Source organism: Cupressus sempervirens, chromosome 3 (genome assembly GCF_028749045.1).
Source record: "Cupressus sempervirens isolate cs-2001-9-10 chromosome 3, ASM2874904v1, whole genome shotgun sequence".
Taxonomy (NCBI): Eukaryota; Viridiplantae; Streptophyta; class Pinopsida; order Cupressales; family Cupressaceae; genus Cupressus; species Cupressus sempervirens.
This window is the reverse complement of record NC_143120.1, coordinates 990,964,848-991,253,205: the sequence shown is the minus strand read 5'-3', so window position 1 is coordinate 991,253,205 and position 288,358 is coordinate 990,964,848. Positions and strand designations below refer to the sequence as shown.

The following is a 288,358-nucleotide window of genomic DNA, read 5'->3' as shown; positions in this document are numbered from 1 at the left end:
TTTGTTTAGTGGATCATTTTGTGAGTACCATCTTCACCACACCCTTCATTAAATTTAAATATAAACTATATTAATGGTTTTTATACGAAATCAAGTCATACCAAAAATGGAGAGTACATTATGATAAGACAATTTCTTACATTTTTTCTGACTCTCTAATACTAGAGAAGCTTATCTCTATTGAATGTCAGATTAACAAAAGACCCTACTAGTTTTGAGAAAATAACCAAAACTACTTCCTATAGAGTAACAGAAAACCATACCATTTATTGATAACATTCAAAATAAAAATATTAGATATTTTGGTGCTTGAATATAATAATATCCTTGTTTGAATCAGATTCAATTGAAGAGATTCCATCACCTCCTACAAGTGCTATAATTTTTACTTTCTTGGTTCTTGTGTCTCTATGTAGATATGGGAGGCTTATTTCAAGTGTATTATGATCCTTGCAATCCAAAATTAGAGGCACACTCATGTCTAATTCTTTGAAGAAAACCTCAAGCCAATTACTAGAATCCTCTACAATATCATACCATTTCAAAAGAATGTAAAGATACTAATCCATCTATGACCAAGCACACTCAAATGTATCATTTTCCTTGATGTATAAAATTAGTGACTTAGGGACATTGGTGTGTTTCAAGATACCTATAGACATGTCATATAGTATTTTGGATGAGGAAATTCAAGTCAACTATTAATATCAAATACTACATTATGAAAGCCATTCATCCAAGTGTGATAAAAAATTGCATCACAAATTTGTCTGATAGCCCAAGGTTTGATTTTAACATGAAAGGAGTAAGCTATGAAGTTTGCTACTATGTTGCTATTTGTTCTCTAGGAATGACTATAATTGATATGTTTCTCCCTAATTTTCTTTTTAATTGCTAGCCAGGTGATGTTGGTAATAAGCTAAGTAAGATAAGTTGGTATATTATTGGAGTTGTCATTTATGTAAATATATACCTTGTGTAAAGAAGACACTATTTCCTAATGAAGATCTCATTGTTAGACATAAAAATTGTCTAACTATCACATAATTATCCAGCAGATTAGGGACAATTTTGATATGTAGGGATGATAGAGTAATTATTGGAACATGTATGGTCAAGGATAGATAGTAAAATATGTGAGGATAAGGTATGTAAGTGTGCAAGTTAGTACATAACAAGTGATGGAATAAACACTAGTAAAAGTAGTGTATAGAACATAACAAAGCATATTAATAATTGGGTAATTATAGGTTAAAGAATTATTTTGTTTACAACTAATTATTTAAATAATTAGGGATGACATGAGTTAACCCTAAGAGAGAAAGAGTTAGTTTTTATTTTTCCAAGCATGTGAAAGCTTGAAGGTTGACCAGGCAATTTTGATAAAATGTAAAGATATGAGGAAAGATTGTATTATGTGAATTGAATGTGTATGTTGTATGATACATGAAAACTTATATGAGAATTTTATTGATGTGAATTTTGATGTATGATTAGAGTTATGCAAAGAGTAGAAAAGGAAAGATCAGATATTGAAGATATCAGTAGTAAAGATGTTTTTGTATCTATCTCTTTTGTATAAAGGAATTGTATTATATAATTGCATGTTTCGGTAGTGAGATCATCTTTCATACATTTGTAATTGTATATAAAAACTCCTAATAGGATTGAAGAAACTCATAATAGAGTTGAGGATTTTAACAAGGCCTAGTCCTCTGACAAGGATTAAGGCACTCTATGTATGTCATAGACTCCTAACAAGGTCAACATCCTTAACAAGATACTTTTGTTTAGTGGATAATTTTGTGGGTATCGTCCCCACCAGAATTTTCCATAGTTAATAAAAATGGTGTTATGAGTTCTCTTATTGCATGGATATGTTTACTATTCAACATTGTTAGTTTACTTTCATATGCATGTTATAAATTAATTAACAATATTCAATTTTGGGTAAAAGTTTGTAGAATATTGATTTACCCCTTCCACCTCTTAGTGTTTCCTATTTCTAACAATTGGTATCACATCCTAGTTACTCTAAAGAGGCTTAACAACTTGAGTAAGATCCCTATAAATATGGAATAGTTATATAGGAATCTTGAAGAAGCCCTTGAGAAGATGGATCTTCTTACTGAAGAAAAAGATAATTTTAAAGAAAGACATGAATATGCAAAAGACTACATTGGGAAAGTGAAAGGTAAGATTGATCACCTCAAATGTAGAAAGGAACCTAGAGAGAAGACTAAAGAAAGTGATGAGGTATGAAAATTAAATAAAGAAAATGAGATTCTAAAAAATGAGTTGAATATTTTTGAACTAAAGCTAATTTTTAAGATAGATGATAAAAAGATTGAGTTAGATTTGAAATTTAAAAATGTAGATCTAAGATCCTATCTTACTAAAGTGACATTTGAACTTGAATCTATCAAGATAGAGCATGTAGAAGCATTCAGTAGTGTAAGGAAAATCCTATATCACCCAAAAATATGTTTAGTTCTAGTTTATAGTTAATGTGTTTTTATTTATGGATTCCCATTTGGGTCAAATAAAGATTCCAACTTCATAGTTCCACTATTGGTTTTCTGGGTTAGTGTTTTTGAGCACCTTGGCAAATGTGCCACTATAGAAAATAGGTTATTTTTAATTGAGCCTCAATTATGATGATTTGGAGGGATGATTATAATTTTAATTTAAAGCACTCCAAAAAAAAAATTAGGTCAAAAGGCTCTATGGTTTGAAAGTTATTGTAGTTTTAAGTTTCTTGGAGACCCCCTAAGAGCACTTCAAACTCAGATTTGAGGCACTAAATGGACTTGTATAGGACCAAAAAATGAGTCATGAGAAAATCTAGTCCATAGGACAATAGAGAACTTGGAGAGCTTTACAAAAATATAAATAGTTTGTTAATCAGAGTCCCATATCAAAAGTTATGCCTCCTAGAAGTTGGACTACCATTTCTAGATTCTTCTAATTTTGCACTAAATTCTGACATGTTTTCTAGAACCTTCTATTTTGGTGGTAGATTCAAAATGGAATATTCTAAGGTGTATTCCTAACCCTAAACCTAATTTGGGTTACTTAAGGTCATTTTTAGCATTGTAAACACAGTTTTTGGTAGAGTTTGGGATAAGGTATTGTGAGAAGTGTTTTTCTCTAAAATCTGATAACATTATAAGCCCATAGGGCATGTCATTGAGTCTATGGTTGTTTTAATAAATTTAATATTATATCACTTTTGATAATAATATTTCCCTTTTCTTGTTGTGTTCATTTTGTCTTGGGTTTTGCTCTCAAATAAGTGGTATCAGAGCGAGAGTTCTTGAGTGTGTAGATAGAGTGTCGAATGTGAGGTAGTTTGCACCAGGGCTGTGTGGTTGTGGGTTTTGATATAGCGAGAAGATGCCTCCATGAAGGAAGCATGGCAGAAGGAAAAAAGTTATTCCTCCTAAGGTTAGAGCCCTATAGAGAGAAGTTCAAGCATTGCAAGAGGAGATCCATAGAGGGATGCATATTGACATAGGTGATGAAAGTGAGAAGTAAAATGAAGAAGGAAATATTGTACAGGAAGGGGAAGGAGACAAAGAAGTCCTAAACTAGGTAGAGTAGAAGCTTTTTAGGGCCATTTTCAACCTAGGAAGAAGACCTAAAATTAACTTCGGCATGTTTTTAGGAAATCTAAAGCTAGATGAGTTTATTGACTCAATCAATGAGCTAGAGGAATATTTTGAGTATGGGTATATTGGGGACCCTAATAAGGTCAATTTTGTGAAGGCTAAAATGAAAGGCCATGAAAAAATCTTGTGGAAAGAGGTTTAGTTGGAAATAAATAGAAGAGGAAAGTAGAAAATTACAAGATGGGATCGCATGGTGGACAAACTAAAGAAGTAGTTCATTGCTGTTGATTATGAGCTTGATTTGTTTAAGAAGATGCAAGGGTTAAAGCACATGGGAAAATATATCTAGGAATACAAAAATGAGTTTTACTAAGTCCTTATTAGGATGGGGCATGTGAAAGTAAACAAGGAGAAGGTTGCCCATTAACTTAAATGGTTAAAATCTAGCATTTAGGAGGAGTTAAGTCTGGTTAGAATGACTGGCATTGAAGAGGCATATCAATTTTCCTTGCAATTTGAGGAGAAGTTAAATAGAAAGCTTGATGAAAGGTAAAGAGGGCATAGTCAAGGATGAAGGGGTGGTGGTAGGTTATTTGGAGGTCTAAATGAGAACCAAAAGAAAAATGAACATATGGGTACCAGCCAAAACCAAAGGAACAAGGGTTTCAACTGCTCTCATGATCAAAACTTTGCAGATTAGAGAGGAATAAGTAGAGGAAATGGAAAAGGTTTAGGAAGAGGAGGCTTCTATGGTACCTATTTTCATTGAAATGAAGAAGGTTATCATGCCAACAAATGCCCTCAATTCCAAGGAAGGGAAGATAAGAGAGTTGATGGTCAAGCAAGGGTTGCTCATGTGGATGATGACGCATAGTCATCACATTTAGAGGATGTAGAAAGAGAAAAGGTTTTGGTTAATGAAAGGGTCTTAATGAGAGGTAAGAATGAACCTGGACAAAGGAGGAATTTTTTTTGTACTAGGTGCAAGTGTGAGGGTAAATGTTGTGATGTGATTGTTGATTGTGGGAGCATTGACAACTTGGTGCTAGAAGAAATGGTCTCAAAGCTAAAGCTCAAGAGGGAGAAACATCCCCATCCCTCTTAAATTGCTTGGGTGTAGGATGATCATAAGCTCCTGGTTAGTGAGCAATTTTTGGTAAAGTTTAAGATTGGGAGTCACCATGACAAGGCTCTCTATGACATTATCCGAATGGATGTCTTCCATTTATTATTGGGAAGAGTGTAGTAGTTTGATAGGCATGCTATACATGATGGTCATGCAAATACACACTCCATGAAAAAGGATGGAGTTCACCACAAATTGAATCCCTTGATAGAGGAGGGTGAAAAGGTATGTAGTAGTGTTAGGGTATGTCTTGTTGATGGAAGAAAATTTCTGGATGGCATGAAACATCAACATATGTGTTATGCTTTAATTCCTAGAAAGGATTAGGAAAGTAGCAGTGAAGTTCCATTTGAAGTTTCAAGTCTATTAAGTGAGTATGGAGATGTCATCTCTGATAATGTTCCAAAAATGTTACCACCAATAAGGAAAATCAATCATCAAATAGATTTAGTCCCTAGAGCTAGTTTGCCAAATAAGGCTACTCATAGGATGAATCCTATTGAGATTAAGGAGCTAAAAAGACAAGTTCAAGAGCTATTGAGGAAAGGTTTGATTCAAGAGAGACTAAGTCCATGTGCAGTACCTATAATGCTGCAAAAAAAGAAGGATGGAGAGTGGAGAATGTGTATAGACTCTTGAGCTATAAATAAAATAACCTTCAAGTACTAATTTCCTTGGGCAAGGATGAGTGATCTTATGGAATTCTTGAGTGGAGCTCAGTACTTCACAAAGATAGATCTCAAGAGTGGCTATCACTAGATACAGATACAAGATGAAGATGAGTGGAAGATTGCATTCAAGACCAAGGAGAGTCTATATGAGTGGTTAGTCATGCCTTTTGGATTGACCAATGTGCCAAGCACCTTCATGTGGCTTATGAATGAGGTACTATTTTTTTTTTTGGGAAAATTTTTTATTGTGTAGCTGGATGATATTTTGATTTTTAGTAAGTCTTTGGATGAACATTTATTACATATTCCTAGTGTCCTTGAAAGGTTGAGGGAATATAAATTGTTGATAAATTTTAAGAAGTGTAGCTTTGTCAAAAGGGAGTTAGTCTATCTAGGGTATGTTGTATAAGTTGAAGGTCTCAAAATGCACCCAGAGAAGGTGAAGGTCATCTTGGAATGGCCTACTCCAAGATCTTCCCCTAAGGTGAGGTTATTTCATGGTCTAGCTAGTTTTTATAGGAAGTTCATTAGGAATTTGAGTAGTATATGTGCACACCTAACTAAAACAATGAGGGAGGATAGAAAAGGGTTCAAGTGGACTATAAGAGCTGCATAGAGTTTTGAATTTCTAAAGAAGAAGGTGAAAGAGAAACCTATGTTGGCACTTCCTAATTTCAACAAAGTGTTCTAGGTGGATTGTGTTGTTCTCAGAATGGTTTGGACAATTGAGCTTCAACACACTTAATGAATTTTCTTAGTTGATGCTGAGTATAATACAAATGCTAAGTTACAACAGATGCCAAGAAGATAGACAATGCTAAGTCACTATAGGTGTCGAGCAAGACAAAGTCACTATAGGTGTTGAGCAAGATAAAGCTATTATAGGTGCTAAGCAAGACAAAATTCCTATATGTGCCAAGCATCAATAATCAGTAATTATCAAGTAACATAGAATTAGCATAAGATTTTGTGCCCTCACAAACTCAGATGTAAATCATTTTTGAGTTGAGATATGAAGAATCTCAAAGGATTAAAAAGGTAAGATTGAATCTTTTTAATTCTCTGTGAAATCAACATGCAACCAATTAGAAAAATGGAAAGATTTGAGCAAGAAAGATGGATGAATCTCAATCGTAGATTCATACCTAACCCTAAGTCTCAAAACCTTTACAAGGAGGTTGAAACCCCATAATTCACGAGTGTGTGGAAGAGTATGGGAATGCATGAGAGAATGCTAGCAAATTTTGAAGTAAGTGAAATGGTGTAAAGACTTAGAAGAAGGTCAGTATTGCATAATCAAGTTATTAGAAACAAGTATTAGAACTTCAACCAGAGTCATATTAGATCAAAGAAGGATCAGATTAGATTGGAAAAAATAAGGATTTTCTAGCCATTATATTAAGAGAATGAAAATCATATGATGATAGGTTGGTTTAACAACCATATTGTAAATCCTTTAATAGGGTGACATTCCAAGTGAATGTTTGTTAATCCTTTAGATAGGTCACTTTTAATAGGATGTTAGAGCCTTTAATAGGGTAGACCATTGATGATGGTCAAACTTTGTAACCTTAACAAGTTACATATTGCTACGATAATAAGTTGTGGGTGTCATCCCCACCCAAGTTTTACCTTCTCATTTTGGAGGGTTTCTGGGTGATCAATTATTGTGTTATCTATTTTCATGCATGCCTTTACTTTCATATTAATTAGAAGTGTTAGATGCATGTATTGATTTTAGTTAAAAAAATTATTAGCTTAAAGTTTTGTACTTTTGATTCACCCCCCCTCAGAAGTATTCTTCTCACTTGTAAATTCCAATAGTTGGTATCAGAACCAAATTCTTACAAGGAGAAGCCTTAAAACTTGAAGAAAATATCTAGATATAGAGGTCTACATGCTTGGGAAGATTATAGAGAATCAAGAGATCGACATAGATCTCTTTCTCTCTAGAAGAAGCTAGGGAAGAATTGAGAAAATCCCTAAAGAGAAGAAAAGAAATCACCATACCTAAAATGATACACAGTACAAGGAGATTGACACCTCAAAAGCATTTTCCAATGGATATTCTAAGGATTTTGATGCAAAAATTGTAGACTTGATGGAGAAAAATAGAGCTAAAGCAAAAGAGATCAGAACTCTCAAGATTGAATAAGAATCACAAGCCATAATGCTTTGTGAAGTGACTGAATAGAAGAAGAGAGCTATGGAAGATAAAGCTATGATAGACGAAGATAAGAGAATCTTTGCCAATAGATTAGAAGAGAAGTCAATTGAGCTTGCAAGAATTTCCAACATGCAGTTAAACACCCTAAGCCAAATGATGAGTGCCCATCATGAGTTGAATGTCAAGGACATTGAGATCTCCACACTGAAGATGCAAAATGAACAACTGCAAAATGACTTGAGAAGAGAGAAGGAAATATTAGATAGCTTCAACAAACCTAATGTAGCTATTAAGTACTTTGAATAGCTACTAAAATCACCAAGATCTAAATGATGCTTCAGGACTAGCATACATTAGCATTGAAAAAGGAGAGTCATCAAAAACTATAGAAGAAAGAAGTGACAAAGATAACACAAAACCCACTTGTCATTTTGTGGTAAAAAGAGACACACCTCTAATGTATGTAGGAGAAAGAATTCCTTCTAGCATGAAAAATCTAAAAACATGGGTCATTGTCACAAGTGCAACAAGCAAGGACATCTAACACATAACTATAGGACTAGAACCACTAGGACACCAAGATTTGAAGGTCACTTCTACAATTGCAAGAAATATGGACATAGTGATTTTGAATGCAAATCAAAGCCTATGTGGACACCAAACCAACCAAAAAATTCGAATAGTCATGGACATCACTACAATTAGGACTACAATACTTGGAAAAAGTATCACTACTGTCAAGAGTATGGACACATCCCTAAATATTGCGTAAGAACACATTTTAGTGGAAGCTGCAGTAGGTGGTTGAGCCAAACTACATGCTTTAGTTGTTTGAAAACTGGACACATTAGTAGAAATTTCCCAACAAGGTCAAAGGTACCCAACTTAGAGTTCAAAAAAGGAAAAGAGAAGGTAGATGTTGAGCATGTTAGAGGAGAAATGAATAGAAAATGGAAAAGAAAAGATGGAAGCAACACATCTAATGGAGGGATCACTTCACCTAAAAATTCAATTGGTCACAATACATCCAATTGAGTAAAAGAAGGTATGTGGGAGTGATATTTAAATGTTTTATCATACAACAGTTCCAAGACAAGTTTGTACTTAAAAGGATAGATCAACATGAATAAAGATGCAAAGTTAAAACTTCAAAATTTTTACATTATTGTTGAGTAAGGAAAGTTGCCTTTAGATGTCGAGTTGTCTGCTAAAGTTAGTAGAAGCCAAGTTAGTAGTGGAAGTTGAGTAAGGGAAACTTTAGTGTATGCCAAGTGATTTGAAAATCAAATGGAAGCCAAGTGAAATATAATTGCATAAGGAGTTGAGTGGACAACTGTATATGCACTAAGCATTAAATGCTATGAAATGAAGGGTATAAGGTCATGTTTTCAATCATTTTTCATTATCATGAACATATATCAAGAGAAAGAAGAGTGCAAAAATAGTTTCCAAGTAGAGATTGAAGCTTTCATGAAGATTTCAAGCCAAGATTTAGCATCTTTTCATCAATTTAAGGTATTCAAACTAGTGCCGAGCTATGTAGTTAAGCCATTTTTATGTTTTGAAACCCTAGTTTGAAAAAATGGCATCTAACTATAGGAGATACCAAGAAAAGGAGTCATTTGAGGTTCAATTGGTTAGTAATTAAGTTAGACAACTAGACTTTAGATCAATTCTTGAAGTTGCTTATAAGAATGACCTTGTCGCAACTTTATTCGTGATTCCACCCAAAGTTGTAATGGTACAAGATGTTAAGAGATGTTATAACTATAAAATAGCTACTATTGAAGATATGAAGATTATGGAAGCATACAATAAACTGTGTGAGAATGGAGTTTTGAAGGAAGAATTTCAAATTGTTGAAAGGAAGGGCTTAACCTGTGCCCTAGATGTCCTTACTATATTCGAGATTGAATGGGTAAGAATTATTCTAAGCATAATCCATAATGGATGCCTATGGTTAGAAGATGGACCCATTAAATTGTTGAAAAGAATTATACATAAACTAACTGGGTAACCAACTCTGGAATGACCAAAAACCCTAAGGAGTGATTCTAAAGAGGTCATAGAGAAGAACACTAGTGCAAAATGGAACAAGAGAGGGATGACTATTGATACCATCAAAGATCCTCTTGTAGAATTTTCTATTAGATTCATATCTCATGAATTTTACCAGTATAGCTGACTCAATAGTGTACCTTTTATAGCAGTTGATGTGGGATACAAAATTGTCAAGAAAGATCATCCTTATGATCTAGCTGAACTGCAATCACAATAGATCATGGAAAATTTGGGAGCTATAAGAAGAACAAAGGGAGCCCAATGCAAATTTGGAGCAATTTTGATATGTATATTCTTCTATGTGCAGAATAAATTCCCCTCTTTTGGAAAAGTTAGCTGGAAAACAAATAGGTCAATAGTAGTATAGGTGAATGAATACATAGAATAGATGGGGGCAAATTTTGAGACTATAATGACCAACTACTTCGAAGACTTCAAAAAATCAATGAAATAGAGACTAAGGATACCTATCTCTCTAGTTGAGTAGCACATAAATGACATATGTTTCTTAGGTGACATTGATTTCATATACATCCAAGCAGTAGTACCAAGGGTGAGATGGCCAAGGCCACTTGGTTATGAGATCAATATTGATGAGGCATCTGCAAAAATTACAACATTGCTAGCAAAAGACATTGACAAAATTTCTCAACCCTTTACCACTTTTGATGTTGTAAGATCCAAGGTGGATATGGAATTGAAAACTACTTCAACACTAAAGAAAAAGGAAAAATTGGTGAAGAAGCTTAAGGCAAGATTTGGTGAAGGCACTACAAAAGGTGAGGATGATGATGAAGAGGTAGATGAAGATGTAGAAGAGCAAGAAGGTGTCAAGGAGGAAGAGGAAACCAAGGAAGAATAGCTAGAGGCAAAGAAAAGAAAAGACAATTCCAAACTAATTTCCATGCCAAAGAAAGTTGCAAAGCCTAGCCCAGTAAAGCCTACTACAAGGGCTAGCATAAGAGCCACATCAAAGAAGGCTACTAAATAGGGAGGTCCAGCCTAGAAGAAGCTAAGAAGAAAATATGTTGTAGCCCCTAAATTAGGTAAAGAAAGAAAGAAATTTGAAGGTAACGGACAATTTAGAGTGGTAAGTCACACCATTAAATCTGATTTAGAAAATATTTGTGATAACATTAGAGATAATGTAGATTTTTAAGGATTAAAAGGCATTGATTTTAATAAGTTGAATAGAGAGAAACAAGACATGGTTGAAGAGTCAATCTACACCATGATGGCAATGTTCAAGGACACTCCACTTGAACTTGACAATACAATGCCTATGGAGTTATATTCCATTATAGAAAATAAATGGCATTACTACTCAATATGGAAAAATAAATAAGAGAGTCAAAATTGGCTCGAGTAATGCCTGAAATTACTAAAGGGAAAATAAGCAAAGCAAATAAGAAGCATGGGAGAAAATTTGTACCCAAGTATAGAGCCTTTAGTATACTGCAAAATAAAATTGAGGATGTTGTCAAAAAGTCCACACAAATGTGGAAATTGATTTATGGGTTGACAACTATGAAAGAAGGAGAAGAAAACCCCTTTGAGGGTAGAAACAATGAAGAGGAAAATGACAAGGAGGAAGAAGGAGAAAAAGAAAAGGTAGATGTTACAGTGGAAAAGGAGACACAAAAAGATGAAATGGCAACTGCTGAGGAGTAGCAATAGGAATAGAGTGTGCAAGACACACAAATGCCACCACAAAGTCCTCCACATGTAACTCCCACACATGTAGATATAGTAGCTATTCAAGATGTTCCTGACAACTCTAGTCAAAATATCAATTCACTAACTATAGATGATCTTAAAAACATTTTTCACTAGACTACCCTGCAAGCATAGCTATGTACAAATGCAATCTTGGTGAGTGTGGAAGAATTGTAAAAGCCTGTAGCTAATATCACAAGGGATAAGGTGAATCCACAAGAACCACCCTCTCATATCCCAACAGCTACAATTGGACAACCCCAAGAACAAATTGCACAAGACACATCAGTTAAGGTTAATTTCATAGTTCAAGTCTTGATGATTGAACAAAAGACACAAGGGAAAGAGGAGATTGAGTGTAACGCCCTGCCAAGGGATCTAAAGAATTAACCTAAAGCTTCACTAAGTTTGGTAGCATTTTTTCTTTATTTTAAACATGAAAGTAAAACCATTCATAACATAGTAGCAAATGCAATAACAATTTTCATCTGAAAGTAAAAATAACATAAGATAATAGGTTACATTCTTCAAGGATCCCTTAACATTGAATCACATCTAATTTATCTATTCATATAACATCACATCCTTATGAAATAATAATGAAAAGTCCAATGTTCTTAAATTACATTTGTGATTGCTCGATCATCCACTGCACATGCCACAGGGTATGAAAAGCTTAAAAGAATATACATATGTGAAATAAAGTACATCATCCTATTCTAATCCATGATGCAATAAAGTAAATGTAATCACATGTCATACATGATACATCATCATAAAAGATATAAACATCCACCATACAAATATAATTAACTAAGTGCATGGTTCCTCCCAACCATAAATAGAATCATTAGACCATCATGGATCCTAGCCATCCCTCTGTGCATAACATTCCAAATCATCGAAGAGATCATCGATATTAACATAGTATGAATGTCACACCTAAATCATACTACATCATATATAGAAAGTAATCTAACATGCAAAGTAAATCATAAGATAACATCATCTAATATATGCAACTCATCAATGTGAGGATACATGTCCACCATCATAATCCATGAAGATAGATGCCAACAAAGAATGCATCAGCCACAGTGTCTCAGACGAATCTCAAATGGTAAGAGTGAAAAAGCACTACCACCCAATCGCGTGGAACCTAAATGCTCCACTCCCACCATGCTGAGGAGATAGTCTCAAGTCCCAAATAGGTTATCAAATCACATAGCACAAAAACTTTCTAAGTCCAAGAATCCTAAAAGTATACTAACTGAAAGGTTCCAATCACAAAATGACATCTAATCCTAGAGACACAACAAAGACATGTAGGAAACCTACTATGCAAGCGGGAACATGTCATTGCACGGATCACACTAGAGTTAACCTAGCAGTCTCTCAATAGACCTTGGCCCCCTAGTGATCCCTGTGCGGCCACTAGTATCCTCTCATATAGATGAGGCATACTACAGAATGCAAGGTCACAACCAAGCATTCTATCTAATCCCATCCTAGTCTGTACTAGCACTCAAGGCATGGGCGAGAACATAAAATTATCTTATTAGGTTCATTTAATCTCCATTTAGTGTCAATGTTTTCACTTATTAAAACAACTTACAATGAGTTACCTTGGCAGCCACTTAGGGCCCCAACCACCATTGCAAGCCACTTCCTGACACTAAAAGTAGATAACCTACCCTAAGCTCATGGAATCATAAATCACAAAATACCAAAAGATAATCCACAATATAATCATAAAATCTCCATGAGTCAACTGAAAAGCATCCATAGATAATCATGACCACAAGAGTTCTCTATTGGCAACTTAAGGTATCATTGATAATCAAAAGTATCCATTAGTTCTCAAAAACCAAAATATATCTCAAAATCATACTGATTGAAGACTCCAAAGTGGTTGAGTCAAACATGTCACAACATGACATCATCAAGAAATAAATCAACATTTTAGTCCCATCATGGTGACTGGAGAGTAATCCAAAGATAACTGATTGATGACTCAAAAATGGTTAAGTCAAGTGTCTCAGATACATATAACTCAGCTTCATCAAGAAGACTGATGAGCAATAACAATCAGTAAATACAAACATCTCATAGAGCATACCATCACATTACCATGGTTGGGTTTATAAAGAATTGAGATCAAAATATCATCATGACATCACATTCGCATAACTCCCAAGCCTTTGGTAGATGTCCTAACTGGTCAACACTTTAGGACCACCCAAAACTCAAAACAAGAAGCATAGAGAAAACACAATGCAAGCACATGTTTTGGTTTGCTAAATTTACATAGTTAAGTGTGGGGTTTTCTGTTTTCCGTTTGCAAGTATACTTCAAGTATATAATATTAATCATTTGACCTAGAAGTCAACCTATTTGTTCCCTCGATAACATTATCCTTCCATTATTTAAAATAATATTCTAAGAATTAATTGAAGGATAAATAGTTACTCATTAAACTAATCTTCATTGTCCCTTACTAAAATCATTCGCTTTATTTTGCTAAGATCAAGGTTACTAATTGAATAACTCTCCCTTATCATTAATTTACAATAATCTTCATCTATTTCTATTGATCTCATTAATTACATTTAATAATAATTCAATCTATTGACGTTCAAATTAACAATTTAATAGTAACTCGTTAATCACGAATAACAAATTATGTTAAAGGTGAATCTATAATACCCGTCTCACCATTATTTTAATGAGTACTAATATTTCCCCTTAACTTAATAATAATTATCAATTATTATTAAGTTAATAATTCCATATTCAACATTGAAAATATAATAATAATAACATCTTAATTAAAACCTAATTATATATAAATTGGGTCATTTAAGCCCCATAACCCGTCTTGACCTAAATCAATTCTCTAAAGTAAACTAGAGGCAAGCTACTTATTAAATCTTATTCACTCAAATAAGTACTTCCCATCTAATCAAATTACAATATTACGATAAACCGACAATTTCTCCAAAAATAATCAAAGGAAAAATTAACCATCTATCAAATAAACTACCCTTATATATGTTGGATCAACTTTCCCAGAATATACCAAAGAAATAACATTTAATAATTTTAAGGCTTCAATTAAGCCACTTCTCATATTAATTAATCTTAATTAATTCATACTAGTAATGAACATAGGTATGACTCTTTATCACTCTATTACATAACTTAATTATTAATTAAATTTAATTAATTCTAATTAATTAATTAAATTAATAATTACATATCCATATCAATGACCCAATTAATAACTAGCCATAATTTATAAGTTAAAGGTCAACCATAATCCAATTTTCTAATATTAATAGTTCAATAATGACTTGCTAATATTTAATAACAAGTTATATTATGAATCCTATTAATAAGTCTATAATAACCACATCCATCATTCTTTTCAATGAATACTAACATTTCCTTAACAAATTTGTATTATCGATAATCATTTCAATTAAGATTCTATTGCATAACTTAATTAATATCATAACTATATTAACAATTCAATAAATATTAGTTGATTAAAATATCAACTATACTCCAAATCCATTAATATTTAAATTAATAATTTAATAATAACTTGTTAGTCATAACAAGTTATATTAAAAATCTAATTAATAAATCGACTATACCAGATTCATCACTACGAATACTAACGTCTCATAATAATTAATGAATTATTATAATTGATAATCCATATTTAACATTATTGTGATTATAATATTAGCCAATGTAACATATTGACCATAACATTTAATATTTGTAACTTTTCAATTATTAATGTTAAGTCATGACATAATAACATATATTACCATCGATAGCTATATATATATATATATATATATATATATATATATATATATATATATATATATATATATATATATATATATATATATATATATATATATATATATATATATTCTAAAATAACAATATAGAACTTTATCACCAAATGTTATTAATAAAATGATAATTTAAAACTCTATTTATTTAAAATCTTGAATATTAAAATTTCATTAATATATATATATATATATAATAATAATTAATATAAAACAATTATTAATATATATATACACACACACACACATATATATATATACATATGTATTTTTATATATAATAACTACATATAACAATTTTACTACTTATAACATAACATATACTCAACAAAGAAAGTGAATTAAATTCATTGTCAGCCTTTAATAAATGAGGTCTGCTGATTGCAGGTACCCTGTGATGATGCAGGTAGTCTACGATCACGCAGACCCAACGCTCATTGTCGCCAGAGATAAAGGAAATGGGGGTGTGGTGGGTATTAACCCTGCCCACCCCAAATGTTATATATATATATATATATATGTTTTTTTCAAAACGATTCCAAAGCGCTGTGAATTTAATAATGTTTGTTTTATTATAATGTTTTTATAAAATGTTTTTAACATACGCATTTCAAATTTTTAAATATATATAAATCTGAATATCATAAACAACATTTGATCAATATACATATATATGTATATATGTATATATATGTATGTGTGTGTGTGTGTGTGTGTGTGTGTGTGTATATATATATATATGCAAAACAAATATGCTTAAAGAAAAATATTTAGAATAATACTTGCAAGCATAAACATAGTTTTTAAACAAATAGAGCTTTTTAATTTTATAAATTAGGAATTCTCTCCATAATGATCATTCTTTAGATTTTCCTAAATGATCCTTCTAATAGGTTTGTCCATAAGCATCCAAAAACCCTAGCCCCATAATTTTCTCAAATCTACACATATGAAAATTTCTCATATAAAATGACAAAATGCATATAACCAACATACGAAAATTCTCATAAAACACTTTGAAGACACGAAGAAGACAGGAAGTACAAGAAGCAGAAATAACATAGGCAAAATCACAAGTGTCTACTTGGACACTAATGCTAATTCACTTCTCCTAAAAAATCGTAGAGCAAGCTCCTTCCTTCTCCCATGTTCTTGGGTTCTCCAAACACGCTCCAAATGTTCTCTCTACACTTCGAGGAGTGCCTCATTATAAAGAACTCTCAGGAAGCACCTAGAATGTCTCTAGAAACAACTAAAAGGTGTTGACAACTAAGCACGAGTTGTTCCAACCTTCTAGATGAGTCATAAGGTTGTAGACACCATTTTCTTAATTTGTACACTAACTCTTGTGTTGTTGACAACACGTGCATAATTAGAGTGCAAACTCTTGTGTTGTCTACATGACAACTCCTGAGAATTCGCAAACTCCTATATGAATGAATATTAAAATAATGCACATTAATTAATTTAATATTCACTTTACTCTTTTCAATTTAATTTTTAAATTTTTTAAATTTTAAGCACTCACTTTAATAATTCCACATGTTTTATCTTAATATATTTATATTTTAATCACATGCACACATCATGCAACCTATAATCTTTTAATAATTTCAATATCTTTTCCACTTTTAAATTCATTTTCGAAACTTAATTGATAAAATATTTATTAACTTAAATAAATATTATCACATTCCAACTTTAAAATTATAACTTTTATCTTCAAATTTAATTATTTTATTTAATTAATTTCCCAATTAATTAAATAAAATTAATATTAAAATACCATATTAATTTTCCATTAAATTAAAGCATTAATTAAATTTTTTAATTAGGCTTAATTAGTAGAAAATACACTAAAGGCTCATAAAGTAAAATACGAAAAGCCCATCATAGCAAAACACATACAAAACCAAACCAAAAGGGTTAATATCATGAATTACATCATCTGACGTATTCAAAGGGTACTCAACTCAGATACTTATCCTAATTTCTAATCAGGACAAATGGCTTAAAGGGTTCAAATTTGGACTTGAGAGTTTATCTCCCCTCTCTTACCATTGAGATAATGTGATAGGGTACGCTCATCTTGGCAATTCAGGGAAGTCGATACCTAGTACTTGCAACCTACATAAAAACCATGCATGTACATACAATATATGTGTGTGTGTGTGTGTGAGTGTGTGCGCGCACGTGAAAAGCTAAATAGGCAATGGCAGGAAGTGGTGTATCGTGTAGATCTCGACTAGTAGGTGACTATGACTCCCTTCCTTAACCACATTAGAAACACCATCCAAGAAAAAACACACACACACCATACACATGCAAGTATGGGGTAAGTATCCATAAGAAAACACATGTGATAATAAACCATCTAACTAATCAATAACTAAAAATAATGTAATAATCATCATGCATACATGAAATGTAGAGTACCAAGTAATCTCATTTGAATCTAAAACAATATCTGATAATCTCAAAATAATGTTACTAATAATCATCAACAAAAAAGCTAGTCTAACAGAGTTCAACCATGATAGAAAAATGCAAACTAGGGCAGACACTACATTGAGCCTACAAGGGAGCCAACAGATCCAAATATCAACAAAAGTACAAGATGTAGATCCAAATATCATAGTGATTGATCAAGGAAGAACAGAGGAGAAGACCCCAAAGGAGAAGGAGCAATAGGAAATAGAAACATTGATAAACTTTCCTACAAAAAGGACTCCTAAAAGAACATCTTAGAAGTTGAGCATTGAGGAAAGGGTACTTCACTATGGAGACCTTGCACTAGATGACAACATAGTCAGTCCCAAGTGTGACAATGAAAATATGAATAATGATCAAATAAATGAAGTGCAAGAGGCACTTGAGAGGAAGAAGAAGCAAGAGATACTAAAAAATGAGTATAAAAAAAGGCAAGCTTTGATTGAAATAAAGGACATCTTTTTAGATGCATTCAACTTGTAGGTACCTAATGAAACCAACCCTATTATGGAACAAGTATCCAGTATTGGACTAGGTATAGAATGAAGACCTTGATACTAATGCAAAATTGTTAGAATGGTCTGAAAAGAAGTTTCAAATGAAGTTGAATGAAATAATATTAGGTGAAATAGCACTACCTCAGGTGGAGCTAGGAAAGAAGATTGAAAAAGTGAAGGAAGTGCTTGGGAACATTTTCTCATTGTACACAAAGCTTTGTAATCCTTCTATATTCACTTAGGAAACCAACTAGAGGATAATGAGCTTGGAGAGAAACCTTAAAATATCAAGCATGCAATTACCTAAGGATCCAACTCAAAGTGAGAAGCATTTTCAAACTATGCTTCAAACTCAAAAGGAACTAGTTGTACTAACATTAGATGAGGCAAATACCAAGGCCAAGCTAATACAGATTCAATCTACCATCACCCCACACATTGAAATTTTGTAGAAAGAACTAGCCTATACTAAAAATGTTATTAAGAAATACCCCAATATTTCTACACTGGAAGGCCTAGTTCACGTTGTAATAGAGACATTCATCTAGCTTAAATCACTAGAAATTGCACTAGACAATTGTAATGCTACTCTGAGGATAGTTATGGAGGTAAATAAATCCTTTTTGGCTAAGTATTCAGTTAATGTATAGAATCCTTTGACATAAGTATCAAAAAAGGGGGAGCTAAAACTAAAGGGGGAGATAAGGAGATAAATTTTGAGAAAGAAATAGTTAAGCCAAAAGGAAACTAAAACTGCAAGGGAAGATGTGTAAAAGGGGGAGTTAGAAAAGGGGGAGTTAGAATAGAGTAGATAGATCAGAATACACATGAGACAAATCCAGCATGAGAAGTTTTGGTTACAAAAAAGGTACATCAACTCAGGGGGAGTTACAAATTTTGAGGTATACAAAATTTTGAACAATTTTTTTGAAGTTTTGTATATATTCTAAACAGTTGTATATTATACTTAAAAAGAGATTAGATTTATCATGTATAGTTAAGTGTTTTTGACACTCATGTCAATGGGGGAGATTGTTGGTCTTAGATTGATTTTAACAATTGAGTGTCAACACACTTAAGAAATTTTCTTAGTTGATGTTGAGTTACAATAGATGCCAAGTAGATAGACAATGCTGAGTCACTATAGGTGCTGAGAAAAATAGAGTCACTATAGGTGTCGAGCAAGGTATAGCTACTATGGGTGTCGAGTAAGACATAATTTTTATATGTGTTCAGCATCAGTAATCAATAAGTTCTGAGTAACACAAAATTAGCATAAGATTTTGTGTCCTCACAAACTTAGATGTAAATCATTTTTGAGTTGACATATGAAGAATCTCGAAGGATTAAAAAGATAAGATTGAATATTTTTAATTCCCTATGAAATCAACATGCAACCAATCTAGAAAAATGGAAAGATTTGAGCGAGAAAGATTGATGAATCTTAATCATAGATTCATACCTAACCATAAGTCTCAAAACCTTTTTAAGGAGGTTAGAACCCCATAATTCACAAGTGTGTGGAAGAGTACAGGAATGCATGAGAGAATGCTAGAAAAATTTAAAGGAAGTGAAATGGTGTAAAGACTTAGAAGAAGGTCAGTATTGTAGAATCAAGTTATTAGAATAGAGTATTAGCACTTTGAATAGAATCATATTAGATCAAAGAAGGATAAGATTAGATTGTATGGCACAAGGATATGGAATCAGCAATTGAGGATTATAAGTTATTAGGTCATCACATTCTACTATACTTTCTAGCCATTGTATTAAGAGAATGAAAATCCTATGATGATAGGTTGGTTTAACAGCCATCTAGCAAATCCTTTAGTAGATTGACATTCCAAGTGAATGTATGTAAATCTTTTAGACAGGTTAGTTTTAACAGGGTGTTAGAGCCTTTAATAGGGCAGGCCTTTCATAGGACAGGCCAATGATGATGGTCAAACTTCGTAACCTTAACAAGTTACATATTGCTATAGTGATAAGTTGTGAGTGTCATCCCCACCCTAGTTTTACCTTCTCATTTTGGAGGGTTTCTGGGTGATCAACTATTGTGTTATCTATTTTCATGCATGCCTTTACTTTCATGTTAATTAGAAGTATTAGATGCATGTATTGATTTTAGTTAAAAGTTTTATTAGCTTAAAGTTTGGTACTTCTAATTCACCCCCCTCCTCTCAGAAGTATTCTTCCCAATTGTAATTTCCAATAGATTGTGATGCTAGTGGCAATGCTATTGGGGCTATTTTGAGCCAAGAAGGTAAACCTATTGCCTATTTAGGGAAAAATTGAATGATGAAAAGAAGAAGTGTTCTGTTTATGATCAAGAGTTCTATGCAATAGTTTAGACCTTAAATAAATGGAAACATTATTTGTTGCCAAAAGAATTTATCTTGTATATTGATGATCAACCATTACAATACATAAATAGCCAACGTAAATTGAATTAAAGACTTTTGAAATGGGTAGAGTTCATGCAAAGCTATAAATTTGTATTGAAACATAGAAGTGGAGGATCTAATAGGGTTGTAGATGCATTAAGTAGGAGAAAATTGTTACTAACAAAAATATAGGTTGAAGTTGTTGGGTTTGATGAACTCAAGAATCTATACCTTGAGGATCTTGACTTTGCAGAGGCTTGGAAGTATTGTAAAGAACCTACTACTCTAGATCAGACTAGGTGGCTAGATAACATGATTCAATATGGTATGTTGTTCAAGGGTAGTTAATTGTGTATTCCAAGAAGTTCCATGAGGGATAACTTGATCAAAGAGAAACATAGTTGAGGGATGGTAGGACACTTTGGTTGAGATAAGAACAATGTGATTATTAGTGAACATTATTTTTGACCTCAATTGTCATAGGATGTGAAGAAGTTTATGCAAATTTGTTGATTATGTCAAATAGCCAGAGGATTTAGTCAAAGTACTAGACTCTATCAGTCATTTCCTATTCCAACAAAGCCTTGGGAGGACATAAGTATGAATTTTTATCTTGGATTTTTGAGGACACAAAGGGGTAATGACTCAATATTTGTGGTGGTTGATAGGTTCTCGAAGATGGCACATTTCATTCCATGCCACAAGACTCATGATGCAGTGAATATTATAGATTTATTTTTTAGAGAGGTGACGAGGCTACATGGTCTCCCAAAAAGTATTGTTTTTGATAGAGATACTAAATTTGTTTGGTATTTCTAGAGGAATTTGTGGAAGAAGTTAAAAATAGAATTGATGTCCAGTTCTGCACATCATCCATAGACTGATGAAAAACAGAAGTAGTGAATAGAAGTCTAGGCAATTTGTTTAGGCTCTTAGTAGGAGATAAGTCCAAGGGATGGGATTTGATTCTACCACAAGAAAAAAAAATCTTACAACAATTCTGTGAATAGGAGTAATGGTAGATCACTATCCCAAATTATGTATGGGAGTAATCCAAGGACTGCACCAGAGCTAAGGAAGATGGAGCAAGGAGAGAGGAAAAGTGTTGAGGCAAAAGACTTTTTTGAACATGTCAAGAACCTACATGATGAGGTAGATGCACATATTGGAAAGATGAATATGTAGCATAAGGCTAGAGAAGAACAAAAGAGGAGAAATAAGGAATTCCAAGTTGGGGATTTGGTTATGGTATAATTGAGGAAGGAATGATTTTCGATGGGTACCTACAACAAGCTAAAGATGAAGAAATTTGGTCCCTATAAAATTTTCAAGAAACATTATTCAAGTAATGCATATGAGATGGAGTTGCCAGATGGGATTCACATTTCTCCTATTTTCAATATTGCAGACTTAACAGAGTATCATGATGATGGTGCAGAGAAGGAGTTGATGTTGGAGTCATGTCCAATTCCTACTTCTAAGAAGGAAGAGATTGAAGAAATTTCGGATAGTCATATGGGTCAGAGTACTAGAAATAGGTAGTATGAAGAATACTTGGTGAAGTGGAAAGGATGAGTAGTGGAGGATTCAACTTGGATATTCATAGTAGAGATTACCCATTTGGGTTTTCCTCTACCAGCTATAAAGTGACAGGTTCAGTTCTTAATTTACCTTGGGTGACTAATGCAAGAGCATCTTGTGGTGTAAAGGCAATCATATATCACCCAAAAAATATTCTTAGTGTTAGTTTTTGTTTGATGTGTTTTTATTTTTGGATACCCATTTGGGTCAAATAGAGATTCCAACTCTCATAGTTCCACTATTGTTTTTCTAGGATAGTGTTTTCTAGCACCTTGGGATATGTGCCAATTTAGAAAATAGGTTATTCTGTAATTGAGCCATAATTATTATTAGTTAGAGGGTTTAATTTTGAGTGATGATTATACTTGTAATTTAAAGCACTCTAGAAAATGAATTAGGTCAAAAGGCTTTACGGTTTGAAAGTTATTGCAATTTTTAACTTGCCTAGAGACCCCCTAAGAGCACTTCAAAGTCATATTTGAGGTAGTAAATAGCCGTGTACGGGCCTAAAAAATGGGTGATGAGAAAATTTGTCCATAGGGATATAGAGTTCTTGTAGAGCTTTCCAAAAACGTTTATGGTTTGTCAATCGAAGTCCTAGATCAAAAGTTATGCCTCCTAGATGTTGGACTACCATTTCTGGATTGTTCTAATTTTGCACCAAATTCTTACATGTTTTCTAGAACCTTCTATTTTGGTGGTGGATTCCAAATGGTATATTCTAAAATATATTCCTAACCCTAAACCTAATTCAAGTTACTTAAGGTCATTTCTAGCATTGTAAATGCAATTTTTGGTGGAGTTTGGGAGAAGGTACTATAAGAAGGGTTTTTCTCTAGTATCTGATAACATTGTAAGCCGATATGGCATGTTTTGGAGTCTATGCTTATTTTAGTGAATGTAATAGCATATCACTTTTGATAATAATATTCCCCTTTTCCTTTTGTGTTCATTTTGTCTTGGGTTGTGCCATCATCAAGAACTTGAGAGGTACAATACTATTGTGAAATGATAGTTAACCCAATATAAGAAATGATTAGAAATATTATATTCTAGTAGTGAAAAAATTGATAGGCAACTATATTATAAGAGATCTTCCTATGATAACATTGGTCTTGGATATTTCTTTGAAGAAAAATTAATAAAGAAATCTAAAGCAAGAAATGAAATAGATCCAATTATTGAATCCCCTAAACCTAAGAAGAAAGATCTAGATAAGATTGAATCCAGCAAATTGATATATGTACCTAAATAAGTTGAATATGCAAGCCAACCTAAGAAAATAAAGAAAGTTGAATTGCCTAAAGAGGTAAGGTATGAATTCAAAGGTAGATGTTTTCTATGTAATGAAGTTGGTCATATAAAGAGAGACTGTACAAGTATGTCATTCAAAGCTCTTACTATTTTTTATTGTTCTAATTTTCATGGTTTTGGTCATAAAGCAGGTCATTGTAAGAAACCTAGATTTGATAATAATAATAGGAATAGTAGAATGTTTAGAGATACTAACCCTATAGGCAATGAAAGAAGAAGATCCTCTAGTAGATATAATGAAGGAGAAAGAACTAATGGAGCAAGGAGTAACATTGTGTGTTACAAGTGGAACAACTTTGGACACATTATTAGAAAATGCAGAGCACTAGTTAATTAGAGTGGAACTAATCAGAGAAGATGTAGACTAGTATATCATCTATGCAAAAACTTTGGTCATATAGATAATTTTTCATAATAGATATGATAATAATCAACATGAATCCAAATTTTAGAAGAAATAATAATAGGAAGAACAAAAGGAATGATAGCAACAACAATAATGAGAAAGATGAGTTGAAAGAACATGTAGAAGAATTCAAAGAGGTATTTGTCAAAGAAGAAGTTCCATCAAGTTTACATGTAATATTAGAAGAGAAGTATTTTAATGAACTTGATGAAAGAATGAAGTCAACTATTATATGTGTCTCATCTTATTTTAATTAAGAAACTTTAATTGAAGATTGAGTATTAGAAACAGAAAATTGAGGTTAGAGATTGAGTTAAGAGTTTTGAAGTTAATATGAGGTAGAATATGATGTGTAGAAGCTAAAGTTAAGTGTGCAAATTATTTGGGGATTGCATGAAGTTATATGAACAAAAATAAGTTGAATGATATATAGAAATGGCTTTTTACGGATTGAGCAATTGCACAATTACTACAAAGTTGGTTTTGACAAGATATAAGCCATTCAAGAAATATTGTGTGTATCATTCAACTGTGTAAAGAGTTCAGGAGAAATTGAGAGTGATTTAACAAAAAATTGAAGGAGAATAGAAGTCATTTTGAGTACAAAATTAAAGTATCCCTAGTTATGTGGAATTAAGGTATTTTCCAAATTTACACTTAAGTATCAAAGTATTGGTTCTATTAAAATGGAGAAACCTATTGTATGTGATGTTAGTGAAAGGCCAAGGTATAAAATCAAGAATCATCCTTATGTGTAAATGGAAGATGATCCCTTAGGAGAATTTCCACAAGGCTCATACAATGTATTACATGTAGAAGACATCAAGATGTACATATGTTGCAAATTTGAAAGTATTAGGGATGATGACACCCATAAAGACCTAGAACTAGTATGTAATGGCGATTTATCATTAAAGAAAGAGTTTTCTCACTTGAAAGATTTGAACATTGCCAAGCATATGTTGTTTAGTATAATTCATGAAGGAATGTTATGGGTAGGATACATCACTATGATGATTGATAACCATATGATTCATAAGTTCACTACTTTGAGAAATGAAGGTAACAATCTAGTTAATGAAAAGAATGTCAAGAATTTAGCTAAAACTAGCCTAAAGAAAAAATTAGATGTTTAGGGTTATCAGTAAGATCATTGGGTACAAAATGAATCACAGTTCTAGAGTTAACTTAGTACCCATTGGGTTTATCCATGCAACATATTTGATGAAAATGAAGGAACATAGAGTAAATATGTGTGAAATTGTGAAGCAACAGTTGTTGGACAATATTGAGAACCTCAAAAGGACAAAGAATGGGGTGTTTAGGTTTAAATCCCTCTTAACACTCCTATACTTCCAAGTGATTAGACAATTCCTTGGTATGCTAGACTAGAAATGGGATGGTGATCAGGGTACTATGAGACTGATAACTCATTACTATAGGAAACAATCAGAGGAGAAGATAACATTAGAAATATCTAACATGATTAAGAGTTTCCAATCTTCAATGAAGAAAAGATTCATAATTTTACCTACACTACTGGAGAAATATAAGGATGACCTATTCTTTATGGTTGAAATAGATATCACATGTATGGAGGCAGTAGATCTTAGAGTGAAGCGCATGGACCCCATGGGGTATGAAATGAGTGAAGAGATAGTAGAAGGCTATGAATTTTTTTATCTTGGGGAGACATATGATGAAAAAGATAAGGAAGTTCATAATGAACTCTACAACAAAGATATCAAAAAGAAAGTTGAGAAGAAGATTGAAACTATTCTCAAGGAGATTGGTATGGCAAGGGAACAATATAAAGAGGCAATGGGAATTTCTATGGAAATGAGAGCAAGTGGGAAAATAGTATTCTTGGTAGTTATACCACTAGAAGTAGTAGGAGCAATAGAAGGAGTCACTATAGTAGGACCCTCCACACAAATACAAAGTGAATTGTATACTATAGTAGCATAGGTACAACCTATCATTATACAACTAGTTCAAAAGAAGGATGAAGAGGAGATAAAGATAATTAGTGAACACTAAATCACTCCTCCAAAAAAAGGAAATTGGAGGGACTCACCAAGGTAAAACAAGAGGTTGAGTCACCTTCCAAGAATTGGACAAAGAAACTATCAAGTAGACTAGGTAAGAGAATGAAAAGTCTATAGATGATTGACTATAATGAAGATTTAGAAGAATCATAGGACAAGCCTATTGACAAGGTTGTGACTAAATATAATATAAACTTAGATAAGAAACCTTGGAAACAAAAGGTAGAGAACCTAAATGTTAAGAATATTGATAATAAGAGCTTTGATTAGTTGAAAAAGTATTATCATTTGTATAATAACATGGATGAAATGAAATTAGAGAATTTAGTTATTAGATACATGATTTTGGAAAACAAAATATTTGAGGATATTCATAAAGACATTCCATAGAACTTGTATAATAGCTCAATTAATAGAAAAAGAAGAGTAGTAGAAGAGGATAGAAGAATAAGAGAAAAGAACATAAGAAAAATCTATGAAGTTAATAATCATGAAGATATGAAAAGGATAATGAAGGGTATTGAGCCCTTGTTGAGAAATAAGAGAAGAATAATTTTGTTCATGGGTGGCAATTATGAGAAATTAGATGAGGAAAACACAAAGAAAGAAGAAGAAGAAAATAAAAAGAAGGAAGATGAAGAGAAAAAGAAGAAAGAAAAAGAAGGAAGAAGAAGAGAAAATAAGGACGAAGAAGAGAAGAATAGAAAAAGAACAATGAGGAAGAAGAGAAGAAGAAGAAAGAGACAAAATAATAGAATAGAAGAGATGATAAAGAGAAGAAAAGAAGATAGGAGGAAGAAAAGGAGGAGGAGGAAGAGGATAAGAAGACAAGTGCACCTAGAACTCTCTTACCCTTGCATCTCTAACATGCTTAGATGATGATGATTAGACAAAGATGATATCATCTTTGAACAAGATAATCAACAAGAACATATAGGTGAAGATTTTGTAGAAAACTCTTATGGATGTAACTGAAAGATTATAGAGGACACTTACAGTGAGATTATCAGATCCTAATCTAGAGGATAGAGCTAAGATAGTGATTCAAGCATTTGATGTTGAATTTACTAACCTATCAGATGTGACATCAGTTCAAGCCCAACAAAAGCATGATGCTCAAATGTTTGACTCGATGTTTCAGAACATTAGGAATGATCTAGGAGCTCTTGATGCTTATATCAAGGATCTAAGGAGATACAAGCTATAAGGAAAGGCATTGTATGCCAAATGTGCTATGCCTTTAAAATTTACAAAAGGATAGTGATGATGAGTTGCAAAAGAAGTGAGATGAAGTCAAGGCTTTAGAAAATCATCTTCAACAGTCGAGCATTATAATTGAAGACATTGAAAGGGAGATAAGAAAGACTTGTGATGAGATAAGTGTTGTAGAATTGAATAGGGAAAGGATTGCAAAGATGGTGATGTAGGTAGAGTTGAGATAACTAGGGCCAAAGGCACACCCACTTATCCAAGCTACCTACAAGATTAAACACAAATAATAGCGACTAGAGGAGATAGAAGAGTCAAAATTCTTTATAGATTCATCAAATCATTAATATACATGCCCAGTTGTAAGGCCTTTTGGGTTATCACCAACATTACAATCAGACTTTAATCCTTAATGATAAATCTTGCATTCCCACTTTCCTTTTGCTCTTCCTATGCTACATCCATTGCCCTAAGACTCTACCAAAGAGCCCATTAAATGCATGCATAACCACAACTCTTCCTATTACAAATACTAACTAATTAAACCATTATATTAAATGCCAAAACAAGCCACAAGTCATCTCATAGGAAAAACCTATCACAAAATTAAATGCAAATGTTGGATCCAACTAGAAACTACACACAAACAACTCAATTAATGAAGGACCAAACAAAATGTTGTAACTTAGAGTACTTGGCAACCAAATGAAATCAGCAACAACTATGAACTTGAAAAACATAGAGAACTTGGCAATGTAAGACATTGCAACTTGACGACAACTAAGAAACTTGAAAAACAGAGAGAACATGATAATGCAAGCCATTGCAACTCAATAGCAACTAAGAAACTCAACAAATATGCAGGATAGAAATGCAACCTAGGATGTGTCTACATCAAACAACTAGGATTGAAAGAAATGCTTCTCCTAAATCATTGAGATGTCATAACTTGAGTTGAATCCAACTTAGATTGGGAAATCCATGTAGCATCTTCAATTGGTTTGTTCTTCCACTTTACCAAATACTCCTAGTAATCTTTTCCTCTTCTTTTCTTACCAACTTTCTGATCCAATATCTGTTCAACCTCTTCAATTTGCTTCTTAAGATAATTATCTAAGATGACAACTTCATCATTTGGCTTATGATATTCATATAGAACAACAAGATTGAATATAGGAAATAAATCCATGTCATTAGGTAACTCAACTTAATAAGCATTACCATTGTTAAAATTCTTCAAGATCTTACAAGGTTGAAACTTCTTCATCTTCAACTTACTGTATGTTCCAATAAGAAATCTTCCTTTCTTCAAATGAACCATCACCTCATCACCAACTCAAAAAACATGATGTCTTCTAGACTTATTAGCATTCTCCTTTGTACTTTAGATTACTTTGTTCCAATCTTTACTTTACTTCCTCATGCAAAGACTTCATAAAATCAAAAAACTCTTCTCCTACAACACTTCTCTTCTCTTCACTAGTAATATCCCTTAAATATGATATCCCTTTAGGCTTCATTCTAGTAACAACCACAAAAGGTTTTTTTCCCTATACTCCCATTCACATAACTATTATATACAAACTCAGTTTGTGCTAATACCAGCTCCCAATTACTTGGCTTATCTCCAATTAAAAATCTTAGCAAATTACCCAAGCTTCTATTCATGACCTTTTTCTATCACTCTGTTTGTGGATGGAAAGTAGAACTAAACTTCAACTCAGTACTCATCTTCTTCCAAAATTAACCAACAAACTTACTATCTTTGTTAGAAGTAATACTTCTTGGTAATCCATGCAATCTAAAATATCTTTGAATAAAATCTTAGCAACATGATCAAAATCTTCTATCTTTTTACAAGGTATGAAATGAAGCATCTTAGGAAATCTATTCAAAACAAAAATATAGAATTATACCCCTTAACTATCTTTGACAATCCAAGAACAAAATCCATACTAATGTCACTTCAAGGTTTCTCAGGAACAAAGATAGGTGTATACAAACAAGTATTTTAATTAACTCCTTTTGCAACTTGAAAAACTTCACAACTCTTTACAAACTTCTAAACATCCTTGTACATTTGTGGTCAATAATACTTATCCTTCAACAAACCTAGTGTCTTATCAATTCCAAAATGTCTAGCAAATCCACCACTATATATTTCCTTAATCAAATTCAATCTCATAGAACTCTTAGGAATACACAAATGAATAACCATAAACAACATACCTTATTGAATAAAATCCTCATAAAACTTACTTTGTTGTTTTGTAAAACTAGGTACTTTGCACTCTCGCCACATCTCAAAAAAGATTAGGATCAGTATCGTACAACTCCTTCATCTCATCAAAACCAAGAACTTCAACCTTCATCTTGGTCAGAAAAGAACATCTTCTACTCAATGCATTTTCAACTCGGTTAGTGACTCCACTCTTATGTTTAATCACAAATGTGAAACTCTACAAGTACTCAACCCACTTCATATGTCTTTGATTCAACTTATGTTGACTTCCCAAATACTGTAAGGCTATATGATTAGTATACAACACAAAATCCGTAGGAATAAAATAATATCTCCACTTCTTCAAGGCTTGAACAATAGAAAAAAACTCTTGATCATACATAGAATACTTCCTTTTAACATCATTCAAATTCTCACTAAAGAAAGCAATAGGTTTAAATTCTTGACTTAATACATCTCCTATTGCACTAAAACTTACAACACATTCAACATGAAATACCTTATTGAAATTAGGCAAAGCCATTATAGGTAACTCAATAACCTTTTGTTTCAAAGTCTCAAAATTGTTATCAGCTCCATGTGTCCACTTGAATTCCATTTTATCTCCTCTTATTGTCTCAATCATAGCATTAAAAATAGAACTGAGATTCCTTTTAACTTCCTATAAAAACTAGCCAAACCATGAAATGGTCTTACATCACCCACATTCTTAGGTGTAAGGCACTCCAAAATTGCTTTAACCTTCTTAGGGTCCATCTTCAAACCATCAATTGAAAACACAAATTCCAAATACACAATCTCCTATTGCATAAAAGAACACTTCTTCAGATTAATCATCAATTTTACTTCTTTTAATCTTTGCAATATGTGTCTAACATGCTCAAGATGTTCTTCCTTAGTCTTACTAAATATCAAAATATCATCCAAATTAAAAATCACAAACTTACCCAAGAATGTTATGAGAACCTCATTCATCAAGCTCATGAAATGATGCAACCTTGGCAATCCAAGAACAAAATCCATACTTATGTCTTCCTAAGGCTTTGGTGAAATAGGAAATGGCTGATAGAGTCCACTATTTTAACTAAATCCTTTGGTTGTTTGAAATACTTGACAACTCTACACAAACTTCTTCACATCCTATGACAATTGAGGCCAAAAATAATGTTCTCTAATAATGCAATGGTCTTATCTTGACCAAAGTGTCTTGACATCCCTTCACTATGCTTCTCCTTGATCAATTTCTCCCTAATGGAACTCCTTGGAATACAAAATCAACTTCCCTTGAACAACAAACCATCTTGAATCATGTAATCTAGCCGCCTAGTCCTATCTAGATTAACAGGTTCTTTACAAGCCTTCCAAGCCTCTACAAAGTCAGGATCCTCAGGGCACAGATTCTTGAGTTCATCAAACCCAACCACTTCAACCTACATTAATATTAGCAATAAATATATACTACTAAATGCATCTACAACCCTATTACACCTTCTACTTCTATGTTTCAACACATGTATAGCTTTGCATGAACCTCTCTGATTCAATTTACCTTGGCAATTTAGGTACTACAATGCTTGGTGATCAGTATACAAAACAAATTCCTTTGGAAAAAAGTAATGCCTCCATTTCTTTAAGGCCTGAACTATTGCATAGAACTCCTAATCATAAAAAGAATACTTCTTCTTTGCATCATTCATTTTTTCACTAAAATAGGCAATAGGCTTACCTGCTTGGCTTAACACAACCCCTATAGCACTGCCACTGGCATCACAATGCACCTGGAATACTTTTTTGAAATTAGGAAGTGCCAACACAGGTTGATCTATCACCTTCTTCTTCAACAATTCAAAACTCTTTCCAGCTCTGATGCAGAGATATCAAAAATAACAAATTTCTTTGTAAAACCCTTGGTTTTCAAGCAAATTCAGACCTTCTGTCAAAGATTTTATCATATCTCACACATCCTAGAATCTCAAGACTTAAAATCTAATTCATTTTAAATATATTCCAACCTGCTAAACATTTTTGAAGGATTCAAACCCTTATCCTTCCACACAAACACATGAAAAAGCTAGAAACAAGGGGAAAACTGAAAAACAATACCCATAATTTTAACTATTGTTCAATAAATTTAGTTTTCTCCCTCATACGGAAGAGTTAGAACCTCCAACTAGATTTTTTGGAAAGATAATTTGAATATATATCCAACCATATAAATTTCATACCTTAACCAAGTTGCATATACAAATGGCAACCAAATAACAACAAACATTTTTTCAAGAATCAAAAAATCTCTCTCGTTTCTATATCCAAACTTGTCAAAAAAAACCTTTTTCATTGTTCATAAATTTTCCCTATGATATAATTCACCAAAAAAGCATATATAAATGTGACTCTTTCCTTTTGAGTTATTATGTATTCAAAAGACTCTTATACTTCTAAAATTTCTAGAATTTCCTTGTTTTAAAAGTGCAACTTTGTATTATGCAAGCAATATTAAACTACCATGCATTTTTATTTGTGTGAATCCTATGAAACACCTAGATGATCCTAATATTGAATTAAATGAACTAACTACATTCTTATAAGCTTGTTGAAAACTTGAACATGATGGCTTATAGGTGTTCCAAATCATGTAAGTGCCTTAAATAATAAGCCTTTATTATAACTAAATGCAATTAAAAGACTACATGACATGAACATAACCTATCAAACATGAATAACATGATCCATCATAATGCATGATGGACATATGTACATGTGGAAATTAAATTAAAAAACTCTTTATGTAGGTGCTCATGCACCATACACCATGGGAAAAATTTATCTCAAGCCCAAGTGGTACCCTTCTTCTTTATATCTTCCTCTATCATCCACACAACATCTACATCAAAATAGCCTCTTATTTTTACCAAGTACTACTTCTACTCCTTTCCTCTTGTCTTCTTCACTACTTTGGTGTCAAATATCTTCTCTAGCTTTGGTGTCTCCTTCAATGGTAGATCTTTAATATCTTCTACATAAGCAATCTACCATGTATCAACTCCTTCATTGGCTGCTTTGAATGGTGTGAAGTTTGCCATGTTGAAGATGGAAAAGATCCCAATCTTAGGTGGCAATTGAATCTCATAAACATTGGCTCCAAACTTCTTCACTATTTGGAAAGAACCTAGTTTTCTCAACATGAGCTTGGTATGTTTACCTTTTGGTAGCCTCTCCTTCTTGAGATTAGCCCACACTAAGTCTCCAACTTCAAATTCTAAATATCTTTTTTTTCTGATCTGCATACTTCTTATACTTTTTAGAGACTTGTTGGAGTTGTGATTTGACTTCATCATGTATCTCTTTTATGGTTGTAGAAAACTCATCTCCTTGTGCACTAACTTGTTCTTGTGAACTCATATCTCTTAACTCCAAGATGCCTCTAGGATGAATTCCATACACCACTTGAAATGGTGACTTTTCTATACTCCTATTGATGGAGTCATTATATGAAAATTCAGCTTGGGGTATGATTGCATCCCACTTTTCTCCATGTTTCCTTGTGAGTGATCTCAACAAATTTCCCAATGTTCTATTAACTACCTTTTTTTTCCCATCAGTTTGAGGGTGATAGGTTGATGAGAATGATAAATTGGTTCTAGTTTTTCTCCATAAAGTCCTCCAAAAGTGTCCCACAAACTTCACATCCCTGTCTAAAACTATGTTGAGAGGTAGCCCATGAATCCTTATGACTTCTTTGAAAAGTAGATCTACTATATAGGAAGCCTCATTGGTTGATTTACATGGTAAGAAGTGAGCCATCTTGCTGAACCTATCCACTACAACAAACACACTATCATTCCCTCTTTGTGTTCTTGTCATCCCCATTACAAAATCCATTGTTATGCTTTCCCATGGCCTAGATGGTATTGGCAAAGGTTGATAGAGCCCTGCATTTTTAGTCCTCTCTTTGGCTCTTTGAAAAATCATACATGTTTCAACAAACTTTCTAACATTAGTCTGAAGTTTAGGCCAATAGTAATACCTCCTAACTGATTCTAAGGTTTTATCCAAACCAAAGTGTCCACCCATTGTTCCACTATGCTTCTCTTTTAAAATATTTGACCTCATAGAGCACCTAGGTACACATAGTTTCCCTCCTTTGAAAAGAACTTTTTCTTGTATCAAAAAATTAGAAAAATCAAGATGGTATCTATCAGAAAACTCCATACATACCTTATAGATTTCACCAAAATTTGGATCTGCTACATACATGTCCTTTAGTGCTTCAATTTCCATGCTTTATAGCTAAATTTGGGAGACAATCATGTTCTTTCTAGTAAGAGCATCAAAAACCTCATTTTCTATACCCTTCTTATGCTTGATGGTGAAGGTATAGGACTACAAAGACTCCACCCATTTCATATGCCTATGACTTAGCTTGTCTTAGCTATTCAGAAAACTAAGTGCTTGGTTATCCATATATACAACAAACTCCTTTGGCAACAAGTAATGTCTCCACCTTTTGATGGCTTAAACCAAAGAATACATTTCTAAGTCATATGAAGATTATTTCTTCTTGGCTTCATTTAGCTTTTCACTTGAGAAAGCCACTGGTTTTCCTTCTTGATTAATCAACCCTTATAGCAACCTTGCTAGCATCACATTCTACTTGGAAAACTTTGTTAAAATCATGTAAAGAAGGAATTGGCTACTCACTAATCTTTTTCTTAAGAAATTCAAAATCTTCATTTCTGATTGAGTCCATCCAAATTTACACTTCCTTCCACCTTTAATAGTTTCTAACATAGGAGCACATATATGATTGAAATTTCTTATGAAATTACTATAAAATGTAGCAACACGATGAAATCTTCTAACATCACTAACTATTTTAGGAGGTGGCCAAGATAATATAGCACTTACCATATCTTTATCCATCTTCAAGCTACCTTGGGAGATCACAAAACCAAGATATGTCAGCTCCTCTTGCATGAAAAAACACTTTTCAAAGTTTATCACCAATTCCTCCTCATGAATTCATCTCAAAACCATGTCAATGTGCTTTAGGTGTTCTTCCTTTGTCTTTCTGAAAATTAATATGTCAACCAAATATACTATGATGAACTTACCATTAAAGCCTTTGAGAACTTCATTCATAAGTCTCATGAAGGTACTAGGAGTATTAGAGATTCCAAATAGCATTACCTTCCACTCATGCAATCCATCATTGGTTTTGAATGTTTTCTTCCACTAATCTCCAACCCTTATCCTTATTTGATGGTACCCACTCTTTAAGTCAATCTTGGAGAAATACTTTGCAGCTCCCAAGAAATCAAGAAAATATTCAATTCTTGGCATTGGAAACCTATATTTGATTGTAATCTTATTAATGGCTCTTGAATTAGTGCACAACATCCATTTTCCCTCCTTCTTGGGTGCCAAAATACTAGGTACAATGCATGGACTTAAACTTTTTGCAATTAAACTAGAATTTAGCAACTCCTTCACTTGTCTAGTGATCTCCTCATTTTGTTAAGGTGTCATATTGTATGCAACCTTATTTGGTATGGTAGCTCTAGGAATGAAAGAAATACAATGATGAATGTCTCTTATAGGTGGTAAAGACTTTGGCATACCTTCTAAAATCAAAACTTCATACTTATCCAAAAGTGCTTTCACTTCACTAGGAATTGCCTTCTTTGTTTTAGCCTTCTTCTTGTCATTTTCAATTGATCCTTGTGTTTGTGGTTTAGCTATCAAAAGAAAAAAAGGCTTAGGGGCATCCTTCATGTCTTGTAAGAACTCCTTCTTATCAACCATCATAATTTTTGCTCCCCTCTTATTATTCTCTTCCACTTCTTCATGATTAGAAAATGGAATCAATCTAATCACCTTTCCATCCTTCTTGATGGTGTATACATTATGTTTTCCATTGTGTTGTACCTAAAAATCATATTGCCAAGATCTACCAAATAATAGGTGGCATGTATCCATGTCAACTATATCAAACAAAATTCTATCCTTATACTTTCCAATTTGAAAATCAATCCATGCTTGCTCATTTACAAGAGTTTTTTGACCATTTGTTAGCCATGAAACCCTATAAGGAAAAGGATGAGGTACTCTCCTAATTTTTATCTTCTAAACCATCTCAAGAGAAACTAAATTTTCAATAGATCTTGAGTCAATAACAACTTTACATACCTTACCTCTTGATTTGTGAGAAGTTTTAAAGATGATCTTCCTTTGTGGTGGCTCCATGGTAGTAGGCACCTTCAAAAGTGTTCTTCTCATCATTAAATTTTCTCCTCTTTTAGGTACACTATCTAAATCAGCCATCTCCTCTTGATATTCATCAGCTTGTAACAAATGTGTTCTTCTTTCACCTTGTGAACTTGAACTAGCTCTATCTAGGAACCTAGATGCATAATGTCCCTCCTTATTACAATTGAAGCAAGCTATTGGAGTTTCCCTTCTACCACCAAACCTCCTTTTGAATTGCCTCTTCTACCTCTGAAATTTCCTTTACTTTGACTAGTTTCTTTCTTTATAGTTTCATCTTCCTCTTTGGTTTCTTCCTCTTCCTCTACTATTTTGCTCTTGTCTTCTCTTCAATTTGGCTTCTAGCTTCAACGTTAATTGATAACATTTCTAAACTATATTAGGACACAATAGATTAAGTTCTTCTTGAATGTTCAACCTCAATCCATTGAGGTATCTATGATGCAGGAGCATCCAGAGGTATAAGGGCAATCCTGTGTCACCCAAAAAATATACTTAGAGTTAGTTTTTGTTTCATGTCTTTACATTTTTGGATACCCATTTGGCTCAAATAGTTCAACTATCAGTGCATTTGAAAATCCCAAAAAAATAGGAGCATGTATTTGGGCCATCATTTCAGTAAACTAGAAGGTGTGAATTGGCCAGATGAATGTAATCATGCTTTAGAGCATTCTAGAAAAAGAATTAGGTCAATAGGCTCCATGGTTTGAAAGTTATTGCAGTTTTTTGGGTTTTGGAGACCTCCTAAGAATGCTTCAAAGTTATTTTGGGGAATTAAATGACCTTGAAAAGGGTCAAAAAATTGGGGACAATAAAATATGGTCCATAGGGCTATAGAGCACTTCGAGAGCTTTCCAAAAATTTAAATGGTTCATCAATCGGAGCTACGGTTCAAAAGTTATGCCTCCCAGAAGTTCGGTTACCATTTATGGATTCTTCTAGATTTGCGCTGACTTCTAACGCAACTTCTGGAGCCTTCTATTTGGTCAGTGGATGCCTACTAGCACCTTCTAGAATGTATTCCTAGTCCTTAACCCTCTAGGGTCTATTTAAGGAGATTTTTGGCATTTTAAAAGGCAGTTCAGAGTGGAGTTTGAGAGGAGGTACTGAAAGGAGAAATTATCTCCACATTTATGCCATTGTAAGCCCTTAGGGCATGTTTTGAAGTTTATTTTCTCTGTACTTAATGTACTAGCTTATTTTTTAGTTAATAGAATTTCCCTTTTCTATTGTGTCCATTCTGTTCTTGGGTTGTGTCCCCATCAAGTGGTATCAGAGCAGGTTTTCCTGAGTGTGTAGACAGAGCGCCGACTGTGAGGCAGTTTGCACTAGGACTATGTGGTTGTGGGTTTGAGTTAAGAAGATGCATCCATGAAGAGAGCATGGCGGAAGGGCTAGAGCTATTAATCCTGAGGAGGTTAGAGCCCTCCAAAGTCAAGTACAAGCATTGCAGGAGGAGCTCTATAGAGGAGCAACTATGGTCGTAGGTGATGAAAGTGAAGATGACAACGAAGAGGAAGTAATGGGACCAGAAGAGGAAGTTGACGGGGAAGTTCTGAAGCTGACTTCTAACGCAACTTTTGAAACCTTCTATTTCATCAATGGATGCCTACAAGCACTTTCTAGAATGTACTCCTAGTCCTTAACCCTCCCGGGTCTATTTAAGGAGATTTCTGGCATTGTAAAAGGCAGTTCGGAGTGGAGTTTGAGAGGAGGTGCTAAAAGGAGAAATATTCTCCAAATTTATGCTATTGTAAGCCCTTAGGGCATGTTCTAAAGTTTATTTTCTCTATACTATTTGTACTAGCTTATTTTCTTAGTTAATATAATTTTTCCTTTCTGTTGGTTCCATTCTGTTCTTGGGTTGTGTCTCCATCAAGTGGTATCAGAGCGAGTTTTCCTGAGTGTGTAGACAGAGCACCGACTGTGAGGCAGTTTGCACTAGGACTGTGTGGTTGTGGGTTTGAGTTAGAAGATGTCTCCACGAAGAGAGCGTGGTGGAAGGGCCAAAGCTATTGATCCTAAGGAGGTTAGAGCCCTCCAGAGGTAGGCACAAGCATTGCAAGAGGAGCTTCATAGAGGAGCAAATGTTGCCGCAGGTGACAATAGTGAGGATGAAAATGAAGAGGAAGTAATGGGATCAGAAGAGGAAGTTGACGGGGAAGTTCTGAATCCTGTAGAGGAAAGGCTTTTTAGGGCCATTACTAAGTTTGGGAAAAGACCTACAATTGAAGTGGGTATATTTTCAGGAAATCTAAAACTAGATGAGTTGATCGATTAGATCAATGAACTGGAAGAATACTTTGAGTATGAGGATATAAGGGACCCAGATAGGGTTAAGTTTACAAAGGCCAAACTGAAAGGCCATGCCAAAATCTGGTGGCAAGAGGTTCAACTGGAAAGACTTAGAAGAGGAAAGGAGCAGATCACAAGATGGGATCGCATGGTGGAAAAATTGAAGAAGCAGTTCATTCCTGTGGACTACGAGCTTGATCTGTTTAAGAAGATGCATGGGTTAAAGCAAGCAGGAAGATCAGTCCAAGAATATACAGAGGAGTTTTACTGACTCTTGATTAGAGCGGGGCATGCAAAAGCAAATAAGGAGAAGGTTTCTCATTATATCAGTGGGTTGTGACCTAGCATCCAGGAGGAATTAAGTCTGGTAAGAATGACTAGCGTTGAAGAGGCATACCAGTTTGCCCTACGAGTTGAAGAGAAGCTGAATAAAAGGTTTGAAGGAAGACAAAGAGGGCGTGGTCAAGGAGGAAGGGGAAGTGGTAGATCATCTGGAGGCCGCAATGAAACCCAAAAGAAAAATGAAGATGTGGGTACTAGAAGAAACTAGAGGAATGAGGGTTTCAACTGCTCCCATGATCAAGACTTTGGAAATCAAAGAGGAAGAGGTAGAGGATGTGGACAAGGAAGAGGAGGCTTCCATGGTACTTGTTTCCATTGCAATGAAGAAGGTCATCGTGCCTTTGAATGCCCTCAATGACAAGGAAGGATAGATAGGAGAGCTGAGGGCCAAGCTAGGATTGCTCATGTGGATGTGGATGCACAATCATCACATTCAAAGGATGCAAAAAGAGGAGAGACCTTGGTAAATGAAAGAGTCCTACTAAGTGGTGAAAATGAACTAGGATAGCAGAGGAGTTTGTTCCATACCAGATGCAAGTGTGAGGATAAATGTTGTGATGTGATCATTGATGGTGGTAGCACTGATAACTTGGTATCAGAAGAGATGGTCTCTAAGCTAAAGCTCAAGAGGGAGAAACATCCCCAACCCTATCAGATTTCTTGGGTAAAAGATCATCATAAGGTCCTAGTAAGTGAACAATGTTTAGTAAAATTCAAAATTGGGAGTTACCATGATGAAGTTCTCTGTGATGTTATTTTGATGGATGTTTGCCATCTATTGTTGGGTAGACCATGGCAGTTTGATAGACATGCAATACATAATGGACATGCAAACACATACTCTCTGACAAAGGATGGAGTTTGCCACAAATTGAAGCCCATGAAAAAGGAAGGTGAAAAGGTATGTAGCAGTGCTAGGATTTGTCTTGTTGATGGAAGGAAGTTTTTAGATGGCATGAAACATTAGCATATGTGCTATGCTTTGATTCCTAGGAAAGATAAAGAAGGTGGTAGTGAAATACCATTTGAAATTTTATATTTACTAGGGGAGTTTGGAGATATTATCTCTGATAATGTTCCAGATGGATTGCCACCAGTAAGGCAAGTCAGTCATCAGATAGATCTAATTTTGAGAGCTAGTTTTTCGAACAAGGCTGCTCACAAGATGACTCCTACTAAAATAGAGGAGCTAAATAGACAGGTTCAGGAGATGTTGAGGAAGTGCTTGATTCAAGAGAGCCTGAGTCCATGTGCAGTACCTGCAGTACTCGCACCAAAGAAGGATGGAGAATGGAGGATGTGTACAAATTCTCGAGCTATAAATAGAATCACCATCAAGTACCAGTTTCCTTTGCCAAGGATGCATGATATTATGGACTGCTTGAGTGGATCTCAGTACTTCACAAAGATAGATCTGAAGAGTGGTTATCATCGGATATGGATTCGAGAAGGAGATGAGTGGAAAACAGCCTTCAAGACCAAGGAGGGTCTTTATGAGTGGTTAGTCATGCCCTTTGGATTGACGAACACCCCAAGCACCTTCATGCGGCTCATGAATGAGGTACTTAAGAAGTTCTTGGGAAAATTTGTTATTGTCTATTTGGATGATATTTTAATTTTCAGCAAGACTTTGGAAGAACATTTACTGCATATTCATAGTGTCCTTGAAAGGCTAAGGGAAGAGAAACTATTAATTAATCTAAAGAAGTGAGTCTTTGCAAAAAGGGAGTTAGTCTATTTGGGATTTTTTATATCACCTGAAGGTCTCAAAATGGATCCAGAGAAGGTAAAAGCCATCTTGGAATGGCCTACTCCAAGGTCTGCTATTGAGGTAAGATCATTTCATGGTCTGGTTAGTTTTTATAGGAAGTTTATTAAGAATTTCAATGGAATATGTGCACCCCTAACTAATACAATAAGAGGGGATAGAAAAGAGTTCAAATGGACTGCAGAAGCTGCGAGAAGTTTTGAATTGCTGAAGAAGAAGGTGACTGAACAACCTGTGTTGGCACTTCCAGACTTTAGAAAAGTATTCCAGGTAGATTGTGATGCTAGTGGTAGCACTATTGGGGCTGTATTAAGCCAAGAAGGTAAGCCTATTGCATATTTTAGTGAAAAATTGAATGATGCAAAGAAGAAGTATTCTGTTTATGATCAAGAGTTCTATGCAATAGTTCAGGCCTTAAAGAAATGGAGGCATTATTTATTGCCAAAGGAATTTTTTTTGTATACTGATCATCAGGCATTATAGTACCTAAATAGCCAAGGTAAATTGAATCAGAGGCATATGAAGTGGGTAGAATTCTTTCAGAGTTATACATTTGTGTTCAAGCATAGAAGTGGAAAATCTAACAGGGTTGCAAATGCAATAAGTAGGAGATAGTTGTTGCTTACAACAATGCAGGTTGAAGTAGTTGGGTTTGATGAACTCAAGAATTTGTACCCCAAGGATCCTAATTTTTATGAAGCATGGAAATCTTGCAAATAACCTATTGCTGTAGATAGAACCAAGTGGTTAGACTATTTGATTCAAGATGGCATGTTGTTAAAAGGTAGTCAATTGTCCATTCCAAGGAGTTCCATGAGGGAAAATCTGATTAAGGAGAAACACAGTGGAGGGTTGGCAGGACATTTTGGTCGGGATAAGACCATTGCCATTCTTAGAGAACATTATTTTTGGCCTCAAATTACATAGGATGTGAAGAAGTTTGTAGAGAGTTGCCAGGTTTGTCAAGTTGCCAAGGGGTTTAGTCAAAATACTGGCCTGTATCAGCCATTGTCTGTTCCATCAAGGCCATGGGAGGACATAAGTATGGATTTTGTTCTTGGATTTCCAAGGGCACAAAGGGGTAATGACTCAGTATTCGTGGTGGTTGATAGCTTCTCCAAAATGGCACATTTCATTCCATGCCACAAAACTCATGATGTTGTCCATATTGCAGACTTATTTTTCAAAGAGGTGGTAAGACTACATGGTCTTCCAAGGAGTATAGTTTCTGAAAGAGATACTAAATTTCTGGGGTATTTCTGGAGGACATTGTGGAAGAAGTTGAGAACAGACTTGAAATTCAGTTCCACGCATCACCCACAGACTGATGGCCAAACAGAAGTGGTAAATAGAAGTCTGGGCAATTTGCTGAGATGTTTAGTTGGAGATAAGCCCAAGGGATGGGATTTGATTCTACCACAGGCAGAGTTTGCTTATAATAACTCTGTAAATAGGAGTACTGGAAAATCACCATTTCAAATTGTATATGGGAATAGCCCAAGGACTGCACCAGAATTGAGGAAGATAGAACAAGGGGAGAGGACAAGTGCTAAAGCTGAGGAATTTGCTGAACACATCAAGCATCTACATGAGGAGGTTCAAGCACACATTATCAAGATGAATCAAGAGTATAAAGCTAGGTCTGATCAAAGGAGAAGACATAAGGAATTCCAAGTAGGGGATCTAGTCATGGTGCACTTACGAAAAGAAATATTTCCAGTTGGTACTTACAACAAGCTGAAAATGAAGAAATTTTGCCCCTGCAAAGTTTTGAAGAAACATAACTCAGGAAATGCATATGAGGTGGAGCTTCCAGATGGTATTCACATTTCTCCCATTTTCAACATTGCAGATTTAACAGAGTATCATGATGATGGTGCAAATGAGGAGCTAGTTTTAGAGCCATGTCCAATTCCTGCTTCTAAGGAGGAGATAGAAGACATTCTAGATCATCATGTGGGTAGGAGTACCAGAAACAGGTAGTATGAAGAGTATTTGGTCAAATGGAAAGGATGGCCAATCAAGGACTCAACTTGGATTTCAGCAGCTGAGGTTTCCCATTTGGGATTTCCTCTACCATCCATAAAGTGACAGGGTCACTTTTCAATCTACCCTGGGTGTCTGATGCAGGAGCATCTAGAGGTATAAGGGCAATCCTGTGTCACCCAAAAAATTTACTTAGACTTAGTTTATGTTTCATGTCTTTACATTTTTGGATACCCATTTGGCTCAAATAGTTCAACTATCAGTGCATCTAAAAATCTTGAAAAAATAGGATCATGTATTTGGGCCATCATTTCGGTAAACTAGAAGGTGTGAATTGGCCAAATGAATGTAATCATGATTTAGAGCATTCCAGAAAAAGAATCAGGTCAATAGGCCCCATGGTTTGAAAGTTATTGCAATTTTTTGGGTTTTGGAGACCTCCTAAGAATGCTTCAAAGTTAGGTTTGGGGCATTAAATGACCTCAAAAAGGATCAAAAAATGGGGGAAAAGCGAAGCTGGTCCATAGGGCTATAGAGCGCTTTGAGAGCTTTCTGAAAATGTAAACGGTTCGTCAATCGGAGCTACGGTTCAAAAGTTATGCCTCCCGAAAGTTCGGTTACCGTTTCTGGATTCTTCTAGATTTGCACCGACTTCTAACGCAGCTTTTGGAACCTTCTATTTCGTCGGTGGATGCCTACTAGCACTTTCTAGAATGTACTCCTAGTCCTTAACCCTTCAGGGTCTCTTTAAGGAGATTTTTGGCATTGTAAAAGGTAGTTCGGAGTGGAGTTTGAGAGGAGGTGCTAAAAGGAGAAATATTCTCCAGATTTATGCTATTGTAAGCCCTTAGGGCATGTTCTGAAGTTTATTTTCTCTGTGCTATTTGTACTAGCTTATTTTCTTAGTTAATATAATTTTCCCTTTCTGTTGGTTCCATTTTGTTCTTGGGTTGTGTCCCCATCAATCTAGCAACTTTTACACTTTCACATTCACTCTGTTTTTCCCTTAGGCTCAATTTTTGAAATTCTTTAGTATAGGTTATGACATCTAGCTCCTCTTGTCTTAAAATTTTTCTTCTTCTATTTAATTGGATTTCATAATCCTCAGATAGGTAAATTTCTCTTTCCTTGGCACTCATCTTGCGCCATGAATTTATCATGTTCTTACCTTCTTTGACCCTTTCTCCTTGGGTGAAATTCCACTAAGTGATAGTTGCTCCCTTCAACTACATTTTTACATTCAAAGTGGTTGTTCAAGGATTCTATCCAATCCACAACAACATCAACATCCATCTTTCATAAAAAGATGGGTAGGTCACCTTTTGCATCCTTCTTGCCAACTCTTTCAAGGCATTCTATGAAGTCTCTTTGGTCTGTAGGAAAGTTAACCACCTCCTGCTTAGGGGAATTTTCTTCTTCCCCTTCTTACTCTTGCTCTAAGGAAACCATTAATATTTTCTCCATCTAGCCCTTGAACTTCTCAAGTTCATCTAATAACCACTTATTGGTTTTCTTATGTTCTTGCATCTTCTTTGCCAATTTAACATTGGTGACCATGTTTGATGTTTTAGCTTTAGAATCTAATTTATACATAAAACCCAATTATTTTAGGAGATTTTCCCAAGATTTGATACCAATAATGATCTAGAGATATCAAAAAAAACAATTTTTTTTGTAAAACCCTTGGTTTTTAAGCAAGTTCAGACCTTTTGTCAAAGATTTTATCATATCTCACACATCCTAGCATCTCAAGACTTCAAATCTAATTCATTTGAAAGATATTCCAACCCCCTAAAAATTTATGAAGGATTCAAATCCTTATCCTTAGATACAACATGGACAAAGCTGGAAACAAGAAAAAAAAAGTGAAGAACAATACCCAAAATTTTAACCACTGTTCAGTAAATTTTAGTTTTCTCTCTCATATGAAAGAATTAGAACCTCCAACTAGATTTTTTGGAAATATAATTCAAATATATATCCAATAATATAAGTTTTAGACCTTAACTATGTCACATATACAAATGGGAACTAGATAGTGAAAAATATTTTATCAAAAATTAGAAAATCTCTCTTGTTTTTATATCCAAACTTGTCAAAAAAAACCCTTTTTTGTTGTTCATACATTTTCCCTATGATATAATTTGACAAACAAAGTGGACATAAATGTGACTCTTGGCCTTTTGAGTTCTTTTGTATTTAAAATACTCTTATACTTCTAAAATTTCTAGAATTTCCTAGTTTGAAAAGTGCAACTTTGTATTATGCAAGCAATATTAAACTACCATGCATTTCTATTTGTGTGACCCCTATAAAACACTTAAATGATCCTAATATTGAATTAAATGAACTAATTACATGTGCCTGGACAAAGAAAGGGATCAAAATACTACAACAATGGACTACTGAATTCTAGATTGGACATCTCGAGTGTTTCTAACCCAACTCATTTTGACTCATTTAATTTATCAACCAAGGACGTAAACTTGAAATCGTGTCTACAAAGTATATGCTTCAAACTTCTCTCAACTTAAGAATTATTCTATGGAAATTCAAATGATTATGCTATAGGAAATATATGCTAAAGCTGAGAATCAAATCTATTTTAACAAAGCATAAAAATATAGCTGAGAACTACTTCAACTGCCTATGTTGCAAGAATAGTCCACTAATTCTGCTATCAGTGGTTGCAAGAACAATAGAGTCTACTCTAGTTCTATGAACTAAAGCTAAATCCTATGCTAATTAATTAGTTCACCCCCTGTGTGGGCCCCCACAAAGAAGTGAAGTAGAACTACTCAAAGATGGAAACCTAAAATGATCTTTTTATTCATAACAACAATAAACGTACATACTGATAAACAACAAGATTACATTCAGTACTCAAAAACTCAAAAAAATTCTTCCTTCTACTAAAACCCACTAATTAATTCCTTTTTCTAGAACACAAACTTCTAGTTATTTAAGCATAAACTTACTAAAAAAATTCCTACATTTTAGACTTCATCAACTACTGAAACAATGGATGGCATTGAATATTACAAGAGATGTATTAAACTTGGCACCAAATGGAACATGAATTTGGGAGCTCACAACACCTGGATTTCTCACTTTGACTCCTGCTTTCTTGAAAATAGGTACTAGGTATTATGGATGAAATGGTTAGTGATGTGGAAAGTCATTAGTGAAATTTACCACCATTTTCTCAGGTTGCTGACTCTACTTAGCTAAGTTGACTTCACCTTTGAATCTGCAAAATATTAGTGCCTCCAAATTAATAACATACATCAAGACTAATTCAAAATATGTCATCTAAATTAGTTTACCCTATGTTGCATTGCTGTAGGAGAACTACCCAACCTAGCTAAGGAAGAAAAATAACATTCTCACTATTTTTTTTATCAAATGACATAACATTCGTAGCATATTCATTTTAGGCCTGGAAAGTACTTACGCACACATTTGTTTAAAATTATCATAAACACCATGTTTTTAAACATCAAAGTTTTTAGAAAGTTTGCAAATTCAATTGAAAATGAAATGATAAAATAGACCATATTCTGGTCTCTCAACATGCTTATAGGCTAGTTGACAACTTGAACATGATGGCTTATAAGTGTGCCAAATGATGTAAGTGACTTACACAATAAGCCTTTACTATAACTAAATACAATTAAAAGACTAGATGACATGAACACAACCTATCAAACATGAATAACATGATCTATCCTAATGCATGATGGACATATGTACATGTAGAAATGAAACTAAATTTTTTTATGTAGGTGCTCCTGCACCAAGCTCCTATAGTCCACTTAAACTCTTTTCTATCCCCCTCATTGTTTTAGTTAGGGGTGAACATATACTATTGAAATTCCTAAAAAAAATTCTATAAAAACTAGCTAGACCATAGAATGACCTCACCTTAGTGTTAGACCTTGGAGTAGTCCATTCCAAGATGACCTTCACCTTCTTTGGGTCCATTTTGAGACCCTTAGCTAATACAAAAAACCCCAAATAGAATAATCTCTTTTGACAAAGCTACACTTCTTCAAATTAATCAACAATTTCTCTTCCCTCAACCTTTCAAGCACACTATGAATGTACAATAAATGTTCATCCAAATACTTACAAAAAATCAAAATATCATCTAGATAGACAGTAAAAAATTTTCCCAAAAATTTATTTAGTACCTCATTCATAAGCCACATGAAGGTTCTTAGTGCGTTGGTTAGTCTAAAGGGTATGAGTAACCACTCATATAGACCCTCCTTGGACTTGAATGGAGTCTTCAACTCATCTCCTTCTTGTATTTATATCTAGTGATAGCCACTCTTGAGATCTATCTTTTTGAAGTACTGAGCTCCACTCAAGAAATCCATAAGATCATCCATCCTTGGCAAAGGAAATCAGTAGTTGATGGTTATTATATTTATAGGCCAAGAGTCTGTATAGATTCTCCACTCTTCATCCTTCTTTGGTGCTAGCACTGTAGGTACTACACATAGACTCAGGCTCTCTTGAATTAAACATTTCCTCAATATTTCCTGAACTTGTCTATCTAGCTCCTTGGTCTCAATAGGATTCATCCTATGAGTAGCCTTGTTAGGAAAACTAGATCCAAAGACTAAATCTATTTGATGACTGATTTTCTTTGTTGGCAACAACCCTTCTGAAATATTATTAGAGATGACACATCCATATTCACTTAATAGACCTAGGACTTCAAGTGGAACTTCATTACTACCTTCCTTACCCTTTCTAGGAATTAAAGCATAACACATATGTTGATGCTTCATACTATCTAGAAATTTTCTTCCATCATCAAGACATACCCTAGCACTACTACATACCCTTTCACCATCCTTTATCAAGGGCTTCAATTTGTGGTGAACTCCATTCTTTCTTAGGAGTGTGTATTTGCATGACAGTCATGTATAGTGTGCCTATCAAATTTCCATGGCCTTCCCAACAATAAATCATAGGCATCCATTGGGATGATGTCACAGAGAGCCTCATCATGGTAACTCCCAATCTTGAACTTTATCAAATATTGCTCACTAACTAGGACCTTATGATCATCCTGAACCCAAGAAATCTAATAGGGTTGGGGTGTTTCTCCCTCTTGAGCTTTAGCTTTAAGACTCTAACACCAAGTTGTTAGTGCTTCCACCATCAACAATTACATCACAAAATTTATCCTCACACTTATACCTAGTATGAAAAAAATCCTCCTTTGTTGTGGTTTAGTCTCATCGCTCAGTAAGACCCTTTCATTAACAAGAATCTATCCACTTTATATCCACTTTTTTCATCCTTAGAATGTGATGATTGTGCATCATCATCCACATGAGCAACCCTTGATTTACCACCAGTTCCCCTATCTATCCTTCCTTGGTGTTGAGGGCATTTGTAGGCACAATGACCTTCTTTATTGCAATGAAAATAGGTACCATGTTGTTGGAAATATAAATGGAGTAATTGAGAGGGGGGGTGAATTAGTTACTATAAAAACAAATCCATAGATCCCTTATATGTCTTATAAACTTAGTTTCTGTTGTCACTCGGTAGCCACACAGAATAATGCTATAACTTGGTAGAAGTATGTTAACTTGTTATTGATCTTTAAGAATTCACAAAGATTTAACATGCATGCATAAAACAAATAACATGAACACAAGAGACATTGGATTTAACATAGAAACCCAATATGGAAAAAACCACCAAGTAACTAGTTACTGATTTTCACTCTCTTGAAGTGAGCCCTGTTAGGAGCCAACCCTATTAAAGGTTACAAAACACACTCTGAGGTGTGACCTTGTTAAAGGATTTAATCACCCTACTAGGAGTGTTCTTGCTAGAGGATTTTAGAACAATTCAATAGAACTATCACCTTGTTAGAGGATTTACAAAAATGGTTTTTAGACCAATTTTGAAATTCACTTTGCTAACCAACTGATCTTAGTAGACTCTATAATTTTCTTTGCTGACCAACTGAGCTTGGTAGAATCTGACTAATAACTAGTATGAAATTTATGTAACATCAAAGACAACACACAATTGAATAATTGTATCCAACAATCTCCCTCGTTAGCATTGATGGAAACACAACATGTCATTGCAGGGTGAAATTTGAAAACAAGTATTTTTTTGATAGAGTATTTCTCCATCTTATATTTTAAGCCACAAACTTCTCAAATATAGTAATCTCCCTCTATGAAGGAGCTACATAGCTTCTTTTCAAACAAAAAACTCTTCATAAACAAATTCAAATTTTAGAAAGATATTATAGTATACTCTCCCTCTTTGACAACACATGCCAAAGAAAACACATACCAAATGAGTAGCAATTTACCTGAAGTACTGATTCATATGCAATGTTTCCATGACTATGCTACATCAATTAAAAAGATTTTCAACTTGGTTCCTATTGATGTGTCATTAAAAATTCATTTTAGTAAGCTTCAACTAGGGGAACAACCCCTAGCTTACCTCTTAGATACAAGAATGCATCCTTAGGTAATGCCTTGGTGAATATGTCAACAATTTGTTCTTTTGAATGGACATATTCCAATTTGATCTCCTTATCCTACACCAATTCTATGACAAAGTGATACTTTATTACAATGTGCTTGGTTTTTGAATGCATTATTGGATTCTTAGATGTGTTGATTGCACTTGCATTGTCACATAACATAACAACTAGTTCTTTGATTTCCACCTTCATGCCTTCCAATAATTGTTTGAACCAAACAATATTAGAATAGTTTACTACTACTGCAACATACTCTACTTCTGCTATAGATTGAGATGTGCAATTTTTCTTTTTTCTTGTCGAAGAAACCAACCTCTTTCCAAGAAAGAATGCTCCTCCACTTGTACTCTTTTTGTCATCAATGTTTCCCGCCCGATCAACATCAGTAAACACTTTCAAATTCAAATTACCTCCAAATTTATACCATAATCCATAATCTTCAGTGCCTTTCAAGTATCTAATGATCCTTTTGATTGCCATCATGTGATTTTCTCTTGGTTTTGCTAAAAATCTTGTAACTATACCAACTACAAGAGCAATATCAGGCCTTGTATGAACTACATATTGCAAGTTTCCAATCATTGATCTATATAATGTCTGATCTACCTCCTTTGATTCATCATCCTTGGTAAGCTTTAGTCTAGTGCACATAGGAGTTCCAATTGGTTTACAATCTTCCATCCCAAAGCTTTTGAGTATCTCCTTGATGTATTTAGATTGAGTGATGTAGATACCATTCTTACTCTCCTGAATTTGAAGACCGACAAAGAATTTAATCTCACCAAACTTTGAAATCTCAAATTCCTTGTTCATTTGTTTTGAAAATTCTTTGCATAGATCATCATTTCCTATAAACAAAGTGTCATCCACAAATATTTATGCCAAAACAATCTTGTTATCTGATCCTTTCTTGATATACAAGCTATTATTATCATTAGTTCTTTGAATACCAATTTGAATAAGATAGTTATGCAACCTTTCATACCATGCTCTAGGGGCTTGTTTCATACCATACAATGCTTTGTGTAATTTGTAGACCATGTCCTTCTTTTTTGGATCACTAAAAACTTTAGAATGTTCAATGTATACTTCTTCATCCAAAATACCATTGAGAAATATAGATTTGAGATCCATTTGATATACCTTAAATCTTTCGTATGCAGCATATGCAAGTAAGGTCCTAACACCTTCCAATCTTGAAATAGGAGCAAAAGTCTCTCCATAGTCTATTCCTTCTTCTTGAGAGTAGCCTTTACATACCAGTCTAGCTTTGTTCCTTGACACCTTACCATCTTCATTCACATTTTAATCTTTAGGCCTAGGTACAAGAGTCCATGTTTTATTCTTCTTTATTTACTCTATCTCTTCATTCATAGCCTCAATCTAACTTTCATTTTCTAATGTGTCTTTGACATTTCTAAGTTCAAAATCAGTAGGTAAACAAGTACCTTTTAGCTTACTTCTTTTCATAGTACCTTTAGATTTGTCTCCAATGATATGATCTAGTGCATGGTGTCTCTTGACATTCTTGGCTAATACAGGTTCCTTACCTTTTGACTAAGTTCCACTGTTTTCATTTTGAGTTTCAACTTCTAGCTTTGGCTGCTCTGTTTGCTGCTCGGGTCCTTTAGACTTGGTAGGTATAAGCTCAGTAGCATCTAAATGTGACTTAGGTTCTTGTAGCTCAGTTTGAACTCCTTACAACTCAATGACTGAAGACTTGGGAGTAGAAGTTTTTTGATTAATAGATGTATCTGGCATTGTATCAGGTTCAATGAAAACAAATCTCCTATAATCTTCTAGTTCCTTTTTTCTTTCTTCTTCATTCCTTTCTACAAACTCATCAACATTCACATGTGTACTTTCTATGACTTTGTGAGTAGACAAATTCAAACATCTATATGCTTTATTCTTGCAAGAATATCCCAAAAATATTCCTTCATCACCTTTCACATCAAATTTACCTTTTCTAGATTCTTTCAAAATATAACATTTACTTCCAAATACTTTTAGGTAACTTACATTGGGTTTATAGCGATAGCATAACTCATAGGGGGTTTTGAATGAGTCCTTCTTCAACTATACTTAGTTCAAGGTATGAACTGCAGTGCTAATAGCTTCCTTCCACTATTTGATAGCAATGTTCTTTTCAATCATTAGAGTTCTTGGATAGTCTATGATAGATCTATTCCTCCTTTTAGCTATTCCATTTTTCTCAAGAGTTTCAAGTGTTGATACATGTCTTTTGATTCCCCTTTCAATGCAAAATTTATTGAACTCATGGGAGTTGAATTCACCACCTCTGTCTAACCTCAAGCATTTTAGTCTTTTCCTTATTTCCTTCTCTACTCTAGACAAATACCATTTGAACTTCTCAAATGTTTCTAGTTTCTCTCTCAGATACATGACAATCATCATTCTAGAGTAATCATCAACAAAAAGAATGAAGAACTTTTCTCCAGTATAACTCTCAATTTCAATAGGTCCACACAAATTAGTATGCACAATTCTCAAAATTTCTTAAGACTAATAGTTCTTACTTTTAAAGCTAGTCTTTCCCATCTTACCAATCTGACAATTCTTACATAGACCAACCTCAAATTTCTTTATACTAGGAATGCCTCTTACTTTTCTAAATTTTCTTATTTTCACTAGATTATCAAAGTTCACATAACATAACCTTCTATGCCATAACCAACTTTCTTCAACTTGAGCAATAAAGCATGAACATTCACCAAGTTCAAGATAGAACAAGTTACCTTTTGCTTCTATGCCTGATCCAATCAGATTTCCTTTGTCATCCAATAGTCTTTCTTTTCCATGCATGAATTCCACTTTGAATCCAATATTGAGTAACTTTTTCACACTCAAAAAATTGTGTTTTAAACCTTCAACCCAATAGGCATTATCACATACAAGCTCTTTGGTTAGTGAGATTCTTCCTCTTCCTTTTATGCAGTAAGGTTTATTATTACCAACTCTCACACTACCACCATCATAGTCTTCAAAAGATTCAAACTTTGTTTTGTCACCAATCATATGATGAGAGCAACCACTATCTATGATCCATGTATCATTTTTTCTCACATGAGAGATAAATGCCATTTTATCTTCCTCATCATTATCAGATTCATCTTTCACAACAATGTAAACAATTTAATCTTCACTATCATCATAATCATTAGAATCCTTAGCCATGAAACATGTTTTCTTACCTTTGTCCTTAAATGATTTGAAATATTTCTTGCCATTGCACTTGTGGCCTTTCTTCTCATCCTTATTTTTCTTGTTTGGGCACCTAGCAGCAATATGTTCAATTTTCTCACATGAAAAATTAGATTAGAGGAACCTTACTGATGACATGAAGAAATAGAAGTTTTATTAGCCCTTTTTGTGAACATTTTTCTATAACATACTGAACCTTATCATCCTTTAGTGTAAATTTTTTGAACTTTTGATGTATAAAGTATGGACATAGGGCATAAAATGATAATCAAAATTATACTTAAAAAGGGGTTCATTTTGTGGTAAAAAATTTTCTTCATGAATGTTTGATATGGGTAGATCTTCCTGCAAGTGAAGAGATTGCAAAAATTGTTAGTTGAATAATTAATTCCTTTTCTTTATAAACTAATAAATGAAAATAAATGTTTTCGGGAAGTCTTGTGTGTATTAAATGTTGATCGCAGGATACAAGCTGAGCAGGAGTTAAACAAACTACGAAGGAATAGCCCTAAGGCATTAATAACATTAAGAAGAAGCATTATGACACTATTGTAGCTAGAAGACTTAGCAGCAAAGTCAGAAGGGACCTGTTTTAATGAATAACAAAATGGGACCAGATAAAATGACTGAGCAAGGAAGCAAGCATCAAGGCAATCAGTTAAACATGCAATGCACGATACCTGGATTCCTGGAAAGTTGTTTGAAGAAAGATAAAAGAGAAAATCTAGCATTTTCTATGATCTATATTTGTGGGGAATTTAAGGGATAATTAATGTCTTTCAGATTGCATGTTTGCAGTATTAAGTTGTAATTGACTTTCCTTCATGAGGAAGTCGTAGTTTTAGGATTTTTTTGTTCTTCCCTATAAATAAGACCTCGTTTGTATCTATGATATAGATAGTGAATAGACAGAAAGAGTTGATAGATGTCTTATCATTTTTCCAAGTTATTGTAATACTACATATTGAATGAATACATGTCTTTGCTGAGTTTCTACATTTTTATCTAAGTTTGTCTTTCCTTCATTCTTCTATGGGGGCCCATGTGGAAGGTGGAGTTTTCTTTAGTAAGTAGAAGTTAGACTTAGTTTTCTAAGTTAGAGTTAGAACTGATGTTCCTGCAACCACTAGAAATAGAACCAGTCACTGTTCCTAAAGTAGTAGGTGCATAGATGTATGGCTAAATACTTATAATTTCCTTCCAAGTATTTGATAGTTGTCTTTCCCTTGGATAAAATAGATTTCCTCAATGGTTATTGCATTCAAAGTAGTAGTGACTTTTAGTGAAAACTAGAGCATATACTTTGTAGACATCATCTCAAGTTCACGCTCTCGGATTGACATTTAATGAAAATCAGTATAGTACTTTGGTGGTAAGGGATGTCCAATTCTACAACTAAAAGGGTGTTATATTGGTTAGACATATTTTTGGTGCCATTGCCAGGAATGGTGTCAGTCTAGCATTTACTATTGATTCATTTAGCTTCATTTTCAGCATTCTTGCATGCATAGAAGAAGAGATCACCTTGGAAGATTTCTTCCCAACTTCAATCAGGAAGATCCTTTTTATCTTGACTCTGAAGAAAGAGAAGAGAGAGAAGAAGAACTGTTTGAGAACATATTTGCAGAAGTACCAGAACAAGTACAATCACTAACCACATCTAAAGAATCTTTTCATTTGAATAATCTTTTTGCTGAGCCAAAATATCAAGATAATCCATTAGCTCTAGTCATTTATCAGCCACCACTAGGACATCTACAAATGGCAGCAGCTCAGCCTACCTTTCCTTTTCCAATTCCTCCTTAGTAGGTTAATCAAAATTTGAAAAATATACCCTCAGTTTCCCTGCCTAAATTCTATGGCCTTATTACTGAAGATCCAGAAACTTTTCTCTTTGAGTTCGACATCCTTTGTTGAAGTTATGACTACACAATTGATGCCCATAAGCTGAAGTTGTTTCCATCAACTCTAAAAGAAGTTTCTTTGAGATGGTTCATGAGTTTAGGTGTCAATGCTATGACAAATTGGCCAACTATGAGTAATCTGTTCCTTAATAAATATAAGGAATATTGCAGAGGCTGATTTTAAAGGAGATGACATTTTTAAAATGTCACAAAAGGAGGATGAGACTTTGGAGGACTATGTTGCTTGGTTCATGTTTAACCTATAGCACAACACACAACATCAGCTAAATGAGGAGTCTCAAAAACATCTCTTTATGAAAGGAGTACATGACAAGAGTATGGAAGCTTTAGACTTAATGGCTGGAGGTGACATTACATAGAAGACATGGGCTGAAATCCAGAATAGTTTTTTGAACTATTCCAGAGCAACAACAAAAAAAGGATGAGGTTTGAGGGATTTACTCCAAAAGACTCCTAGGGCAGGATTATCTAAGATAGAATTGTCAAACCTCTTGGTTGATTTCAAGCAAGACATCATTAATGATGTTGCTACATAATTGGATACCATGCAAGCACACAGGAAAAAAGAAGATGCTGATAGTATGTTGGTAGAATATTGCCCCTATTGTAGAGAAAAGAAATGCAACTGTCGATGTAAGCCTTTTGCTAGCTTGAAATCACAGCATGTACCTACTGAGTTCAAGGCAATTGATGAAAACGGGGAAGTCTTTTGTGTTGCTCAACGAAGGCCATGGGCTCACAGATCAGGTATTCCTCAAGACCCACTCCATAATTATGGTAGTAATAGTTAATGGAAACAACAACATGGTAATTATAATCATTGGTAGCAACCTTACCAAGGTTGGCAGCAGCCTAACCTAGGGTGGCAGCAGCCTAACCAAGGTTAGCCACAGACCAACCAAGGGTGGCAACAACCCAACCAAGGATGACAATAGCCTAACCAAGGTTAGCACCAACCTTAGTAGGGTTGGCAGCAGCACCAGCAGTAGCCGGCTTTGACTCAACCTCCTCAACAGCAAGCCTTAATGCCTCCTACAGCCAATATAGCCCCTCCAAAATAGCCACAGTTACCTGCACAACCTACACCTAACCCTAATAGTGCAAAACCTTTAGCCCAGCAACAAAGTTATTCCATCACCCTGAATGATATCCATCTAAGATTTGGAACAATGCTTGCCTCACCTTAGTAGCCCATTATAACAAAAATAGATGATACAAATGCTGAGTTAGTTTAAGACCCTGCCACCACTATTTCTCCTATAGCCAAAACACCACCATTTCCTAGTAGGTTAACAGAGAAAATACTGCCATGTGAAAATCAAGCTGCACTAGATTTGCTTGAGCAACTTAAGAAAATAACAATAAAATTTCCCTTACTTGGTGCAATCAAGGAAGTACCTATATATTCAAAAACCATCAAAGAAGCCTATGTTGAAAAACTAGGAAGGAAAAAGAAAGACCCAAAGACTATCCATGTTCTTGGACAGCTTTTTGATCTTATGCTTGATAACTACAAAATGCCTAAGTATGCAAACCATGGCAGCCCAGTAGTAACCCTCGCCATTCAAGGGGTACAGGTACAGAATGTCTTAATAGACCTAGGAGCGTCCATCAATGTAATAACCAAGGAAGTACTGTCCAAATTAAGCATCATTGGTCTTAGGCAGACCTCAACAATCTTGTAACTAGAAAATAGTTCTACCATCATTCTTGATGGTATGCTAGAAGATGTCACTATCATATTACATTCATGGGAGTATCCAGTTGAATTTCTTGTACTCTCTCAAAAAAAAAGTATTGGGGGCTACCCTATCATTTTAGGAAAACCATGGTTAGCAACAATAGATGCTTATATTGCATGCCGATTAGGGAAAATGACTATTTCAGATGGAACAAACACTAAAAATTTGACCTTGTATTCTCCTTCTCAGCCTTTGCTATAGGATGATCAAGTTGTCTAGCCAAATATGGATGACTTTGATATGGACATAGATTCTATTCAATAATTGATGATGATCTCATGAGACTCATTTGTAAACATTAAAGAAGAAGATGATGTCATTTCTTCTATCATAACTAATGAGTATGGAACACAATCTGTGACATCTTCTACACAAGAGTATGTCTTAGAAAGCATTCTGCCTTTATCTAATGAACTGCATTATTCCAAGTCTGCATAGCTTATGCATTCACTCCTGCCACATGAGATAGATTCACAACCAATTGTGCAAATTTCAATGGCTAAAAAAGTAGTCAAAACAACAATCATTCCAAGAAGAGAATTAAATATAAGCAAGTCCTTATCTCAAGCACAACATCATGATACCCTGCAGCTGTTACAAAAGCATTAGGATGCTTTTGCTTGGGAGTATACAGATATGAAAGGTTTGGATCCTGCACTCTATACCCATAGAATTTATATCAGTCCAAATTATAAACCTGTGCGACAACCTTAGCATAGGATAAACCAAGCATTGAGGGATATTGTCAAAAATGAATTGCAAAAGTTACTCAATGTTGGCTTCATATATCCTAGTTTCGATAGCCAATGGGTGTCACCATTTTTGTTCCCAAAAAGGGGGGAAAATGGCAATTCTACATAGATTTTAGAGAACTTAACTCGGCTACCAAAAAGGATCATTTTTCATTGCCCTTTGTCGATCAAGTCCTTGATAATCTTGCAAGAAAAAAATAATTTTCATTCTTAGATGGGTTCAGTGGTTACAATCAAATCCAGATAGCACCATAAGATCAGGACAAGACAACATTCACATGTCCATGGGGAACATTTTCTTATTCTGTCCTACCATTTGGTTTGTGCAATGCACCTGCAACTTTCCAAAGAGCTGTTATTAGCATTTTTTCTGACATATCTGCAGATTGTTTGAAAGTATATATGGATAACTTCACCACATATGGGAAAAAATTTGAAGAACCCAAGGAAAACTTGGACAAGGTTTTACAAAGATGAAAAGACTAAAATTTGTCTTTAAACAGTGAAAAGTGCTTTATGATGATGCAAGAAGGAGTGGTCTTTGGACACTTTATTTCTCCTAAAGGAATTGAAGTAGATCCAGCAAAAATAGAAGTCATACATACATTAGCTATACCAGCAAAATTGAAAGAAGTTAGGATTTTTTTAGGACATGTGGGATATTATCGACATTTTATCAAAGATTTCAATCAAATTGCAGCACCCTTATACAAATTGCTTCGAAAAGATGTAGAGTTTGTATGAGATTCAATGTGTACAAAATCTTTCCTGGAGCTTAAGGAAGTCCTCTTAATAGCACCAGTGCTTCGAGGACCAAATTGGGAGTTACCTTTTAGAATACACACAGACACTTCAGATCATGCCATTGGAGCGGTACTTGGCCAAAAGATAGATTCAGTAGAACATGCAATTTACTATATCAGAAAAAATATTCAAGGAGCCGAGTATAATTACACAGTGACAGAGAAAGGACTGCTTGTTGTAATTTATTCTCTGAATAAATTCAGACATTACATTACAAGATACCAAATATTTGTACATACAGATCACTCTACTATCAAATATATGATGAACAAACCAGCAATTTCTGGACGATTGGCTCGATGGTTGTTATTAATGCAAGAATTTGACATCACCATTATTGAAAAACTAGGTAAAGAAAATGTTGTAGCTGATTTCTTGTCTCATCTTTAAACACCTAATGATCCTGCAACTATAGAAGATAGCTTTCCTGATGAACATCTCTTCCTTTTGTCAACACAAAACCCTTGGTATGCTGACATTGCCAACTATCTAACTACTGGCAAAACTCCTTTACATTTTTCTTCAAAAGAAAAATGATTGCTAGCAGAAAAGACTTTTAATCTCTCACGGATCTCAAGATTCATGTTTTATATTGGACCAGATCATGTAACACGATGATGTCTCAGAGAAGATGAAACGTATGATGTTCTTCGTGCTTGTCATGATGAGCCCTGTGGTGGACACTTTTCTAACAAATGGATTGCATTAAAGATTTTGAATATGGGTTATTATTGGCCTACACTTCACAAAGATGTGGCTTAGTATACAAAAAAATGTGATAAATGTCAAAGAATGGGTAGTCTGAAAAAAATAGGTGAAATGCCCCTGCAGCCACAGATAGTAGTAAAACCATTTGATAAATGGGGAATTGATTTTGTTGGCCCTATTGAACCACCATCAGGAGGGAAAAGTTACATATTGGTTTGCACTGATTATTTTACTAAGTGGGCTGAAGCAAAACCCATGAAGTGTCCCCATGACAATAATGTTGCAAAGTTTCTATACGAATGTATCTTTACCAGATTTGGTGTTCCAAGAGAATTAAAATCAGATCAAGGGCCTCAGTTCACATCTAACCTGATAGCAACACTCATGGAGGAATATAAAATTTGGCATGGAAAATTATCTTTGTATCATCCACAAGCCAATGGACAGGTAGAAGCAACAAATAGAGAGCTGGAACATATTCTCACTAAAATAGTGTCTTTGCATCGTAGAGATTGGGTAGCTAAACTTCTTGAAGCCTTATGGGCATACAGAACAACATAGAAATCCACTATTGGGTTTATGCCTTTCTAACTCCTATATGGGAAGACAGTTGTTATGCCTATTGAATTTGAACATAAAACTCTTCGGACAGCTTTGGAAATTGATATTACCCTTCCTGCAACACAACAGGATCACATTCTGCATCTCAATGAGTTGGGTGAATGAAAAAAATCAGCTCTTCATAACACATAATTAATTCAAAGTCAAAGAAAGAAATGGCATGACAAATTCATTAAAGATAGAGAATTCTCTATTGGTGATTGGGCACTCCTATATGATTCACGATATTAGCATCACCAAGGCAAATTTCAAACTCGATGGCTTGATCCCTATGAAATCATTACAATTTTTAACAATGGAGAAGTTCAACTGTCAACAATTGATCCAGTTAAATTCAAACTCCTGGTTAATGGGCATCACCTGAAGTTATATCATAAACCAGCAACTAGGGAAGAATTTCTTCAACAGTTCACCACAACATAAACATCTCTTCCTGTAGCCACTTCGTCTGAGGCTCGCACTCAGATGCTTACAGCCCCTTGAATTTATTTTCAAGGCCTTCATAATAAAAAAAATTCACACTCATGCAAAAATTCATTCTTTTCCACCTCATTCCATCCCATCTTCTTGTCTTTCCATCATCATTCCATCTCACGTTATTTCTCTAATAAGGCACTTCTCGGTTCATCCTTCCTATCGCACCTCAAGTCAGTCACACTTGACCCCCTTTGCATTTATTTACTTTATTATTTATTTAGGAAAGCATGATATTTCCATTTTTTAGAATTTGCAATCTTTATGATCTAATGGGACCCAATCTCTGCTAGGTTGGGGGGAGGGGAAATCGAAATCATGAATGCATACTCAAGGAAATCTTAAGTTACCATATAGGATGTATGAGGAAGGCTCATTTTAGTAATGAGTTGGCAACCCTTTGTACTTTCAAAATGTGTGAAATAATATTAAATCATGATTTTGCATAACTCCTCATCTATATGGCGTATGTTTTTTAGCATGATCTTTATTCCCATTATGGTTTGGTGATTAAAATGCCGTCATGAAGTACTGAAGGATGTGATGTTTGGAAAGTATTGAAGTATTGCAATTTCCCTCTGTAGAAACCCCTGTACCTATCACTGCCCATACTCTCAAAATTATTTTCAATAAATTTTCTTGTACTGGCATTTTTTTTCTCAAAAATATGGGTGGAGAACCTCAACGGCATGAACTAGCAGATCACAGAGTCTTACTGGTAGACCCAGCAACATGTAGTTTGTTTCAGCAATGAGGATGGCTAGCTTATTGTCTTAGTTTGAAGTAGTTTGAGCAAGAAACTGTGCTCCAATTTCATAATACATTGAGGGATGGATATGTAGTTGTTAAGGGCATTCGAGTAGAATTCACCAAAGAAATGGTGGCAGAAGTTTCTAGTTTACCCACAAATGGAGAACGATGGACAAAGGATATGGATGCATCACAAGAAAAAGAGCAATTCTCAGTACCAAGAGATCCTCGGCTAGAGGAAAACAAAAAGCAAGGTACATTACAATTATCTCTCCCTCTACAATTCATCCACCCTACCGAATTTATCATAAGATATTTTACCTGTGAAGGAAGATATTCCTATTTGCATGTTGTTCATTTCAAAATTCTGAGTAGTTTGTGACATGAGGATTGTCTTGTAGATCTTCCAAGTTTCCTTTATAATATCATCAAAAGGAAAGCTACCTATGTAAGGCAAGGAAAAACCCAGTCGGTATCCCACCATTGCTTGATTGGGGCTATAATTGAAAAGGAGTTGACTAGGCAGCACTTGGGAACATGGGATGATTTTGTAAAGCTAAGGTTAGAGGGACCTAAAAGGGGTGGACCTAAAGGGAAAGGAGTCAAGAAAGTAGTATATAGAATGGCTCAAGGAGCTTCAGCTTCAGCTTCTATGTCTAAAACTACAAAGAGAAAAATTTTGACCGTAGAAGCCTCAACTTCTAGGAAGAGAAAATCATGCACAGTTACTATAAAAAAAGGTTCAAAAAAAGTATCTCTAGTATCACAAGAAGTTGCACTTAACTCAAATAAAGGGAAATCTATTGATAAGGGTAAGAAACCAATTTCTACTCCACGGTGAGTCACCAGAATGTCTAGGGTAAATTTAAGAACTAAACCTCCTGCACTACCTGTTGTGCCTCCTATACCACCTATTGATATTGAAACTCTAGTACCTAAACCTGCACAGTCACCAGAGCACATAGCACCTACTCTTGAACATAAAAAATAATCCTAAGGAAATTCTCACAAAATCAAATAGTCCTATTAATGTTGATAGTGACACAGAGTCCTCACAGGAAATAGTGTCAAGATTTGAACAACCAACGGGGGAAACTGATAATCTACCATTAGAAGAATATCCATCTATTGCACAAGAAATGGTTCAAGAAATTATTGAAACATTTCAAGATAAAATGACTATTGCACCTTATCTTGCAACCATTGCCCCTTTAGATAAAGTTGATAACATTGTTGCCTGTCAAAATAAAAGCTTTGTTAAATGTCAAAATTCTCAGGATGATAGTGCTGCTGACCACCATCATCCTGAGCACCGCCTTGAAGATTATAGACCTATTGTCCATCTTCATACACCACTAGACATTTCCACTCTATTAACAGCCAACTTTAGTTTGTACCAATAATTTCAGTGAGAAAAAGAAAATTGGGATTTAGAGAAGAAGCAAATGCTCAGAACTATCAAGGAACAAGAACAACAAATTGAAGAAAAGGGTAATGAAATTAAGATCCTGCAGGAACATGTCACAAAGATCATAGAGCTCATTCCAGAGCTTATAAATTGCAGGTCCCCATCTCCAGTTTACACACTATTCCTAAAGGAGCAAATGATTAATTTTCAGTTGTCTCAAATTACTCAAAGGTTGAACCCTTCCTTACATACTCCTTAAGAATTTTATACAACATTCAATTCAGTTCCAATGACTCTACAGAATCTCCTCTATGAATTATATGTTCATAATCTTGTTGTACCAGATGATAAAGATTGGAATTCATTGTTATATGTGGGAGATGTATAGTTTACGGCCGTTATGTCATGGATGCAGAATGAGATCAGTCGAGAGAACCAGGCTACTCCCTATAGGGAGAAAGAAATGTTTGAACCATTATACATTCAACCAAAAATACAAAATACTTGTAGAGTATTCTTTGATTGGCTTTCCATTAACAATAATCGAAGTGCTGCTGCCGAAATCCACCCTGTCTGCGAACAAGTATTTCTAGATTGGGAGAAGCATTGTTTTGAAAATGCCCCTAATGCTATACAAGATTCTCTTCAAAGATGGATTCGATTTCCAGAAGACCTGAAAACTAGGGAGTTGCACTCTTCCCAAAATCTAGAATTAGCCATCAGCAGGATGCCTAGGTATTTGACGTTGGGAAGAAATCAAAAAAATTATTGGGTACCTCTTCATTTCCAACCGCCAATACTTTTGCATCCTATGCTTAGAAAATATGATTTGTTTGCTAAATATAACATGACTGCTTTAGAATATAAATTGGAAAGGTTGAAACAAAATCATGGATATTTTAATTACAAAGCTCATGAATTAGGGGAGAAAATTGCTATTGACCTTAGACTGTAGATGAGGATCAAAAACCTATAGATGCTAAAGGGACCAGCCTTAGGACAATTGGGGGGAAAAATGATGACATGAAGAAATAGAAGTTTTATTAGCCCTTTTTGTGAACATTTGTCTATAACATACTAAACTTTATCATCCTTTAGTGTAAATTTTTTGAAATTTTGATGTATAAAGTATGGACATAGGGCATAAAATAATAATCAAAATTATACGTAAAAAGGGGTTCATTTTGTGGTAAAAATATTTCTTCATGAATGTTCGATATGGGTAGATCTCCCTACAGCTGAAGAGATTGCAAAAACTGTTAGTTGAGTAATTAATTCCTTTTCTTTATAAACTAATAAATGAAAATAAATGTTTGTGAGAAGTCTTGTGTGTATTAAATGTTGATCGCAAGATACAAGTTGAGTGGGAGTTAAACAAACTATAAAGGAATAGCACTAAGGCATTAATGACATTAAGAAGAAGCGTTATGACACCGTTGCAACTAGAAGACTTGGTGACAAAGTTAGAAGCGACCTATTTTAATGAATAACAAAGCGAGACCTGATAAAATGATAGAGAAAGGAAGCAAGCATCAAGGCAATCAATTAAACATGCAATGCACGATACCTGGATTCTTGGAAAGCTATTTGAAAAAAGATAAAAGAGCAAATCTAGCATTTGCTATGATCTATATTTGTGGGGAATTTAAGGGATAATTAATGTCTTTTAGATTGCATGTTTGTAATCTTAAGTTGTAACTAACTTTCCTTCATGAGGAAGTTGTAGTTTTAGGAGTTTTTTGTTCTTCCCTATAAATAAGACCCCGTCTATATCTATGATATAGATAGTGAATAGATAGACATAGTTGATAGACATCTTATCATTTTTCTAAGTTATTGTAATACTGCATATTCAATGAATACATGCCTTTGTTGAGTTTCTACATTTTTATCTGAGTTTTTCTTTCCTTCATTCTTTTGTGGGAGCCCATGTGGAAGGTGGAGTTTTCTTTAGTAAGTAGAAGTTAGACTCAATTTTCTAAGTTAGAGTTAGAACTACTGTTCCTACAACCACTGGAAACAAAACTAGTCACTGTTCCTGCAATAGTAGGTCATAGATGTATGGCTAAATACTTCGAATTTCCTTCCAAGTATTTGATAGTTGTCTTTCCCTTGGATAAAATAGATTTCCTCAATGGTTATTGCATTCAAATTAGTAGTGACTTTTAGTGAAAACTAGAGCATATACTTTGTAGACATCATCTCGAGTTCACGCTCCTAAATTGACATTTAATGAAAATCAATATAGTACTTTGGTGGTAAGGGATGTCCAATCCTACAACTAAAAGGGTTTTATATTGGTTAGACACTTACCTTTGTAATTTTCCTTTGCCTCTAGAAAATTTTCTTGCTAGTAGGGCTTCAACTACCTCAAGATCACTGTCAGAACTATGTTCTGATTCTTCTTCACTTTTTGACTAAGAATCCTTTATCTTCTTGACCTTTTCTTTGAGTGAAATCTTGGCTTCAAATGCTAATTCAATGTTCTTGGAACTTGGAACATAGTTTTCATAGTTATCTAGCTCAAATGCAGTCAATCTTCCTACTATGGCTTCTAAATTTATCTTATAATTTGCTTCACATCTTCTTTCTTAAATTGCAAAAACTCTAACTGCATAAATGGGAAGTAATGTTCTGAGAACTTTACTTACAACTAGTTCCTCCTCAATGTCTCCTCCATAAGCCTTAATTGCACTGATGACTACTTTGACTCTTTCAATATATTTGGCAATATTTTCATCCTCTATCATCCTTATCTAATCAAATTGTCCTCTTAGACTTTCTTCTTTGGCTCTTCTCACATTTTCATCACCTCCATAGATATCTTTTAGCTTGTTCCACATTTCAAAGGTAGTTTTTTAGTCTTTGACATCATCAAATTCTTCATAGCTTAGGGTAGATGCAATGTCTATCATCATGGTGTTATGAGTCTTTTTCTTAGCAATGTCATTAACAAATAGTGTACTGGAAAGAGTCACATATTCTTGGTCAAGATATTTCAATCCTATATCTCTAATGGAAGCTAGGGGGAGTCTCATGAGACCTTTCCATGCTAAAAATTTATCCCTGTTAAGCCTTGGAATTTCTCTTTTGTAAGACATCCTAATCTTTAGCTTAGATCCTTGATATCCTTCCTACAAGCACCAAAATCTCTGATACCAATTATTGGAAATATAGATGGATTAACTGAGAGGGGGGGGGAGGTGAATCAGTTACAAAAATATATCCACAGATCCCTTAGATGTCTTATAAACTTAGTTTCTATTGTCACTTGGTAGCCACACAGAATAATGTTGTAACTCGGTAGAAGTATGTTAACTTATTATTGATCTTTAAGCATTCATAAATATTTAACATGCATGCATACAACAAATAACATGAACACAAGAGAAACCAAATTTAACATGGAAACCCAATATGGGAAAAACCACCAAGTAACTAGCTACTAATTTTTACTCTTCTCAAGTGAGCCCTGTTAGGAACCAACCCTATTAAAGGTTACAAAACACATTGTGAGGTGTGACCTTGTTAAAGGATTTAATCACCATATTAGGAGTGGCCTTGCTAGAGGACTTTAGAACAATTCAATAGAACTATCACCTTGTTAGAGGATTTACAAAAATTGCTTCTAGACCAACTCTATTAAGAGATTTAGAAATCACTACTACAATGATGAAAAAGTAATAATGAAGTGACTTGAATGAGATGCAACTAAATTTTTCTATTACAGATCTATGTTCTACTTCACTAGATCCTCTCTGATCGAATACACCTTTTTTTTCCTTAAGGATATCTAATCCTTCTTCAAAATTTGCTCACACTTTCCTCTTCACATAATTAACTCACTTACGTGCTCTCTCATTCATCCATCCATACTTTAGAATTCACAACTTCACCTTTTATTTATACCTTACAAATTATGTAGTTGGCTCATTTACAAGTTACAATTACCAATAATCATTACATCGATCAGCTACATTCATTATATGAAACAATTATACTTTATTTCCAAAAATAATGAAATCCTTCATTGGCTGACCCTGCTTGATAAACACTGCTTCAGAATGATTTCTAGTGTTAACCAACTAAAGTTTGGTAAACACTGCGAATTCTGCAAAATCTTTTGGAGATAGAGTGAACTCGGTAAACACTATCTTCCCTTCAATGCTTGAGTGAGCTCAATAGAAACTATTTCCATAGAGTATATTCATGAATTCTTGGTAAACTCTATAATTCACTTCGCTAACCAACTGAGCTTCGTAGACTCTATAATTTGTTTTGTTGACCAACTGAGCTTGGTAGACTCTGTCTAATAACTAATATGACATTTGTGTAACATCAAAGAAAACACACAATTGAACAATTATATCCAACACATGGAAGCATCCTCTTCCTGAATCTTTTCCATGTCCTCTACCTCTTCCTCTTTGATCTCCAAAGTTTTGATTATAGGAGCAGTTGAAACTCTCATTCTTTTGGTTTTGTCTAGTACCCACATCTTCATTTTTCTTCTGATTCTTGTTTAAGCCTCCAAATGACCTACCACTACCCCTTCCTCCTTGACTGTGCCCTCTTTGTCTTACATCAAACTTTTTTTTTACCTTCTCGTCAACTAGAAAGGTAAACTAGTAAGCCTCTTCAATGCTAGTCATTCTAACTAGACTTAATTCCTAAATGCTAGGTCTTAACCCATTAAGGTAATGGGCAACCTTCTCCTTTTTTGCTTCTACATGTCCTGCCCTAATAAGGACTTAATAAAATTCCTCTTTGTTTCCTAGAAATTTTTTCCTACTTGCTTTAACCTTTGCATCTTCTTGAACAAATCAAGCTTGTAATTAATAGGAATGAACTACTTCTTTAGTTTGTCCACCATCCGATACCATCTTGTGATTTTATCCTTTCCTCTTCTATTTCTTTCCAACTAAGTCTCTTTCCACAAAATTTTATCATGGTCTTCACAAAATTAGCTCTATCAAGTTCCCTGCTATCCTCATACTTAAAATATTCCTCTAGCTCATTAATCCAGTCGATCAACTCATCCAGGTTTAGATTTCCCAAAAACATTCTAATGTCAATTTTAGGTCTTTTTCCAAGCTTGTAAATGGCCCTAAAAATATTATCCTTTTCCTAGTACAGGACTTCTTTTTCTCCTTCTCATTCCTACACAATATTTTCTTCTTCTTCATTTTCCTCCTCACTTTCATTGCCTATGGCAAGATTCATCCTTCTACAAATCTCCTCTTGCAATGCCTGCTCTTGTCTCTTGAGGGCTCTAACCTCAAGAGGAATAAATTTGGCCCTTCCACCATCCTCTCTTCATGGAGGCATCTTCTCACTATATCAAAACCCACAACCACACATTCTTGGCACAAACCACCTCATAATCAACACTTTGTCTACACACTCACGAAAACCCACTCTAAAACTATTTGAGTTAGTCTATTTGGGGTTTGTTATATTAGTTGATGGTCTCAAAATGGACCCAAATAAGGTGAAGGTCACCTTGGAATGGTCTACTCAAAAAAATTTCACTAAGGTGAGGTCATTCAATGGTCTGGCTAGTTTTTATAGGAAGTCCATTAGGAATTTTAGTAGTATATGTGCACCCCTACTTAAAACAATGAGGGGGGATAGAAAAGGGTTCAAGTGGAATACAGGAGTTTCAAGGAGTTTTGAACTGTTGAAGAAGAAGGTTATAGAGCAACCTATGTTGGCACTTTCTAATTTCAACAAAGTATTCTAGGTGGATTGTGATGCTAGTGGTAGTTCTATTGTGGTTGTGTTGAGCCAAGAAGGTAAGCCTATTACCTATTTTAGTGAAAAAATGAATGATACAAAGAAGAAGTATTATGTTTATGATAAAGAGTTCTATGAAATAGTTCAAGACTTAAAGAAATGGAGGGATTATTTTTTGTCAAAAAAATTTATTTTGGATACTGATCACTAGGCATTGTAGTACCTAAATAGCCAAGGTAAATTGAATTAGAGACATTTGAAATGGGTAGAGTTCATGCAAAGTTATACATTTGTGTTGAAACATAGAAGCATAAGGTCTAATAGGGTTGTAGGTGCATTAAGTAGGAGACAATTGTTGTTGACAATAATGCAGGTTGAAGTGGTTGGGTTTGATGAACTCAAGAATCTATACCTTGAGGATCCTGACTTTGCATAGGCTTGGAAGGCTTTCAAAGAACCTGTTACTCTAGATAGGACCAAGTGGCTAGATTACATGATTAAGGATGGTATGTTGTTCAAGGGAAGTCAATTGTATATTCCAAGGAATTCCATGAGAGAGAACTTGATCAAGGAGAAGCATAGTGGAGGGATGACATGACATTTTGATCAAGATAAGACCATTGCCATTATTAGAGAACATTATGTTTGGCTTCAATTGTCACAGGATGTGAAGAAGTTTGTGCAAAGTTGTCAAGTATGTCAAATAGCCAAAGGATTTAGTCACAATACTCAACTTTATCAGTCATTTCCTGTTCCATCAAAGCCTTAGGAGGACATAAGTATGGATTTTGTTCATGGTTTGCCAAGGACACAAAGGGGTAATGACTCAGTATTATTTTGTGGTTGATAGGTTCTCCAAGATGGTACATTTCATTCCATGCCACAAGAGTTATGATGCAGTGCATATCGCAAATTTTTTTTCCAAAGAAGTGGTGAGGTTACTTGGTCTCCCAAAAAGTATTATTTCTAATAGAGATACTAAATTTTTTGGGTATTTCTGGAGGACTTTGTGGAAGAAGTTGAAGAAAAAATTGAAGTTCAATTTTGCACATCATCTATAGACTGATGGATAAACAAAGGTAGTAAATAGAAGCCTGGGCAATTTGTTTAGGTGTTTAGTACGAGATAAGCCCAAGGGATGGGATTTGCTTCTTCCACAAGCATAATTTTCTTATAATTATTATTTGAATAAGAGTACTAGTAGATCACTATTGCAAATTGTGTCTGGGAGTAGTCCAAGGACTACACCATAGTTGAGGAAGATGGAGCAATGGGAGAGAATGAGTGTTGAGGCAGAAGACTTTGTTGAACATGTCAAGAACCTACATGAGGTACATGCACACATTACCAATATGAATCTACAGTATAAGGCTAGAGTAGATCGAAAGAGGAGACAAAAGAGGTTTGAAGTTGGGGATCTAGTTATGGTATACTTGAGGAAGGAATGATTTCTAGTGGGTACCTACAACAAGTTGAAGATGAATAAATTTGGCTCCTATAGGATTTTGAAGAAAGATGACTTAGGAAATGCATATGAGGTAGAGCTGCCAGATGAGATTTACATTTCTCCTATTTTCAATATTATAGACTTAACAGAATATCATGATGATGGTGTAGATGAGGATTTGATTTTGGAGCCATGTCCAATTCCTACTTCTGAGAAGGAAGAGATTGAAGAAATTCTAGATAGTTGTGTGGGCTAGACTACTAGAAATAGGTAGTATGAAGAATACCTAGTGAAGTGGAAAGGATCACTGGTAGAAGATTCAACTTGGATATCCATAGTGGAGGTTGCCCATTTGGGTTTTCCTTTTCAGGGTCACCTTTCAATCTACCCTAGGTGTCTGAGGCAGAAGCATCCAGTGGTGTAAGGGCAATCCTGTGTCACCCAAAAATATACTTAGGTGTAAGGGCAATCCTGTGTCACCCAAAAATATACTTAGTTTTAGTTTTTGTTTAGTGTACTTTTATTTTTGGATACCCATTTGGGTCAAATAGAGATTCCAACTCTCATAGTTCTACTATTGGTTTTCTAGGTTAGAGTTTATGAGCACCTTGGAATATGTGCCAATGTAAAAAATAGGTTATTTTGTAATAGAACCATAATTATGATGATTTAAAGGGTTTAAGTTGGAGGTATTATTATGATTATAATTTAAAGTACTCCAGAGAAAGAATGAGGTCAAAAGGTTTTATAGTTTGAAAGTTATTGCAGTTTTAAGTTGCTGAGAGACCCCTAAGAGCACTTCAAAGTTAGATTTGAGGCACTAAATGACCTTGTATAGGCCCAAAAAATGGGGGATTAGTTAAGCTTTTATATAGGGCTATAGAGCACTTGGAGAGCTTTCTAGAAATGTAAACAATTCATCAATCAGAGTCTTGGATCAAAAGTTATGCCTCCTAAAAGTTGGACTACGTTTCTAGAATTTTCTAATTTTACACTGACTTCTGACATGTTTTCTAGAACCTTCTATTTTGGTAGTGGATTCAAAATGGCATATTCTTAAATGTATTCCTAACCCTAAACCTAATTTGGGTTAGTTAAGGACATTTTTGTAAATGCAATTTGTTTTAGTGGAGTTTGGGAGAAGGTACAAGAGGAGGGGTTTCTCCAAAGTCAGACAACATTGTAAGCCCCTATGGCATGCCATTAGGTCATTGGGTCCATTTTGAAGGATATTGATGATGGTTTATATGAGGATCTTGTTAGTAATGTGTGGTATGCAAAGGAAGATTTGTATAGTGTTGTTGAGTTTATTACAAATTTATTGAATCCTATAAGATTGGAGGAGGATGAGAGTTATACTTGGATAGAGTTCATTGCAAAGGAGTATTTTTAGTAGTAGAAAATTGTTCCAGCTATGTGTTGGAAGAAGGAAAAAAAATTTCAGTAGTGGCTACTTCATTTTGTGAATTAATATCCATAAATTTTTCCCTACTATGGGTGTCTGATGCAGGAGCATCTTGCATCACAAAAAAGGGGGTATGATCAAAATTATTAAAAATAAAATAAAAGGAAAGGAAAGGAAGAAATAGAAAAGAGGAATTTCTATTCTCAAGGTGCATAGGTGGTGGAAATAGAAAAATAAGAAAATAGTTGTCATTTCATTTATCGAGGTGTGTAGGTGGCATCTTAGAAGTTTTTGGAAGGTTCCTTAAATCATTCATTTAATATTTGTTGTGATCCATAAAAGAAAGGTAATTTTCTAATTGGGCCACATAGTGGTTCTTAGTTGTATTTGGGTGAGAATTAAATATTTTTTTAAAGGTAGTTTTATTTACCTTTTATCCCACATTGGTTGTGTTTATAACATCTTGGAAGGTAAGTTCCTATTTAAGAAATATGAGAATTTGTAATCAAGCTCTTCAAGTGAAGCTCTTTAAGGATAATCCCTTTAAGTACAAGATCTTCAAGTGTAAGATCTTGTAGTGAAGCTCCAAGGTGTGATCTCTTCTTGTAGAAGCTCTTAGTGTGGAAGCTCTCTTATATTGTAAGTATTTGGAGTTCTCTCATTTGGAGAATATTGTAATGAATTTAAAGTACTAATGAATGCTTTATGAAACATTTTGTCATGTCTTTGTCTCCATATTATTGTGATTTTTGTTATGAGTTGGTAAGGGTGGTGTGGCCTTTCATTAGTGGTATTAGAGCATACCTTCATCAGTGGTATCAGGGTGTACCTTCATCATGAAAGTACTTGGTGCATTAGTCAAACCAAAAGGCATTAATAACCATTCGTACAAACCATATTTTTTCTTGAAAGTAGTCTTCCATTCATCAACTTCTTTGATTCTGATATGATGATAGCCACTATTTAAATCAATCTTGGTAAAATACTTTGCTTCACTCAAACAATCTATTATGTCATCCGTCCTCATTATAGGAAACCTATATTTCATTGTGATTTTTTTATTAGCTCTAGAATCAGTAAACATTCTCCATTCTTTATTCTTCTTAGGTACTAATACAGTGTTAGAATACTTTAGAATAACTGAGTGGGGGGGTGAATTAGTTATCCAAGGTAGCTTAGTGAACCCATAAACATTTAACATCACGTATGAATCCATTAGATTATGCAATCACTTAAGAACTTGTAGGTTACTATCAAATCAACTTGTAGAAATGTAAACATGAAACATAATAGATTCATCAACACACTTAACACAATAATTTACATGGAAACCCAATTTGGGAAAAAACCACTAGTAACATGCTACTCTTTTTCACTCTTCTAAAGTGATGCTTTGTGAAAGGCCAACCCTGTTAAAGGTTACAATACACATTGTTAAATGTGACCCTATTAAAGGATTTCAATCACCCTGTTAGGAGTGAGCCTTGTTAGAGGACTTTAGAACATTCACTTGGAAGGTCACCCAGTTATAGGATTTACAAATGACTGCTAGGTCAACCTTAATTGAAAGAATTTACCCTAGAATGATACAATTATTAGAGAGTAATAGTAAGGTTTGATATGATAACAACTTACAACTCTATTTGTAGATTATAGATCTCTATTCTAGTCCTCCATTCTACTTGGCCTTCATGCATTTCAACTCTAATAGCTTATTCACCCTTCAAGAATTCATAGCCTTAAGCCTTTTGTCTTAACATTCTATTGTAAAATCTTCTCTTAGGTTACTTGATGAAGAAAAACCCTTGACTCCTTGTCTTCCTTAGGTTCTCACACATGAAAAGCCTTGCTTTTGACCAAGCATTCTTATAAATAGGAAATTAAAATCTTTTCCACTCATTCTTCATCATCCAATTTAGGGTTAGGATAGATTAGGTAGGATACAATGAATCTACCCCATATTTCATATCTCATCTAGAGACCTCTCCTTCAATTCTCTTTGAATTTTCCTCAAAAATGGTTTACCTTGAATTCTATGCCACCAACTCATCAATTTTATCTTTTACTTGGTTCACACAATCCAAGAAAATAAACTTGTCGGCTCAAATCCATTGAATTCACAATCTTTCAAATAATGCAACAACTTGGCAATAACTTGCTTTTGATGCTCGACACATGCTGTGTTGCTTGACATCCTCTGTAAAATCACTCAGCATGAACTAAAGTAACTAGTGCTCAACATCAACTAAACTTCACTTGGCATCCACTATTTTCTTAGCGTACACTAGAATAGACTTTTACTTAGCCCAAACTAATTTTTTGCTTGGCTTGCACTAACCTTTCTCGGCACCTACTATCCACTTGGTCAAGCTTGGTAGACAAACATTTTTGAACTTGTTATTCTAAACTTTGCTAGTATAACTAGCTTTTGTAACCTTAAGTAGATTATCAATACATCATGTTATCACTATCTTAATTAATTCTTGTACTCCTTTACATAATCATAACTCAACCTTTCCTCTAGGTGTTATTGTTACATCTTTTGATCAAATCCTCTTTATCAATCAAATAAGTCATACTACCTAAATCATATAAGTAGTTATCTTACCAGAAAATAGTAGGTTTGATATCAGTGAAAAAATAATTATTGAAACATATTTATCATACTTCTTCAACAATATTCTTCAATCTATTCTCAACATATAGTAGGTACAACACATGGACTCATACTTTCTCTAATCAAACCTTTCAGAAATAACTCATGCTCTTGTATGTTAGGCTCTTCATTTTTAGTAGGTGTCAATATATATGATGCTTTATTCATAAAGCTAACTCGAGGAATCAAATCCATGCAATGACTTATACTTCTCATTGAAGGTAAACCATTAGGTATATCCTCTAGAACAATATCCTTGTACTTGTTCAATAATTTTTTAATTTCCACTAGCACTCGGTCAATACTACAAGTTTATGTTGTCAGTTGATTACCACTACTTTCTATAACTTGGTCGCTACTAACTGGTACTCAGCTAATACTATTTTTTGATACTCGATTACTACTAGCATAGCTCAATCTCCTAGGGATTATGGAAAAATAGATTTGTTTCTCCTTCTTTCCATTTTCAAATTACTTTCCACTAACCATGCAAATTTGTACAGTAGTATAATTAACCCCATCTAGAGTTAATAAAAGTTAGCAATATTTTCTTTTCCCTACTCACCCAAAAAGTATATTGATTCAATCATCCATTATGTATCACATATCTATCATATTTCCAAGGTCTACCCAATAGAATATGATAACAATCCATAGGCATAATATCACTAAAAACTTCATCAAAATAATGTCCAATCTTGAACTTCACAAGGCATTGTTCACTTACCAATATCTTATGCACATTCTTGATCCATGAAACATGATAAGGTTTAAGATTCTCCAACCTCTTCAACTATTAATTTGTAACCAACTCTTCTGATGCCAAATTTTTAGAACTTCCACTGTCAATGATCACCTTGCAACATTTTCCAATCATCTTACATCAAGTTTTGAAAAGGCTTCTCCTTAGGACATGTTCTTCTTACCATCTGATTTTCTCCATCCTCAGGTCCACTTGGTGAACCCTTAGTGTCTCCTTCAACCACATCATTTCTATTACCTTACCCACTTTCAAAGAATATACACTTTATATATTTTCCTTTTCCATTAAAAGATATGATCAAATATTGATATGAATGAATGAAGATGCAATATATAACCCTTCTTCTATCTCTAATAAACTTCTGTAGTGAAAATAAAATCACAAATATGAAAATAGAAACATAAAGCATTACCCTCTTCTTAAGTATTAAAAATATACTTATAAAATGTTCAGTCTACAAGGAATTCCATACAAATCCTACAACTTCTATCAAAACCACCTTTTGGATGTTTTGAGGAGAACAAAAGAACAACCTACATTATGTTTTCAACAAGTAGTTGAAACTAGTTATTCATGATTTGTGTTGTAACAAAGATGATCCTCTAATTTTATATCTCATTTATTCATTTTGAAAGTTGGTGCTTCTTGTATTCGTGAAGTTGTTGCTTCAGGTGTAAGGGATTGGTGTTCCTTGAAATCAGTGTTTCTAATATAGGTTGTTGGTTCTTTCCAGATTTGTAGCTCTAAAAGATTTTTCCAAGAGGTCAATAAAGTTATAGATTCAAAGTAGTTTCTTACCCTAACAGGTTTTTCACATTAAAATATTGTGTCACTTTATTATTCATTAACAATCTTGCTTATGTGTTAAATTTTATAACTTGTAATTGTTTTAAGTTTTGAAAAGTATTTTAAAACACTAATTCATGCGCCCCCCCCCCCCCCCCTTTCTTAGTGGTGTTTGAATTCTAAAATACCCTTCTTTACCAGATCTAAAAAAATTACCACAAAAACCACCTCTAGAATAAGAATTACCTCTTCCTTGGTAATAATCACCATCTTTCCACTCCTTCTTGCCTTTATCATCATTCTTCGATTCAAATTTTTGCTTACCTTGCATAGAATTGTTAGATCTACCACCTTCTCCGTAAGGTCTACCTCTACCTCTCTAGAATTTACCACCTCTACCTCTTTATCTTTGTTCGTGCTTCTTTGTCAAGATCTCCTCATCTTTCAAGGCATATTGATATGCTTCTTCCACACTTTCTAATTTTACAAAACTTATCTCATCTTGAATCTCACATCTCAATCCATTTATGCACATTGCAATTTTCTCAACATCGTCATCTACATATCTAGATCTAATATCCCATCTATAGAATTCCTCAATCTACTCCTTTATAGTCATGTCTCTTTGTCTCAAATTTTTCATCTTTCTCAATAAGCTAACTTGGTAATCAGTAGGAAGGAACTTGTTCTTTACCTTATTCACCATCTTCAGCCAAGTCCTAATCTTCTCCTTTCCTCTCCTTTTTCTATTAGTTTGCAAATGCTCCCACCACAGTAAGGCGTGTCCTTTTAATCTAGTAACTATATTCTTCACCATTTTATTATCAAGAGTGTTTTCATACTCAAAGAACTTCTCCATTTTAGAGATCCAATCCAACACAACATTGGTATCCAATTTTCCATCATAAGGAACAACTTTTACAATAGGTTTTAAATTCTCCCTAGACAATACTCTCAATAATTTTTCCTTATCTTGATCTTCTTTAGGTTCTAGGTTAGGGTTTAGTGTTGTTACTTCATCATCACTCACATCATCAAGATGCACTCCTCTCCTTTGGGCTATCTATACTACATCTAATTTGGATTTAATTTTTCTCAATGTATCCAATATTTCATTATCAACATTTCCTCTAACTTGAACCATATTTACAATTAGCTTCTTACAAGATCATAACCCTCTACATGTTATAGGTCAAATCCATAGATCTACAACCCTACAAACAATTCACTTAGGGTTTTACGTGATCCAATCTCCACAAGGATGAACCTCAATCTCTAATAGCACCTGACACATGGATAGTTGAGATAACTAGGGCCAAAGGCACACCCAACTATCCAAGCCACCTGCAAGAGTAAAACCAATGAAAAACAACACAAATAGCAACAACTAGAAGAGATAGAAGAGCCAAAATGCTTTATAGATTCATCAAATCATCAATATACATGCCTATCTATAAGGGCTTTTGGGTTATGACCAATATTATAATCAGATTTCAATCCTTCATGGTGAAACTTGCATTCCCACTTTGTTTCCCAAGACCTTATTAGATACATGCACAACCAAAAATTGGTCTATTACACATACTAACTAATAAAACCTTTACATTAAATTCTAAAACAATCCAAAATTTAGCTCTTAGCAAATACCTATCGCAAAGTTAAATGAAAAGGTCAGCTCTAACTAGAAACTGTACATAAACAACTCAATTAACAAAAAACCAAGCAAAATGTTGTAACTTGGTGAACTTAGAAACCAAAGGAACTTGGCAAACATAGAGAGCTTAACAATGTAAGGCATTGCAACTCAGTAGCAACTAGGAAACTTGATAAACATGTAGGATAGCAATGCAACCCAGGAAGCTCTTGCATCAAAGGCTCTCACTTTTGAGGGAATAGCTAGCATTAAGGATCAACACACTTGAACAACAAGTGGAGGAGTGCTTGAAAATAAAGACATCCTTTGATAAGTTTGTATGCATAGACTTGAATGTAGTAGAAATTGCATCTTATGGATTGTGTGATTTCCTTAACATATCAAAGGGAGTGAAGGATAGATGGAAGAAAATTTTGAAAAGTTTGAAAGAAAGTTTTGATGACTACATTACATGCTTATCCACCTAAGTGTAGAGGTAACAATTTTTGACATGTACATAGTTTTTGACACATTTTTCATTAATGTCAAAGCAGGAGAAGTATATCAAAAAAATTGTATATGGTATATGATGTATGTACTAAGGGGCAGTAGTACTTATATGCAAAGTGTTGTAATAGGATTTATAAGGATAGATGGTTATAAATGTAATGATCCACACATTTTTGAATTTTTGAAGTTTTATAAATTTTTGTAAAGGCCAAATTTTGAAGAAAGTTTTTGTACAACATTTTGAGACTTAGCCAATTTTCCCATATTTTTCCATCAATACCAAAGAGGGAGATTGTTGGTAATATGGATAAGTAAGATAAGTTGGTATATTATTGGAGTTTCCATTAATGGAAACATATACCTTGTGTAAAGAAGGCACTATGTCCTGATGAAGATCCATAGTTAGGAATAAAAATTGTCCAAGTATTAGACTATAATCCAACAAAATAGGGACAATTTTGATATGTACATATGATAGAGTAATTATTGTCATGTGCACAATCAATGACATATAGTATAGTATTTCAAGATTGTTGAAATTCTTTATAATAATTAAGAGATGGGGTGAATTAGTTATCCAAGGTCATATGTACAAATAAACTTTTCAATGCTTAGTAGACCCATATCCATAAAACCTTATCATTCATGTATCCATTAGATCATACAAAACTTAAACTTTGTAGGTTACTATCCTAGGTCAAAACAACTTTGCAGAAATGTAAACATTAAACACCATAAGAACATTCACATAATTTGACAAAATAATTTTATGTAGAAACCCAATTTGGGAAAATCACCAATAACATGCTTCTAATTCTCACTCTTCTAAAATGATGCCCCATAAAAGGCCAACCTTGTTAAAGGTTACAATACACATTGTTAAATGTGACTTAGTTAAAGTATTTCTATCACCCTATTAGGAGTGATCCTTGTTAGAGGACTTTAGACAATTACATTAGGATGTCACTTTGTTAAAATATTTACAAATCACTATTAGGTCAACCTTGATACAAAGGATTTACTCTAGATTGATACAATTATTAGAAAGCAACAACAAGGATTGGTTTGATAATAAATTACAACTCACTTGTAGATTATAGATCTTTGTTTCAATCCTCCATTCTTCTTCGCATTCATACACTTCAGCTCTAATATCTTGTTCACCCTTAAAGCATTCATACTCTTAAACCTTCTTTCTTTTCATGCCAATTATAGTCATGTTTGTTCAGCTACTAAATGAAGCAATACTCTATACTCCTTGTCTTCCTTAGGTTCTTACACATAACCACCTTTGCTTCTCACTAGCTATCTCTATAAATAGAGAATTCAAAAAATTTTCCACTTAACCACAATTGTCCATTTAGGGTTAGGTAGGATTAGGTAGGATGCAATGAATCTATCCATTTTTCCTTTTAGTTCATCTAGAATCTTTTTTGCAATCTTCCCTATATTCACCACAAAACAATTTACCTTGAATTTTGTGTCACCATCTCATCATAGTTATCTTCCACATGCTTCACACAATTCAAGAAAATAAAATATTTGGCTTAGATTCATCAAATATTTGATTTAACATTTTGGTTGTTACTTGGCATCTATACTATTATGTCACTCGACCAACACTAGTTCACTTGGCAAACACTAAAGTTTACTAATGCTCAACACCAACTAAACTTTACTCGAAATATACTAAAATTTACTTGTCTTGCACTATTTCTCATCTTCACTCAGCACCTCTTTTTCATTCAACTTCTAGTGATTTCTTCTTAACTTGCACTAACCGCTTAATAAGGCTTAGCAAACACTTTTCTTACTTGATCTTCTTCCAGTCTTAACTTGAGTAATCTTTCATTTTAGAATTTAAGTAGATAAAAAATACACTATAGTATCAATATCTTACATGATCTTAGTGCTTCTTTTACATACCAAATAATTCAAGCTTTATTTAGGTGCTATTGTTATCTCCTCTTTTCAAATCCTCTTCATCAATCAACTGAATGATAGCTTTTAGACCCAAAAGTAATTGTCTCACCAACATGTAGTAGGTTTGACATCAATATCAAAATAATTACTATTCCATTATAGGTTCTTTATTTCAAAAAAATCTCATATCGACATTCTACCTCTTTGGCATTGATGAAAAACCAATACCAACAACAATACCAAAGAAAAAAAAATCTTTGAAATCTCTCCTTCTATTAATATATGTCCTTCCTCTATATAAGGTAATGTGAGCTTTGTCAAGTTCCTTTATTGCTCCATCTTTCTTATATCTCCCTCTCTAGAGGATCTCTCCCTCATTCTAATATTTAATTATTATTTCTCTCTTTGCTCTACTCTTACAATTTATTTGTTCCTCTTACTAGGTATATGTCTTTGTTGTATATCTCTCAGTCATTTCTCCCTCTTTGAAAATAATTCCAAAGACTTATCATCTTTATATGTAGATATAATCAATTAAGGTATCTCTCTGTCACCTTTCATGTGACTGTAAATCTTCTAATTCAGCTCCTTCATTACTTTAGGAAGCTCCAAAAGTAATATCCATTGCATCAAGTTTTAAGATAAAACATTCAACTCAATTGATGTAGGGCACTACTCATTCTTCTTGAGCAACTTTGGATAGAGCTATCACCCCTAGTTTACCTCTAAGATATTCATGTGTAGCCTTATGTAAAGCTTTTGTGAATATATTAGCTATCATTTCTTTGTACTCACATATTCCATCCTTACTTCTTTTCCTTGAACTAACTCTCCCAAATAATGATACTTGATTGCAATGTGCTTAGTCTTTGTGTGCATCATAGGGTTTTTCGATATGTTTATAGAACTTTTAATATCACAATCAAGTATCATAGCTTCAGTGATTTCCTCCTTCATACCTTTGAGTAGTTGTTTGATCCATACCACATTTGTATAATTTACTATAACAACCTCATAGTCAGCTTCAATAGTAGATTAAGATATGTAATTTTTTTTCTTGTTGGTTCAGGTGACCAACCTCTTTCCTAAAAAAATTCTCCACCACTTTTGCACTTTCTATCATCAATGTTTCTAGCCCAATCGACATTTGTAAGACTTTTAACTCAATTTTTTTATTTTTCTTGTAGTATAGACCATAGTCTTATATTCCTTTTATATATCTCATAATACTCTTAATAGCCATAAATGATTCTCCTTAGGATTTGTAGAAATCTTGCAACAATCTCAATAGATAATACAATGTTAGGTCTAAAATGTACTACATATTGCAACTTGTCAATCATAGACCTATACAATGTTTGATTCACATTAGTAGAATCATCATTCTTTGATAGTTTCTATCCTGTCACCATAGGAGTGCTGACTGATTTTGAATCTTCCAATCCATTTTTTTTTAATATTCCTTTCAAATACTTAGACTAAGTGATGTATATACCGTACTTCATCTTATATACTAGCAAACCAATAAAGAACTTGATCTCTCAGAAACATAGAAATATCAAATTCTTTCTTCATTTCATTTGCAAATGCCTTATGTAATGTATCTTGACCTCCAAATATGGTATTATCAACAAAAATTCCAGCTAGTAAAATACCTTTATTATTAGAAGTGCTTTAGAATAACTGAGAGGGGGAGTGAATCAGTTATTCAAGGTCCAAATATCCTAATAAAACTTTTTCACCAAGTAAAGTGAGCCCATTAAACTAATCATGCATCCAAGATTAAACTTTCCTACTTAGCAAGTTATTATAAAATCAACATGCAAGAATAACACATGAAGAATCAACACATAACATAGTGATTTATGTGGAAATCCAATTTGGGAAAAACCACTAGTAACATGCTACTCAATTCTCACTCTTCTAAAGTGATGCCATGTGAAAGGCCTGCCCTATTAAAGGCTACAACACACTGTTAAATGTGATTTGGTTAAAGGATTTCAACCACCCTATTAGAAGTGGGCCTAGTTAGAGGACTTTAGAACATTCACTTGGAATGCCACCCTGTTAAAGGATTTACAAATGGTTATTAAACCAACCTAAGTCCATAGGATTTTACCCTAACTGATACAACTGTTAGAGAGTAACAACAAGGGCTTTTGACCTGATACAACTCACAACTTGTAGATTTCATATCTTAGTTTAGCTCTCAAATTTGCCTGGTTTTCAGTCTCTGTGGCTCTAAAAGCTTGTCCTCCTTTCAAGCTTTGTCTCCTTGAGTCTCCATACTCAATGTACTAGTGCAATCTCCTATATGGCCACTTATTGAAGTAGAGTCTTTGTGCTCTATTCCTTCCTCTCTCTTGATGCCCTCACCTTGACATCCTACCAACCACTTTGCAACTAGGCAACTTAGCAACTCTAGCTTCTTTACTTTTAGCTCCTTAAATAGAAGTCTAGAATACTTTTCTTGCTCGAATCTTCCCACTCTTTCTTTTAGGTCAAATGGATTAGGCAGGATTCAGTGAATCTACTCCTTATCTTGTTTCCTTCTAGAAAAATCATGAAGAACCCTCCTAAATTTTCCCAAAAATGGTTTATCTAAAATTTTGTGCCACCAACTCATCATTATTATCCTCCATCTGGTTCCCAAAATTCAAGGTAATAAACTTGTCAGCTCATATTTGGTGAATCTTTGACTTTTCCAATAATGCAGCAGCTTGGCACTATTGAAATTTTGATGCTCAACACATACTATATTACTCAGCACCTAATGTGTTTTACTAATGCTCGACACCTATTGCAAATTTACTCAGCATCAACTAAGTTTTTACTGATGCTTGGCACCTATTACGTACTCACCACTTGAGCTTGCTCAGTTTCTTTTGTTTCACATGGCTCACACTAGATTTTTCATTTTGTCAGCACTTATTGATAATCTTCTCAGCATGAACTAGTTTGTTTAGCACACACTAATGAACTTAGTCAAGCTTTGCAAATAGCATTGTTACAACTTATTCTTCCAGAGTTTCTAAGTGTAGCCAACATCTGTATCTTCAAGTATATTGTCAATACATCATTTTACCATTGTCTTAACTGATCCTTACAGTTCATTACAAAACCATAACTCAACCTTTTCCTTAGGTACCATTGTTACATATTTTTAATTAAATCCTCTTCATCACTCAACTAAGTGATAGAACTTGGATCTTATAAGCAATTTTCATTCTAGCAAATAGTAGGTTTGATATCAGTGACAAAATAATGATTGAAAACATTCTTTATCAACAATCTCCCTCTTTGAAAAAAATCTCTCTTCTTCAATAATGATCTTTTCAATCATATTCCAATAGTCTCACTCTTTGGCATTGATGGAAAACCAAATTGATCAACCAAGTTATCAAAATGCTAACTAGGTTAGAATAGTAAATCAAATGCCAAAAAGAAAACTTTATCCAAAATGTTCTTCTATAAGCAACTCTCTCTTTCAAAATTTGCTAATAAATTGTCTTCTCCTCTTTTGTATGTTCAACTCCCTCTCTTATTTGTTATCTTGACTATTTTCTTTGACCAATTCCTTTACTTTTGCTTCTCCCTCTTAGTAGCTATTTCCTTTCAATTGTTTTTCTGCTATTTCTCCTTCTTACATATCTGATCAATTTCTATATGACTCCTTCTTTTCTGTAGCTTACCACTTTGATCAATTATTCTCTTCCTCTTAACTATTATTTCTCCCTCTGCACATTACTTCTACCTCTACATTCATTGATCAGTTTCTACTATTTTGATCATTTTAGCTACTTCTCCCTTTGTCCATTTGATTTTGTAGATTTGATCAATTTCAGCTATTTCTCCCTCTTTGATAACAATGCCAAAGGCACATTATTTCAACATCTTATCATGCAAGTGTAGCATTCCTAGGAACTTCAATTTCTCCTTCTATCACCTTGCTTGTGACTTGTTTGGATTTTTAGTATTTTGATTACTTTAGGTAAAAACCTAAAGTAAGTATCCTCTGCATCAATTTATATCATTTCAACAATCAATTCATTTGATGCAGGGCAGCCTTTTTGTTTCTTAAACAACTTTGGATAGGGGTATCACCCCTAATTTACCTCTAAGATACTCAAATGCATCTTTAGGTAATGCTTTTGTGAAGATGTTAGCAATTTGTTCCTTTGAACTGACATATTCCATCCTCACTTGCTTGTCTTCCACCAATTCTCTTACATAGTGATACTTAATTGCAATGTGCTTTGTTTTGGCATGCATCACAGGATTCTTTGATATGTTGATGGAACTTGTGTTATCACAATACAGTATCATAGGTTCAGTTACCTTTTCCTTCATACCTTGCAAAAAATAAATTGATCTATACAATATTGGTGAAGTTTGTAGCAACAGCAACATACTAAACTTCTACTATGGACTGTGAGGTACAACTTTTCTTTTTGCTAGTCCAAGTGACTAATCTTTTACCTAAGAATAGTGCTCCTCCACTAGTGCTTTTTCTATCATCAATATTACCTCCCCAATCTGCATCAATGTAGGCTTTCAATTCAAACTTTTCAGTCCTCTTGTAGTATAGGCCATAGTCATTAGTTCCTTTTAGGTACCTCAATATTTTTTTACTATCATACAATGATTTTCTTTTATATTTGCAAAAAATCTTGCCACTATTCCAATAGCTAATGCAATATCTAGTCTCCTATGCACAACATATTGTAACTTTCCAATCATTGATCTATACATGGTCTGATTTACTTCAGCTGACTTAACATTCTTGGATAACTTATGTCCTTTTACCATTGGTGTATTGATTGGTTTTGAATCTTTTAAGATGAATGTCTTTAGTATCATGTTGATATATTTTGATTGGGTCACAAATATGTCATGTTTTAGTTGATCTACTTGCAATCCAACAAAGAATTTGATTTCCCCAAACATTGACATCTCAAACTCATGTTTCATATGGTTAGCAAAATCTTTGCATAGGGCATTTTTTCCTCCAAATATTATATCATCAACAAAGATTTCAGATTTCAAAATGTCTTTACCTTTTTCTACCTCAATATATAAGTTGTTGTTGTCATCTATTCTCTCAAATCCTATCTTCACAAGATATTTGTCCAGTCTCTCATACCATGCTTTAGGAACTTGTTTCAAACCATAGAGTGCTTTTTTGAAATTGCAAACGATATCTTTGTTGTTGTCATCGACAAATCCCTCTGGTTATTCTATGTAGACTTCCTCTTCTAATATACCATTCAGAAAAGTAGACTTTGCATCCATTTGGTAGACTTTAAAACCTTTGTAGGTAGCATATGCAAGTAGTGTTCTTACTCCTTTCATTTTTGCAATAGTGGAAAATGTTTTCCCATAGTCTAGTCCTTCTTCTTGTGCATATCCTTTGTAGACTACTCTAGCCTTATTTCTTGTGATCTCACCATTCTAATCTAGCTTGTTCCTAAATACCCATTTTAAACCAAAGCCATTCTTATCAGTTGGTCTTGAAACTAAAGTCTAGGTTGTGTTCTTCTCTATCTGATCTATCTCTTCTTCCATAGCTTTATGCCAATTGATATCTTGTAGTGCATCTTTCACTATTTTTGTTTCAATCTTTCTTAGTAGACATGATTCATTTCTTAGTTTGTTCCTTTTCATTGGTCTAGCTTCCTTGTCACCAATGATTTGTTTAGTAGGGTGATCTCTTCTCACATACTTGGATAGTCTTGGTTTTGTCCTTCTTTCCCTGTTTGATCTTCAACTTTAGAGTCATTATTCGAATCTTTTTCTAGTATTTCATCATCTCTTTCATGTGTGCTGATTTTAGAATTAGAATGTGCATTATCTTTATTCTGCAACTTGGCTTCTAAATATAGCTTGACATTCACTAGTTGTGACTCATCTAATACTGAAACTTGTTGGTAATTTCCAACTTGATTGATAGCTTCTTCTTTAGTAGGTATTCCTTCATAGAAATATACAAAGGATCTGTACTCTTATAATTTCTTGGTTTCACCATCTTGAACTTTTGCATGCTCTTCAAAATTTACATTTGCACTCTCCACAATTTTGTTAGTGTTAGTATTCAAACACTTATATGCTTTGCTTCTAGTGGAGTATCCAAGGAATATTCCTCCATCACTCTTTGCATCAAACTTTTCATTTCTAGTATCTTTAAGAATATAGCATTTACAACTAAATACTTTGAAATATTTTACATTGGGTGAGTGACCATACCATAGTTCAAAAGGTGTTGCATTTGTACCTTTCTTGACTTGTACTTGATTTAGGGTATAGACAGCTATACTTATAGCTTCTCTCATTTTTTTCCATCATTAATGTTCTGGCATAGTCTATCACTGATCTATTCCTTCTTTTTGCAATGCCATTCTATGGTGGAGTTCTAGGTGCTGATGTTTGTCTCTTGATTCCTTTGTCATTGCAAAATGTTTCAAATTCCTTTGATGTGAATTCTCCTCCTTTGTCTAATCTTAAACATTTCATACTCATTCATGTTTCCTTCTCAACCCTAGCCAAATACCACTTAAACATTTGAAATGCATCCAATTTTTGTTTTAAGAACATGAGAGACATCATCTTGGATTAGTCATCCACAAAAAAAATTACATATCTATCTCCTTTGTACCTTTGCACTTCGATTGGGCCACATAAATCTATATCGACTAACTCTAATACTTCTTTGGAAGTATAGGTTTTGCTTTTGAAATTTGACTTGGTCATCTTTGCTGTTGGTGTTTGAAAATGTTGTAGGTTTCCAATTACCCTGATGAGAACATGACACATCTAGGGGCAGCTAACTCCCATTTTCAACATGCAACTTGACACATCATGCCAATTATAAGGCTAGACCCTTCTACTTCAGGCTCTGCAAAATCTAGGCAGGTGGACCTCATATTCAATCAATGTTGTACTAGTGCAAAATCATATCCCTGAATCTATTAAGTAGATGAAAACCCCTAAATCCCCCAATGGCTTATGTAGTAACAAAGAAGTGCAGTAGCCAATTACAACTCTATGGAATGCACAAGCTAAGTGAGGGTTAAACTGTTCTAGCTCTTCAACATAAAATGTAAAGATGATTTGAATTTGATTTGATTTTATGTGGGTGGGGAAAGTGGATGAAGACCATGTATGAACAACAAACTTATAATCTTGTAATAGATCAGTGCCTCATCCATTGGGTAATTTATGAATCTTCTTCATACATTTTGGATATCTAGAAGACATACTTATGCCAAGACTGTAGATCTATCCATTTACCTTGTAAATTGGATATCAATGTTCGATCTAAATCTCATTCTTACCTGATATCCTCCTCAATAAACCTACAACCTTGTTAAATCTCTAAAGCATTTACATAATTCCTTGAATTATAAGAAAAAATGAAGCAACATATAGCCTTAAGGGACTATAACTATGATCAAGACACTTTGTTCCAAGACCATAAAACATCATAGCTCAATTGAGAAAGGAGACAAGATTTAAACTAAAACTAAACACTTGTTGTTCCTTGCATTGATTTTCTTGAAATAATACATAAAAATGCATGAAATTAATTCACAAAGAACTTAATGAACCAGGCTACACATAGAAAAAATTCTATCATACAAGAGATAAAATGGCAGGAATGAGAAACAATTGGGAAAATTCTATCCCAATTTTCTTGCAAAATCTTGCATGTATGTGGAGCAATTTGTACTTTTGCATAGAGTTCTATCATGTGATCTGCAATAGAGAAGTTGTTGTCATGGATCAATGTTTTTGAGTAAATAATATGTTTCTACATTGTATCAATAATAGGAAGGATCATATTCTAAATATCAATCGATGATGACTGGATCCTTGCTTCTTCTCTTAACAACTATGCCTGCATGTCTAACAAAACTCTAATCTTCGTGTGATGTGTAGAGCTTAAATGTGACATCACTTTTTGTGAATTTGTGTGATGTTTCTAAGTTCACAAAGGAAATAAAGGCCAAACTGTCAAAAATCAATGAGGATCTGAAAGCTAGTGCTCAGCAATTGCAACTAATGAAAAACTTGATTGATGATCATCACATGATATCACATTGACATATTGTTTACACAAAAATATTGATCCATGACAACAACTTCTCTATTGCAGATCACATGATAGAACTCTTTGTAGAAGTACAAATTGCTCTACATACATGCAAGATTTTGCAAGAAAATTGGGATAAAACCCTGGCACTTATTCTTAAGGTACATTCTAATTTTTTATCTCATATTGGTGTCTCCATGTAGATAAGTTTTGAAAAAATCTTTGGCATTACTGTCAAAAAGGGGGAGATTATTGGTGAGACACATGGTATGCTATATATAGAGACACATAGTATGGGGGAGAAACATATTATAAGAAGAATTTATATAATAAATGATGTGTAGTATACCTTACAAAGATAAATTTTGAAAAATCTCAAAACAGTATGTTCTACCGAGCTAGTATCACATAATGATGTATATAAGATTTTGGCTGATAAGTGTTTTTTTCACTAATGCCAAAGGGGGAGATTGTTGACATATCGGTCAAGTTTTTTATTAGTGACACACACTTATTCAAATTTTGTATGACTACCGATCTCATTGAACAATCTACAATGTTTTCCATGTAATTCAGTAACCACCAAGCATTTTAGTAGTTACCAAGTATATTCAACTAGAGTGAAGACCAGTAGTTCAAGCTGAGAAGATTCAGTCTAGTAGTTCAACTCGAGTAGTTTAGTGGTTACCAAGCATTGCAATTTCTACTAAGTTTGCAGTTCTTGTAATGCAAAGCTAGTGTAAATTGATCTTATGTGTTTACCAAGTGATTCAATTTATGTCAAGTTACATAGTATCTACCGATTCAGTAGTGCAGATTGAGTTCAAGACTACATTGAAGTGATCAGTATGGATTGAGCCTCTACATCTACCTAGTGCATGATGATGTCAAGTAATGATAGTGGATGTTGAGTATCAAAACTTCACCAAGTCAGTCTTCAAAACTCGAGTGTCCTCATTTGGGCCAACTTTGTGATATATGTGTTAACTTGTATGATGGCCAACTTTGTAATTTTGTAAATTGGATTGGTATATATATGTGATGGATTATATCATATCCAATTTAGTATGTGTGGAATGTAATGTGTATGCAATGCAAGTGCAAGAATATGAATGTAAGCAATAGATAAAGATTTCTGAAGGCCATATTAGCATAAGGAGTAGCAGTGATAAATCTATCATAGAAAGATGATCAATACATTCAAGGAATCTCTATTAGAAATCTAGTTGTAAGTCAGAGATCTACTATTTCATCCTAATAGGTGAACTAGTCAACATCCTCTCACAAGGTAGACTTAACAATCTTTCTTAAATCTCTTAATAAAGTGCATACTTCATTGTGTGTTTGTAAAACCTCTAACAAGGTGGACCTAGCAGTCCTAATTGCTCCTAATAGGGTAGATCATTAGAAGTGATCAATGTAAGCCTTAACATGCCAACTTTATGCTATAGGAGTTTTGTGGGTTTTATTCCTAACCCCAATTTTACTTTCTGTTTGGAAGGTTTCTGGGTCACTAAATCATTGTGTTCAAGTGTTCTGGATGCTTTTATATTTTTAGTTTCACATGCATGTAATTAGATTAGATGTGATAAATGTTAAATGATTTCTTGGATTGAAATTGGTGTAGAAATTTTAGAAGTTACTGATTCACCCTTCCCCTCTCAATAACTTAGCATCATCTTGAATATTTCCAACAAGTAGATCCATTGCAAATTTTGGAGATACACAATATTCCTATGTTGAATTATAGATCTACAACACATTAAAAATAAAATCCTTATTGAAAATATTTTTAAGAAAGGTGAATCCTAACATTTATCTTGTTTTCAATAACTTACATTTACATTTACATTTACATTTATCATGCTCAAGGTTGATTCCTCAATCTAGGGATTGATCAAGAATGCCCTCATCTAACAAACAACAAAAACCCTTCATTTTCTATGTGTAGGAATAGGATAGAAGAATGTTGCATGTGGATATGGAAATAACTCCCTGAGACCTTCTAGGAGAAGCTGGTTCTACTTTCTTATAGTACCCTTAGTTCACATTAACCTCATAGGAATCTAACCCTCCAAGTTGACCTAGACCCTACTATTTTTCTAGATGAATTTTTTCTTAATTTTGTTCCTCTCATTATTTTATTCAGGAATCCTCTATAGGATATTCAAAAATAGGCTTGGATCCACAACTTTTGGAGCTAAAATATATCTTATACTACATATTTCAAGGTGAGTCTTTCATATTTTATATCCCTTCATATCCTTATCCTATATATGTATCTTAATTGGGCTAATTATGTTTACTTAGCATTTTTATTTACATTATTTAAGAAATTGGTTCAATTTATCATACACATTACCCTATAATAGCCTAAGAGTGTATTTCTAAGTATTGCATTCTCCTTTATAATATAAATTTTAGAATTGGTGCCCTTTCTCCTTTGGGTCCTAGTAGATATAATTTGGGATATAAAGAGAAATCATATTTGGAAGTTTTTGTCTTTCCCTAATATACATTTTTGAATGGCTTAGTGGACCAAAAAAGCATGGAGGCCTACATCTTATTAAAGTGTCTTCCTTTTTCCCCTAAACAAGAACAAAACCTATTTTCTCTTTCAATGTGTGTTTGGTAAAAAAATATTTATCCTTTTCCAATATGTTGGGTAGGATTTTATAGATTGTATTACATAAGACTATAGGCCTAAAATCATGAGGGTCCTTATGGTTAGTTTTCTTAAGAATTAGTGCTAAGAAGGTGTTGTTAATTTCAATAAGAAGAAATCATAAATTTCTAGCTACCTCAATAGCCTAACGTAGATCTTGTCCCAATATATCCCAACACTTTTGAAAGAGAGGGGTTTGAAAGCCATCTGGGCCTAGATATGTATCTGGGTTAAGTTGAAAAGGGGCTTCCTTAATCTCTTCTTTGTAGAATTTCTCATTAACATTTTTTTTAATCTTTTGTTGTAATAAGTCTAGGAATAGAGCCTAACATCTTATTTTAGATTGTTATTCTTAATTATTTAGGATTTCTGTAAAGTACTTAACAAAGAATTTTTCTATTTTTCTTCGGTTATCAAATACATTCCCTTCACTATCCTTAATTTTTGAGATTTGATTGATATTTCTTTCCTTAAGAGTTTTGTTACAGAAAAAAATAAATTGTGTTTCTATCTCCTTATAACAGCCACATCTCTTTTGATTTCTTTTTCCAATATACCTCTTCTTTTTCTTAAATATTTCCCTATTTAGCAAGTAGTTATTTCTCCCTAAGGTTTTTATCATTGTCCATTCCTACTCTTATGACTTCTTCATTTTCTAGTTTTTCTTTGAATATATTGTTAAAGTGACCTCTATTTCATATAATTATATTTTCTTTCAATGTTTTTAATTTTTCCATCAAACAAAACATCTTTGAACCTTTGAAGTTTTCTTCTTGCCATGACTGTTCAATATTTTTTAGAAAGTCATCATCTAAGAATGACTTTTTCTCACATTTGAAGTCTTCCTAGATGGTTTTGATAATTCTCTTATCTCTAGCCTTATCAAAAAAGGATCATATCCTAATGGGAGGACAATAGTGTTCAAGGATAAATTAAAGGTTGTTAAATTGTGTGTGTGTGTGTTGATTAATGGAGGAGTAAACATGATAAACTAGATACTAAGAGGGGGGTGAATCAAAATCTTAAACACTTTTCACTTATTCATCCACATCTATCAATAACTTGTGCATATAAAACTTATAATATAAATACGTTGTAACATATAAGTATGATCAATCACATGCATGAAACTAAATACATAACACAATATTTGTTACCCAGAAACCCTCCAAGGTGAAGGTAAAACTAGGGTGGGGATGACACATACAAATCTTCAGTACTGCAGTAATAAATTTAACTAGTTAAAGTTATAATGTGTAACCATAAAATATGATCTACCCTATGAGGGGTCTTGCCTGTTAAAAGTTTATGAGACTATTAGGTCTCACCTTGTTAGAGGATTTAACACTTACAACAAAGTAAAGACTTTGTTAGGATATTTACAAAGATCTATTAAGACCACTTTGTTAAGAGATTTACCTTGATTCAAGTGTGTTAAAACTGATTCAGTACCTAACTCTCAGTTTTCTCTATAAGCAGATTTAGAGTCTCCTCCTTGCTAATTGATCCTCTCCTCTTATCTAATATGCTTGTCTTTCCTTTCACTTCACTACAATGACTATGTTTCCCAGTCTATTAGATGATAATGGAACCCTTCAATGACTTTCAAATTGATCTCAATCCTTTTCAGTCAATAGCTTCATTCCTACACATAAACTATTTTTGTATCCTTCTCTACTGGTATATGATCTAGGTTAATATTGTCAGTATATAAAGATTTCCATAAATATTTTTCTACATCATTCCATGATTTACCTCTTCATCCTAATCATTGAATACATAACATAGGGATCGGTGATCCACAACATGTAAATATTTTGTAACAACCTCTGACGGTACTAAATGTTCTATAAAAACCTCTTCAAAACATGAATACCCTTCCAAGTCAGCCTAATAATAATTTTGCCTAAAATTCTATTTCATTCTTGACTTTCATGTAAACTCTTCATAGCTTGGCCTTTACTATTTCCTGATGCTTGGCATTGTTGTTTCTCAATCTTCATTGTGCTCAGTACATATTAAGTAACTGAACATATGTATTCTCAAAACTTGCTTGGTTGTTGATGACTTGCTCAGTCATTAATGAGCTTGGCTCGTATACAAAAATTACTCTATGAGCTAAAAACTTACTCAACTCTTATAGAGCTAGGTACATACTTACTTATATACATGACTCAGCCTATATAGAGTAGCTTTCTCACAGCGATGACCATCTAACTCTACCTTGTAAATGACTAAGTGGTTGACACTAATAGACAACAATGGTTAGAGATACCAACCATCTCCCCCTTTGACATAAGTGGAAAAATAACTTTGTCATAATTACATCACTTTGGTGTATTTACATCTATACAATACAAGTTGATAATGAGCTCTCCCCCTAAGTCGTATGACTTATGAAAAATGCAAAACAATACAAAAATGAATAACAAAACCATTTCAACTTTATTTAAATATATACATGGTAAATCGGTACTTCTTCTTTTACCTTTCTTTTACATCTTGTTCATATCACATTACTTTGTCACTCTTCAATTCTCTTTTCCCATCTTCACATCTCTTTCCTTCTACACATATCTTATTCCCTTTGTTTTTGAACACTATATGCTATTACTACTAGGGTTGAATGGGTGGAAGTAATCCTTATGTTTCAATGGATTCCTTGTGAGCTATGGTAATCATGGACAATGCATGATCCCATGTGATTCTTGCTACCTCCAAAATGTGATTCTACAAGTGAAATCTTACAGCCAAATAAACTAAACTATCAACTACTAATAAATTGTGATATTCTATGATAAGATCCTAGGCTATTTTTAGTTCTCTCTACATGACCTCCAAATGAGGTATCATCATCCCTTGAATAAAGATCAATTTGGATCTCTTATTTTTGTCAGCTACCTAGAGCTTAGCTAATGTGCCTTGAGCATTTAGTAGATTATTGTAATGATCAATGCTTGATCTCATTAACTCTAGAATAATTTTGTTGGATCTCTTTATCTTAGCCTAAATTGAATTTTTTTTTTCTTGAATATTGAGTAAATATTGGCATATCTAACAAAATTGTGTACAAATGGTGTACCTTCTGAATCAATCCAATCATAATCTATGCTTTCTCTTGTAATCAAACTTTTTTCTTGGTAATAGTCATGGAAAATTTTTCCACATCCTTGGTTTCAAATCTTCTTTCTGACCAATCCATTAGCTTCTCATTTGACTCCATATTTCCAACATTCACTTGTTCAACTATATTTACAAGTTGGTTTATAATTGGCACATCTTCTTCAAAATTCTAAATATCAAAAGCATCAACAAAAATATGATTTACATCATGTAGTACTTGTTTCTTCTTGTGTTCTCTTCTTAGCTCTTCTTGTCTCTTCTTCTTCATCAAAATTTCTTGTAGTAAAATAGTTTGGTTCAAGGTGAGATTTTCCAAATCCAATTGTGGCATCTCAGTGATTTCATCCAAACTAATATCAATATCTGATGAAACATCTTTCATTGCTTTCGTCTTTTTGCTAGTGAAGGAGTGCTACTACTTAGCACTTCTTTTGGAGTTGGTGAGGGGTTTCGCCACTCATTCATGTTTGTGCATCTTTGTTTGATACAACCATAGTCACACTCAATTCAGCTCTATTTGATTCTTTGTCTTCACCATCTACCTTTGTATTTGTGAGCCTCGAATGCTTGACTTTTGGAGTGTCAAGGGTGTCGAAATGTATAGGAAACATGCTACCTTATGGAATTGGCACAACTGGGATGTCTCCACTATTGTATTCATCATTAATGTTTACAATCTCTACCTTCTTTATTGTTAGCCCAAAAATGCTCTTCCATAGAAACTCACCTTTTTGTTATACAACTTCCTCTTTATTTTGTAATATCAAAAACATTATGTGTTTAGGAAAAAATTTGCTCCTATACAACATTACCAATATTAGGAAATTACTTCTAGATATAAAATAAAATACAAACAATGAGGGATCCAAACTTATACATTAAATTCTTTGTTTTCCTTATTGATGAAATATTTTTTTCAAGTTGTAACTTTTGTAGCTTGGTAAGATCATACACATTATCTTTCATCACAACCTTCTAAGCTTGATACAAGGCATGCTCTTAATCTGCTTGACTAATAGAATTTGTGAGAAATGACTCTAACTAAAAATTAACCTATTTGATAAAAAAATGCTTGTAATAGATAGACTATGTCCATTCCAATTGGCTCTAGTGTCAGCCTCAACTTCTTCATGGCTCAAATATCACATGGTCTTCTTCTTGTTTAGGGTTGGATAACTTGTAACCCTATGCATCATTTTCTTTTTGATATCTACTGGCCTATTCTATAGCCAATACTTCATGTCATGAACTCTACTCAAAAAAATTTAATCTACTAATTCTTGAAATTTATTGGGAACTCTAGGGTACGAGTTAACCCTTTCTTCTCAATAATTTGAAATTTGTCCTTCAATATTCCTTCTTTACAAATCTTCTCATAAGCTTCCCTAATTTCATAATCTCCTACTTCTCCAATTTTTCATATATAATAAATTCTAATATCATGGATCATAATGACTTTAGGTGGTATCAAAGATAACACACACATTAAGTCTTCTTTCATAGCAATCTCTAAAATAGCGCAAAATTTAGGTGGAGGACGAGTGTCATTCTTCACCAATTGAATTTTACTATCCTCTTGGCTCATTCCAATGGTTGATGAAGCTTCCATGATCGTAGATAAGGTTTCAAGTTATTTCTTCTCTGGATACTCAACATAGTTCAAATTCACTTATTCAAGCTTCTTGATCAAATTTCCCTTGAAATTATTGTTGGTTGCTAAAATTACTAAATTGCTCTATGCTCTCAAGAATCTGAATGTAAGGTATGAAATAATGTCTTTGAAGTTTATTATATATCTTCTTACTAATCAATTAGGGCCTCCATTAATGTTTCATACTTAGATGAGTGGGATCTAGCTATATCAGTTGTGTTGATGCCTTTCAACTAGGTCTACAACTTAGTTTCTTCCATGTCACTCAGTCTCTATCATTTTTGAAATGCTCAGTCCACATTGCAATACTCAGCCAAGATAGACAATTTCCTTACACTTGGAAACCTTTCACAAATTTTTTCTTATACATCTTGTATATGTAGATATGAACTTTTGGCACATTTATATGTAAGGAATTGATATATGATATATTAATACAATATATAGTTCAATACATACCTCTCTTGCTTAGTTTGAGATGACATGATCACCTTCTCCATTGGATTGGGTGACCTCATCTCCATTAGCTCCACTATTTCCATCTTCTATTTTATTTTTCCATTTTTGGTTCATTTCCTTCCTTACTTGCTCAATGTCCACTTTTCCTTTTTTCTTTGTCTAATTTGTTGAATGTACTTGATTCTTGCAATTCTTACTTTGATGTCCAAACGTATGACATTTCGAACATGCATTGTTAGGTGCATAATTCTTTCTTTGATTTGTCTAGTAAGGTTTTGTCTATGATCTGCATTCAAATTCTTTATGCCCATATTTCTGACAATTGTAGTAGTATCCTTCAAATTTAGGTGTAGTTATTGTATTCCTCAGTCTTGACCTATACTCGTGTATTTGATGTCCTTATTTCTTGCAAATAAAAAGTAACTAGTAAACTTAGGTTCAAAATTTTGCATACCATGTTTGTCTTGATAGATATTTGCAGTATGACCAAGTTTTCCACAATGGTAGCATGTTAGCTTATCCTCTAACTTTGCATTTCTCATTTCTCTATTTCTAGATGATTCTCCTTTCTTAGTGTATGAATGTCCTAACCCATTAGAAAAACTTGATGACTTCATGAGTTATTCAAAATACTTTATTGCTTCATTTGGTTTGTTGAATCTCTCCATAGATTCCTTCTCATTTTTCAATTTATTCTTTATTATGTAATTTTATGATTGGAGATTTGCAATTTCTACATCCTTGTGATTCAATTCTTGATTTGCAAGAATTAGTTGGTCCATCATGTCTAGTTGAGTATTAGTGAGCTTTTGTATAACTGATATCCTTTCTTCAAGTTTGGTAGTCATTACCCTTTTGACTTCTTCAGCCATAGTCCTGTCTTCTTTAGCTTTCTTTCTTTTTTTGGTCACTTCACATAGTCTTACTGATTGGATTTCATGTTCTCTTTTCAGTGCTCTCACTTCTTCATTCAGTAATTTATTCTTGTCAAGTAGATCTGCAGATGCTTTATCATTTGGATTGATTGGTTCAAATAGTCCTTCAGTTTTAACTTCTTCATGGGAAAAATATCTAGATGGCAATTTCCTGTCTCCTTTTTAGGGAATCTTTTAGATCATGTCTTGCCTTCTCAAGTTTATGCTCTGTGAGTTGAATGTCAATCACCTTATTGTCAATAGTCTTGTCCAGTTTGAAAGCCTCCATCTCCAATATCTAATCTCCAAGACTTTAAGCTTCTTTTAGAGAACCAATGCTCTAATACCAATTTTTGATTGATGGAGGAGTAAACAGGATAAACTAGATACTAAGAAGGGGGTGAATCAGAATCTTAAACACTTTTCACTTTTCAAAAATTCATCCACATCTATCAATAATTTGTGCATGTAAAAATTATAATTTATATATTGTATATCATACAAATATAATTAATCACATGCATAAAAATAATACATAACACAATTCTTGTTATCCAAAAACTCTCCAAGGTGAAGATAAAATTGTCTTGGGGATGACACCCACAAATCTTCACTACTACAATAATAAAGTTAACTAGTTAAGGTTACAATGTTTGGCCATAAAATATGATCTACCCTATAAGGGTTCTTGTCTATTAAAATATTAAGGGACTATTAGGTCTCACCTTGTTAGAGGAGTTAACACTTACAACAAAGTAAAGGCTCTATTAGGAGATTTACAAAGATATGTTAAGACCACTTTGTTAAGAGATTTACCCTGATTCAAGTCTGTTAAAACCAATTTAGTACTTGACTCTCGATTTTCTTTGTAAGTTGATTTTGAGTCTCCTCCTTGATAATTGATCCTATCCTTTGATCTAATATGTTTTTCTTTTCCTTTCACTTTACTACAATAACTAGGTCACTCGGTCTATTAGATGATAACAGAGCCCTTCAATGACTTCTAAACTAATCTCAATCATTTTTAGTCAATGGCTTCATGTTTTCACATAAACTCTTTTCATCTCCTTCTCTACTGGTATATGATCTAGGTTAAGATCATCTCTATATAAATATTTTAGTAAATAGTTTTCTAGATCATTCCATGTTTTTCCTTTTCATCCTGATTGTTGAACACACAACATAGGGATCAGTGATCCACAATGTATAAATGGTCTATAAAAACCTTTGATAGTATTAAATTTTCTATAACAACCTCTTCAAAACTTAAATATCCCTTCCAAGTTGGCATGATAATCATTTTTTCTAAAACTATGTTCCATTACTAACTTTCATGTAAACTCTACGTAGCTCAACCTTTACTATTTCTTGATTCTTAGAATTGCTATTGCTTGGTCTTCATTGTGCTCAATACATACTAAATAACTTGACACATGTATTCTCAAAAATTTCTAGGTCATTGATGACTTTCTTGGTTACTAATGAGCTCAGCTCATATACAAAATAAACTCTATGACCCAAAAACTTACTCAACTCCTATAGAGCTAGGTACATACTTACTTATGTATATGACTTAGCCTATATAGAGTAGCTCAGTCACAATGATAATCATTTGACTCTAACTTGTAAATGACTAAGTGGTTGACACAATAGACAACAATGGTTAGAGATACCAAAAATATCTATCTAATATTTCTACAATATTGTAGAATTTAGATCTTTTATTATTCCATGTCGAAACCCCATTGGAGGTTGGAATATCTATTAGGTTGTTATTTGCAGTGTAATTTTTGAAGTCTATCATTAATTGTGAGATTGTTGTGGTAGCTCCTAACTTTTATTCTAAATTTAAAAGTGCATTAAAATATCTCCCCAAAAAGAAAATCTCCCTGGGGCTCTTCTTGAAAAAATTAATGATCTCATTCCAAACTATTTTATTTTCTATTGTTGGAATAGGTCCATATACATTAATGAGTGAAAAACATACTTCACTATTAAATTCACTTTCCCCCCCACATCCAATTATCATTGGATACTTGTAGAGTAAAGTTGACCTTCCTAGGATCCCATAGAATCCCAATTCATCCAGAAGCCCCTAATGATTATACCTATTTAGATTTCCATATTCCTAGTTTCCTTTTAGATTTCTCTCCCTCTACTTTGTTAAGTTTAGTTTTCTAAATTAATATTATGCAGATTCAAATATAGATAGATTGTACTTGAGAAAGTACTTTTTTAGGGGCATTCAATCCCCTAACATTCTATGTGGTTAGCTCCATGGCTCTGTGGGAAGGAACTTCCGTACATGAATTAAGTCATTAATATTTTTCTGATTGCCAACCATGGCTATAGCTACTCTAAGTTCAAGTAAGGACTTCCTACCTCATTTTTTGCTATGTTTTCCATATATTGGATGATCTATGCCTTCCAATTTTTCTTTAATTCCTAAATTATCTAGATTGCTACTCACATTTTTCTCACTGACTAAAATAGATTCATCTTCCTCTTTATCTTCCTATTCTTCTTCCAATTTTTTATTTTTTTTTGTTGATTCCATTGTCTAATCCTCTATCACCCACATCATTAGCCATGGATTCTAATTTTGACCCCATACACCAATTAAATTATCATGTTCTTGTTAGCTTTCTAGAATTTCTTGGACTCCAAAATCTTTCAAAATTTGAATTATTTTACAATGCAATCATCCAACTATTAAAAGTAGAAAAACTAGACTTGTTGTTAACCATTAAGGTAAGAAATAGAACCATTAAATTGAGAGTGAATATGATAGAACAACATTTCTTGTTAGAATTAATTAGTTAGATGGTAAGTGATTTGTGGGTGTTTAGGTGTGTGTATGTATATATATACACACACATATATATATACATATGTGTATATATATACATATTATATATATATACATATACATATGTATATCTATATATACATATGTATATGTATATATATACACACATATGTATGTATATATATACATATGTAAATGTATATGTATGTGTGTGTGTGTGTGTATGTGTGTAGCATTTCTTCATACATTTTTTTCTTTTTAAGAAAACAAAGATCTGGCAAGAAAATAATTAAAAGATATATAAAATTATGAAGAGTGAAATCATTGAGACAAAAAAATATATATGTTAATTTATAAGTAGATACATTAATCCATGATGATGCTATAAGAAGTTAGAAAACCCAATAAAAGCATAAATTATACCTACAAAAAATATAAACAAGCTCAAATGTATAGTGTGATTAATTATAGAATCTGTTCCTTGTCATAAAACTAAATGTAAGATGATGCAAAAATATTTGAAAATGCATATGCAAGAAGAAAGACAAAACCACCAAGTTATATGATAAAATATGTCAAACTATGAATGCAATTACTTAACTATAACTATGAACATAAAATGCTCAAAGCACATCAATTTGATTAGTGAATGTGGACATGTTTCCAACATAATGTGAAAAAAAAATAAAGATGAAAAGAGAGCATTCAAATGTACTAGCTAAATTAACTCTTTACTTATGACTAGATGTAATACTTAAATTAAGTGATGTACTACCAAACATAAATGAAAGGAAAATAAGTTCACCCAACTAACTCACATTGTTCAATATAATGATGGTTGTGCTCATGGCTAATTGGTTGTGAATTCTTTTGTCACTAGGGTAAGGTTTCATAAGAGGTAATATATTCAATTGAGAGCTATGGTCTTAAATTTATATACTTTTGGAGTTAATGACTCATATTGGTTGAGAGTCATGAAAGGAGGAGAGAAGGATGAGATACCTTAAAAAATCAAGATTGAAGATTCATATTTGAAAGATTGATTGACAAGGTGGATGGGGTTCTTTGGTCTATCCTTGATTACTAGAAAGTCATTTTAACCATGTCACATTTATAAAGATTTGTGCCTTGTAATAAAGAAACATAGCTATGTGCATTATTTGAAGGGGTTCAAATTAAGATTAGGTTATACAAGTAGGAGATTAAAAGGATAATTGAAATTAATTACCTTAGTTAATGGGAAGTGTAAGAAAATATGAAGAAATGGATTTTTTATGATTTTTGGATAAGGAAGGATAATGTGAAGTCATTGATCTAGTCATCTAGTTGTGGTCAAGTCATCCAAATGATCATGTAGTAAACTTACTATAAATAGAAATTTGTTTAGGTGGCTTGCCTAAAATAGTAATTTTGACAAGTGCTTAACATGTAGTTTTATGAGTCATACTAAATTTAGTAAGTGGTCTATATTTCTAACTCTAGAACTTGTTGTTATCTACAACTCAAAGTCATGATTGTTGATACATTTTGAACACTTCTATAACTATGAAAATTCTTGAGCAATAAAAGTTAAGAGATTTTCTTGTGGGTTCTTACAAGTATATTTTTACCAAGTTTTTCCAATTAAATACTATGTTATGTGTGTTTCTCAATTATAATTTTCTACACTAAGTTATTTTTACATTACAATTAGTATCAAAACTTAGTTCTTAGTGTAGAATGTATTTGTTTGGAGTTGTAAGAAATGATAGGAGGTTCTACTACTAGATTTGAAGTGCAAAATTTTGATGGCTCTAATTTTTCTCTTTGGAAGCTAAAGATTCAAGCTTTGTTGGAAAAGGATGGTTGTGATTTAGCTCTCAAGGGAGTTTCATCAAAACCTAAAAATATGAGTACAATAGATTGGAATTTGATGGATAATATTGCTAGAGCTACAATCTAGTTATCCCTAGTAGATTTAATTTTTTTTAGTGTTGTAGAGGCTAAATATGTTCATAATTTATGGAGTAAGCTTGCGAAGTTGTATAAAATGTAATCTTTGAGAGATAAAATTCAAGTAAAAATATAGTTGAATAAATTTAAGATACGTGACAATACATCAATCAAAAATAATCTAAATGAATTTAACACGTTGACAAGCATGTTGGCTTTAATGGGAGTTAAGATTGTTGAGGAAGATAAGGCTACAATTTTATTTTTCTCCCTTACTTAATAGTTGGGGTCAATTGATGATGGCTTTCAACAATTGTGCACCTCATAGGGAGTTGGTCCTTGATGATGTGGTGTCCACTTTAATCTCTTAGGATTTAATGCAAAAGATATCTCAAGCACCTTCATCATTGAATGAAGCCTAAGTTGCTAGAGGCAGAACTCAGGAGAGAACTAGTTTTGATTGTGGACAAAGTAGGTCCAAATTCAAGGAGAGGAAAAGGGTGAAGTTTTGAAACTATGCAAAATATGGACATGTCAAAAAGGCTTGTAGGTTTCCTAAAGAAACCAAGGAGAATTATGCTTCAAATGTATCTATAGAAAATACTATAGAAGTTCAAATGCTATTGGAAGATAGAGAGTTATTAATTGCTAACTTGAGAAGTTATCTACTTCATGTTTGGATTCTTGATCTTAGTACATCTTTTCATATCACTCGTCATAGAGATTGGTTTTCTTCTTACCAAGATTATGATAAAGTTATGGTTTATATGGGAAATGATAACTTATGTAAAGCCATTGGTGAAGGAGAGTGCAAAATTAAGGTGTTTGATGGAGTAGTTAGAACTATTCAACATGTTAGGCATGTGCCTAGTTTAAACAAAAAACTTCTTTAACTTGGAGTGTTTGATGAACAAGGTTTTCAATTTAGTGGTAAAAATAGTTGTTGAAAGTAAAAAATGGAGTCTTGATTGTACTTAAGGGAGAAAAAGTTGGGAAGCTATATAGGTTGGTTAGTAAAATTGACAATGGAGAGGTTGTTGTAGTAACAAATGAAAAGATGGACTTATTAGCAACCTAGCATCAATGGCTATGGAATATTAGAGAACAAGGTATCAAGGAATTTCTAGATAGAAATCTTCTTCCAAGTGAAAAATTCAAAGATTTAAGTTTTTGTGAACATTGCTTGTTTGGGAAGAAAAATAGATTTGTTTTTTTTCTAGAAAAAGTATCAGAAGAAAATATTTGTTAGATTTAATACATTTAGATGCTTGGGAATTTCTTGTAATATCTATTGTAGGATCATCATATTTTGCTTCACTTATAAATTATTATTCTTATAAGGTGTGGATATATCTTCTCAAGAAGAATCTGAATTGTTATCTTGTTTCAAGAGATTTAGGGCTTTGGTAGAGAATAAAAAATGCAAGACAATAAAATGTCTAAGAACAAACTTAATAGAGGTGAGTTTTGTTCAGCATAATTTAATCAATTTTTTAGTAAACATGGAATTGCAAGACAATTGACGGTTGCAAAGAAACCACAACAAAATGGTGTTGTTGAATGCATGAGTTGTACAATTATGGAGTGAACAAAAAGTGTATTATGCACTACAAGTTTGGAGCATAAATTTTGGGGTGAGGTTGTTAACACAATTTGTTTCTTGATTAATAGACCTCCCATTATAGCTCTTAAAAATAAAATTCCAGCAAAATTATGGAAAGGCAAGCCAATTGATTTATTCATTTCTTTGTATTTTTGGTTATGGTCCTTATGCACATATTCCTAAAGAGATTAAAAATCATTTGGACAAGAAGTCCAAAAAATGCATTTTTCTTGGTTATGTAGAAGGTACATAGGGGTACAAGTTGTGGGATACTATTGTCCAGAAGATTATTGTTATTCAAGATGTGCACTTTAAGGAGAAGGCACTAAAAAGAAATATAGAAAAATAAAATGTTTAAGTTATTCCACTAGAGATGCAAAAGCATATTGTTGGTCATGATGTTATTGATGAGGAATGATCATAAGAAGATCATCTAGTTGAACAACCAAAAGAGTCATAGGGTGAAGTATCACCCATTGTAAGAAGATCCAGCAGAGCATCAAAATCACCTAAAACCTACTCTCCTTTTGGTAATTCTTTGTATATATTACTAATTGATGTTGGTGAACTGAGCTCATATCAAGAGGCTTGTGAAGTAGAATGTGCAGACAAATTAAGAATTTTTATGGAAGAGAAGAAGAAGTCTCTTCATAAAAATGGGACTTGGGAGTTGTTGAGCTATCATTTTACATGATGCTTAACGATAGGAATCATTTCAAACTCCTCTCTTGCAAAGTCAATCTTGGGGATCAACTCCAAGGTTTCAAGCAATCTTGCAACTATTGGAATCTGTTTAATTAAAGATAAATGTGAGTATTCATGAGGAGGCCTTTTCTAGTTCGGATGACTTTGGATAAGATGTAAAATTTGTTCGCTACTTCAAAAGAATAAAACACACAAAAAGAACTATATTTTTGTATTTTTTTGCTCTATGATGAATGCAATCTAACAATGCAACTATATGAATTCCTAATTTAACCAAGGGGTTAGTAAAGAAAATAAAAAAGAAATTGTGACAAGAAGTTTAAGCAAATAACATGAAAAGTAAATCCTAATTGACATATACTACAAAAATAACATGTCTATGAGTTAAACTTTGGAAAAGATTGGTGGGTAACCAATGAAAGTAGGAGCAGTGCTTCCTCATTCCATTGATGCAATCATTGATGGGGAATTCAATAACCATAAGATGTTTCACTTTTCACCAAATTGCAAGGCCATGGAATGTGTGCTCATGCGAGACAAAAAGTTATGAAAGAACAAAATGGGTGATCTCTTCTCAAACTAGATACGCCAGTGGAATTTGTAGAACCATAGAAAACACTAGAATTAAAAGATCACACAACTAGATATTAGATTGTGGTGACTGATCAAGGAAGTACTATACATGTAATTATTAAGTATAACCTTAAAGTGGTAAAAATACTTCTATAAAAGGGCTTAGGGTTAGGGATTGTTTCATAATTATGATGCAAAAATTGGTTCTTGTGGTGGTATTGAGCTATAAGGGGTATTGAGCTATAAGGGATTACAGATTGTAATCAAGTTGTAATCACTGGATCATAATAATATTAGACTTGTTGTTTGGTGGACGTAGCCCAAGGATTGGGTGAACCACATTAAATCTTGGTGTCTTGTGATCTTTTATATGTGATATATTATTTTTTGATATTGTTTATATTTGCATGTAATTGTTATTTTTGTCTATGGTTTAATCCTAACATTAGAAATAATGCAATAAAATTTTGGCTCAATCACATTCCATGAACATACATTCACAAAATATAACACACATAGGCAAGAATCACTACACTCCAAATGTGAGTACCAAAAGAAAATATTATTGTAAAATAATGGTGCCCTTGATTACATATTACAATCCCATATTTATAATAAATCATCTTCTCAATTTGTGTTGAGAGTGAGAGATATATTTATGCAATCATAAGCTTTAGACTAATAAAACAAATCTATTTATGTACAAACTATCTATCCAACTAGTGCTAAGTAGGACTCCATCCATTTTATATCATTAATTGGATGCATGATCCTTTACATGTCATAAAACAAAGAAATCATGATAAAATAAGAAGAAGAGAGCCATCAGTTGATTTAGGAGTGTCTGGAAGTGTCAAAAATAGAAGCTCCATTTTTACTAAGCATTCGTAGGAGTTAAACTGTTGTCAAAATGTGTTTCTAATGCATGGAAATCTCTAATTTTGGAACTGATAGTTAACTATTAGTGCACATCTAACTTCTTCAAAATCTTTCAAGGCACTACTTCAAAAAGCACACCAACGCACTTGGTGCACCTAGCACAGTACCACACCTCAAAGGTAAAAAATGTAAAATTTCACCAAGTGTCAAAAATTAAAATTTTGGCTTCTAGGCTTTGTTCACCTTTATACTAGAGCTATGTTTGGGCATTTTCCCTTGAATTTCTCAATTATCTTAGTGTCTTTAGCTACATCCAATAGATCTAAGACATTATATTTATCCTTTACTTTATGCCTGTAATTATCCACTTCTATACGTGTTTCTGCAAAATCCCCGACCTGTGTATCAAGCTCTAACAAAACTTCTTTTGTTCTGAAAGCATGTCAAATATCTTCATCATTAGAAACTTTATCAAAAAATTTTGAAATCTTTGAACTATTGCCTCTACTGGTATTAGTTTTTCCCATGCATCATTCTCAAAAATGTCCAAACATGCATCACTATAATGTTTCTCAGCTTTCAAATTTTTCTCTTGGGCTTGGTCCTTGAGCCTATGAATTTTTGCATGTAATGACTCCATTACCTTATTTTCATCTGCAATTTTCTTAATCCAATCATCTATTAAATCTATTTCCTCCACTTTATATACATCCATAAGTATTCGATACCTCTGGCTTTTGATTTCCTATAGTGCCTATAAATCTTTCTCCCAGGTATGCACTTCATCCATTAAACCAAAATCTCGGTTCAAAATTGCCACTAACTTTTTGACATTCTCCTACATAACATGCAATAATTTAAGATTCCCTTGATTGATTAATATGCCTTTTTCCTCAAAACTTTCCTATCATTGCTGACAGGCATTTTTAAATGGGTCTAATTGCACTGCTCCCCTATCCTTACTCTGAATTGCTACATTTAGAGTTTCTTTATGGTTAGTGGGATTCAAGGGGCCAAAAGTTTCACTAAAATATCCCTTTAGGATTTCATTCTAATGCCAAAGTGTTATCAATTCTACCCATCCTATTCTAGGCTCCCTCAAACTTCCTTTTGCTAGAATTCTTTAGAATAACTTAGAGGGGGGTGAATAAGTTATCCAAGGTCCAATGATGTCCAATTCAAACTTTCTAATTAAATAGGAATGAAAAAAAAGTGATGTCCTTCTTCTTTCTTATCATGCATGCAATTGAACATTAAAAAATCATGAAAAGTAAAACTAAAGATTTTGATGACCCAGAAACCCTCCAGGAATAAGAAGGTAAAACTGGGGTGGGGATGATACCCACTGAATAACTGTGCAATTGATTTCAACCACTTCTAATGGTCTGCCCTATTAAAGGCCTTCCCTGTTAAAGGCTACAACACGTTGTTAAATGTGACCTTGTTCAAGGATTTCTACACCATGTTTGGAGTGTGCCTTGTTAGAGGACTTAAGAACATTCAACTTGGAATGTCGCCCTATTAAAGTATTTACATAGAGCTGTTAGGCTCACCCAATTCCATGGGATTTACAGTCACCTTCTCAAACGAATATTTCATCTCTCTCTAAGGATCTCATATCCTTCTTCTAAGGATCTCTTATCCTTCTCCTAAGGATCTTTTTATCCTTCTCCTAAGGATCTCTTTATCCTTCTCTTGGTGATCTCTTTATCCTTTTCCTAACGCTTATCCACCTAGCTGTTAAGCTAACCTAGAAATGTAGGATTTCAATATCTAATACAGTGGTAAGAAAGTATTAGAAGGGTTTGTTAGGAATAAGGTGTCTCAACCTTGTATAATTCCTATTCTTATTATTTGTTTTGTAAAATGTATTTCTTGCAAATAATGTTGATGTGTCAACATCTTGAATTGTGTGTAAGGAGATCATGACTAAAACGATTATGACAGATTCCTATGACATGTAAGATCTATGTTAGGAAGATTTAGTGACAAGTGAAGACATGTGGCAACAAAGATATTTGAGTAGCCCTAAAGTGAAGCGCATGTTATAAGAATTTTAGGGTTGTGAAGGGATGCGATGCGAAAAAGGTGTATTGTTGGTACTGCAAGTAGCTACTGGAGTCTTCTGTTGTTGATGTTGAACTTGCATTGCAAGTGTATTGTAACCTCGTGTTGAAGATAATACATTGTGTAGGTTTTGAAGGGGTGGGGTTGTTTTACTGAAAGGTTTTTCCCCACCGGAAAATCCTTGTGTTATGTGTTCCTTTCTCTATCTATTTTCTGTATGCATGGTTGGATGCAATATTGTTGTTTACATGATATTGAATTTGTAAGTGTAGAAGATTTTAATACGATTTGCATCATACTTTCCTTATGAGATTAGTGTAGGAAGTTGTTTCCACACCTGAGTTTCCTTACAAGTGGTATCAGAGCTTGATCAACTTTTGATCATAGTTGTTGGGTAGAGTTTTTTGAGCTAATCTCAAGTTGAGTGGGAGTCTTGTGCAGAGCATCCTAAATCTTATTTGCAGATTGAGATGGTGAGTTCATCATATGGAAGAATGGAGGTGGAGAAATTTAATGGCACTAATTTTGAGTTGTGGAAACTCAAGATGGAAGACAAGTTGGAAGATCGTGACCTATGGGAAGCGACTACAAGCACTACAAGACCAGCAACTATAGCTCAAGAAGATTGGGATATCAAAGACTATAAAGCTAAGAGTCTCATAAGACTCTATTTAACCGATGCAGTCCTTCTAAATGTTCTAGATGAGAAAACTGTATATAGTTTGTGGGAGAGACTTGGGGCCGTGTATCAGGCCAAATCTTTGGTGAACAAGTTGTTCCTGAGGAAGAAGTTGTATTCTCTACGAATGGAGGAAGGTGGATCCTTAACGGATCATTTAAATTCATTTAATCTGCTGGCTGCACAGTTGACATCATCTGGTGTCAAGTTAGTGGAGGAGGATCGTTGCTACACACTTTTGTGTTCTTTACCGGATTCATGGGACCATCTTGTGATGGCTCTCAGAAGCACATTAGTCACCTTCAAAATGGATGATGTGGTGTCTTCACTGCTATCAGAGGAGATGCAGAGAAAGGCTTCTGTTTTGAAAAAAGAAGCCCTTGCTGTTCGTGGGAGATCCACGAAAAGAGGAAAGAAAAATGACAATAAGTCTGACAATAAGGGTAGATCCAAATCCTGTGGGAAGTCAAAGACTTCCAATAAGTCCAAGACAAAATGTTGGAACTATGATAAGACTGGGCACTTCCATAAAGACTATAAAGAGCCTAAGAAGAAGAAGAAAGCCTCAGATTCTGGCTCTAAAAAATCTCAAGAAGATGGTGATGCATTCATTGTAGCTTTGGCAGCCCATGCATCTAATGATGTGTGGTTGGTTAACTCAGGTGCATCTTTTCACATGACCTCTCATCGAAATTGGTTCTCAAGATATGAGGAGTTCAATGGTGGAAAGGTGTACTTGAGTGATGATTCTCACCTAAAGATAATTGGACATAGAAGGGTCACTATCAAATTTCCTGATGGATGAGTAAAGGGTATCAATGGAGTTATGCACATTCCAGGTTTGGCACGAAACCTATTATCTATAAGTATGTTGAATGATGTAGGTGTGCAATTTTTTTTTTCTAAAGATGGATGTAATATGATGAGAGGAGCTATGGTGCTTACTAAGGGTACTAGGAGAGGTACTTTGTTTCAGCTTGATGCACACATTTCTCAGTGTAATAGTTCTTCTGTTTCAAAGAAGAGAGTAGCTATCACTTCATCCCCACCATCTGAATGAGCAATAAAGAAGATTGTGGTTAGTGGTTCTGATGGTAGTGCAATAAGTGTACCTAAGGGTGCAAACACTTTGGAAGGTAAGCTTCCTACAGAAAAGACAATGTTGCGGCATATGAGATTTGGCCACATTGGTGAGAAGGGTCTCAGAACCTTGAAAAATAAAAATCTCGTTGAGGGGTTAAATGATTGCAATCTCGAGTTCGACTTTTGTGAACACTATGTATATGGTAAACAAAATCGTGTTTAGTTTTACTCTAGTTCTCACAAATCTTTTGATGTTTTGGATCTTATTCATTCTGATGTATTTGGTCCTGTAAAAGTTCCTTCAATCTCCAAGTCTATATTTTTTGTATCTTTCATAGATGATTACAGTAGAAGGACATGGATTTATTTCCTTAAAAGTAAGACACAAGTCTTTAGCCGATTCAAGGAATTTAAAGCCCTTGTAGAGAATCAAACTAGTAAGAAGATTAAGTGTGTGAGAACTGACAATGGTGGTGAGTTTTGCTCAGCAGAGTTTGAATAGTTCTGTAAAGAACAAGGTATCAAGAGGCATAAGACAACTCCTTATACCCCACAGAAAAATGGAGTTGCAGAGAGAATGAACAGGACACTGATGGAGAAGGCTCGGAGTATGCTTAGTGGAGCTAGTCTAGAAAAAAGGTTTTGGGCCGAAGCTATGGCCACTGCTTGCTATCTGGTTAACAGATCTCCTACATCAGCTCTTGTTGGTAAGACACCCATGGACATGTGGTCTAGTAAGAAGCCTTTAGTTAGACATCTTCATGTTTTTGGTTGTGAAGCTTATGCACATGTTCCAGTAGAGAAAAGATCTAAGTTGGAAAACAAAGTTGTTAAATGTATTTTCATCAGGTACAGTGCTGGTGTGAAAGGATACAAGCTTTGGGATCTTGTGACTAGTAAGGTTTTGTATAGTAGAAATGTTATTTTTAGAGAGCTAACATCTTCTCCTATTGTGCTACAACCAGATGAAAAAGAAAAGGAAAAAGATGTTGTTCAGTTACCTCCTACCCCTGAGAAGACTGAATAGAATGACCATGTTGGGTCTAATGATGAGGAGAGCTCTTGCAGCTCTGATAGTTCAGAAGAAGAGGAAGAACAACCTCAACCTCAGCCCTTGAGGAGATCCACGAGAGAAAGAAAGCAACCAGAAAGGTTTGGTTATTCTATGTTAGATTCCAGTTGTGCTTTTTCTTTGATTACTAACACTGATGAGCCTAGATCTATGAAAGAGGCTTTGGGCATGGAAGATGTAGGTTCCTGGATTGAGGCTATGGATGATGAGATGGCTTCATTAGAGAAAAAAAAAACATGGGACCTTGTACCTTTTCCTAAAGGGAGAAAATATGTTGGTTGTAAATGGGTGTTCAAAAAGAAATTCTGTGCAGATGGCAGTGTTGAAAGGTACAAAGCTAGATTGGTTGCAAAGGGGTATTCACAAGTAGAGGGAATAGATTATGATGAAATATTCTCCCCTATTGCAAAGTTGACATCCATTAGATTTATGTTATCTCTTGCTGCATCATATGATTTAGAGATAGAATAGATGGATGTGAAGACAACTTTCCTTCATGGTGATTTGGAGGAAGAGATTTATATGTCACAGCCTGAGCACTACGTTGTTAAAGGTAAAGAATCCTTAGTTTGCATGTTAAAGAAATCTCTATATGGTTTGAAGCAATCTCCTAGGATGTGGTACCTTAAGTTTGATGCCTTTGTGTTGTCAATTGGATTTGTAAGATCGAAATCAGATCATTGTGTTTATTTCAGAATTGAAAATGATCGCCTTCTTATTGTTGCATTATATGTTGATGATATGTTACTATTTGGGAAGAGTAAGGGTATGATTTCTGATTTTAAATCTCAGTTGTCAGCACAGTTTGAGATGAAAGATCTTGGGGCAGCTAGGTACATCTTGGGTATGGAAATCAGTAGAGACAGGTCTAACAGAAAACTTTGGTTGAGTCAGAGTAAGTATGTGAAGTCCGTGTTGGACAGGTTCAGCATGGCAGATTGTAGATCACTATGTGTTCCTATTCCTATAGGAACAAAGTTATCTATAGATGATTGTCCAAAATCTCCTAGTGAGGTGGAGGACATGAGTAGAGTACCTTATGCTAGTGTTGTTGGCAGTTTTATGTATGCTATGGTCTGTACTAGACCAGACATTGCCCAAGCAGTGGGAGTCTTGATTCGATTTATGGCTAATCTTGGATGGATACATTGGGATGCAGTTAAGCAAGTATTCAGATATTTGAGGGGTACATCAGATTACTCCATATGTTATCATGCTAACTCTTCTAGATCTCAACATTTAGTTTGTATTCATGGGTTTGTGGATTTAGATTGGGTAGGTGATATTGACTACAGGAGATCCACCAGTGCTTATGTGTTCACTATGTTTGGTAGTGCCATCAGTTGGATGAGCAAGCGACAACCTATGGTTTCTTTGTCCACTACAGAAGCTGAGTACATGGCTGCTAGTCATGCTTGTAAGGAAGCCATTTTTCTTAAGAGATTGTGTTCTGATGTTGGTGTTGATGCAGAACATATTACTATTTGGTGTGATAGTCAGAGTGCTATTTGCCTTGCGAAGAATCCAACTTTCCATGCCAGAACGAAGCACATTGATGTGCAGTATCACTTTGTGAGAGATATGGTGGAAGATGGAAAGGTAAATTTGGAAAAGGTAGATACTGTGAAGAATGTTGCAGATGCATTAACGAAACCAATGGGCACTGAGAAGTTCAGATGGTGTTCAGAGTCTATGGGCCTTACAGCCTATAGTGGTTAGTTCTTGTTATGTTTATGTTGCTCTTACAAGGTGTTTGACAAGTGGGGGAATGTTAGGAATAAGGTGTTTCAACCTTGTATAATTCCTATTCTTAGTATTTGTTTTGTAAAATGTATTTCTTGCAAATAATGTTGATGTGTCGACATCTTGAATTGTGTGTAAGGAGATCATGACTAAAACGGTTATGACGGATTCCTATGACACATAAGAGCTATGTTAGGAAGATTCAATGACAGGTGAAGACATGTGGCAACTAAGATATTTGAGTACTGTACACTCTACCCCAATAGTGGGGTTCAGAGCATCACCCCGAAAAAACTTTTGGGGTTCCTATTTTCTCGAAGAATGGTTAAACCCTAATATGGTTTACCTTTTTGGGAGTAGCCCTAAAGTGAAGCGCATGTTATAAGCATTTTTAGGGTTGAGAAGAGATGCAATGCGAAAAAGGTGTATTGTTGGTACTGCGAGTAGCTACTGGAGTCTTCTGTTGTTGATGTTGAACTAGCATTGCAAGTGTATTGTAACCTCGTGTTGAAGATAATACATTGTGCAGGTTCTGAAGGGGTGGGGTTGTTTTACTGAAAGGTTTTTCCCCACCAGAAAATCCTTGTGTTATGTGTTCCTTTCTTTGTCTATTTTTTGTATGCATGGTTGGCTGCAATATTGTTGTTTACATGATATTGAATCTATAAGTGTAGAAGATTTTAATAGGATTTGCATCATACTTTCCTTATGAGATTAGTGTAGGAAGCTATTTTCACACTTGAGTTTCCTTATAGGGTTTTGACCTGGTACAGATTGCAACCCTAACTGTGCAAATTTCATATCACTTTTCAATTCCTTTTCTTTGCTTGGCTTTTCCTCCCTTGCAGTGCTGACAGCTTGTTCACCCTTCAAGATCTATCTCCTTGAGTTCTTTCACTTGTTATGCCAATGCATTCTATGGTCACTTGATCAACTCAAAGTCTTGATGCTCTATATTTTTCTCCTCTTGGCTTCTTCACATGATCACATCTTATGACCAATTCCCTCTCATACATGCACACTTGATCTCTGACCTATAACTCCTTATAAAGAAGTTTTGTTCTCGATTTCCCACTCAAATCTTTTGAGAAAATGACATTTTTTTCCCTCCAATTTGTTTCTTCTAGAAACTTCATGATAAATCTATTAGCATGGTTTACATAAAATTCTATGACATCTATTCATCATCCTTATCATCCAACTAATTCACAAAATTTGATGTAACAAACTTGTCGCTGCTGATCTAGCAAATCTTTGACTTTAACAAATAATGCAGCAACTCGGCATCATTGATTTACTAATGCTCGGCTCCTTTTGTGTTACTCAGCTTCTATTTTTATTTACTAGTGCTCGGCACCTGAAGAAATTTTGTGATACTCGGCACCTGAATATTACTCGGCACTTAACTATCACTCGGCTCCTATATATAGCTTGGCACTTGAAGTCAATTAGCACCTGAAGGCTTCTCGGCACCTGAAGATCACTCGGCACACTCTAAATTTGAACTTTCTCGGCTTCAACTGAGAATCCCTTCAGCACTTACTAGCTAGCTCGGTTCTCTCCAATGAACTTAGTTAATCCTTACATGTTTGATGTGTCTCAGTGTGTCCATCCTCTGTGTCTTAGAGTATGTCATCAATACACTTATGTCATCAATGGCTTAGCTGATCCTTATACATCATTACAACATCATAACTTCAACCTTTCTCTAGGTACTTTACTTACATCTTATTGATTGCCACCTCCTTGTCAATCAACGAATTGATAGTATTCAGATCACTAAAGCAATTGTCATTCCTGCAAGTAGCAAGTTTGACATCAATGACAAAACAATGATTGAAACATTCTTTACCAGTTCCATTTCTCTTCATTCATGATCTTTTCAATCATTTCCAACACCTTCATCCCTATCATAACCATTAGCTTTGTAGTTTCCAAGGTTGGCTTTCCAAGCATAACTTATCGGATCTAGTAATCCTTAGGAGTCAATTCTTCAACATTTGATTGTAGATGAGGAAGAGCTACATGAGCAAAAAGGTCCTAATTTTGATCACTCATAATGAAGGCTAATGGTTGCGCATCATTAGGAGGTGAATTAGGTTTCCTTAGCACTTCTATCAATTCCATCCTATCATCCTCTTTAGTAGAGAATTGTTACTTTCTAAGTCACTTTGGAATATGCTACATTGAGGATTTACCTTTAAAGGATGAAAGTGTTTGCTCAACTATACCTTTCCCCTTATCACTCCTTTCTAGAGTCTTCTCCCTTTGTGAGAGGTATGCACCGACAGTCTCTGTATTTGTGAAGCCCACAATTCTCACCTCTATGTCCTGGGAAGTTTGTTGAGGTTATTAATCTATCTACCCCTCTTCTAACACTTCATTGGTGGATACTTGACAAGTCTCTTCTTCATGTTCTGCCTAGACCTTTTCAATTTTTTTACCTAGAGGAAAAGGGATAGTTGATCCCTTATCTACACAAAATGTGACTTGTAGCTAGGATTTTGGAACTATCTCGGGTCCTTGTGATTTAAGGGGCATCTAAGTCCAATCCTCCTATTGAGGTTGATTGGTGGGTGTGTCTCTAATCTTGTCCCCAACCAACTCAGTACCCACCGGCATAATGTTAGAATCTGACATCTTAAAGATATCAGTGCCCTCCACATCTTTCTCATCTATCTACTATTGCATTTCATATTTTGATGTAGTGGTTTGCATGGGTTCATTAGAGATAGATGGCAATGTGATCATGGAACTTCTCCTCCATTTCTCATTTTGTCTCTTCATCGGAGTCTTAATCTTCCTTGTTTTTGGGTGTAGAGGGGGAGGCTTGCTCTATCTGTCGAGATGAGGAAACCTCTTGTACCTAAATTTCTATTTCCTCTTGGCTTGGTGCAATTGGTGATACTTGGGGATCACCTTGGGCTTGTGTAGCTTCTACGTTTTCTAGCCCCTGTACATTTTCCCTTGCTACTATGGAGGTGCCTAAATTTTTCCCTCTTCTAGTTTGTCTTGTTGAGGAGAATTCCTCTTCCTCTTGCCCTTACCTTTTCCCTTTTGAGCTTGATAATAACCAACTAGCCTATCAAGTTGGTGCACCATTTCTAGCCTTACTCGTGACTGACGTATAAATATAGGTATGGTGACCTTTTTCCCTCTACCTTTGGTTGGATAGGCTTGTTCATGGAAGATCATTATCTCAGGAATTGGCTCAAGTTTGAATGCTTTCTTCATCCAATCTTGCATTAATTTGATGATGTTCTTTTCCCTATAATTATTATCCAAGCTTTCATCTCTATCAATCTCAGCATTCATAATAGGCCTTTCACCAATTTTATCCATATTGAACAAAGGATCAAGCAACTTTTTTGTGTTTCAAAGCCTTCTCTGCCAAATACAAAGTCATCCTACAATAATCCTTGATATGAACATCGTAGTCATTTGTCACATTCATCCAATGATCTTAAATGGATTCTTCATGTTGAAATGTTTTTCCCACCAAGTACTACACTCATCTAATATTGTCAAAATATGACCATGAAGAATTATACTCTTCTAATGGATATCAATCCCATTCACATTCAAAAGAGGGGATATCTTGCCTCTGATCTATCTAAAAGGTCCTATAGTCATAGGCCAACTCCAACATATTTTATGTTTCTTTCTAACTCTATCATAGGCATACACGAGTTGTTAGGACATCTCTAGGAGGATGAGTCTATCACTGGGATATGTAGGGAGCTTCTTAGGGTTAATAGTTGTATTTGCTACCCTCAAATATGTGAATGTATAGAATTGGATGTAATAAGCTCTAACTAGTGATATTTGTGCAGCTACCTATTCTAATATTCTCTTCGCATAATCCCCTTCTATGAACTGGATTATTGTGAAGATGAAAGCATCATTAATAATTCTATATTCTTTTCTTTTCTTTGAAAGCCTCTTCTTTACCAATTGAGGGTATACAATATATCACCATGCATTTACATCCTATATGTTGCTCCTCTTATAAAGCCTTGGATAATTTGTGGCTCTTGTGGCTAATAGGTACACAAAATATGATGTCATGTAGAATTTTCTATTGTTCTTTGTTGCCACCAACTATTCACCCAAACTCTAACTAAGATTAGAAGCCCAATCCAATGGCATCTCTACTTTCTTTATTGTTTCAATAAATGCACCATGAAAATGTTCAAGTGTCTGGCTGCCAGCAAACCCATAAATCTACTCAAGAGTATGATTGAGTATCCAATGTGTTTCTTCATGTACCCTCTTGTCATGTCCACTTTTCCAGTTTACTTTCCCAGAGGAGTCTTCTCTATAAGGTATGAGGATTGGATAATCTTAGAAGCCTCGTCACTATGTTCCTGGTACCATCTCTCCACTTGCTCATAGGTTAGCCAAATGAATTGGTCTTCCTATGGGAGATGGAACACCTTTTCAATGTTCTTAGGTCAGAGATCAAGAATGATCTCTCTTTTTATGCTCTTGACAACCCTCTCTTCAGGAATAAAATTTTTTGTGAGTGTCATGATTAGCTTCAAAGACTACACTAACACTGAGTGTGATGCTACATTGACAAGCTCAAACCAGATTAGTGCAAAGATCATCTGAGACCTCTCAGTCATTTTGTTGCATATCTTTAAAAATTCTCCTAAATCTGTATCTCAGATCTCTAAGTTTTCATCCTAAAATCATGATTTTGTCAGAACATCCTAGAACTTGAACACTACTAGTTTTGGTGCCATTTTATCATCAATGGAGAATGATGAAGATGGCATTATATCTACAAAAGGAGTACATATATTAGTCCAGAATTGAAGAACAATAGATTAATGACACCCTACAAACAAAACCCTAAAACCCAATTTCTCTAAAAACACAAAAGAAACTTGATTTTACCCTAAAAGGAAAATAAATGACACACCTAGTGCACCTAATAGGTTGGTTTGGTGCACCTTTACCAAAAAAAAACCCTTAAAATAAGGTGCACATTAGTGTACCTAATTAGTTGTGTTGATGCACACCTTAACTTAGGTTTGATGCATTGTTTTTATGTGTTTTATGTTTTAAGGGTGCGCACTAGTGCACCTAGTTAAGTGCACTAGTGCACACCTTCAAATTTAACTTTGAATGTATTTTTTGACTTTTTAAAGGGATTTTATAAGGTTTCTAAGGTGTGCAGTGGTGCACCTAATTATGTGCAGTACTATGCACCTTAGGGTATTCTAATGTTTGTTATGCATTTGCAGGAGGGTGAAGATGGGGAGGCATACCTGTGGAGGTGTAGAACTACAAAGACAAGAGCTAGAGAAGGAGAAAATGATACAAGTGAGGAGCTCTTGGGGGTTCGAGGTTATATAGACCCTAGCTCTGTGGTTGCTACGCAGTTGCTCTACTATGCTAAAATGCCTTTTCCCTTTCCTTTAAAATATTTGGCACACTAGCACACCTATTGAGATGCACTAGTGTGTATTTTGTTAAAAAAATTCTTTACTCTCCACAAAACTCTAATTTCTAACAACAGGGTTCTCCAGTCAGGACTTGGACACGAACTAGGAGACTAGGCAAAAGCTCAAAAGAACTCAGACCCCAGACTAGGGATCCAAAAATCCCAAAAAGAAGTAGGGGTCTCCATTTCTAATCGAAATGGAGTGTGCATTGTGGAACCAAAATAGGAGTTTTTCTCATCACCCACAGGAAGAAAAGATATTGGGAGAAAGTGGATTTTCAAGTTAAAATGGGATCTAAATGATAATTTAAAGAGATACAAATTTTGGTTGGTGGCCAAGGGGTTTTCTCTAAAATATGGTATAGATTTTGATGAATTTTTTCACTAGTTATTTTTTTGAGTACTTACAAAATTATTTTAGCTTTTGTTGGGTGTCTCAATTTGGAATTAGAACATGTATATGTTAAAATAGCCTTACCACATAGTGATCTCAAGGAGATTTATATGCAATGACTAGAAGGTTTTAAGGAAAATGGAAAGGAGAGTCTTGTTTGTAGATTGAACAAATCATTGTATGGTTTAAAATAGGCACCAAGATATTGGTACAAATAGTTTGATTCCTTCATGATGAGTATAGGTGTTAGTAGATGTGAAACTGATCATTGTACCTATTTTCAAATGTATGTCGATGAAAGATTTATCATTCTACTTTTATGTGTACATGATATGTTAGTTGTAGGTCCCAACATGGATAGAATCATCCATGTGAAAACTCAGCTTGATAGGGAGTTTGACATGGACTTAGAAAGTGCAAAAAGGATTTTTGGAATGAAGCAATTATGGTTGTCACTAAATAACTTATGTGGAAAAGGTTATGTAATGCTTCAATATGTAGAATTCATAGACTAGTAGTACTCCATTTCCTATTCACATTATGTTGTATTTAGAACAATGCCCTAGAGCAGTAGTGGAGAAGATACATATGTCACATGTACCATACTCATCAGTAGTTTAAATACTTATGTTCGCCATGGTATGCACGCCAGATGATACATTGTGCAAGAAGTGGGAGTTCTCAATTGATACATGGAGAATCTTGGTATCGATCATTGGACAACTATGAAGTGGATTCTTAGACATCTAGGAGGCACTTCAAATGTTGTTACATATTATATTGAGATTAGTCTTCAAGTAGATAGGTTTGTAGATGTAGATTTTGGTGGAAATGGAGATAAGAGAAAGTCTACTATAGGTTATGTTTTCACTTTACCTAGAGTTGTTGTTAGTTGGGTTTCTAAGTTGCAAGTAGTACTGGCATTATCAACAACATAAACCTAGTATATGGCAGCAATGCAGGCTAGCAAAGAGAAAATCTGGCTTCATAGACTTTTGCGTGATTACAAGTAATAAAGGAAAAATGGTTCTACATTGTGACAATCAAAGTGTTATTCATTTAGCACATAACTCAACCTATCATTCAAAAAAAAAGCATATTGATATTCAATATCATTTTGTTCATGAAGTGGTGGAAAAGGGACAAATATCTTTGGCCAAGATTCACATAAATGTTAACCCTACAAATATTATAATGAAGGATATAAGTAGAGATAAGTTCATTTGGTGTAGAACTTCTTGTGGTCTATAGATTACCTGATAATAGGTAGCAATGTTAATGATCTCTTGATAGAGAAATTTCACAAGTTTGTAATTTGACTTTAAGTTGGAGACTATTAAAATGTAAAGTCATTCATCTAGTCATCTAGTTGTGGTTGAGTTATCCAAATTATCATGTAGTGATTTTGACAACAATTTAACATGTAGTTGTATGAGTCATACTTACCAAATTTAGTAAGTGGTTTATATTTCAAACTCTACTACTTGGTTGTTATCTACAACTCGAAGTTGTGATTATTCGTACATTTTGAATACTTATGTAACTGTGAAAATTCCTACGCAAGAAAAATTAAGAGATTGGTCCATGGTTCTTTACTACTACATTTTTACCAAGGTTTTCCATGTAATATTGTGTTACGCGTATTTTCTCAATTCTACAATTTTCTACACTAAATTATTTTTTCATTATAGATTACATAATATTATTGATTAAATGGATTAGTAGTAAAGTATGTACAAGTGAATAGTGGTGAATGCTAATTCTATTAATTAAATATTAAAAGTGTATTAAATTTATAAATGGGTGAAAATTGAATAGTATAATTAGGATTATCTTCAATCAATTTAAAAAATCAAATCTAATGGTGGAAGGTGTCAACTTTAAATATCCACTTTCCACCATGTTGTTTCTCTTTATATTACCTCTATCATTGTAGAAAAATATTTTTGATATAAGTAGCAACAAAGAAAATGGTGTTGGTCAAGGTATAGAATCACAATAGACTAGAAACTAATTAACAACATATAATCTCAACTAGTAAAACCAAGAGATGGAAAAGATACAAGATCTAGAATCTACCTCTATCAAAAGTAATTTTTCAAAAAGTAGTAAACCATTAGCTAGAGTGAAAAATAACCAATCATAGACTAATCCAAAACTAATATAGTATGTCTTAAACATAATAGTTTTCCACACAGGGCATATGCAACACCAATTTAACATAATGATTGACCTAGTAGATAAACCAAAACCATAACCCCCCGAGCTAGCAATACCAACAAAAAAAGAGCCACCCATAAACAACATCAATTACCCATCCCCTACCTCTTGGACAAGAGAATTTTGTCCCATTCCTTGTTCAAGAATCTAAATAAGTCCCTATTATTACCTTTATCTATCATCTTCTTGTCAAGACCCTTCTCTCGCAACAGACAAAGGGTAGAGGCAGAAGCATGCATCACCTTCAAAGAGAACTCGCTAACATTAATCAACCTATTGTTCAACCATGCAATTTCCCCCTTCATTTGTTCAATTGCGCACTCGACTATGGAGCTTAAACTTACCCACAATTCCACTAGTGCATGACTACTAGCAAAGGCAGAAGCATGCATCACCTTCAAGGAGAACTTGCTAACATTAACCAACCTATTGTTCAGTCATGTAATTTCCCCCTTCACTTGTTTGATTATGCACTCGAGTCTAGAGCTTAAGCTTACCCACAATTCCACCAGTGCATGACTACTAATAGAGGTAGCCTTGGTCTACATTTCTTTATTTGGGGCATCCTTGGTTTGCACTTCCAGAATTGTGATATTACCCAAATCCATTTGGAGGGAGGGGAAGGGTGGGGGTAGGGGGAGGGTGAGGGGGAATTGACAAAGTGGGGGTGGGACATGTCTATGTTAGTGCTTTTAGAGACCCTATAGGAAGAGCCCCTCTCAAATTCTTTCTTCTTGTCCATAGAATCATTTTCCCTTACCAATATGATTAAAGTGACGAGGAGTTTCAACAATATCCACCTCTAACTTGACATTGCAGACCTTTTTTTGACTTTTTTTCAGGGTTTGGATCTCAAGGATGTGGTCTCAATTTTTTTTTACCCTATTAGACTTGACCCTTTTGATCTAGTTCAGAGTAGTGAGACTAAGCACATAACTCATCTATAATTGAGGCTTCTTCATTAGGACTAATGTTTTATTTAATAAAAGAACAACCAATATATTTTAACAATGCTTCATAATGCATGTCATCTTGACCAAATTGAATTCTTCACTTCCTAAATATGACTATGCAACTACACAATTTATCCTTATTCTTGTTACAAGTGACAACACTACTTATATAGAAAATAAAATTAAAAAATGTTTAACTTGATGAAATATTATGTTAAAACTAAATCATATAAAAAAATTGCCACAATAAAATAAAAATATAAACACTAAAAAAGTCATTTAAGACATTTTTCTTACCTTTCCAATTATAAATATACATAAAAAATTATTTTACTACTTATAACTTTACTTTAACTTTGAAAATACTTTTTTAATATTAACTCCAAATAATATAGTACAATCAAATCATAAAATTGTATGCCTTGAATGGGGGCTTGATTTACAAGAGATTCACCACTTAAGTACAAAATCTATCTCATTCATGGTGTCTTTTGTGCTAAAATTCAACTCTTTTGGCTAGAAGAAAATACAGGCACCTTATCTAGGAGAAACCAATAAAAATATATTTGAATGAGAATCTTATCATGAAATGAGTTGTCAATTGAAAATTGTCCACCATAATGTCCTAGATCAACTTAACCATTATACCATTGTCCATGGCAATTTCACACTGTATTTTCCAAGATTGTATTTGAAATCAAGTGATGACTATAATATTCTTTAATAATACTAATATTTTTATCATTAAATGAAAATGTAGGCCAATAATAAAACATTTGCATGTGCGCCTGACATACTTTTGGCGGCCACCTTTCATTTTGGGACGTTTTTGTCCTTAGTTCAAATGTAATATTGTCTTTACGCGTAAATTGTTTGTTACACCAAAAGCAACGTTTATCAAACACATTACCACTCATCAAATTTGACCTTACATTTCATACGAAGAATTTGAGGGACTTTGACACATCAATATCACATTAAAGTAAAGATATATTAAAACTTACAAATCATACGACAAGAAAATCAAATTCTTGGAGTCCAATTTAGACAAGTAAATGATTCATCACAATTCTATTGGGCATCAAGTATTGTCCAGTGGAACTTTCATGATGTTTTAAAACTATTAGATTGAAATTATTTTCAAGATATCCTAATAATTGATATTTTGTATAGCATCTCTCTGTCACACATTTGAACAAGCTTATTATGAAGTCTCACAATTAAAAAAGGTTATTAGTCCTTTTATTTTATAAAATACTTTATGATTTTACACAATATTTTATGATTTATATAAATAATGTATAAATGTAAGGAAATCAGTTTTTTTATATTCTTAGTATAGATTTTTTGAATAAAATATATATGCACAAATATAGTTAAATAAGCTTAATCGGATATAATATTAAAACTTATATTACTTTAACTTATATTAATAATAAATTGTCGAAGTGTATATTAAATAGCTTATTAATCAATAAATGCAATATAGAACTAAATCTAATGTACCTTGAGATTTTAACAAAATGAAAAACTAAAAATCACTTCTAGCATTAGAATATTTTTGTGACATCGTATAGGGATGAATTTAAGAATTACATATGGGTTTAGTTTGGGAAGCTATCTTATAACTATGAATCTATATTGCGACTTTGATATATTTTATTCTTTATTTTTCTTTGCTTATCTTGCCTTTTTTGGTATCATTTGGTATCTAGATACTAGTATTGTGTATAAATATTTTTGTGGGCGACATAAGAAAACATATTCTTCTAGATTAAATTGAGGAAATTTGCATGAATAAAAAATAACAATAATCTTCATTCATATATATGTTCAAAATATTTTTTTGTAGAAAACTAAACCTTTCAATGCACTAATTAAAATGTATATTGAATATAAATTAAATAATAATTTCAAATCAAGGATGTTTGAATGAAGACACCAAATGAATTTAATTACTAGTACAAAGCATCAAATATTTAGTTAGTTAAATGTGGGATGGTGTATGGGACAAGTCAACAAAGTTCGAGTTTAAATTTTTGAAATGAAAGGTGATTTTTTTTTTAAAACTCTAAGATCATCCCTAATGACTACATAAGTGTCATAGAATGGATTAGTAATGAAATTCATTTGGAAAACATATATAGTGTTAGGTGAATATCTTGTAAACAACTAAATCAATTGAGTACAAAATGCCTATAAAAATCATAGGATTAAATCTCTCCTTTCATAAATGTGAAGCTTCCTTCATATTGCTACTAAGAACAATAGGCATGTAACTAAGCTTGTGTACACTAAGCTATGAGTGGGGGATTATACTCATCCTATTCTCTTCTTAAATCAAAGTAAATGCTCTTTCCTTACAATATACTTTAAATACAATCATGTGATAATAATGCAATCTTGCAAAAAGTACCAATTGGTGCATTAATTTGGATATACAATATAGTAGTATACAATATAGTAGGACAAAAGATTAAGTATGAAAATACTGAAAAAAATTTAGTAACCAAAAACCCCATTAAAGTACAAAGAATTCTACGGTGCTACTTCTTATGTAAATAAATGAACAAGGATGTAGTATATGAGTAGCTCAAAGTATCCAACACACAATAACCAAAGAAAAAAAAATGTAGATCATAATAACAACAATTCAAAGAATCCAAGGTACTTTAGTTTATACACATAATAAAATTTCCAAATTTAATAATGCAACACAAAAGACTAAAAGATAATAATGCAACTCAAAAGACTAAAAGATTAGAGTTGAGTACCTCTCAAACAAATGATATTAACATCACACTACAATTCAATCAACTCAAGATGATGTAACAAGAAAGATGTAAGAACATTTCCACTATGTAAATTTATATTCAAAGACAAAGATTGGATGCAAACTTGCTTCTTTTGCTCATTGAATTCCAATTTACACTTCAAAATAGAGGTTCCAAAATGCTCTTTAAAATGATAGATTTTTTTTCATATGTCAAATAATAATATTTACAAAAGAGGCCCCTCATATATATAGAGAATATCTTATGATTTTATGTGGTAGAAAAATAAGGATGGTGAGTGTATGTATATGGATGACTATTCAGTATGATGGTCAATCAAACTAGGAAGCATTACACCAAAATTTCATCTCCTTCTCATCACATTAGGAAGGGGAATGTGCTTGATAGGATTAAGGGAGGTTATGAACAAAATGGGTGTAAGGGATTTATCTAGGCTTCACTAATAATAGTATGGCTGATCAAATGCAATTTTGAATGAGTAAATGAAATTAATGAAATGTTGTAAGAGAAAATTGATATGTAAATATGAAATCAGATTTGGGTATTATACAATATAATTAACCTAAAATTTGCAACTATTTTCTAATTATAATTCCAATCTTATTCAATAAAAGAAAATCTTCATATGAATTTAAAGCTTTGTCTTATATATCTAGTAATCATAGTAACTATTACTAATTTTTCCCAATAGATGATTCCTTTGACCAAAACCCATTTTTTAATATTTTTTGTTTTCTATCTTGCAAGACAAAATGAGTTATACTATGATTGCAATAACAATATCTAGTGCCATTTCATTTATATATAGAGTGAAACATCATAACTATATTATCAAAAAATTTAGCTATTAAAAGAAAAGTATAAATATATGATTACATTAAAAAATTTAATAAATTATAATTATAATTATATGATTATATTTTAAAATAATGAATTAGAAGAAAAAAGGATCAAAGAGAACACAATTTTTTTTCATCTAGACCAATAAGATACATGGTGAAAATAACTCATGTTGCTATTTTTAAGAATATTAATATAATAAAATAGTTATAAATTAATTAAATTACAAATATATGATTCAGTAGTTGAGTTGAATTCTTTTTTGGACCAATTACTATAAGCCCTTCCCTTAGAAAGAAGAATTTAACATATCAAGGACAACTAATGTAAGCTATTTTTACATCATGAACTTTAGAATCAAAACAAATATTACTAAAATTTAAATATTTTTCATAACCTACATAGTGACAAAGTTATTGAACTAATCGTAAAATACCTTGGGAAATTCATGGATTTAATTTTATTTATTTTCAACTTGTACGAAAGTACAAAACATAGCTATATGGAAAACAAAATTTATTGCTATTATTATTAAATACTATAGATGTCGGTTATAAGAATCAAAAAAATGTTGGGTAGTTTTATTTCAAAGAATATTATAGATTAATTATGTAGACAAATTTTTACAATCATGCATTTCTTTTTGTTTATAAGAGTGTTAGGTATTAATGATCACAAAAAATGATGAATATTATATCATAAGATTGAAAGATCTATTTGTTGGGAGTTAATTTAGTTAGCTAGAAGAATAAAAATTAAAAATTAAATCTATTTTGACCCCAAAGTCATGCACTAAAGATGTATATGATCCCGATATGATTAGATTATGCACAATAAAGTAACAAAGTGAGTACATAACCATCAATATGCTTAACATACATATTGTATGTTCTAATTGATTTTTACTTGTATATTTGTCCCCAACTTTAAGATTGATTATCATACAAATTATATGTAATTGATGTTCACTTGTGTGTATATTTCTCCTTAATAATATTTATTAGGTACATTATATGTTGTCATAAAATCTTAAATTAAAACAAAAATTCATTATATGTAATATGAGAAGGGTTTGTATCATATAGTTTCACATGATTGCATTCATCATGTTGATGATTAGGATATAGTTTAGTGTAGATTTCAAGTGCCTTAATTTTATTTATGTTGTTCATATATGACTTAAAACATTATGTTGGTATGAAAAAATTTAGAAGCTATGAGCTCACCAAAATGCTAAAAAATCTTATATACAACAGAAAGATATCTAAGACTAATTTAATTAATTCTCTACAATGCAAAGCTTATCAAGATTTGAATGAAGAGAGCAATAGTAGGTCTTACAAATAATGCTCACCTTTCATTTATTTACCCTTCAAATATCATGAAAAAACATGTTTTTTGAAAGTGTTAGAGACTATTTTTTTTTTTTTTCAATTAATTAAAAATCATCATTTTGAATAATCGAAGTTATTCTAAGACTATTACATGTATTCACAAATGGGTTTCATAAAATACTAAACTATTATTTTATTAATTCAAAGAAAGTGACATACATGTACACCACGAGTGGCATGATGAAGTCTGTAAAGTACATGTGAACAACTTACTACATATAGTGTCATTATCATCTTTATAAAAGTCTTATATGTCAGAACAAATTGTTGCAAACAAATACTTTGAATCCTCACAATCTTACAAGTTGCAACTATTTCCTAATTATAATTCCAACCTTATTCAATAAAACAATAAAAAAAACTCCATATGATTTCAAAGCTTTTGTCTTATATTTCTAGTATATTATATTCATATTTCTACTTAGAAATTTCTTCTAGTCATGAATGCAAGCTTGATTTTGCAAACTTGGGACAAAATGTCAAACCTCCCCACGCGATCTAGTAAAGTCCAAATACATTTTGGGGTGAAGAAAATCTGATACACTGTATGACCAAATTAATGATATGAAGAAAGTCTCCATTGAATCACAGACTTTGTACAAAATGTCAAAGAGCCAATGTGATAAATCTTCCATTGACAAAAGCGTTTATGTGGGTCAATACAAAGCGTGGGGTTCTCAATATGTTTCAGTTTAAATTCACCAAAATTTCATCCCAAATAGTTTCAAGCTGATTATTCTCCATACGAATATTCCAAGAGTCTTTGTCATGTTTTTGGCACATACATGTGATGGATGAATATACGTCTTTCCTTCTTTTGATCCTTTGTCATCTCTTTATTAAAATGATTAATTTGTTTCTTTTGTTGGGTATTGTGAAGAAACAATTTCTCCTTTGCAAAATATTATGGGTAGTTACTAAAAGTTTGATGGGTCTGGTTTAGTGGTGGGCAACAAGGAGTATTGTATTACTCATCAAGGTTTATCTTTTATTGGGTATGTTCTTAACTTTTTAAGTTTTTTCTAAAAATAATTTAGAGATCACCATATATATATATATATATATATATATATATATATATATATAGTCTTTTAGACATATAACTTGTAGGTTATAGGGTCTTTTACAACTTGAGTCAACTTTAAGATAGTTTAAATTATAATTTTAAAATCATAATAGTTCGTCAACGTTTAGTAAATCTGGGAAGAGTGTAGTTATTGATAAATAGTATTAATTAATTTTTTGCTACTACAAATTAGCTCTTTACTCTATAAAATATAATTATTCCTACTATTATAAATGTCTTACACACACACACACACACACATCCTTTTTCTTTTTCCTTTTTTTTTCTAATCCTTTTAATGTTGAGTTCAAATAAATTATAAATCAAAGCGGGTCAAAGATGAGGACAAGGGTACCTCATGCACAAAAGTTTGACTTTACATATATAATTTATACTTCTTACATGCGAGCTCTTAAGTATTAACCTCTTATACATACATTTCTTACAATTCTAATATTTATTACATCTTAAATATTCCATGTGCTTACATTAGAGTTTTAAAATCCTATGCTCTACCAATAATAACTCTTTGTCCTATGAGTGCCATGATCTTTTGAGATGTTTATCTTTGCACCATGTACTTGAGTCACCATCTCTTTCTAAAGAATCTTTTGGTAGACATCACATAATATGACATCTTAAATGACCCCTATCCATGTTTCCAACCTCCAAATAATCTTCCCTTCCTTTCAAATTTTTAATATAATTTATTTATATAATTTATAGAAATTATTTTTTACTTATATATATATATATATATATATATATATATATATATATATATATATATATATATATATATATATATATATATATATATATATATATAACTTGAGCATAACACCATCTAAAACATAGATTTTCACAATAATGTTCGAATATTTATAGATTCTATTTGAAAATCTATATTTTATTGTAAGATAATTAATTAATAATAGAACTTACTAACTATTAAATACTACATCATTCTTGTTTCAATTTTATTTTTCAAATCTTTTAACTTGACCTAATAAAATGAACTACAAGAGAAAATGTTTTGGATAAAAATGCATAACTTAAAAGAACATAATTTGTACTATGTTTATAATCATTTTGAATGGCCACCAAGATAACCTATATTGCCTACAAATGGGGGTAATAGTATAATAAGACAAACACCTTATTAATCTTTTGACTAATGAAAATTATTTAAAAAGTTGAATCTTATAAAGCCTCTTTCACTAGTCAAAAACCAAACATGTGATTCATATCAAGGCACACGTGTATTTGAATTTGATTTCTAATTGACTTTAGGGCCCGTTTGGTTGTTGGAATATGATTCGAGAATTGGCATTTGAAAACCTTGATTTTGGATTCTGGAACTTGAAATCCAAATTACTATTTTGAGGATTTGATTTGGGACTGTTTGGTTCACCAAGAATTCATTATGAGAATACACATTTTCACCGTTTGGTTGCACATTTCTGGAATTGGATATGAGGCATGGCCACGCCAAAACTCACAATGGCAGACGAATTAAACCAAAAGAAAATGAAAAAAAATAGAGGAAAATAATCTACAAACTGCCTTATTAGTGAAGCAAATGGCCACTGCGATAGCTAGGGTTCGAACTCGTGACCAGAACCTTAGTGAAATGCACAAAGGTAGGGTGAGCAAAAGAAAGAAGCCATAAAAAATTGGTGAATCTGCATTCAACACAAAAGCACCACCATTCTATAGGAGTTTGGTCGACCAAAGAAGAAATAATGGACTGGGTAAGTAGCGCATATGCCTTTGTGCAACTCCTCACAAGTAAAAATAGCAGCACCATAATGAACAAAAAAAGAAGGGTCTCGTATTCAAAGAAAAATCTATTAAACCCTAGCAAAACAGAGAGCAAAATGCAACCATACCTTTGCAGAGATGTTGAGAAACCATAGAAAATGGAGAGCAAAACGTTTGGCAGAGAAAAAATGGATTTGCAAATAACAACTTGAGAATTTAGAGAAAATGGAGCAAAACATTTGTAAAGATAAAATAGAGTGCAAACGAATATAATCTGGGAAACAAAAAGTTTGAGCACCAAAAAAAAAAGGTCTACTAGACTTTATAAAAAGTTTCTTTTGTATTAATTTGCAATGCTCATTTTTCCCAAAATTGGAATTAAAATGGGTATTTGAGCAATACCAACTATTTGGAAGGAAGACCAAATCCTCGAATTGGGGGATAAATGAGGATATGAAATTCTAATTTTTTCGTATTCCAATTCTCATTTCGTCGACCCAAATAGTGGATTATGATTTTTTTAGAATTTGCAATTCTAATTCTTGTTGATATCCACGAACCAAATGGGCCCTTATGTATTTTAATTAAATCAAGCATATTGTGTGATATTAATAATTCATTATTTTTTATAAGGAAACTATTAATTTCAAAGTCACATTTCATTTTGTTAAACATCACTCTAGTCTTGATTTTCTTTTGAATAAAGTTTTTTTTTTGTGAAACTTTATATTTATATTGATAATAAATTGGTTTAAAAAGGGCTCCCAATGAAAATAACCAGAAAAGAAAAACTCTAGTAATTGTTTGATACAAATAAGAATGCAGAAAAGGAAGTTGCATTTTGATAAGAAGTCTTATGAAAACTAATATGAGAAGAAGAGAAAGAAGCCCATACTCAGCTAAGACCAAAACCTATTATAAAAATACTCCCATAATGAGGGGAAGAAAATCTATACACCCCCTCTTTTGAATAAAGTTAGCATCTTTGCTTTGGTCTGTTAAAATAAACATTAGGAAAGTTGCCATTATTCATAAGGAAACTAATGTTCTAAGCACCAACTTGTTCATTTGTGAGTCAAGTCATTCATATTAGTCATTATGCTTTCAATTTCACAACCAACTCATATATTGACTACACATATTGTCTTTATACGAAGTAAAATATGTTGTGATGTGGAGCCTAATTAGACTCAGAGGTTGATTTTTCCCACTTTATTCGGTGCAGTTTCCCTTAGATTATTTCTATGAGGATTTGGGGGTAGCACCCCAAAGACGAGATCAAGGGGCAACGCCCTCGAAAGCTCAATTGACTTTATTATTGTAAAAGGCATTGGATGCTTCTAGTGGACAACTTCTCCTATCCCTAATTTTGTAAACAACAAAAAGCTTGTATAAAATGCCATATGGTTAGGGATTTCATAATGTATGATTAGATTGTAGCTTCTTGCAGTAGTATTGAGTTGTAGGGGATTACATATTATAATTAGATTGTAATCACTGGATAATAAGAATATTGGACTCCTTGTTGGTGGATGTAGCCTAGGGATTTGGTGAACCACGTTAAATCTTTGTGTCTTGTGTTCTCTTATGTGTGATTTGTTATTTTTATAATATTGGTTATATTTGTATGTAATTGTTATTTCTATCTCTTTAATCCTAAGAACATAGTTTCTTTGGGAAAAAGGTATGTTATTTAATTTTTTAATCGTTATTTAAAGTTAGTGGAACATTTTAATTAAGCCAATAGGCTTATTTAATCAAGTGAATTGTTTGGATAACCTAGGATGTATTAGATCACAGATTTCTACCAACAAACAAAATCTCCTCAACTTCTACTTTTTTCATGTTGTGATTGTAGTGTAGATGCTTTGAGGTGATTATAGAATCTAATGGTTGTTTCCCATATAATTTGGGTCCCAAAAAAATATTTAAATTGGTTTATTTTAATGTGAACCACTTCAAAGTGCATTGGATAAAAGTCGAGTATAAGATTTTCTTGTGTTCAATAATCAAATAGCATGCATTTGGAATGTGGGTTCACTATCTTCAAATAGTTAGACTAGAAGTAGTTACAAACCCCTCACTTCTTGTTTCTTCATGTGGCCACATTGGGGATTTGTGTTAACTTTCTATAGCTGGAAGATTCACATGTGTCAATACATTGCCCACATCCTTGCAAGGAAATAAAATTGGAGGATCTAAAGCCAACTTGATACCTTCATTGCTCTTGCAACAACCATGGTGAATGAGGAACATTCAACTTTCCAATGTGATGAACACTACAACATTTGTAAACTTCTATTTTTTCATATGGTGTTCCTCTTTTTAGGCCTTTTCTAGCCATTTTTACTTCATTTAGCTTTTCCATTCTCATCAATCCCCTTTCCTACTTTGTGGAGATTTTAGCTATGTTCAAAGAGGGTTTAGCTTATTAAGCTTTGAGGGAGAATTGGGTGAGAAACATGTAAGGATTGCACATTATCTCTAGATTGCTTCTACACTAATTTTCTATTTGAAGCTTAAGAGTTTAATTATGGTCTTGATCATATTAACACTATGTGTGGATGAATTATGTAAATGTTTTAAGGCATGTTAATTTTGATCTTCATTAGATACCATTGTAGCTTATGTTGTTCCTCATCTATGAAAGAGAACATTCTCAATTTTTTAGTAATTTGATTTGTTGTCTAATTTTTGGATAAAGATTTTGAATTTTGATTAGAATCCTTTTAGTTTGAAGGTTGTTGAAGGTTATGCATAACTATATTTTGATGTATTTTATTAATAAACTAATTTCATAGCTATAGTGTCCCTCTTTTATTATCACTTATTAAAATTGAAGCCTGTGAGGTTGGAAAGCAAATTAGTAAATTTCTCATCTAAATTGTGCCTCATTGTTGTTGACTAACATATTGAAGCATTCAAGTGACACTAGATTTTCCTTTGTATGATTAGATTTAGGTAGGATATATATATATATATATATATAAGGACTTATTTTCTTTTTGGTTGGGAAATTGACACAGTAGAAAGGAAAGCATTGTACTGAAACTTGAGATCCATAGTTTATGTATTTGAAGTGATGATGTGAATGCATATTTCTTAGCAATCGGGGATTACTTTAGTGGCGAATCTTCGCCTTTTGGCAATCCCATCTAATGAGTCAATTGTCATTTGGCAAATAGCACATGCAACACAGGTCAACCCTGTCGCTAGATATTTATCGAATTTGGGTCCAATTCCTGGGGTAGTTGCCCATTAGTTATCACATGATTGGTCAAAAATATCAATCCAATCGCCAATGCAATATACATTTTTGATACATTTATTTTAAACATATCACCATCCTTCGCATTTTATTTCTTATTGGCCCACATTCTTTCACCATTACTACAACCAAATAATTTTCCCTTGGGTTGGGTGTCGCCAACCATTTGTGTGTCAATCACCAGCCCCGTTTAGACAATGGTTTCCTACTGTGGGCTTGCATAGGAAGGTGTGTTTTGCCTTCATTTGACATTCCCGCTTGTTAATCCCACCTAATTCGCCAACCTAGATTGGACTATAAGATATTATTATTCTACACAATTCACTATTTTTTGATTTGGAGATTGGCATTTCTTATTGCTACTGAACTTTTAGAGTGCTGAGTGCATTGGCCATTGACTCATGGACCCTAGTTTTTGTAAAAGGAAAGTGATTTTTAATTTATTTTTTATGTCAATAGTGGTACTAGTTTTTTTTTAGTTTTATTGTCTAGTGTCTATTGGTGACTAGACATCTCACATGCTAAGATAGCCTATAGGTTTGCAAATTATATTGGGTAGTATCGTAGATTGTAGTACCGTAGAAATAGTACCCTTTTTTTACAATGAATCATATTATTGTTATTATATGTAGTCTAAGTAGTTGAGTCTTTTGTTCAACAACTAAGTTGATTTTTTTTTGTAGCCTTTATTGGTTTTCCATGTCAAACAACAGGGGTAATAGGGGTTCCAGTAGGATCCCTAAAAGCTAAGAGAGGCCACCATTACCAAAATGTTGAACCATAGCAACACATTTTGGTGGTGAAAATGTTGGTAACCTATAAGATTCACAAGTTAGATCTCCAATGGTTATTGAAAAAGGAGATTCATCACAAGTTGGACCCTCAAACCATATTGAAGTTCAAGTTGGTGAACCTGATATCTTAGTTGAGGATGAACTTAAACAAGATTTGGAGGCACTTCCTCTAAGTAGGGAGACACAAATTGATATTATAGAGTTAGAGTCAGTCTTGGACAAGTCGGGTGAGAAAACCAAAACTGATTCCATAAATCATGTTCATGCACAAAAGGGGAAAAGAAAATTGGAATCGACAAAAGATCAATCTCACTGGGATCTATCCAAAAGGAATTTTCAGTTAGAATGGGTGGAAAAGTACTGGTTCATTGAACTAGTGCCCAATCCAATTGATGGTGAGCCTCCTGCAAAATGCAGATGTAAGATTTGCACAAAGATAACAAAGAAGGAGAAGAGGTTGTAGCTTAAAATTGATACCATAGAAAAGCATGTCAGTAAAGTTTGCAAGAAGGAAAATATAGATGGAGTTAAAAAATCCATGCTAACTTGAAAAACAAAGGAGAACTGTCTGCATATCAAGAATGCTGAAATATATGAGTTACACTAGCAATTACGGGAGAAGTGTTCTACAGTAAAAGGTTCCATTGAAGATTTCATTGGGAAAGCAATGGAAGTGCAAAATATGGGAAAAGTAGTTCAATTAAGTGTGGTATTTTATATATTGAAAAGAGGACATCCTATGATGGACTACCTATCAATTCCTATCTTATTGCACTTTTTGAAAACTTGAAACTATTCGAATAGTCATTAGTTAGAAAATAGCGAGTGGGAATGAGCTAGATGTCTTGCACAGGTTGAAAAAGAAGATATGAAGGAAAAAATTAAAGACTCTAATTTCATTGCATTGTCTCTAGATGAAGTTACAACAATTGATAATACTTCTTGGGTGTGCATGCATGTTTATACTGTAAACAATCTTTATTATCGACGATTTCTACTATATGTTGCTAAATTGAATCGTAGTGCGATAGCTGAAAATGTATATGAATTAAATATTAAAGACTACTCTAATTGAATTTGGAGGTTTGGATAGCATGGAGATTTCCAAAAAGTTGGTGTATGTTGGAGCGGATGGAGCTTCGGTTATGCAAGGTCATAAAGTCAGTCTTTGAAAAAAGATCACGAATGATTTGGCACACTATACTATTCCCATTCATTGCATGGCCCATCGAATGAATCTAGCTTTTGGAATTGTCGACAATTTTGGTTGTGTAAGTAAAGTGGAATTTCTAATCAAAGAGATTTACCAATACTTCTATTGAAGTCCAAAATGAGTTCAGGAATTTCAACACTTTGATGAAGGACTTACTGATGGGAAGAAGCTTCTTAAAGACAATGATACCAGATGGATCTATTTGGATGGACTGGTGCATTAAGTAATGTTTGAATACCCATCATTGCTTGGACTAATCCACTTTGTGCAAGATAGATTCCCTCAACTATATTCAAGCCTAACTAATGTTAAGGTACTCTTAACTTTAGTAGCTATTCTTTGCATGCTACAAGACATGAGAAATATTATAAAAAAAGGTTCAACAAAGAGCTATGTACATTGCAAAATATAATAAGCTGCGTAAAATGACATGTAGTAGCATGGATACTCTACACCAATTAATACCATTAGATGAAACAAAGTTTGCAAAGTGGTTAGAAATCTCAGATTTGAACAATCCTGGGAACTTTTTACATATTGGTGAAAATGATGAGGTATATGCCAGGGTACATGGAGTTGACATACCAATGCAGTACTATGCCCATGTTAACCTTGACTCTAACCCCAACAAAGCAAGAAGCGAAGTTGAATCAGTACAAAAGAAGGTACTTTCACGTGTTACAAGTGAAGACTTCAAGAAGATCAAAGACTCTATACTTGACTTTGTCAAGTGAGTTTTCTACAATCTTTCATTAGAAATTAGATTCAAATTCCCTCCAAAGGAACTGCTTGAAGCAATGTCAATTATTTTTCCACAATATTGGTCTCTAAACTATCTGATTGATTTTTGAAGAAGGACGACGGCTTTGATTCAATATTTTTGCAAACCTAAAGTAATCAATGGAGTCACTATAAATGGAATTTTAGATGAATCTCAACTAAGAGATCAATGATATTCTTTTGCAAACATAATGAGGGAACAATATGCTCTTATGGAGAACCCAAATGAAGAGGGAGTGGTAACAAAGCTTTGGAAAAACTTTGGTGAGAGAAATTAGTTGAGAGAGGCAATACTAGAATATTTCAAGCTTACCAATTTATGTTTGACAATGATATTAGGTTCAGTGGAGGATTAGAGAGTTTTCAGTACTTTGGGCTTCCTAAAGTCAAAGGTTAAAAACAAATTAGACAAAAATTTGGATAATTGTCTGAGGCTCTATAATTCTAGGTATGATGTAGAAAATTTCCCTTATGATAGGGATGTCAACATTTGGAGAAACCAATGTCAAAGAAGAGGGATTGCCAACATTTCAAACCCAAGTGGCAGTGGCAGTGGTAGTGGTTCATATCTTGATATTGGAAGCAATGAAGATGATGTTGACTTTGACATGCATAGTGAGTCTGACGTTGACAATGAATCTGAAGAAAATACAACGAATAATAAAATATTGTATGCAATAGATGAGGAGGATTCTAATGATAGTGATGCTGAGCCGGTCTAGGCAGAATGGCAACTATAGCAGCATCTCAACCTCAAGTTTTAACTTCTGTGTGAGTCAAGTAGTAGGCTAGTAGCTTTGATCTAAGACTCTACCTACTAATTAATTATGTAACATGTTTGTAGAAGTTAATTTATAGCCTTCATTCACTGTCGCTTTATAAATGCTTAAATTATTATTTTTTGAACATGTTGATGTTACAAAATTACATGTTGAGATTTTCATTGATTATATTTTTTTAATATGTTGAGATTTTCATTGATTCTAGTTTCTTTAATAAATTGTAACATAATGCATTTAACAGAATAAGCTCTATTTTAAAAAAAATGTATTATAATTTATAATTATAAATCAGCTTGCAACATAATACATTTAACAATTGTCCATTACAAACAATTACAACCCTTTGCAAATGACTCAATTTCAAATTGAAATCACCTTGAATTCCCTTTTACAGATACAAGGAAGCAACAATAGATGTAGGTCAGTTTTTAATTGTATATATAATCAGATTATTACTACATAATACATTATGTGTATACAACATAGTTCTAAGAATCACAATGATTCACACGATTTGATGATTCAATTCATGATTCGATTCGAGCTTGCCGATTTCGATCCGATTATGATTCTTGTTACTTTGGTACTATACAATCACATTGCCAATTGTACAATTTTTTCAAGTAGTAGGACTGGGGAAATTTTTTCCATCTACTCTATGTAGTAAGAGTATGCCAGTTCCTAGCTACCCAACTATCCTGATATGCTGGCTCTTGATTCCTATAACAGTTAACATTAAACAAAGTTAAAATTAAATCAAAAATTTGAAATTAAAGAGCAACAAGTAACAAAATGATTATAGTACTATCACTTACTAAGTTGTTACTTCTTAGTGCTATCAGCTATAGTCATGACTACCAATGACAGCAACAGTAATAGCTTTAGTTTGAGAAGATGATCTAGCTTCTAAGAATTTCTTTAGGGCGCTCCATTCTGCATCATTTGGAAGCTCCATTTGTTTGAGGTTGTAGCTAAATAGTTGTAACCTCATCAACAATAAATAATTTTAAGAGATATTTTTACATGAATCAAGGAATTTATCTACAACTCCATTCATTGTTGGTAGTGGTTTGATGCAACTTGCAATTCTTTCTAGAGTGGTTTCCTTAGGCAAGTTGCCTAAATCATAATTCATGCTGTCCTACAACCTTTTCATGTAATTTTCTTTTCCAATGAATCTACCATCTAAGCTAGCTAGATTTGGTAATCCAGCAGTCAACAAGTTTAATATGATGTTATTCATCTTCTTCAATTCTTTGGAAGTAGATTTGAGAGCTTCACCTATTTCTGTCACTTGTTCACAATGGTGACCAACTTCAACGGTCATTATAGAGGCATCCAAGTGGTTGTTTATTCCATGGTTTGCCAAATCCCTATCACTGGATATCTTTACTTTATTCAAAATTTGGTCAAAAAGATTTTTTACGAAATTGGTGAAGATTTGTCTTTTACCAAAAATATCACTTTTTACATTTTCAAAGACAAATCTGATATTGCTATTTAAATCAAGCCATTCAAACAAACTATCACTGTTCTTCATTATTTTGTCCCAATTTTCTTGTTTGATAAGCTTAACCATATTTATTATAGTATCTTTCACATAATGGTCTTCAAAAGAGGTCACTCTATTTTCTGCCATTACATTCTCCATTCTTTTCTTCATTTGAGACATCTCTTTTTCACTCTTTTTCTATATTTCCTCTAGTTGCCCTTGCCAATTAGTTGCTCTCTTCCTCTCATCCTCCAATTTCTTCTTCAAATCTTGGATTGTCTTTGTAGTAGTTACCTCTTTTTTCTTCTCATCCTCGAGTTCCCTTTTCAAATCATAGATTGTCTTTGCAGTGGACTCCTCCTTTTTCTTTGCATTATCCAATTCCTTTTTTCAAATCATGGAGTCTTTGAGTAGAGTTAGTAGACTCCTCTTTATTTGTGTTCTCCAATTCCTTTCTCAAATCAAAGATTTTCTTTGTAGCCAACTCCTCTTTTTATTTTGCATTCTCCAATTCCCTCCTCATGTGGTGGATTGTGTTAGTCCTTGCAATAGCACTAGACTCTATTTTCTTTGCATTCTCCAATTCCTTCTCCAAATTACTAATAGTTTTTGCAGTTGACTCCTCTTTTTGTTTCATATTCTCCTATTGCTTATTCAAATTGTCAATTGTTTTTGCACTAGACTCCTCTTTTTTCTTCTCATTCCCCAATTCTTTTTTCAAATTAAAAACCATATTTTTCCTAGACACCGAATGTTTCTTTTCATTCTCCAATTCAGTCTTCAAAATTTTATTTTCCTTGACAACATAGTCCAGGTCAGTTTTCAATTTATTGTTGACCTGTGCACTACTCTCTACAGACTTGAACAACTATGTAGTAGAGGCTTGTTCATGCGGAAGTATTTTTTGGCACTCATCCAATTCTTTAGTCAATTTTTGCACTTGTTCATTCATCTTTTCTTGCTGGACAATTGCCTCTGTAGGAGAAGATTTCTTTATCTTGTTTTGCAATTCTTTGAACCTATTGTCTACTGCTTTCTCATTCACCTTCACATTATCAAGGTCTTCCTATAACTTTTATATTTTCTTTGTAAGTCTTTTGTTTTCCCTCTCCACTTTTAGAAGTGTAGATTAGACCATTTTGTTGCTCTCTTTTGATATATTGATTTTGTCAATGTTTTTCACTTTTGACAAATCCATTTGAAGACTGGTAACTTGTATATCATTAGGATTTATTACATTTTGTGGTGGATTATTATCTCTACCTAGGGGCATAACAGCCATGAAGTTCATCATTTCATTGTTTGGATCATATGTTGAAAATATTCTATTAGTAGATCCCTGACATTCAACAACTGCATCACTTTTCAAAGTCTTCATAATTTGCCTATTTCTTTTGCTTGTCTGTTCAAACTTTGATGCAAACTCATTCAAACTAAAATCTAGGTTTGCTGACACAATTGAGTGTTTGAAAGGTTAATTATTAGTTGTATCCTTGAGTGCTCCTCCAACTCTAGTTAAACTTACTCCACCTACAATTGTATTTTGAGGATTCAAATAGATTGAAGATGCCCCATTCCAACTCCTAGTATTTTAGGACTATTTTTTGGATTTTTAATAGAAGCTACTAGTGCATACATTGGTGAAGTAACCACTGACATTGCTGGTAGTGTAATTGTCATAACATTTTTCTTTTTTGCACAAGGTTCATCCATGCTAGTGCCAGTGCCAGTGCCAGTGCTAGTGCCAGTGGGATCAACTACAAATGGATTCGAAGATTTAACAAATAATGTTTTGGGATGACCTTCAGAAGCAGAGGCATAATATTTTTTGCCCTTTCTAGATGAATCATCTTCATTCTTAGAGAGTCCAATGATTGGTTTACATCCTATTTTGGGTGGGTCTGGTATTGGAACTGGATTCTAAATCCCTTCACCACTTGCACCAATGGGCCCTATACCTGCATAACCCATTTTTTGTATCATAGTTGCCCCTCTAATATATGTTTGTTTAACATAATCACTCATTTGAAGTGTAACAATATCTCTACCCCTAGTTGACCTAGAATCCTGAATACCTTGAATGTCAGCATCAGATTGGAGGTCCTTTTGCCTTTCATTATCACTGTCACTACCAAAATCATATAGTATAGTTGGATGCTCTTTATTCCACTAATTGCTGAAAATTTCATCCTCCTCAATTTCATCAAAACTAGCTGATGTCTTTGGTTCACCCAAATTTTGACTCATTTTCCAGGAATCAGTCATCTTGGTTTGACACCACATTTCAGTTGCACATGCCTCTTTAATTTATTTAGGCATAGACCTCTTACATGGTTGAGATGCTTTTTTGTAGAAATTTAAGTATGTCAGAGGCTCTAATTTGTGCAATTTCATAATTTGGGATGACAATTCTTGCATTGAAATATTATTCTTTGTTGCATGTTTCTCCATCTCTTTCTTAACCTCATCCCATGAATCCTTATTTTTAAACTTTTCTATCAATGGCATCTCCTGATGTTGATATTTTCTCATAGAGTTCCCATTGGCAATAAGTTTCATTTTTATTATGTTCAGTGGATCATAATTTTATTGATTGACAAAATCAAAGCCAAAAAAGGTTACCAATTCATTTGCCAATTTGAAAGCCTTTCTCTCATATGTGAAGCCTCCAATTGCAAAAGAAAAGGAAGAAAATATCATTTTCTTTTGTTGTCCACTGAAAAGTTCATCTGCACTCTCCATCTACCATACATATTTCAATGCAAAAACTCTTTCTGTAACATGTATTGGAAGTTTGCACAGTTCAACCGTTGAACCGTAAAACCTTAAGATAGTGTACTCTTCCATGAAGAACCAGTCAGCCAATTGAATCTGAAATCCCAATTGAATGCAATCTTTACAAGACATAGGCAATCTAGGCATTGAAGTGCTTGTGATTTTTTGGTAAATAAGTGCCAAAAATAAGTCTACAAACTAGTTGTAATTTTTATTTGCAGTAGTCATCCCTCATCTTATGTGTCCACTCATATATTGGACTTGGAGTTGCTGATTTCTTCTAGGTTCTCTCATAAAACTTATAAACCTCAATATCAAGCTTGTTGTTCTTTGTCTCAAATATTGGGTGATGCTTTGCTCAAAGAAGGTATCACAAGTAACTTGTGAATCTAAATGTCTTGGTCTTGCCTATAGTTGTACTTTTTTTAATCATCAGTAATTGTTGCTGTATGGATTCAACAATGTGTTGAACAAAATTATATCTTACATCTACCTACTCAACTAACTGACCTCGAAAATGGATATTATAAATCATTTCAAGAACACTAGCCCCCACTTCCTTGTTACTATCCAATCTTATCTACAAAATGATAGCAAAGAAATAGTATTCTGAACCCATGGCACAAAAATATCATACTGATAAGGAGGCTTATGGTCTATGTCCAATGTAACACTAGTAGAACTAGAGGACTTTAAGTTTATTAAACCCTTAATAAATGAATCTTGAAAAAATCTTTCTAGTTTGTCATAAGCCTGTGCTAGTTTATCCAAGTCAATGCACTCATTAGAGCTTTCTGGTTTAAACCCTAGCCCTAGGTCTAACAAAGTGAAAAATTCACTCTTAGTTATGGATAAAATTTCCTCCTAAGTGTTTTAGTTTACAATTGCCTTTCTATTTTCATCATAATTTTGAGTGCATAGAATTACAATTTTAGGGCAAATGAATACTTTAGGTACAATGAGGTTTGCTAATCTAGTAACCAGAGCAGCTAGTTTATTTGTATGTGCACCAATACTATTGTTATATTTGTAATAAATTCCCCCTTCTGTGGATCTTTTCACTTGTTAAACAATGAATGTCTAATTCTCATGATTCTTAAATCTCCATGGATAATAGGACCAAAAATATCATGACATTCACCGGTGAAACCTGGGGATTGTAGCACTTGCCTAAGTTCTATAATGTGTTTCTTTTCCTTTATGCTTACACTCGTACGGGAAGTTTTTGAGTTTGTTTTTCCCATGCCTACTATTGGTTATTACACAAAATTCTTCTTCATGCCCTATTTAAAATAATTGTAAAGTGTAAACCTAAGACAGTTAAAATCAAGATTTCTATTGCTACAAATTGTAATGAAAAAAGTTTTTAAAAAATTAAATACCCAGAATCGAAATTGGATAATTGGTGTTGTCGTCTGATACTCAAGTTTCACACTTTTAGTCGTCAGAACAAAAAATGGAGTTTTGCCAGTCTGAGAAAATTTGAAATTTGAAAACCCTATTGACGTATCAGACTCTAAAAAATAATGAACATACAAGGTAGGGTTAATATTTAAAAAGAAAGTATTAAGTAATTAATGGTTTTAGGTACTTTATTAATAGTATGTACAATGTACATGTAAATGACATAAAGAGTCAAGACTCAATAATTTAGTAATGTACATCACAATAATAAAAAATTTAAAAAAAGAAAAAAATTATTACATTGATATACATTTGAATAAATTTGTTCATTTTAAATTAATTAATTAATAAAAATTGAACTTAATTATCGATGATTCAATATGATTTTTGGGTGAATTTGTGGAGTGATATCGTCATGCGTATGTCAATCGTGACATTGTGACACTTGTCGAGGACATGTGTCACAATTCTGGATGAATCTAGGCACTTAGGAGAGCATTCTCCAAATCAACCCGAAATTCATCTCGAGCCATCAATCTTTCTTTAGTCAACGATCGAGATTTCAATTTTTTGATAGAATCTTGTAGCACACATGTCCCAATTTTGGATTAATTTAATTATTGATATTCAATGAAGATATATTAAACTTTATAAAATAAAATTGGTGCAAGATATGAAACAAGTACCTCTAGTACTTGCCTTTATTTTTTATATAAATCTAATTTAAATTTAATAAATTTATTATAATATATAAAATCTTTTAATTAATAAAAATGTAATATAATTATATTTTTTGTAAATTTGTAATGATGTTAATTTAAATTTAAATTTTATTCATAAATATATTATATAATCATTGATATAAATATGTGCTATGACATATATATCATATGGTTATAATTTTTTTATATTCATAATTATATTATATTATATTATAAATAATTATATTATATGTTCTGTTATATAATAAATAATTATAAATAAAAATAATAATATTTTTATAATAATAAAAAATCTTAAATGATTATATAATATAAGTAATATTATTTTTAATTGAATGACAAAAAAAACATATTATAATGTATAAAAAAAATACATTATTACAATATAAAATATTAAACCAATGCACTTACATTAAAAAAAAAATTAACGTTAATGAATCACATTGAAAATGAAATATTTAGCTCTTAGCCCTAAGCCTAGTAGCTATGTGCAAGTACTAATAATTATTAATAAATCATAATGACAATAGTTTAATTTAAATAAAATAAATAAACTTTTAAAAATAATTACAACTGTTATATTTTTATTCATATGTATTATTTAGTTTCAAAATAAAAATATAATATAGTTTAATTATCTATAAATTATTAACATATATTGATAATTGTGATAATTGTTTATAAACATAATTAATAATAATAATATTAATTGAGTCTTCCGATTGGCAATGGCCAAACACGTGTCAGGATTCCAGATGAATCTAGGCACATGGAAAAGCATTCTCCAAATCGGCCCAAAATTTATCGTAGGCCATCGATCTTTCTTTTAGTCAACGATCGAGATTTCAATTTTTTAGTAGAATCTTGCAGTACACGTGTCTCGATTTTGGGTTAATTTAATTATTGATTAAAATATTTCAATTGATAAAAATGCAATATAATTATATATTTTTGTAATGATGTTAATTTAAATTTAAATTTTATTCATAAATAAATTATAATAGTACATATATATCATATGGTTATAATTATATTATATTAATAGTTATATTATATTATAAATAATCATATTATATGTTCTATTATATAATAAATAATTATAAATAAATAATAATAATAATAAATCTTAAATGATTATATAATATAAGTATTATTATTTTTAATTGAATGACAAAAAAAAAGTTATAATTTATAAAAAAAAATACATTATTACAATATAGAATATAAACCAATGCACTTACATTAAAAAAATAAAAATATTAACCGAGTCTTTCGATTGTCAATGACCGGACACATGTCATGATTCCGGATGAATCTAGGCACATGGGAAAGCACTCTCCAAATCAGTTTGAAATTCATCTCGGGCCATCGATCTTTCTTTTATGCAACAGTCAAGATTTTAGGCAGAACCTATTACCGATCCAAAAAAATTATTATAATAGTTTTAATATATAAATAAAGGATTTTCTTTTATATTAGAGAATTTCTTTTCTTTTCTATCATAACTATAAACTTTTTATTGTAAAGATGATATGAAAAATTCAATGAAGATATATTAAATTTAATAAAATAAAATTGGTGCAAGATATCATGAAATAATAAGAATAATGTAAATAAAATAATTACAATTTAAAAATATAATTGCAAATGCTATATTTTTATTCATATTTATTATTTAATTTTAAAATTAAAATATAATATAGTTAAAATATCTATAAATTATTAAAATTTAACATATATTGAAAATTTTGATAGTTGTTTATAAACTATTCTTCATCATTTAAAAGATTTCATAATGGAAAAAAAGTTAGGAATAGGTGAAAAGATATGTATGAAATAAAAATTTGACACATAAATTATCAAAATTATATTTAACTTTGTTAAGGTTATAATCTATTAATCTTTAGTTTTCCTTAAAGCTCCATTTGTTTTAACTAATCAGATTAAACAAAAATAGTTAATTATTAACAATTAACTATTTTTAACAAAGTCACGGACTAATAGTAACATTTCAATAGTGCATTGAGAATCAAGGTGCCAAAAACAAACTTACAAAGTCGTAGATTAACAAGAATAATGATTTGAGAAGCCAAAAACTATTGTTTTCATTGATAATATTTTAGATTGTACAATGTACATAGTATTGATTCATATTTCATAGCATAGATATTCAAAATAGCTGATTAAATCAGCATGATTTTAGTATTTTGTAATTTATGAAAAAGGGCAAGGCCCAATCCAAAGAAAAAAATAAAAATACAAATATCTTTAAAACATTTTTTTTTCCTAAGGGCAACGGGTAAGGAAACAAGTTACAATGTTCGGCAACAAGGATGAGGGAATAGGGAACCAGGGAACTAGGGAGGTTGGAAGCATGAGCAGGTTGAGGGGCTAAGAGTTTGAAGCCTTTAATCATAAAGGTCTTCAAGTCTCTCTACGAGGAATCTGTTGGAGAAGATGATGTTGCTAAACTCGTCTAGCCATGTGAAGTTAGTTTCAATGACATCGTCCAACAACAACCATTTTCATAGGAAATCCCTTCCAAGTGCACCCACTTGCGATGGCAAATCAATTGTCATTCGTTCATGCTGAGCAAGAAAGGATGCTGATGTATAATGCACCCTATGCCTTCCTCCCAGTACTTGTCTGCTACATCTGCAAAAGGGATGCCAATGCCCAGCCTTGGTATCTGCTCCGCCAATACAAGAATTTTGACATTATCTTCTAAAAATATTTCCTTAAAAATGTTATGCAGAAGCATCAACATGTCTATTTGACTGCCTCCAAGGTCAAGAAGAGATGCAAGGAAGCAAGAGGTAATATCTATGGACACACGGTACCTCTTATCGTTTCTCAAGAATTCATAGCCAAGTACCATGAATATTGCATGGCAGATAAATAGACTTTGGGCATCTACCTTGCAAACCATGGCAAGGACATCATCAAGAATCCTACCCAGAAAGGGCTTTTGTAGAGCCATTGTAGTGCATTTGAAGCAAATTGGTGTATCCATGAGTAAGATTCAAGAAACTCTGCAAACTGCAACTACAAACCAAATTCAGATTGAAGTCTGAAGAATATGAGAAATGATAATGAAAGAGGAATTGAAGAGGATATTTAATGGCACTTCTAGTTCCATTATGGTACTTGCATTTAATTCTTTGGAGTTCATGATCTTTCATATCTTGATTTTTCGTATTCCTATTAATTTTAAGTCTGTGAAATGCCAAAATGTATTGGCATTAATGTCATATAGTTGATAGTGCCTAACATTGAGTAATGATTTGTAGGAAAACCTTTCCATGTGTCTCCATTTTGGAGAATTATGTGTGACTTTAGGTCTTTTCAAGTAAGTGACCTCGAGATGCATCTTCTATCATTGATCTCCAAGTAATCAATGGTCAATAAACTATTTTATTTACTATTAATAGTATGAAAGTGATGGTAGCCAACTTGGTAATAGTGACATTGACGTAATGATGTTATGACATTATTAATAACACACCTAAGACAATACACAAGTTCATACTTGAAGTGACTACTCAGTAGTCAGTACAGTCACTAGCCAATACATGTGCAAATTTTGCTTTCAAATTAAACAATTTATTAGTTTACCACTGAAGATTAGCCAAGACCATTATTATTCATTTTCCTACAAAACAAGTAATTCACCTCTAACATTATTAATTCATTTTTGGCAAGGGAAAAATTAGGCATCAATTATTTATCCATTAGGCAAAAAAAATATTAATTCACCACATTTAAAATGATTTTTGATAGGACAAGACAAAAATTGCCAACATATAATATTTTATTTTCCTATATGGAACAAAAAAATGCCCTCGACATCAAAATTTTATTGCCCACAAAATGTTGGATTCGCCAGCATTTTTGACTTTTTTTCGAGAGGGGTTTCTTAAAGTTATCCCTATTAGCAATTAAACAGCTAGCTAGATAGTAATTTGCACTAGGAAACTATAAGCATGTCAAAATGCTTTAACTTTGTCATTTCTCAAGATACAATTTTATTACTATGAATATTTATGGAATATTCCCCTCACCAAATACACAGATAGTTTGAAACAAGCTTCAAGGTACACACCCATAGGTAATCTTTGTGTGGCGTGTTATTTTCTACAAATATCATTAAGTGGTGTATGACATTCTTTTTGGGTACCATTACCAAGGTCTTAATCACATTGAATCTCTCTTGATTGGAAACTTTTAATCCATGTATATTAATACATTCATTTTTGTATGGTTGTGTGCAGTACTCCCATATTGATAAAAATTATAGCTAAGGACGGTATATTAAGAATTACAAACCTAAAATTTCTGCCATTATATAAATAAAAATTTGGCAGTACAAATCCCTACCTTGTAATAAAGTTTGATCTTCTCACTTGTACAACTAAAAAAAATCTTCTCCTTATCTATAATATGATATTTTCACATATTTATCTAGTTTGGAGGAATCTGAATGTATGGAGTGAATTTTACTCTCAAGGGAATCTAGTCTTCCTTTCGTGGGCTTAGATTTATGCCATTACATTTCGGTGAACCCAAAGTGACCACTCTTTCATAAATATTAGTTCCTTTGGGTAGTCCTTATCACCCTAAACAACGCAATTCGTAGGTTTCACCTTCCCCCAAAAAATTCCCAAGGTACTACATCGAACCCCATTCTATGTTGTCACTTATGGGATATATGTCACACTTAAACTAAATTTTCTATATCTCTATTTTAAAATGGACTTCATATCTTCTTTTGTCAATTCAATCTCTTGCTTTAATTAAGATATTAATATTAATGATGTTCCTTTTCAAGCATGTGACAATGACCTTGCTCTTCCTATGCCCCTACATGCATGTGTTCCCTCTTGTGTAGTTGCTTCAATCAAATATGATACTTTTTTACAACAAGATGAAATCATTTCTATTTTTCTTAATGTTACTCTACTATCTCTTCATTCAAATACACTCTTTTCTAGAGAAGATACATTACTAAATGAGGAATCTCATCGTACATCTAAACTTGCATAAATTGATGGTGATTGTAAATTTGTTAATTTTGTATTTGATGCCCCTAAAAAGCCTATAATACCAATAATATTTGTTGATGAGGAGACACACAACCAATTTCAAACAAATTTGTGAGTACTATTATGCATCCTTTGTCTTATTATTGTCAATCTCTAAATCATGTGAAGTGTGGGGTTACTAATTATTAAAAATTAGCTCATACTAATTATATTACATGAATTAAGATAGATAGTAATACCCATATTCTCAATATATTCTCTCATTTGATCTTAAAATACGCTATCAATACCCAATAGAGTTTGATATTATGAAGCAAGTTCATGTTACCCCCATTAAGATATCTCCCAAGGATCTTATTCAAACTTCTCCCATATACCATTGTCTACTTTAGGAGGCTCTACAAAATATCCTTGTGTCATCTTCAACTAGAGTCAGTGATGAAAATTCTTTATTAGATTATATATGCTCCAGTGTTCTAGAGATTACATTCCATCATCAAAAAAATCCATTCACTGAAGTATAAGATCAATGTTATTTATTAATGATAGTTCCTTATGTGAATGAAATTGGTATTAGACATACTATCAGTGACACTAGTTCAAAAAATAATTTTGTAGTATTTATATTTTACCTAAAATCAAAATGGATCCAAGTTCTCTTGAAATTTCTTCACTATCTATTTTTGGGTTTGATAATGTTGGTAAAACATCACTAGGTATGATAATGCTACCTTTGTAGCTTGGATCCATTACTTTACCCACCTTGGTAAATCTAATTCCAATTACTTAACAATATAACCTTCTTCTACATAGATTGTAGATTGATGTTATGGGTAGAGTCCCATCTATCTTGCATAAATATATAAAATTTATTCATGACAATCAAATAGTTATGATAAACACTGGTCCTTCATCCCTCCATTATCATTGCAATGCTAAGGATAATCAGTCTTCAAGTTGAACTATTTTTTAAAAACTTCAACTCCATTATTATCAAGTATTGTTGTGTCACTATACATCTAGGTGATCTTGGTGGTAGTACTAACTTTCATTATCCTCAATCAAATGCATTTCTTAGTGTTAATTAGATTCCTTTAGAACAAAGTAAACTTAGCCAACCCAACATTCCAAAGATGTCATTCACACCTACTATTAAATATTATCATTATTTTATATCGCATAATAGTGTGAATGTTGTAAACTATGTCAAAAATATTGATAAACCCCCTCTTTAGGATTTGTAATCATACTACACTCAAGGATTCAATATTCTTTCCAAGCGTACGTGTAAAGTAAGTGTTCTTGGAAACATGGAACAAGGATTCAAGGTCCCTTTGGAACCAAATCCTCACTCTTTTATAATGGGCTTAGGTTAAAAATCCTCTCATTATGGGGTTATACTCACAAGCTCATTACTATAGAAAATGAGTTGCTAGGTTAGGAGCATAAAATTACCCTTTTTGAGGGTTAACCTTGTTAGGAGTGATTTGTACCTTTCTATAAGTACAACATATCTACTATGATCTACCTTATTAGAATATTTATAAAACTCTTCTAAGAGCTTATCCTATTAGGGGATTTACAACTAGAACCTATTAAGGTTAAGTTGAATCAAGGATTTGATTGTTGTAACTATTAAGATACAAATGAATCTCTAATCTAGTTATGGGATTCCTTGCCTGATAGATCCAATTACTACTCTACTTCTTTTCAACTTCTCTTTTTTCTTCTTATGCTCAATGTCTTAAACATAATCTTAGTACTATTTTATCTCCTTTCAAAAAAAAATTCAATACAAACCCTTTCTTTAATAAGTGTTATGTTAGGCTTATCCTTTTCCTCTTAATCTTGACCATTCATTCAAACCTTAAACTTCCTACTCAACCTCCTAAAACACCTCACATATTTTGATCTCTCACTATAATTGTATCTTACTGTGTTGGTCTTCAACTAGATTTCCTATCAATTACCAAGAATTTAGTCAAAACATATTACCTTTCCCAATTCATCACTTTATCATTGCCTTATATTGATACAATGATCAACCTAATACAAAATCAACATTTTTAAATCTTCACTCTCTACTATCACATTGTCCAATATGATTTCCTCAAATAAACATTTTTATAGTCTTCAATCTTCTAACTATCCTTTGATTTTTCTTCCTTTCTGCCACTTAGAGCAATTCAAAATCTCCTTACCACTCAACCAATTAGGTTGTGGTCATGATTATGCAATGGGATAATCATGTAGATTTTGTAGATGTGATCTCATCTCATGATTTGACTGCTACCTCATCCACTATGAGTTCTTTGTATTCTATCAACCATGGAATTCTATAGTCATTGATCACATGTCTATGTGTTCACTGATCATCACATGTGTTAATTCCTTCATCAATCATCCTTCTGTGATGGCCTAGTTGCATAATTTCTATTAATGAAAACTACACACAATCTCTAGATAATGCCAATCAATCTCTAATGACAACATCACCTATACTTGGCCCTTTAATAAAATATAGAAGGAATTATATTAGGATTATTATCTCATGCATGGACTAATTACATTTCTCTTTGGTATTACGTGATCTTGAGACCATAGATGTTGTGTGCCAATTATATTACCTTCATCTATTTCCATGAATAAGTGTATCCTTTCTACTTATATTGACCACCAAATGCATGTGTAACTTGCAATACAAGGATGACACATGTGAAATCAACATCTCTTCAATTTGAGTAAAATCTATAAGCTCTTTTGGTTGAGACCTAGGATCCATATCATTTGAAGAAGAAAACCAATGCATCCCTCTCTCCTATCAACACCTATTTCATATAGGACCTTTAGAGGTGTGATATATTTTCATTTCAAGATATGATTCTTGAAAAACATGACACATATTCAAATTCTTTGAACTATCTATCCAATGTCTAAACTACATTACAAATCTTCTAAATTCAAAATCAATCATACCATTTTGTTTTGATATGTTTTCCATAGTACCTTCCACATAAAAAATTATGTGTACTTGTTTTGCATGTTTTGGTATTTCTAGAACACATTTCGTGGATGGAGAATTTGCATTTGCAACATCCAATTGAATGTTTACATTAGGTATATGGTTATTGTTGGAAGCCTATTGGGAAAGTTAGATATTGAGAGGGGGAGTGATTTAGGATCTATAAAACTTTAACCTTTGAAACAAATATCAAATCTAATATCTTTCACCTTAAACCCTTATCTCAACAATATCATAAATCACATAAATATTTACTATGATGATGTATGAGATCTAGTAACTAATCACATCAATCAAACATGTAAACAAATGGTCAACACATAACAAATAGATTTTGGTTACCCAAAAACCCTCCAAGGTGAAGGTAAAATTGGGGTGGGGATGATACCCACAAATCTTCACTACAATAGCAATAAAGTTTTTATGTAAGGGCTACAATTTTGATCACTTGTGATGATCTAACCTATGAGGGGTCTATCCTGTTAAGAGCTTAAAAGACTTATTCAGTCTACCTTGATTAATGGATTTAAAACTTACAACTAAGCACTATGTTAGGAGATTTACAAAGGTTTGTTAGGACCACTCTATTAAGAGTTTTACCCTAAAACACTTTGTTATAATTTATCACTGCCTTATCCTCCAATTTGCACTTCAAATGTTGATAACGGATCTTCTCTTTCCAATCTCTGATCTAATCTCTAATATGATATATCTATATCCTTCCCTTCACTTATCTTTTTTGTCACTTTGTTTGATTCTCCTTCAAACTTCTGTTGTAGCTTCCAAACATTGCTTCTCTCGTACATACATAAAATTAGGGCTTAGATGCTTCTTTTATAACCATTTGTAGAAGTTTCTAGATCACAATCAATGATCTATATCCTTCACTTATACCACTTGTACTTTCCATTTTTTTGATTGGTTGATCATCTTGCATAGGAATTTATAACCTTCAACAAAACATGTAACCATCTCCTTAAATGACTCTATGATCATTAAATCATGTATTAAGTTGGTAAAAATGGTTTACCTTAGTTTTTGTACAATTCCAAACAAATATACCAAAACTGACTTCTTTGGCACATCAACATTTTTTGATGAATAGACCTTTTCTATTAATAAATAATATATTAAGATTACAATTCAAAAAAAAGTGTCAAGGGAATACAAGATCACCCTGTGAGAGTTCACATGACTGAAGCCAAAATCATAAACTATTCATAAAAAAAAAACATATAAAGCAACCCTTAGGTGGCTAAAGTAGTGCCTGCTAAGGCAGGTGGCTCATTGCGATCATATAATCCCCAATCATCTTGGGATTGGGAATCAGATTGGGAATAGTTCATCTGTCAGTAGCAACATTAGCAGCCTCTATGGACTAGTCAACATCCTTCATATTTGGCCACAAAACATGGTAGGAAGAATATTTGGTACAAGATTTTCTTTCATCACAAAGATTCATAATATCACCTTGACCCTCTTCTTTTTATATATATGGCTGCTACTGAATATCAATAACAACTAGATTTCAAGAGGAAAAAGTTGATATTTACACCAATTTGATCGAATAGATCTACTAAATATATTTTTGTAAAGTTATTTATTTGTTACATCAATGTCTTCTTTAGTTGCTTTCTAGATTGAATCTATGCTAAACCATGCACTAGTGGTAGTAATCATAGCTCTTGTATCATGCTTCTAATTATGTTGAGCACTAATTTCTAACACAAGACATAGACCTCAAAGATCTACACACCTTGGGCAAAAAATTAGGTCAAGGACAGATTGGTAATTTTCTTATTTGTTGTTTGAATTGTGTAGCTATAGCTGTAACTTTTTAGTAATAGTCATTTTTGAGGCATTCAAATAGTACCATTTATACCTACTTGTAAGTACTTGGTAGATATAAAACAAATTAACATTCTTCTTGCTTGTAATAGGAATCAATTATTTTTATCTAATGCCTATACATAAGAGGTGGTTCATGGTAGAGCTTGAATGCATTTTCTGTCCTCGCTAATTTGTCCAAGATCTGGATTAAACTACAATATGACTTCTGCTAATTGTTAAAATTCTACATTTTATGAACTGTTGGGATCCATGAAGTGACTCATTGAGGTCCATTTTTTTTTTAGGCATTCAACCTATAGTATGTTCTCCATAGCCATGCTCTAGTTGGTACTATTCTTGGGAAGTCAGGTGGCAGAGAAAACCTTCCAAGAAATTGGAAGTTGTGGAAGAGAAGCTCTAGTGTAGTGCAGTAGTCAAGCAGAGTAAGTGCATTAATGCTAGTGAACAAGGCTTTGAATCATCAAGGAATGTTTGTTGGAAGACAAGCGGTACACATTTCTATTGAAATTGGACCTCCATCTTAATAGTATCTTTATTTTTTTCTCCAAAACTCCATATAGAGAATAGGGCTCTAAGAAGGCATGTGTCTCTTCCCCAGAGTCTCCTATGGCTTGTTGCAAGCTACCTCATGTGTCATTTGCATGAGGATTCCTCATTCAAATTTACTTCATCCCCACAAATCATCCATGAAATCCATAGAACTCCTCCTTTTCTTCATAATAATTCGCCATCTTATGTTGAAAGAAAACTTCTTTACTCAATCTATAGCGCAAGGAAACTGACAGCCAAAAATATTTTTTACTTCTCATTATCAGAATAAATATATTTTAATATTCTCTGAGAGTGCATCTATTTCTAAAATTTATATTATTTTAAACTCAGCTAGTGGGTGGAAGTTTTGAGATAGCATTTGAGGAGAGGTCAACAACAACACTCCTCTATTGCTTGAGAGGTCACCAGAGCTTTGCCAAAAATCTTCCACCTTGTAACACAAATAAGCTTCTAGAAAAAATATATATTGACAAAAGACATGAGGCCCTTTCACAGTGGAGAACATTGCTAGATAGTGTAGATTGGGATTGGCCGATATTTCAATTTGGGATACCAAAGCTCACAAATTCAGTGCTTAAATTTTCATATTTTGTGATTCCTGGTGTCAATTCCCTTATGATTTTTGCATCTTATTGTACATTGAATACAATAATTGTAGGCAAATTTTTAATCCTAAAGTTCATAGTAATTATTTCATTGAAATTTTTAATCCTAAAGTTCATAGCAATAATTTTCTAATCAATATAGCTATAATTTAATTTAATCAATAGAATATTTTTATTCATTCTAATATTTCCTTTTTTTTACAATTTCATTCTCCACTTTAGTACCTTCTAACTCATAGGTATTTTCTATATTAAAATTTTAAAAATTGATTTTAATTTGAATTTAAATTTTAAACTTTGAAAGACTACGTTAACTTTAGGTATTTCACATTCAAAGTAAATTACATGTTTAAATTTTTATCCTAGATAATTGTATATTTAATTTGTATATTATTTCCTAATCTTTTTCTATATTTAAATTTTGAAAAATGATTTTTATTTTAATTATTAAAAGATTAGGCTACCTTTAAGTTTATATATTTAAATTGATTGATTATATCATTCCATGACTTATTAAGATGTATTAATTTGATTATTATTTATTAATAGAAATTTTATACTTTTACTTAAAATTTAACAATTGATTTTAATTTAATTTTTCTATGTTAGTTTTATTTTTTCAAATATTGGTTTTAACTCTTGTATGTTTTATTTATATATTTAAATAATTCAAATAGAAAACATAAAAATTTTAAATACCTTTCAAATTAAATTTTAAAACAATTAAAAAATAATAAATACAAATAAATTTAAACAGAATGTGATATATTAAATTATTTAAAAAATCTAAACTTAAATATAATAATTATAACAAATCAAATATAGATGCTAAAACTATTGTCTGGCCATCTCATGGAAACATCTAATTTGTACAGTTCATGAATGATCACTCATAGGATCTTGTGAAATGCACACTTTAACACCCCTCATCAAATGCACTACTTAACACCTCTCAAGTGGTTATGTTCATGAATGATGATTCAAATGAATTTCAAAAATCACCTCAAAAAATTAGAAAATCACCTCATTTTGATAATTGATTTTCTTATACTTTTCACAAAAGGCAAGGACTCTTGCTCCAATAGAGCTCTTGCTTTTATTGTAATACTATTTTTTGATTGGCTATTACAGTTTTTGCTAGTGGTTTTAATATTTTTGAAAGAAAAAAAATTGTTAAATTCATTGATATTTTATAGACCTCAAAGTGTTAAATGTAGGAAAATAAATGCTTTGTGTACATACTTCTTACAATTATAACAATGTCCATCAAATATTTGTGTCCTTGTAACTCTAGATCTAAAATCTTGTGTCATATGTCCTTGCATGTTGCACTTGTGACAGTAACTTTTGTTTTGGGTGTGCTTGTCTAATTGATTCTTCTACTCCTGCAAATATTAGCAATATGCCCCCTTTTATTATAGTATTGACAAGTAGGTTTAGAATCCTTACCTTTTTCACTTCTTTGTTCAATGCTCTTTGATGATTCTTCAATTTCAGTGATGTTGTATCCAAGTCCTGATGTATCATGGGATTATTTTGGAAATTTCATCAATTGTTCAAAGTACTTGATGGCTTCACTTGATTTGTTGAGATTCTCTGCTACCTCTTTTTCTCTATTCAATTCATTCTGCAGTTGTTCATTCTACATCTTCAAAGTAGAGATCTCAATATCTTTTATGTTGAGTTCATGATGAAGATTCATTATTTGGGCAAGTGTATCCATCTGCATGTTTGAGATCCTTGATAATTCAATACATTTTTCTTCAAGTCTGTTTGCAAGATTTCTTTTGTCATTTTCCATCATGACTTTGTCCTCAACTGCTCTTTTCTTTTGTTCAGTGATTTCACATAACATTATTGCTTGAGATTCATGTTCCATCTTGAGAGATCTTATCTCGTCTGCTTGAACTTTATTTTTCTCCATCAGTTCTGCTATTGTTGCATCAAAATCTTTGGTGTCTCCATTGGTACACAGTTTTGTGATATCAATCTCCTTGTAGTTTATATCATTTTCAGCTATGGCTATATCCTTCCTTCTTTTCAAGGATTTTCTCAATTCCTCCCTTGCTTCCTCTACTTTGTGTAGAGCCAGTTGCACATCAATCACTTGATTGTCAATAATCTTCCCAAGTTTGTAGACTTCTATCTTTAGATCTTCTTCTTCAAGTTGTTAGACTTCTTCTTGTGAGAACCTTACAGCTCTGATACCAATTGTTGGAATATTCAAATAGGAATAATGCTTCTGAGAGGGGGTGAGATGGGAGGGGGGGGGGTGTGAATCAGAAGTATTGTGCTTTGTCTTTTAAAACTTTTTCTTAATTGAAAAATAGATTGCATGCATATAAACATATCAAACAATTATGAGAAACACATAATCATCACCACATAACACTTGAGATTTTTGTAACCAAGAAACCCTCCAGGAATAAGAAGGTAAAACTGGGGTGGGGATGATACCCACAAAATTTACTGCAGCAATAAGGTTTTAACCACTTTTGATGGTCTTCCCTGTTAAAGGCCTACCCTATTAAAGGCTTTACACTGTATCAATAGTGACTTGGTTAAAGGATTTCAAACACTTTACAAAAAGTGTTACCCTGCTAAAGGATTTCATCACCTATTTATAGGATTTATAAAATAGCTGCTAAGCTAATCTATTACCATAGGATTTTCTTTCTAATACAATTTTTGGAGAGTATTAGGTATAATAAACCTAATAGCTTACAATCCTTCGATTGCTGAATACAGGAACTTGATTTACTTTTTCTAATCTTGATCCTTTGTGATCTGATACTCTTCACTCTAAGAATTAATTTTCCTTGCACACCCTCGTCCATCCACCATAGGGTTCAATGTGATTTCATCTTCCTTATAAAGACATTCAAAGACTTAGGGTTAGGTATGGATCTATGATCCATATTGAATCTCTATTTCCTACTCATTAACAATTGGTTGCATGTTGATTGCATGGGAAAAAAAAAATATTTGATTTTATCTTGTAATCCTTTGAGATCCATCATGTGTCGGCCATAAAAATGGTTTACATCTGAATTTGCAATGTTACAAACTCATATGTGCATTCTGTGTTGCTTGACACTTACTGATCTCTGATGCTCGGCACTTATACTAAACTGGCTTACTTGGCACTTGTTGTATTTCTATATTGCTTGGCATCATCTATGACTCAGCACTTAAATGTCACTCGGCACTTGTATCATGCTCGACACTTGGTCTTCACTTGGCACGTAAAGTCTACTCGACACCTGAAGATCACTCGGCATCTAAAGACTACTCTAACTCGGCTCATGTTGTGGCTCGGCATACATGGTGTACTTGGCTCCAATGTAGAAAGTGATTAAGTTTGTTGGCACTCAAGTGTCAAAAATCATTTTGAGACTAACATATGGTTATATTTTGTTTTGAAGTGTTTGTTTTTTTACAGGTTAGATTTTCTCAGTCTAACAACAATGAAAGAGGTTAGGTTTTCTCAATATATGATGACAATGAAAGAGGGTTTATGTTACCTACAAAATTATTCAAGGTCAAAATTAGCACAAGTAATGAATTGTTTACAAAAGAGGGTTTTATATTAGAATTGTTTTGTTCATTATGGAGTACACTAGGCTTGAGTTTGTTTGGCCTAAAAGAGGTCTCTAGAACAAATACATGAATCGATAAACATTTTAATTTTGATAGTTTGTTTTCTCAATGGTTGTTTTTTCTTTGTTTCCATTAAATTTATAAGTATATTTATAGATTGGGTTGATACTCGAAACTCTTAGCACGCTCTATTTCATAGCACCTTTTTCATTAGCAAGATTCAACATGGGCAAATTTGTTTAACATTACTCATAATTTTCCATATATTTATTTCATTTAAAAAATTATCCTTTGCAAATTTGACAATAGGTTCTTTTCGTTATGTAACTAGAATTATATATTTATAATGAGAGTTTCATTTCCTGGCTTCAAATTTCTTACTAGAAAATCACATTGAATTGTGGTTTAAATAATGATTTTATTCTCCCAACTTGTTCATCTAACCTGCATGGCTCCATATTCATTATTTTAAATTTCTTCAATAATATCAAGAATAAAAAAAATTATATAAATAATGATAGGTAGTAACTATTGGTTATAATTTAAACAAATCTAAAAGTGAAAATTAGGAACCAAATTCTAGATACTTTAGAAGTTTAATAAGCTCAAAATTGGAAATTCGTAACAATGTTTTATTCTATTTTAGAAATTTTGTCCTTTTCAAATTTCACAATAGGTTCTCATCATTATGTAACTGGAATCATATATTTATAATGAGAGTTTCATTTTCTAGCTTCAGATTTCTTACTAGAAAATCGCATTGAATTGTGGTTTAAATGATGATTTTGTTCTTCCAACTTATTCATCTAACCTGGATGGCTCTAGATTCATTATTTTAAATTTCTTCAATAATATCAAGAATAAAAAAATTATATAAATAATGCCAGGTAGTAACTATCAGTTATAATTTAAACAAATCTAGAATTGAAAATTAGGAACCAAATTTTGGATAAGTTAGAAGTTTAATAAGCTCAAAAGTGGAAATTCATAATAGTATTTTATTTTACCTATCAATCGGCATATGTTCTTTTCACTTGCTTTGTATTATCTTTTGGTCAACAAGCTCACACCTTTCTGGAGTCATCATATTTCAAAAGATCCAAACTAGCAACAAATACAATTGCATACCAAAACTTTTCTCTTTGTACACTTTGATGATTTATGATGCCAATTATTTGATATTTTGGTACTCTACTCTTTCCATGGGTCAGGTTTGAGGAAACAACCTATAAGGGAACTGGAATTATATATTTATAATGAGAGTTTCATTTCTTGGCTTCAGATTTCTTACTGGAAAATCTCATTGAATTATGGTTTAAATGATGATTTGTTCTCCCAGATTGTTCATCTAACCTAGATGACTTTAGATTCATTATTTTAAATTTATTCAATAATATCAGGAACAAAAAAATTATATAAGTAATGCCAGGTAGTAACTATTGGTTATAATTTAAACAAATCCAAAAGTGAAAATTAGGAACCAAATTTTGGATATGTTAGAAGTTTAATAAACTCAAAAGTGGAAATTCATAACAATATTTTATTTTACTTATCAATAGGCATCTGTTATTTTCACTTTCTTTTTATTTTACTTCTAGTCAACAAGCCCACACCTTTCTGGAGTCATCATATTTCAAAAGATCCAAACCAACAACAAATACATTTGCATACTAGAACTTCGCTCTTAGTACACTTTGATGATTTATGATGCCAATTCTTTGATATTTTGGTACTCTATTCTTTCCATGGGTTGTATTTGAGGAAACAACCTATAAGGGCATTGGTGTGATAGGTACATGCTAGACTGCCTATTGACTAGAGTTTACAGAATTGTAGTTCCTAATCTTTCTATTCAAATTTTCTTACTTCGTAGGTGAGCTCTTTGTAGATTTCTAGACAATATGATTGGAACTTTATAGAGCTCTTCTACTATGATTGTATTCTAATTCTTACTTGTTCCAAAAATGAAACAAAAAAGATTTGAGTTTAAATTATAAAGCTGTAAAGTTGGGACAAAACAATCATCTTACTCTAGTTTTATATATTCATCCAAAATTTATGATATAATGAAGATATTTGTAGTTATAGAAGCAATTTTAGGATGTGTATATGCTTGAAAAAAGAATGTTTATTTTTGAAATTTATATAAGGAGAAAAAATAACATTTCCATAGAAGAAATGGAGGGAGCAGCCAACAAATATATCCTCAACATGAAATACTCAAAATGATAACAATTATGCATTTTTTTTTGGAGCCCCTTGGTATTTAGCATTACTATATTCCATGGACGTTTGCTTTTGGAGGATGATTAATGCATGTCTCCAATAGCCTGATAAATTATGGTGTTTGATTTTTAGCATTTTTAAATACCAAGTCTGTGTTATACTACTCTAGCTAATTTGATATTTATGCTCCCTAGTGCAAGGCAATCTATCATAATTTATAGTCTTCTATATTTCTAGGTTCTGAAAAATGTTGTACTCAAATTCCAAACCCTAAAAATCAAAATAGGATCAATTACTTATACATATGTAATGTGTCAGAGTATTAAATATTCTAAATACTTTGTTACCGTATAAAATTATCTAAACTAACAAATTTAAAGTTATGCAAAATTTCCTTTGCTTGTCAAATCAATGCCTTCTCAATTCATATGGGTGGATTAAATATAGCTTCTCGCCTTCTATATCTAGTTCACTACTCTTTCAAATCCACTAAAACAATATCTATGTAATGCCCAAAACAATGTTTCCTCTTCTTGTTTATTACTAAAACAACTATCTATTTTTTACCAAAACACAAGGACTCTAGCTCTTGCAGAGCACTTGTTATTATTTTTTTTACTAAAAGTGTATGTATCATGTTTGACACATATAAATTGTTATAAGGAGAGTATTCAAGTGGATCTTTAATTTTTAATTATTTATTATTATTATTATTTGTTTTGCTAAAATTGTAAGTATCATGTTCGACACATATAAATTGTTATAAGGAGAGTATTCAAGTATATCTTTAATTATTTTATGTTGAAAAAAAACTTGTATTTTTTTAGAAATTTGGCTTATCTTAATTAAGAAGATGGTATATATAAATATAAACTAATTTAATTAATAAATCTATTCTATACAAAGATGTAAAAATATATAATGATATGAAGAAAATAAATGTGTTTTGTTATGTGTTTAGAGAATACACAAAATTTAATAAGATATTTTTATTGATAAAAGGTTTTTTCTATAATTTATTAATTTAGAAAATGATTACATATATTTGTCCAAAGTACAGGCATCGAGGGAAAAAGAATGGGAAATAAAATCCCCGATCTTGTCCTCAATTCTAATGTCTTGTCTATAAAAGAGTACAATTGCCCCTTGATTGTAAAGGGGTCTTTGAGAATGCATACCTTCACTTACAATAAAGTTTATCATAATGGTTTATAAGTTACAATTGCTCCTTGGATGTAAAGGGGTCTTTGGGAAGGCATACCTTCCCTTACAATAAAGTTTATTATAATGATTTATACATCTACAATTGCCCCTTGATTGGGGACTTTGAGAAGGTATAGCTTCTCTTACAAAATTTTATGAAATGTATATATTTTATGCTTTTTTGGGCCTTCTCTCCTCTTTATTTTGATTTCACTAAACTTGAAACCTGTAATCTTTCTTTGGCTAAGATCTTTGTCAGTATGTATATGTTTTATATATTGAATAAAAAAATTGAATTAAGAGATCTACTTTACCTAATTAGATTATTGTTTGTCACTATATTTGTTTTATGATTATAAATAAATTCTACCTCACTAGTCCCATTTATTGATCTAGTTGTTTATTTCCCCTACATATAGAAAGCATTTGAAGCTATGTTTGTAGTAGTTAAATTTGGTGTCATTAACATTTTGGGCTTTTGTATAGTCTCTTGCTCACCATTGGGATTTATAGTATTCTTACATACTTTCCTACATCATGATTAGTAGCCCATAAAAAATAAAATAATGCATCTAAAAGTAGTAATATATTCTTGATTCATTAAAATGGGAGTTGATTTTGGAGCCTCTCAAAATAGGTGGATATCTCAAAACAATTAAAGTATTTAGTTTAGAATTCAGTTTAATTAGATGAAAGCAATTGTGAATGAACCTTTTTGAAATTCACCTAATCCATATTACTTGTGATTTATTGATTGTGTATTACTTTGCTTGGACAACTAGGATTGGAATATAAGCCTATCTTTAATTGTTACTTATACATTGATATGGATCTATTGAGGGTGTTGGTGTTGTAGTAATGATTTGAACATGCGTTGCTTGTGTTAGAAGATTGCACTAGCTTGGTGGATGTTTATGAAAAATCTAATTCTAATAGAGTTTACAAATATATTTATCATCTCTTATATTTTAGGATCAAAACAAGATCAAAAATTTGTTAGGTTTAGGATCAAGACCGATATTGTCATATCATTCGCAAGAAAATTGATATATCTAGAGTGAATAGCGCAAGCCCCCTTGGATTACAAACATACATCAAGTCAAACAAGCTCATATCCATGATAAAGTCACAAGTACATAGTTAAAACCTTCCAGTTACCTCAATGATATTTTTGTAATATTAGAATACTTGTTGTCTTTTCTCAAGAGAGGATAGAGTGTCCTTCAACAATTTATTCTATATTGGTGTGGTCATAAAACCATTTGAATGGTCCTAAATGAATGTATAGATCTAGATTCATTTCAAAGCACCAGTTTCAATTGTTACCTTGCACTAATGTGAATGATATATGAATAACACTTAAAATATAGGAATATGTGATATGAGTGCCTTTAAATTGTAAAACACAATACCAAATCATAGAAACACATAATTATTTGGATCAAGGTGGAAAAATAATGGCCAACAAGTAACCAAAATTTAAATTTAAATTGTAAAATAGAATTAGTTATGAAATGGTCAAATATAAGTGAATAATGGATATTTTAGAATAGATCATTGGATAAGTGCAATAAATACATATTTTATGTGATTGTGTCATGGCATGTTTGAATATAGATATGGTGGGAGGTAAATACAAGATATTTTGTGTATAGAGATAGGTGAGGACTAAGGGAATGGGCCCACATTTGCACAAGATTTCTTTATTTGTCAATGAATACATGCATTAACATATTTTGCCATGAAAACAAATGGGAAGTGACTCTTTGATGTATGTGGATGTTGGAAAGATTGGTATTGCAAAATATATAACAAGCACGAACATGCATGTGAAGGAAAATATTAAAACATAAAGGGCTATTACTAGATCTATACAAAATAATTAATATTAATGAATTTTATCATGTAGGTTCATCCTTAGGTGTGTGCAAAATGTAAGAACTTATAAAAATGAGGAAAATAATATAGTAGTTATCTTATGTAAGTAAAATGATATATTATGAATATCACTATGTGTGTGTGTGTGTGTGTGTGTGTGTGTGTGTGTGTGTGTGTGTGTGTGTGAGAGAGAGAGAGAGAGAGAGAGAGAACAATGACAATGAGCATTACTAATGAAGGGTACTCCCCTCTATACCATTAACCATAAACAAAGAAACAACAAGAAATGCGAGAACAAAATATGGACTTCTTATTTGCACTGCAAATACAGAATTACAAAATTCATAAGTATGATATGCTAACCCACATGGGCACCTTCATTATAGTAATCTACAAGACAAGCTACAAACTATCACCTAGAGTTGTCCTAGACAATGTTCGGGCTTTTCTCAAATAGGCAATTTTATGCTACCTAGGAAGGTTCTAGATGCTCAAACTTAATACCTAGGGTCGACAGACCTTGACAATGCATATAGAGTCAGCTAAATACATTTTTGACAAATTATTTTAGAAATCACGGTAGCCCAACTTCTAAAGGCCATAACTCTCCAATTGTTGCTCTGATTGGATAGTATAACTGCTTTTTGAAAACACTAGCTTCTGATCTACAGACTCGAAATGGTGCAAGCACTCTTCCATCAAGTTTTCAGACCTCATCTAGGCACTCTAAGGCCTCCAATGATGAGCCTAAAGATTTTTCTACAATTTTTTCCACCAAAAATCCATAATAACTTCTCTGATACTTAAGCTAGAGCAATGAGATTTGTATGGTAGGCTTATAACTCTAAAATGAACCTTCCTATAAAAAATGAGAACATTCCAAGCTCATATGACAAACTTACTAAAAATAGAAAGTTCCCATAAATAGTAACCACCCTATCTACTAGTCCTTATTAAAATAGAAAAGATTAAAAAGAAAATATTTTTGGGTGATGCAAGATTTCTCTTACACCTGGGATGCTACTGCATTAGATACCTGGGGTAATTTGAGAAGTGACCCCATTATGTCTCAAGTGTTCAAAGGAAAACTAAGATGTTTAACCTCCTCCCTTGCTAGCCATGATGAATTCTCTATTGGCCTCCCTTTCCATTTGACCAAGTATTCTCCATAAGTTATGTTCCTTGTGTTTTTGCCAACACGATTGTCCAATATCTCCTCAATCTCCTTTGTAGTCAAACTAGCTACTAGAATACTCCATTGTGCTTCTGCAACTTCATCTCCATCACCTCCTTCATAATACTATGTCAAATCTAAAATGTTATATACTGGTGAAATATTCAATTTAGCAGGTAACTCCACTTCATAAGCATTTCTAGAATCATGCCTTTTCACTATCTTGCATGGTACAAACTTCTTCATCTTCAGCTTATTATATGTACCCACTAGAAAACACTCCTTTCTCAAATGAAATTCCTTATACTTCCTTTCCACATCTTCCTTAGCCTTATACTGTGTATTCCTCTTTATGATGTGCTTCCTTACCTCCTCATGGATGTTCTTCAAATGTTCAGCAAAATCTTCTACTTCAACACTACTTATCTCGCCTTTATCCTACTGCCTCAATTCATAAGCATTTCTAGGATTACTCCCATATACAATCTAGATTGGTGATTTACCAATACTCTTATTGATAAGATTATTATATGCAAATTTTTCCTATGGTAAAATCATATCCCATCTTTTTGGCTTATCTTCAACCAAGCATCTCAATAAGCTTCCCAAACTATGATTCATAACTTCTTTCTGTCCATCAGTCTATGGATGATGTGATGAACTAAATTTCAAATCTATCTTCAACTTCTTCCACAATGTATGCTAGAAATACCCAACAAATTTGGTATCTTGATCCTGAAACTATACTCTTTGGCAGACCATGTAGTCTCACCACTTCTCTGAAAAAAAACTCTACCACATGAATAAAATGTTCCATCTTTGAAAACCTGTCAACCGCCACAAATAGAATCATGCCCATGCGAAGTCCTTAGTAATCCAAGAACAAAATCCATGCTAACATCCTCCCACAACTTCTCTGGTATAGGTAATTGTTGATACAACCCTGTATTCTTCTCTACTCCTTTCACCATTTGACATACTTTGCAACTCTATACAAACTTCTTCACATCTTGCTGCAACTATGGCCAGTAATAATTCTCAGCAACCAAAGTTATGGTTTAATCTCTACCAAAATGTCTAGCCAATCCTCCACTATGTTTCTCCTTGATGAGATTCTCTCTCATTGAACTTCTAAGAATTCACAACTGACTTCCTTTGAATAACATGCTATCTTGGATCGTGAAATCCAACCACTTTGTTTTTTCAAGTGTAATAGGTTCTATACAAGCCTTCCACACTTCACCAAAATTAGGATCATCTAGATATAAACTACTAAGTTCCTTGAACCCAACCACCTCTATTTGCATTTCTATTAGCAAAAGTTGTCTTCTACTAAGAGCATGCAAAACTCTATTAAAAATTTCACTCTTGTGTTTCAAAAAAAATGTATAACTTTGCAAAAACTCAACCTACTTTAAATGCCTTTGGTTCAATTTTCCTTGACTATTCAAATATTGCAAAGCTTGATGATCATTATACAAAACAAACTCCTTAGGAAGAAGATAGTGTCTCCAATTTTTCAATGCTTCAACTATAGTATAAAATTATTGATGCATGATGCTCCTGCATCCAACTCCCATGGTAGGAAAAATTTTGCGAATATGGATTCACAAAATGAAGTAGCCACTGTTGACATTTACCTTTTATTCCACATTGGTTGTGTTTGTAATGTCTTGGGTTAGAAGTGCCTATTTAAGCAAGGCTTATTATCATTTGTAATCAAGTTTGAGAAATAGAAGTTCTTGAATTGTAAGCTCTTCAAATGTAATCTCTTCTAATGAATTTCAAGTATTAATGGATGATGCTTTATGAAGCATTTTTGTCATCTCTCTATCTCCATCTTGTTGCATTTTTGGTTTTTAGGTTGCATGGGTGGTGTGGCCCATCATCAATGGTATCAGAGCAAGAGTTCCTGAGTGTGTGGACATATCGCCGAACATGAGGCAGTTTGCACCAGGACCTTGAGTTGGGTGAAGTTTGTGAAGAAGTTCTTGATTGTGTAGATAGATCACCAACTATGAGGTAGTTTGCATGAGGTTCTTGTTTTGGATAAGATTTTTCTTCTGAAGACTTTATTATGGAGAAGAGAAAGAAGAAGATTACTTTTGTGATTGGATGGATTCTGAGGATTCCTCGACTTGAGAAATTTAGAGCAAGAAATCAACAATCATTGCTAGTTGATTTGTAGAAGCAAGTGAATGAATTAGAAGCTGAGTTGCAGAAATGAAGAGCATGTCACCAAAAAAGAGATGTTGATAATTCCTTGGATGTGGAAAAGAAAGATGATCTAGTGGAAGAGCAAGAGGATGTAGAGGAAATTATTTGCAAACCTAAAGTTGAAGAAGATGAAAGAGAAGAGGAAAAGCATGAAGATGACAAGATTTATGAACCTAAAATAGATCAAGATGATTTGAAGATTGTAGCAATGGAGGAAAAATATAGTGCGTTAGTTGGAGAAGTAGTTACATGCATTGTTGATGACATGAAAGAGGCAAGCAAAGATGAATATGTCAAAGAGGTAAATTCTTATGCATTATATGATTCTGAATTTGAGATGAGTTTAAAAGATATTGATGATGGTTTGCATGAGAATCTTGTTCATGATGTATGGTATGCAAAGGAAGATTGGTATGGTGTTGTTGGGTTTATTACAGGTGTGATTAATTCAACAAGATTGGATGAGGATGAGAGTTATACTTGGATAGAGTTCATTGCAAAGGAGTATTTTTAGTAGCAAACAGTTGTTCCATCTAGGTGTTGGAAAAGAAGAAAGAAGGAAATATATTGGCACCGAATACTTGTTCCAGCTATGTGTTGGAGGAAGAGAAAAAAAATGTCAACAGTGGCTACTTCATTTTGTGAATCCATATTCGCAAAATTTTTCCTACCATGGGAGTTGGATGCAGGAGCATCATGCATCAGAAAAAAAAAATGTGAAAGATTTGCATGTTGGTTTTCTTGTCTCTATTTAGGTGGAAGCTTGTGGTGAAGATAAAGATGGTTGTATATCTTTCTTTTGGCGTCAAAGTGTGGGATACACTTTTCTATCTACCAAGGGAGTCTGATGCAGGAGCATCTTCCATGGGAAAATTAAATTTTATTTTTTATTTTTTTTAAAAGGAGAAAAAAAAATTGTGGAGGAGAGAGAAAGTGACGAAAATAGAAGGAAAAATAATTTAAAAATAAAATAGGAAAAATGGAGAACAGAGGAATTTCTATTTTCAAGGTGCATAGGTGGCATAAAAGAAAAATAATAAAAATAGTTGTCATTCCATTAATCGAGGTGTATAGGTGGCAATTTAGAAGTTTTTGGAAAGTTCCTTGAATCATGTATTTAATATTTGTTGGGTACTTAGTTGTATTTGGTGTGGGAATTTAATATTTATTTAAAGGTAGTTGTATTTATCTTTTATCCCACATTGGTTGTGTTTGTAATGTCTTGGGTTAGAAGTGCCTATTTAAGCAAGGCTTATTACCATTTGTAATCAAGTTCGAGAAATAGAAGTTCTTGAATTGTAAGCTCTTCAAATGTAATCTCTTCTAATGACTTTCAATTATTAATGAATGCTTTATGAAGCATTTTGTCATCTCTTGTTTCCATATTTTTGTGTTCTTGGTTGTGAGTTTGTAAGGGTGGTGTTGGCCCTACACCAGTGGTATCAAAGCATACCTTTGTTAGTGGTAGCAGAGTGTACCTCCATCAATTATTGATCGTAAATAGAATATTTTATTTTTGCATCATTCAACTTCTTACTAAAATAAGCAATAGGTCTACCTTCTTGGCTCATAACAGCTCCTATTGCAGTTAAAATACTAACTAGGAGAAAATTATGAAACTATTTTGTATGGATACTTTGAGGAGTTTAAAGATATAAAATGAAGAACATGATTATGATTCCTAAGTCAGTTGTTGACCAATATTATGATGACATTTTTTTCATGGTGGACATTGACTATACTTATGCACAAGTTGTATTACCAAGGGTTGCATTGCTAAGGTCTTTGCAATATGAGGTAAATGCAGATGAGACATCAATAGTTGTGACGGTCTTTTTGTTTAAAGAGATAGACAAGAATGCTGAGCCATTCAATACATATGAGATAGGAAAGATCAAGATGATGATACAAATGAAAGTGCCTATGATGGATAGAAAAGGAAGAAAATGATTTCTGATCTTGAAGTAAAACTTGGAGAAGGACCCCTATAGATTACTAAAGGAAAAGGAGAAGATGAGGAGACCAATGAGGATGATGAAGAAGATAAGACAAAATGAAAAGAGATAGTGGTTTCCAAGCCTAAGGCAACAAAGTAGAAGAAAATTGTGATTGCAGATTCTAAGGTAAAGGGGAATTTGAAGAAAAGTGTTACAAATCCTACCTCTACACCTCAAAGAAGATTCACAAGCCTAGGATCTAAGACAACATCTCATGCAATTTTTGAGCCAAAGAAAGGGGTAGAAAAGACAACTAAGCCCATTAAGGGAAAGACCCCACCAAAGAGGAAACAAGTAACTAAATGGACTGAACATGGTCAAAAGAAGAAGCCAAGGAGGAAACTCATTGTTATTCCCAATGATGACAAGGCCAAATGAAAAAGAACAGAGTAAAATGACATGAGAAAGTTCCAAATTGGTCCTAGGCAACTTCCTCAATATATTGATCAGGTATGTGATTGATGTCATAAATTCAAGACGAATTTAAGAATTTAAGCAAGTTAAATATGATTCTTTAGAGAAGTTAGATAAAGAAGAAGTAGAACAAGTAGTTCTTGATACAATGATAAAGTTTAAATATATGACTATATAGCTCGGCAAGGAAATCCTTGAAGAAATATATAATAAGATGGGCACAACATAGAAATGAGAATTATTTGTACTAAAAGACAAATCAGAGAAGCTACATTAGCTCACAATTGCCAGATTGAGGGAAGAAATATATGTCTATAGCCCTCAGGGATTTTGCAAACAATTTTGTGCCCATGACAAGGGCTTATAAAATTTTGAAAAATAAAATAGAAGAGGTAGCACAAAAGAGCACATTAGTGTGGAAGAAGGCATTAGGGCTATTAGTTCAACCAATAGAATAAGAAAAAGAGGAAGAAACTATGGAATTGGATAATAAGGAAGATTATAATGAGCCAAATAATCTGGAAGAGAAAATAATAAGAAAGGTAGAGGAGAGTGAAAAACAAAATGTTTTCACTATAAAAAAAACATCCTTGATGAAATAAAGACAAATATTAATGTCTTCATTGAGTAAGAACTCAAAAGTGAAGAATTCATAAATGCAACCTTAGAAAAACCTCCACCATGCATCAATATAGTGCTAATATAATTTTAGGATTATCTAAATATTGAAAGTGCACCAAATTTGGATTCAAGACCAACTCAATCAACAATCATAGTTGAGGAGAAAGGTCAACAAGATGTAAATGCTAAGGAATAGGGCAAGGAAATAATTAAATTGTTACATCCAATGCCCACAGACAATCTTATCATTGACAAAGAAGAAGGAGAAGAACCAAAGAAAGCATATCAATGTGCAAGTGATGAGGACCTCACATTGAGGGAGAAAAGGAGGCCAAGCCAAAAAGGACTGAGGAAGCCCAAGAACCTGAGTAGAAAGTGGCAGTACAAGCCTTAGTTCTTTTGTCGAGTGTTACATGTCAATATTTACTAAAACATCAACTTATACCTACTTAGAAGGAGATTAAAAAAAATACCAAGATGTAGTGGTTGAGTGTTGATGTAACATAATTGTAGATTATATTACCAAGTGTTAGGACACTTAGGTCAAAGAAAATGAAGAAGAAGGCCAAGTCACCTAGAAATCTTGTGACATTAGATGAGGTCATTGTAATTCCTAAGTATGACATCAAGACAATAAATTCTAATCAAATGAAAATATTGCAAGAATTATTGAAGAGAAGACAAAGCAAGGGGAACTAAAAAGTGAAAATCAGCAAAGTTAGCTATTGCATGAAATAAAAGACATTTTTTAAATGTATTTGAGATTCCTAATGTTAATGAGAAGATAGATAATATAGAAAAATTAGTTCATATTGTCGAGAAAGTAAAAAATGATGACATTGAGGAAAATGAAAATCTCATGAGTTGGTTTGAGAAGAAATTTGAGGCTAAAGTTTTAGAAAAGATTTCAACAAAAAATGCTATTAAATGGTTTGAACTTTCCACCCTTGTACATCACCCTTGTACATAATTTAGAGGAAGTTATAAAAAATATTCATTCTTTGTAATGTTGAGTTCTTCACCTTTGAGAATCAATAGGCTATTGATAAAATTTAGTCAAATTTAAGTCCACGTGACATTCTTTGAGCATGGATGCAAGTTCAAGCTCCATTAATTTCAATAGATTGAATCTTGCACAAGGGATATTAGTCAAGTTAATGGCTAAAGTTTAAAACATAAGAGTCAAATTGGTTTCTATTAAATATATGTTGATACTTCATTTGGAGGTAATGTAGAAAGAACTTATAGCTACAAATAATTTAGTTCAGAGAGATCCACATTTCTCTACAACAAACAATTTAGTCTATCTAGCTCCTCAACTAGAGATCAAGATGTAAGTTTTGGAATTTGTTAGATCCAATTGGGATCATGAATTAGCTATGCTTTTAAAGATTCATAAATTATTTTTGGATAAGTATAATTTGATCCCAACAACCCCTAAGCCATGAGTGAAAAAACCAAGGGCGGAAATAGAGATGTAAGATTCTATTTTTTTATATGGTGTTCCTCTTTTTAGGCCTTTTCTATCCATTTTGAATTCATTTAGCTTTTCCATTCTCATCAATCCCCTTTCCTACTTTGTGGAGATTTTAGTTACATTCAAAGAGGGTGTAGCTTATTAAGCTTTGAGGGAGTATTGGGTGAGAAACATGTAAGGATTGTGCATTATCTCTAGATTGCTGCTACACTAATTTTCTATTTGAAGCTTAAGAGTTTAATTATGGTCTTGATCATATTAACACTATGTGTGGATGAATTGTGTAAAATTTTTAATGCATGTTAATTTTGATCTTCATTAGATACCATTGTAGCTTATGTTGTTCCTTATCTATGAAAGAGAACATTCTCAATTTTTTAGTAATTTGATTTGTTGTCTAATTTTTGGATAAAGATTTTGAATTTTGATTAGAATCCTTTTAGTTTGAAGGTTGTTGAAGGCTTTGCATAACCATATTTTGAAGTATTTTATCGATAAACTAATTTCATAGCTATAGTGTCCCTCTTGTATTATCACTTATTAAAATTGAAGCCTATGAAGTTGGAAACCAAATTAGTAAATTTCTCATCTAAATTGTGCCTCATTGTTGTTGACTAACATATTGAAGCATTCAAGTGACACTAGATTTTCCTTTGTATGATTAGATTTGGGTAGAATGTATATATACTGTACTAAAACTTGAGATCCATAGTTTATGTATCTAAAGTGATGACATGAATGCATATTTCCTTAGCAATTACAAGGCTAGCTAGATAGTAATCTACACTATGAAACTATAAGCATTTCAAAATGCTTTAACTTTGTCATTTATCAAGATACAATTTTATTGCTATGAAGATTTATGTTATATTCCCCTCACCAAATACACAGCTAGTTTGAAGCAAGCTTCAAGGTACACACCCCTAGGTAGTATTTTTGTGGCATGTTATTTTCTACAAATATCATTAAGTGGTGTGTGACATTCAAATTGGGTACCATTACCAAGGTCTTTATCACATTGAATCTCTCTTCATTGGAAACTTTTAATCCATGTATATTAATATATTGATTTTTGTATGGTTGTGTGCAGTACTCTCATATTGATGATAAAGATTATAGCTAAGTAAGGTATATTAATAATTACAAACCTAAAATCTCTACCATTATATAAAAAAAAATTTGGCGGTACAAATCCCTACCTCGTATTAAAGTTTGATCTTCTCACTTGTACAACTAAAAAAATTCTTCTCCTTATCTATAATATGATATTTTGACATATTTATCTAGTTTGGAGGTATATGAATGTATGGAGTGAATTTTACTCTTAAGGGAATCTAGTCTTCCTTTCATGGGGTTAGATTTATTCCATTACATTTTGGTGAACCCAAAGTGACCACTCTTTCATAAATTTTAGTTCCTTTGGGTAGTCCTTATCACCCTAAAAAAGGCAATTCATAGGTTTCACCTTCCCCCAAAAAATTCCCAAGGTACTACATTAAACCCCATTCTATGTTGTCACTTATGGGATATATATCACACTTAAACTAAATTTTCTATATCTCTATTTAAAAATGGACTTCATATCTTCTTTTATCAATTCAATATCTTAAACTAAATTTTCTATATCTCTATTTAAAAATGGACTTCATATCTTCTTTTATCAATTCAATCTCTTACTTTAATTAAGATATTAATATTAATGATGTTCCTTTTCAAGCATGTGACAATGACCTTGCTCTTCCTATGCCCCTATGTGCATGTAATCCCTCTTGTGTAGTTGCTTTAATCAAATATGATACTTTTTTACAACAAGATGAAATGATTTCAATTTTTCTTAATGTTACTCTACTATCTCTTCATTCAAATACACTCTCTTCTAGAGAAGATACATTACTAAATGAGGAATCTCATCGTACATCTAAACTTGCATAAATTGATGGTGACTATAAATTTGTTAATTTTGTATTTGATGCCCCTAAAAAGCCTATAATACCAATAATATTTGTTGATGGGGTGACACACAACCAATTTCAAACAAATTTATGAGCACTAGTATGCATCCTTTGTCTAATTATTGTCTATCTCTAAATCATGTGAAGTTTGGGGTTACTAATTATTAAAAATTAGCTCATTCTAATTACATTACATGAATTAAGATAGACATTAATACCCATATTCTCTATATATTCTCTCATTTGATCTTAAAATACCCTCTCAATACCCAATAGAGTTTGATATTATGAAGCAAGTTCACGTTACCCCCATTAAGATATCTCCAAAGGATCTTATTCGAACTTCTGCCATATACCATGGTGTACTTTAGGAGGCTCTACAAAATATCCTTGTGTCATCTTCAACTAGAGTCAGTGATGAAAATTCTTTATTAGATTATATATGCTCTAGTGTTCTAGAGATTACATTCCATCATCACAAAATTCCATTCGCTAAAGTATAAGATCAAGATTATTTATTAATGATAGTTCCTTGTGTAAATGAAATTGGTATTAGACATACTATTAGTGACACTAGTTCAAAAATCATTTTTTGTAGTAATTATATTTTACCTAAAATCAAAATGGATCCAAGTTCTCTTGAAATTTATTCTCTATCTATTTTTGGGTTAGATAATGTTGGTAAAACATCACTAGGTATGATAATGCTACCTTTGTAGCTTGGATCCATTACTTTACCCACCTTGGTAAATCTAATTCCAAGTACTTCACAATATAAAATTCTTCTACATAGATCATAGTTTCATGTTATGGGTACAGTCCCATCTATCTTGCATACATATATAAAATGTATTCATGAAAATCAAATAGTTATGATAAACAGTAGCCCTTCATCCCTCCATTATCATTGCAAGGCTAAGGATAATCAGTCTTCAAGTTGAACTAATTTTTAAAAACTTCAACTCCATTATTATCAAGTATTGTTGTGTCACTATATGTCCAAGTGATCTTGGTGGTAGTACTAACTTTCATTCTCCTCAATCAAATGCATGTCTTAGTGTTAATTAGATTCCTTTAGAACAAACTAAACTTATCCAACCCAACATTCCAAAGATTTCATTCACATCTGCTATTAAAAATTATCATTCTTTTATATCACATGATAGTGTGAATGTTGTAAACTAGGTACAAAATATTGATACTCCACCTCTTCAAGATTTATAATCATACTACACTCAAGGATTCAATATTTTTTTGAGGCATATATATAAAGGAAATTTTCTTGGACACATGGAACAAGGATTCAAGGTCCCTTTGGAACCAAATCCTCACCCTTCTATGATGGGCTTAGGTTAAAAATCCTCTCCTTATGGGGTTGATACTCACAAGCTCATTAATGTAGAAAATGAATTGCTAGGTTAGGAGCACACAATTACCCTTTTTGAGGGTCAACCTTGTTAGGAGTGATTTGTACCTTTTTATAAGTACAACATATCTACTATGATCTACCTTATTAGAATATTTATAAAACTCTTCTAAGAGCTTATCCTATTAGGGGATTTAAAACTAGAACCTATTAAGGTTAAGTTCAATGAAGGATTTGATTGTTATAACTATTATGATACAAATAAATCTCTAATCTAGTTATGGGACTCCTTGCCTGATAGGTCAAATTATTACTCTACTTATTTTCAACTTCTCTTTTTTCTTCTTATGCTCAAGGTCTTAATCATAATCTTAGTACTACTTGATCTCCTTTCAAAAAAAAATCAATACAAACCCTTTCTTTAATAAGTGTTATGTTAGGCTTATCCTTTTCCTCTTAGTCTTAGCCATTCATTCAAACCTTAAACTTCCTACTCAACCTCCTAAAACATCTCACATATCTTGATCTCTCAATATAATTGTATCTTACTGTGTTGGTCTTGAATTGGATTTTCTATTGATTACCAAGAATTTAGTCAAAACATAATACTTTTTGCAATGCACCACTTCGTCATTGCCTCATATTGATACAATGATCCAACTAATACCAAATCAACATTTTTAATCTTCACTCTCTACTATCACATTGTCCAATATGATTGCCTCAACTAAACATTTTGATAGTCTTCAATCTTCTAACTATCCTTTTATTTTTCTTCCTTTGTGCCACTTAGAGTAATTCAAAATCTCCTTACCACTCAAACAATTAGGTTGTGATCATGATTATGGAATGGGATAATCATGTAGATTTTGTAGATGTGATCTCATCTCATGATTTGACTACTACCTCATCCACTATGAGTTCTTTGTATTCTATAAACCATGAAATTCTATAGTCATTGATCAGGAATCTATGTGTTCAGTGATCATCACATGTGTTAATTCCTTCATCAATCATCCTTTTGTGATGGCCTAGTTGCATAGTTTCTATTAATGGAAACTACACACAATCTCTAGATAATGCCAATCAATCTCTAATGACAACATCAGCTATACTTGGCCCTTTAATAAAATATAGAAGGAATTATATTAGGATTATTATCTCATACATGGATTAATTCCATCTCTCTTTGGTATTAGGTGATCTTGAGACCATAGATGTTGTGTGCTAATTATATTACCTTCATCTATCTCCATGAATAAGTGTGTCCTTTCTACTTATATTGACCACCAAATGCATGTGTAACTTTCAATACAAGGATGACACACATGCAATCAACATCTCTTCAATTTGAGTAAAATCTATAAGCTCTTTTGGTTGAGACCCAAGATCCATATCATTTGAATAAGAAAACCAATGAGTCCCTCTCTCCTATCAAAAGCTATTTTATATAGGACCTTTAGAGGTGTGATATATTTTCATTTCAAGATATGATTCTTGACAAACATGACACATATTCAAAGTCTTTGAACTATCTATCCAATGTCTAAACTACATTACGAATCTTCTATATTCAAAATCAGTCATACCATTTTGTTTTGATATGTTTTCCATAGTACCTCCCACATAAAAAATTAGGTGTACTTGTTTTGTGTGTTTTGGTATTTCTAGAACACATTTTTTGGATGGAGAATTTGCATTTGCAACATCCAATTGAATGTTTACATTAGGTCGATGGTTATTGTTGGAATTCTATTGGGAAAGTTAGATACTGAGAGGGAGAGTGATTTATGATCTATAAAACTTTAACCGTTGAAATAAATATCAAATCTAATATCTTTCCCCTTAAACCCTTATCTCAACAATATCATAAATCACATAAATATTTACTACAATGATTTATGAGATCTAGCAACTAATCACATCAATGAAACATGTAAAAAAATGATTAACACATAACATATAGATTTTGGTTACCCGAAAACCCTCCAAGGTGAAGGTAAAATTAGGGTGGGGATGATACCCACAAATCTTCACTACAATAGCATTAAAGTTTTTATGTAAGGGCTACAATTTTGATCACTTGTGATGATCTACCCTATGAGGGGTCTATCCTGTTAAGAGCTTAAAAGACTTATTCAGTCTACCTTGATTAAAGGATTTAAAACTTACAACTAAGTAAGCACTCTATTAGGAGATTTACGAAGGTTTGTTAGGACCACTCTATTAAGAGTTTTACCCTAAAATACTTTATTATAATTTATCATTACCTTATCCTTCAATTTGCACTTCAAATGTTGATAATGAATCTTCTCTTTCCAATCTCTGATCTAATCTCTAATATGATATATCTATATCCTTCCCTTCACTTATCTTTTTTGTCACTTTGTTTGATTCTCCTTCAAACTTTTGTTGTAGCTTCCAAACTTTGCTTCTCTCGCACATACATAAAATTAGGGCTTAGATGCTTCTTTTATAACCATTTGTAGAAGTTTCTAGATCACAATCAATGATCTATATCCTTCACTTATACCACTTGTACTTTCCATTTTTTTGATTGGTTGATCACCTTGCATAGGAATTGATAACCTTCAAAAAAACATGTAACCATCTCCTTAAATGACTCTATGATCATTAAATCATGTATTAAGTTAGCTAAAAATGGTTTACCTTAGTGTTTGTGCAATTCCAAATAAATATACCAAAATTTACTTGTTCAGCACATCAACATTTTTTGATGAATATACCTTTTCTATTAATAAATAATATACTAAGATTACAATTCAAAAAAAAGGGTCGGGAGATACAAGATCACCTTGTGAGAGTTCACATGGCTGAAACCAAAATCATAAACTATTCATAAAAAGAAAACATATAAAGCAACCCTTAGGTGGCTAAAGCAATGCCTGCTAAGGGAGGTGGCTCATTGTGATCATATAATCACCAATCATTTTGGGATTGGGAATCAGATGAGGAATAGTCCATCTATCAGTAGCAACATTAGCAGCCTCTGTGGCCTGGTCAACATCCTTCATATCTGGCCGTAGAGGTGAAATAGCCAGTTCTAGGCAAAAAGGCCATTTCCCATAGACCACTCACTGAGTGCAAAGAGGAGGATTTGGGGACTAGCCAGTGCCACCATAGGGCAAGGAAATCAAGCAATGCCTCCATTCATCATCACCACTACTAGGAGAGTAGTGGTAGGAAGCCTTGGACCATAGAGTATGTGAGTGGTAGCCTAAAGAGTTGCACCTCTAACGGTAGGCTCTAGGTGTCAAGGTATCAATCGAGGCATCTGGAGGTACCCTGGCAATAGTACAATGGGCATTGCCCTAGTAATTAAGTAGCTCTTGCAAGTGGCCCACCTCTAAGGTGACCTTGTTATCTTTTACTTTAATCTGCATCATTACATTATTACAAATGAATGCCTTAGTGTACATAGAAATATTAATATCAAGAAAACTATGAGTTAAAATAACAACATTTCTATCTTTCCACAGAGCAATCAAAATCTCCATCTTGAAGTTATGCCAAATCTAGGTAAATTTTTGAGGGATCTTGGGGGAATCACCCAAAATAACCATGTGCCAAGAAAAGGGTTCAGGCTGAAATGGCTTAAAGAAATCATGAATCAAATGCCAATAATTTTGAGCATGTCTACAAAAACCAAAAAATATGTAGGAAAGACTTTGGTTACCCACAAAATGGACATCTAGGATCCAGAAACCCAATATGCTTGAGCTGAGGTCCAAGGGGAACACCTTGAAAAGCTAGACACCAAGAAAAATGGGCAATCTTGGGTTCTATAGTAGCACTCCAAATAGTGTCAAAGCGCTTTCTTCATTGAGAAAGAGAAGATTGCAAGTGCCATCTCTGATTAAGTGTATCCACCATTGGCAAATGGGGAGAAAGCCATCTATATATCAGACTTGGTTTGTAACTAGTGAAAGGATTGGTAGGATACCATTTCCAACCAGTCCACCAAGGCCTAATAGACTAAATACCCACTTTATGAATTAAGTGCATTGGAATTGCAAAAAGCAATAAGTCAAAATTCTACTGATCTAGACAAGCAAGATGTTACTAGACTTGCATATCTTTCCAAGACCTGAAACTCATGCAAACCCTGGAGAAAAGATTTTTAGGAGTCTTGATGCCTCATTTGAAAAAACATAGAGCACTAGCACCTTGAGTCTTGGCAAGGGGAATAGCTTGGATGGAAAATAGGAAAGACCGCCAAATTTTTTGTTGATTCAAAGAGAGCCCATCACAGAATTCATCACCAGACTAGTGAAGCCAAGGCTTGAAAGCTTCCCAAGTTTTCCATATGCTCTTGATAACAAAAGAGCCATGTTTGAACATGGGCTCTCAGATGATGAGAAGTGTGTGAAACTCAATCCCCTTCCATGCAGGCCTGTTGATGGGAAATCCTAAAGAAATACAAATTTTTTGAACCAAAATCTTCTAGGCTTCATCTCTAGTGATGGCATGAATAATCCATTTGGCACATAGGTAAATACCTTGCTTCTTTGTGGAAAGTAGGCCAAGGCCTCCAGACTCTTTTAGAAGACAACGAAAATCCCAAGCAACTCTGTGAAAGCCATGCTGATCAGAACTAGAGGCCCAGAGAAAATCATAGAGCAATCGCTCTAATTTATGATAGGATGCTTTAGAAGGAGCCCAACAAGAAGAGTAATAGACATGTGTTGCTACAAGAACTTTTGAGAAAATTTGGAATTTTCCTACAAGAGAAAGCAATTTTTTAAGTCAATAATCTAGTTTCTTAGTAATCTTGGCAAGCACTGGATTCCACAGATCCACTGGCGATGCTTGAAAAGAAAAAGGAATGCATAGAAAGTGAAAGATCTCCCCCTAAGTGACCCATATCCATTTAAAGTGGCTAAGCCAAGGTGGCATTGGAAAAAAATACTTGCGATAACAAAGCATTTTATGCCATTGAATAGCAGAGCCAAGGCTTGACAAAAAGTGTCAACGAAATTTAAGGTGTTATTGATTTTTTCTTCATCCTCCAAAAGAGTGAGAAAGGAATCATCAAAAAAATGACGATTGACCAATTGGGGAGAGGATTATAGAAAAGAAATACCACAAACCAAACTTGAAGACATGGAGTTGGCTAGTAAATAGCCAAACCCTTTAGCAGCAAGAACATAATGTAGCAGAGCCAGAGGGCAACCTCGCCTGATGGAACAAAAAAGCCCAAAGGTATCAGATTGAGAGTTATTGATGGTAATGAAAGCATTAGCATCTCCAAAGAGTATTTCCACAAACTACAAAAAATTGGGACCAAAACCAAGAACCAAGAGCATAGCCAAAATAAAAGGCCATTCAATTTAGTCATAGGCTTTAGCAAAATCTATTTTCAAAAATCTATTTTCAAAAAAATAGCTAGTTTCTTAGACTTGTGAGCCCACTCCATTCCTTCCCAGACTACAATAATGTTGTCAAGAATATATCTAGACTTGATAAAGCCAGTTTGTTCAGGCTGCACAATTAAAGGCAAGAGGTTTTTCTAAAATTCATAAGAAAACCCATATCACCCAAGGGATTTATCATTTGCCATGGAGAAAATTGCCTCTTTAAGGTCTCAAAGGGTAAGAAGTTGCTCATAGAAAGCACGTTGCTCAATTGCTAGGCGGTTGAGTAATAAAAATACACTTTCTGAGAGCTTCCTCTTGAGCAACCAAATTTCCTTGCAAAGCAAAAATGTTCTCATAGTGATGAACAAATTCTTGCAGGATGTCAGGGAGACAAGAGAGAACAAAAGTGCCTTGTTTGATTTTTTAAATCCCAAAATTGGTATGTTGGGCTTGAAGAGCTTGGAAGAACTCCTTCAAGGCTTTATTTCCAACCTCCAACCAATGGAGGCAAGCTTTGATTTGGGCTCCTCGAGTGGCATAATTATCTGCAACCTATTTATCATGGAAAAGTTTGGCAAGATGGATTTTTAAATCAACATCAAAAGGATTAAGGGTGAGAACCTCAAAAACTTTTTTGAGCACAAAAGTAGTGGATTCATAAGACTGCCTTCTAAAAACTACCAACTGACATCCATAGATGCACAAAAAGTGAGCGGTTTTGGTAATGACATCATTCTACCACTAAATCCACCCTATTTGGGAATGTAGACATGGCTCTAGATTCTAGACATGTAGGATATGAGCAATAGTGGAAGCATGCATCAGCATAGACGTGCTAAGGAAGAATTGTGACTTTACAACTTTTTGTATAGCTATTTTCCATGAAATGGTAAAATAAATGGGATAGTGGTAAGATAACGTCACATTTGGCAAGGGAATGATAGGTAAATCTTGATCCTCATAAAAGGAGAAAAATGATTGTGCAGTAATCATGGCATAATTAAGACGCTTTAAAATGTAGTCAAAGCTAGCTCAAAAGTTGGACCAAGTGTGCCAAACCCCACTATGTTGGTGGTAGTTAATATTCAGATAAAAAAGGCCCAATTTATTGCACATGTAGTACCAAGCTTCCCTTTCCCTAGTTGTCCAACAAAAAGGAAAAATGCCATCTTTATCAAAGGCCACCTCAAACATATTAAAGTCACCACAAATAACCCATGTAGCTGGAGACAAGTTGTCAACCAGCCAACCCCACAATTGAGGTCTTTCTATAGCATCATTGGGAGCATAAACATTAATGACTCCAAAAGAATGATTTTTAAATAGCCAAATTATTATGTGCATGGGGTCAAAACCGTGTGAAATAAAAGCAGAATGAAGATGAGGTGACAAGAGAGTAACTACACCACCTCTACGAGCTTCATGATAAGAAGAAAACATAATGACATCTGGCCAAATGACACAACATGTAGAAGAAAGAATGGAACCAGAGATCTTAACTTCTTATATAAAGACAAAATCTAAATTTCCTTGTTTATGACAGATATCCCTAACATAGTACTTTCTGAAGAGGTCTGTGAGACTTTGCACATTCCATGATAAAAAATTCATGAAAATTCTTCCATATCTTCCTCATCCTTGAGAGAGGAGTAACTATTATGCAAGAAAGTAGAAACTAGGTTAAAGCTAGAAGGAAAATCTTCTAGGTTGATGGCCCATCATTTCTCCTCTTGTTTCTTAGCATGTCTGAGAGGACTGCAAGAATGCCACACATTCTTAGTCGCTATTGATAAAGAAACAAGGGGGGTAAAAATCACAACGAAGGCATTAGTCCTGGTGGCCACCTTAATCCCCTGTGAAACACCAAGGTTTAAAACCTATGAAACAACAAGGTTTGGTTCTAAAAAAACCACTTGCATCCCTAGACTGTTTGGGGTTTGCACTCCTATTGAAATCGAAGGAACCAAAACAACCTTCACATATGGCTATTTAGGAACCAAGGGAGCCTTGCCCTTGCACCCAACAGTAGTCCATTCTTCTTTTTTCCCTTCTACTGGCTTGGTAGGAACCTCATTAGGTGGGGGTTTAACCCTGGGCACAGCCAAAGGGCAATCCCTACTCTTGTTTTTTGTTGACTGGCACCTATAGAAAGTGTTAGGTAGGTTCAAATAAATAACCTTTTGAGAGAAGATTTGTGGCCCAATCTATATTTCCATAGAATCCTTAAGATCCTTGGAAAGATCAACCTCAACACAAGCACCTTTTTGAGGGCGAGCGTTGAAAAAATTCTTATGTTCCTTTATGATAACTTTGCCAAGATTATTGGCAATGAAATCAATAAAAGGCCAATATGGCAAGAGTAAACTTGGGAAGTTGACCCACATAGGAACCCTAAGCTTTTTGTCATCAGAGACAGTGAAGTCTCTCGGCCATCTTTGAAAAAAAAATAAGGAGGAACACACAAACAAAGGACCATTGCTAAAAATTGTGTCTACTTGCGATGGTTTGGTGAAGCAAAATAAAAAAACCTTTAGTAATGTTTTACACAATGTCAAGGTAGACTCCATGAGGATTCTAGCTCTTGTTAACCCATTCATAGAGCATAGCTTTAAGAGGAGTCCTACCCACAAAATACCCTATTAATGTATGTTGTTCTAACCAATCATAAGTAGCATCAAATTCTTGCAAAGGAAGGATAATACCAGGATTTTTTGAAATATCAAAAGTATTGTATTTTTACCATTAAAACTTTTTAGCTAAAAGTAGATTGCATGCATATAAACATATCAAACAATTATGAGATACACATAAGCATCACCACATAACACTTGAGATTTTGGTAACCCCGAAACCCTCCAGAAATAAGAAGGTAAAACTGGGGTGGGGATGATACCCACAAAATTTACTACAGCAATAAGGTTTTAACCACTTCTGATGATCTGCCCTATTAAAGGCCTACCCTATTAAAGGCTTAATAGTGACTTAGTTAAAGGATTTCAAACACTTTACATGAAGTGTCACCCTATTAAAGGATTTAATCACCTATTTAAAGGATTCTACAAAATAGTTGTTAAGCTAACCTATCACCATAGGGTTTTCATTCTAATACAATTGCTAGAGAATATTAGGTAAAATAAACCTAATAGATCACAATCCTTTGATTGTTGAATACAGGCACTTGATCTTCTTTCTCTGTTCTTGATCCTTTGTAATCTGATAATCTTCACTTTCAAAATAGTTTTCCTTACACACCCTTGTCCACACTCACTCCCTCTTCTAATGAGATTTCATCTTCCTTATAAAGACCTTAGAAGATTTAGGGTTAGGTATGGATCTATGATCCATATTGAATCTTTACTTTCTGCTCATTCCTTGCACTTTTCTTATTGGTTGCATGCCTTCTCCATTTTTCTTACTGGTTGCATGTAGATTGCATAAGAAATACAAAATATTTGATCTTATCATTTAATCCTTCAAGATTCATCACATGTCGACCATGAAAATGATTTACATATGAATTAGTGAAGTTACAAATTCATATGTACATTCTATGTTACTTGGCACTTGTTGATTCCAAATGCTCAACACTAATAACAAAATGGCTTACTCGGCACTTATTTTATTTTTGTATTGCTTGACATCATCTATGACTCAGCACTTGAATATCACTCGGCACTTGTATTATGCTCGGCACCTGAAGACTACTCGGCACATGAAGATCACTCAGCACCTGAAGTCTTTCCTAACTCGGCTCATGTTGTGGCTTGGCACACATGGTGTACTCGGCTTCAATATAGAAAGTGGTTAAGTGTATTGGCACTCAAGTGTCAAAAACCATTATGAGGTTAACAAGATTACCTCGTGAAAAACCTTTGGGACAAATTTGTGAGCATGTTTGTCCAATGGAGGTTCCATGGCTATCTAAAGCAGCAACATGAACACCAGTATCAGCAATTGGGTCACCACTAGCTAGGGCCATCGTAACCCAGCCTAAAAGTTCCCATAGCAAATGCAGTATGACAAGTGGAAACAAAAAAATGAAAGCTCAGACAAAGAGTTGTACACAAGAAAACTAAAAGATTGCATGAAACCCTAGTAGAGCCAAAAATTGCATGAAACCCTAGCATAGCCAAAAAAATTCAAACATTTAACAAATGTCAGCACATCAAAATTTTGACACTCAGTCAAAACTTATATCTATGATGTCCCTCAGCTTCTATCTTCTTGACACAAATTGTATGACTCAGCATCAACTAACTCTAGTTAGCTTAGCTTCTATAGTGTCCTAATAAACTCAGCTTGTATAGGAGTACTCCATGACCATAGACTTGCTTGATTCTGGTTATATACCTCAGCTTCAACTGAAATATGAACAAGTCCAATATACATAGCTCGACCTTATTAAGATGGCTTAGTCATAGTGATGACCAACCAACTCTTCCATAGGAATGACTAATTGTTCAGTACTAATAGACAACAAGACCTAGGGATAAACAATCTCCCCCTTTGATATTATTGGCAAAAATACTTTGTCATGATTAAACATTACATCCAAAACTGAAAATAGTACTCTCCCTTTGACTATGACTTTGTAATCATAATGACTTCAATATATACAACATATATACATGACTTCTAACATTCTCTAAATTTAAAATAAGTATCCATTACAAGAAGAAATACAATGAATCATACCTTTGATCATATCCATTTCCATTTGTATATCATGCTTTATGTTCATTTCCCTCTTGTTTTTGTTACTCATGGCTATTGGAGTGATGGGGTCAAACCATATTTGTCCAAAAAGGATTTCTAAATTTGTATAATTATTGCCAATGCATTATCCCAACTCGATTTGATAGATTCCAAAACTTGAATTTTGATTTCTAGCTGAGCAGCTAGATCAACCAAACTATGAGCAATAGAGAGATGTAAACTTCTTTTAACTATCTCCTTGTCCAATGACAACTCTCTCTACATAACCTCTAAATTTGGTATCAACATTGACTAAATTGAGATAAGTTTTTCTTGCATCTTGTCATCTATAGCTTGCAATTCAACCAATCTTCATTAGGAAAATATCAATCTATTATAATGAATAGAACTTGAACTTGTGTTTGTGTTCATAGATTATCGTATGGATTTTAAATCTAATTGCAACTTCTCAATCTAATCTTGGATATCCTAAGTGAATCCTAGTACATCAAATGTTTTATAAAAAAATTAAATATTTATCCCTCTAGAGTATTTAAAAGATTATAAAGTTCAACTTTCCTTATGGTGATTTCAGTTGCCACTTTCTTCAAAACTTTCTTCTCAAATCTTGCCTCAGACCATTGGACTATCTTATCATTAGCCTCAATATCATCATTATTCACCTTTTTTTACAATATGAACTAATTGGGCCATTAATGGAAATTTTTCATCAACATCTTGTTGTAAATAAAAATGGTAAAGTAAGTTCGAGGGGCCGAGGGGGGGGGTGTGGGGTGGGTGGTGAATCACATAATGTTTTATTAAAAAATTAAATATTTATTACAACTCCCTCTAAAGTATTTACAAGATTATAAAATTCAACTTGCCTTATGGTGATTTCAGTTGACACTTTCTTCAAAACTTTCTTCTCAAATCTTGCCTTGGACCATTGCACTATCTTATCATTAGCCTCAATATCATCATTATTCTAGGGGGGTGAATCAGAACTTAAAACTTCTACCTCTTAAAACATATCACCAACATCCATCTCATAAGTTAACATGTAAACTGAAATAACTTAACATGCATCACATCCATAGCATAAAGTAAATAACACATGACAAAAAAATTCGGTTACCTAGAAACCCTCCAACGAGAATGTAAAACTAGGGTGGGGGTTGATACCCACAAATCTTCATATTGAAGTTGTAAAGTGTGGTCAATTACGGCTACAATGTGTTTGGTCATAATCTATGATCTACCCTGTGAGAGGTATGCCCTATTAAAGGCTTACAAAGACTATTAGGTCTCACCTTATTAGAGGATTTCAACTTACAATAAAGTAAGCACTCATTTAAGAGATTTACAAAATCCTGTTAGGACTACTCGATTAAGATATTTACTCTATATCACCTATTAGAATGATTCAACATCATGATCCTTCAATTAGCACCTTGGTACTTGATGTGAAATCTCCTCCTTTCTATTCAAACCTTGATCTTCTTGATTAGATATGTCTCCTCTATCCTTTCACTTCATTACTCTATTCTTCTCAAACTGATTATGCAATGTATAACTCTATCATAGCCATCAAAGCCACCATGAATGCCTTCTAAACTCTTAGCATTCATCTCCTTGCACACTCTTTTTTTTACTTCTTAGGGTTTAGCCTTCTTAAATAAACATTGGTGGTGATGGATTAGGTAAGAATCAATGACTGTACTTGATCCTTATTTCTTTCTAAATCTTCCCTCAATCTGATTGGTTTCATGTATTGTTTAGGGACTCTCAATATTTCTCCATACTTATCATCTAGAATCATTACATATTATTTATGTCAGCCCAAAAATGGTTTACATAGAATTTTGTTCCATTACAAAAATCTATGTCATAAATTTTTGACTCATGATTCAAAGGCTTTGATGTTTGACCTTCACTATGCTCTTAATGTTGTAACTCGGCTTTGAATAGCTTGGCACTCATCGTTTTCTTGGCACCAAAGTCACTCAACGCATCCTATTTACTTAGTTCCCTCTATTGGCTTGGCACATGAATTAATTCACACACATTGACTGATTGACACCTACTAGTGCTCGACACTAACTGTCATATTGCTCGGCATGTATTGTCTAGAGACTAATGCTTGGCATTCTTTGATCACTTGGCATTCACTCTGCTAGATAATGACTTAAGTGTTTTGTCACTACCTTGTCAAAACCAATTTGAGATTAACAATCTCCCCCTCTGAAATGAGTGGTAAAAAAACTTTTTCATGGCATTTACAACTTTATTGTATGCATAAGTTAGACAATATATCTTCGTGACTCAACTCATATACAAAATTCTCAAAAACTTCATTTTTTGCAAAATCATTGTATATCCTTCATACATCATTACTCCATTACTCCCCTTGAGTAAATCCTTCATTTCTATTTCTATTTCTTCATTCATTACTCCTCTAGAGTAGATATTCTACCTTGATAACTTTCCTTCAAAATATCCTAAAAATTCATCATCCACCCTTTTTGAAACTTATGTCATTTTGGTTGTACACTTATAGTGTGTTTGTCTAGGAATGGTTTATGTAGCTCCATGATAATATTCAATGTTGCATCCTAGTTATGGCATGCTTCATATAATGAATGAATTTGTATTTCAAGATTAGCAGCTAGGTCAACTAAGCCTTGATGAGTAGAAAGTTGTGAATTTTTTTCATCAAAGTTTCAGCATATTCTAGTTCCTTGTGTAACACTTCCATGTGAGGTGTTAACATGGATTGTATATTGATCAAAGTAGATCTAATATTAGCATCTTTTTCTTACAACTTGGAAAGCCTACTCTGAGTTGTCAGTAACCTTTGAAAGTGTATCTGACTATTACCAAGAGATGTTTTAAAGTACTACCTGTGAGTTGTAGATCTCCTTGTAATTGGTCAATAGCCTATTGATTTTCCTTAGTGAATAGAGCAACATTACATAGCTTTGTGTAGAAAGTGAAAATGTTCTCTAATACCTTCTTCACACTTTCTATTTTGGTTTCAAGATCAACCTATCTTAGTGCAATAGTACTAGATATCTTCTCTAAAAACTTTGTATGAAACCTTCTTTCTAACCATTCTAATTATTTGACATTAGAATCCAAGTCTTCATCCTTTATCTTGTCCCTAATAGTGAAAAGTTTCTCTATTATAGGTTTTTCTTCATTCATTTCTAGGAGACTAAAAGCATCAAAAAATATGTCTTTGATTTCATGCAAAATTTTCTTTTTCTTATGATCACTCTGTAAGATTTCTTGCCTCTTTTTCCTTTGTAGAGCATCTTGAAGAATTCTCATCTCTTCAATAGTGATTTTATTCAGATCAAAATTTGGTAACTCAATCACTTCATCTATATTTACATCCTCAAATGATGTAACTTAAGCATTCTTGGGTGTGCTAGAACTTGGCCTTGATATTTGCAATGGTGTGACATGTGTACTCAGCCTCTGAAGAGTGTGACAACTAAGAGGAGATGTAGAAACTGGAAATGTAACCAAATTTTGTATTTCTATTTGCTCCTCAAGCTCAATAGTCAGCTTTAACTCTCTAGTCTTGTTTCCTTCCTTCTAGACTTCACCCTATGATGGTGGAAAAGGTACATGACTTACTTCTTGGCCCTTATGCACTTTTGTTCCATCCTTCTCAATATTCACTACAACTGATAAACTTGAACTATTTAGGCTTGGCATTGATGAATTTGTAGGTTGTGCTTCTACCTCTTTCATCTAAATGAAAATTTTTAGCATTGTAGATGGTGTCTTAGTTGTAACATACTTCTTTCCAAAGTTTATACTTTGATTTCTTAGAAGATCTTGTGATTCCTTTTCCTTTATCTTTGTAGTTGGTGGGGGCACATTTGATGTATCCTTTTTTTCTCCCCTACAAATGCAACTTCTACCTACTGAATCTCATCCACTCTCACCAATATAAGATTACTACATAAAAGTGCTACATTAGAGTCTTGTAGAATTTTCTTCAAATAATCTTTAGTCAAAGGATTGAAATTCTATGATGTTTTATTAGGAACATCCTTGATGCTCACTGAGTCATGTTGACTCTCTTGGTCATCATGTGGGGGACTAGTACTTGGCATCTATATATTCTACATATCTTGCTACTCTTCTTTAGTTTTTTCCTACTCTATTTTTCCTTCAATACCCTCCACATTACCTTCCTTGGTTGGGTTCACCCCTTTATCTTTCTCTTCCTCATCCTTCTCAATTTCTTGCTCTTCTTGTTCTCATTTCTTAGTTATAGCTTGAGTGGATAACCAATAAATAGATTTCCAAATTGATGTACTTTTGGATAGTACATCTTCTATGTCCTTCTTTAGAATATGGAAAGCTCTATATTTGGGAGAAAATTTCCATCTATGGTTCTCCATAGTTTTGAAAATCATCTTTTTATCCAATTTGGGCATCACTTATGCTAGAGTAGTTTCCCTTATTTTTCTCTTAGTGGTCAAACTGAATTGCCACTTTTTCTCAACTCTGTCATAAATAATTTCAAGTAGAGAGTTGGAAATCTCTAGTGGAGTAATCTTGAAAGTAGCCTTCATATTATATATGGCCTCTCAACCTTATTTTTATCAACACTCCCTAACTTATTAAAATCAACATGTGTAAAACTAGACAAATTTGCATTAGTTGTAATGTTTTCACACAAGGTGTTAGTGTCAGAAGAGGGATTGTGACTTACCACCTTTAATTGAGTCAAGTCATCTGACTATATCTTTTCCTCATCTAAATCTTTCTGAGGTGTTTACTTCTTCCTTAATCTCTTGAATGTCTCTGTAGTAGGCTGCCTTGTTTCTACTAAAGTGTTGGCCCTCTTCCTTTTGCCTTTGTCACTTCTTTAGCATGTATAGTGGCTGCCCTTGTGCTTGACCTAGTTATAGGTATTGCTAGATTTTTTGTGACTTCACAATCTTCTCAAGTTTCTCCACTATTCAAGTCTCTTCTTTCCTTTTCTTCTCATTTTCCTTAGGTACTTCCTTGGCTTCTTCTTTCTCGACACCTTCAACATTTTCACCTAGGCCTTGGGTAAGTTTCAGTGGTGCTTGGGCATGTCCTTCTTCTTCATCATCTTCTTCTTCTTCCTCACCTTCACCTTCATCAAATCTCTCCTTAAGCTTTTTCAAAAGTTTGTTCTTCTTTCTCAAAATAGTAGCTATTTTCAAGTCAATGGTTATCCTGGATTTGGCTTCATCATGCAACATATTCATCAATTTCTTCTGCTAATAAGGTTCTGATTGTTGTAGAGGCTTCATCCACATTGATCTCATATGGAAAGGATTTTAACCATCTAACCCTAGCTATTGTTGCATGCACATATGTATGGTTTTCATCAACTAGGAAAAACACATCATTATAATTTTATTCCACTAATGATATAGGAATCCCCAATCTTTGTTTCATTGATTTCTTAAATTCCTCAAAATAGCTAGTCATGACTGGCTCAAAAATATCTTCAAGTTGCTCAATGAATTCTATAATTTGCTATGTAATTGACCTGTTGGTCTTCCAAGAAACTTTACCAAAGGTGGGGAATGTATTTTGCACATAGAAAATATGCAAATAATCAAAGAACCAAACTTACAGGATGCACTTTTGGCTTTCATAATGGCTTCCAAGTTTTCTAATAATTGTTGTAGTTGTAACTCAGTAAGGTCATAGGAATGATCTCTCTTCAAAATTTTGTAACGTAAATCCACTGCCATACATGAAACACTATTCAATCAGCTTGACTGAAAGAACTTACGGGCAATGACTCTAACTAAAAAGGAAACAATGGGATTTGAAATAGTATCTATTGGCATTCCTCTCTTATTACATAAAACACGTATATTATTTTCAATAGACTCCTTTGCATCACTCTGCATGCTCTTTAGTCAGTCAAGGGTAGGATACTCAGTTACTCTATGCACAATCCTCTTAGAAATCTTGATTGGTCCACCCTATAAAAAAATTTAGTTGTCATGTATATGGCTTAGAACAATCTCAATCCATTTAGTTTTAAACATTTAAGGAAATTCTAGGGCACGTGTTCACCCTTTTTACTTGACAATCTTATTCTCTTCCCTCAAAACACCATTATCAAATAGCTTTTGATAGGTATCTCTAATCTCCATATCTCCTACTAATGTGACAACCAATCTTTCTCACAAACCATATGCTCTCTAGGGAATTCTTAGGTCTTCCACCAAATCAAATAGGGTTTCTTTCACACCCTATGCCTCTGAGGATTCTATTAAAGAGATCCCACTTCTTCAACTGGTGCACATCAACAAGTTAGTACAAGATTGCTCAAACTTCCACAAACACACAAATAACTCCAATGCTCCTCGAACCTTTCCATATGGTCAAATGAATACCTAAGCATGACTTAGGTTATTCATCAACATACTACACCCAAAACAAGTACAAAACCCTATTCTAATTGCAATCCATAGGTCAATTTGTACTCAGTTGCATGGAAAAAGGCTACAAGAATTAGCCCTCCAAATGCACTAAAATTGATATATTTTTAAAAAACCCTTAAAATGGGAAAAAAATCACCTTTCTCGATACCCTTTTTGGAGTACTTGAATATTTTGTAACTTTTTAAAGCCCCTAACTTGTCTATACAACCCAAGCACAATTTTAGGCTTAATTTGAGGGTTTCAAGGATTTGTGTGTTGTTCGGGTTTTAAACCTCCTAAAATTCCTTACCAAGACTCCTCCTCTATATTGGAGCTATCCCTCACCATCTATTTACATACCAAATTCTTGGATTGAAGAATTAGACCTTTCAATCCACTCCAAATGCTCTTTTATAGATTTGTGATCCCTAACCAAACATGGTTTTGCTTGCCTAGGGCATCACACTAAAGATTATTGCTATGCTTCCCATGGGCTTTCCTTTTATGTACATAATTTAAAATGATTCTAGTTCCAAATCCCAAGAGTTCATACACTTCATACAGTGGGAGATGGCCCTAGCACTCCATTTTATGCTAGCTGCCTAGTTCAGAACAACAAACTATTGGAACACAAAATAATTAATCTAAGTAATAAAAACTCTATGAAACAACAAATAAACTTTTAAAAAAAATGAAGGTCAACCTCCACTAACACTTCCAACTCATAAAACCCTAATTCTGATCTATATAAAGCATGAAGAAATACTCAAAACAAGAGACTAATGTAATAAAGAAAATGTTGATTACAATTCATACACTATCATTTCTCCTTCTTCCAACCTCTTGAAAAGGTTGAGTTCAGCCTTATATAGGCTTGGAATTTCCATTTTCAAATAATTTAAGTGGTTAAAGGGCTCACCTAAAGAAGTTTCTCTTTTTCCATAAAAGTTGCAAAAGTTGTCAATGACAACTTTGTAAGAAATGAGTAATTTTTACAATTTTGCAAATTATGTACCCAAACTTTCTCTACTTGCTACAAAAATTTCCAAAATTCCTAATATGGATCCAAAAAAATTAATAAGTACCTTAAAACACTTTCTTTCCCTATTTGGCCCTCAAAACCCAAAAATGCGCTATTGAGCCAAATGAGCACTTTTTGAGAAATTAGGAGCAATATTGCATTGTCAGACTCCTCAAACCTATTTAACCTCACCTTAGGAATAAGTTTATCTATTATTACTCTATTGATGTTTCTAGCATCACTACAAGCCAAAAACACCAAATAAGCCCTAGGTCTACCCTTTAGCCTACCTAGGTGCTCCTGGACCACACTCCCCCAATCAAAAAAAAAATTAAGTCTCACTTGATGGCAACATGTCTAAGGGTGTTCCAAAATTCTTTAAATCTATTTCAACAACTCAAGTATCCTTTGAAATTGGTTTTCCCTTCCATTGAATGAGATAATTCCATATACACCTTGTTCCTTGTAGACTTCTTCACCCTTGAGTCTAACACTTTCTCTACTTCCAACTTGCTAATATTAGGTGTTGCAATAGGTTCAAGGTCAACATGAACATCTGGACTAATCTAAGGTAAGGTACCTTTTTATGCCACCAAGTCTTGCACATTGAAAACATACCTTATAGGCATTTTCTCCATACTTTACCAAAATTTTGCAAGGCCCTACCCTCTTCATCTGTAGCTTAGTAGGAACACCTTTTTGAAGCCTTGCTTTATTGAAATGGACCATTACATAGTCACCAACAAAAAACTGAACATGTTCCCTCTTTTCATCCACTTTGGCCTTGATTTTTTGAGTCTTATCTTGGATGGTCTTCTTGACTTTCTCTTTAATCTCTGTCATTGTTTGAACAAAGTCTTCATCTTGTTCACTTCTCTGATCCATATCACCAAGATATCTCAGTTCAGATACACCCCTTAGATGCATTCCATAAACTATATCTAAAGGACTCTTTCTACTGGTCCTATTCTTGCTATCATTATAGGCATACTTTGCTTGTGAAATGATAACATCCCAATTTTGAACATATTCATTAGTCAGGCACCTTAGAAGGTTCCCTAAGGTCCTATTAACCACTTTATTTTGACCATCACTTTGGGGATGATAAGCTTAACCAAATGACATGTTTGTACCAAGATTTTTCCATTAGGTTTTCCAAAAATGGCTTATAAATTTGACATCCCTATCTGACACAATGCTTATAGGAGTCAATGAATCTATACAACCTCTTTGAAAAATATGTGGGAAATTTCATTAGCATCATTAGTTGTCCTACATGAAACGAAATGCCCCATTTTGTTGAATCTATCAACAACAACATAAATCCTCTCATACCCTTTCTAGGTTTTTGGTAAAACTACAACAAAGTCCATAATTACACAATCCCATGGCCTATTTGGAATTGGTAAAGGCTGATATAAACCTACATTTATGATTCCTCCTTTGGCTTTCATGCACACCATGCATTGCTCCACATACTTGGTTACATCCCTTGCTAGTTTTGGACAATAATAGAAACTTTGCACTAGTTCTAAGGTCTTGTTGATACCAAAATGACCACTTAGGCTTTCATTATGCTTCTCTTGTATTAGGTTCTCTCTCATGGAACCCCTTAGTACACACAACTAGTTACCCTTGAATAACAAGCCATTTTGCAAGGTAAATTTTGAAATTTTGATATGAAAATAATTCTCAAAATCCATGTATACCTTGTAGGCTTCAAAAAATTCCTCATCTTCTTTGTAGATATTCTAAAAACTCTCTATTGCAATGCTTTGGAGCTGAATCACTTGGACTATCATAATCCTCCTACTTAGTGCATATGCCACTTTGTTCAACTATCCCTTCTTATGCTTGATTGTGAAGGTAAAGTCCTAAAAATACTCCATCCACTTCAAGTGTTTGTTGCTCATCTTCTCTTGAGTTTTGATATAGCTAAGAGTTTGATTATCTGTGAACACAAAAAATTCTTTGGACAACAAATAATGTCTCCACTTCCTAAGAAACTAAACAAAAGAGCTCTAGGTACTCATAGGATGAATACTTATTTTTGGCCTCATTAATATTCTCACTATAAAAATCCACTAGTCTACCTTCTTGACTAAAAACACAACCTACTGCTAAGCCACTTGCATCACATTCTAAGGTGAACAATTTCTCAAAACTAGGCAATTGTGGGATATGTTGAGTAGCTACTTGTTTCTTCAACATTTTAAATAACTTTTCAGCTTCTAAGGTCCACTTAAATATAGACTTGACTCCACCCTATATGGTATCTAACATAGGTGTACAAATACCACTAAAATTCCTATAGAATTGAGACAAATCATGGAAATGGCGTACCTCAATAGATGTGGTAGGTGTTGGCCAATCTAGTATAGTATCAAACTTCTCCTTGTCCATCTTTAATGTGCCTTGAGACACCAAAAAGCCTAGGTACACAAGTTTTTCCTTGAAGAAGTCACACTTCTCAAGATTTATGGCTAGCTTCTCCTCATGAAGCCTCTCCAAAACTGCCTCAACATGCTTGATATGCTCTTATCTAGTCTTGTTGAAAGTAAGTCTATCATCTAGATATACAACTATAAATCTACCTCTAAAATTCTCAAGCACTTCATTCATGAGCCTCATGAATGTGCTAGGAGCATTGGAAAGATCAAATGGAATTACAAGCCATTCATAAAGACCATCATAGTCTTAAATGTTGTTTTCCATTCATCTCCTTCCTTTGTTCTGATTTGGTGATACCCACTTTTCAAGTCCAGCTTAGTGAAGTATTTGGCCCCTCCAAGACAATCCATAAGGTCTTCAATCTTAGGTATGGGAAACCTATACCTGATTTTAATCTTATTGATGGCTCTTGAATCTATACATAATCTCCATTTCCCTCCTTTTTAAGATGCCAACACAACAAGAACTACACATGGGCTTATGCTCTTTTGTATCAAGCCTTGATTCATCAATTCTTGGACTTGTCTTGCCACTTCTAAGTTCTAATCTAGAGTCAACTTGTATGCTACTTTATTAGGCAAGGAAGCACCTAGAACAAAATCAATTTAATGATTCATAACTCTCTTAGGAGGTAGAGTACCTAGAATACCATCACTTACTATGTCCTTGTAATTTTTAAGAAAACTTGGGACTTTAATTGGTAATGGTTCCTTGGCTACATTCTCCTTTTCTTTAGACTTCAACACTACTACAAAACTTTGACATTCCTCATCCTTGATGTCTTTAATAAACTCTTTCCCACTACAAAATAACACACTAGGAACTTTTTCTTGTGTTTCCTCCTCTTCCAATAAGGACTAAATTTTGAAGGTCTTTCCTCCCTTCTTAAAAGTTATGGTATTTTCCCCACCATCATACACAACTTCCCTATCAAATTTCCAAGTCCTACCTAGCAAAATATGACAAGTATCCATAGGCAAAACATCACACAATAGTTTGTCCTTATATCCTTCTATGGAGAATTCCACCCAAGCTTGCTCATTCACCAAGATGATTTGTCCTTTGTTGAGCTAGGTAACATTGTAAGGGTTCTCATGAGGTATCTTCTACAATTTCAACTTAGCAAAAACCTCCTCTAATATTACATTAATAGTAGAATTGGAATCAACCACTACTTTGCATACTTTTCCTAAGATTTTGAATTTTATCCTAAACAATGCCCTTCTATGTTTAGGTTCATCATGAGCTGGGTGTTTTATCAATGCTGTCCTAAACATGAGCTTCTCACATTTTTCAAACTCAATGTTATTTACATCACATTCTTTGATGCAATCCTCTTACACAGTTGTCATTCTCTTGTCTTGATTTGAGGAAGAAGGCTTCTCTAGACATCTATAGGCTAGATGACCCAATTGACCACAATTGTAACATTTCATACTTGCAAAGTATGAATTGGATCTACCTAATCCTCTCTCTCTACTTGATCCTCCTTGGCTACCTCTTCCTATATTGTAACCCCCTCTTGAGGAGTTATCACTAGGTTTCCCTATGAACTTTCTTTCTCCTTGATTATTTTACTCACTACCTCTACCTTGGTAGCCTCCTCTTTGCCCTCTTTGATTTCCACCCTTGCCTCTATCCTTGAAGTTAGAATCACCTTTCATTTTTTTCATTTCCTCTACCTTTAGAGCTAGTTGATGGCATCTCTGAACTATGGTAGGTGCCCACAAACTAAGCTCCTCTTAGATATTCCACTTCAAGCCACCTAGATATCTTGCCACTTTGATTGGCTTATCTTCTTGTTGATTTGATCTTAGACATAACCTTTGAAATTCCTCAATATAAGAGATCACATTTAGGTCTTTTTTCTTCAATCCTTGTCTTCTGTTGTGGAGCTGAATTTCAAAGTCTTTAGGCAAGAACTTCTCCTTCACTTTAGTAACCATAGCCTTCCAATTAGCTATAGGAGCCTTACCCATGTTGATTCTTTCATCTTGTACATGTTTCCACCATGTTAGAGTTGATCCTCAAAGCCTTGAATTAACAAATGTAACCTTTTGTGCCTTTGATACCCCCTCACACTCAAAATTGTTCTCGATGCCATCTATCTAGTCCATGATTACATCTATATCCATCTTTCCACTAAAAAAGTGGTACACCTTCCAAAGCTTTTCCTCCTAGGGCTTTGATAACCTTCAATAAGGTCTCTTCATTCCTGACAAGGTTAGGTTCATGTCTAGACTACATCCTCCTCTACTACCTCTTTACCCTTCTCAAATTCTTCTTCTTCTTTCCTCCTGGCGGCTTCAATAAATGCATCAAGTTGCACCTTTACCTCTGGTAGGGATTCTTCAAGAACTCTATTCTTCTCCCTTTGTTCATTAACTTCCTTGGCTAGTTCTACATTTTTCACCATGTTGGTTTCACCTACTAATTGTCTAGTAGTTTTCGACATCCACCAACTTTGCCCAAGTTTTTAACTTGCTCTGATACCACTCTAATGTGACAACCAATCTTGCTCACAAAACCTAAGATCTCTAGGGTCTTCTTAGGTCTTCCACCTAATAAAAAAGGGCTTCTTTCACACCCTATGCCTCTAACAATTCTATGAAAGAGATCCCATTTCTTTAAATGGTGCACATCAACAAGTTAGTACAAGATTGATCAAACTTCCACAAACACACAAATAACCCCAATTCTCCTTGGACCTTTCCATATGGTCAAATGAATACCTAAGCATGCCTTACATTACTCATCAAAATACTACATCCAAAACAAGTGCAAAACCCTATTCGAATTGCAATCCACAGGTCAATTTATACTCAATTGCTTGGAAAAAGGCTACAAGAATTAGCCCTCCAAACACATTAAAACTAAGATATTTTGAAAAATCTCTTTAAAACAGCCAATAAAAATCACCTTTTTGGATACCCTTTTCATATGACTTGAATATTTTGTAACTCTTAAGCCCCCAACTTGTCTGTACAGCACAAGCACAATTTTAGGCTTAATTTGAGGGTTTCAAGGATTTTGGTGTTATTCAGGTTTTAAACTTCCTAAAAGTCATTACCAAGACTCCTACTCTAGATTGGAGTTATCCCTCACCATATAGTTACTCACCACATTCTTGGATTGAAGAATCAGACCTTTCAATCCACTCTAAATGCTCTTTTTCGAATATGTGATCCCTAACCAAACATGGTTTGCTTACCTAGGGCATCACACTAAAAATGCTTGTTGTGCTTACCATGAGATCTCCTTTTCTATACATAATATAAAAGGAGTATATCTCCAAATCCCAAAAGGTCTTACACTTCATATAATGGGAGATGGCCCTAACACTTCATTTTATGCTAGCTGCCCAGTTCAGAATAACAAACTGTTGGAACAAAAAACAATTAATCTAAGCACTATAAACCCTATGAAAAAAAAAAAAAAAAAATTAAAAAAAATTAATGATAACCTCCACTAACACTTCCATCTCAGAAAAACCTAAGTCTGATCTATACAAAGCATGAAAAAACACCCAAAACAAGAAATTGATGTAATAAAGAAAATGTTGATTACAATCTGTACACTGTCACTTCTCCTTCTTCCAACCTCTTGAAAAGGTTGAGTTAATCCTTATGTAGTTTTGGAATGTATGTTTTAAACTAATTTAAGTGGTTTAAGGGCTCCCATGAAGAAGTTTCTCTTTTTGCATAAAAGTTGCAAAAGTTGCCAATGACAACTTTGCAAAAAATGAGCAATTTTTGCAATTTTACAAAATATCTACTGAAAATTTCTCTACTTGCTACCAAAATTTCTAAAAGGCCTAAGATGGATCCAAAACACATAATAAGGACCCTAAAATAATTTATTTCCCTATTTGCCGCTCAAAACCCAAAAATGCTCTATTGAGCCAAATGAGTACTTTTTGAGCAATTAAGAGCAATATTGCATTGCGAGACTCTTCAAACCTATTTAACATCACCTTAGGACCAAGTTGATCCTATTATAATTTTCATGATGTGGCTAAAATCACTACAAGAAAAAAAAAACACCAAATAAGCCCTAGGTCTACCCTTTATCCTACCTAGTTGCTCCTACACCACCTACCTCTCCAATCTTTCCAGTGTAGCAACATCTCACATCCTAGATCATGAGAATCTTTGGTGGTATCATAGATTGCACACTAGATAGATATCCCTTGTATGAAATCTCAAGAATTTCTTAGAATGGGGTTTTCCTAACATCATTTCTTATCAACTAAGTGTTGAAAACCTATGTCCTCTCTTTTCTAACATTTGATGAAGAACTAGCTGCAATTTTTGACTCCTACGGTCTGTGAGAACCAAAAAATGTAACTTAGCACTAGTTAAATACCTCTTGAATCTAATGATTTATGTTGCATAGTAGTTTAATCTAGTTTTCAAACCCTTGAATCTATTTTCATCAATCGCCTTCATTCTCTTCAAACTCTGATGGATGCAAAAGAGTCAAAATTTGACTATATAACCCTTCAAATTCAGCAATAAATGCTCAGTGCTTATACAGTTATAAGCTTGACCAATATAGGAGTTTCATAACACTCAACTTGCATAGAATTCCTAGTATGCTCAACATACATAGCAAGCTCAACTTATACTATAATTCCTTTTTATGCTTAGAAACAACAGTGGTGTCTTCCATGCTCGGTACCAACATAGAAAACAATATATCTATAGAATAAATCTTGCTCTTAACTTCTTCATTGCATCTTGATTCATGCATATTTATTCTTTGCAAATCTTATATATTTGGAACTAATGCATAATATAACTTTTCAAATGTCAATTACACACATAACTTATATTTCCTAGTTGGGGGTGATGTGATCACCTGATCCATTGGATGAAGTGACTTCATTTGAACTTGGTGTACTATTATCTTCCTTCTTTCTCCATGTTTTGTTCATCTAAACCTTTACTTTCTCAACATTGACCTTTTCTTTCCCTTTTCTACATTCATTGCTTGGTGTTGGTGACCTAGCTAAATAGTTTCTACTATGACTGATCTTGAGACAACTAAAGCATGTAATATCACTCAACCCTCTATTGTAGTTGCCTCTAAAATGTGTCCTTATGCAATTTTCAAGAACATGTCCATATTCTTGAAAATAGTGAAAATTGTACCTCTTGTTGTAATCCCAATCATAGGAGTTTCTATTTTGGTGTACCTTTGTCTATTTGTTTGATGTCCACTTGGTCTTAGATTTGCATTCATATGGTTTATGTCCATACTTCTAAAAATTGTAGTAGTATCCATCAAATCTTTGAGTTCTCATGGTCTAGGTCCTGCATTCATTTTCTCGATGTCCTTGTTTGTTGCAGTTGTAGTAGTATCCTTTGTATTTCTACTTTTGATTATAATTGATAGTTTTTCTCCTACAAACATTTACTATATGACCCAATTTTCCACAATTATGACAAGTGGGTTTGTAGTTCTTACCTTTGTTATCCCTTTGCTCACCACTTTTAGATGATTCTCCTTCTTTACTATTTGTGTATCCCAATCCAGTAGTATCATTATTAGGTCTTGGTGGTTCCATCAATTTTCTCAAAGTATTTTATGGCTTCACTTGGTTTGCTAAATCTTTTAATGATTTCCTTTTTTGTTCTTAGTTCATTTTGTAGCATACCATTCTGTGACTTTAGGGTTGTGATCTCAAAGTCCTTTCCATTCAATTCATGGTTTGCAAGCATCAATTTTTTCCTTGTATCCAATTGCATGTTGGGAAGCTTTTGCACATCTAATGTCTTCTCTTCAAGTATGTTAGCTAGTATTCTTTTGTCTTCTTCAATAATGACTTTTTCTTCCTCAACTTTCTTTTTCATTTCAGTTATCTCACATAGAAATATTGATTGTACTTCTTGTTCTCTTTTGATATTTTTGACTTCTTTAGTTAGGGCATTGTTCTTTTCCATTAGATCTACAACTACTACATCAAATTCATTTGAGTTTCTATCCTTAAATAGTCAAGTAGTGTCTTCTTCTTGGTATTGAGTGTCATTTTGCTAAATATCCAATTCCTTTATTTTCTTCAATGAATACTACAATTTATCTCTTGTTGGAATATTCAAATAGGAATAATGGTTCTAAGAAGGGGGGGGGGGGGGGGGTGAATCAGAAGTACTGTACCTTGAACATTAAAACTTTTAACTAAAAGTAGATTGCATGCATATAAACACATCAAACAATTATGAAAAACACATATGCATCACCACATAACACTTGAGATTTTGGTAACCTAGAAACCCTCCATAAATAAGAAGGTAAAACTGGGGTGGGGATGATACCCACAAAATCATTGTAGTAATAATGTTTAACCACTTCTGATGGTCTGCCCTATTAAAGGCTTTACACTGTATCAATAGTGACCTGATTAAAAGATTTCAAACACTTTACATGAAGTGTTACCTTGTTAAAGGATTTAATCACCTATTTATAGGATCTAAAAATAGCTATTAAGCTAACCTATCACCATAGGGTTTCCTTTCTAATACAATTGCTAGAGAGTATTAGGTATAATAAACCTGATAGCTTACAATCCTTCGATTGCTGAATACAGGCACTTGATCTGCTTTCTCTGATCTTGATCCTCTGTGATCTGATAATCTTCACTCTGAAAATAGTTTTCCTTACACACCCTTATCCATCCACATATACAATGAGATTTAGTCTTCCTTATAAAGACATTCGAAGACTTAGGGTTAGGTATGGATCTAAAATCCATATTGAATCTCTATTTCCCACTCATTCCTTTCACATTTACTATGGGTTGCATGCCTTCTCCATTTTTCTTATTGGCTGCATGCAGATTGCATAGGAAATACAAAAGATTTGATTTTATTATTTAATCCTTCGAGATTCATCATATGTTGGCCATGAAAATGGTTTACATCTGCATTTGTAAAGTTACAAACTCATATGGGCATTCTGTGTTGCTCGACACTTACTGATTCTTGATGCTCGACACTTATATCAAACTGGCTTACTCGTCTCTTGTTGTATTTCTATATTGCTTGGCATTGTCTATGACTCAGCACTCAAATACCACTCGACACTTGTTTCATGCTTAGTACCGAAAGTCATTCGGCACTTGATCTTCTCTCAGCACCTGATCTTCACTTGGCACTTGAAGGATGCTCGGCACCTAAAGATCACTCAGCACCTGAAGGTTTTCCTGACTCGGCTCATGTTGTGGCTTGGCATACATGGTGTACTCGACTCCAATGTAGAAAGTGGTTAAGTGTGTTGGCACTCAAGTGTCAAAAACCATTTTGAGGCTAACATCTCTTGCCTCCTTCAGTTGATGTAGGGCAAGCTGTATTTTAATCTTTGAGTTCTCAATAGTCTTTCCCAACTTATAGATTTCCATCTTCAAGATCTTACCTCCAAAGCTATAAAATGTTCCTTTCTAGAGAACAAATCTTTGATACCAATTGTTGGAAATAACAATGGGAAAGTAGGTTCTAAGATGGGGGGGGGGGGGGGGGGGGGGGGTTGAATGAGTACTTAAAACTTATGCCTCTTAAAACATATCACCAACATCCATCTCATAACTTAACATGTAAATTGAAATAACTTAACATACATCACATCCATAGCATAAAGTAAATAACACATGACACAAGAAATTTGGTTACCTAGAAACCCTCTAGTGAGAAGGTAAAATTGGGGTGGCGATGGCACCCACAAATCTTCACTACTATAGTTGTAAAGTGTGGCCAATTATGTCTATAATGTGTTTGATCATAATCTATGATCTACCCTATGATAGGTCTTTCTTGTTATAGCTTACAAAGACTATTAGATCTCATCTTGTTAGAGGATTTCAACTTACAATAAAGTAAGTACTCAGTTAAAATTTACAACAGCTAGTTAGGACTACTTGGTTAAGATATTTTCTCTATATCACCTGTTAGAATGATTCAACACTGTGATCCTTCAGTTAGCACCTTGCTACTTGATGTCAGATCTCCTCCTTGCTATTTAAACCTTAAAACTCCTAATAAAATATGTCTCCTCTGTCCTTTCACTTCTTTACTATGTTCTTCTCAAACTGATTCTGCAATGTATAACTCTATCATAACCATCTAAGCCACCTTGAATGCCTTCTAAACTCTTAGCATTAATCTCCTCACACACTCTTTTTATTTACTTCTTAGGGTTTAGCCTTCTTAAATAAACATTGGTGGTGATGGATTAGGTATGAATCAATGGATGTATTTGATCCTTATTGCCACCTAAATCTTCCCTCAATCTAATTGGTTGTATGTATTGTTTAAGGATTCACAATATGTCTCCATTCTTATCTTCTATGTTTGTAAAATGTTATTTATGTCAGCCCAAAAATGATTTACATAGAAGTTTGTTCCATTGCAAATATCTATGTCATAAAATGTTCACTCTGCATCCAAAGGCTCTAATGCTCAGCCTTCACTATGCTCTTAATGATGTAACTTGGCTTCTGAATAGCTTGGCACCCACTATTTACTTGACACCAAAATCACTCAACACATACTATTTACTCAGATCCCTCTGCTAGCTTGACACCTGAATGACTTGGTACACATTGACTAATCAACACCTATTAGTGCTTAACACTAACTATCATATTTCTTGACATGTATTTTCTTGAGACTGATGCTTGGCATGCTTTGATCACTCGACATGCACTTTATTTTTGCTAGATAACGACTCTCTTTTTTTTTCACTAGCTTGTCAAAACCAATATGATACTAACACTTTGATATCATAAGCATCAACAAAGCTATCTTTAATCTCTTATAGTACATGTTTCTGTTGATTCTCCCTTCTCAATTCTTCTTTCCCGGTCTTCCTTTCCAATAGGTCTTGCAATATTTGTATTTTCTCATGAGTTAAGTTATCAGTGTCATACTTCAAGATCACTATAACTTCATTAAATATTACTAGCTTCCTAGGTGATCTCACCTTCTTCTTCAATATCTTCTTCTTCTTGGACTCTAAGGTGTTGCTACTTGGTAATGCTAATTGTAGAGAGTGTGATGAGACATCCACACTTAGTCCTTTCTCTTCCTTTGTTTTCTTCAACTCCTAACCATGTTCCTTGGTCCTTAAATCTCTTGGTGACACTATCCCCTTTGTTCCCTTGGCAAGAGGTCTCGAGACTTGTGGTCTTATTTCACTAGTAGTAGAATTATCTACTTGAGTGTTCATCTCATCAATATAACCCTCTGTGGTTTGATATATATCTTTCCAAGCTCTCCATCTTATTTCTCTTCAATAGCCAGCATCCTTCATTCCTTGACATTTATAACAAGTATCTTGTGTTGTAATTGCATATTGTAATCAATAGTAATTCTAGGTGTTTCTGTTATAGTCATAGTTACCTATTGATCTAAATTTATCTTTCCAATATGTGGATATTCTTTAATTTGCACAATAATTGGATTGGTGGTGTCCATCAGAGTGTCTATGATAGATTTAGAAGCTTGTTCCTCTCTTTTTTGACTTGGTAGACCCTAAATTTTATTGCTCTTTGACAACTATAGTCACAGTGGGAAAGGTAGTAGTAGGGGTTTTATTCTCAATGATGATTGTTTCTATCTATTTTTTATTTATTGATCCATTTTCTCTACTATCTTTACTAATTGTTCAACATCATTTTAATGTCTTATGTGTTGTCCAATTCAACTTTTTCATCTTCCTTTTCTTCCTCTTCCATTGATGTTGGCATCAACCCAAAATCTTTCTTCTAGACAATTTATCTCTCCTGTACAACATCTTCAATTCTATTTCTCAAAATTTTATATGCTCTAGTCTTTGGTACAAATTTCTTCATGTAGTCCCTCAAGGCTACGGATATATGAGTTTTTCCTAGAAATCAAACATAGTTTGGGCCAATGTAGTTTCCCTTATTTTTCTTTTAATGGTTAGAGCCCATTTCCAAATTGCATCAAATTTATTATATAATTCTTCATGAAATTCCTTACCTAACTCTATAGGTATATATTTAAAATTCATGATTATGTCCAAAACACTGTATTCTAATTTCTCTTTATCACCTTTATCTAAAGTATCATACTTTACATGTTTAAAACCCATTAAACCTGTTAAACTATGTTCTAACATACCTTTTCAATGTCTTGAGGATCTTTCCTTGGTATTATCTAAAATTTTCTCAAGTCATCAGATTTAGTCCTCTTGTCTTCATCATGCTCCTCATTGTTGAGTTTCACGACAAGTTTTCTCCTTGGCTTTTTCTTACTCTAACATTTCTTGGTCTCCTTAGCTTAAGATGTCCTCTTCTTTGGAGCCTTTCCCTTTCTTGGTTTTACTAGCCCTTTCTTTGGTTGGTAGTAGTAGGGCTTGCATCCTTAGATCCTTTTCTAGTAACCCTCCTTGGTGTAGAGGTGAGTGGTGTAGCCACTTTCTTTAGGCTCTTTTTCACCTTAGGATCAACAACTACAATATTTTTATTTTTTTTTCCCTGAGGTTCAACAAGAACAAGCTCTTTTCCTTAGCTTGATCTTGTTCCTCTTCGTCACCTTCACTGCCATGATCTTCTCCTTTACCTTCTATGATTTGTTGTGGTGATTCTCGAAGCTTACCTTCAAAGTCTTGGATCATTTTCTTCCTCTTTTTGTCCATCTTAGGGACTTTTGTCTACATCATCATTTTGATATTTTTTAGTCTCATATGTATTGAATTTCTCGACACTCTTATCAATTTCTTCTTCTAATAGTGTTGTAATAGTAGTAGACACTTCATCAACATTAACTTCAGACTACATAGGCCTTAGCCATCCCACTCTTGGCATTGTTTCTTGTACATATGTATACTCAGTGTCAACCATAAAGCATATGTTATCATAATATTGATCAACCATCGACCTAGGTATCCTTGACCTATTATTTATTTTCTTTTTGAAATCTTCAAAATATCCATCCAAAATTATCACATAGTTGTTTAATAGATTTGTTTATCTGCTCGATCATGGGTCTAGCCTTATCCCATTCTACATTTCCAATCATAGGAAAGGAGTTCTAAACATAAAATAATATACATAATATTAGTGAACCAAACTTACATAAGTTGTTTTTGGCTTTCTTGATGACTACAAGATTTTTTGCAAGCTATACCAATTGTAGCTCGGCCAAGTCATAACTATGGTCCTTCCTAACTAGTTTGTATCCCATGTCAATTGTTATATAGGGGACACTATTAAGTCATCTCAACTAATAAAACTTATGTACAATCACTCTGACTTCAAAATCAATGATTGGATCTATGGTTGTATCAATAGACATCCCTCAACCATTGCACTTTACCTTTGTGAGGTCTTCAATAATCTTTCTTGCCTAGCAAAAAACAATATTTACTTGGTCAAGAGTAGTGTAACTAGTTACATGATGTATGTTTGATTTAGTAATTTTAACTAGCATTTTCTATAGCCATAACTTTATATCATGTAACCTTCTCAAAATAGTTTTGATCCATTCAATTGTAATGTCCCCATTTTAGCAGTTGACCAAGTGTGTGTGTGTGTTAGCCTTGTTCTACATGGTCTCGAGGGCTAACGAAGGGTTTAATGGGATCCTGGAGTGTTTTGGCCTAGTCATTTCTAGTTTGGGCCAAAAGGAAGTTGATTTACTCAGTTTCAGGCATACTTACTATTTTTAGTAAGTCGGTAGGACACAGTGCAGGTCAATTTTGGTGATTGGATTCGATACTCCTCGGTGAGAGCTTTCCGATGAGCTATCACTCGCATTATTCGGAGTCTGATTGCTAATACATTTTAATGCCTAAAGTTTTATTAAAGTAACATCTAATTTAATTGTAAAATATTAAAGTGTTACTTTAATATTTATTTTATGGTGATGTGTACCCAAGGGAGACATAAGGGGTATTTTAATATATGTTTTATATATTACACATCTTTTATCCCACATTGCCCATATGAGTTGAGTGGACCCTTGGGAATAGAATAAAAGGAAGCATTTGTGGCTTCATTAGACAGGTTGAATATGAGAAGAAATTGGTGTGTGAGTTGTAGCTCTGTTCTTGGCATTTGAGGATGTTTATCCTCTCTTGTAACATTCTAGACGTCATTCCCTTGGGGTTTGGCCTTTGGAATTCTTTGTTATTGACTTCATTATCAGGCAGTTTAGTTGCATTTTCGGCTACAGGCAGATTTGGTATTTTGCTCATATCTTCTTCACTACTTGTTCGATGCTTATGCCACTTTGAGGGAATGATATTACAAAGTTAGTGGACTGATTGAAGGACAAAGTACTATAGCAGCAAGTTTGAAAGCATGCACTAATGTATTATGTCAATAATGCTGAAGTAATTAGTGAGTTGATAAATCTACCATGTATTTGGTTTTATGAATTCTGAAAATAACATTTTATTAGCAACAGTTCATTTCCACTTTGCATATTATTGTAGTTTCTTTCTTGTTTATGTTGTATGATACCAATTCCATGCACAAAACACAACAAACAAATAAACGTTTGATTTCTGGAGTTATAAGGAGTTTAAAACATTAAACAGAGAAATAAGAGGTTGAATGCAAACTGTTTGACATAATTCCTTTCAGCAATTTGGTTTAGTTTTTGGGACATTCAGGGGTGCCCATTACAATGGTATCAGAGCTATAAGTCCTACCATCCTGTGGAGGTCTTATAGGGAATTTGGAATAGCTGGATAGAGGGAAAAAGTGTTTGACAAAATGTCAAAACACTAAAATCAGAAATAAATAAAAAACACAGGCTAAGCATTTATGTTTGAGCATGCGACAAGGGTCTTATAATTTTTGCAATACCAGAGCAAGAAAAAATAGGATTTTAGACTTGCAAAGAAAACAGTCTAGTACATCCGTGCAGGTGGACATTGAATCCAACCATACAGACACAGAGGAGATATTCTTTGATCAGGACAATAATATGGGTGATCGAGATGACAGGAATACAGGATTAGGCGGAGGAAGAAATGCTAGTCCAGATCAGGGGGAGGTATTGTTCAGACAGTTATTGGATACATTAGAGCAGGGGCAGTGTATGCAGCAGGAGCAGAATAGGCAAATGGACATGATGTTGCAGCTCATGGCTAGACAAATGGGTGTCAATATTAATCCAGGTGATTCCAACAACAGAAACAATAACAACGAGGGAAACAATAACAACAGGGGAAACAATAACCATGGAGGCCAAGGCAACAAAAATGGTCCTGAGAATAACATTAATGGTAATAATGGACACGGAAACAATGGGAATGAGGCGAATAACTTTAGACACGTTGCACACCCAGCGCGGACTGCGAGCTCGAGACCTCTTCGACCCACTTTCCCACCCAGAGATCCGATTCAACCAGTAAATGAACCATAGATTACCGAGTTACAGGATCAGTTCAGGAGGGACTAGGAGGCTAGTGGACCAGAGTTTCAGGCAGATATTTCCCTCAGAGATTATATGGACTTGAGGATGATACACATGCCTAGAGCAGGAGGGAGGAATCAAAACTTTGAGCTGAGGAAGAAAGTTGGAAAACTTTCTTTACCTTATTATGATGCTTCAAGGAAGATGATTGCACGAGCTTGGGTGCAGAAGGTAGATACATACTTGCAACTAAATCCTATGCCTAAGGAGAAGGCTATCGAGTATGCGGCTATGCACTTGGATGACATTGCACATGAATAGTGGCATCATGGCATGGTGACTTTGGGGCATAATCAGATTACATCCTATGAGGAATTCATCGAAACATTGATTGAGAGATTTGACACTAGGGATCCCGAGTTACATTTCAAGGAGCTAGCATAGTTAAAATAGTCAGGTTCTGTGGATGCTTACATTGCCGAGTTTCAGCGCTTGTCTGTACTTGTTACTGATATCTCTCCTAGGAGATTGGTGGTGTTATTTTTTGATGGTCTTGCTGATCCATTATGAGGTTGGGTGAAGGGACATGATCCACTCACCTTAGCTGAAGCAACTAAAAAGGCACGAGATTTAGCCCCTTCGGTATACAAAGGAAAAAACCATCCAACAGATTCTTCCTACCGCAAGGACCAAGACAAAAAATTGTTTCAGAAAGAGTATAGCAAACCCAAAGAAGGATCAAAAGGACTAGACAATGAAACCTTGAATGAACTTCGAAAGAAGAAGCTGTGCTTCCATTGTAGAGAGCCTTGGGACTTATCTCATAAATGTTCTCTCAAGGCTAAGGCAAATCAAATGGAGTATTTTTCAGCAGAAGAGTTAGAGTCAGAGGGGGAGGGTCAGCACTTCGATTCAGATGAGGGTAACATTATAGAGGAGAGTAGCATTCCTAAGGATGATAGGTCATTGGCACGCTTGACAGGGGCCCAAAAGGCAATCACATTTAAGGTCAGGGGTACTATCCAGGGGCAAGAAGTGATATCTCTTATTAACACTAGGGCTGCACATAACTTCATAGATGCATAGTTGGTAGCCAGGAGAGGGTTACTGACAGAGGAGCATGATGGGTTTAGAGTCATGGTGGCTAACAGTGATAAATTATTATGCACTCGGAAGATATCTAATCTTCATATTAGGTTTGGAGATGGCTATGAGTTGGAGGATGAGTTCTATATTGTGGACATGGGAGATTATGATGTCATCCTTGGTATGACATGGATGGCTTCACTAGTTGAGTTCACACTCAACCTAGCAAAATTGGAGATGAGATTCCAGCATGAGGGCAGAACTGTGGTACTTAGAGGGCTTTCAGATGGAGGTTGCAGAGTAGTGTCCTTGAGGAGAATGCAGAGACTTTTTTGTCATGATGACATAGAGTGGGTGACAGAGTTCCACATTATGCCAACTTCACCAGAGCCACAATAAAAGAGTCATCCACCAGATGTCCAGAAGATACTTGATAGACACGCTAAATTATTTAGCGATATTCCTCATGGGGTTCCTCCTAATAGAGGGATGGAACATGTTATTGAGCTCGAGGAGGGAGCCAAACCAGTTATGATTACTCCCTATCGTCATCCTAAGAAACACAAGGATGAGATAGAGAAGGTGATTAAGGATCTGTTGGAGATGGGGCATATCAGGCCCAGTAAGAGCCCCTTTGCTTTAGCAGTAGTATTGGTAAAGAAGAAGGATGGGACAATGCACATGTGCATCAATTACAGGGCACTGAATAAGAAAACAATTAAAAACAGGTATCCCATTCCTAGGATTGATGAGTTGATTGATGAGTTGCACGGGGCATGCTTCTTCACCAAAATTGATTTGCGATCCGGATACCATCAGATTAGGATGAGAGCAAAGGACATTGAGAAAATAGCCTTCCGATGTCACTATGGCCACTTTGAGTTCATGGTTATGCCATTTGGTCTAACCAATGCACCTGCTACATTTCAGAGTTGTATAAACCAGGTATTCAGGAAGCAGCTGAGGAGATTTGTCTTGATCTTCTTTGATGACATCTTGGTCTTCAGTAAGACCTGGGAGGAGCACTTACATCATCTGCAGGAGGTGTTATCTATTTTGGAGAGAGAGTCATTGTATGCCAAGGAATCTAAATGTGAGTTTGGCATGACTGAGCTCCTTTACCTTGGGCATATCATTAGTGCAGATGGTGTTCGGGTCAATCCTGAAAAGATTAGAGCTATTGTTGAGTGGCCTACTCCCACAAACCTTACACAACTTAAGGGATTCTTTGGTTTATGTGGTTTTTATAGGAGGTTTGTTAAGGGATTCTCACAAATTGCTACACCCTTGATAGATCTTACCAGGAAAGGAGCCTTCGTGTAGACAGGGGCAGCACAAGGGTGTTTTGAGCATTTCAAGCAGGTAATGTCTTCATGTCCAGTTCTAGCTCTACCAGATTTCATGAAGCATTTTGAGCTTCATTGTGATGCATCAGGTGATGGGATTGGAGCAGTATTGATGCAAGAGAAGCATCCCATTGCATTCAAGAGTAGGAAGCTCCAGGGAGTTGAGAAAAGTTATTCTATCTATGACCGGGAGATGTTGGCCATAATGCATGCATTGGCCAAATTTCGATCATATTTGGTAGGTGGACGTTTTGTGATCAAGACTGATCACAACAGTATTAAATACTTCATGATCCAACGTGATCTTAATGACCAGCAACAAAAATGGGTGACCAAATTGCAGGCTTATGACTTTGACATAGAGTTTGTCAAAGGTAAGAAAAATGTGGTGGCTGATGTCTTATCTCGGAGACCTCACTTATGTGCTCTAGTAAAGATTTCAGGAGATTGGAGAGATCGGATTATAGCAGAGTATGTGGGAGATGCTTGGGCTTCTGGATTGATTTTAGGTACCATACAGGATGATCACTATGAGGTGATAGATGGATTGATCAGAGTTCAGGACAGGGTTTATTTGATTCCATCATCACATTTGAGAGAGGCGATACTGAAGGCATTTCATGATGCACCCATAGCTGGACATCCGAGGGTCTTCAAGACCTATAGACAGATCCGAGAGCAGTTTTCATGGAAAGGGCTCAAGGATGATGTTCAGAGGTATGTCAGGAAGTGTGTGGTTTGTCAACAGAATAAGGGAGAGCACACATTTCCTGTAGGTTTATTACAGCCCTTGCCCATTTATGGTAGGAAATGGGAAAGTATTTCGATGGACTTCATCACTGGTTTACCACGAGTACAGGGAAGGGATTGCATCTATGTGGTGGTGGACCGCTTGATGAAGTTTGCTCACTTCTTTGCTATTCCATCCACTTACACAGCAGCAAAGGTGGCAGATCTTTTCTTTAGAGAGATATTCAGGTTACATGGGCTACCCAGATTCATTGTCAGCGACCGAGATAGTAAGTTTATGAGTGTTTTTTGGCAAGAGTTGTTTAGGTTGTGTGGTACAGATCTTACACCTAGCACTAGTTATCATCCGCAAACAGATGGGCAAACAGAGATTCTGAATAAATGGGTGGAAGGATATTTGAGAAACTATGTAACTACACAACAAAAGGCTTGGATCAGATGGTTGCATATGGGAGAGTATTGTTATAACACCACTTATCATATGTCCATCAAGATGACTCCTTTCATGGCACTCTATGGTTATGAAGCACCTAGCTTCATGGATTTAGTTTTGGGGGACAGTAGAGTGCCCAAAGCCAAAAGTTTATTGCAGGATAATCAGAACATCCTGAAAGTGCTCAAAGAGAATATACAACAGGCCTAGAATCAACAGAAATTGTATGCTGATCAGCAACGAATAGAGCGTAGCTTCAAGGTAGGGGATATGGTCTACTTGAGGCTACAACCATATAGACAGTCATCGCTCAAGAAGAGCGGAGCTAAAAAGTTGAAACCTAGATTTTATGGTCCCTACAGGGTGATTCGCAAAGTGGGCAAAGTCGCCTATGAGCTTGAGCTTCCAGAGGGCAATCGAGTGCACAATGTGTTTCATGTGTCTAGGCTGAAAAAAGCCATTGGTCAGAGTGTAGTGCCTTCTGTATATTTACCCCCTTTGGATGAGGAGGGGAAGCTTGTGTTAGTACCCGAGGCTATTCTAGACACCAGAGAGAGGAAGCCTAGAAACAAGATAATGAAGGAGTATTTGGTCAGATGGAAAGACCTGCCGGAGGAAGATTCTACCTGGGAGAGTGAGCAGGTTATTCAGCAGGCTGGACTGAGATTGCTTGAGGACAAGCAATTTCAAGGGGGGCGGACTGTAATGTCCCCATTTTAGTAGTTGACCAAGTGTGTGTGCATTAGCCCTATTCTACATGGTCCCGAGGGCTAACGAAGGGTTTAATGGGATCCTGGAGTGTTTTGGCCTAGTCATTTCGAGTTTGGGCCAAAACGAAGTTGATTTACTCAGTTTCAGGCATACTTACTATTTTTAGTAAGTTGGCATGACACAGTGCAGGTCAATTTTGGTGATTGGATTCGATACTCCTCAGTGAGAGCTTTCCGATGAGCTATCACTCGCATTATTCGAAGTCCGATTGCTAATACATTTTAATGCCTAAAGTTTTATTAAAGTAACATCTAATTTAATTGTAAAATATTAAAGTGTTACTTTAATATTTATTTTATGGTGATGTGTACCCTAGGGAGACATAAGGGGTATTTTAATATATGTTTTATATATTACACATCTTTTATCCCACATTGCCTATATGAGTTGAGCAGACCCTTGGGAATAGAATAAAAGGAAGCATTTGTGGCTTCATTAGACAGGTTGAATATGAGAAGAAATTGGTGTGTGAGTTGCAGCTCTATTCTTGGCATTTGAGGACATTTATCCTCCCTTGTAACATTCTAGACGTCATTCCCTTGGGGTTTGGCCCTTGGAATTCTTTGTTATCGACTTCATTATCAGGCAGTTTAGTTGCATTTTCGGCTACATGTAGATTTGGTATTTTGCTCATATCTTCTTCACTACTTGTCCGACGCTTATGCCACTTTGAGGGAATGATATTATGAAGGTAGTGGACTGATTGAAGGACAAAGTACTGTAGCAGCAAGTTCGAAAGCATGCGCTGGAGTATTATGTCAATAATGCTGAAGTAATTAGTGAGTTGATAAATCTACCATGTATTTGGTTTTATGAATTCTGAAAATAACATTTTATTAGCAGCAGTTCATTTCCACTTTGCATATTATTGTAGTTTCTTTCTTGTTTATGTTGTATGATACCAATTCCATGCACAAAACACAACAAACAAATAAACGTTTGATTTCTGGAGTTATAAGGGGTTTAAAAAATTAAACAAAGAAATAAGAGGTTGAATGCAAACTGTTTGACATAATTCCTTTCAGCAATTTGGTTTAGTTTTTGGGACATTCAGGGGTGCCCATTACATCAACCTTGAATACCTTGGGGAATGCTAGGGTACGAGTTAACCCTTTCTTAGCAATGACTTTTTTTTCTTCCTTTAGTACCCCAATCTCACATAGCTTATCATATGCATTTCTTGATTCTAAATTACCAATTTCACTCATGTAGCATGACCATACATCATGCACCATGATCACATGGGGTGGAATTGAGGACAATACCCCAAATGAGTCTTTAATCATTGCAATCTCTGGATATGCTTTGAATTTTGGAGGAAGGCATACATCATTACACACAATCTAAGCATTATTGTCCTTCAATGCCTCCATCTTCTCACTAGCAGATGCAAACTATGCTATTTTCAAACTAGGGTTTGAACTTCAAATGATTTCATAAATTAATCAACTTGGTTTAAAGAAAATTTTGTACACTTACACTCTTTGGCGATGACATGCACCGTAATCTATTTGTAATTCACAAAAATCATTCTATAGTCACCTTGATATCACTCTAAGAGTTTTTGATCTATAGTTGAATGAGAAATGAACTCAAAAATTAATTATATACATTCAAATGATTGAAATGTTCTTTCATTTAATGATCCATACTTTTAGTAGGTGGATGTAAAATATGTGACAACTATCTAAACTTTCATATAGAAACTCATCCTTTACAATTTCATTCACTAGGTTGGTCAATACATCAACTCATTTGATACGAGAGCTTGATTCATATTGTAACTCGCTCACAACTAACATTGATACTGATGCTCAACATCAACTATTCTCCAAAATGGTATATGTGCTCTTTGGCCAGTTCACACTTTAGATCTATTCTAATACATCTCATCTTATGCAAATATGGACTTCACTACATCACATGTTAGGAATTGATGTATAATATATCATTTGAAATAAAGTTCCTCACACACCTTTACTTAGTTTGAAATGGTGTAATCACTTGATCCATTGGATGAGGTGATCTCGGCTTCATTAGTGCCACTACTACTTGCTTCTTCCTTATTCTTCCATGTTTGATTCATCTAATTTATTGTATGTTCTACATTAATTGTACTTTTACCTTTGTTCTGTTCATTGCTAGGTGATGGTGCTTGGGTTCTATAGTTTCTACTCAAATGTCCAATCTTATGACAACTATAGAAAACTATACTATCATTCGTCCAACTCTTGGATTCACCTCTGAAATGTGTCCTAATAATTTTTTTTCTATATGGCCACATTCACCACATAAATGGTGGTTGTACCATGTATTTTAATCTCAATTGTAAGAGTTACCTTGCTTAGGTGCATTTCCTTTCTTCTTGGGTGTCCAGTTAGGTTTTGCCTCTGATCTACATTCTTGTGCTCTATGTCCATACTTATAACAATTGTAGCAATATCCTTCAAATCTAGGTGCAACTGGTGTATTTCTAACTTTAGATATATACTCACGTGCTTGATGTCATTGCTTCTTACAATTAAAATAGTATCCATTGAATTTGGACTTAGGGTTTTCCTTACCAATCTTGCTTCTACAAACATTTGTTGAGTGACCTAGTTTTCCATAGTGATAACATGTAGACCATTCCTTTGTTCTCCACTTTTTATGATTCTCCTTCCTTGGTAGATGATAGGTTCTCAACATAGCCTAGTCCAGACATTTCATGGGGTCTTCTCTATAATCTCATCAACTCTTCATAGCATCTCATAACTTCTTTGGTTTTATTCAACCTTTTAATGAATTCCTTTCTAGATCTCAAATGATTCGTTAGATGATCATTTTCTGATCTCAAATTTTCAATCTCCACATCATTCCTATTCAACTCTTGATTTACACCTAGCAATTGATTGAGCATATCAAATTTCTTGTGTGTGAGTTTCTGCACATCAAATGTCCTTTCACCAATTCTTGTGGCCATTTGACTTTTGTCTTCATCAGGCATTATCTTGTCTTCTTCAACTTTCTTGTTTTAGTTAGTCACTTTACATAGTCTTACAGATTGGATTTTATATTCTTTCTTTAGTCCTCTAATCTCTCCATTCAGTGTATTGTTCCTCTCCAATATATCTAGTATTGTTGCATCACTTTCACTAGAATTTCCATCATCAAGTAGAATTTTAGTGTCTTCCTCTCAATATCACGTATCATTCTACTATATTACCATCTCAATCCTCCTTTTTAAGGATCTCTTTAATCCCTCTCTTGCTACTTTAAGTTTGTATAGTGCTAGCTATATCTCAAGCTTATGACTTTCAATGATCTTTCCCAACTTATAAGCCTCGATCTCCAAGATCTTGACTCTTAAGTGGTTAGAGTTCTTCTAATAGAACAAAGCTCTGATACCAATTGTTGGAGATGACACCCAAAAGAACTAATCACATAAATGAAACATGTAAACAAATGATCAACACACAACACAATGATTTTGGTTATCCATAAACCCTCCGAGGTGAAGGTAAAAATGGGGTGGAGATGACACCCACAAATCTTCACTACTACAACAATAAAGTTCACCAATTAGGGCTATAATTTTGATCACTTGTGATTATCTACCTTGTGAGGGGTATGCCCTATTAAGATCTTACAAGACTTATTTGGTCTACCTTAATTAAAGGATTTAAAATTTACAACTAAGTACTTTGTTAGGAGATTTACAAAGGTATGTTAGGACCACTCTATTAAGAGATTTACCCTAAAACACTTTGCTAGAATGTATCTATACATGTTCCTTCAGTTTTCACTTCAAATGTTAATAACAAATATTTTCTTTTCAATCTTTGAACTAATCTCTATTCTGATATATCTATATTATGTAATTCACTACTCTGCTCATTCGCTCTATCTAATTCTCCTTCAAACTTTTCTTGTAGCTTCCAAACTTAGCTTCTCTCGTGCATACATAAAATTAGGGCTTGGATCCTTCTTTTATAACCATGTGTAGAAATTTCTAGATCAAAATCAATAATCCAGATCCTTCACTTTTGCCACTTATACTTTCCATTTTTTTTATTGATTGATCACCTTGCATAGGTATTCATGATCTTCAAAAAAGCACATAATCATCTCCTTAAATGACTCTATGTACATTAAATGATGCATTAAGTTGGCTAAAAATGGTTCACCCCAATGTTTATGCAATTGCAAAGAAATATACCAAAATTTGTTTTCTCGACACATGAACATTATGATGCTTAGTAAAAGCTAATATCTATGATGTCCCTTGGCTTCTATCTACTCGACACAAACTATATGACTCAACATTAATTGACTCTAGATAGCTGAGCTTATATAGTATCATGATCAACTCATCATGTGTAGGAGTACTCAACGACTAGACTTGCTTGGTTCTATTTACATACATTGGCTTCAAATAAAATATGAACAAGTCCAATATACATAGTTCAGCCTTAGTAGGATGACTCGATGTTAGGATAAACCATGAACAGAAATAAAAACTACATGCAAATATAACCAATAAAAAAAAATAATAGATCACATAGAAATGAACACAAGGCACCAAGATTTAACGTGGTTCACCCAATCCCTAGGCTACGTCCACCAAACTGCAAGTCCAATATTATTACAATCCAGTGATTACAACCTAATTACAATCTGTAATCCCTTACATCTCAATATAGCTGCAAGAAGCAATTTCGCATCACAACATAATGAAAAATACCTAACCCTAAACCCTTTTATACAAGTATTTTATGTCATTTTAGGGTTACAACATGTCAACCATATGTCGGCCATATGTTAGCTACAATGTCGACCATGGCCCAAAATTATGAAGTATGTACAGTTCTTTCCTGATCAGTCACCATAATCTAACAATCTCCCACTTGGGGAGTGATCAGGCTCCACACTAAACAACAATCTCCCACTTGGAGACTAATCCTGTAACAATACCACTATGACATGGGGCTCCCACTGGATCAAACCACCCTGGGCTCTACTGGTCTTTGATTCATGTTTAGTCTAAAAGACCAATCGAACCTAAAGAGGAGTTTAGCTTCTCCCTTGTTACAACCTTTGTCAACATATCTGTTGGATTGTCATTTGTATGGATCTTCTCCAACTTTAATTGTCCATCCTCTGAAACTAACCGATTGAAATGGTACCGCAACTGTATGTGTTTGGTCTTAGAATGCAGAGCTGAATTCTTTGCAAGATGAATGGCACTCTAACCATCTGTGAACAAATAATTATCCTTCTGAGGATGTCCCAATTCTTCCAAGAAGAACTAAAGCCATATCATCTCCTTGACTAACTCTGTAGCAGCAACATACTCTACCTCTGTAGTGGATAGAGCATTAATCTTCTGTAACCTAGAAATCTAGCTCACAGCTGCCCCACCAACAGTAAAGACATAACCTATAGTACTCTGCTTGGTATCAATATCCCCTACCAAATTTGAGTCAACATATCCCTATAAATCAGTAGTAGAGCCCCCAAAGTGTAAAAACTTATTGGATGTTCCTCTCAAATATCTGAGAATCCACTTGACAGCATTCCAATGCTCAAATCCTAGATGACTCATATACCTGCTAACGACTCCCACTGCATGTGCAACATTTGGCCTAGTACATACCATAGCATACATCAAGCTTTCTATAGCTAAATCATAGGGTACCTTAGACATCTTATCCTCCTCTTCTTGTGTCTTAGGACACATCTCCTTAGTCAATTTCAAATGACCAGGTAAAGGTGTGCTGACAGCTTTAGCATTCTCCATAGAGAAACATTGCAACACCTTCTCAACATAATCAGCCTGAGATAGTGTTAATGTTTTGTTCTTCCTATCTTTGCAAATCTTCATACCAAGGATTTGTTTTGCTGCCCCCAAATCCTTCATAGAAAATGCATGTGCTAACTAGCATTTTAGCCCCTTAATATGATCCATGTTAGACCCAGCTACAAGCATATCATCAACATATAAACATAAAATAATGTAGCTATATCATCCAACCTCTTAAAATAAACACAGTAATCTGAATGACACCTATTATATCCATGCTCATGCATAAAACTGTCAAATTTTAGATACCATTGCCAAGGTGCTTGCTTCAAGCCATATAAACTTTTCTCAATTTTCACACTAAGTTCTCCTTACCTTTGACCTCAAAACCCTGTGGTTGAGCCATATATATTTCTTCATCCAAATCACCATGAAGAAAGGGTATTTTAACATCCAACTTCTCTAAATGCAAATTTTCAATAGCCACAAGACTTAAAATAGTATGAATAGAAGTCATTTTAACAACAAGAGAAAATATCTCATCAAAATCAATTCCCTTTTTCTGTGCAAATCCTTTTACAACTAACTTGGCCTTAAATCTTTTTTGACCTCCTTCCTCTTCTTTCAACCTATAAACCCACTTATTCTATAAAGCCTTTTTACCTACAGGTAACTTGCATAGATCCCATGTCTTATTCTTCAGAAAAGAGTCCATTTCATCTTTCATTGTAGACTCCCACTGAATCTTAGTATTCACCTACACAGCTTCATCATAACTTTCAGGTTCACCAGCATCAGTAAGTAAAATAGAATACAAAGAGGGAGAAAATCTTTGTGGAGGTCTAATTTGCCTCATTGACCATCTAACATTCACCAGTGTGTGTGGTATTTGTTGTTGTAGTTGTTGCACATCATGAGGAATGGCTGGAACATCAGCTTTTGGAGTATCATCCAGCACTACATAATCATCTTGTTTCTTCTCATGTTGCTGCAACATATCTTTGTACAACACTTTCTCATTGAATATGACATCCCGACTTCTAACAATTTTAAGATTTTCAAAATCCCAAAGCCTATAACCAAATTCATTAATGCCATATCCAAAAAAGATACATTTCTTTGATTTAGCTTCTAGCTTGGTTCTATTTTCAGAGTCTATATGAGCAAAAGCTTCACAACTGAAGGTCTTCAGAAAAGAATAACTCACCTTCTTACCAGTCCATGCCTCCTCTCGAATACCACAGCCTAAAGGAGTAGAGGGACCTCTATTAATCAAATATAATATAGTATTGATAGCCTCCGCCCACATGTGTAAGGGCAACCCAACATGCAACCTCATGCTCCTTGCGCGCTCCATTATAGTCTTGTTCATGCATTTAGCCACTCCATTTTCCTACAAAGTCCTTAGAATAATTTTCTATCTACAAATACCATTAGTGGAGCAATAATCTTCAAAGTCATGACTGCAATACTCACCACCATTATCAGATCTGAGACATTTTAATTTCTTACCAGTCTCATTTTCAACCAAGCATTTCCATTTCTTAAAATTTTGAAATACATCAAATTTTTGTCTAAGGAAATAAACCCATACTTTTCTAGTTGCATCATCAATACATGTAACATAATAATGAGAACCACCAAGGGAAGATACCTGAGTTGGTCCCCATACATCTGTATGCACAAGCTCTAATTTCTCCTTTTTGTTTTCCTTCCTAGTCTATACAAAACTCACTCTCTTTTGTTTTCCATACACACAACTTTCACAAAAATCCATATTAACACATTTTAGACCTGGTAAAACTTTCTTTGAGTTAAGTACTTTCATACCTTTCTCACTCATGTGCCCAAGTCTGTTGTGCCACAGTGTTGTATCAGAATTTACATCAGCTATTTGTTCTCCCTGCTCAACTGCAGCAATTGTTCCTAAACATTCATTTTTCTCTGAAATAATCAAAGTAGAAGGAACAATATGACCTATACAAAGATATAAGGTGCCTACTTTCACACCTTTTGCTACTACAAGGGAACCTTTTGAAACCTTCCAATTTTTATCATTAAAAGTATCTACACAACCCTCATCATCAAGTTGCCCTGCTGAAATTAAATTCCTACTCAGCCTTGGAACATGTCTTACCTCATGTAGTAGCCAATGATTCCCATTCTGCAACTTAATCTTAATTTTTCCCTTTCCAACAATCTGATAGGGTTCATTATCCCCCAAATAAACAAGCCCAAAATCCCCTTGGACATAATCAATGAAATAACCTCTATGAGGTGTAGCATGAAATGAAGCATTAGAATCTAAAACCCATGAATCATCAACACTTTCTAAAGATAGAAGCAAATCATCCTCTTCAAATTTTTTACTTACCACATTTGCCACCTTGCCTCCATCTGATTTATCTCCTTCATTTTTCTTTCGATTCTAGAAATCTTTATTTTTGTGCCCTGGTTTCCCACAGTACTAGCAATCGTTTGGTCCTCTCGATTAATACCTCTTCCCCTTTGACTTTCCTCTTGATTTCTAATGATTTCCAGAGTTACTTCCTCTCTCATTTGTTATGCCCCTGCTTTGTGTATTCAAATCACTTCCTAACGTAGATCCACCTGAGGATTTCCTATGAGTTTTCTCACTCAAAACAACACCGATCACATCATCATATTTTAGGGTACTAGATCCAGGAAAAAAATTACTCACCACCATTACCAAGCCACTCCAACTTTCAAGCAAAGAACACAAAATCAAGAGAGCCCTAATTTCTTCATCAAAATTTATATCCATAGAAGATAGCTGACTAGTAATAGTATTAAACTCATTTAAATGATCTGCAACAGATCCACCTTCTACCATTTTCATATTAAATAAACGCTTCATGAGAAATACCTTGTTTGAAGTGGAGGGATTTTCATACAGTGTCGCTAGGGTTTTCATCAACTCTTTTATCGTCTTTGCTTTTGTAATATTAAATGCCACCGATGGTGCCAAGCATAACCGAATGCTTCTGAGTGTCTTTCTGTCCAAAAGATCCCATTCAACATCTGACATAGATCCTTGATTCTTGGCTTTTCCTTTCAACGATTCCCATAAATCCTTCTGATACATATAGTCTTCCATTTGCATCTTCCATAACTGGAAGTTCTACCCATTAAACCTATCAACCCTTAGTTTACCCTCATCTGCCATTGCTCCCACTCAATAGTGAGACTTTTCTATAGAGGATAACTAAAAAACAACTAGGCTTTGATACCACTTGTTAGGATAAACCACAGACATAAATAAAAACTACATGCAAATATAACCAATAATAGAAAATAATAGATCACACAGAAATGAACACAAGGCACCAAGATTTAACGTGGTTCACCCAATCCCTGGGCTACGTCCACCAAACTGCAAGTCCAATATTATTACAATCCATTGATTACAACCTGATTACAATCTGTAATCCCTTACAGCTCAATATTGCTGCAAGAAACAATTTTGCATAACAACATAATGAAAAATACCTAACCCTAAACCCTTTTATACAAGTATTTTATGTCATTTTAGGGTTACAACATGTCAGCCATATGTCAGCTACAACGTCGACCATGGCCCTGAACCCCTCTAATTATGAAGTATGTATAGTACTTTCCTGATCAGTCACCATAATCTAACACTCGGTCACAATAATGACCAACCAACTTTGTCATAGGAATGATTAAGTGTTTGATACTAATAAATAACAAGACTTAGGAATTGATGTAACTATGAGTCTTGCTTCTACCCCCAACTTCTTCTAGGGCCTCCTTAGATCTTTCTCTTGATCTAATAGGGTTTCTTTGTGCCCCTAATTATCCTTAGGATCCTATCTATGAGAACCTACTCCATTCAACTAGTGAACACCAATTAGGTAGAACATTAACTCTTTCACTACTTCCTAGGCTTGTTTTGGCCCTCATTGCTTCCTTTCCACTAACTCCACAATCTGCCCCAACATCTTAACTATCACTCCAAAGGAAGGAATGACCATTTAAGAAGGCACTAGGACCCTCTTCAAGAATTACAACTACAATTGGCATTGAAACCATAATCAAGTTCCAAGAATCACATTAAAATGCACAAAAATGCTTGCAACAGGGCTACAAGCAATTAGCCTTCCGACTGATGAAAATATTGAATAACTTGCAAAAGTCCTCAACAAGGGGGTGAACTAATCCTTGGTTGAGACACCATTTTTAAAGAACTCAAAGATAATGGCAGTCTTGGGTTCCCAACCAATCTATACAATATGACCTCTAATTATGCCTAAAAATTAGGGTCTACAAGGCATTAAGCCCATCTGATAGGAAGGAAGCTTTACCCTCCATTGGATCTTTACCATTGTCTCCCATTGTGGTTGGGACTCCACTGCTCATGCGTCTAATATTCTCCAAGATTTGATTGAAGTAATCTAGGCATTCAATCCCTCTTAACACCTTTGCAACTTGTTGTGATCCCTAGCCATGCAACTCTGCCTCGCCTAGGGCATCACCATCCTTGCTTTCCAAGGCCCCTCCTTCATTGTGAAATATGTACATGGATTCATTTTCTTAATCCCAAAATCTCATATAGGTCCTACAGTGGGAAGAGACTCTATGACCCCATCTTGGCCAACTGCTTGGTTCAGGACAACAAATTGGCAAGAAACAAAATAATTTAACCTACCAACTAGAAAACCACAAAACTGCAATCTAACACTAAACAAAATCTAGGAAGGAACTATACTAAAATTTCTACTAGTTAGCACAGTCCATTCAATCCAATGAAAAGCCAAAACACTTAGAAAACATGAACTGACGCTATTATTACTTTGTTTCAGTCTGTACATATTAAACCAAAACCTCTTCCAACCCCTTGATTAGGTTGGGAATGCCTTAAATACTTGTCCAAAATCCAACACTAACTATTTTAGATAGTTACCAAGCCTCATCCATGGAGTTTCTCTAATGCAACAAAAAGTTGTCAATGTTGTTAATGACAACATTGACAACTTTTGAGCAACTTTTACAACTTTTTGAATGTTGTACTCAAACTTGTTCCAAAGGCTGCCAAACTTTACCAAAAGCCTAAAAAGGAACTAAAACATGTAAAAAGGACCTTAAACCACTTATTTGGCCATTCTACCCTCAAAAACCTACAATTAGCCTATTAAACCTAAAAAGGACAATTCTTGCAACTAAGGCCTAATAAGACTTCCTACACTCAACACAACTCAACTTCTCAACTTAGGACTAAGCTAGTCCCTTTATTATCTTAGTGATGTGGCTAACACCACTACAAGCCAAAACAACTTAGGAGCCATAGGTCTTTCATGAGCCTTAACTAGGTGCCCCTGCACCAAGAATCAATAGGTTATACCCCTTACTTAGTTGGGGATCACCTTGTTTCACTTCATGTATTTATTTATTTTGAAGAGGATGGATTTGTTTAGAGGTTATTGATAGTTGTTTCTTTCTACATTTACTTCATCTTTATTTTTAATTTTTAATTGTTCCATTATTACTTTTGCCCTTCTTCCAATAGACCTTCATCTACTGATTTAATTGTAAGTTATTCTATGTTGTTCTGTTTCATTTTCTCTTGTAAATGTTTATGACTTTCTCTTTGATGTTTCTTTTCTATTCTCTTTTGCTCATCTGATTCAAAGTGCAATTGGTCTCCCTATAGCTAGTACAAAAGAATGCTAAAGTTACTAACCTAAATAGTATTTATACCTTTACTATCTAACAAATTGTATACATATACATGTGAAATCATTATCTTAAAAAATAATAATTAATTAAAAGTAATAATAAAAAATATTCTAGGCTTTGGTCCATTACCTATAAAAAAAAAAACCTCACTATAATATGTGATAGTCCAAATTGACTTTCTCTTCTAAATTTCCAATCTCTCCAACTAGGCTAGGAATTGATGGTCATATTGGTCGTTTTAGCACTTTTGAACAGTATAAATTGTTAGACAATATGAATTGATAGGCTAAATTTTTAGCAAACCATCAGTATGACAAGTAAATGTTTTACTAAACCATCAATATTTTTTATGGGCAACTTAGTATTTTATTTAATAATATACATAAATGTGATTTTATAATATGTACAATATATGTATGGTAAATTAAATTATTTTATATTATTTTCTTTTTAGATATGTTTCTAATTTGATAATTATATATTTATATTCATTTATAATCTTGTTAAAATATAATACAATATAATTTTAAATATTTATGTTTAGTAATATACTATATATATTCTTCTTCTTTTTAAAACATAAAATGAAAGACATTACAATAAGTAACTCATCATTAAAATAATCATATGACAATTAGGGGCAACCTCAAATTCCAAGCCCATCTCCAACTTTATTTGTAAAAATAATAAACATTTCCAATCTCTCCAAGTTCACTTGTAAAACAACAAATGAAATGAATAGAATTATATGAGGAGACACACATTTATAATATTGAGAATGTCTCCTCATATTCCCAAATGATGCCTCTTGAAATTCTATGTCCTCTCCAAATTCCTGAAGAAAACATAAACCTACCCACCCACCCCCCGCAAACCTCCCCCACCCCCCACCCAAAATAAAAACCTTTTAAGCATGCACATTTTTTCAAAAAAGTTTTTCTTACAAGCTTTGCACACTTGGGATAGCAACATGAGTTCACCTCACATAGTGGGAGTTATTAGCTGATAGGCTATTATAGGTGGGCATTTCAGCCAAACCTATCCATTCATTTAAAACTAGATACCATTGTTTGTTTACCAAGTTGAAAACTACTCTCAATGAGCAATCAATGTGAATCTTAAATCAATCTTCTAACCATATTTATTGTGATATTTCAGATCCTAAATCTTTATATTTCTCAACGGATCTTTTAATGATATGTGAGATCTATAGATTGATTTCAACAGATCTTTTAAAGATATGTGAGATCTGTATATTAATTTCATGTTTTTGACTGCCTGCCTTCTATAAACAACCTTCATGGATGGCGTAAACACTATCAGTGAACAATGTAAACAGTATCCATTTTCAATATCAACTAGACTCTTGAATAACATATTTTTTTGGGAGTTGTCCTTTTAAAGCAGGCAACTTTGCAAATCTTGACTAAGCAGTATGGGTTACATTGCTTAGAGAAATTGAATACTTTGGGATGTCGTTGAAACCATTATCATCAAGTTGTAGATCGGTGAGATTGGTGAGTTTGGTAAGGGAAAGGGGAATTGCTCCATGTAGGTGATAGGCACACAATTGAAATGGGTGAGAGAATACATGGTGGAGATGGCATTGTCCAACTCATGATTGATATTGATGCCTAACATATTCACTTCGTCAAGGATAAGCTCCCTCAAATCTCCCATGTTTCTCATCCACGTCTGCATGTCTACCATTCTCAGATAGCTTGAGGAAAGATCCAGGTAGTGCAAAGTAGACATGTTCCCCAGCTCTGTGGAAATATCTCCACTTAACCTAGCAAATGAAAAGACCATGTAGCGCAAACTCTTGAGTCTACCCAATCCACGAGGGATGGAAACCCCTTCAAAGTAATTGAGGCTGAGATCAAGGTACTCTAGATGTTGGAGATTGAACAATGCAAAAAGAACATCCCCACTTGCATTGCTCAAAGAACACATATTGTCTGTCAGGCATGTCAGATGTACCTTCTTTTGGCTAAAAAAATACAGTGAGATATAGGACCAACACTAAATTCCATGGCCTATCTACTTGATGTCATCCATCATACTATCAGCCTGCCTACCTGGCATTCTAGCATGTAGTTCACTCGCTGTCACATAGTTAATTTTAACATCTGTTTAATATATTTTTTAATGATGAATATCTTAATGTCTTATTTATATTACACTAATTAATTTATTTTAGAATTATATCAAATTCAAATTCATTTAGCATTTCAATTAATTTTTTTTAATAATTTGAGATATAATAATGAAATTTTTTAATTTAGAATTACAAATACTTATTTTGTTTTTAAAATTGTGATAATTATGTATATTTAGTGTGATAATTTATGTTTTATTTTGTAATTTGAATGATATTACAAAAATAATTCATGTTTTAGAATCTTTTTTTTTTCATTTTTGAACAAATCTAATTGATTAATATTATATGAGATTATATTACAAATTAATTTGTTTCATTCTATCTTATAGAAGTCAAAATTGTAGAAATCATAAAATAAAAATAAAAATAAAATTTTTAAATTTTTTTTTTTATATAAATATAAAAGATAATGTAAAATAATTTATATGATTGTACAATTTATATATTTTTACAATTTCTATAATTATAGAAGTCAAATTAGAATTAAAATTATTTTTATAATGAGAATTATAAAATTTGATTTAATTATGTTTGGTTTCTATAATTTTAATTTTTTACAATGTTTTTCTAATATCAATTTCCTAATTTTTAAACATTAAAAAAAATGAAAACTAAAGAAAACAAAAATGTATTTATGATTAGGAAAAAATTATATATATTTGAAGTAAAATTAAAATAGTAAAAAATTATTGTTGCTTGGTAAATTATTTAAGAATTATTAGAAAGATAATCAAAATAATAATAAAAGTTAAACATCAAATAAATTCACTAAAATAAAAGTATTGAGAACATAATCCAAATAGTTTTGAAGGAGCAGTGTATTCAAATTTAAATTGAAATAAAATTAATGATCATTAATAAATTATGAGTGTCAATTTTTTTAGAAGATTTTTTAAATAACAAAATAAATCAACTTTATAGATAAAAGTTTAGTCTATATAATAAAATTGAAATAAAATAATTTCAATGAAGATTAAAATGTGTCAACTTAAATTTAATTTTATATAACATGGTTTTAATCTTATAAGAAATAATTAGTTTCATTTTTAATCTAAATTTAAAAATATAATTGTCAAACAATATGATTTCAATTTAATTGATGGCACACAATTGTTTTTGAAATTATTTAGATAATTAAGATTAAAAATCTTTGAGTAAATTAATAAAAAACAAAAAATAATTTTACATTGCAATTTAACTATCTAATAATATTGTCTCTTTTGATAAATATATATTTAAATATTTAATTTATTTAAATGTTGAGTGGAACGAATCCATTTGTTCAATAATTATTGATGTGACTCCGTAATACTAATCAATTAAATATGAGCTAATAGTTACTAGCTTGGAATAAAGGCACTAGCATTGTACATATGGATGGGATGACCATGTAATTGAAAGTGGCATGTGAATGACAAGGCTGCCAATTGACTTAAAAGACCCTAAGTATGTTGATCAATTGTAAAAAATAGATTTAATCATGAATACTTAAATTAAAAACTACTTTCATACTATTTTTTATTGTTTTATTTCTATATCTCCACATAAATGTGTTAATATTTTCATACTTAAATATATTATGAGCATCAAATTTACAGATGTATAATGGTTGTGGAAGACCATCTATTGGTGAATGAATGCAGTTTGGAGGATGTGGATACAACTAAAGAAGTTGCAAAAATGATAATTAAAGAATTGAATGAAAAAAAGAGTATAGAAGAAAAAGTGTTAGTTTTGAATTGGACCAAAATGTTCTAGAGAGCTACAAATATGGATTCATTTGGATTTGTGGTGCACTTGACATAGACAAATTCATTTGGATTTGTGGTGCACTTGACATTGACAAATTCAATTGGAAAATTTATGAGAAAGTAGAATGAGTGAAGTTATTCTTTGAAAAATATGCGAATGCATGTAATCCCCATACTCCATGCAGTAGAAATAACAGGTGACATCAATCTAAGTTGCAAGAATATCCTTTCTTATTGGAAACAACTTCCATCTTCTCTAAAGATATGTGTGTTGACTACAAAAAAATGATCAATCATGTCCAATGACACACACAATATAGTGAAGAAATGTGGTTATGCAAATGAGGTACTATTTTAGATTTTTATTACAAAGCCCCTTGGTCTAAAGTGTTAGCTCATCCTTGGCCTGTGATAAGTGTGGAAAAAATATATATGTTCCAACAGGGAATGATGATAGGTTGATAATCCACTCCTTACTATTGTTCCTACAAGAATTGTAGCAATCAAACCCTACAAAATCTTCTTATTTTTGCTTTCCAAGCATGTGACATCTAGGTCACTACTTTCATTTTCTACATACATTTCAATATCTTCCTTGCAACAAAAGAACAACTTGAAAAGCCTTTGACATACAATTTAAGAGTAGAAGATCACTATGGGAGGCGGTAGATATTGTGTATACACTGAGCTATAAACCCCTAGAACTACCAATATAGGTGGTTGTCTAGTTTGATAATTATAGTGGCCCACTTTGTGACCAAGAAGATCCAAAAAGTTTATCTATAACACATATAACCTTGGGTAATCATAGGATAATGTCATTATCCATCTCATGGGCACTCACCATACATAATTTGAAGGATTGACACTTCATAAAAGAAAAACTGATATTTGTAAACTAGAATGACATGGTTTGACTCTCACACTCGTATGAAGAGTTAAATCACTAGACAACCTTTGTATAGAGGCACCATCCTCCTTTGATCAATATTCAAGAATGAAAAATAATCCATGTAAAATTATTAGAAAAAAGGAAGAATCTTGATTGCAACAACTCTCACTATTGTAAGGAGAGGTATGCATTCTTACTTTGTTAGTTTTTTAATTGGACATGTCTATGCATTTCAATATCATCTATCCTTAATGTATAAAGTTGTTGTGTTATATAGGAATGGAGAATATAAACCTATTGTGTCAATGAGATGTAGTTTACTAATTTGTGCACATTTACATATGTCCAATGTTAGCTATTAATGCTAGTGTTTACCATAGTTCTATTGTATCTAATGTGTATTATGATGTGGGCATCTATTTTGTTTATGTTGAATGAAACTGATTATTAAATAAGTGTTTTGTGGAGAAAATGTTTGTAGCATGCTTTGTCTACATAGCTTGAATTTGAAATATGTTAACTATGACCTGATGAAACTTGGTGATCTTTAATGACAAATTGGAACATCCTTCTAACCTTTCACAAAACTGAGCAAAAACTTCCTAAAGATCCTCATTGATGAAATTAAAAAGAATACCAAACTAAAAGGTGCAAACTTTATGTAATGTCTATGCAGGGACCACCATTCATCTAAATTATTAATTTTTAAAAAAAAATGGAAAATAGTTGTATTTTGATTTATTTTGGTGTTGATATTATTGAAAAAAAATCTCGTGAACATGCAAAGTTTGACCAAGCAATAAAAATAATTCCATGATAATAAGTAAAGGTTTCTTTGTTGTGACAATAGATGAGTACCCTCATCCAAACAAGTAGAACAGGACTCTTTAGACTTAATATTAATTAAAAAGTAACTCATGAACATTGTGATTTCTATCTTAGATTTCTTGTTTTCCTCTTCTACGTTTGTTATATGAATTTAAGTATCATGGATTTAATAATTAACTATGTCAAATTGACAATGTTTAATTTTTTTCCGCTATTTATATTCCTTTTATATTGTATTAAATTTGTGACAAAAATATACATGAGCAACCATCTTATATAGACTTCCACCTTTTGCCACCATCGGCGTACCCCTTGCTCCTTCAGGTGCAAGTGCTAGTTAATTTTTAAAACATCTTATAGAAATTAGGATTACTATTTTTTTGAAAAAAATTGTACATACTGCATTCCTTTTTAGCCTTTTAAAAAACCAACATTTAGCATTTACCAATGACTTTTAATTTAATTTAATTTTTTTCAATGTCATTTGATATTTATGAAATTTAATTTAAATGTAAGTGTTATCAACTTTTCTAACTATGTATCCTACTGAGAACTAAAGAATTAACGTGTTAATCAAGTTTCATATGAAAATTATGTCAACATACTAGTGACACTTTTCTTCATTTGTACACTATTTACTACGCATATCTTACATCTATAAGAAACAAAAAGATAATTTTGAAAGGTCTTTCTATAAGAAGAGGGAGTGCTTGGATGTTAGAGTCCTCCTTTTAATTTCTTTAAAATAATCAAGCAATAAATATTATATAGATTAGAATTTTTTTATTCCTTTTCCTTTCAAGATCTTCCATTATACAATGGTCATTATGTTTGTCGTCTTTTGAGTACAATTCAACGCTTGAATATTTTATCGAAAAGTAATGGAAGTCCATCTCAATGGTAGTTGAACTTGTTTTGTTTCATTTTTAATTTTTTTTAAGGAAATAATAATCTAATGGCAAGAGAATTCTCTTAGGGAAACTTTCTCACTTAATTATTATTTGATTATAAATTATAAATTTGAATGATAAATACGTTGAATTAGAAAAGTCATCTATCATATCTGATTTGGTTTCAATAAATTCTAGAAATCGAAATGATTATTTAATGGCATAAATTTTAATAATTTATATATAGTTACTACAAAATTCTTAAAATTATAATAGAAGTGAAAAAATAATAGTAGATATTGATAAGTCAAATTTTCATATGTATTCATATATAATATTTTATAAGTTTAATCATTTGTTTATAAATGAAATTTCATTTCATTGAAAAAAAAATTCTTAGTTTAGATTTATAAACCTAATTGGCACAACTACTCCATTAATAGAATTGTTCAAATCCCATTGAAGGTAATGAAGGGCTAATCATATAATATATTTTATTATAGTAATATGTGGAGATTGCTCACTAACTTGTAAAAGATGAAGGATAAAAGAAAAGGACAATTAATTAGCTTGTTATTATAATCTTATTAACATAGCTTTACAATGAATTGGTTGTCTTTTAGTTCATTAGAGAAAGGTGGTTTTACATCTCATCCACACGTTGGCTTTTAGAAAGTCTATATTAATAAAACAAAAACTAATTCTATTATAAGTTAAATTACCCACTAGAATTAATATGCAAATTGTAGTTTTTATTTATCAATAAACATTAGAGCTTCAATGCATTGGAAGAATGTTCATAGTGTTGATAGAATAAGTAAAAGTAAAAAAATGTATACATTGATTAGATTATGAATTGTGGACATATGGTACCATGAAAATAGGCAAATATGGAAAGTGTATCATTTAATAGAGATATTTTCATTAGGGGAAGAGACCTAATAGCGGTTTAGGGGTCCCATAACTGATATGATTTGTTAAAGATCCTTTCCAATTATCCCAAAAAAATGATAACACATGTACTAATAGTCTATCACACATGTATTGATAGTTGATCATTTTTTAACTTTCTTAATTGATAAAAGACTAATTCTAAAATTCTAAATTATAACATTGAAAATTTCCCTAAACTTTTATTTAAAAAATAAGATAAAGTTAGAAAAAAGGGAAGGAAAACATATTCATAACCATCATAACATATAAAGGAGGTGTTTTTTTTTTCATATTAAACTATGAATAACTGTGGGCACACAAAGCTTAATGACAGAGATCTCATAAAAGACATCTATTGATTTTAAAAATCAGAAAATGAGAAATGTTTTCCCCAAAACAAAGTCAATTGCTTGAAGAGTCATTACTACCAATGTAGAGGAAATGTATATTCATAGTGAAGATCAATCCCTGCTGCAAGCAACTTCATATACAAGGAATAAGATTCTTCTTAGTCCAGATTTGATTCTTTCACAAATAAGAATGAAATAGAACATGAAAATGTCTGAAGCCCCAAAAAAATTCTTAAATACAGAGAAATCAGTTAAAATTATAATCTGTGGAAAGTCATGTTTAGCTGTACCGTGTGGTAGGGCCTTATTAAACAATTTTTCTCTGTTTATCTTTTATAGTACACAAACATTTTGTTTTTTGGGGTTACAAAGGGAGATCAGATAGAGTTTTAGTTTTAATCTTAAGAGTCATAAAACGTGCAAAGTCTGTTGACCTGTACTGTGCGGATAAGGTTTGCTGCAACAAAATTTTTTTCTCTGTTTTCTTGAAGTGCTCAATTTTTTGGGAAGTAGTTTTAGTCTTGAGTTATAATCTTTACATAGTTTTAAGCTATAGAATGTGGATAAGATTCGCTGAAGCAATCAATCTTTCTGTTTATCTTTTATATTGCTGAAAATCTTACAGCAATTAATATAGCTTTCAGACCCATAATCAAAAGAGGGATTATAAGCCAATTCACCATTAGAGGACTGTAGAAAAATAGTCAGATACAGAAATGCTAAAATTTGATTAAGATATTGAAAAGGGGGCTCTGAATAAATATACAAATCTTCTATCAGATATATTGCAGAAACAAGATGAAAGAAAATTCAAGTTCATTTTCCATAGGAGTAAATCTTATCAGCATCCCAGAAAACAAGAAGATTCGGACTGAAAATGCCCAAAAAAAAACCTTGGCCAAGAATTATCAATGCCATTAATAAGATTGAGGGAATCCCACAGTGCATGGAATTCCAGATTTACATCTTCCAGCATCAAAACCTGTTCATTTGCTGGCCAAAAGTAGAATCACCAGTAACATTGAGAAAAGTTTAAGACCTAAACAAGTATAGATTTAAGCCCTGAAGAACAGGGTATCATAGGCTCGAAGATTTGAAAAATTAAAAGTTCCCTAACCTTATTTGTGCAGCTCAATAATCTTGAGAACAGTGATGAATATGATTCCTCAGTCTAAATTCCAATCTACCCTCACATCACTGTAAAAAATCTCATATCACCCACAAACAAAAAGTTCAGGAGGAGTTGTAACATCATTATTATTATTTTTCCATCACCATTTTCAAGACTCAGGCACTTCTTCGCTGTGTTGGAGAATGGAGGGGAAACAGGGGAAGCAACTCTGGTTCCCTTTTCACACTTATTGCTGAACCCTCAAAACAAAACCCTTGTTCTTCTTCTTCCAGATGTGATGATTGATTGCCAGATGTTGGAGTGGAAGAATAACAACAACTTGGGGAAGAATTGAAGGGATCGGCAGGCTCAAGAGGAGTGATTGGGCTGGGAATCAGTGCTGAAGCAATTGAAACATCATTATTATTTTTATGATTACCTGATAATCTTGTGGGCTTGTGGAGTTCATGATAGGAACTCCTCTTGGTCTCAATCTTCTTCTGAAATTGCCTCCTCTGGTGAAGTTTAAACCCTGATTTCTGAACACCCAATTCAACTAATTTCCCCACGGCACCCGGATCTTCATCCGATTTCCCCCCTTTTCTTGAATTTCTTGCCGGCATGGTGACCGGAAGCTTTTCAATTTCGTTTTCCCCCTCTGAAACACCAGTGAGTTTTTGCACAAGCTCCCTGAATCCATCTGAATCTGTTTCAACAAATGTTGTGTAAATGATGGTCTGTTTGGGGGAAGAACCCCATTCAGAATCTACAGATCCCCATTGCTTTGAGCATTCAGCCATGGCTGCCGCCTGTGATTTCGTCACAAAATTTTGGCTTCAACACACAAATTCCTGCAAACAGAAAGAAAAATCTTTGCCCAGATGAGTCCTCTGAAGTCTAGAAATCAGAAACATCCGTGTGTGAGTAGAATTCCTCTCTTCCAATTTTTTTTCCCCCGGTCAAAACAAATTGAAGTGTTGTAATGAGATACTGACAATATAGTTGAGGATGAATTACACTGTCAACAATACTGTTGAAAACAATGTTTGGGGTCGAAAATAGTCAAAGTTGTTTGGTCGATTAGCCATTGATGCGAACTCGAGAAGCTTCCGGTTGAAATTTTACTTCCTTGTTTGTATGTTGTGGACGCGTGGATTGAAATTTCAATAATTAATGATTTTTTCTCTGTTTTTATGAATGGAAATATGCAGTTGGGGTTTTCTCATTAAGCTTTGCTGAGGCACTTATCTTCCCTTGCAAGATGTTAACAGTAGGTTAGGGAGTTTGGGATAAAGATAATCATTTTTGTATTGATCCTGGTTATCAAGGGTCACAATCTGGTGAGTTGGATTGTGATCTCATTTTCACTCTTGTTCCGTAAGAAAATTAGCTAGGGGAGAGGATCTAGTACTTGAACACCTTAATTTCGGGCTTATCAAAACTCTATGTAAAAATTTCAAGTCGCTCACAGTTTTTTTACAACAGCTTACTTGGCCACTTGTCTACTTATAACTAAGGTTTCAAGTCCATGTCACCCATTATGATGCCACATCAGCATGTTTTTTACCAAATTGTCCAAAACAACGCCCAAAAAAAAGTGAGACCAATGGTCATGCATAAAGGGTACCAATAGGTGAACAATTGATGTGGCATCACATCATTGGTTATTAAAATTAACTAAGGGTACATTTTATTCAATTTTGGGTAGTTGGCATTGTACTAACAACTTTAAAGTTACAAGTATTGGTACTATGTTGTCAAAAAAATTGAACATTAAGTTAATAAGTGTAAGTATTAAGTGAACAATTTCTATCACAACTATTAGAACTCGTTCAAGTACTGGGTCCTCTCCCTTAGGTGGGAATCATATTTTTTCAAAATATTATTAAAAAAAAAAATTTAATTTATCTATGAATGAGTAATTAAAACTTTGATTCAAATCTATGTTAGATGTTTGGTAAAATAGATATACATTTAATTTAATATTCATGTATAGACGAGTAATATGATGTATCCATGTTTTGTGTGTTTATGCAAAACAATCGCATTTTCATTTGAGTGATAGATGTTTGGTGAATAGAAATTGAGTCTCATCTCCTCTCTTATGCCCTTATTTAGACTGTACTAGATATACATGTAATTTTATACTTCTGTATAAATGACTAATTTAAACTTGACTAAGTGTTGATGTTTTGTGTGTTTATGCAAAACAATCCCATTTTCATTTGAGTGATATAAATTGCAAGATGTTTTTTAATCTAAAATTGCAGTGTATCTTATTTTTTTAATGAAGATACATTTGTTTATTATTATTTATTTCAATTAGAACTCTTTGTAAGGGGTGCTAATACCTATTATAGTGTGATGAGGTACCATTCATTATAAATGTCAAATTTTTAGCTTGGTCAAGACGAGGTGAACCCACAGATGGGGGACCTCATCCCAAACAATAGAGCACGTTTGAAGATCTATTGATACCCAAAACAGAGCTCCACTTGCACCATCCCACAAACATACAGGTATCAAGAACGTGTATTATTGCCTAGGAGGGGAGAGTTCAAACTCACTAGTGCCAAATGTGATTTCTCAATCAAGAGAGATATTTGAGTTATGTTATCTCTACATGCTTTTAAGGGAAAAATAAATAAAATTTATATTTGTGTAAAATAATAAATGTAGTAGTGAAGAGTTAAGAGAACATACCTTTTGAAATATCTACGTTAATTAAATGCAATATAACAAGCATTCATTAAACTGATTAGGTAAAAGAGTTGCATCAAGAAAAGTACAAAAATATATGTCAATATTTATTTAGAGTGGTAGATGCACTTGTCTTTATTGGCAATAGAAATATTTTGTTGAAATGTCCATTTCTTATTCTTTTGGAATTTTCTATCTAGATATGCATATGCTAGGATTTAATGTACAATGCTACATGAACTATGTTGTGTCTAAGCTCATAATTAATTTTTTATTCTAGTCCTTAAATTGTGGACTTGTAATTCTAACTCATAGTAGTAAATCTTATGCTCTCATTCTTGATAAGTATGTGCTCATGTGTATATTTGACTTGGATGGTGCTTGTTAGTGTCATTAGGACTTGTTGACAAATGGACTAATAATTGGCTTGACTTGATTATAATAAAGTAAGGTATATTTAATTATGTGGTGTTTGAACAAGATTGAATAAATCCATGTGACATGCAAAAATACTTAGGCATGTATCCTTATGTATGTTGATATTTATGCAATGGTTTCTCTAGATGCTCGATTATGTGTAATGATAAGGTCTATATTGAGTGTTTTATTGGTTTAAATGAGCCAGAGTATTATCTTTCTATACAAAACCATAGAGTTTAAATATGAATATTTCACGTGTGATTCAATGAGACTAACTAGTTAAGATTACGCTGGCTTGGACATGTTTAAATTTTAAATATTCAAATTGAAGATTTAGATCACTCTAATAGCCTAAACCAAAGTTCTCCCATGTGATCTCAACATGGGACCAAGAATATAAAGAGTTAAGCATTATATTTAGGCCATTAGAGACCAAGGGTTCAAGATTGGTTCCAGTATAGGATAAGTGTTAACTCATACATAAAACTACTCAGATTTAGTATCAAACTATTAATCAAGAAAAAAAAAGGTCCAAGTCCAAAATGAGTAGTAGAAAAGTCTATGTTGCACTTTCACCTCTTCAAATATGTTAATAAGAAAATAGTGAGCATATTATAGATGTAAATGACCTAATTTTTATGAATTATATATTATTAAAAGTAAATCAATGATAACAATGAAGTTTTTACATTGATGGGATCATGTTAATGGTTTTTCTTTTGGAAAAGCAAATTGGAGATGAATCATGACATTGTTGGTACATTGGTACTCATTGTAATCCTAGAACATGTGGCACTCTATGTATGTTGATAATCATTATAAAAGTGAGTGTGATTTCAAATCTAAGAAAAAAAAATTTTTTTTTATCAGTAAAAGGATGAGGGCAAGATTTTTATTGTTAGTTAATAAATATCATATGTAATTTCTTCGTTCAAGTAGGCCTGCAGTCAACAAAATCTTCATTCTTTTCTAGGAACTTACGTCCACTAACGATATAGAAAAATATAGGGGCATTTCGGAAATAATGAGGTTATGAGGGTTCTTCCTTATTTACACAATTTAAAGCCTTTTAATTTAACTTTTTCTGTAATTTCCTTTTTAGTAGGTGTTCTTCTTGCTGCTTTGACTTTAGATTCAATTGCCCTCTTTATTTATCTTGCACACACTCGCCTCTTTGACCAAGATTGTTGTTAGAAATAATCAATAAATATTGAGTATAAATTATTTATTTTAAAAACTCATATGTATTCTTAGCCGGATAATCAATTAACCTTTATATTGCTTTTAAGGAGATGTTCCATATGATCTCTATCGTGATAACTAAGTGTTTTAATCTTTACTTTGTCCTCTTAATTGGGTTCTTTAAGTTGCACTATAATTTATAAATCCATTATTATAATAAGAATATACTTACCCTTACTAATTTGTTTTGTTAATTTGAAATGACCATGAACTATAGTTTCTCTCTTCCCTATGATAATGAATTTGGTCTAGTCATTACAATTAAGAAAATTAGTATTTTGATGTTGTTCATCTATCTTAATCAATTACTTTATATCCAACCTAGTTGTAATTATACTATTCATTTTTATATCCTTAGTATTGTATCAAATTTGTCTAGTTTAATAATATAATTACTATTGATTTTAAATTAGAATTGTATATGATCTAGATATGGAATCTAAGATTAGTTTGCTACCTAGATAATCTAATAAAAAGGTCTTCTCCATCTACAACTTTGTTTGTGAGGTTGTCTATATATGTTTTATGATTATTTCCTCAAATTTATCAACTATGACTATGTTGGAAACTACAATTGTGATGCAAGAGCATCAAGCTTGGATTTTGGTGGAGTTATGCTAAGCTTGGATTTTGGTGGAGTTATGCTTTTCATGGTTAGAGATGTGTTGGAGACACATTGGGGAATCTTTCCTCGTGATTTCATAGAGATTGGATGGATTGAGTTGAAGTTTGAGCTGTTTATACCTTGTTGCTAGAACTGTGTTTTTCTGATTTTTGGGTGCCTGTTACAAGCCATGTAACTAATTTTGTATAATGAATGAGAGGATATGCTATTCAAATATTGGAGAGGTCCTAGTGTACTATCTATGGTTAAAGACGCAAATTATAATTTTTTATAAGTTGGGAGATATGGCAATTCTCTCGAAGTATCAATTTCTAGTAGTTTGTGCGACAGGTTTCTATGCATGACTTTCTGGATGGATGCGTACTTATCCTTGGTGAATCAAAATTTATGCACTTAAGGGGTTGTAGAGGACCTAAAGTACTACCCATAGTTCAAAGCACAAGTTCTAATTCAATCGAAGCTAGGAGATATTTCAATTTTACTCAGGTATCGATTTTTGGACAGTTAATTTATGTTGCAGGCCAACTTGTGGCTCTTCAAATATTTGATGTTAGTTTTTGGCATTCTGGGCAGACTTGTAGCTTAGATTGGTACGTAGGGGTTGTGGTGAAGTCTTTTTTCATGAATCATGGAGTAATTCATTCATTTGAAGGAGGAGTGAATGTGAGAGAAACTAAAGAGTGAGTTTTCCTGAGTCTATGGATAGAGTGTTGAATGTGAGGTAGTTTACAATAGGATTATGATGAAGTTGTGAGTGTGTGGGTAGAGCGCCAAATGTGAGGTAGTTTACACTTGGATCTTGGATAAGCTAGAGCAGAGCTAGGGTTGCAGTTAGAAAACAAGGAGATTTTTTGGTGGGCTTGCGAGCACAAGTTTAGATTTCCTTGGTGGTTTCTTCTAGATCATTGTTATGTTACAAATATGGGCTAGCTAAGATTGGTTTTGTAAGTTAGATCTTGAGGGATCTTGTAGAACTAATTTTGTAATTTATTTGTATTTGGCCCTAACTTAGAAGGCCTTATAGCTAGGCCTATTGCATGTAATCAATTATATTTTATGAACAAATTATTGTAATTTGGTATCAGATCTTGCATTGTTGCTTCTTGTTGTTGTATCTTCTATTATGTGGTTATTTGTTGGGAGCTAGGACATCTCCTTTGGGGATACTCCTACCTTGCATTGTGTCAGATGGTATCAAAGTGAAGGTTGTTCCTAAGCATGTAGATAGACCATCAAAGTTGAGGTAGTTTGCACAAGGACTTGGGTTGGAGAAGTAGATCTAAGAAGATCTTGATCTAGTGGTGTATTTTCTTTCTAGAGTCCTAGATCTCTTGGTTGCAAGGTGGTAGATCATGGTTCTAACTTGTAATTGTAGAGGGCTTAGCAAAGATGGAAGACTGATCTTTTTGAGGCATGATTGTAGAGAGTTTGTGGATTGCAGATACGTGGTCCTGGACTAGTTCTTGATTGTTCATGCGAGGTGGCAAGTTGTGATCTGACTTGTAAACAATTCAAGGTTGTCACAAGGAGCGTGGGAAGGATTTGTTGTAGAGGGTTTGTGTAGATCTTGGGAGATGGCTCCAAGAGGATTGGTACCTAAGATGATTGTGAATCTTGGTAATGTGTTGGAGAGGAGGTTGTCTAAGATGTCTACTCGGGTTAAAGCTAGTTTGGATGATCAGACTAAGAAGGTGGTTTCTTAGTTTGAAACTAGTTTGGCTGATCAAGATAAGGATAGGATGAGGAAGGCATTTCATAGATTTTTGTGGAGTTGGAGTCTACCGATCTGGAAGAGAGTTGTTTGGTTGGTTAAGAGACTTGTTCATGAGAGAATATGGCATGGCAAGGTTGAGGTGGAAGAGGTTGGTTTTGTTGATCAGTTTGTGAAGTTTGATACAAAACTTGTAGAGTAGTTGGAGGTTGTTGTTGAAGATATTCCTAACCTTTTTGATGATAGGATAGACATTGGTTTTTATGATTAGTTGGTTGGATCTGACATGAAAATTGTAGAACATTTGGTCATGGATGATTTGGTTACTATTGGTGATGAGTTGTGTATTGTAGAGCATCTTGTTATGAGAAATGAGGTTTCCAGTGTTGAGAGTTTGGCATATGTTGCTGAGGAGTTACATATTACTACTGATGTGAAGTTTGTTGATGCTGGTATGGATTCACTAGTTGTTGATGTTGATGAGGATTTGTTGATGAAGCATTATGTTTAGTTTGTTTTTGGGTGTGAGCATGTTGATTGGGTTGCTAATGTTTATTTGATTCTAAAGTTTCAATAGATGAAGCATAGATGGTTGATTTTTTAGATATTTTCTATTGACTTTGATGAAGTGGAAGCCTTTAAGATGAAGTTGGTTGCTGATCTTTCTTTGGGCATCAAAGTATGGACATACTTTTCTATTTACCTAGGGAGTTTGATGTAGGAGCATCAAGCTTGGATTTTGGTAGAGTTATGATTTTCATGGTGAGGGATGTGTTGGAGACACACTGGGGAACCTTTCCTCATGATTTCATAGAGATTGGATGAATTGAGTTGAAGTTTGAGTTGTTTGTACCTTGCTATTGGAACTGTATTTTTCTAGTTTCTGGGTGCCTATTGCAGGCCATGTAACTAATTTTGTACAAATAATGAAAGGATGTGATATTAAATTATTGAATAGGGCCTAGATTAATATCTATGATTGAAGGCACAAGTTCTAATTCTTTATAATTTGGGAGATATGGCAATTCTCCCGAAGTATCAATTTTTGGTAGTTTGCACGACATGTTTTTGTGCATAGGATAGACGCACACTTATCCTTGGTGAATCAGCCTTTGAAAACTTAAGTTGTTGTAGAGGACCTAAAATAATACCCACATTTCAAATTTTGAGTTCTAATTCAATTGGATCTAGGAGATATTGTAATTTTACTCGAGTATTGATTTATGGATAGTTAATTTATGTTGCAGGCTGACTTGTGGCTCTTCAAGTATTTAATGTTAGTTTTTTGTATTTTGGGCTGACTTGTGGCTTATATTGGTATAAGTAGGGGTTGTGGAGAAGTATTTTTTCATAAATCATGGAGTAATTCATTCATTTGGATGAGGAGTGAATGTGGGAGCAGCTGAAGGGCAAGTTTTTCTGAGTCTGTAAATAGAGCGTCGAATGTGAGGTAGTTTATAGTAGGATTATGACGAAGTTGTGAATTTGTGGATAGAGCACCAAATGTGAGGCAGTTTACAATTGGATCTTGGATAAGTTGGAGTAGAGCTAGGGTTGTGGCTAGGAAACAAGGAGATTGCTTGGTGGGCTTGCGAGCACAAGTTTAGATTTCCTTGGTGGTTTCTTCCAAATTGCTATTATGTTATAGATTTGGGCTAGCTGAGATTGGTTTTGTAAGTTAGATCTTGAGGGATCTTGTAGAATTGATTTTATAATTGCTATTTGTATTTGGCCATAACCCATAAGGCCTTACAACTAGGCATATTACATGTAATTAGTTATATTTTGTGAAAAAATTATTGTAATTTGGTATGAGATCTTGCATTGTTGCTTCTTGTTGTTGTGTCTTCCACTATGTAGTTATTTGATGGGGGCTAGGACATATCCTTTGGGGATACTCCTACCCTATGCTACATCAAATTTGAACAATTATTATGTTGTTTGTGATTTCAAACCTACTGGAGAGCTATTTACTAATAGTGTAGAGTGCCATGTTTGTTGATTGATGAAGAGGATTTGAAAAGAGAGGTAACTAGATAAACTAGTGAAATTGTTAAGTGAAGAGGATCATACATGTTGGAATTACAATGGGCACTTGGTCAATTAGTATTTGATAAGATGATGTATTATTTACTCAGTGTTTGAAGTATAGAAGTATTGAGTTAAACACAAGTAAAGCTTAGTAAATAGTGGTTGGTCAATGAAGAAGTTGAAACATAAGATTAAGGAACTTAAACATAGCCAAGTCAAACAATATTAGCTGAGTTTTAGTTATGGTCGATAAAGTTGAAGAAGAAAAATGTAGTAGCTATTGTTAACCAGGATTGCACCTATAGCGAGATGTAAAATCTAGCCATCCTGTTGAAACATGGAAACTCTCTCCGGTGGTGGGTTGTCCTAAAATGAGAGATGAATCTCTGGAAGCTAGGCTAATTCTTAAATTGTGATCACCTAATCCTAAATTATGTGCGAGATAAAGGGTGAGAATTGAATAATGAATAATGAATACTAATCCTAAATGAGGTGATATACCGATGGTTTTGAATGTAACTTTAATCAAATCAAAAAGAATTATAAAAGACACACTTGATTCACAATACTCAGACAAACATGCAAATTCAAAAGTGTTTCTATGCAAGGACCAAGATCTTCTACTTTGAAAGGGATACTTAGGTTTCACCAATTTTCTACAAAAAGACTATGATCACAAACATAGACTTGTAATCACATGTATCGAGATTTAAATTTGCAATAAGGAACGTAACTTAAATGAAGGTGAACACAACATTAAAGTAAAAAATCTATAATATTGCACGAGAATCAATGAGAAGGAACTGTTGAATCTCTATAACCAATGCTGAAAAAATCTCTACTACAAATTTGCTCTTACAATCAACTCAAAATCTACAATGTGCAAAAATCTGAATCTGAAAGAAGATCCTCATAATGAGGTGAATGTAAAATATATAGAACTCATAACCCTAACTCAAATTCCAAGATCATGGAAAAATCAGTCAAAAATGATAAAAACTATGAAGAAGCCTCTAAAAATTGCTCTCAACAACCTGCCCAATTGATAGATAACTGGAAAACTGCCTCTAGCTCCTCAAAATCATGCACAAAAACCCAAACTTGGATCCCTCAAACAACCCAAAAATATAGCATGTAAAACTCCTCATAATTATGCAATATATGCATAAAATAGGCTCTTCATACGAATTGCATGCATAAATACCCTTAACTACTCCATAAATCGCTAAAAATAGCACTAATCTGCTCCATCGTCGCATGAGAATCTCGAACTGCCCTTAGCCTCCAAAAATAGCTCCATACTCAAGTGTTAACTGAATGTCTTCTTTGGAGTTCAAAATTATCTTCTCAACTTCCCATCCTTGCATTTAGGCATTAAAAATATTTAAAACTCCTTTTAATTCCCTTTAATTAATTAATAAAATCAATAGTTTTATAATTATAACCACTTGATTTATTAATTTTACAATCAAAAGTTCTTTTTATTATATTTAATATTAATGTGTTTATTGACGTGTTATTTTTTATTTATTTTATCATTTTCTTTTTAATAAACACATTAGTAATAGATATAATAAAGGGAATTTATAAAATATATTTTACAAGTATTGTATATATTAAATGATCAATCGTATTTGATTCATTTAATATATATAATATTTGTAAAATACATTTATTAACTTAAATTAAGTTATACCATGCATTAATGTATAAAATATACTTTACATTATGAAGATTAATGCATGTATAACTTGAGTAAAATATGGAGTTGTTTTAAATAGCATACAATGGTTACCCTATGCATGGAACTGAAATTTGATTAAATGGAGTTTATGGGATTTTATGAATTTAGACAAAAAGGAAAGGTGCAAAGACTTAGTTTATTTTTTCAGTTTGGAGTTCACGTATGAGAGGAAGGAGGGTTTATTAAACCCTAGTTGCCTAGAGAATATCTTGCTGCAATTTGTTCTTCGACACCATATTTTGGTCTCTGGTAGTAGATTTTTGTTGGTATTGGGCAGCATTGGATGCTTACTCCTCCATGCCTGAGCTTGCTGTTTTTTCTTGGATGCCATGTATGATCTTTCACTGTGGGTTTTATGTACTAGTTATACATGTTTGGATGCCATTATTTTAGTTTTTCTTTTTTTGTTGGCTTTTTCTTGGCTCAATTTTGCTATTTGTTGTGATCTTGAGCATCTTGTTGCTCTTGATGTGAGCTCCTTTCATGGACACCATAAGTGTTCTTTTCCTCTAGCAAATTTCTTGGTGAGTTCTCTTTTTATTTCAAAAGTTTAGCACGGATCTTCATGGTTATTTTCTTGTTGTATGGCCAGACTTAATGATATAAGAGTTTTATTTTCTTGTCAAACAGCTGCCATTCTTCTAACCCTGACAAAGGATATTCGTGGGTTTGGTTTTTTTATTGGTTTCCTTCCATATATGTCATGAAATGTAATGAATACATATGTATATACCTTATCAAGAAGAGGGAGATTCTTACCTTCAATGTCTCTCATCTGCTATTGACATTCAAGAGATAAATCAAGTTGTGAATACTACTCTACCACAGTGAACCCTTCCTCACTAAGGATGACAAAGATAGACATTTAATTAAAGAATCCACTTTGCTTATTTCACATTTTTCTACATTTGTTGCTTGTTCATGCATTTATAGTGAGGGAAGTTTCCTAACCACTACTTTCATCAAATTTATTTTACCCATAAAAATTGTTTCATTCATCATATTGGCACCGTTGGATGATTCATTATGTTGCATTTAAACCATGCTTCTTCCTTGCATTTTGAATCAACTGTAAATTATATAAATAAATGGGAATTTCCATCAGATGATCTTAAAAACTTTGCTCCTTTTATGATTTTACTCATAGTTTATAGACAACATAAGAGGGTTTTAAGGACATAGAGCTAGCTGTTTAGATTTTAAAATAACTAATGAAGTTTTACCTTTTCTACTATTTGGAAATCAAATGTGAAGCTTTATTCTTTCTGTATCTTGCTTTAAACTTAAACATTCAACTTTAGATTTTGCAAGTTCTTCCCTCAAATGGTTGACTTTTTATGTAATTTATCTGATTCTACAAGCTTCATTTCAAGACTAAGTGCATGCTGAACTGTTGCCTTTTCTTTTACATTCTTCATTTCTATCTCCTCCTACAAATGTCCTAAGCATTCTAAAAATCTCATGAAAGATAGACCACACTGATAGCTGATAAAGCATTCGTGCCAACATATAGTCATCACAAATATGTTGTAGCATGCAAAATACATAATGATTTGTAGTAGTAGAATTTTTCTTGTAGAACATGAGTAACCGGTAGTATTTTTGAATAACATAGTTGTCTTTTTGGATATCAAAGTCTGCTTCAATTCTATTGCCTCTTATGAGTTGCTTCCTTTCAATTGGGTATATAATTGTATGCTAAAACTATTGAGTATGCTGAAATTTTTTTGAAACTTATGACCAACAATGACCGAAACAAAAATATACCTTTATCCTCCTTTCTTGTGTATTTGAAACTTATAATCCTTTAACCTTTGTTGAACCCATTTTGACTAATCTACCTTGATGTAGCTGACTATATCCTTTTTTCTTAATCCTATTGCTATAATTTATGCATGTCACCATTGACAGTCTCCTTGTGTCTTTGATCTCCTACTATGATTCAACTAGAAGGTCTCATACTTTTAATTTATGTATACCCGCTCAACAGTCTCCCCATGTCTTCAGTCTTTGTTGCTACATGATTTGATCAAAAGGTTTCACGCTTGTAGTTTATGCATGTTCCTTCAATAGCCTCCTCTGTCCTTCAGTCTTTGCTACTACATGATTTGACCAAAAGGTTTCACGCTTGTAGTTTATGCATGTCCCTTCAATATCCTCCTCAGTCCTTCAGTCTTAGCCCCTACATTCATTTGAAAGGCTTCAAGCATGTAATTTATGCAAGATCCTTCAACAACCTCAAACTTCATACTTGTATCTGCACATGGAACAAACTCATTAGCATAAACATGTTTTATTTTTTAGATTTATCTCTTGCCTTCTTTTCTTTTAACATAGTCATCTAAATAACCATATTGTAGGAATCGTATAGTATAGATGAAAGGAAAGTTTTCCATTGCTCAGTTCATATGAACTGACCCATCTCTTCTTTCATTTTTTGTAGGTTTACTCCTAGATGGAGATGCGGGATCAACCCTTTAATATTTAGCACAAAAAAAACTTTTGTTCAGGCAATGGATGCCTTTCCTCTTATCTCTTTTCAGTACTTTTCTATTTATACAATGTGTTTAATTCATATATTATGTTAGGAGCTGAGAATGCTTGTGATATTTGAATGCATTGTATTTAAGTATTGTGTAAAACTTGAACACTTTGTACCTCCTCAATTTTTTTTTGGATATTTCAATAAAAAATGTACTATTTTGGTACTTGTATTCTGAATAAAAGTGATCAATTCTCTTGTTTACTGATTCCTATACTTTACTTTCTACATTCTTTTCATTCTATAATGTATATTCTCAGCAACTATACACACTTAGTCAGTAAATAAAACATACTTAGTTTAGCATATAACATAGCAATTTAGGAGGTATGTTAAATTGGTAATAGTAGCAATTAAGCATAGTGAAGATTGACTAAGCCAGTGAAAGCCGAGTGAGATAGAACAATAGAGATTGAGCAATCTAGTGATAATCAATTAGAAGAACACAATGATGACTGAGTGTTAGCAAAATTAAAGTTTGTGAAAGAATTGAGTTTGAGGTCAACATAGTTGAATTTTTGGATTAATCAAAATGTGTGGATGATAAGGATTGATGAGATGGAATATTAAAAGCATGAATTGAGTTTTTTATGTGATCAAAGGCAAGGTGTTAAAGAGAAGTTTCTAGAAGTATCAAGAAAGGAGTAAGACGACAAAAAGATGGATAGATTCATTGAATCTAACCTAACCCTAAGATCTATGGTGATGTTTAAGAGGCAAAAGATCAAAGATTCCTATTTAAGGAGGCATAAGAGATGTTTTCCAAGGTTGGTTCATTGTTGATTTATGATTTTATGGAGAGCCTATGAAGAATAGAGTAGTAGAGGAAAAGTAAGAAGATTTCTGAAGTGTGATTGCTTAAAGGGTTTCCAAGAAAACCAGAGAAGGAGATGATAATGAAGTCCAGTCAATGAACCAATAGATGAGCTAAATGGAGATGTGAATTTTCAAAGAGAGTTGTGTTTTATAGATAAAACCTATTGTTACTTTCTAACCATTGTGGCAGAAAAAATCCTTTAATCAAGGTTGATCTAATAAGCCACTCCTAATAGGTTCATTAAATCCTTTAATAGATTCATACCTAACAATGTGTTTTGTAACATTTAATAAGCTTGGATATTAACCGAGCTCACTTTAGAAAAATGAATAGTGATAGCATGTTACTTGATGGTTTTTCCCAAATTGGGTTTCCATGTTAAATCCTAGTGTCATATATATGTGAATGTTATATGTGTGATGCATGCTATTTACTATTGTTTTATTTACTATTGGTCGACATATAGTGAACAAAGAGCTAAGCAATGAATGAATATGTTAAGTTACTAATGAGTTTCTATATGGATCAAGTGGTTTAAAGATATTATTTAGGTTGTTTGGAGTTAGTAAAAGTTGAATTGGTACCTCTACACTTGAGGATAATTGATTCACCCCCCTCTCAATTATTCTAAATATTCTAATAATTGGTATAAGAGAATTCAATGCTTGTAAGGAAAGTTTGAAGGACTTGAGCGAAAGATCAAGATGTACAAGAAAGAGGTACCTAAGATGAACGAGGAGAATTTCCCAAAATGGCAATGATTGATGAAATTGCATCTATCTAATGTTGGAGACTCTACAACATATTACCTAGAAAATGAATACATTGAAGTGCCTAGACCCATGACTATTGAACAAATGAAGGAGATGAAATAGCACAATCAATAATAATAGATGTGACATCTTGCCTGATCTATGCTAAATTTGATGATGTGATGGAATGCACTACAGCAAAGAAAATGTGGGATAAGTTATGATGCTTGAGCATCCTAGGGTAGTTAGCAATCCTATATGCAAGGGCTTTGAGCTCAGATTTGTGGAGGCATGGTTTGCATAGTTGGGGTTGTATTCAAGAAATATTGGGAAACCTTGTCCTAAGTGCACATAGAGTTTGGAGTTATCACTTTGAAGTTGGAGATATTTTGGTGACTGTTGGTTGCATGTTCTTGATTTACCAGTAGACTTTGGAGATTATATTCACAAGCTTCAATATAAGGGAGTTAGCATGTACGCTGTTGGATTTGGATTGTTGGATGGCATTTGGACCTATATCTAAGTGTGTGTATTCTTATGTGGTCTTTTGAGTTAGTTATGCATTGTAAACTTGGGGCCTATCTTAAATTTTAAATTATTTTATGTATTTAATGTCTATTTCTATTGGAAACTACAATTAGAACAATTGTTATGTTGTCATTAATGTCAAACCTTATTAGTAAGACAATTTTCTATCTAAATAGAGTGTCATATAAAGATTATTGATGAAGAGGATTTGATAAGGATATAAAAAAATGACCTAGAGGAAAGGTTGAGCAATGAGAAACTAAAATTAGCACTTGATTAGTTGGACTTTGACAAGATAATGTTGTTGAAGTTGATGAAAGATCAATTCCATAGCTCTCAAGAATCACTTGCATGCAAACACCTATCATAGGAAGAGAGAAGCAAAAGCTATGGAGGATAAACTTTCCAAATCCATAGATGAGATAATCTTGATGAGAAAAAAAAGAAATTTCTATTATCAAAAGTGAATGAAATAGTAAATTACAATGAGGGATCAATCCTTATAAAAGGAGATCCAAAGCCCTAAAAGGTAAAACCTAGGTTGCATTATAATAATTAATAAAAGAGTTAATCATTAGATGCCTAAAGTTTAGCTTAGGTGAAATAGAGTTAATTAGGAACTATCTAATTACTCTAACACCCCCCCTTAAGATAAACTTAGGAAGTAGCTAAAAACCTAGAAATTATTGATGAAAGTAAATTTGGGTCCCAAAAATAAGGCTTGATGAGGTACCCGAGCACAAACAAATCTCTAAAAAGAGGAGAAATAGATAAACCACATGGGAAAAACCCTACTCCAAAACGAGATGGAAATAATGTTGAAAAGAACTAGTGAAGGATTGAAGAAGCCTCCAAAATAGGGATGTCCTAGAAGATGGGAAAAAAAGATGATCATGAAGAACAATATTGAAGCATGTAAAAGTTTCAAAGCTCTATCAAAAGTAACTATTGATCTGAAAAACCTCCAGTAAAATAGAACTTGACCAAGTAGAGAAGATTATAATCTACATCAAATCATGAGGCACACAAAGGAAAACAACTTAACTTGATGATGTAGATGACATGAAACACCAAAGTCCTAAGAGATAATCAATCGAACATGGATGGTGACAACCAAAATAGGAATGAAAAAAAGAGTGTCTATTAGGTAAATGATCCATCTCACCAAAATGTATAAGTACCCAGCCACTGTATCCACCTAGTACATAGGAACAAAACCTAAATATGTAGTTCAATCCATCAAACCAACTAAGCATAAGAAATAATAGAAGAAACCCCCTAATGTAGACATAGGTGAGGTGACAGGCAACTAGAAAAGTTAGCCAATAGAACTACATGTCAAGGAACTGTGATCAAGATACACAAAAAAGTACATATGTGTGTATTGAGGTGATCAATCTCAGACACATCATGAGGCTAATGTTTGAGAAGAGAAACTCATTCAACAAAGGAAGATGGAAAACATAGGAAAAATATCAACTCCCATGGCACTTTAATCAGAGTAGTGCATATACAATAAGGCACAAGATATGGTGAATCCCAAGAATACAATAATCTACATGAGTGTCCTTAAATGACATTGTTCAAATCAGAAGGCAAAAAAAGGCAAAATAGCTAAAACAAAAATACAAATGAAATATGACACTTTATCTCAGTGTGTTTGCAAGAATGCATACAAATGATGTCTAAATAGACTAGAAGAGACATAAATCTAATACAAAATATAGTACCACCCATGTAAAATTATTTGAAGCAATGAAATTGATCCCTAGACCTGAAACCAAAGAAATGAATAGAATGCACCTAGAGTGAAATCTAAAAAAAAAACTAGCATCACTAGAAAGAGCTCTAAAAGACCTTTCCAATGATATAAAGAATTACCAAATTGGAGATTGGATCCTCAAGATATGTTTCTAGGAGTGTAAAATAGAACCTATAACTTTGAATGCATAAACTAGAAACCAAATAACATCAAAAGTCCCAATAAACTGCACCATCACAATGGTCTTAGAATCAAGTTTCTAGTGATATCTCATTTGCAAAAAATAGAGTCCAGATGAACAAGTTATAACCAAATAACCACATGTAGCTCAAAAAAAGTTACTACCTCGGGATCTATGCCAAAATGTCTTGGGAAGTATCCTGAATAGCACCACAACTTGGGAAATGTGTTAGTTTCATACTAAAACATGTCTTGATTTTTGTGCCAAAAAATCTCAATTTGTGTTCAAAAATCTTGATTTATGCGACAAAAATATTGATTTGCATGCCCAAAATCTCAATTTTCATCTAAAAAGTATCAATTTTTGGAACAAAAATCTTGATTTTTGTGCCAAACATCTTTTTCCATACCAAATAATGATAAGATTTCCACCTCGATAAATGTGCCCAATCTGAGAACAATTTTTTTTTGCCTCAAAATCCAACTATTTCTAAATTGGACATTTTTTTATATGAAAATATGGGTTTCTAGGTGCTCTATTCTCAATGGTGAGGTTTGTTTGGGATGAAAGTGCACCAAAAAATGGTGACCCCCAGATCCAATACAAAAAAAACTCTGCAAAAATGAAACCCTTTGAAAGAAAAAGCATAGACTTGAAAGCCAAGCCAAACTTCTCATAAAAAAAACTCATATCTGGACCTCTGATACCATGTTGAAGTTGATGAAAGATAAACCCCATAGCTCTTAAGAATCACCTACATGCAAACACCTATCATAGAAAGAGAGAAGCGACAACTATGGAGGCTAAAATTTCTAGATCCATAGATGAGACATACTTGATGAGCAAAAAGAAAAATTGCTATTATCAAAAGTGAATGAATTAGTAAATTACAATGAGGGATCAATTCTTATAAAAGGAGATCCAAAATCCTAAAAGGTAAAACCTAGGTTGCATTATAATAATTAATAAAAGAATTAATTACTAGATGCCTAAAGTTTAGCTTAAGTGAAATAGAGTTAATTAGGAAATATCTAATACTCTAACAAAAGTGATTTTTTAATCATAATACAAGTGAAGAAGATAGTTGTACTTAAGCCTAGAAGAAGTAATCAAAGAAAGACCAAATGCATAGCCTTGACCGAGCAAAAGAGAAGAAGATTAAGGAACTTGAAGTTTATGCTGAGTGTTTCTAGTATTGATAGAGTGACAACATAAAACAAGAAAAATATAGTTGTGAATAAGAATCAGTATTAACTAAGTATCAATAAATGTGTTGAACATAATAGTTAGTAGTGACCAAGTAATTTAGTGATGACTGAGTGTCAAAAGATAGTGTTGGTCAAGGACATCATTTAGCAAATTATGAGGAAATTGTCATTTCTAGCCGACACAGTTGATTTCTTGAAATATGTAAAGAGTGTTGAAGATAAGGATGGATAATATAGAGCATTTAATTCAAGGGAAACTAGTTTTTAGCATTTTTATGCAAGAATTTAAACTTCAACAATGTATCTATGTTTGTACACATTAATGCAAAACAATCTCATTTTCATTTGAGTGATAGATGTTTGATGAATAAAGATTGAGTCTCGTCTCCTCTTTTATGCCCTTATTTAGACTATACTAGATACACATATAATTTTATTTTTCTATATAGATGAGTAATTTAAACTTGACGAAGTATTGATGTTTTGTGTGTTTATACAAAATAATCTCATTTTCATTTGAGTGATACAAAATTGGAAGATGCATTTAATCTAATATTGTTGTGTTGTTGTAATTTACAATTGGGAAGAATACTTCTGAGAGGGGAGGGGGGGGGTGCGTGAATCAGAAGTACCAAACTTATTAAATTTTTAGCTAAATATACATGCATGAAAACAGACAACACAATATTTGATCACCTAGAAACCACTCAAAATGAGAAGGTAAAACTGGGGTGGGGATGACACCCACAACTTATCACTACAACAATGTGTAACTTATCAAGGTTAAAAAGTTTGACCATAATTGATGGTCTACCCTATTAAAAGCTTCAACACCCTATTAATGGTGTACCTATCTAAAGGATTTACAAACATTCACTTGGAATGTCACCCTATTAAGGGATTTACAAAATGGCTATTAAATCAACCTATCTTCGTAGGATTTTCATTTTCCTAATACAATGGCTAGAAAGTATAGTATAATGTGTTGACCTAATAACTTACAATCCTTAATTGCTAATTTTAGATCAATGTTTAGTCCATTCCGATCTAATCCTCATTGATCTGATATGATTTTGTTCATAGTGCTGATACTCTATTCTGATGTCCACTGATCTAGTGATTCCTCTATTTTTCTAAGTCACCTTGAATGCATTCTTCACCCTTCTATTCTTCACTCTCTTTCACATTATCATTCCTCTCTTCAATTCTCTTCTCACATACTCTCTCATGCATTCTCGTACATTATTGAATCATGGGGTTTGACCTCCTTCAAAAGGTTTCATGACTTAGGGTTAGGTATGAATCTATGATTGAGATTCATCCATTTTTCCTGCCTAGTTCTTTCCATTTTTCTAATTGGCTGCATATTGATTTCATAGGGAATAAAAAAGATTCGATCTTATCTTTTAATCCTTTGAGATTCATCATATGTTGGCTCAAAAATGGTTTACATCTTAGTTTGTGAGGGTAAAAACTCTTATGCTGATTTTGTGTTACTTGGCACTTGTTGATTATTGATCCTCGACACATATAGAAATTTTGTCTTGCTCAAGACCTATAGAAATTCTATCTGCTTGGCATCTGAATGACTTGGAACTTAATGAATTTTTAGCTCAACACATACTATAACTTGGCATCTATATTATACTTGGAAATATCTAAGAAAATTTCTTAAGTATGTTGACACTCAATTGTCAAAACCAATCTGAGACCAACAATCTTCCCCTTTGACATGAATGTCAAAAACACTTAACTATACATGATGAATCTAATAATTTTGAGTATAGTATACATCTATTTAGCATACATACAAAGCTTCAAAAATTGCTCAAAATTTTGTGAAGATACCTCAAGTTTGTAACTCCCCCTAAGTTAATGTGCCTTTGTTGTATCCACAACTTCTCATGTTGGATTTGTTTGCCTCATGCTGATTTTGATACTCTTTATCTCTACCTTGCCATGTCATTCTACTTTGTTCTGACACCCCTTTTCACATATCTTCCCTTGTAGTTATAGTTTCCTTTTGGATTTTCTATTTCTCCCCCTCAAAATTTATCTCCCCCAATTTCAAAAATATTATCTCCCCCTCTTTTGATACTTATGTCAAAGGGGTCTATACGTTAACTAAATATTATGCTAAAAAGGATTTATTTACTTCCATTACTATCCTCAAAGAAACATCCCAATTTTGTAATGCAATTTCTAGTGATTTTATCTAGATGGCCGACTCTACTACAAGGTGAACTAGGCCTTCCAATGTAGAAATATTGGGGTCTTTCTTTAACACTTTCAACATAGGCTAGTTCTTTTTGCAAAATTTCCATGTGTGGCATTATGGCAGATTGAATTTGTATTAACTTGGCCTTGGTATTTGCCTCATCTATTGTTAACATAGCTAGTTCCTTCTGAGTGTGAAGCATAGCTTGAAAATTCTTCTCACTCTGAGTTGGATCTTTAGGTAGTTGCATAGCAGATATCTTTAGGTTCCTCTCTAAGCTCATAACTCATTGGCTAGTTTCTTGTGTGAAAATTGATGGGTCACACAATTTTGAGTACAATGAGAATATATTCTCAAGTACTGACTTTACCTTTTCAATCTTCTTCGCTAGATCCACCTGTGATAGTGCTATTTCACTTGACATTCTTTTGTTCACCTTTGTTTGAAACCTCTTTTCAAACCATTCTAATAATTTTGCATTAGTATCAAGGTCTTCATTCTATACCTAGTCCACTATACTAGATAGTTGTTCCATAATAGGCTTGGTTTCATCAAGTACCTGCAAGCTAAATGCATCTAGAAAGATGTCTTTAATCTCAATTAATGCTTGCCTTTGTTTATACTCATTTTTGAGTATCTCGTATTTCTTTTTCTTTTCTAGTGCCTCTTGCACTTCATTTATCCGATCAATGTTCATATTTTCATAGTCATACTTGGGAATGACTATGTCCTCATCTAGTGTAGGTTCTCCATAGTGAAGTACTGTTGCAACCTTTGTAGAGCTTGAGCTTGGTGCTAAAATTTGAAGTGGTATTGCCTCAGTGGTTGGCTTTTGAGATGTTCTAGTTAGATTCCCTCTTGTAGGAAAAATTATCAATGTTTGTATTGCCTCTTGCTCCTTCTCCTTAGGACTTTCCTTGTTCTCTTCAGATCTTTCTTTATAAATTACCATGATCTTTGGGGGTGCACCTTGCACTTGTGTTGTAGAGATATAGGTATCCATCTATCCTATTTGATCCTTTACTAACTCCTCAATAGGTGTAGTGACTATAACTATGGAGTCTGTTGGTCTAATTTTCCACAGTGCAAATTTTTTTGGAAATTTTAGTGAAAAATCATTTAAGACATGGTATCATACAAATTAGGGTTTCGTTCCTTATAATTTTTCAAATTCTTAGGATGCTCTTGTTAATGTCCTAGTCTCTGTATTGTTTAAATTCTACCAAATTCTCAAGGTTTATCATCAGCACAATCATTGAAAATCCATAAGTGTGTAAAAAACCTTAATGCCTTATCTTATTTTACCCTAGTTTTGAAAACCTTCAAAAATAATATTTCAAAAATGACTTTAGGCAAGACATTTTACCCTAAGTTTCAAAATTATGCAAGGATGACTTCATAATTTTGCTAAACCTTTTATATCCTTACTTTTTTATTGTAGTTTGTGCGAATATATTGTTTAAAATCCTAATTGCAACACCTTTTCAACCCACCATCAATCTTAGTCAGATTGATGGAGGGTGCTTTTCCACATCATTGAAGTGCAAGGTTTTTAAATATTCTGGGCAAGTACCTTTACACCACATAGCCATTTCTTACGTTAAGAATATCAATGCACCGCAAAAATAATGACTTGTCAAAATGGGTTAGAACTTTTCTTGTAGACTTGTTAGTACCATTAGTGCACATTTTGAAAAGTCTAGCAATATCATTGGTTGATCATTTAAATGAATGTATTGCTCTATTTTCATTTTTATGCACCATTGATCAACTTTAGATCAAAGGCTAGTGCTTTCCTACAATTTGTAGATGCACAAGAAATAAGCAATGTGGGGAAGCACAAATAAGACACGTAGCATCATGGGCCTACCTTGTCAGAAGGTGATAGTGTTATGTCTTCTATGACAATTATCAGGTGAGTTGGATTGAAAAGAAGTATCTCATTGGTTATTTCAGCTAACTCAATGTTATAAACATGCATGATTTCATGATCATTGATCTGTGTAAGATCCACGATCAGTGCATGCGTACATCATGAAGTTGCTCAATTTTTAAATAATGCAAGAAAGTGCTATAATGACACATATCTAGGTGGGACAGAAAATGAAAGGTTTGTGCTACGTTGTGCCAGGCTATAAGAAAATGTTGATGTGTAATGCAAATTGGGCCAATAAAGAGATTTTTCAATTAAAAGGGTTGAAAGCTCTATGATCATTGATATATGTAGGGTCAATGGCTAGCGCATGCCCATATTAAGAAACTGCTCTAGATTTAAGAAATGCGGGTATGCACCTTAGTGCTGTGTGTCATAGTGGGGCTAGGTTTTGGAAAGTTTGCTGAGTCATGCCACATTGTAAAGCTGCAATATTCAAGCACATTCATTGGTCAAATATGACATGTATGCCAAGTTGGGAATGATGACATCATAGGCGCAACGGTTTTAATAACTGATATGGAAGTCATACTTGTTAGATGAGCTGGATTAAGAGGAGTTATTTCATTGGTCAATAGATGATGGGACCATAAAAAGACAAAGTTTTTACCTACTATCAATCTTGATTTGATCGACGAAAGGCACTTACCTGCATTAGGAACTTGAAGGAAGTTTAAGAAAAGTGGGTATGCACCATGCAGACATGTGTTTGTGGTGACATCAACACCCCCATCTCAAAATGTTTAAAAGGTTCAAGCTATGTCACCGTTGATCTTTCTAGGGTCAATTGCTAGTGCATGCCCACATCATGAAAGTGCTCACATGTTAAGCAATGTAGGAAAGTGCTAGCCTAATGTGTAGCAAGTGTGATGTCAAAGACCACTTTCTTAGAAGTACATATGGGACTTGCTTGTGTGGAAGTTTTTCAGGAGGCACAGATTTGCATAAACACTTTCTATTTGACAAGTATAGCTAACTGGGCCTTATTCAATTATAAATTTGTGTGATCATTGATCTTGTCTTGATCAACAGATAGCGCTTACCCACAATTTTAAGATGCAAGAAATTTAAGGAATGCAGGTAAGTGGTAATGCTACACATGGCCACATTTTTAAAGCCATAAAGCTTGTTTCTTTTTTGAATTAAAGTTGTCTGATCTAGTGAAATTGATGGATAAGATTTAAATTTTGATGCAACTTGAGAATAATGGCTACTGGAAGTTAATATGGTTCAGAGCTCATTTGTGTGATTTCAATGCTCAAATATAATTCACAATCTCACCATTATTGAACCATAGAATTGTAAAAATTTATCAGAGCACAAAATTTTTTTGGAGCTAGGGCACAAAATTTTGTAGAGAAATCTAGTGAATTGCAGCGAAAATTTCATAGAAAGAAGTGGAATTTTGTAGGTAAGTGCTCTGAAACTTCTAAGTAGCAAGAATTTGGTGTGGTAAAGTTTTAAATCTTAGAAAATGCCTCCACAAAAGGAATTCTTTGGGAAAACTAATTACCTAAAAAGGGTTGTGCATGATGATTTCCTTGAACAATTCCCACTATCTACCAATAAAATTACTAAGGGGAGAGAGCTAATTCCTAAGAACCCTAGGGTAGCTATAGTAGAGGGTTTCTATGATAAAGCTAAATGGGTAAGAGATGCATAGGTTTCTACGAGAGGTTTATAGTTGTTCAAGAAATGATTTTTCAGAATAAAAACTTGATACCCCTATGAGTAATGTCTAGGAGTTTAACATTGAGAAATTAATAGTCCCCATAGTTTTCTTTGATAGTGATTTATTGATGGATTTGGTCAATAAGTATGATCCTATTATAGGGTGGGTGGAGAATCATGCTGGAGTAAATCTTTTTAGGGTTTGCCTTGAACTGATTAGTGAGGTTTTCAACCTCAACCCTAACCATGTCATGCATGAAATCATTGATATGGATGACCTTCAAGCAAGGTATGATGCACAAAGGATTTACTTAAGGATAAGGCCATTGCAAGAACATGCTGCCAAGATTGGTACATTGTTTGTGATCGCTGCTAGTACCCTAGAGCCATTGTTAAGGAGACATTTTAATATCAGGGCTCAAGCATTATATTTCTCTCTTTGCAAGATTTTCAAGATGGATGATGCCAAACAAATCCCAGGCCCCATTGTTCTTATCATGGCTTAGACTCTTCAATTTGGGATGAGCACTATTTTGAATTTTACTACTTTTTTTTGCATGAGAAATTCACAATGGTTTGGTGGGGATAGCACAAGGAAAAGTAAATAAATCATTCTGTTGGTATTCATTTCTTATGCATGTATGTTTGTATAAGGGAGTTACCTACTTCTCTAAGGGCATGGAGCTAGAAGTAACCAAAGATGGAGAGAAGAATTTAATCCAATTGTGGAATGTTGACATGACCTTAGAGGCTAGAGATGCTAGTTTTGTGAGGTTTGATAGATATTTTGCATCCTAGCTTAGATTACTCTTGAGAGGAGACAACCCTAGGATTCCTCAAGCATTGATTGAACTAGTCAAACCTAAGGCCCATTCAAAAGGGCTTTTGGTCAGTCATAATTGGGGGGATATAATCCCATATAATGTTTCTATAGTAATAAGAGTATATGGATTTTTTGGGAAGCCTCATGTGCTACCATTCCATATGCCTCTGAAGATAGGGATAGCGGAGTTGTTGTGGCAGATTGGTACTATTGATTAAAGAGATTTGCCTAAGAAAGGTACCTTTTTCCTAGTTGTCATTGTAGTACATGATTTTATCTTTGTGAGAAAAGGATGGAAACACCTCAGCTTATTTTTGGATAAGTATAACATGGCAGAGTCCCATGCACAATTTATTGATCTATAAGGGTTTTATGACCTCTTAAGAGAAAGGAAAAAAGCTCTTTGCATGGTACAATAGGTGTACTCTCTTGAGGATATTATCAAAAATGTTTTTTCTTTACAAGAACAGGAGTTAAGAAAATAAAAATGGATAGTTTTTAGTAAGACTCTAGAATTCATTAATGCTTTTGACTCCAATTATGAGCCATTGAAAGATAAAAAATATTGGGGAGCCAAGATGCAAATATTGATGAATAATTTTGCTATGATAATACAAACCATGAATGAGAAGAAGGCTAAGTATGTTAAGACCTATCTAGATAAGGCCGTAGAGGTACAAAGGAGGATAAACAACAAAAATGTAGTACTAGAGCTCCTGGTCAATATACTCTATAGAAAAGGGTAGGTTATGTGATAGTGCAGAATGTGCAACAAGCTCCCCTTCAGTAGAGACCAAGACCAGAAAGTCCATCTACAGCCAATGCTCTAAAGAGGCAAAAGTTGGAGCAAGGATCTTCCTCCCATTTGGAACAATACTCCCCAAGCTAGACCCCAATTTAGATAGATGATGAAGCATCTTTGAGGGAGAAACTTAGATAGATTGGTGGAGAGGAGGATATTATTGTTACTATCATAGACCTAGAGATTGGAGAACCACAAGAACCTCCTACACCCTCCTTGGATCTCACTATTGTTGATTACCAAGGTAAGGAGATAGATCCTATAGTTGCCCAAGCTTCTGAAAGGTTTATTAATGATGAAAATTTTGTGAAGTCTAGAGCCTTTGCATAATTTTTGTGGAGATTAAACATAGGAAATTTTGAAAGGACATGTGAAAGGATAAAGGCAGAGCAACCCGATAAACTAGACTCTATTATTAAACAAGTAAAATCTAAGTTTTTAAATGATTTTTCTCAATTTACACCTGAGGCTAGAAGGCAAGTAATTAAACAGTCAAGAGTCCTTAGTTTACCAGAGTGGGATATAGTTAATGCCATGGTTTTTGATTCAATAAGGAAACAAAAGGATGTAAAATATAAGACTAAAGAAGAGCTATTGTAGGCTCATAGAGGAGTCAAATTCAATGATGACCACCAGGCCTTGGTAATTTGGTCAATTGAAAAGAGGGATAAAACTAGAATGTAGGAAATCTCTACTATATAGCATACTGGTGCATTAATAGTATTTAGGGCTAGTGAGGTTGGCAGCAAGCAAATTATTGGAATGGCTTCATAAATGTTGAAATTTTTTAGTGTGGTGTCTAGTCAAGAAGAGGATAGGTTTTTACAAATAAATGCTAGATTTGAGGAGGTTTTAAAAGCATATGAGGATAGGGATAAACAAATACAATCATTAGAAAATCAATTATCTCTAATGGAGAAACAATTGGGGAAAAGAAAAGTAGGAGAGTCAAGCAGACCCAAGACTGTATACCCCAGACCACCTATTGAGCCTTTTAAGTCAACTCCAATTATTGAAATACCAGACACCCCTAAGAGGCCACAATTCTACATTACAGAGGATTTTGAAGAGGAAAAGAATAAATTGTATGCACTACATGTAGAATTAAATAATTAGTATGAGGAAAAGATAAGATAGAGTGTAATGTATCTAATGGATATGATAGAATGGCTAACATTCTTTGACTAGCTGGCAAGGATTGCAGCCATTAGGGATGAATTGAAAGGAAGTGAAGAAAGAATGAAGCTTACTTTATAGAAATGGACTGAGAGGAATAATGATATTACCCTCATGTATGTATCTGTCATCCAACTAACCTGTCACCAGATAGAGAGGATTTTTGACTTGTTAAATAAGTTAGAAAATTTTAATGAAAAACAAGATTATTTTCAAATAAGAGTGATAGTTTGTTTCTCAAAGTACATAGCTGAAAAATTTGATTTATTTCATAGTGCTCTCAAAACTATTGATAAAGTAAAGGAAAAGGAAGAGTGGAAAAAGGAGTTGGATGAATTATTTTGTCAAAGATTAAATAATGTAATAAATGAAATGGGACATTTATTATGGGCAATGACCAATGAGGAATTTGTTAAAGTGTAGTTGTTTTACAATGCCATCAGAAAATATTTTGTTGAAATAGAAGCTATTGGAAATTCTTTACTAATTGTACAAAGGGATGTTGTAAATTTTGATTGGCCCAATGACACTATTTACAATGAGTGGAAGGAACAATTTATGTCAACAAAATTGATGGAAGAAGATGACAAGGTAGAGGAAGATACAAGAGTAACTATTACTTTAACTGTTGATGATGAAGACAAGGAGAGCCCCAAGGTTAAAGTAGACTTGCAAGTAAATGAAGACGACACATCACTTTCAAGCCTTATAGCTACTTATTCTAAAGATTCAAAATAATTAGAGAATCAAATCATAAGGCTTCATTGTTCCAAGAAATGTAACAAACATGGGGCCTACCAAAAGAATGTAATAACGTTTAAGTTTTTGTTATACACATTTTTATCTTTTTGTGACAACTGCCTATAAAGATTCTTTGTAAAAGATAGTTGTTAGTTCTCTATGCCTGAAGCTTATTGCATCTCACATTATATAAGTGATATCCCAAGGCTAGAGAAAGGGTTCAAATTTTTGTATGTTTGCAATTTTTAAGAAAGTACAATTGGTCTAGTCATGTGTGATTGTTTTTTAGTTTACTTCCAATTATGTACTTTTTGATGACAGATAAAAATGATAGAATTAGTTTGAATTTTTGGGTCTCTCATTGAGTTTCTATTGGTCATTGTATTAGTCAGCAAGAAGGATAATACAAAAGGGTATCTACACCAGATCCATGTCATCATTTTCTTTCTCCATTTCATGAGTTTATTAATTTTGAAGATCATTTGAATAATGTTCATCTAATTGAATGCAGTCTGGATGGGGTGCATATTGGTTATATTGTTTCTTTTAATTCAATGGATTATGTAAATGCTTCAATAAATCAGTAGAATTCATGAGTTTATGAAAAGGATATCTCATAAGAATGGAAATAGGTGATTATAGTTGATGAATTCAATTACAAATTAATTAAACAAGATCTCCTGCTAATAGTTGATTGTTTGCCCCCATGGATAAAGCACTGGTCATATAAATCAAAGGTGTTGGAGAGTAAATTCTACTTCTACATGTCATTTAAAAAAAAAAATTCAAAGTCATTTTCATTCCATTGTGTTCAAGGTTATAATGCTGGTTACCACTCTTTTACACTTAATTTTTGAGTCTTAGGTAGCTTCTTTTTCTAGGAATACTTGTAAATTCTAAGAGAATTATGACCAGATCTACTTATGAGAGATGTATATAAAATTTAAAGCATTAAGGAAATTGGTAAACTGTTTATGTTCCTCAGGGTAGAAGATGAGCATTAGAATGAAATTAAGATAATTTTCATACAACAGTTTGCATTAGAATCATCCCTAGGTATACCCACCTTGGTTTTGTAGAGCCTAAAGAGTAGGAAACCATCCTTGGTTTTGTTGAAGTTGGGTCCAAATGGTTTACTTATGTAATTTTTAATGGAAATTGGCTAATCCTTAGGTTATATGAGTGTTATAATTTTGGTATTGAGCATTTTGTTGTTTAGTAGTTTCAAACACCAACATAGTCAACCTTTGTAGATGTGTCTATTGCTATTTGTACTATTGGTTGTCCACTTGTAGCTGTTGGTATATGAGAAGGTGGTCCTTATGGATTCACCTTATCCCTTGTGAAGTTAGCTACAACATTTTTTAGTTCTTCCACACTCACCAAGATTGGATTTGTACATAGTTGTGCTTGTAGGGTAGTTTGGTGAAGGATCCTTTTAAGGTCCTCTATAGTTAGTGGATTTATGTTTTTCCCATAGTGGTTAGGAACACATTGAATAGTTACTATATCTTTAGGTGTGGAAGTTACATGTGGAGGACTTGGTGGTGGCAATTGTGTGTCTTGCACACTCTATTCTATTTGTTGCTATTCAACAGTTGCCGTGTCATCTTTTTGTGTTTCCTTCTCCACTATATCATCTACCTTGTCTTGTCCTCCTTCATCTTTCTTATCATTGTCTTCTTTATCTCCATTATTTCTTCCCTCAAATGGATCCGCCTCTCCTTCTTTCATAGTTGTGAGGCCATAGATTAATTTCCACACTTGAGTGGACTTTTTCACAACATCTTCAATTTTATTTTGTAGAATATTGATGCTCTATATCTAGGTGCAAATTTTCTCCCATGTTTCTTATTTTCTTTGCCAATTTGTGAGTTTAGGAATTAATCAAGCCAATGTTGACTCTCTTATTTCTTTTTTCAAAGGCAATAATACAATTTATTTTCTACAATGGAATATAACTCCTTAGGCATTGAATTGTCAAGTTCAAGTGTAGTGTTCTTGAACTTTTCCATCATGGTGTAGACTAAATCTTCAACCATGTTTTGTTCCTCTCTATTCAACTTATGAAAATTAATACTATTGAAACTTGACAAGTCTGCATTATCCCTAATGTTATCACATATGTTTTCTAAATCAGACTTAGTGGTGTAACTTAACACTCTGAATTGGCTATTGTCATCAGATTCTATTCTCTCTTCATCTAATTTAGGGGGTGCAACATATTTTCTTCTCAACTTCTTCTTGGCTGGACCTTCCTATTCAGTGGTCGTCTTCTTTTCTTGCTCCTTAGCCTTCTTTGATGTGGCTCTTGTACTTTCCCTTGTGGTAGTCTTTTTTGGGCTAGGCTTAGCAACTTTCTTGGGCTTGGCAGCTAGTTTGGTGAAGGCTTTTCTTTTCTTTTCCTCTGGCTTGGTATGTGCTTCCTTGGTTTCCTCTTCCTCCTCAACACCTTCTACCTCTTTTGCATCTTCTTCCATGCCTTGGGTCTAGGCAAGTGGCTCATGGCCCTATTCTTCTTCTTCTTCTTCATCTTCATCATCTTCTTCCTTTACTTCTGCAGTCCCTTCCTTGAATCTAGCCTTAAGCTTTTTCACCAATCTATCCTTTTTCTTTAGAGTTGAAGTTGTTTTCAATTCTGTTTCAACTTTGGACTTCACAACACTAAAAGTGCCAAAAGGTTTTGAACTTTTATCAATATCTTCTGCTAGCAATGTTGTGATTGCTATTGATGCCTCATCAATATTGACTTCATATCCAAGAAGCCTTAGCCATCTCACCCTTGGTACTGCTGCTTGGAAGTATGTGAAATCAATGTCAACTAAGAAACACATGTCATTAATATGTTGTTCAATAAGAGAAATAGGTATCCTGAGTCTTTGTTTCATTAACTTCTTAAAGTCTTCAAAGTAGCTAGTCATTATAGGTTTAAAATTTACCCCCATCTGCTCTATGCATTCATTAACCTGTACTACTATCAACCTATTTGTTTTCCAATTTACCTTTCCAAAAGAGAGAAATTCATTCTAAACATAAAAGAATATACATATCAAAATTTCTCCAAATTTGCATTAGGCACCCTTGGACCTTCTTATGGCTCCCAAATTCTCCATAATCTATTGTAATTGTAGTTCATCTAGATCATAAGTATGATCCTTGTTAACAATCTTATATCCAACATCAATTACAATACAAGGTACACTATCCAGTCTACTTGACTGGTAGAATTTATGGGATATGACCCTAACAACAAATTCTACAATAGGATCTTTGATTGTGTCAATTTTCATCCCTCTCTTGTTCCACTTTGCCGCAGTGTTCTTCTCTATGGCTTCTTTAGAATCACTCCTTACGGTTTTTGGCCGTTCTAGGGTTGGGTACCTGATTACTTGATGTATAATTATTTTAGATAGTTTAATGGGTCCATCTTCCAACCATAGGCGTCCACCATAGATTCTACTTAACACAATTCTTATCCATTTAGTTTTGAATATAGTAGGCAAATCTAGGGCATAGGTTAAGCCCTTCCTTTCAAAAATCTAAAACTTTTCCTTCAATACCCCATTCTCACAAAGTTTATCATATGCTTGCCAAATTTCCATGTCATCAATTGCTCATATTTTATAGTTATAACACCTTCTAACATCTTGCACCATCACAACTCTAGGTGGAATAATGGATAAAGATTTGGTAGGGTCATTATTGTTTGCAACTTCAAGAATTGGTTTGAAATCTAGTTGTTTAACTTCATTATTGACCAATTGATCCTCAAATGACTCCTTGTCCTGGGGTTTCCTAGAGCTACATGCCATTTTTGAAAACTAGGGTTTCAAGATGTAAAAATTCCTTAACTACATAGATTGACACTAGTATAAATACCTTAAATTGACAAAATGATGCTAAATCTTGATTGGAATCTTTGCAAAAGTTTCAATCTCTACTTAGAAATCATTTATGCACTCTTCTTTCTCTTGCTCTATGTTCAGGATGATGAAAAATGATTGAAAACTTGACCTTACCCTTCATTTCATAGCATTTAATGCTTAGTGCATATACAACTCCTTATGAAATTCTATTTTACTCGGCTTCCATTTATTTTCCAACACTTGGCATCCGCTACTAACTTGAATTCTATTGACTTTGGCAGACAACTTAGCATATACTAAGATGTTACTCAGCATTTGAAGGTAATAATGTGAAAATTTTGAAGATTTAACTTTGCATCTTTATTCATGCTGATCTATCCTTTTAAGTACTAGTTTAGTCTTGGAACTGATGTATGATAAAACATTTAAATATTAGTCCCTCATACCTTCTTTTTCTTAGTTGGATGTAGTGTGACCGCTTGACCTTTTAGGTGAAGTGATCCCTCCATTGGATGTGCTACTTACATATTTTCTTTTCCATGTTCTATCAACTTTCCCTTTTCCTTTAGTGAACTCAGAGTTGGGTGTCTTTGATCTTGTTAGGAAATACTTGTTGATGTGCCTAGTCTTTAGACAACTGAAACAAGTGATTTGACTCAGCCACCTATTTTAGTTGCCACTAAAGTGTATTCTTATATAGTTCTTTGGAATGTGTCCATATGCTTGATAATAGTGATACCTCTAACTAGTGTTGTAGTCCCAATTGTAGTGATGTACATGATTATTTGTCTTTGCTAGTTAGTTTGGTGTCCACATAGGCTTAGATATACATTCAAAGTCCCTATGTCCATACTTCTTGCAATTGTACCAGTGACCTTGAAATCAAGGTGTCTTGATGATTGTAGTCTTGCAGTCATGTGCCTATTAGAAATGGTTTAGAATAATTGAGAGGCTGGGGGGGGCTAAATCAGTTATTCAAGGTCCAACATGTCCGATTCAAACTTTTTCACTAAGTGTAGTGAGCCCATTCAACCATACATTCATCCAAGCTTTAACATTCCTATTCAACAAGTTATTGTAAATCAACATGCAAGCATAACATATAAAAGATCAACACATAACACAGTGATTTATGTGGAAACCCAATTTGGGAAAAACCACCAGTAACATGCTACTTAATTCTCACTCTTTTGAAGTGATGCCTTGTGAAAGGCTTGCCTTGTTAAAGACTTATAATACACTATTAAATGTGACCTAGTTAAAGGATTTAACCACCCTGTTAGAAGTGGGCCTAGTTAGAGGACTTTAGAACATTCACTTGGAATTCCACCATGTTAAAGGATTTACAAATGGCTATTAAACCAACTTAGGTCCATAGTATTTTCATATCTAATACAATTTCTAGAGAGTATTAGAAAATCTTTGACCTGATTACAACATACAACTTAACTTGTAGATCTTAGATCACTCTTTAGCTCATAACATTGCCTGGTCTTTAGTCTTTGCAACTCTTGATAGCTTGCCCTCCTTTTAAGCTTAGTCTCCTTAAGTCTCCATGCTCAATGTACCAGTACAATCATCTCTTCTTGACCACTTGTAGAAGTAGAGCCTCTGTGCTCTATTCTTCCTTCTTCTAGATGTCTTCTCCTTGACACCCTTCAAACAACTTCACAATTTTGACACTCCAGTAGTAGTAACATTTTCTTCTTGGTCTATGACTCCTTAAATAGAAGTCTGAAACTTCTTTTCCTGCTCAATTCTTCCTTCCTTTGATTTTAATTCATATGGATTAGGTAGGATTCATTGTATCTAACCCATATTTTGTTTCCTCTAGAAACTTCTTGAATAATCCTTTTGAATTCACCCAAAAATGGTTTACATAGAATTCTATACCACCATCTCATCATCCTTATCCTCCAAATGGTTCAAAAAATTCTAGGTAACAACTATGTTAGCTCAGATTTGGAAAATCTTTGATATTTTCAATAATGCAATAGCTCAACATTATTGAAATCTTGATGTTTGGCACATATTGTGTTACTCAGCATCAACTACATTTTTACTGATGCTTGGCACCTAAAGTTCACTTGGAACTAAGATTTTCTAATGCTCGACACTTGATACTTTTCTTGGCACTTGAACTTCACTTGGCACCTAAAGATCACTCAAAACACACTAGATTTTCCTTTTGCTCAGCTCCAACTGAGAATTTTCTCAACTTTAACTAGCTTGCTCGACACCCACTAATGAACTTAGTTTAATCTTTGTAGTCAACCTTGTTACAACTTATTCCTCCAATGTTTCTAAGTTTGACCAACCTTTGTATCTTTGAGTATGTTATCAATACATCATTTAACCATTGTCTTAACTAATCCTTGCACTTCATTACCACATATTAACTCAACCTTTCCCTTAGGTGCTTTTGTTACATCTTGTTGATCAAATCCTCTTCATCAATCAACTAAGTGATAGTACTTGGATCTTATAAGAAAATTTCATTCCTACAAGTAGAAGGTTTGACATTAATGACAAAACAATGATTGAAAAAATTCTTTTAAAAATAATCTCCCTCTTTGATCTTCAACAATGAGCTTTTCAATTAAATTTTCAACAATCTCCCTCTTTGGCATTGATTGAAAACCAAACTGATCAACCATTAGACTAAACTATTCAACCATATGCTAACTAGGTTAGAATAGTAAGTTAAATGCCAAAAAGTAATTGTGTTACCATCAATTTCCACATGTCCCTCTACTATCCTGATCACTTCATTTTTGCTTCTCCCTCTTAGCTATTGTATCCTTTCTTTCTTTCTCTCCCTCTGTATGCATTTCTTATCTTCTGCTATTATTTCTCTATTTTGATGAAATTCTTCATCATCTCCTTCAATCTTCATTTGATCAATTTCTACATTTTCTTGACATTTCTCCCTCATGCTTTTGATCAAATGTTGTTGATTAGTTTTCTACTATTTCTCCCTCTTTGAAAACAATGCCAAAGACATATTAGGATCTTATTATTCAAGTGTAGCATTTGCAAGTTCATTCAATTTCTCCCTCTATCACCTTGCTTGTGACTAATTTGAAACTTCATCACTTTAATTACTTTAGGCATGATCCTAAAGTAAGCATCCTCTGCATCAATGTGTGAAATCTTCAACAATCAGCTCATTTGATGCAGGGTAGTCTTGATTTTACCTCAAGTAGCCTTGGTTAGGGGTATCACCCCTAACTTACCTCTAAGATGCTCAAAAGCATCTTTAAGTAGTACCTTTATGAAGATGTCAGCAATATGTTCCTTTGAGCTAACATATTCCATTTCACTTGTTTGTCTTCCACCAATTCTGTTACATAGTGATACTTGATTGCAATGTGCTTGGTTTTAGCATGCATTATAGGGTTCTTTGATATATTGATAGTGTTGGCTCCTGATTTAATAGTTTTGGAAATAACCAAGAAACCAGACCAACACATCTAAGGTTAGCAAATTCCTATGATTTGATGCACTTGATTATAGTCTTGGGCCAACTATACGGATAAATCCTTCTTCTTCTTCAAGCTCTGTTAGACCTAGGTAGGTGAACCTCAGACTCTTTATATGGTACTAGCGTAAAGGCATGCAACTAAATTTGAAAAATAGATAAAATCCCTTAATCTTCTATGTTTATGCAAGCATTCATGGATGAGATAGCTAATAATAGAGCACATGAACCTAATAAACTAAGTGAGAGAAAACTCTTTTAACTATTAAACACAAAAGGAAAGATATTTGATTAAGATTTGTATCTCAACATCATCTAGGTATGCAACAACAGAGAACATGTATCTTTCAAGCTGACGAGTTCCTTATCCATTAGGCATTAACTAAACCTTAACATGCAGATGGATACCTAAAATATACTAATATATTCAGGCATCTGATCTATCTATTTGACTTGCAAATAGACATCAATCTTCATAACAACTCTCATACTTACTATAAAATCCTTCTAGTGTAACCTGCAACCCTATTAGTATAAACAAGCATTTACTTGGCTTCTTTTTTCCAATAGAAAACTCATCTTGATATACAACCTTAAGGGGTTGCAATTGAGTCCAAGCCTTTTGTTCTCAGACACAAAACATTACAGATAACAAAAGAAGGAGATGAGAATTAGAATGAAACTAAGAAGGTTAAACTCTTTGCATTGATTTCCTTGAAACCAATACATCATCTGCATATCAAAAACTTAGAAAATATACAAAGAATGATTGTGTAATATGACAATGCTTCAAAAGAGATACCATATGCTATTCATACCAAAATAACATAGAAAATTGGTATCACATCTATGAGAAAACTCAAGAAATTGGAACTAGACTAGTATAACAATGCTCCTAAAATCTTCAAAAAATTGGACCCCTTACAATAAGTAGAAAAGGAAGATATATAGGAGAGAAGATCTTTCTAGGTCTCTAATCTGAACTTGACATCTATCCTACTGAAAGAGCCTTCAATCTGGAGTTGCTAAAATTGAACTTCCTCATCTACTTGGACTTTGAAAACCATAAATGATGCCAAAATATCTGATATATCCCTACTTAAAATATGCAAATATCTCATGGAGAAATATCAAGAAATCATCAAACTATATGGAGGCTCCAAATATCTAATCCAAAAATGTCACTTATACTTTGCCGTGAAGATCAACTTGTGCAGTTACCAAAAAACACTTGATTACTTCAACCACCTCCAAAAACATTCAATTCATCCTTATAATCACTGGAGAAGTCAAATTAGATGAAAATATATTTAAATCTAATTATAATTTTATCTACAACATTAAATTTGCAATTTTCACTGAGAAGCCCCCGAAAATCTGCTTTGCTCTGTAAAACTCTTTGCTGCAATTTGTTAGATTTCCTTGTGAAATTCAGTGCCCTAGCTTCGAATATTTTTTGTATTCTGACAGCCCTTTGCAATTCAATGGTTCAATAAATGGTGAGATCATGAACTATATTTGAGCATTGTAATCATGTGAATGGGATTTGCGCCATATTTAACTCCATTAGCCATTACCTCCAAATTGCATCAGAATTCAAATCTCATCCATCGATTTCACCAGATCGGATGACTCTAATTCAAAAAAGAAATAAGCTTTATGTCCTTAGGAGTGGGGCCACATGTCACCTTACCGCTTACTCACATTCCTTAAATTTCTTGCACTTTGAAATTTTGGGTAAGCGCCAATAATTGATCAGGACAAGATCAACGATCATACCAAATTTATAGTTGACTAAGACCTAGTAAGCTGCACTGACCAATGGGAAAGCTCCATGTGAGTTTGTGCCTCCTGACAGCTGCCATGCAAGCGGATCCCATATTGAAATCTAAGAAAGTGGTTCCTGACATCATCTTTGCCACATGTCAAGCTAGTGCATCCTTGCATTCCTTATCCAACAATCACTTTCCTAATACAGGATTGCGCCAACCATTGATCTAGACCAGATCAACGGTGACAAATGGGATGACTCATTTTTATTCTTAGCATGCTGGGAATCAAACCAATAAACTACCTCTATTTGTACCTTTCCTTCAATGTTGGCATTTCAAACTGGACCCACAAATGACTTAGGATACGTGTCATCAACTCACTACCTCACTATGCATAACTTTCGAGCACCTCTCTATAGCAAGCTAGCTAGTATCGTTGATTTGAGATGATCTAATGATTAAAAATATTGCATGACTATATACCTAGTCAATTGGATGGACCAATGAAACACCTTTTCTGCATTCCAACTCTCTTGACAATTGCCACGAAAGATGAGCTGTTACTATCTTTTGAGAAAGGCGAGCCCATGATATCACACCATGCCATGCGTTGCGAGGGTGCATACCCACAATATTTATTTGTCGAGCATCTTGAAAATGTGGGCATGCACCCACCATTGATCTTGGAGATATTAAGAATGTATAGAACCTGTGCCCTTTGAACTGCATGAATATCCTCTGTGATGTCATCATGGACAGGTGTCACTAGGGCACTTGCTCGCATTAGTTAAAAAATTTGCACCTTCATCAAGGAGTAAAGTGCACACTGTTGATCTTCTAAAGATCAATGGTGTGAAAATGTGATGCCTAAAAGTGAACCCACTGTATGATTTGACCAATGATATGGCTGGATAGTTGCACGTGCTTTGACAATTTTGCAAAAGTTTTGACAGGTTCTGACATTCTCCAGTCATTGTGGCACATTTTGAAAGCTCAACATCACCAAGTGCTATGTGGCACGAAGACGCTTGCCCACATTACTTAAAGCTTGAGCATTTTCATCTTGCGGGCATGCACCTACCATTGATCTTGTAGAGATCAATAGTTGGCCCAAATAAACCACCACAATTAAGATGTTTTGCCAATGCTTAAGAAAATAACCATGGTTAGAACAAAGGTAACTAGGGTAAAATGGTCAAGAAAGGAATTTTAATAAATATACTTGAATTTATAAAAAAAAAAAAAGAAAAAAAGAATAAAACTTCCCACACATTTTTGAATTCAAACAAATAAAACCCTACCCTTGGAAATATGGAGCACAAGAAACGTTAGGGTAACATGAAATTATGGGTTTTTCATTTAGGGAAAACAAATCTTGAAACACAACCGTAATTTCAAATAAATAGTTGAATTTTCACTATAATATGCAAAAATTTTGAATGGTGAAAAATTAGGCCAATAGTGGCTCTATCTGGGGATGATGGAAAACTTGTGTCCATACAAGGATTCAAAATTTATGGTTTGAGTAGACCACACACAAAACTTCGAGGAAGCACCAGAGAATATTAACAAGAATGTACATTCCTACAAAGGCTATACAAATTTGTACAAGCATTTATAGAAAGAAAATTGCTTTCTGGGAAAAGAAAAAACTTTTAATCAGAAATATCTTTTCAGAAATTGCCCATGAACTGGGCATTCTAAAAGGCTTCCTGACATTTCCTTAATGAAATATGAATCTTGACCCTAGAAAGAGTCAACCAAATAAGGTCCCAACCAAATGGGATTGAATTTTCCATGTTTACCTTTATCTTGTAACCTTGCATTCCACATAAAAACAAGATCCTTAGGCTAGAACTTCCTAATTATTGCCATTCTATCATATAAATGTTTTGTTTGCAACTATAATTTCATGTTTCTTGCAGAGGCTTCTTTCCTTGTTTCTGCTAATCCAACCAATTCATCAATTCTCTGATGCATATCATCAATGATGTCATCATCATACATCTAAATAAAGTTATATAAACCTATCATATTATTTTGAGGCATTCTAGCCTGAATTCCATATACAAGGTCAAAAGATGATATACCTATTGCCTTCTTGACTGTCACTTTATCAGCCCAAACAACAAAATGCAATTTTGAGTCCCAGGCCTTCTTGTTGTCATCCAAAGTTCTCTTAATGATTTTCAATAAACTTTTGTTGGTAGATTGTGCTTGTCCATTCCCTTGTGGATGATAAGGTGAAGAAACTAACCCAGTGATGCCATATTTCTCATAGAACTGAATGAATTCTTCAGACCTAAAGTACATAGCATTATCGGTCACTATTATTTCAGGGCATCCAAATCTAGTGATGATGTTGTTGAGTAGGAAATTATTTACTAATTTTCTGGTTGAATTCCTAGTAGGGATTGCCTCAACCCATTTTGTGCAGTAATCAATTGCAACTAGTATCCAGGAAAAACCACTACTAGAGCTAGGTGAGATCTCTCCAATAAAATCCATCTCCCATTTTTGAAAAGGTGCTTGAACCTCGACTGATTTCAAAGGTGTGTTTCCTAAGAATTTCAACTTTCCTACAAACCTCTAGCACTAATCACACTTTCTCACCAGAACTTGATCATCCTTAAAAAAATTAGGCCACCAAAAACCTACCCTCATAAGCTTATGAGCTATAGTCTTTTCCATATAATGTCCTCCACATATACCTGAATGCATCTCACTTAATATTTTTTTAGAGTTCTACTGATCAATGCACTTCAATAATATACCTTCAAAATTTCTCCAGCATAAGGCTCCATTCACAATAATATATCTAACTAAATGCGATTTTATAGTTCTCCTTTCATTTTCTGTTAGGTGAGGTGGAGACTGCATGTGCTGTAGGTAATATATTACATCTTTGTACCAATCACAGTAGTCCATGTCACATGAGCTAAGGCTAAGATCTTGATCTTCAACATTGATTTGATTAGCATCTAAATTTTCTTGTGCCATGAGCTTAGCTAGTCCCTGACCTCTTACTAGCTTAGTAATTTGGATAGCTATATTAAGTTCTTGGATCCTATTAATCCATCTACATCTTTTACCAGATACCTCTTGCTAAGAAAAAATATCCTTCACTGCTGCACTCAGTACAAAAGCAATAACAATAGCCCCTATAAGATAACATTTGAAAGCCTTAATAGATTTAACTAGAGCATATGCATGTTTCTCACTGATATCATATTTCAATTCTACAGGTTGTAGGGACTTACTAAAAAATGTTATAGGTTGTTCATGTCCACTTTCATTCTTCTGAAGTAAAACTGCTACAATAGTATGAAAAGATGCAAAAGAAAAAATATGCATCCATAATCGGGGTTCCTAAGCATTCGAGTATTCTTAATAACACTTTTTATTTCTTGGAAGGCAATAGAAGGTTCACCTTCCCAATTTATTGTAGCACCTTTCTTGAGCATTTTTGATATAGGCCTACTAATCTCTAGAAAGTTAGTCACAAACCTTCTTAAGAAATTAACTTGTCCAAAGAAAGACTATACACCTTTAACATTTTTTGGTTTTTGGACCTCATCAATTACTGCTACCCTCTTAGGATCAATCTTAACACCCTCTTTTGAAACTATATGACCTAGAAGTTTGCCTTCTGTGACCCCAAAAGTACATTTTCTTGGGTTCAAAGATACTCCATATTCCAAAGCTTTGAGAAAAATCTTTTCAAGATGCCTGCAATGATCTTCAACTTTCTTTGAATATATAGTCAAATCATCTTGATACACTACCATGAATTTTTTAATATAATATTTGAAAGCCACATTCATAGCTCTCTTAGAAGTTTCCCCTACATTTATGAGTCCAAAAGGTATTCCCACATATACGTAGGTTCCCCAAGGGGTGGTGAAGGCTATCTTGAATTGCTCTTTTTCATCAACCAAGACCTGGTTATAACCTAAAAAACCATCCATCATGGACATCAACTCTGAACTAGTGGCTTGTTGAAGCATGGCTCTATATTGGACAATCCATAATTGTCTTTTAGAGATGCAATATTTAGATTTCTAAAATCAACACAAAGCTTGATATCACCATTCTTTTTTCTAATAGGTACAAGATTAGACACCCATGAAGAATGTCAAATTGGTTTAATTATTCCCCCATCTCTAAGCTTTAATAATTCTTCCTACATCTTTGGGGCCAAGGTGGGATTCACAGGTCATTGCTTCTACCTAAAAGGTTTTACATCTTCTTTAAGCGGTATAATATGTTGGAAAAAATCTTGCCTATAAGCCTTTAGGTCATCATAGGACTAGGCAAAAACATGTCTGAATTTCCTTAATAAATAAATCTAAGACTTTCTAATTTCAGGATTTAAAGTTTTTCCCACATACACCTTTTTTGGGGTGTCAAGTGTACCCAAATTAATCTCCTCTAGTTCTTGTGGGTTATCATTTTTTGCATTTGAAAGTATCCTGTCTTGATTGTCAAAAGTACTTTCCAATACAACCAGACCCTTGGGTACCTTGTTATTTTTCAGTTGTAGAATCTCTTGTCCAAAAATTCTTTCTTTCCCATCAACTATTTCCACCCATGCACTACAATCAAGTTCTTGTCCATGATATTTATCCTTATTGAATAGAAAATTTAGAATGTCTTTGTCATCCTCAAAAACTTGCCAACTATGGACATTGTCTAGAACTGAAGGCCTATTCTATACTTCTATGGTGGAAACACTAGCAAATGATATGTCATTGAGCTTTATGGCCCTATTTGTTAGAAGGTCTACCATCTTATTGTTACTTTTGTCATTCGAAATTATCCCAAAAGCATCAAAATACTCAATTATATCCCAGAAAGCATTCCTATATTGCTTTAGTTTTTTATTTTTTGACACATAAACACCCCTAACTTGGGAAATAATTAACTCAAAATCACAAATAACATGTATTTTCTTGATTCCATGATGTGTTGCAACTTTCAATCCTAGCAGTAGGGCCTCATACTCTGCGACATTATTGGTACATGTAAAATTTAGGAAAAAGGAATAACTAAATGTATAATTGTCTAGAGAAACAAAGACAATTCCTACTCTTGATCCCTCCTTTGAGCTTGCTCCATCAAAATACATGCTCCAAAGATTCAGAGAATCTAAGCAACATGTGACCTCTTGCTCAATTAAGGCAGGTAGATTTTCAATCTCTTGAATGATCAATTTAGCTCTAAATGCATTCACATATATGTCTATGAAACAAGTTGCATCATTCTCAATATTTTGCTCAAATATATGAGTCACTCTAGGTTCTCTATTAACCTTGATGGCCTTTTATTTTACTTTGAAGGTGGCATATGATAGATCACATTGCATGCTTCCTCCCATTGCAACACTCCACTTTCTTGAAAGTGACATTCCATAGTGGGGGGGAATATCCACTACTAGAACTGATATGGTTAGCTCCTCATCAAGATGTGCAGCAAGTTTGAAAGGTAAAGCATTAATAGTACCTATGATAGGTACTTCTCCAGCATCCATTGCCCTACATTTTCCTTGTCTAGTATCAACTCCTAGACCAAGGGCCTACATCACTTTAAAAGGCATTATATTATTTGAGGCTCTAGAGTTAATCATGCAATTTTTAAATGTTCTACCCTTTATGATCAAACTTAATAAAAAAAGATCAATATCCTACAAATATGCTACCGATGAATTGTCTAGATACATTTGGGCTATCTGAGACATGACTCCAATATCTTTCTTTTCTTTATCAATCACTAAGATCTACAATGTACTAGCTAGTGCTTGTGTCACCACATCACTATCTTGTATCCCTCCCAACCAAGAAAAAGCCTTTCTTTTATGTTCTTGTATCCTAAAAATTTCTACCAAAGGTACCTTTACAGTGATTTGTGACAACATTGAGACCATATCAATTCAATCATAAGTAGTATTATTTGTATTAACATCTAAAGGTGTAGGAGTTTGAACAATAGATGAAAACTTTTGCTTTAAACTATCAGAACTTGTTTCCTTTCCCAAGATAGTTAGCTTACCAACCTCCTCATTTTGGAAATGCAACCTTTTCTTTGGTTCCCATCTCTTATTCTTGTTTTCTTTAATCTTAGGGATCTCATGGAAAACCTTCTTATTTTCATGGGTAACCTTTTTCGTATTTTCCTTGATGAAAATGCCAGATGACTTAGGAGGGGCACCATCTACAACCCTATTTCTCAGATTGTAAGTACTCTAGACTTGTGCCACTAACTCTAAAGTAATTCTATCAATTTCCTCAACATAAGGTTTCTTCAAAGTGACATGATCAGTAGGAGCTAAAGTGTTACATATAAAATTTTCATCTTGGTCCTCATTGTCAGAAAAGACTTGCTGGTGATGTATGTGGTATACCATTCTCTGATTTATAATATCTTGGTTAGGCTCATCAATAGCTGACTCTACATCACTATCACAAAGATGAATCACATTGCAAGTGATATCCTCTTGATCTTGGTCAATCATGTCTTCATTATTTTGCAACTGATGACTATCACAAAAAGACTGAGCAACAACATAGAAATCATTAGAATGTGGTGATTGACAAATATAACACTAGGGAATGTCATCATTCATATTTGCTAAATTTCTTTGTATAAGATCTACTATCTCTTTTCCTAGGTTCCCTTATGTAGGATTAGGAATTGGCTTTCCATCTTTCCATTGAGTAGTGTAGGGATAGTTTTGCATTCTAGGCTGCCTATTAAAGTTATTATTGAAAGGGGCCTTCTCTGGGATATTTGGTTTGATGGCAAAGAGAGTTGGGGAATTTAATTTTTTTAACAATTTTAAAACCCGTCCCATTTGGTTATCTTCTAGTTTCTTTCCTAAAATAGGTTTTTCATTATCTTTTTTTCCCCTAGTATTGAATAACTTAGGGTCATCCCTTTTCCTAAGCTTTCCTACAACTCTTCTATTATTTTCAATATTAACAGCCATTGTGTTTCCCTCCCTTAATATTTTTGGTTCTTTATCCCTAAGGACTTAAGCCATCTTACTCTCAAAGGCATTGAAATAAGTAGTAAGACACACATCTTTATTCAATCTCATTACTTGGAAAAGCTTGTACATACCTTTTTGGAATCTAACATTAAAGTCAAAGGCTGATTCATTTGGATTTTTCTTCATATTGTTAAAGTCATTCAACATAAAACTAGCATTCATCTTGTCACCATATTTCTCTTTGAATAGGGTTTTAAGATCACTCCATGAGTTGATACTATCATCAAGCAATCTTTTGAACTAGTCTCTAGCATCTTCGATTAGTGAGTGAACAAAAAGCTTCATCACCACATCTTCATATTCAACCTCATAATCATTTAGCATATAAATGAACTTTCTGAGATGCTCTTCACTAGTAACAACATTATTTCCAAAAAATTAGGTAACCTTGTCTCTAAGGTCATTTGGAATAGGATGAGGAAAACTAGGGATTCCCAAGAAAGATATCTACTTATATCTTTCCATATAAATTGGTTTTCTTTGAGAGACTGGGATACCTAAGGAACTTGCTGCACTAGGCTGAGTTTGGAAAGGGACCTGAGTTTGATGGGGAAGTTGGAGAAGGGGAAACTGACCAACAGTGGCAAGAGTTGTAAAAGGGGGTAAGAGTGGTGCACTTTAACCTATTGTAAAAGTACTGGTACCAGGTGCTAAGGGTAAAACTTATGTAGGCTGACTGGGTTGAATTGTTAGAGCAGAGTTTGACTTGATAAACTGGATTTTCCTTCTAGCCTTAGTAGCTTGAGCTTCATTTTCTACTCTCTCAAGTTCCTTAGTTAGATCTTTTTCTTTTCTCAAATTTTCCAGATTTAAGTCAAGTTTTCTCGTGACACAAGGAGTGGACTTACTAGGGGGATATGGCTCATTGATTTGTACTCTAATAGCCTTCTATTTACCCTTGTCCAAATCTCTCTTTTGAGGCTCCTCAATTGTAGTCTCTAAAGGTCTGTAAGGTTGAACTTGTACAACAATAGGATCCTAACTCTTTCTAAGCAGTTGTTCTTGTCTTTGAAAATTTGTCCTTAAATCACCCACATCACCAAAGATGTTAGAGTGAAGATCAGAAGATCTCTCCTCCAATTTTTTATTTTTCTCTAGCAATGAAGCCATTCTCCTAAGCAAGTTGTCCCTTTCAATTATAGTATTCATAACAACCTTTTCTTTCTCCTTTTCTAAACACAGGTGCTTGGCTTCCTCATCAACAACTTTCCTTTTGAGAAGGGAAAGTTATGGAAACAATTCCTCATGATCTGTAGCAGCAACCTTAGAATCAACTGGGTCAAAATTCATAAGATTTTCTATATAAGGTTCTTATCTAGGACTAAAACCCACTTCCATGTTTTCCTTGAAACCCCAACTATGGTTTATCTCATTTATCATGTTTGATCTATGTAGACAAGTAACCACAGGTGACACACTTTTGTCTTGGAAAATGTCTGGTGGGGCTAAGAAAGTTTTTCCCAAGAGCATAATCCCTTCTGACGCAGTACTCTTTGGGGAAAGTTCCTTCTCCTCAGTAGGATGATATGATGACTAGGGTGAGAAATTACTTCTAGGGACCCATGTAGAACTAAAATCAGATCTCTTCTTATTTTGATTTCCTTTTACCCCAGGAGGTAAATTAGTTAATAATGGTATCTCAAGATGATTCTTAGTAAAAGAACGTGTATTCTTCTTTTTCTTAGCCATTGATTATAGGGCTTTCTTACAACCCTTTAGCACTAGTTACAAAACCTTGAATTGAGTCACCACCCAATATTTGAGAAATATGAAATGAAACCAGAAAAGAAGCAACACACAGTAACCTTGACACCTTAACACTTTATGAAACAGTTTGATAGTAACTTGTTAAATCCCTAGTAGAGTCACCATTTTGTTGGCTCCTGATTTAATAGTTTTGGAAATAACCAAGAAACCAGACCGACACATCTAAGGTTAGAAAATTCTTATGATGGACGCACTTGATTGCAGTCTTGGGCAGACTATAAGGATAAATCCTTCTTCTTCTTTAGGCTCTATTAGACCTAGGCAAGTGAACATCAGACTCTTTATATGGTACCACTATAAAGGAATACAACTAAATCTAGAAAACAGATAAAATCCATTAATCTTCTATGTTTATGCAAGAATTCATGGATGAGATAGCTAATAAAAGAGCACATAAACCTAATAAACTAAGTAAGGGAAAACTCTTATAACTCTTAAACACAAAAGGAAAGATATTTGATTAAGATTTGTATCTCAACATCATCTAGGTATGCAACAACATAGAACATGTATCCTTTAAGCTGACCAGTCCCTTATCAATTGGGCATCAACTAAACCTTAACATGCAGATGGATACCTAAAATATACTCATATATTCAGGCATCTGATCTATCTATTTGACTTGCAAAATGACATCAATCTTCATAACAACTCTCGTACTTAGTGTAAAATCCTTCTAGTGTAACCTACAACCCTATCAGTATAAACAAAAATTTACTTGGCTTGTTTGTTCCAACATCAAATTCATCCTGATATACAACCTTAAGGGGTTGCAATTGAGTCCAAGCTTTTTGTTCTCAGACACAAAACATTACAGATAATAGAAGAAGGAGATGAGAATCAGAATGAAACTAAGAAGGTTAAACTCTTTGCATTAATTTCCTTGAAACCAATACATCATCTTCATATCAAAACTTAGAAAATACACAAAGAATGACTATGTAATATGAAAATTCTTCAAAAGAGATACAATATGCTGTTCATACCAAAATAACACTAAGAAAATTGGTATCACAACTATGAGAAAACTTAGGAAATTGGAACTAGACTAGTATCACAATGCTCCTAAAATATTCAAAAATTGGAACCCTTACAATAAGCAAAAAAGGAAGATATATAGGAGAGAAGATCTTTTCGGGTCTCTAATCTAAACTTGACATCTGTCCTACTGAAAGAGCCTTCAATCTAGATTTGCTGAAACTAAACTTCCTCATCTACCTAAACTTTGAAAACCATAAATGATGCCAAAATATCTGATATATCCCTACTTAAAATATGCAAATATCTCATGGAGAAATATCAAGAAATCATCAAACTATATAGAGGCTCCAAAAATCTAATCCAAACATGTCACTTATACTTTGCCATGAAGATCAACTTGTACAGTTGCAAAAAAACACTTGATTACTTCAACCACCTCCAAAAACATTCAATTCATCCTTATAATCGTTGGAGAAGTCAAATTAGATGAAAATATATCTAAATCTGATTGTAATTTTATCTACAACATTAAATTTGCAATTTTCACTAAGAAGCCCCTAAAAATCTGCTTTGCTCTGTGAAACTGTTTGCTGCAATTTGTTGGATTTCCCTATGAAATTTTATGCCCTAGCTCTAAATTTTTTATTTATTTTGATAGCCCTTTGTAATTCAGTGGTTCGATAAATGGCAAGATCATGAACTATATTTGAGCATTGTAATCACGCGAATGGGCTTAGTGCCATATTTAACTCCATTAGCCATTACCTCCAAATTGCATTAGAATTCAAATCTTATTTTTCTATTTCACCAGATCAGACGACTCTAATTCAAAAAAGAAATAAGCTTTATGTCCTTAGGAGTAGGGCCATGTGTCACCTTACCACTTACCCACTTTCCTTAAATTTCTTACACTTTGAAATTGTGGGTAAGTGTCAATCATTGATAGAGACAAGATCAATGATCATACCAAATTTACGGTTGACTAAGACCTAGTCAATTGCACTGACCAATGGGAAATCTCCATGTGAGTTTGTGCCTCCTGAAAGCCTCCATGCAAGTGGGTCCCATATTGAAATTTAAGAAAGTGGTGCCTGACATCACCTTTGCCATGCATCAAGCTGGCACATCCCTACATTCCTTATCCAACAAGCACTTTCCTAATGCAGGATTGCACCAGCCGTTGATCTAGACCAGATCAATAGTGACAAGTGGGCTAACTCATTTTTCTTCTTAGCATGCTAGAAATCAAACCAATAAACTACCTCCATCTGTTCCTTTCCTTTAGTGTTGGCATTTCAAACTAGGCCCATGAATGACTGAGGATACATGTCATCAACTCGCTACCTTGATATGCATTACTTTTGAGCACCTCTCTATAGCGAGCTAGCGAGTATTGTCGATTTGAGATGATCTGATGATTAAGAATCTTGCATGGCTATATACCTAGTCAATTAGATGGACCAATGAAACACCTTTTCTGCATTCCAACTCACCTGACAACTGGCATGAAAGATGAGCTATTACTATCTTCCGAGAAAGGAAGACCCATGATGTCACACCATTCCACATGTCATGAGGGTTCATACCTGCAATATTTATCTATCGAGCATCTTGAAAATGTGGGCATGCACCCACCATTGATCTTGGAGAGATCAACAATGTATAGAACCCATGCCCTTTGAACTGCATGAATATCCTCTATGACATCATCATAGAGAGGTGTCACTAGGGCGCTTGCCCGCATTAGTTAAAAACTTTACACCTTCATCAAGCAGTAAAGTGCACGCTATCAATCTTCCAAAGATCAACGGTGTGTAGATCTGATGCCCAAAAGTGAACCCATTGTATGATTCGACCAATGATATGGCTGGAAAGTTGCACATGCTTTGAGAATTGTGCAAAAGTTTTTACATTCTCTAGTCATTGCGGCACATTTTGAAAGCTCAACATCACCAAGTGCTATGTGGCACAAAAATGCTTGCCTACATTACTTAAACCTTGAGCATTTTCATCTTGCGAGCATGCGCCCATCGTTGATCTTGTTGAGATCAATAGTCGACCCAAATAAACCACCATAGTTAAGATGTTTGGCCAATACTTAAGAAAATAACCATGGTTAGGAAAAAGGTGACTGGGGTAAAACAGTCGGGAAAGGAATTTTAATATATATATTAGAAAATAAAATATTTTAAAAAAAAGACTAAAACTTCCCACACATTTTTGAATTCAAACAAATTAAACCCTACCCTTTGAAATATGGAGCACAAGAAACATTAGGGTAACATGAAATTATGGGTTTTTCATTTAGGGAAAACAAATCTTGAAACACAACCCTAATTTTAAATAAGTAGCTAAATTTTCGCTGTAATATGCAAAAATTTTGAATGGTGAAAAATCAGGCCAATAGATAGCACTTGTATTATCACAATAATGTATCATAGGTTCATTTACCTCTTCCTTCATACCTTGCAGTAAATTTTTGATACATACAATATTAGTGCAATTGATAGCAACTGCAACATATTTAGCTTCTATAGTGGACTGTGAGGTACAACTTTTCTTTTTGCTAATACATGTATCAATCTTTTTCCCAAGAAAAGTGCTCCTCCATTGGTGCTTTTTCCATCATCAATATTACCTCCCCAATCTATATCAATGTAGGCTCTTAGCTCAAACATTTCACTCCTCTTGTGGTATAAACCAAAGTCATCAGTTCCTCTTAGATACCTCACTATTCTCTTCACTACCATTAGGTGATTTTCTCTTGGATTTGTAGAAAATCTTGCCACTATTCAATAGCTAATGCAATGTCTGGTTTACTATGTACAACATACTACAACTTTCCAACCAATGATCTATACAATGTCTAATTCACTTTAGCTCACTCATCATTCTTTAATAACTTATGTCTTGTTGCCATTGGTGTGCTAACTAGTTTTGAATCTTCTAACCCAAATGACTTGAGTATCTCCTTGATGTATTTTGATTGGGTCACAAATATGCCATGCTTCAATTGATGTACTTGCAAACCAAAAAAGAATTTTATTTCTCCAAACATTGACATCTCAAACTCATGCTTCATTTGATCAGGAAAATCTTTGCATAGAACATCTTTTCCTCCAAATATTATATCATCAACAAAGATTTCACATATTAAAATGTCTTTACCTTTTTTTTCCTTGATATACAAGTTTCTACTGTCATTTTTTCTCTCAAATCCTATCTTCACAAGGTATTTGTGCAATCTCTCATACCATGCTCTAGGTGCTTGCTCCAAGCCACGAAGTGCCTTGTGCAGTTTGCAAACCATATCCTTGTTCTTGTCATCAACAAATCCCTCTAGTTTTTCTATGTAGACTTCCTCTTCTAGTATACCATTTAGAAAAGAAAACTTGACATCCATTTGGTAGACTTTGAAACCTTTGTATGTAGCCTATGCAAGCAGTGTTCTTACTCCTTCCATTCTTGCAACATGGGAAAAGGTTTCTCCATAATCGAGTCATTCTTCTTTACATAGCCTTTGCAAAATAATCTAACTTTGTTTCTTCTTATCTCACCATTTTCATCAAGTTTGTTCCTAAACACCCATTTTGTACCAATTACATTCTTGTTAGCTAGTGTAGGAACTAGGGTCTAGGTTTTGTTCTTCTCAATCTGATCTATCTCCTCTTCTATAGCTTTATACCAGTCATCATCTTGTAGTACATCTTTCACTATTTTAGGTTCAACCTTTCCCAACAAACATGATTCATTCCTTAGCCTATTCCTTGTCATTGGTCTGGCATCCTTGTCACCAATGATTTGATCATCAGGGTGATGTCTTACATATTTGGCTAACCTTGGTTCTGTCTTTTTTTCCATGTTTGATCCTTCAACTTCACAGCCATTTTTCTCTTCTCCATCTTATATTTCATCATTTCTCTCATGTGCATTGATTTTAGAGTTAGAATGTGCATTTTCTACATTCTACAACTCAACTTTTGAATCTAGCTCGACATTCACTGGCTGTGACTCGGTTGATACTGAAATTTGTTACTGATTCTCAACTTGATTTGCAACATTGTCATGTCCCCTTTTCAAATAATAAAAAAATAATAATCTTTGCTAAGACAGGCAGGCCCAAGAAAGTGAAGTTTTGGAAAAAGGGGGGTTAATCTTTGGAAATTGTTGGACTAATAAATGAAATTATTATTAAAATATGTTTCATTAACCTCTCTTGGACATGAGTTATAGTTATGGCCTCTTTTAAGGGGTTTGGAGGCATTTTGGGCAGGGAGGAGAATTGGATTTTCGCTCATTCTTTGTTATTCTTCAGAGGCTGCCAAACCTGTGGAGAAGGAGACCCAAGAACGGGAGTTTGTAGGTTTCCAGGGAGACCCAAGAATGGGAGTTTTCAGGTTTCTAGGAAGGCTAAGGATGTGATTTTGAATCCATTCCATGTGCATGTTCATATAGAGTTTGCCTTTGTGCTGAACAGTGTAGATTTGTGGGTTTTTGGGTGTGTTTTTTTCATGAGTTTGGTGTTTTCAGTTGAGCATTTCATATCAGTTTTGGTTGCTGCTGTATTTCAGAGTTTAAGCTGTTAAAATAGATCTGAATATATGTATTGGGACATGATTAAACTTTTGAGATAGTTTATTAGTGTTTTTGTGGTGTTTCCGGGCATTTTTGTGTTAATTTCGGGAGCCCGATGAGCATAGTTTTTGTCCTACATTTGTGAGCTGCTGTGTAAAGGCTATATAGATTTGGAAATTTCATTTTGTAGGCTGTTATGCTACTGAAATTTCTGTAAAAATGTCCATTTTCAGATTTATTAATAATAGGTGAAGCTGTGAAGCTTTTGGCACCATTTCTGGCATACCCGATTTGGGGTTTCTTGAGAATTTTGGAGGATCTTTGTGATATTAGTTGTTTGATCTTAAAGATATGATTAAAGGTTATAAATATCATACAAAAATCAGAAAAGGGACATTTCAAACATTGTCTTCAACAGTCATTCCTTCATATATGTATACAAAATATCTATAATATTTTTATTGTTTAGTTCAATCAACTTAAACTTCTACATGCTCATGAAAATTTACATTTTCAATCTCCACAATTTTGTTAGTGTTAGTATTCAAACACTTATATGCTTTGCTTCTAGTGGAGTATCCAAGAAATATACCTTCATCACTTTTTGCATCAAACTTTCCATTTCTAATATCTTTAAGAATATAAAATTTACAACCAAAGACTTTGAAATGTTTTACATTAGGAAAGTGACCATACCATAGTTCAAAAGGTGTTGCATTTGTAACTTTCTTGACTTGGAATCTCTTCAATGTGTAGATTGCAATACTTACAACTTCTCTCTAGTACTTTAGAGCAACATTCTTCTCCATCATCAAGGTCCTTGCATAGTATATTACTAATCTATTCCTTCTTTTGGAAATACCATTTTGAGGTGGAGTCCTTGGTTCTAATGTTTTCCTTTTGATACATTTATCATTGCAAAATATCTCAAATCCTTTGGATGTAAACTCACCTCCTCTATCTAATCTTAGGCACTTTAGACTCTTTCGTATTTCCTTCTCAACTCTAGCCAAATACCACTTAAATGTTTGAAATAAATCAAATTTTTTCTTCAAAAACATAGCAATCATCATCCTAGAATAGTCATTTACAAATAAAATAATGTATCTATCTCCTAGGTAGCTTTGCACTTCTATTGGACCACATAAGTCTATATGGACTAACTCTAGTACTTCTTTGGAAGTGTATATTTTGTTTTTGAAACTAGATTTAGTCATCTTCCCTAGTTGACATTTTTTGCACATTGTGTTTTTAGGTTTCTTTAGTTTAGGCAACCCTTTTACCTTCTTCTTGTTGTTGATGCTAATTAGATTATCAAAGTTGACATGACACAACCTTTTATGCCACAACCACACATCATCAAGTCTAACAACAAGAAAAGTTGCATCTTCCATATGTAGGTAAAATAGATTACTCCTAGTTTGTTCATCTTTTCCTATTAGATTTCCATCAGTGTCATAGATCTTAGTAGTTTTGTTTCCAAACTCTACTTTGCAACCTACATTTCCTAACTATGATACACTCAACAAGTTGGAGTTCAATCCTTCAACATAGTATGCATTATCACATGTGATTTTCTCTATAAGTTTAATTGAACATTTTCCTTTGATTTGCCATGGAGCATCATTTCCAAATCTAACACTATTTCCATCGTATTGAGTAAAGGTAATGAACTTACTTTTATCTCCTAGCATGTGATGTGAGCATCCACTATCTATGATCCACTTGTCATTCTTGTTCACATAGGTAACCAATGTTGTTACTTCATCTTCATCTTTATTTGATTCATCCTTCATGGCCACATAGACTACTTCATCATATTCTCATCAAAATCTTCTTCAACAATGTAGTATCTTTTTCCTTTTTCCTTGTAGTCTTTGCTATCATCTTCTATCTTATTCCTGTACCTATTTCCTTCTTTGTAGTTCTTCTATGTACACCTTTCAGCAATATGACCTACTTCATTGCAATTAAAACATATGATATGGAGCTTACCTTTGAATATACCGTTGCCTCTATGGAATCTTCTAGCTAGTAGTGCTTCTAACTGTTCCACATCTTCACATCTTCCTTATTTGTGTTGCTATCATTGGATGCATGTTTTCCTTTTCTTCTCTTCTTGTTTGATGTCTCCTCCTCAATGTCTTTTATTGTCATCTTGGCCTTGAAAGAAGATTCAAGGTTTTTAGTTCTGTAGTTGTCAAAGTTGGACAATTCAAATGCAGTAAGTCTTCCCACTATACCATCAAAGGTTAGTGTGTTTCCTTGCACACACCTTAGCTCTTGGATGGCTGAAACTCTAATAGCATAGATAGGAAGTAGAGTTCTTAAGTATTTTTTGTTGATAGTTTCTTCTTCCAATTGACCACCTAGACTTATTATTGCACTTACCACTTCTTTCATTCTAGCAGCATATTGAGCAACATTTTCACCTTACTCCATTTTCATGTCATCAAACAGTTGTCTTTTTTGAGATTGGAAACTTCTCTCTTGGACATCTTATCTTCCTACTTCTAGTACCTTGAAACTAAATCAGCAGATGGCTCTAATAAAAATTGTTAGAAATGCTTTAGAATAACTCAGGGGGTGGTGAATCAGTTATTCAAGGTCCAACATGTCCAACTCAAACTTTTTCACTAAGTGTAGTGAGCCCATTCAACCATACATTCATCCAACCTTTAACATTCCTATTCAGCAAGTTACGATAAATCAACATTCAAGCATAACACATAAAAGATCAACACATAACATAGTGATTTATGTGGAAACCCAATTTGGGAAAAACCACCATTAACATGCTACTCAATTCTCACTCTTCTAAAGTGATGCTCTATGAAAGGCCTACCTTATTAAAGGCTTACAAAACACTATTAAATGTGACTTGGTTGAAGGATTTAACCACCCTATTAGAAGTGGGCCTAGTTAGAAGACTTTAGAACATTCACTTGGAATGTCACCATGTTAAAGGGTTTACAAATGGCTATTAAACCAACCTAAGTCAATAGGATTTTCATATCTAATATAATTTCTAAAGAGTATTAGAAAATCTTTGACCTGATTACAACATACAACTTAACTTTCAGGTCTTAGATCACTCTTCAGCTCATAACATTTCCTGGTCTTCAGTCTTTACAACTCTTGATAGCTTGCCCTCCTTTCAAGATTAGTCTCCTTGAGTCTCCATGCTCAATGTACCAGTACAATCATCTCTTCTTGACCACTTGTAGAAGTAGAGCCTCTGTTCTTTGTTCTTCCTTCTCCTAGATGTCTTCTCCTTGACATCCTTCAAACCACTTCATAATTTTGGCACTCCAACAGCAACTACATTTTCTTCTTTGTCTGTGACTCCTTAAATAGAATTTTGGAACTTCTTTTCTTGCTCAATTCTTCCTTCCTTTGAATTTACTTTGTATGGATTAGGTAGGATTCATTGTATCTAACCCACATTTTGTTTCCTCTAGAAACTTCTTGAATAGTCCTTTTGAATTCACCCAAAAATGGTTTACATAGAATTCTATGCCATCAGCTCATCATCCTTATCCTCCAAATGATTTACAAAATTCTAGGTAACAACTATGTCAGCTTAGATTTAGAAAATCCTTAATAATTCCTATAATGCAGTAGCTCAGTACTATTGAAATCCTGATGCTTGACACATACTATGTTACTCAGCATCAACTACATTTTTACTGATGCTTGACACCTGAACTTCACTCGGCACCAATGAAGATTTTTTGATGCTCGACACTTGATACTTTTCTCAGAACTTGAACTTCACTCGGCATCTAAAGATCACTCGACACACATTAGATTTTCCTTTTGCTCGGCTCCAACTGAGAATTTTCTCAGCTCCAAGTAGCTTTCTCGACACCCACTATTGAACTTAGTTTAAGCTTTGCAGTCAACCTTGTTACAACTTATTCCTCTAATGTTTCTAATTGTGACCAACCTCTGTATCTTTAAGTATGTTATGAATACATCATTTAACCATTTTCTTAACTGATCCTTGCACTTCATTACAACATCATAACTCAACCTTTCCCTTAGGTGCTTTTGTTACATCTTGTTGATCAAACCCTTTTCATCAATCAACTAAGTGATAGTACTTGGATCTTATAAGAAAATGTTATTCCTACAAGTAGTAGGTTTGACATCAGTGACAAAACAATGATTGAAAACATTCTTTTCATAACAATCTCCCTCTTTGATCTTCAACAATGAGCTTTTCAATTATATTTCCAATAGTGCCTAATGACCTTGCTTGTTGCACTTGTGACAATGACCCCTATTTTTATGTTTGCCATGATGATTGACATTCTAGCTCCTGTATACATTAGAGATATGTCCCTTATCACCACAAAAATGACAAGTGGTTTTTGTGTTCCTACCTTTGTTATTTCTTTCTTCTATAGTCTTAAATGATTCTCCTTCTTTAGTGTTGGATTATTGTAGTCTTGAAGTGTCATTTCTTGATCTTGGTGATTTTAGTAACTATTTAAAGTACTTGATGGCTTCATTAGCTTTGTTGAAGCTTTCTATAATTTTTTTTTCTCTTCTCAAGTCATTTTGTAGTTGTTCATTTTTCATCTTCACTCTGGAGATCTCAACGTCCTTGACATTAAGTTTAGGATGAACATTCATCATTTGGCTTAGGGTGTCTAGCTACTTGTTGGAAACTCTTGCAAGCTCAATTGACTTTTCCTCTAGTCTATTGGCAAGGTTTCTCTTGTAATCTTCCATCATATCTTTATCTTTAATAGCTGTCTATTCTATTCAGTCAGTTCACAAAGCATCATGGCTTGTGATTCTTGCTCAATCTTGAAAGTTTGATGTCTTCTACTTGAACTCTATTCTTTTCCATTAGGTCTTCAATTTCTGCATCAAACTCCTTAGAATCTCCATTGGCAAACACTTTTGAGGTGTCAATATTCTTGTACCATGTATCATTTTCATCTATGGCAATTTCTTTTCTTCTCTTTAGGGATTTCCTGAATTCTTCCCTAGCTTCTTCCAGAGAATGTAGAATGAGATGTATTTCAATCTCCTGATTCTCTATAATCTTTCCAAGCTTGTAGACCTCCATTTCTAGATCTTTTCTTCAAGCTTTAAGGCTTCTCCTTGTAAGAACTTGGCTTTGATACCAATTTTTTTAATTTACAAGTGGGAAGAATACTTCTAAGAGGGGGGGTGAATTAGAAGTACCAAACTTATAAAACTTTTAACTAAAATTAATACATGTATGAAAAATTTCTAATTAACATGAAAGTAATGGCATGCAAGAAAATAACCAACACAATATTTGATCACCTAGAAACCCTCCAAAATGAGAAGGTAAAACTTGGGTGGGGATGACACCCACAACTTATCACTACAACAATATGCAACTTGTCAAGGTTACAAGGTTTGACCATCATCAATGGTCTACACTGTGAGAGGCCTACCTTGTTAAAGGCTTCAACACCTTGTTAATGGTGTACCTATCTAAAGGATTTACAAATGTTCACTTGGAATGTCACCCTGTTAAAGGATTTACAAAATAGATGTTAAATCAACCTATCTTCATAGGATTTTCATTCTCCTAATACAATGGCTAAAAGTTATAGTAAAATGTGTTGACCAAATAACTTTTAATCCTTAATTGCTGATTTTAGATTGATGTTTATTACATTCTAATTTGATCCTAATTGATCTAATATAATTCTATTTTTAGTGCTGATACTCCATTCTGATGTCCACTGATTGGGCAATTCCTCTATTTTTCTAAGTCACCTTGAATGTATTCTTCACCCTTCCATTCTTTTCTCTCTTTCACTCTTTCATTCCTCTCTTCAATTCTCTTCTCACATACTCTCTCATGTATTCCCATTCATTACTAAATTATGAGGTTTTGACCTCCTTAAAAAGGTTTCATGACTTAGGGTTATGTATGAATCTATAATTGAGATTCATCCATCTTTCGTTCAATTCTTTCCATTTTTCTAATTGGTTGCATATTGATTTCATAGGGAATAAAAAAGATTTGATATTATCTTTAATCCTTCAAGATTCATCATATGTTGGCTCAAAAATGGTTTACATCTTAGTTTGTGAGGGCACAAACTCTTATGTTGATTCTGTGTTACTCGACACTTTCTAATTATTGATGCTTGACACATATAAAAATTTTGTCTGCTTGGTGTTTGAATGACTCGACATTTGATGCATTTATAGCTTGGTACATACTCTAACTCAGCATCTATATTATACTTGGCAATATCTAAGAAAATTTGTTAAGTGTGTTGACACTCAATTGTCAAAACCAATTTGAGACCAACATGTGTATCTTATTTTTTAATGAAGAGATTTTATTATTATTATTTATTTCAATTAGAACTCTTTGTAAGGGGTGTTAATACCTATTATAGTGTGAGTGGGTACCATTCATTATAAATGTGAGATTTTTAGCTTGGCCAAGACAAGGTGAAGCCACATATGGGGGATCTCATCCCCAATAACAAAGTGGGTTTGAAGATCTATTGATACCCAAAACAAAGATTCATTTGCACCATCCCACAAATATATGAGATCAAGAATGTGAATTATATCTAGGTGGGGAGAGTTCAATTGACTAGTGTCGAATGTGATTTTTCATTCAAGAGAAATATTTGAGTTTTGTTATCTCTACAATTAATGTACAAATTAATAAATGTAGTAGTGGAGAGTTAAGAAAATACACCTTTTGAAATATCTACATTAATTAAATGCAATATAACAAGAATTCATTGAATTGATTAGGTAAAAGAGTTACATCAAGAAAAGTACAAAAATATATATCAAGATTTATTGAAAATGATAGATGCACTTGTCTTTTCTAGAAATAAGGAATATTTTGTTGATATGTTCATTTATTATTCTTTTGGAATTTTCTATTTAGATATGCATATGCTAGGATATGACACAATGCTACATGTACTATGTTGTATCTAAGCTTAAAATTAATTTTTGACTCTAGTCCTTAAACTGTGGACTTGAACTTCTAACTCATATTAATAAATCACATGTTCTCATTCTTGATAAATATGTGTTCATGTGTATATTTGACTTGGATGGTACTTATTAGTGTCATTAGGGCTTGTTGACAAATAGAGGAATAATTGGCTTGACATTATTATAATAAAGTAAGCTAGATTTAATTATGTGGTGTTTGAACAAGATTGAATAAATCTATGCAACATGCAAAAATACTTAGGCATGTATCCTGATGTATGTTAATATTGATGCAATGGTTTCTCTAGATGCTCGATTATGTGTAATGATAAGGTTTATATTGAATGTCATAATGGTATAAATGAGACATGGTATTATCTATCTATACAAAATTGTAGAGTTTAAATATGAATATTTCATGTGTGATTCAATGAGATTGCCTAGTTAAGATCACTTTGGCTTGGACATGTTTAAATTTTAAAAGACCACTCTAATAGCCTACACCAAAGTTCTCCCATGTGATCTCAACTTGGGACCAATAATATAAAGAGTTAAGTATTATATTTAGACCATTAGAGACTAGGGGCTCAAGATTGGTTCTATTATAGGATAAGTGTGAACTCATTAATAGAAGTACTCACATTTAGTATCAAACTATTAATCAAGAAAAGAAGGCCTAAGTAGAAAATGAGTAGGAGAAATTTTTATGTTTCACTTTCACCTCTTCAAATGAGTTAATACGAAAATATTGTGCATATTATAGATGTAAATGACCCAAATTTATGAATTATATATGATAGAAAACGTAAATCAATGATAACAATGATGTTTTTACATTGCTGGGATCATGTTAATGGTTTTTCTTTTGGGAAAAAATATTGGAGATGGATCATGACATT

At 33.6% G+C, this 288,358-nt stretch overlaps 1 protein-coding gene across 1 annotated transcript; it reads right to left on the bottom strand.

The window, feature by feature from the left end:
* Positions 1-229,159: 229,159 nt before the first annotated feature.
* On the bottom strand, positions 229,160-230,480 carry LOC149570083 (VQ motif-containing protein 11-like). The gene has a single exon (XM_089822740.1). The coding sequence runs from the start codon at positions 230,174-230,176 to the stop codon at positions 229,553-229,555; it is 624 nt and encodes a 207-aa protein (XP_089678866.1). The 5' UTR covers positions 230,177-230,480; the 3' UTR covers positions 229,160-229,552.
* Positions 230,481-288,358: the final 57,878 nt, after the last annotated feature.

Excerpts from the sequence above, each read along its gene's own strand:
- LOC149570083 (XM_089822740.1), bottom strand. The coding sequence starts at position 230,176 with ATGGCTGAATGCTCAAAGCAATGGGGATCTGTAGATTCTGAATGGGGT.